The following is a 262,500-nucleotide window of genomic DNA, read 5'->3' as shown; positions in this document are numbered from 1 at the left end:
ACTTCGAACCGTCACTAAATGAACTATTGGGGACACTACCTGTATGATTTCTAGCAGGGGGAAAACAAAACAAAACCTGGGATTCCATCCCTTAAGGCAAGGGGAAAAAATAACGAGGCAGCCAGCAAGAATTCAAGACTCCACTTGCCTTAAAGCCACCCACAACTTGGCTTTATTTGACGATTCAAAATCAAAATATTCATTTTATTCCGCGGGAAAACGCTTTAAGCGCTTCACTCGCCCATTTGTCTCTGTATAATAAGCAGGAGGTTCGTGGAGAGGCTTGGACTTCCTTTGAGTGACAGCAGATAAACGGGGGACCAGGTGGGGGTGGGTGGGTCTCCTTGCATGTTTGAATGCAAAAGATAAAAATAAAATGGGAGATTTCAAAGGTCGAAATCTCTTCACGAAACAATACATGCGGGCTGAGGCTTATTTATTTTTCTTCCTGCAAATCGGCGCATTTTAGGATCCACCTTAGATTAATCCTACGCTCAGATTTGCAGAAACAAATGTCACCCCAAATGTGTTGGTTTTCCTCTCGTTACTCCCCTCCCACTGCCTGGTGGATTTTTTGCGCTGATATAGTCGAGACCCCTGTGACAGGGGTCTAACAATGTGTCCATCATTTTTCTGACGTTCAGGTAATCCTCGATTTACGACCTCAATGGAGCCCAACATTTGTATTGTATTTTCTATTTTCCATTCTATTCTATATTGTATTGTACTGTATTTTACTGTATTCTATTCTATTTTCTATATTCTACATTCTATTCCACATTCTATTCCATTCCATTCCATTCCATTCTATATTCTATAGTCTTATTCTATATTCTATTCTATTCTATTTTCTATATTCTGCATTCTATATTCTATTCTATTTTCTATTTTCTGCATTCTATATTCTTATTCTATTCTATTTTCATTTTCTATTTTCTGCATTCTATATTCTTATTCCATTCTATTTTCCATATTCTATATTCTTGAATTCTATATTCTATTCCATTCTATATCCCATTCCATTCCACATTCTATATTCTTATTCTATTCTATTCTATTCCATTCCATATTCTATATTCCTATTTTTATTCTATTCTATTCCGTCCTATTCTATTCTATTCTATTCTATTCTATTCTATTCTATTCTATTCTATTCTATTCTATCCTATTCTATTCTATTCCAGTATTCGGCATTCGGTATTCCATTCCATTCCTAGACACCCCATTTTCCAACGGAGGGCATTTCCTTGAGGCCGAAAGGCTCCCTGTCTCTTCCACGAACCGGCAACTTCCGAGGAGGTTGTGCGAACGAGGACCCAACCTTGTGAACAGAAGAGTAGACCCACCAGAGGCTGCCAGGAACCCTGATCTAGACGAACATGGAGTGCTGGTCTGGGCAGGCTTATGTAACCCAATGTTCTTGGCCGCCTTGCCAAGAATTTGCTGGCTAGCAAACCTTAGCCATGCGCTCCCACGCATGATTAAATCTACTGCCGGATAGGAAGTGATTCATACGGCTTTCCTAGTATTCTGCCCTTGAGTAATTCAAGTTCCTGCCTCAATATTTTCTCTCTCTCTCTCTCTCTCTCTTTCGTCTTCTCAACTCCGTGACTCAGTTTCTTCGCTCCGGTCAAGGCGGGAGGGTCGTTTTTCTTCCCTATATTCTGGGGGCTTTTTTTTAGACCGTCCGGAAACCGAAACAAAACAGGGGCTGATTCCTGAGCACTAATGCACCATTTCTGTGAAAGGGAGAAATTCAGGAAGCAACTGCAGGGAGTGTTTGTGGTGTGTGTGTGTGTGTGTGTGTGTGTGTACCCCTTTTTCGGTCTTGTGTAGGGAAGAGTGGCATCCAATCCAGGCCCAGCCGGAAAACCTCGCCTAACCCCGCCGTCGTCATCGGATAGAAGTAGAGATGGGAGCCCACAAATCAATCAATGAGCTGGAAGGGACCTGGGAGGTCTTCTAGTCCAACCCCCTGTCTCAAGCAGGAGACCCCGTATCAATCAATCAGTCAGAACAGAGTTGCAAGGGACCTTGGAGGTCTTCTAGACCAACCCCTGATCCATAAGAAAGTTGGAAGGGACCTTGGAGGTCTTCTAGTCCAGAGCGGGCAGCCCCGTGGCCCAAAGAACGGGGAGAGTTGGCCACCGCCGTTGTTCCTCTCTGTTGTATCTCTAAAGTAGCGTTTCTCAAAACGGTTGGAAAGGAGACAATATTCTAAAAAAAATAATCATAATAATTCGTATTCTTGGAAAGCAGCAAAGAACATCCAGCTTGAACTCTGGTTGTTTTTCCGAGCATCTTTGAATCAAGTTAATTCCTTGAAATCTGTCGTCAGCAGGACCATCTCGGCGGGTCGATGGGTCCACAGGTTCTGTTTGCACGTAAACTGGAGCAAATAATCTGGATTTTTATTTACTTTTTTTTTGGGGGGGTTAAGTCCACATTCGTCCGGCCTTGCGCATAACTCTGTGGAACAAGCTGTTCAAGGTGGGAACAGAAATTGTAAAATTCCTGGAGCTGGGGGGGGGGAATAATATAACCCATCATGCACTTCCACTGAAACATATATGGGGGTTCCTCTTCCTTAGCCCAACAAACAGCGCTGGAAAAGACCTTGGAGGTCATCTAGTCTATCCCCTGTTCCATAAGAGAGTTGAAAGGGACCTGGGAGGTCTTCTAGTCCATCCCCTGTTCCATTAGAGAGTTGAAAGGGACCTGGGAGGTCTTCTAGTCCAACCCCCTCACTCAAGCAGGAAACCCTAAACCATTCTGGACAAATGGCTGTCCGGTCTCTTCTTGAAAGCCTCCAGGGATGGAGCAACCCACAACTTCTAAAGGGAAGCCCTTCCACTGGTTCATTGTCCTCACTGTTAGGACGTTTTTCTCCTTAATTCCAGGTTGCAGCGGGTTGGACTAGAAGACCTCCGAGGTCCCGTCCAGCTCTATTTCCAAATTGAATCAAAATCGAATTTTGTCTCCTGTGTGTATGTGTGTGTGTGTGTGTGTGTGTGTTCAAACTGTAACGGAGACCTTGGAAAACTCTGGTCAGAGCAGGCAGCCCCGTGGCCCAAAGAACGGGGAGAATTGGCCACTGCCGTTGTTCCTCTCTGTTGTATCTCTAAAGTTGCGTTTCTCAAACGGTTGGAAAGGAGACAATATTCTAAAAAAATAATAATCATAATAATTCGTATTCTTGGAAACCAGCGAAGAACATCCAGCTTGAACTCTGTTGTTTTTCCGAGCATCTTTGAATCAAGTTAATTCCTTGAAATCTGTCGTCAGCAGGACCATCTCGGCGGGTCGATGGGTCCACAGGTTCTGTTTGCACGTAAACTGGAGCAAATAATCTGGATTTTTATTTACTTTTTTGTGGGGGGTTAAGTCCACATTCATCGGGCCTTGCGCATAACTCTGTGGAACAAGCTGTTCAAGGTGGGAACAGAAATTGTAAAATTCCTGGAGCTGGGGGGGGGGGTAATATAACCCATCATGCACTTCCACTGAAACATATATGGGGGTTCCTCTTCCTTAGCCCAACAAACAGCGCTGGAAAAGACCTCAGAGGTCATCTAGTCCAACCCCCTCTTCTTTAAAAAGCCTCCAATGATGGAGCCACCAGGAACTTCTTGGAGGCCAGTAAAATTGATGTGGGATTACAGAATAACAGAGCTGGAAGGGACCTCAGAGGTCATCTAGTCCAACCCCCTTAGCTGGAACAGCGGTCACCTTTTGCGACCGTCAGAACGAGCCAAGTCAAGGAAGGGGGGTGGGGAGGGGAAGCCGGACTCGCTTAACGACCGTGTGACTTGCTTCGCAGCTGCAGCGATTCACTTAACGACCCTGGCGAGCAATGTTGTAATACGGGCCAAAAGTCACATCTCTCGCTTCGCCGCAGAACCGTCGGACTCAATGACGATGGTCATAAGTCGAGGACCACCTAGTTTCTAGTTAATTGGAATTTCACACCCGAACAACTTAAGATGAACTCCATGTCCTTCCTATACTATGGTTAATGCAATAATACATGTAAAATAAAATAAATCTATCTATAAATCATTGGATTAAAGCCCATGGATTAAAGATCTGGTTGCATTCACCACTGATGAGCAGATCACCTGTTAGACATTTGCATAAATAAGTATAATAAAACACGGGATTCATTTATCCAGAATATCGGGCATTCAAATAAGCGATAAGACCTACAAGTGTATTTAAAAAGCATACATTGACTCAAAGAATATTTGCATTAGATAAGTGAATGGTGCAAAATACAATGAGGAACGTATTCCAACCAGGTGCCGCTTCCAGCAGCGGCACCTCATGAGCAGATGAACAGAACCGGAAGGGACCCTGGAGGTCATCTAGTCCAGCCCCCCTTCCCTGCCCAAGCAGGAGACCTATACCGTTTCTGCCAGGTGGGCGTCCAGTCTCTTCTTGAAAGCTTCCAAGGGATGAAACTCCCAACCACTTCCGAAGGCTGCGTTGATGCGAATCCTACTAGTTTCTGGCCCCTTTGCAAACTACACCAGGACGAGAGAGGCCCAGCCACCTTTTCGAGCCCTGCTAAAAACTGAGATTGCGCCGTGGCTTGAATAAGCTGGCTTGTGGTGTTGTGTCTCCATCAGTATGCACGAGGGCGCTCACCAAGGAAGCCTTCAATGGCTTTGGACCCATTGAAAACAGCAGCAAGCCAAGCGGGAGATATTGTTAAAGGCTGACAGCGCATCGAAGCAACAGGGTGTGTGTGTGTGTGTGTGTGTGTCAAAAGCCCCACTGTGTGGCATCCAAAACGGCCAAGAGTTTGGCAGGCAGTTTGAACATTTTCTGGGCAACCGGAGAGAAGAAAAGCCGAGGAAATACAGATACGGATTAAACACAGTTGGAAGGGATCTTGTAGGTCATCTAGTCCAACCCCCCCTTCCCCGCCCAAGCAAGAGACCCTACACCATTTCTCAGCTCGGCTAAGCTGCAAGCAAGATGGGTTCCTAACTTCCTAGCAGAACAATTCGCCAGTGGAACAGCTTGCCACCAGAAGTTGTGAATGCTCCATCCCTGGAAGGTTTTCAAGTAGAAATTGGACAATCCTTTGTCTCAAATGAGGTTAGGGTTTCCTCCTGCCTGGACTGGACTAGAAGACCTCCAAGGTCCCTTCCAACTCTGTTCTTCTATACCATTTCAGACAAATGGTTCTCCAGTCTTTTTCTTAAAAACCTCCAGTTTTGGAGCACCCACAATTTCTAGTGGCAAGCAGTTCCACTGGTGAATTGTTCTCCCTCTTAATTCCAGGAGTTGCTTTTCTCCTTGATGAGTTTCCATCCATTTTTTGGCTTCAGGGGCTTTCGAAAATAAATTGACCCCCCCCTCTTCTTTGGGGCAGCCCCTCAAATGCTGGAACTCTGCTATCATGTCACCCCTAATTCTTCATTTTTTTTTAAAGACTAGCCAAACCCAAATCCTGCAACCGTTCTTCGTATGTTTGGATCTCCTCTTAGTTGCTCTTCTCTGCAATTTTCCCCAAGTCTCAACCTGTTTTTTTGTAACATTGGGGGCGGCCGGGGGATGCAGCATTCCCGGCGTGGCCTTACTAAGGCTTTACAAAGCGTTATTGCTAACACTGCACATTGTTTTTGGGTCTGTCGGTGATGCGCAGTTTGCAGAGTGCCTTGATTTGTGGTATCTATTCATTCCCCACTTTTGTTCTGAAGGAAGCAGCCCAAATCCGTGAACAGTTTTGGGGAAAATGTGCCTGGAATGAAAAGAGACGGGTTGTTTCTTTGGCTTTCTGCAATTCTCTGCATCCTGTCGAATTAAGGGAACCAATGATGCCTATAAAAGCAAAGGTGACCCACCTAATTTTAATGCTGGGAAGATTCCCCATTGGTTGATGCTTTCCAGGTTTGTCCAAATAGGGGGAACATTGTGAATTCAGGAGCTGGTGGGGGGAAAAAAATAAGAATTGATTCTCTCTATTTTGGTTTTCTGCCTTGCTTGCTAAGGGAGGGAGCAGGAAAAAAAAAAACCTTTTCAGGAATCAAATAAATATCCCTTCCATATTTTCAAGGTCTTTTTGGTCCTCCTCATTTTAGCCTGGGATATTCTTGGCTGTTTTGGGTCCAGCCAGACCTAAGTGGCTTAGAATACAACAGAATAACAGAGTTGGAAGGTACCCTGGAGGTCTTCTAGTCCAACCCCCTGGTTGATAAGAGAGTCAGAAGGGACCCTGGAGGTCTTCTCGTCCAGCCTACTGCTCGATAAGAGAGTCGGAAGGGACCTTGGAGGTCTTCTAGTCCAGCCCTCTGCTCAAATAACTCACTTAACCAATGTCTCATTTAATAGCAGGAATGTGGGGCTCCGCTCTGCTCGTACATCAAGCAGCCTGTTGTTTGTGCATTATTATTATTATTATGTATTTGGTTATTAATTATAAAGCAATAAAAATAAATTAAAAACAGAACACTCCCCCTCATGATTAGAAAATTTTAATTTGTGCAACGAGTGCATCATCCAAATACCCCTTTTAAGTTACTTATATAAGAATGAGTCAGATAGTCGATTTGCCAAACTCCTCTGCTGTGTCAACATATTGATTTGAATCATTCAATACACTTAACTTGGTTGCAAAATTAACTCCAAACTAGCAAAGCAGGAGCTGGTTTTAAGGTTTAAAGTTTCCCAATTGACAAAGCAGCTTTTGTTTTCCCCAAAAGTTTTTTTATTTTTAATCCTTTACATCACTTTTAGTGAACAGTGTGTTTCCAGGTTTGTACATTTCCATACAGATTTGACTATAATTACATATCTATTTTGCATATTCAATTTCTTATCATAACATTACATTTTCCATTTTCTATACATTTTTAAAAATATTCTTAGATTTTGACTTTTATTTTATCCCATTCTTATTCATATAACTTATTCTATTTTTCTTTAGTTGTCCTCTTATCTTCTTTATATAATATCTTAAAATTCTTTATTTCTTGTTCCGTATTCACTACATTCTTATGCTTTTTCCTATCATATTTGCCATTTCATCACATAGCAGGTTCATAAAGACAGTCCTCCATGTACAACCACGATGGAGCTCAACGTTTCTGTGACGGAGTGAATGTGAATTTGTTTTTGCCTCATTTGACATTTCTGGCCACCGTTGTTAAGTGAATCACTGCAGCTGAGCAGTCAGCAACCCGGTCATTAAAGGAATCTGGTCAGAAGGTCGCAAAAGGGGATCATGGGGGACCCCCCCCCCCCAGGCCAGGACCATCATAACTCCGAGTCAGTTGCCAAGCACGTGACCGTGGGGAGGGCTGCAACGGTCGTAAGTGTGAAAAACGGTCCTGAGTCCCTCTTTTTCAGCACTGTCGTAACGTCAACGGTCACTAAATGAACTGTCGTAAGTGGGGGACTATCTGTAGCAGGGTGGGAAACCTTAGATGTTGGACTGAATCTGGAGTCTTGAGACCAAGTGGCTCTCCAAAGGTCTGGGGAATCCCTTCCAGCTCGATTCTGATGGATGGGTGGATCGATCGATCGATTGAAATGGCCTGAGGCCTCCTGCTTTAGCAGGGGTTGGACTAGAAGACCTCCAAGGTCCCCTTCCAGCTCTATTCTAATCAATAAAATCAGTCGATCGATTGATCGATTGAAATGATCTAGGTCTGGCATCTCTTGCTTGAGCGGAGCGTTGGACCGGAAGAGAAGTCAATGGGGAAGCCGGATTCACTTAACTACCGGGCTACTCATTTAAGGACCGCGGCAAGCCAGGTCGTCAAAACGGGTCCCCCCCCCAAAAAAAAACTCGCTTCCCAAATCTCTCCCTCTCAGCCACAGAAATTTGGGGGGCAGCCAGGTTAAACCAGGTTTCCAAACGGGGTGAAGAACCCAGAATGTCTCCGGGGTTGGGCTAGATGACCTCTGAGGTCCCTTTCCAGCCCCCAGGGATGGCTGTGCTTTGTTTCAAAAGGGCTGGCTTCCCAAACAACATCGCCGCTTTAAGAGGGCGGGGCCGGGCGGGCCCCCCGTCGCCACGCCTCCCGCGAGACCCCGCCCTCCGCTATAAAAGCGCCCTCTCGCTCGGGTTGGGGCTCAGAGTGACGCCGCCGCTGACCCGGCCGGTCTCTTTTTGGCGAGGGGAGCTCGCGGGCGCCCTCTAGGTGAGTCGAGGGGAAGGGGCGGGCGGAGAGCGGGGGAGGGCATCGCGCTTGAGCGGGGAGGACGGGGAGGACGGCCGGGAAGCGGCGGGAGGGGGCGGCTCTGCCCATCTGCGGGGTTTCCCAGCCTCTGGGAATTGGGGCTGGGGGCTTGGGGGAAGCCAGGGTTGAAGTCCCCCCTCCTCCTCCCATCCCCCTGCGGGGGGAGGGGGCCTGCTGGTCTTCTTCTCGTCCTCCCCCCGCCGCTCCCCCTTTTGCACGAGACACCGGGTGCCTCTTGCGCGGCTCTTCCTTCCTTGCCCCGAATCCACAAAGGCGGGTGAATCAAGGCTTAGTCATCGTCCTTTGCAAGCGCGGCGGGGAGGCGACGGCGGTGCACCTGCAGCACAGGTAGGGCGAGCCCGGTTGCTAGGAGACCGCCCGGGGGCAGGAAGGAAGGTGAGCTCATTGCAGCTCAGGCGGCCTCTCTTCTCTCTCTCTCTCTCTCTCTCAAACCCACTCTCCGCCCCCCCAACCAGGTCTGGCCAGGAAGACCCTGGCCGCATGGAGGCGAATCTCCTGGTTGCCCCCCATCCCACTTGGCTGCCAGCTGCGGCTTCTCCCCTGGCCTCCAAAGGGGGTGGGGGGTGAGGGGCCTCGGCTTGCAGATCTCAGGGGTTCCCCACAAAGGAGGGGACGGGAGAGCTTCACCTTCACGCCCAACGCACCTGAGGGCGGGAGGAGCAGCCAGGACGGATGGAGACCCATCCAGGAGGGAAGGAACCTGGGTGGCCCCAAGACGGAGAAGAGACTGGACACCTTCTGTCCAAACTATGATGTGGGGTGTCCTGTTTGAGAAGGGGGCTGGACTAGGCGACCTCACAGGTCCCTTCCAGCTCTGTTCTGATTGATGGATTGATTGAAATGGCCTCGGGTCTCCTGCTTGAGCAGGGCTGGACTAAAAGACCTCCTGAGGTCCCTTCCAGCTCTATTCGGATTGATTGAAATGAATGATCGCCTCCTGCTTGAGCAGGGGGTTGGACTAGATGACCTCTAAGGTCCCTGTTCCTCTCGCTATCCTTTGGGCAGACCGCTGCCAGGGCTGAAGCACCAGCCGTCCCCAACCTTCCCCCCACCCCGCCCTTTGCCCCTCCCCGCCCTTTGCCCCTCCCCTTCCCAAGCGTTCGCCCGAGCCAACAACGATTGTGCCCTTCGTGTGCGCTGGAAACGCCGGTGCCAGCCTCTCGCCAGCGCTTCCCTCAAGTTCCCTGGGCCTTGCTTGGAGGCATCCCTGCCCCTCCCCCCCCTTCCTTAAAAGAAGACCACACGGTGGGGGTGAGTGGCCGTGCCAGCCCGGGGTACGAGAGCGCAGGTGTCGTATCCTCAGGTGGCGGGCAAAGCGGGTGGTCATGGCTCCCACCAAGGGTTGTGTTGGCCCTGCTTCCCTGCCAATGGCCATCACGCCGGCTGGGGTGGTTGTTCTGCCAAGCTGGCCTCCGTAAGGGTGACCTTTGTTCTCCTGGGCAAGCGCCCCGTCGGTCAGGGCTGTCTTTGGCACGGCGGGCATGGAAGCCACCGAGGCTGGCCTGCAAGTCGGCCCCATGCCACACGACCATCGGCCCCAGAATTTCTTCTCCCCTGCGGAACCGGGGTGGCTTTGAAATCATTTGCCCCTGGAAGTGGTGGGTTCTCTCCGTCCCTGGAGGCTTTGAAGAAGAGACCTGTGGACAGCCTTTTGTCCGGATTCATATAAGGTTTCCTGGCTGAGCAGGGGGGTTGGGCTAGAAGACCTCTAAGGTCCCTCTCTAATCCCAGATCAAGGAACCAGTGGAATATTTTGCCTCCAGGAGTCGGACAGCTGCCTGTCTGAAATGGCCTAGCCTCTCCTGCTTGAGCAGCGGGGTGGACTAGAAGACCTCCGAGGTCCCTTCCCACTCTATTCTGATGGATTGAAATGGTCTAGGATTCCCTGCTTGAGCAAGGGGTGGACTAGAAGACCTCCCAGTCTCCTCCCAGCTCTGTTCTGATTCCGAATTAGCCCCCTGACTCAAAAAACGTATCCGCTGTCTGAAAAGGTGTAAAGGTTTACTTGCCTCAGCGGGGAGTGGGGGGTGGGGTTGGTCTAGAAGACCTCTGAGGTCCCTTCCAGCTCTATTCCGGGGCATCGATTCCAAGAGCTTTTCTTGCCACCGTTGTTAAAGGGAATCCCTGCGGTCGTGAAGTTAGCCACACGGCTGTTAAGTGCCTCCCCACCCTCCGCTGGTCAGACGGTCGCATAAGTGGAACACGGGGTATTGCGACCATCGTAAATACGAGCCGTTCGCCAAGCGTCTGAATGCCGATCGCATAGGGGGTGCTGAAACGGTGGTTAAAGTCTGGGAAATGGGCCCAGGTTGCCTTTTCTTTTTTTTTTGCAGTGCCGTCGTAACTTGGAACAGACACTAAATGAACTGTTCCAGGATTACCTGCACGGCGAAAATCCCACCCTACCAGTTGCGGCTGCCCCCCCAGCCACAAACACCCGGGTCTTCCAACTGGGTTTGGTGGTTAGGTTTGAGTAAGGACTGTCCCTTCCTCCAGAGTTGCGTGTTGGTGGTAGCTCCTCCGGGCTCATCTGTGGCACCTTACAAAAGGATGTGGTGAACCTGTTTAATCTCAGCTTGCTGGTGACTGTGGTTTGTTGATATTCATTAACATTAATTACCTGGTTTGTTTTTTCTTTTTTCTTTCCTGCGAACACTTTCAGGAAGGGTAGATAAAGATGGAAGGACAGAAATGTCTTCGAATACTACGGTGGCACCAATAAAAATTAGAATAGAAATAGAAATAAATAAGAACGGGAAAACAATAGGCCTATTTTAATATAAGAAGATATTTCATTAAAAGAGGTTTAGAAATTGAATGGCGGTAGCATTAGATATGTTTAAACAATATGAAACAATGAAAATGGAATGTAATAACTACAAGTAATAATATGTTTATTTGTACTAAAATATATGACACCCAGGTATCACACTGTCCACACATTGATAGGTACAAGCAATATAAAATAAAATAAAATAAAACTTGACCCCAAAAAGGAGAGAAGGAAGGTAGATAAAGGCCTGGAACGAAAAGAGGAGAAAGGATGGAGAGACGCAGCTGGCAATTCTTGGAGAAATTCGGTTTGGGAACACTGCTAGCCGAAAATAAACTCTGTAATTCCTAGGCTTTGTAAAGCCTTAGTAAGGCCACACCTGGATGGTGCTGCGTCCGGTTTTGGTGCCCATGTGTCACACACACACACACAAAAGATGTTGAGAGTTTGGAAAAAGCGCAGAGAAGAACAACAATTAAGAGGATTAAAAAGAAACATACGGAGAATGGTTGCAGGAATTGGGGTTTGGCTAGTCTGGAGAAAACAAGAATTAGGGGTGACATGATAGCAGCCTTCCAGTATTTGAGGGGCTGCCCCAAAGAAGAGGGAGGGGTCCACTTATTCTCCAAAGCCCCTGAAGGCCGGACAAGGAATAATGGATGGAAACTAACCGAGGAGAGAAGCAACATTGGAATTAAGGAGAAATTTTCTGACAGCGAGGCCAATTAACCAGTGGGACTGCTTGCCACCCAGAAATTGTGGGTTCTCAAACACTGGAGGCTTTTAAGAAGGGATTGTGGACAGCCACCTGTCTGAAAATGGTCTAGGCTTTGCTGCTTGAGCAGAGGGTCGGACTAGATGGCCTCCGAGGTCCCTTCCAGCTCTGTTCTGATCGGTTGAAATGGTCTAGGGTCTCCTATTTGAGCAGGGGGCTGGACCAGGGTCTATTCCAGATCTAGTCTGATTGATTGATTGATTGATTGGTATGTCTAGGGGTCTTCTGCTTCAGCAGGGGGCTGGACTAGAAGACCTCTGGAAGGTCCCTTCCGGTTCTGTTCCGGTTCTGATTAGCCCCTGATTCCAAAGGTTTCCGCTATTCTCCGGCTTCCTCCGAAACCAGGTCGGGGTTTTTCCTTCCGATGAAAATGTGAGCTTAAAAAGGGCTGACGACCCAGAATTTTTGTCTAATCCATAAATGGATTTTTTTTTGTTTTTGGCCATTTCGAGCAAATTAAGTTGCCCCCCCCAAAGGACAGTGTGTGTGTGTGTGTGTGTGTGTGTGTGTGTGTGTAAGAGTGAAGAAATGTTTGCTCAGGAACCTAAGACAGGAAAGGTCTTTGGGAAGACCTTTTGTTGTGTTTGTCGGGCAAGGAGTGGGGGCGGGTGGCAAGTTGTCGTTTGTGCCAGCTTGCGTTGGCTTTTTGCTGCGGCGAAAGAAAACACGCCAAAGGGAGAGAAATCCAGGACATCCTTCCCAGTTCTGGGCTGCCAAGGCAACGCTTAACATTTGGGCGGCAGGTTTGGGAGACGCTGAATTTTTTTTGCCCCGAGTGGTGAGCAGCTGATGCCATGAGAATTTGGGGCATATTTGTGTGTGTGTGTGTGTGTGTATATACCAACAAAGGAAGAATACCCTGTTGCTCTGAAAATAAGAACCAGCTGAAAAATAATGATCTTGCTGGATGCTAGTAATATAAGCCCTACCCCCCAAATAAGCCCCAGTTAAGCTTGTCAGCCAGGCGGACGCATTTAGTACCGTATTTCCCAGAAAATAAGACCCAACTGGAAAAATAAGCCCTAACACATCTTTTAGAGTAAAAATTAATACAAGGCCTGGTCTTATTTTTGGGGAAACATGGTATTTGTAGCTCAGGGTTGAACTGAAGAACCCTTAGTGCTCTCTGAGGTTGGTGGTTTTCTTGCAGACGTTTCATGGCCCAACTAGGGAACGTCATCAGTGCCGGAAGGGAGTGGGGTTTGCAGAGGAGGAGGAGGAGGAGGAGGAGGAGGAAGAGGAGGGAAAAGAATGAAGGGAAGAAGAGGGAAGGAGCCGGGGAAGGAGGACTTGATGCGCTCTGAGCTTGGTTCTTTTCTTGCAGACGTTTCGTGACCCAACTACCTAACATCATCAGTGCTAGAAGTGAGAAGGAGGAGGAGGAGGAAAGGGGGGAAGGAAGGAGGAGAGGAGGATTGTGGGATCCTTGGTGCTCTCTGAGCTCAATCTTGCAGATGTTTCATGACCCAACTAGGGAACATCATCAGTACTAGAAGGGAGAGGAGGAGGAAGGAAGGAAGGAAGGAAGCAAGGAAAGGAAGGAAGGAGGGAAGGAAGGAAAGAAGGGAAGGAAGGAAGGAGAGGACTGTGGGGTCCTTGTTAGTTCTGAGTTTGGTGGTTTCCTTGCAGACGTTTCATGACCCAACTAGGGAACATCATCAGTACTAAGATGGGTTTTGCAAGGAGAAAGAGGAGAACTGATGAAGTTACCTAGTTAAGATAATGAACAATCTGCAAGAAAACTACCAAGGAGAGTATTAAGGACCCCACAATCCTCCTCCTCCTCTTGCCCCCCCTGCAATCCCCACTCCCTTCTAGCAAGGATGATGTAAGCTAGTTGGGTCGTGCAACGTCTGCAAGAAAACAAGCAAGCTCAGAGGACCCTGTGCGTTGTGTGACGCCTTGAACAAGCTGTAGTCTTTGCAACAGCCCTGTAAAAACCCACAAATAGGAAGATGGAGTTTGAATAGCCTCAAGAGTTCCCGGTCCAGGCATCATCTGAACCGGGTGGGTGGGGGCAGGGGGGGGCGATGCCTGAAATTTTGTTTACAGTTCTTTCCCTCTCCCCCCTCCAAATGTTACTTCTTGGTCTCCTTTTTTCCCCCCTCCCCTCTTCCAGTTCAGAATTGCTTCCTGCACGGGTTCGCTTGGCTTTTCCTCTCTCTGGAAATTTCCAGTTGCTCGAAACGGAAGCTCTTCTCGCCGTTCCCAGCCTGCATGTCGAAGGTTTAAGAGGCGCCTGGATCCCCACTCCCCAGAATTCCCCAGCCCAGCGGGCGCCGCCTGGGGGGGGATTCTGGGAGTCGAAGTCCAGACCTCTCCAAAGTGGCCCCCAGGTGGAGAAAAGTGGCTCTAGAAATCGACTGGCACCCGCATCCATTTGCGATGTGAAGCTTTCTCTATAGATCTCCACAGGGCACCATTATTTCCCCCCACCCACCCATAACGTGCCTCAGTTTCCCTCTCTTGGAAGACCCCCCACACAACGTAGATGGGCCTCTTTAAGACCCTGAGCCCATGACGCCCCCACCCACCCCAAAGTCTCTTGGTTGTGGGAATGGGTTCCTTGTTTGACCCAGGTACCCCAGTTGGGTATCCTTCATCTTTGGTCAAGGCGAGAAACCGCCTTATGGGACCTCCCAGGAGATTTATCAAGCAGAATATAGAGCTGGAAGGGACCTTAGAGGTCATCTAGTCCCACGCCCTGCTCGAGCAGGAGATCTTAGGCCATTTCAACCAATCGATCAGAGCTGAAAGGGACCTCGGAGGTCCTCTAGTCCAATGCCCTGCTGATTGATTGACTGAAACGGTCTATGGTCTCCTGCTTGAGCGGGGGGTTGGACTAGAGGACCTCCGAGGCCCCTTCCAGCTTCTATTCTGATTAGTCCCTGACCCTTACACCGAATCCTATCTCCTTCCAGCTGAGCAGGAGGAAGCCGGGATGACTCGGTCATAACATCCTGTGATTGTATAGTCTATTCATCCGGCTGTGAAATTCCGGTATTTTTACTTTGGGAGGGAAATGGGGGCACCGAGGAAGACTCACCTCTGACTCACCCACAATTTTATATCTGAAAACCAAAACAAAACCAAAAAAAAACACAACCACATATTTTTAGCATTTTACTATTCAGCGCCGGGGAGAATGGAGCACCCTTTTTAAAAGCCTCAAAGTTTAGCAAACTTTTGCAAAAGTGTTTTGGTTTTTTTGGGTGGGTGGGTGGGAACCGGACTAAAGTCGGGAAGAGCCGGGTGTTTGAGCTGTTAACTTTGGTCACTAAACGAAGCGTTGTAAAATGGAGGCCTGCCTCTTGGGGTTCCACTTGTACGTCACCTGAAAAAAAACAAAAAAAAACCACCACCACCACGCTCTGGTTTTCTATAGGGGCCGACTGGCCCACTATAGGAGGTCAGTTATGGATTTTAACTGGTTTTTGGCTGAATTGTGTTCGGGCCGCACCCAGCTCCTTCGCAGGGCGGAAGGCGGGAATGTTCCTTTCGCGGTTCAATGAACAATAACGCTGGATGGTAAAAGATTTGATGTGTGTTTTTTGTTTTTTTTAACCAGCGGCCTCAATTTGAGGGGTTCTCGGTGGTTTCTGAGCTTGGGGGTTTCCTTGCAGACGTTTCATGACCCAACTACGTAACATCATCAGTACTAGAAGGGAAGGGAGGGAGGGAAGGAAGGAAGAAAGGAACGAAAGATGTGATAGATGGGAAGGAAGGAAAGAAAGAAATACAGAATAAAAGAGTTGGAAGGTTCCTTAGGGAATAACAGAGAAGGAAGGAAGGAAGGAACGAAAGATGTGATAGATGGAAAGGAAGGAAGGAAGGAAAGAAGTGATAGATGGAAAGGAAGGAAGGAAAGAAATACAGAATAAAAGAGTTGGAAGGTTCCTTAGGGAATAACAGAGAAGGAAGGAAGGAAGGAAGGAAGGAAGGAACGAAAGATGTGATAGATGGAAAGGAAGGAAGGAAGGAAAGAAGTGATAGATGGAAAGGAAGGAAGGAAAGAAAGAAATACAGAATAAAAGAGTTGGAAGGTTCCTTAGGGAATAACAGAGAAGGAAGGAAGGAAGGAACGAACGAAAGATGTGCTAGATGGAAAGGAAGGAAGGAAGGAAAGAAGTGATAGATGGAAAGGAAGGAAGGAAAGAAGTGATAGATAGGAAGGAAGGAAAGAAGTGATAGATGGAAAGGAAGGAAGGAAGGAAAGAAGTGATAGATGGAAAGGAAGGAAAGAAAGACAGACAGAATAAAAGAGTTGGAAGGAAGGAAGGAGGGAGGGAGGGAAGGAAGGAAGGAAAGATGTGATACATGGAAAGGAAGGAAGGAAGGAAGGAAGGAAGGAAGGAAGGAAGGAAGGGTGGGTGGGTGGGTGCTGGCTGCTTGCCTTGCCCTCCTGCCCTTAGTGGTGCTGAGTTTACCTCCTCCAGGCTGTGGGGGAAACCTGTATTAACTGGGGAGTGGCTTCCGGATGGGTGCCTTCCTCCCTCCCTCCCTCCCTCCTCTTCCTCCTCCTCCTCCTCCTCGCAGGCGTTTCAAGGCGGAGGAAGTGATGTCAGGCACTTGTTCAACCGGGAGGATGAGCAGCCGCGTCTGGTTTGGCAGCAATGTGTGTCGTGCCCCTCCCCGCCGCTGGAGATTTACTCCTGATAGTTGGCGGCTGAGTAGGCAAAAACTAGGTTACCGAAGGGAAGAGCGAAGCCTGAGGAGGGGCGGGGGGCGGGTTGGGCTTGTAAGGACGGCCAAGAGAAGCCCCCCTTCCTCTCTCCCCCTCTCTCTGTGCAGACCCCTCCCCCGGGGGTTCCTGGCTTGGATGGGGTCCCCATCGGAACCTCTCCTCCCCCCAGATTGCTCGTAGTAGGACAGGCCCAGGAGGGAGTGAATGGGGTTTGCAGTTTGGGGGTGTGTGTTTTTTGGAACACAATGGCCAACTTGTGTTGTGTTGTGTTGTGTTGTGTGCCTGGAGCCGTCGCAGTGAAAGGAGTTTCTTGGTGGGGGGAGGTCTCTTTTGGGTGGTGCAGGGATCTTAAGGGGGCTCAGTAAGACAGCCGGAGCGTTTTCTCAAGTCAGAAGAGGGGGGGAAGGGACCTCGGAGGTCTTCTAGCCTGACCCCTTGCTCAAGCAGGAGACCCTAGACCTGTTCAATCAGGATAGAGCTGGGAGGGACCTTGGAGGTCTTCTAGCCTGACCCCTTGCTCAAGCAGGAGACCCTAGACCTGTTCAATCGGGATAGAGCTGGAAGGGACCCCGGAGGTCCTCTAGCCTGACCCCTTGCTCAAGCAGGAGACCCTAGACCTGTTCAATCGGGATAGAGCTGGGAGGGACCCCGGAGGTCTTCTAGCCTGACCCCTTGCTCATGCAGGAGACCCTAGACCTGTTCAATCGGGATAGAGCTGGAAGGGACCCCGGAGGTCCTCTAGTCCGACCCCTTGCTCAAGCAGGAGACCCTAGACCTGTTCAATCGGGATAGAGCTGGGAGGGACCCCGGAGGTCCTCTAGTCCGACCCCTTGCTCAAGCAGGAGACCCTAGACCTGTTCAATCGGGATAGAGCTGGAAAGGACCCCGGAGGTCTTCTAGCCTGACCCCTTGTTCATGCAGGAGACCCTAGACCTGTTCAATCGGGATAGAGCTGGAAGGGACCCCGGAGGTCCTCTAGTCCGACCCCTTGCTCCAAGCAGGAGGCCACAGAACCATTCCGGTCAAATGGTTGTCCGACCTCTTCTGAAAAGCCTCCGGTGACGGAGCCACCCACAGCTTCTGGTGGCAAGTCGTTCCTCTGGTTATTCTCCCTGCCCAGAAAATGGCTCCACCGTTCTCCGCGGCTTCTCTCCTTGGTTCGCTTCCCTCCGTGGCTGCTGCTTCTCCTCCAGCCTTCGGGGGGGGGTGGGGGGTGTCGTCCTCCCCCAGGCTGGGTGATTCAGCCTCTGTCCTGGGCATTCGTCCCCTCCCTCGCTGGGCTCTTCCCCTCCAGCCCTTCATTATGGCAACGACTTCCTTTCACTAATAGCACACCTTTCACAAGTTGTTATTAGGCGCAGGGGGTGTTTCTCCCGACAGGAAGGGCACCGCCACCCATTTCCTGTCCTAGCCTGGCTTCCTCCCATACGCCCGGGAGGGAAATCCAGGTTCCCGTTGGAGAAACTGAGGCCGGGAGGGAGGGTGGGGCCCACGGGCCTTTTGTTTTTAGGGACAGGAAAGGAAAGAGAGAGAAAGGAAAGAGAAAGAGAAACAAAAATAAAAAGTAAGGAAGGAAAGGAGGAAAGAAAGAAAGAGGAGGAAAGAAGGAAAAAGAAAGAAAGTAAATGAAAAGAAAGAGAGAAAGAGAAGGAAAAAGTGAAAGAAAGAAAAGGAAGAGAAAATCAGAAAAAAAGAGAACAAAAAGAAAGAAAAAAGGAAAGAGTAAAAGGAAAAGAGAAAGAAAGAGAAAGAAAGGAAAGAGAAAAAAGAGAAAGGAAAGAGAAAGAAAAAAGGAAGGAAGGAAAGGAGGAAAGAAAGAGAGAAAGATGGAGAAAAAGAGAGAAGAAAAAGGAAAGAAAAAGAGAAAGAGAGAAAGAAGGAAGGAAAGGAAGGGAAGGGAAGGAAAGAAAAGGAAAAGAGAGAGAGAAAGACAGAGAAAAAAAAGAAAGAAAAGAAAATGAAAGAAAAGAGAAAAAGGAAGGAAGGTTGGGAGGGAGGGAGGGAGGAAGGAAAAGGAAGGAGAGAAAGAAAGCTCTATTCTGATTGATTGATTGATTGACATCGTTCCTGGCTCCTTCCAAAGGAGCTGATCTCGTGGCTTCTCCTTCGTCCTCTGCCGCCCTTCTTACCCTCCCTTCTTCCTCCTTTCCCAGGGAGCGAAGGGGCTGGCTGAGGACCATGGACCCCTCCTCCTGAAAAGCCCAGCGGGGCCATGTCCACCACAGGCATTGCGGCCCAGGAGGTCAACCTCTCCTTGAACCCGGGCTTTCTCCGTAATGGAAGCCTGGAGGCCTGTTGCCGTCGCCACAACGGCCAGCTTGCCAAGTGAGTGCTGGGACAGGGAGGGGGTGTTGAGGCAGCGTGCGGGGTCTTGGACACACCGGCGTGCGAGACCCTTGGTACTTCTTCCTGTTTCATTTATGGATGTTTTTTTTTTAAACCCCCCTCCTCCCTTTTCTCTTACAACCCAGCCCTTTCTTCCACGTGGACTCGGTAGCAATGGCTTGCAACTTGAACCCAGGACCGCCTCCTCTGACCTCCGCCGGTAGGTAACCCCCGAAAGTTGTCCCGTTTCTCATTCGATCCCTGCTTTCGGGGGTCTCCGCTGCGCGGAAGGCCTTTGCATTCCTCTTCTCTTAGCTCGCCCTGTAGCGCAGGGGTCCCGGGAGGGGTGGGATTTTACCAGTTTGGACCAGTTCTACAGAACCGGTTGTTACCATTCTGTGCAGTTTGGAGAACTGGCAAATTGCCAGTCCCTGCCCACCCCTCCCTGCCCCACCCAGTCACTCCGTATCTCGCATGCGCACCATCCAACTTGCCTGCATTGTGCAAGCAAATTTTATGTGACAGACTCAGGCAGCAGATGGCAGAAAGGTAGATCTCTGAATGAATCGGTGATTCTGTAAGCAACTCAAATCTGCCTGCCTGCTTTGCCTGCTTTGGGGTAAAAGCTGTTCTTTTTTTTTTTAAATAAAAAATTCAATATTTACATAAATATTTACAATATTTACATACAAACCATGCCCAGCTAGTCACGTGAACACCAAGCCACACACCCACCCCACAAATTAGGCCACACCCACAGAACCAGTTGTTAAGAAATTTGAATCTCACCCCTGGGTCCTGACGGGGGGTGGGTGGACGGGGAGAGGGGATTGTTCCACGCAAACCCACTGCTTATAAGGAACCACCCCTTCCTCCCCACCCACCCAACCGGCCTGTCCGCAAAGCCGAAAAAATTGGGGAACTCTGTCAACCTGTTGGCTTTGAGGCTCATGGTTTGATGAGGGCGTCCGTTGGAACCCTGACAAACTCTACACAGAAGTTTCCCGTGGAGTCCTTAGTGTTTCCAATCCTCCAAAATTCTATTATTTATCCCAAGATATCCCCTTTCCTCCTAGGCCAGGTCTCCTGTCCTGATCCAGACGGTGGTCCGAGCTTCCTCTTCAGAGCCAGCCCTTCTCTCCTTCACTCCCCTGCTCCTTCCACCTCCGAAGACCGCCTCGTTTCCGGCTTCGGCGGACTGTCTCTGACCATCAGCCGGAACGCCGAGGAGACGCCTTCTCCAATCCCGGGGAAGAGCGGGCCACTCCTCTCCCTTCCCCTGTCTTCGGCGGAGCGAAGCGCCCGTCCGCTCCCGCCTCTGCCCGTCACCGAAAACTTCCTGCACGACGAAGTGGACCGAGAAGTGGAGTTCCTGACCACTTCGGACACTGAGTTTTTGCTGGAGAGCTGCGCGAGTCCTGGGTTTAAGCTGTTGGCCCAGGGTCAGCGAAGTTTCAGGGGCTGCGGCCAGATTAACTACGCCTACTTCGACGCTCCGGCAGAGGTGAAGCCGCAACAGGCCGGCTGCCCGGAGAACGCCTGTCCTCCCCTTCCCCCTCCACAACAACCTCACCGCCGGTTGCGCCGCTCCCATTCCGGCCCTGCTGGGTCCTTCAACAAACCATCAATCAGAGTCTCCACCCACCTCTGTCGCTCCTCTCCCAGCTCCGACGACGACAAGCCCGAGGTTCCCCCCAGGGTACCTCTGCCTCCTCGTCCCCTCAAACCCGACCATCGGAGGTGGTCGGCCGAAGTGACCTCCGGTGCGTATAGTGATGAGGACAAACCTCCCAAGGTGCCTCCGCGGGAACCTCTGCCCTGGAGCCATTCCCGGACGCCGAGTCCCAAAACGTTGCCGGCGTATCTCCACGGGGTCATGCCCCCGACGCAGAGTTTCGCCCCGGATCCGAAGTACGTCAGCAGCAAAGCTCTCCAGAGGCACCACAGCGAAGGTTCGGCCCACAAGGTGCCCTGTATCCTGCCCATCATCGAAAACGGCAAAAAAATCAGCTCCACTCACTATTACCTCTTGCCGGAGAGACCCCCTTATTTGGACAAGTACGAGATGTTCTTCCAGGAGGCAGAAGAGGGCAGCTTGAGGCCGGAGGAGGGACGGCAGCCGGCCGGCCATGAAGCCGCCACGCTGGTCAAGGCTGAGCGCAAACACTTGGCGTGCATGGTTTCTCCCTAGGGATTCAGTGAACGCCGCAAAGAGTTGGAATCTGAGAACGACAATTCCTCCTCCCAAGGACCCTGTGTAGAGACTTAGCTGCTCCTGGACGTAAAAGGGGTGGTGGAGACGCCAGTGCTGAAGCCTCCTGGACGGACGGCCATGGTAGCCACGGCTCAAACTGCCGACACCCATTTGCTCGGGCAGGAGAAGATTTGGAAGGGGAACAAGCCCTACACAACGGAGGTTGGCCAGTTATTGAATAGTCTAGAGCTGCGGTCTCCGGCCGTTACGGTTTTACGGACCGGGGGAGTGGGGTGGGATTGTCTCCGTTAGCGCAGCTCCTTTCTTGCGACCGGCGGGCACGCACATCAGCCCCTCGCACAAAGGATGTTACGTGTATCCGCTCGGTTCTGAACAGGACACGGCCTGGTAGCGGACTGCGGCCCGTGGTTCAGCCCCCCCTTCCGTTCTAGAATAATATATACCTATATGTAGAAACTCACCTCAGTTAGAACGAATGAATTGTTGTCTGGCTAAGGAGACCGATGGCTTTAGCCGAAGAAAGGAAGTTCAGTATTTTTTATTTTATTTTTTGCCGGTGTTAATAGACGTTTTTCCACTTTGGGGGGTAGGTAACCTTTTAAATTATTTCTGTCCTGGGATGTTTTCTCTTCTGTGTTCCCTTGGGGTGGGGGTGGGGAAACATGAGTTGGCCACCCACTTCCCTGTCTATTCTTTGGGCGACGCAGCCGTCTACATTTTGGAGGTCCAAGAAAGATTTATTTGATTTCGCTAGATCAGCGGTCCCCAACCTTGCTAGCTTGGTGGTCCAGGCTCCGGGGAGGGGCAGGGAGAGGAGACGGTTTCGTGCCTCCATTCTGGTTCGCACAAATGGACCTTCGCGCTCGAGCTTTGCACCTGCCGTTCGTGCAAGTGAAGCTTTGTGCGCGAGCGCCCGCCTCTCGACACACAAGTAAAGCGACGTGCCTGCGTAGAGTCGCTCACCGCTGGTACGGCCCAGGTCCAAATGGGCCACCACAGCCCGGGGAGGATTGGGGGACCCCTGATGGAGATCAACAACTCTGCATTTCCACAGCTGTGGAGAGAACTGCGTGTGTCCACACAACAAGTAAAAAAAAAAAATGCATTCCGACGTGGCCACAACATTTTGAAAAGGGGACCAATTGTGTAGATAGTGCTGGTCTTGGTTGTGGGGCAACAATTCTTGGGAACGGAGTCCTACTTTTGGATAATTTCTGATCCACGCAGGGTCTCATTCCATGGGCGAGTTGTTGTTGTTTTCAACTTCTCACACTCAACATACACACTGCATAAATAACCAGAAGGCCAAAATGGTCCATCCGAGTTCTATTTTGTTTTGTTTTTGGATTAACACAAACCCCGTTGTTTACACTTCCCCAACCGCTAAAATGGGGAACATTTTCTCTTTTTTCTTCTTTCCTGACATTTTTAGGAAAGCCGACCGTTGTTCTAATCCCAACGAAATGAAGGTTTATCGCAGAAACAATGCACTGAAAAACATGTAAGGGATGTACAGTGTCGTGGGGATTGCATTCAATTGTATTTTGGATATATATATATATATATATATATATATATATATATATATATATATATATATATATATATATATATATATATATATATATATCATTCATTCATGTCTTGGATTTAATAAAGTTATGACATAGTTATTTATGGTAAAGGTGCAGCTCCTATATTTATTGGTTGTCCGGGGTCTCCTCCCTCTTCTACTCCCAGCCTCCTCCTGCTCGTTTTAAAGACTGGAAGACAAATTGAGTTGCCACATCGAATTGACACTCAGTGTGTGTTTTAGGGTGTGTGTCTTTATTATGCACTCCACATTGGTCAATCCCGTCGTACGAGGTGCCTATCAACATTGGGCAGTCTGCCACACCGCGGCTACACCAGAAGTTGTAGGCTGGATTTGAAGCTGCTAAAGAAGGCAGCTGAACTCCTCGGCTTAACAACCACACAAATTTTGTGTGTGTGCAGTTTTTGTGTGCAAAACTGCACGGTGCACTTTAAGGGCCTTTTTATCCTGTGGTTGTGAAAGCGAATCTGACTTGGCTTTAAAATACATCAGGGGAGCTTTTGAAGAGTTTTTTTTTTTTTAACGTCCTCTTTGTTAAAAGTTTGTGTCCTCTTTGCCAAAAGGACAATTTTGGTCTTTCTGATGTGTGAACACACACACAAACACACTCACACTTTGTAAACACACTTTGAAAAGGAATAGATTTTGCTCTGCAAAACCACCTGCTCAGCCTCCTGATTTACCTATCGAGAGAACCTGTTTTCAAGTCATCTGCATTATGAAATGGCATGCTAAGAAATTATTACGTAGGCCTCCTTACTCCGATTTTATGTGGGTTGTTGTCTACGTTCGCTGGGCCGAAATACACAAAACGCTGGAATCGGACACAGGTTCCGGTTTCCTAGGACTAGTTACAAGAGGCTGGACTGCCATCTGTCAAAAATGGTGTAGGGTTTGCTTGGGTGGGGAGGGGGTGGGGTTGGACTAGAGGACCTCCGAGGCCCCTTCCAGCTTCTATTCTGATTAGTCCCTGACCCTTACACCGAATCCTATCTCCTTCCAGCTGAGCAGGAGGAAGCCGGGATGACTCGGTCATAACATCCTGTGATTGTATAGTCTATTCATCCGGCTGTGAAATTCCGGTATTTTTACTTTGGGAGGGAAATGGGGGCACCAAGGAAGACTCACCTCTGACTCACCCACAATTTTATATCTGAAAACCAAAAAAAAAACAACCAACCACATATTTTTAGCATTTTACTATTCAGCGCCGGGGAGAATGGAGCACCCTTTTTAAAAGCCTCAAAGTTTAGCAAACTTTTGCAAAAGTGTTTTGGGTTTTTTGGGAGGTGGGTGGGAATCGAACTAAAGTCGGGAAGAGCCGGGTGTTTGAGCTGTTAACTTTGGTCACTAAACGAAGCGTTGTAAAATGGAGGCCTGCCTCTTGGGGTTCCACTTGTACGTCACCTGAAAAAAAAACAAAAAAAAACCACCACCACCACGCTCTGGTTTTCTATGGGGGCCGACTGGCCCACTATAGGAGGTCAGTTATGGATTTTGACTGGTTTTTGGCTGAATTGCTCTTCGGAGGGCAGAAGGCAAGAATTCGGTTCAATGAACAATAATGTCATCAGTGCCGGAAGGGAGTGGAGTTTGCAGAATGGAGAAGGAGGGAAAAAGGAAGAAGGAATGAAGAAAGGAAAAAAGGAAGGAGATGGAGAAGGAGGACTTGATTCTATTCTATTTGCACTTTTCTCTATTTTAGAATGAAGATTATTCTATTTTCTATTCTATTCTATTCAAGGGAGGGGGGAAGGAAGGAAGGAACAAAAAGGAAGAGAGGGGTGGAAGGAAGGAAAGGAAGGAAAAGGGTGGGAGGGAAGGAAGGAAGGAAAGGAAGGAAAAGGAGGGAAGGAAGGAAAAGGAAGAGAAGGAGGGAAGGAAAAAGGAGGGATGGAAGGAAAGGAAGGAAAAGGAAGAGAGGGATGGAAGGACGGAAAGGAAGGAAAAGGGTGGGAGGGAAGGAAGGAAGGAAGGAAAGGAAGGAAAAGGAGGGAAGGAAGGAAAAGGAAGAGAAGGAAGGAAGGAAAAAGGAGGGATGGAAGGAAAGGAAGGAAAAGGAAGAGAGGGATGAAAGGACGGAAGGGAGAGATGGAAGAAATGAAGGAAGTTAAGGAAAGGAAGCTAAGGGAGAAAAAGGGACGGAAGGAAGGAAGGAACGAAAAAGAAGGGAGAGATGGAAGGAAGGAAGGGAAGGAAAAGGGAGGGATGGAAGGAAGGAAGATTGGAGATTTTGTGATGATGCGTGAGTGGTTTTGCACAGATGGACAGACACAAAGATAGATAACCATAGATATACATAATAAAAATGATAGATTAGATAGGTGAGAAAAGTCTGCCCTCCAGTGGCTAATTTTAGTAATGCAGCATATATATTGTGCACACTGAAAAACCTGCCCTCCAGTGATGAATTTGGGAACTGCAGATTCAAACATTGGGAATGGTCTGCCATCCCAAGGTATGTATAATACACAAACACCTTTAAAAATCTGCCATCTAAATGGTTAATTTAGGAACTGCTTATTTATGTAACTGTAACTTGTTATTTGCTTATTGGCAAAATAGCCACGAGATGCAATTTCCCATAGACTTTGAAAACCGTGGTTTTCATTCAATTTGAGGTCTATTTTCACCCCGTTTTCCCCCCTAGAGTGACGGGGGACTCAGAGTAAGACCCCTCGTCGGATTTCGCCAGGTCCGTAACCTGATTATTTTTATTTATATTAACTTTCGCGATTCCTTCCCTGCGCCTGCCATAACAAAATACCTCCACCCACCTGGTGTTATTGCTATGCAATTTCTTTCGTCCACCTGCAATGACGCAAAATGGCCACGAGACGGCGGGCTTTTATTATTAAGTTCTTTCCTCCGCCTGCCATGCGCAAATGGCCACGAGACGGCGGGCTTTATTATTAAGTTCTTTCCTCCACCTGCATGCGCAAAATGGCCACGAGACGGCGGCCTATTATTATAAGTTCTTTCCTCCACCTGCAATGACGCACAATGGCCACGAGATGGCGGGTTGTTATTATTAAGTTCTTTCCTCCGCCTGCAATGACGCAAAATGGCCACGAGACGGCGGGCTTTTATTATTAAGTTCTTTCCTCCGCCTGCCATGCGCAAAATGGCCACGAGACGGCTTTTATTATTAAGTTCTTTCCTCCACCTGCCATGCGCAAAATGGCCACGAGACGGCGGCCTATTATTATTAAGTTCTTTCCTCCACCTGCAATGACGCACAATGGCCACGAGATGGCGGGTTGTTATTATTAAGTTCTTTCCTCCGCCTGCAATGACGCAAAAAGGCCACGAGACGGCGGGCTTTTATTATTAAGTTCTTTCCTCCGCCTGCAATGACGCAAAGTGGCCACGAGACGGCGGGCTTTTATTATTAAGTTCTTTCCTCCGCCTGCAATGACGCAAAATGGCCACGAGACGGCGGGCTTTTATTATTAAGTTCTTTCCTCCGCCTGCAATGACGACGGCGGGCTTTTATTATTAAGTTCTTTCCTCCGCCTGCAATGACGCAAAATGGCCACGAGACGGCGGGCTTTTATTATTAAGTTCTTTCCTCCGCCTGCAATGACGCAAAATGGCCACGAGACGGCGGGCTTTTATTATTAAGTTCTTTCCTCCGCCTGCAATGACGCAAAATGGCCACGAGATGGCGGGCTATTATTGTCAATGCAATTTCCCATAGACTTTGAAAACTGCGGTTTTCACTTAATTTGAGGTCTATTTTCACCCCGTTTTCCCCCCTAGAGTGATGGGGGACTCAGAGTAAGACCCCTCGTCGGATTTCGCCAGGTCCGTAACCTGATTATTTTTATTTATATTAACTTTCGCGATTCCTTCCCTGCGCCTGCCATAACGAACAACGAGAAGTCTATGGGAAATTGCATTGACAATAATAGCCCGCCGTGTCCATTTTGCGCATGGCAGGTGGAGGAAAGAACTTAATAATAATAGCCCGCCATCTCGTGGCCATTTTGCATCATTGCAGGTGGACGAAAGAATTTAATAATAATAAGCCCCCCCATCTCGTGGCCATTTTGCGCATGGCAGGTGGACGAAAGAACTTAATAATAGCCCGCCATCTCGTGGCTATTTTGCGTCATTGCAGGTGGACGAAAGAACTTAATAATAATAATAATAGCCCCCCCATCTCATGGCCATTTTGCGCATGGCAGGTGGAGGAAAGAACTTAATAATAATAGCCCGCCATCTCGTGGCCATTTTGCGTCATTGCAGGCGGACGAAAGAACTTAATAATAATAATAGCCCCCCCATCTCGTGGCCATTTGGCGTCATTGCAGGTGGATTAATAATAATAAGCCCCCATCTCATGGCAATTTTGCGCATGGCAGGTGGAGGAAAGAACTTAATAATAATAGGCCGCCATCTCGTGGCCATTTTGCGTCATTGCAGGTGGACGAAAGAACTTAATAATAATAAAAGCCCCCCATCTCATGGCCATTTTGCGCATGGCAGGTGGAGGAAAGAACTTAATAATAATAGCCCGCCATCTCGTGGCCATTTTGCGTCATTGCAGGCGGACGAAAGAACTTAATAATAATAGCCCGCCATCTCGTGGCCATTTTGCGTCATTGCAGGTGGAGGAAAGAACTTAATAATAATAAAAGCCCCCATCTCGTGGCCATTTTGCGCATGGCAGGTGGAGGAAAGAACTTAATAATAGCCCGCCATCTCGTGGCCATTTTGCGTCATTGCAGGTGGACGAAAGAATTTAATAATAATAAGCCCCCCATCACGTGGCCATTTTGCGCATGGCAGGTGGAGGAAAGAACTTAATAATAATAGCCCGCCATCTCGTGGCCATTTTGCGTCATTGCAGGTGGACGAAAGAACTTAATAATAATAGCCCGCCATCTCGTGGCCATTTGGCGTCATTGCAGGTGGACGAAAGAACTTAATAATAATAATAGCCCCCATCTCATGGCCATTTTGCGTCATTGCAGGTGGACGAAAGAACTTAATAATAATAGGCCGCCATCTCGTGGCCATTTGGCGTCATTGCAGGTGGACGAAAGAACTTAATAATAATAATAGCCCCCATCTCGTGGCCATTTTGCGCATGGCAGGTGGACGAAAGAACTTAATAATAATAGGCCGCCATCTCGTGGCCATTTGGCGTCATTGCAGGTGGATTTAATAATAATAAGCCCCCCCATCTCGTGGCCATTTTGCGCATGGCAGGTGGAGGAAAGAACTTAATAATAATAGCCGGCCATCTCGTGGCCATTTTGCGTCATTGCAGGCGGACGAAAGAACTTAATAATAATAATAAGCCCCCATCTCATGGCCATTTTGCGCATGGCAGGTGGAGGAAAGAACTTAATAATAATAGGCCGCCATCTCGTGGCCATTTTGCGTCATTGCAGGTGGACGAAAGAATTTAATAATAATAAGCCCCCCATCTCATGGCCATTTTGCGCATGGCAGGTGGAGGAAAGAACTTAATAATAATAATAGCCCCCCATCTCGTGGCCATTTGGCGTCATTGCAGGTGGATTAATAATAATAAGCCCCCATCTCATGGCCATTTTGCGCATGGCAGGTGGAGGAAAGAACTTAATAATAATAGGCCGCCATCTCGTGGCCATTTTGCGTCATTGCAGGTGGACGAAAGAACTTAATAATAATAAAAGCCCCCCATCTCATGGCCATTTTGCGCATGGCAGGTGGAGGAAAGAACTTAATAATAATAGGCCGCCATCTCGTGGCCATTTTGCGTCATTGCAGGCGGACGAAAGAACTTAATAATAATAATAAGCCCCCATCTCATGGCCATTTTGCGCATGGCAGGTGGAGGAAAGAACTTAATAATAATAATAGCCCCCATCTCGTGGCCATTTGGCGTCATTGCAGGTGGATTAATAATAATAAGCCCCCATCTCATGGCCATTTTGCGCATGGCAGGTGGAGGAAAGAACTTAATAATAATAGGCCGCCATCTCGTGGCCATTTGGCGTCATTGCAGGTGGACGAAAGAACTTAATAATAATAAAAGCCCCCATCTCATGGCCATTTTGCGCATGGCAGGTGGAGGAAAGAACTTAATAATAATAGCCCGCCATCTCATGGCCATTTTGCGTCATTGCAGGCGGACGAAAGAACTTAATAATAATAGCCCGCCATCTCGTGGCCATTTTGCGTCATTGCAGGTGGAGGAAAGAACTTAATAATAATAAAAGCCCCCCATCTCATGGCCATTTTCCGCATGGCAGGTGGAGGAAAGAACTTAATAATAATAGCCCGCCATCTCGTGGCCATTTGGCGTCATTGCAGGTGGACGAAAGAACTTAATAATAATAGCCCGCCATCTCGTGGCCATTTTGCGTCATTGCAGGTGGACGAAAGAACTTAATAATAATAATAGCCCCCCATCTCGTGGCCATTTTGCGCATGGCAGGTGGAGGAAAGAACTTAATAATAATAGCCCGCCATCTCGTGGCCATTTTGCGTCATTGCAGGCGGACGAAAGAACTTAATAATAATAATAGCCCCCCATCTCATGGCCATTTTGCGTCATTGCAGGTGGAGGAAAGAACTTAATAATAATAGCCCGCCATCTCGTGGCCATTTTGCGTCATTGCAGGCGGACGAAAGAACTTAATAATAATAAAAGCCCCCATCTCATGGCCATTTTGCGCATGGCAGGTGGAGGAAAGAACTTAATAATAATAGCCCGCCATCTCGTGGCCATTTTGCGTCATTGCAGGCGGACGAAAGAACTTAATAATAATAATAGCCCCCATCTCGTGGCCATTTTGCGCATGGCAGGTGGAGGAAAGAACTTAATAATAATAGCCGCCATCTCGTGGCCATTTTGCGTCATTGCAGGTAAAGTACAGAAATTTCTACACCTGCCATAACGCAAAATGGCCACGAGATGGCGGGCTACTATTGTTAATGCAATTTCCCCTTAGACTTTGAAAACCGCGGTTTTCACGTAATTTGAGGTCTATTTTCACCCCGTTTTCCCCCTAGAGTGATGGGGGACGCAGAGTAAGATATTTTCCCCGAGTCCCTTCGACAAAAAGTCCAGCTGTCCCCTTTAAAAGGCGGGTTGCAATCAAGGCGCGACGTCTCCCCACTTTAGGCCCCCTTGCAATCGCCCTATCTTTTCCAATAGAACCGAATTGAGGCGGCCGGCTGACTGCCTGCAAGGGACAACCGGTTGGGGCAGGGAAACTATCCAATTGCCGGGCCCGGGGAGGAGGGGAAGGGAAACCATCATCACACGAGACAGAAATATCAGGTTTTAAAACGGTCCAGCTAAAAGTGTGTTCGAGCGGGGCAGGCAATCGGATAGACACCTCCTTGCAAGGGGCCTTTCTCTCCAGCAGCCTAGAGCGTCGAACAAAGTCCTATTAGGGGGAAAGGCAGCAGCTGGGAGATTGCCTGGCTTCGCTAATAATCCACTTTTAAGGGCCCAAAAAGGGGGAAAAAAGCATTTTTAGAGGCGAGGCTCCACATTTGCAAAGCGATACTTCTTTTGCTCGAGCCAGAGCCGCTTCTGCCGCCCCTGGGCACGAGTTTCTTTTTTCTTTTGCAGGTGCGACTATCAAGTCGAAATTGCCATTTTATTTTTTTGGGCGGGGTGCAAAGCTGCAATGAACTGGGCCAGAACCCGCTGCTGAATTAATATTCTTCCAGGGCTTCGGGGCCAAGCAGAGGTAAGTGAACAGCTTGCATGCACAGGGCAGCCTTTAAAAAAAGGGGGTGGTGGTGGAGGAAAATAAAAAATACTAGAAATGGGGGGTGGAAACACACAAGGGAGGGAAACCGTGATTGACGTCCTTGGGTCATCGAAGAAAGGCAAGAAATGGAAGTTTTTCATGGCAAGTGCATTAAGGGCCCTTATTCTCTTGTGCTCTATTCTATTCTTATTCCTATATTCTAGTTTATTCTGTTCTATTCTTATTCTTGGGGTGGGGTGGGGTGGGGTGTAGTCTGGTCTGGTCTGGGTTTAAACCGTGGAAGGGCCTCCCTGTGTGTCTTAAGACTGGATTTCTGGGGGTGCCACCCCCCAAATCTTCAAAGGCCTTTGTCCTTTGCCCCACAATCCCAATTTCTCCTTGTGTGCTGTTAAAACCCACCCGTGCAGGTGCCTTGAGCCAATCTCTGCATGCCAAAAAAAGGGGCTTCCTGGTTGTTTTTGTCCTATTTCTCTTTTTAAATGCTCTGGATTCCAAATTTCTTCCCCCCTCAACAAAACCAGATAGAGATTCCCTTCTCGGCCTGTTTTAGATCCTGTAGATCTCTCAGTTCTCCCTCCTTTCTCTGAATCGGGGTTATTTCCAGCAGAAATCGTTCCCCAGGGAACCATGGCCCAAAGAACCTTTTTATGAGATCCCTGGTAAAGAGCCCAGGCTTGGGGGGAAAGTAATAATGCTGCCCTTATCGGTTTAACATAATAAAACAAATGCATATGATGGGGAGGGAATTGGGTGGGCCGAAGAGTAAGGGTTTTGTTTTCTTTTTGCATTGGTAAACAATGTTTATTGCTCTGTGTGTGGTTTGCAACCATTTAGAGGGCCAGAAAAATGCACCATTCGAGGTGCAGGCAGTACGAGGTGACCTGGAAGCCCCCCCTTCACCTACAAGCGTTGAAGGGTGGCAGTTCCCAGGGCCCCTTCACCTGTTCAGGTATAAGACCCAAGAAGGCACCAAGAACTCCACAGTCTTCCTCCTCTCCTCCTCCTTCCCCTCCCCTCCTCCTCCTCCCCCCTCCTCCTCTGCCACAAACCCCATTTCCTTCCAACACTGATGATGTTACTTAGTTTGGTTTTGAAACGTCTACAAGGAAACCACCCAGCTTGGAGAGCCCCAAGGACCTTATAGTTCAGCCCTGAGCTACAAATATTCTTGTCGATATCCCAAAGTTGCTTTTCCAAGGGAGAACTGGACTTTCCTGGGGTTTCTTTGAAGACGTTTCGCTTCCCATCCAAGAAGCTTCTTCAGCTCTATCGATGTCCTATCGATACCTTCCTTCATTCTCCACTTGGAGGTTGAGCCCCTTAAGGTTTGCTCCTCCCTCTTCTTCCCATCAAGCTTCCCGTCCTGCAGGGGCCACGCGTAAGGCTTTAAAACCCGTGGCACATACCACGTGGGCTCCTCCTTAGTGCCAGGGCTGTTAACTCCTCTCTGCTCTGGAAGAAAGGTTGCATTTCAGCTTTTCTTTTTGAAATGGTTTGCACCCTCCGCTTGGTTTGGCTCTCGGTTTCCCAAATCCCCGGCTCTGTGCTCAAATCCCCCCAGGTGCTTCATTTGCTTTCCTTGCTGTTTTTTCCTCCAGGTAGCCAAGAGGTGGGCCGGGTGTTGCGTATGCCCAGTTTCCTGGCGGCTTCCCAGTGCAACCTTCCTTCCACGGAGCTTCACTCAACCCTCCACCGGAAGCGTGGCCTCGTCCCCCTACGGAGGGAAGCTTCTCCCCAGCCGGGTCTCCCCAAGCAGGAAAATGGGACCTCTCTCTCTTGGAGGCTCTGGGCGATGCCCCCAAGTCCCCTTCGTAACGCCTGGATTCTCCGCCGTCGGACATCTCACTGAAGAAGGAAGTTCCCTCCCCAAAGAGGCCTGTGGAAATCTGCTAAAATATTCGTATTGGGGGGAGGAAATAAAGACTCGGCGGGATGGGGTTTTAAAAGTTATTTATTAGGAAGACACACTTGGAGAAGGAGAAACGGCTCTGCAAACCAGCCATGGAGGGGCAAGGACCCCCCCTCCCTCTTCCTTTTTTGCAGGGGGGGGGGGACACCTCCCTGGCTGGAACCGGTACAGTGTTCTTTTCTTGTGGGGGGAGGTCTATGCATCGCTAGCAGCTTTTGAGACCGACAAAGTGATCCAGTGTCCAAACTCCATGTCCTTTTTTAAATTTTTATTATTTTTATTTGGATGGTAGAGCACAGCCTGTCTGTGTGGGGCTATCTTCTTATCTTTTTTTATTTCTCTCCTTTGACTTCCTGTGGTTTCTCTCTCTGATGGGCATAGTTGGTTGGTTTGCTCGCTCGTTTGTTTCCATCCTGGCCTTTCTGGGCATTTGGTTGACTCGGGACTCCCGTCCTTCCGAGGTCGGTAAAACGAGGACCCGGATTTTTTGGGGGTGCAATGCTTTGCTGACTCTGTAAACCGCTTAGAGACGGCCGTAAAAGCCCTGTGAAGCGGCATAGAAGTCTTTTTAAGTGCTATTGCAGCTTAGAGGCTACAGGGAGGCCCATCAGCCGCGGGTTTGGCTGCCTGGGAATTGTTGGGAAGGAGGCAGGAAGGAAGCAGGAAGGATATTGTGCTTGGGGGAATGGGGGTAACCCATTGCTTCCCTTCTGGAAGTCTCTGTGTGTGTGGGGGGGGGGGTCCTTGGTGCTCTCTGAGCTTGGTTTTCTTGCAGACGTCTCATGACCCAATTAGGTAACATCATCAGTGCAGTGAGGATGGGATGATCAGGGCACTGATGATGTTACCAAGCTGGGTGATGAAATATCTGTGAGAAAACCCAAGTTTGGAGACCACCAAAGACCCCACAGTTCAACCCTGAGCTGTATTCTCCTATGTGTGTGTGTGTGTGTGTGCATACAAAACACAGATATGCTCCGTTTTAATTGGCTTTTGTGCCCAAAGGATGCAGTGTTTTCTTTTAAGGCAGGGCAGCCTGGGTGAGGATACAGAATTGCACATTTCCACACCCAGGCAACCAACATGGAGCCCTTGCCAGCTTTCAACCAATGTGTGTCTGTGTGTGTTTGTGTGTTTGCCAAATTTGGGATGGGGGAAAGGGGCCAAATTTTGAAGACACCCCTGCTGTGTCTGTGTTTCTTCCCTCCCCGGTGCATTAATCCAACATAGCTCAGTTGGTATCCTAGCTTCTTGTTAAAAGCTTCCCATCCACTTGAAGGCTTTCCAGCAAAGCAGTTGAAATAAAAAACCAAAGAGAATTCACTCCCTTTGTAAAACAGGTAGGGGTATGTTGGGGTGAGTCCTTCAGAACTTATAATTCCTTTTTTGGGTGGGTGGGGAGACATTAAAGTATTGGTGGGTAAACAGCCCAGCTTATTAGATGAAATCCTGGCCTCATCAGCCAGCAAAGGGGTAAGTATGAAATAAAAGTGCGACCAGTTGTGGGAACCACCAGATGGCAAGGAGGACAACGAGGACAGGTAAGAACAGGTAAGTGGAGGGCACAGGTGCTGGGAAGATGGGGGGGCAGGCAGGCCTTAGCCAGAGTGGGTTGGCAAGAGCCCCCCAAGAGCTGGCCTGCCTGCAGCCCCCATCTTCCCAGCGCCTGCATTTCCCTCCCTCCTCTTGGCCCCCCCCCATCTTTGGCCTCAAGGGGGGGACCGAGGTAGGAGGGCAGGCCCTGGGTGCCCCCTTCCAGGTCTGCAGGGTTGGGGTGGCCCCTGCCATCTTCCCAGGGCCATCATCCTCTTCCTCCCCCCCTCTGCCCCAGGAGGGCTGCTGGGGGCTGAGTGGAGGTGGGGAGAGGAAGGCACTTGGGAGGATGCTAGAGGCTGGCTGGGAGGGGCTCCTTGGCAACGCCCTCCTCTTCCCTTCCCAGCTCCCCTGGTGCCAGGCAATGGGGGAATGGGAGGTCCTGGGCTGGAGGGTGGGGACATTGGCAGGCCAGGGGCAAAGGCCTCCCTTGAAAAGCCAGGGAGAGCCTGCCAATCCCCCCCTCTGGGCCTCCCTTTCCCTGCTGAGTCTCTGCCAGCATGGCACCAAGGGGGCTGGGAAGAGGAGAGGAGGAGGGCAAGGAGCCCCTCCCCAGCCTGCCTCTGACCTCCTTCCAGGGCCTGCCTTGCCCACCTCCTCCAGCAGCCCTCCTTGGGGGAGAGAGAAGAGGAAAGCCCTGGGAAGATGGGGAGGGGCCTCTCAGCCCAGTAGACCTGGGGGGCACCCAGGGTCTGCCCCTCCCTGGTCCCCCCCTTGGGGTCATAGGTGGGAGGGGCCAGAGGAGGGAGGGAAATGGGGGGAGGGGGAGGGGTGTAGGCGGGGAAAGAAACACCCAGGATGGCAGGAGACACTTTATTAAAGTTCAAAAAACCAAGCAATACATCCCCCTCTGATCCCCAGCCCCCCACCTGCCCCCCTTCCCTCCCACCCCTACCCCCTCCCTGCCCTGCCCACCCCCTTTACACCCCCACCTCCCCTTGTCCCCCCCTTTGGCTTCAGTCCTGGCTTGAAGGGGCCCAGGGGAGGGAGGTCCTGGGAAGAGGAGGGGTTATATGCTCCCCTCCTCCCAGGACCACCCCTTACCCCCCAGGCCCCTTTTAGGCCAGGATTGAAGCCAAAGGCATTGATGGGGGCTGAGGGAGGCCCATGGGACATGGGGTGGGTGTGATGGGTCAGAGAACGGTTGCCCAGTGTCCCTTGGCTTGGAGTGGCCAAACTGCCACCCTGAGAGCCAAGGACATTGGGCAGCCCCTCTCTGCCCGGCCCACCTGCACCCCAGCCCCATCTCTCGCCCCCCCCCAGTCCCCACCAACCCTCAGCTTCAACCGTGGCACAAGGGAAGCTGGCAAGAGGGGCTCTGGGGATGCCCAGGGCTGCCCTGGGGGGCTTGGATGCCCCAGGCCTCCCTGCCAGCCTCCCTGATGCCATGGCTGGCTCCTGGCCTTTCTCCCCCCTCCTGAGGGTGACCCACCATGCACAGAGATTTTCTCTGTGCACCCATTGCTATAAGTAGGCATGCACAAATGTGTATTATCTGAAATTAACTCCAAGATTTTGAATAAATTGTGCACACCTGCTTAGAACAAGAGGAGGAACTGCAGACTTGCCTCAAGACACACCTGGATTTTCTGGCTCACCTGCCTAGGTGCTGGGAAGATTGGGGGAGGGAGCATGCACGACACCCAATGAAGCACAAGGAAGACCTTACACATAAAAAGGTTTCAACTTTGACAAGTTTAAGTTGTGCAGACTTCTAACTAGAGCTGAAGTCCACCCACCTAGGTTTGCCAAGGCCAAGAACCACTGGAGACCTAAAATGGGGGTCTTCAAACTTGACAGCTTTAAGACTTGTGGACTTCAACTCCCAGAATTCCTCCTCCAGTTGTGTTAGCTCAGGAATTCTGGGGGTTGAAGTCCACAAGTCTTAAACTGCAAGTTTCGAAAACTCTTGATCTATCTCTATCACCTATCAATCATCTATAATATCCTCTATAATATAGAGGATATTATAGATGATTGATAGGTGATAGAGATAGATCAAGTCTTCAAACTTGACAGCTTTAAGACTTGTGGACTTCAACTCCCAGAATTCATGTTAGCTCAGGAATTCTGAGCCAAGCTTTGCTGGCTGAGGAATTCTGGGAGTTGAAGTCCACAAGTCTTCAAGTGGCCAAGGTTGGAGACCTCTGCTCTAGGGCATCCTATGGAGATAGGATTCTGCCCTCTGTGTGAAGAACTCAACACAGAATCCAGAAGAATTGGAGACCCGACACCTGCAGGGCCTGGCACTTGTCCCAAGTCCCAGATTTCTGAACACAGAACTGAGAAGAATTGGGGCCACCACCAAGTGAAGGCATGGAGCTCTCTGGTCTCCAAAGAATGGTGAACTTCAGTTTCCAGAAGTCTCCAATCCACAGGATGGAGAACGCTGGGAACTGAATTGCAGCTATCTGGTGTCTTGGGGAGAAAGGGGACATCTTAAGCTTCTCTAGCCACCATTGCTAAGGATTCTGGGAGCTAAAATCCCTCCCTTTGAAAGTTGCACCTTTCAATGGATGGACTACAGCTCCCCAAACTCTTAACTGTTTTAAATGGGAGTTGAGTGGGAACCATCTAGTGCCTTCCACTCTGGAGGACTCCAATTCCCATAATTCTGAGAGTTGAAGTCCACACCCTTCTAAAGGCCAATTGGCTTTCTGAAAGCAAGTCCAGACCTACTTGGGGGAGGTATAGATGACCCTCTTAGATCAGGGTTTCCCACCCTTAGCAAGATGTGTGGATTCAACACCCAGGATTCCCCAAACCGATTGGCTGGGGAATTCTGGGATTTGCAGTCCACACACCTTCAAGTTTGAAAAACGCTGATCTAAGTTCTTCCAACACCTCAACTCTGTCCAAACATCTGAACTTGCTCTACACGATCCTACCAGATAAACACTCGTGGTCCTAAAGGCTGACAACAGCCATGATTCCTTGACCCTACCAGCCACAACTTAAAACTTACCACTTAAATTAAACTTACCACTTCAATTTACCATTTACTGCCTCAAGTGTATCTCCACAAACCATCAAACATGGTTCTTTAGCCAAGCTGAAGACTTAAGACTCCCTTCACCTAACTTGCAAATTACAGAGAGATCCTGGCTACGCTGGGGATCCACTCACAACCAACAATAAGACTTGCTATCTCCTTATCCACTCACGACCAACAATAAGACTTGCTAACTCCTTATCCACTCACAACCAACAATAAGACTTGCTAACTCCTTATTCTAGACCTGATCTGTCCGGTGACCTCAAGCAACAAGTGTGTGTGTGTTGGGGGGGGTCTCAGTTCCTGGTGGGCACCACACAGGCGGCGAAGAAAGGCGTGCGTGGGTCACAATGCAGTAAAAGCCGCAGGGAAGAACGTTTCTCCATCGGGATCTGGCCGTTTTGCCCGCTGCGGTTTCGGTGCAGAGCGATCCAGGCCTCCGAAAGAAATGCACAAGAGGCTGTTTTTACAAGCCAAGAACCGACACACACGATCCCTTCCCATACAGAAATAAAAATAAGAGGAATTGGGGGGAGTGGGGGATTCAAAGCATGCATTGTGCTGCCAGTCCAACTCTTCCTGCTGTTGTTTGGTCCCAAGAGTTTTAAATAAGGTCACTTGCAGGAAAAGAGCCAAGCCACAAAATGTGGTGGCACGTTGGTCTTCCATCTCTGCGTCTCCAGCGCTGGGTGGGTGGGATTGGCCTCCCGAAGAGGAAGGGGCAGCATGGAAGGCTGGCCTGGCTTTTTATTTTTTAAAGATGGTTTTGTTTTGAGATGGTTTTAAGAACCCCCATTATTATTATTCTAAAGAGGCAGGTTTTTTTTTTCCAGCCATCATGGTCTTTTTAGGCTCCCCTGCTGGAGGATAAAATTTTCTGGCATTTCCCTCCAGTGCCCTCAGGACCAGCTGGAACAATGCAGCCCCTTCCTCGGCCCTCCACAAGTGGCAACAGCTGTCCAGTTAACCCCCCCAAAAAATCTGTCCATCCATCAGTCTCCATCGGAAAAATCCAAGTCTTCCACCACGTCCTCTTCTCCTCTTGCCAGCCGTTGCAACTCTGCCCGAGGCAGCGGTTTCCGATGGCGGTGACTCCGTTGGGGCACGGCCCTCTCGCCTCCTGGAGAAGGAAGGAAGAAAAACAGGGGTGTCAATCCAACCTCAACGGGGAGAGGAGGGGGCACAAAAAGGCAGCTGGGTGCTAATTAATCATCGGTGCTAATTAATGGATCGTCTGCAGGGCACAGGAGGGGGTGAGATGGAAATGGGAAGGTGGGCAGGATACAAGTTTAATAATAAGTAAAGCAATAAATAAACCAAAGCACCTGGGTGTTTACAATGGGGATGGAGGATGATGGAGAAGAAAATCTTTATTTCCTCCCCCCATTTTGTTGGGTGGGGGGGGGGGACAACCCTGTAAAGGGAGAGGCCCCCAAAACTCACATCCTAGAAATAAGGGGGGAATTGGGCTCCTCTCCAAATGTTTCTGGATGAGCTGCTGCAATCTACGTAGGTGAATTTAGAAGCATGCTCTTCCCTCATAAAATGGGCTAGGGTGTTACTTCTTGAGCGTATGGAAAGGGGGGTCCTTTGGCGGTTGGGACCCTCCCCCCAAACCCTCTGGTCTGCCTCTGCATTGTTCTGTGGGAGACCCACTCTGTGAAACCACGTTTTCCACCTTCCCATCTGCCCCAAAGAGCTGGACCTGCAGATCTTCTCATGATGGTCTAGAAAACTAAGTGGGGTGACCTAGAACTATGGGGGTTTATCCACCTGCCCACCCCAGAGAGGGGGAAAGAGGGAGAGAAGGAGCAGGGGGGAAGCCAAAGGGCCTTGGGAATGGCTGATGAGCGCCAGAATGAAGGAGAAACATACATATGCACCCATCCTATGCAGACCTCGACTATGTCAGAATGGGCAAACAAGTGGCAACTTCAAACCTCAGCAAACAAATGCTCTGTCTTACATATTGGTAAAAAAAATCAGAAAATAAAATGCAAGCTGAATATCCAAGACCTTGTTGATGACTCCCACTATGTCAAGGACCTTGGAGGACTCATCTCTCATGATCTAAGTGCCAGAGCCCACGGTAACCACATAGCCAAAAGGGCATTGAGAGTTGTTAACCTAATCCTACGTAGCTTTTTCTCCAGTAATATTGCACTAGTAACTAGAGCATAGAAAACATTTGCTAGAGCAATTCTCGAATACAGCTCATCAGTCTGGAACCTGCACTACACATCGGATATTAGTACAGTCAAGAGATATTTCACGAGAAGAGTCCTCCACTCCTGTATTTGCAACAGAATACCTTATGCCACCAGACTTGAAATTCTAGAACTAGAAAACCTTGAATTACGCCGTCTTCGGTCTGACTTAAGCATGGTATATAAAATCATACATTGCAATGTCCTACCTGTCAATGAATACTTCAGCTTCAACCATAACAACACAAGAGCACACAATAGATACAAACTCAAGGTTAACCGCACCAAACTTGATTGCAGGAAATACGACTTCAGCCACAGAGTGGTCAATGTCTGGAATCCTCTACCCGACTCTGTAGTTTCTTCCCCAAACCCCAAAAACTTTAACCTCAGACTGTCCACTATTGACCTCACCCCTTTCCTAAGAGGTCTGTAAGGGGCGTCCATAAGCGCACCAACGTGCCTCCCGTCCCTGTCCTATTGTTCCCTTTTTATTTCTCTTATATGTATCCATAACTACGTTTTTACTTATACCTATTATCTTGTAAGCAATTGACAACCCAAATAAAACACAATAAATCAATAAAAGGACCAGCCCCGCCCAAAGAAGTGCGAATACCATGCAGAGAAAGCAGAAAGCGAGCAGGGAAGGCTGGAGCTTTTCCATGGCTTTCAACTCAACGAGGAGGCTGCCGGGCCCCTCCCGCCTCCCCTCCCCTCCCGAGGAAGCCATGGGGGAGGGGGCAGCCCTAAAGGACCCCCCTTCTCCCCCCTTTAGCCCACCTGGCGGGGCAGCCCAAGCGGGCGCCTCCTCCTCTAAGCGCCCTCCGCCCCTCCCCTCCCGAGGAAGCCATGGGGGAGGGGCAGCCCTAAAGGACCCCCCTTCTCCCCCCTTTAGCCCCCCTGGAGGGGCAGCCCAAGCGGGAGCCTCCCCCCTCTAAGCGGCCCCGCCGGAGCTTCCCAATGGGCGCCACTCCGGAGCGGCTCCGGTGGGCCCAACGCGGGTATGGGGGGGACACACGGGACGAAGGAGGCCTCCCTTACCGGAACCGGGGCCGCCAAACCCGCCGACCGAGCCCCGCCGTCCTCGGCTCGTCCGGGAAGGGAGCGCGAGGCGCCCGCAGCAGCTGCGCCCAAGTCCGGGCCCGCCCTGCGCAAGGCGCACGTGGCTGGGGGACGACACGTGACCGGGTGGGCGTGGCTGGGCGGCCCTGGGAGAGGGTGGGCGTGGCCAGCTCAACGTCACACGCCTCCCGGGGGTGTCTCGCCTGGCCCCGCCCCTCCCAGCCGTCCTTCTCCCGCCCAGCCTCGACGTCACTCTCGCTCTGTAAAAATCTCTGATAGGGCGCCCTCCGGTGGCTCTTTTGGGCGTAGCAGGCTGAAAGGGACCATTAGGAGACCATTCGTAGTGCTGGGGAGCAAGTGGCGCCCTCCGGTGGCTCTTTGGGCGTAGCTGAAAGGGACTATTAAGACCATTCATAGTGCTGGGGAAGCAAAAGGTGCCCTCCGGTGGCTCTTTTGGGCATAGCAGGCTGAAAAGGGACGATTAAGACCATTCATTGTGCTGGGGAAGCAAGTGGCGCCCTCCGGTGGCTCTTTTGGGCGTAGCAGGCTGAAAAGGGACTATTAAGACCATTCATTGTGCTGGGGAAGCAAGTGGCGCCCTCCGGTGGCTCTTTTGGGCGTAGCAGGCTGAAAGGGACCATTAAGACCATTCATAGTGCTGGGGAAGCAAGTGGCGCCTCCGGTGGCTCTTTGGGCGTAGCAGGCTGAAAAGGGACGATTAAGAGCATTCATAGTGCTGGGATGACTCGGTCATAACATCCTGTGATTGTATAGTCTATTCATCCGGCTGTGAAATTCCGGTATTTTTACTTTGGGAGGGAAATGGGGGCACCGAGGAAGATTCACCTCTGACTCCACAATTTTATATCTGAAAACCAAAACAAAACCAAAAAAACAACCACATATTTTTACCATTTTACTATTCAACGCCGGGGAGAATGGAGCGCCCTTTTTAAAAGCCTCAAAGTTTTGCAAACTTTTGCAAAAGTGTTTTGGTTTTTTGGGGGGGTGGGTGGGAATCGGGCTAAAGTCGGGAAGAGCCGGGTGTTTGAGCTGTTAATTTTGGTCACTAAATGAAGCGTAAAATGGAAGGAAGGAAGCTCTCTGAGCTTGGGGTTTTTCTTGCAGGCGTTTCATGACCCAACTCTGTAACATCAGTGCTAGAAGGGAGAGGAGGTGGAGAAGGAAAGGAAGGAAGGAAGGAAGGAAGGAAGGAAGGAAGGAAGGAAGGAAGGAAGGAAGGAAGGAAGGCAGGAAGGAAGGAAGGAAGGAAGGAAGGAAGGAACGGACTGTGGGGTCCTTGGTGCTCTCTGAGCTGGGTGGTTTTCTTGCAGACGTTTCATGGCCCAAGTAGGGAACATCATCAGGGCTGGAAGGGAGTGGGATTTGCAGAATGGATGAGGAGGATTTTTATAATTCTAATTCTTTTATAATTCTAATTCTTTTTACATTCTGATTTATTTTTTTGATCATTGTCATTGTTTATCATTCTGAATGGATGGGGGTGTAGGGTTTATTTTCTTTTCATTTAATTTAATGTATTGTTTTGTTGTAATGATTTCCCGGCCAGGAGACACTCCATTCAAATCCTCTTTTATTGCATGAATGAAGTTGCCACAAGGGTCGTTGGCAGCCACGCTCCGTTCCTTCGCCCGCTAAGTGGTGCGGGAGAAAAAAATTAAATTCCTGGTTGTAAAAACGAAACCAGCGAGGCTTTCTGGCTGTGTCATGCTTCTAGTCCTTAAGGACGAGGGGTGCCTTCGTCTGGGCGGCCACTTCCTTCCCCAGCAGCGTTTCCACGATCGCCAGGCCGAATTCGAAACTGGTGCCCGGTCCTCGGCTCGTCATGATGTGTCCATCTTTTTCCACCCGATTCTCCGAGTACTTGTAGTGATCTTACAGAGAAGAGCAAGCCCTTAGTAGTTACTCCAGGTGATAAAATGGGCACCCACTTCCCCCAACAACAACTTGACACGGCTTTCCGACGCTCGACTCCGCTCCAGATCCACTCCTGATTCAAGGCTCTCCATTCAACGGCCCCAAGAAACAGTGACTTGGGACCCATTCCTCGCACTTATGACCGGTGGGATATACGCTCGGATGCTTTCCCGTCGACTCCCATTCACGGTGGCCGTGAGGAGTGAATCCAGTTCCCCCGCAGACTTCACTCGTCAGAGGGTCACAAAAGGGGATATTGGCAGTCATAAATGTGAGTCGGTTGCCAAGTAGCCAAATGTCATCTTGTGACCTCCAGGCACAGTGCAACTTAGTGACAGATTCGTATTTATGACGGCTGCAGTGTCCCCGGGGATCACGGGATCTTCCTTTTTACGACCTTCCGACGAGCGACGTCTAACGGGGAAACTGGATTCGCTTAATGAGCACTGCAGGTCAATTGTAACAACTGCAGGGATTCATTTAACAACGATGAAAGATTGTAAATTTTATTGGCAGCTTCTGGATGCTTAGAATTTTTATTTGCAGCTTCTGGATTTTTAGAAGTTTTATTTGCAGCTTTCGAATTCATTTAACAAACACAGGAAGAAAAGTCGTAAAACGGGATAAAACTCACTTAACATGCTTCTCACTTAGCGACCTAAGTTTCGGGCTCAATTGTGCTCATAAGTCGAGGACTACCTGTGCAATATGGGGGCCTGCCCGCCACTTCTGTGGCCCGGTTCCGAATGGCTTGAGGCCCAGGGATGGACCCCGGCCCAGGAATTGGGGGATCCCTGATCTAGATTATATTTTGGTGATAAGAAACATGGGCATCGTGGGGTTGGACTAGATGACCTACAAGGTCCCTTCCAACTCTGTTAATCTGTTAAACAGAGACAATGTTTTGTGGGATACTGACCTCCGTCCATCATCTTGTCTTTGGCCAAGGGGTGAGTGGTCACCTTGCTTCCAAAGCCGATTCCATGCGCCAGGAGAGCCGTGGGACCTGCAAGCCGACAGAGGAAAAACAAGCTATGATTCACCCAGCATTGCTGGCTCCGGTACAAAAGGGACCAGCTGTGGGCTATTCCTTTGCATCTACATACATTATACATTATTTATTTGCTGCTTTTGGATTCTTAGAATTTTTATTCAAAGCTTCTGGACTCTATTTTATTTGTGACTTCTGGATTCTTAGAATTTTTATTTGCAGCTTCGGGATATTTAAATTTTTATTTGCAGTTTCTGAATGCTTAGAATTTTATTGGCAGCTTCTAGATGCTTAAATTTTTATTTGTGGCTTCTGAATGCCTAGAATTTTATTTGCAGTTTCTGAAAACTGCAAATTTTATTTATTTAGAATTATTTTATTTGCAGTTTCTGAATTCTTATTTTATTTTGCACTTCTAAATGCTTAGAATTTTATTGGCAGCTTCTGGATGCTAAAAAAATTTTTTTATTAGCAGCTTCTGGATTGTTATAATTTTTATTTGCAGCTTCTGAATTCTTAGAATTTTATTGCAGACCTGCCGAACCAGCCCTGGTCATCGCAGCCCCCTGGCCTCAGTGAAGACCCCCCCCCCAAATCTGAGTTCCCCAACTGGACTCTCAGATTTGGTGGGGCTGGGCTGCCCATAGAGGTGTTTCCTCAAAGGCGGAGCTAGAAACTTACCTGCGCAAATGGCTGCGATGAGCCCCTTCTTGGTGTCCTGATCCTTCAGGATGTCTTTCACGAGGGGAGACTGCAAGAATAGGCCAAAGAGAGGGGATCATTTACAAAACAATGTTTAGCAGAAGTCCTGGGGAGGAAAAGGGATCTTAGCAAGAAAAAACAAGGTTACTCTCTCTGTCCCACTTCAAATCTTCTGTCTCTCTTCGGTTACACAGGAAGGATTTATTCAAAATATTCCCGTCGCGTTCAACTTTCAGAAGGAGAGAAAAATGTTATTTTACCTCTGACAAGTTCTGAGCTCCCAGGTTACCTCCAGGCAGGACCACCACATCGTACGGCCCCTAAAAAAACAAGGAGGAGAAAAAAAGGTCACCGAATTCCCCTTTTAAGCTGTGTGGACTTCAACTCCCAGAATTCCCCAGCCTGCCATTTTAAAGCTGTGTGGACTTCAACTGCCAGAATTCAGTAACCACTTTTATAAACTCTGTGGACTTCAACTCCCAGAATTCCCCAGCCTGCCATTTTAAAGCTGTGTACTTTCCACTCCCAGAATTCCCCAGCAACTTTTTAAAACTATGTGGACTTCAACTCCCAGAATTCCCCAGCCAGCCACTTTTTATCAGCTGTGAGAACAACTCCCAGAATCCACCAGAGAGCTTAAGATGGCCGGCAGGGGAATTCTGGGAGTTGAAGTCCACCCAGCTTAAGGTTAAGGCCACGGTTGAGAAACACGGCTCTAAATGCAAAGGGGGGGATGTCCCAAAGACCCCACCCTCCCCAAACTGTGCTTTTTAAAAAAGAGGGGGTGGGCCCACAAACCTTTTTTCGGGCTTCTTCCAAACTTGTATCGGGACAAATCACCACATCACGGCTGCACTGCACTGGCTCCTTTCCGGACAGGCCCGCTACCGTCACAGAAATCTGGTAAATAAAACCATAATTTTTTTTGGGGGGGGGAAGAGCAGAATTAAGAAGGTTTCTCAGCCTTGCCTGCTTTACGACAGGTAGGCCACTAAATGTAGTGTTGTAAATCAAGGACAACCGACCGCTGTGTTCATTCAATGACCAAAGTTCAAAGGTTACAACAGCGCTGAAAAAAATAGGGACCGTTTTTCCCACACTTAGGACTGTTGCATCATTCCTGCTTGGCAACGGATTTGTATTTACGACGGTCGCACCGTCCCGGGGTCCCCTTTTTGCGACCACCTGGCCAGTTCAACGGGGAAGGCGGATTCACTTAAAAGAACCGCCTTGCTAACTTATCGATTAAAGGTCAGCAATTCGCTTAAAGGTCATAAAACAAGGCAAAATTCACTTAACACAATTTTTTTCCCCTCCCACCGTAACATAAATGCCGGGCTCCCCTTGTGGTCAGAAGTCGAGGACGACCTGTGATTAAAAAATAAATAAAAATGAATTAAAAAGGCGGGGAGGGTCTCAACTCCGGACCCAAGGACTTACTCCTGCCCTGCGCATCAGATCCGTGGGGATGACCGTTTCCATTTCTTCGGCGCCTTTGGCCAAGATCACCAGCGCTCGTTTGGAGCCCATCGGGAAGCAGCGGCGGTTCTGCGGGGAGGGGGTGCAAAGCAGGTGAAAAAATGGGTGTGGGGGGGGGGTCTCTCCCCACCCGGCCCGAAGGATCCGCCCACCTGCCGCTGCTCTGGCACCCCCACACCGGGCGCAAACCTCTCCCACCGGCCAACTGGGGAAGACCGCGCACGGCTGGCCAGGTTTCATTCCCGGGGGCGCCCGGATCGGTTGGGGAGACCCCAGCCCGGAAAAGGGGAGACGGACTGGGGAGGGACGGAGTGTGGGCACTCCCATCGCTGGAGGTTCTTTTAAAAAATGATATATCTGCCTCTACAGGGAGGGGGGGTTGGACTAGATGACCTCTGAGGTCCCTCCCACCTCTGTTATTCTGTATGGGAGTGTCTCCTGCTGGAAGGGACCTAGGAGGTCTTCTAGTCCAACCCTCTGTCATTCTGTATGGGAGTGTCTCCTGCTGGAGCAGGGGGTTGGGCTAGACGACCTCCAGGGTCCCTTTCCGCCTCTGTTATTCCTCCTATTCTGAGAGACCCCAGCCAGTAAAAGGGTCAGCAGAGTGGGGGGAAAGGCGGAGGAGGGACCCCTGCCCCGAAATGGGGAGGAGGAGCGGGGAGAGGCGGAGGGAGGGGCCGTTGGGGGACCCCTGCCCCCAAAAGGAGACGGACAGAGGAGGGAAGGAAGGTGGGCAGGGACCCATTGGGGGGGACCCCTGCCCCCAAAAGGGGAGGCGACGGGCCGAGGAGAGAAGGGAGGAGGGGGGGAACGTTTGGAGAGACCCCTGCCCCGGAAAGGCCCGAGGGGAGGGGGCTTCCTTACGCTCAATCTCGGTCACAGCTCCGCTCGCTCTCGCGCTGAGCTCCGAAGGGCTGGTGCTGCGTCACGGGGGTGGGGGAGGGCAGAGGAGGGGGCGGGGCCTGGGAAGAGGGGGGCACGAGAGGGAGGGGCGCGGGTTTGCCCACCCCCACCCCACCCCCACCTTGCAAAGCTGGGCGCTTTGGACAACCTTGCAAAATGCAACTTGCAAACTTGCAAGGAGGGAGCCCTCCGCCCCCCACTGAATGCTGCGGGGGGGGGGGCATGAGTGGGGAGGGGGTCCCAAAGCTATAGGGGCTGCTCAGCACCATGCAGTCGTGCCCGGGAATGCCATCCCTCCCCGCCCCTTCCAAAGGTGCCAGTTGGGGAAGGAGACGTATGAATTTCCTTTGGGGCATGGACTGATTGCCTAAGAAACGCCAAAGTGCCCAAGTGGGGGGGGGGACTACATTTCCCAGAATTCATTAGGAGGAAGTCCTCCAAGAATCCACTTCCGGGTTTCACAACGGCAGCTACTTCCGGCTTAGCAGGACTTCAACTCCCAGGATTCTCATCATGGCTGTGCAGGCGGAGGAATGTTGGGAATTGGAGTCCGCTGATCGGTAGGGTTTGGGGAAAGCCGACATTTCCGTCGTTAAGTGAGACACCCATGAAGGGAGTTCCGCCCCGTTTGACCGCCTTTCTGGCCACCGTGGTTAAGCGGAGCCTTGCAATTGATCCATTAGTCAATTAGTTGTTAAGCGGATCCGGCTTTGCAATCAGAATGCTGAAACCGTCGTAAACGCGAGTCGGTTAACAAAGCGCCTGAGTTTCGATCGCGGGGCCGTGGGCAATGTCCAGCCACAGTCATAAGGGTGAAAAAAGTCCTTAGGTCCCTTTTTTTGCCCCCCAGTGATCTCATCACTGGTCACTAAACAAACCGTCGTAAGTCAAGGACCGCGGTATAGAGCTATTCGTCCTCATTTGGATCACGTGACCATGGGGAGGGTGGAACGGTCGTAAGTTTGAAAAAGTTGCTTTATTTTTAAACTTCAAACGGTCACTAAGCGAACCGTCGTAATTCCAGGACTGCCTCCATCTTTCTCCCTGTAGGGGAGTTCAAGGGGTTAAAATACAGACAGAGTAGTGACCTGTTTTAACAGCCCCCCACCCTCACCCCCCACCTCACCCGTAACCTTTCAGCTACCCTATTTGGGGACCTGAATTTAACACCCTCTTAAAATAGCCGGGTCAAATTTTTAAACAGTCCACAGGGTGGCAAGCAGAACAGAGCTGGAAGCGACCTTGGAGGTCATCTAGTCCAACCCCCAGGTCCAGCAAGAGATCCTACACCATTTTGACCAATTGGTCAGAGCTGGAAGGGACCTTGGAGGTCATCTAATCTAACACCCTGCTGATTGATTGATTGATTGATATGATATAGGCGAGTTTCCTGCTTGAGCAGGGGTTGGACTAGAAGACCTCCGAGGTCCCTTCCAGCTCTATTCTGATTGATGGATGCATTGAAATGGTCTGGGGTCTCCTGCTTGCAGACAAAGCTGGTCATTTTGCATCCTCCTTTTAGCGGAAAGAATGCAAATGGCCAGCTTTGCCTGCAAGGAGCATCGATCCTGCCCTTCCCCGCCATTCGGTCAGAACTGGAGAAGCTTCTGGGATGAGAAGCGAAACGTCTTCAGAAGAAGGGAAAAAAGGAAGAAGATAGTTTTTGTCTCTTGGGGGAGTGGGGAACAAAAAAAGCACTTTTGGGACCCTCCAAAGACGTTGGGAACAGCCTCTGGATCGGATCCTGGCGCCCCCTCACCCGCATCACAATTTTTGGGGGTCCCCGGGGCTTCCCTGCCGCAGCTTCAATCAAAGGGGCTTTTTTTGGCCCTTCGGGAACCCCAAGTTGGTGGCGATGACTCACTCCGGCTTTGCTTGGGGGGGGGGGAGCAGTTTTGCGAGCGGGGGAGGGCTGCGAAGACGTCACCAGCCGCGGCGGTGACGGGGGTCCGCCCACGCGGGGGGCCCCATCCCTCCCTCCCCGCCGCTGCAGAGCCCGGCAGCGGAGGTCGGGGGGGGGGTGTCTCGCGACGCCCGGTGAGAAAGCACCTCGGAAGGCCAGCCCGGCTCCGGATAGAGCTGGAAGGAGCCTCGGAGGTCTTCTAGTCCAGCCCCCTGCTCGAGCTGGAGACCCCGGACCACTTCAATCCATCAATCAATGACTGAACGGTTGAATGAAGTGCGGATGGATGGATGGATGGACTGAAATGGTCTCTAGGACCTAGGTTCTCCTGCTTGAGCAGCGGGTTGGACTAGAAGACCTCTAAGGTCCCTTCCAGCTGTATTCTGATGGATGGATGGATGGATGGATGGATGGATGGATGGATGGATGGAAGGGTTCCTATATATATCCTATGATAGATAGATAGATAGATAGATAGATAGATAGATAGATAGATAGATAGATAGATAGATAGATAGATAGATAGATAGATAGATAGATATTGCATTTCATGGATAGGTGGTAGGTGGATGCATAGATAGATAGATAGATAGGAAGATAGATAGAAGATAGAAGATAGATAGAAGGATAGATAGATAGATAGATAGATAGATAGATAGATATGATAGATAGATAGATAGATAGATAGATAGATAAATGGATGGATGGATAGATGGATGGATGCATGCATGGATGGATGGAAGGATGGATGGATAGATAAAAGGATGGATGGATAGATGGATGGATGGATGCATGGAAGGAAGGAAGGATAGATAGATAGATAGATAGATAGATAGATATGGATAGATAGATGATGCATGAAGAAGAAGGAAGATAAGATAGAAGAAGAGATAGATAGATAGATAGATAGATAGATAGATAGATAGATAGATAGATAGAAGAGATGGATGGATGGATGCATGGATGCATGGAAGGAAGGAAGGAAGGAAGGAAGGAAGGAAGGAAGGAAGGATAGATGGATGGATGGATGGATGGATAGATAGATAGATAGATAGATAGATAGATAGATAGATAGATAGATAGATTAGGGATGGATGGATGGATGGAAGGATGGATGGATGGATGGATGGATGGATGGATGGATAGATAGATAGATAGATAGATAGATAGATAGATAGATAGATAGATAGATAGATAGAAGGATGGATGGATGGATGGATGGATGGATAGATAGACAGACAGACAGACAGACAGACAGACAGACAGACAGACAGACAGACAGACAGAATCTCCTATATATCCTATTAGAAGACCTACAAACGGGTCCTTTGGGCGTGGAAGGACGGGCGCCCCGCCCCGCCCCGCCCGCCCCGCCGCCCCCTCCTCTTCTTATCCCCGCCGGCTGAGCCCGGAGGCGTGGAGTCCGCGCTGGAGAGCAAGCCAAGGCGGGGAGCCCCGCGGATCGCCCACCGACCCTTCTTCACAAGACGCTTCGCCTCCGATGGAGCGGCACTTTTGCGCGCTGCTGCTGCTGCTGCTGCTGCTCCGCCCGGGCGTTTTTGGCAAGGTCTCCTGCCCGCGCGGTGAGCGGCGGCGGCCCGGGGGTGATGCTTAAACCCCGGTGGGTTTAATCGGTTGAGACCCCGGCCCGTATGACCCCGGGGTGCGAGACCCCGCTGACTCGTCCCCCTTTCCCCTTTCAGGCGCCTACCGGCCCGCGGAAGGCCAGTCTTGCCGGCCATGCAGCGTCTGTGACAGTAAAGTAGACCTTACGGGGGTCTTGAGTTCCGAGGGTGTAGGGGTATGTCGGGGGTCTCAGCTCTGGGAAAGCGGGAAGGGGGCTGGCGGAGGGCGTGGAGGGTTCAGATCTGGGAGGCTACAGTGGCTTGGCTCGTGGAGATGGAATAAGAAAGTCAGAAGGGGACCTCAGAGGTCTTCTACTCCACCCCCTGCTCAGGCAGGAGACCCCAGACCAATCCAGACAAGTGTCTGTCCAACCTCTTCTTAAAAACCTCCAGTGTTGGAGCATTCACACCATTCTGGAGGCAAATCGTTCCACTGATTTAACTGTTCTCTCTGTTAGAGAATTACAGAGTCGGAAGGTGCCTTGGAGGTCTTCTAGTCCAACCCCCTTCTCAAGCTTCCCCTTAATTCTAGGTTACTTCTCTCCTTGATGAGTTTCCATCCGTTGCTTCTTGTCCTGCCTTCAATGCTTTGGAGAATAGCTTGACTCCCTCTTCTTTGGGGCAGCCCCTGAAATACTGGAAGACTGCTATCATGTCTCACCCTTTTGTCCTTCTTTTCATTAAATTAAACATCCCCAATTCTTGCGACTGCTATAGATGAGATAGATAGATGGATGGATGGATGGATGGAGGGATGATAGAGAGAGACAGAGAGAGACAGAGAGAGACAGAGAGAGAGAAAGAGAGAGAGGCAGACAGAAAGAGAGAGGGAGAGACAGAAAGAGACAGAGAGAGAGAAAGAGAGACAGACAGAAAGAGGGAGAGAGAGAAAGAGACAGAGAGAGACAGAGAGAGAAAGAGAGAGAGAGAGACAGACAGAGAGACAAAGAGACAAAAAGAGAGAGAGACAGACAGACAGACACACACATATTCTATCTCTCTTTCTCTCTCTCTCTTTATATATATATAGCCTCCAGTCTCAACTCCTGGCTGGGGACAGGAGCCTCTTACCAGGTTCCTATCTTTCTTTTCTTGCCCTACTCCTCGCCTTACGACCTCCACTTACAAAAGTGCCCATTTAGTGTCCGTTCAAAGTTTTACCATCACTGGGGAAAAAAAGAGACTTAGGACCGTTTTTTCACACTTCACGACTGTCGCAACTTCCCCGTGACTGCGTGATCAAAATTCGGACGCTTGGCAACTGGCTCGTATTTACGACGGCCGCGGTGTCCCAAGGTGTGCAATTCCCCTTTTGCGACCAGCCAAGTCGAAGTGGGGGGAAGATAGATTTGCTTCCAAAAAGTTGCGACTCACTTAACAACTTTGGCAAGAAAAGCAGAGCGAAATTCCCTTTACTAACGCCTCACTGAACGTCCGAAATGGTGGTCATAATTCGAGGACTACCTGTAGTTTTTCCAGTGTGGTGGCTTTACGTGGAAAAGGGGTCTGGAATTTTGCAGCAAAGTTTAGATTATTGGGATTTTTGGGGAGGGCAGGGGGAGTTTATTCCCTTAACCAAATATTCTTAGGAGTTTATGGAAAGCTAGCCACAAATGCTGGCTAGATCTTATCCAATCCTGGTTAACCCAGCAAGATAAACCTGCTTCCTGCTGCCAAAACCCCGTCAAAATCAACTGAGCTCAGCTCAGAGGGAAAATCGACTTCTCTACTCTAATGTTTTTAACCCTCAAGGGACTTTGGTCTACAAGCAGAAATGTACCGCAACTTCCAACGCCGTTTGTGAATGTGCTCCGGGTTATTCATGTGGGAAAAATTGTGAGGCGTGTAAGTGTGAGCTCGGACAGCAACGCACGATTGCAGGTAAGGTGGCCCCCAGCTACGATGACTTTCTGCACAGGTGGTTCTCCACTTACAACAGCTTGTTTCAAGTTAAAACCCAGGACTGTGGGTCGTTTTTCACACGTATGACCATTGTGTGGTCACATGACCAAAATTTGGATGCTTGGCCACCGATTCATATTTATCATCATTTCCTTTTAATGATCCCATAATTCCTTGGAGTCTGGGTAACTGTACTGGCCGGATGTCTTTCCTGTTGCCAGTGTGGAGTTTTGTTAGAAATTTTTATTGGCTCAGTTGCGGTCGTAAAGTCGGGAACTACCTGTAGTATAGTGCTCTGAATCTCTGGAAAACTTGACTTATCTATCGACGGGGGAAGAAGTTCTCTTGAACGTCACAACAGCGGTGGGATTTTCACTTGCTACAAGCCACTGTTGTGCGTGTGTTATGTGAGTGACAAACCTCCAAAGCAGACTGAGATGGAGCCCAAGGCCAAGGTGGGAGAAAGAGGCAGGGGAAATGAATTGAAGGCAAGCTGCAGTTAGAAAGTCGGCCTCCCTCCATTTATTTGGTTAGCCAGAAACTCATTCAGACATCAAACTTTCTTCTGTGCTTCCCAAGGTTGTCAAAGCTGTCCAGACAAGACTTTCAATGATCAACATACAGGTGAATGCCGACCATGGAGAAAGTAAGTTCTTCTGGAATAAATTTATTTTAAAATCTCAGGTGTAAAACACGAGACTAACTACCCATTCCTGCAGGTGTCCGGGTGGTAAGATTCAGGAACCAGGGACCAAGAAAAAAGATGTGGTTTGCTGGACTCAATCAGAAGTTCCCACCAGCCAGCCCTCCACTTCCCCATCTGTCTTCTCTACTAAGGTTTCTTCAGGTAGCTCTTCTTGGAACATTTATTTATCCCATTAACTGTTTAATCCAATATTTCTCAGCTGCTTGAAGACATATGGACTTCCATTCCCAGAATTCCCCAGTCAGCCTTGCTGGGAAATTCTGGGAAGTAGAATTTGGGGAGTCTTAAAATCGCCACCGTTGAGAAAACAAAGGGGCAAATCTTTTGAATTATGAGTTAGAACTTTTGGAATAACGAAATAAGAGTATGCAATGAAATTGCAAACGTGACCGATAAAAATATAAAGTATAATGAAGATGAAGATGCCAGAATTATTTAAAGCAAAAAGAAATAAGTTAAGATATGAGTAGAAAATATATAAAATAAGTTTGAAGAATATAAGAATATTTGAGAAAATTTACAGAAAATATGAAATGTAATGATATGATATGAAATCAAATGTGAAAGGTGAATATGTAACCAAGGTCCTGTTCATATGGAAATGCGAAAACCTGGAATCATGCTGTTCACTAAAAGAGATGTTTCTGAAATATAAAAATAAAAAACTGTTTTTTTACAAAAAGAAAACAAGGGGCTGCTAGAAACCCCAAATAAGCAGCACGATAGGCAAGGAGCCAAAACCGACAAGATTAGCTCAAACAGAGCACATAGGATGTCTCCTTTGACCTGTAGAGCCAATCATGACCCCATAGGAATCTGGATAGATAAATAGATTTATTGGATATTACTTATATTATTCATATGGGAATGTGATTTATATTGTTATATTGATAAGAGGAGTATTATTATTAATTGTAAGCACACAAAATATGAACCTAATTGAAATGGAATGGATTTATTGTATGTAAAAATAAAAAAATTGGGGGAATTTGGCAACAGCCATTAAAATGTTACACGAACCAGGCATCCCAATCACAAATCCTCCCCAAATTGTATAAAAGCCCATCTACTCTCCACCCTAATTTGTCAGCCACCCCAGAAACATGCTGCTGTCCCTGGTTTTTTTTCTGGCTACCAAACAGATGGAGACTTTCTTTCTATTTGCAGCCTGACTCCAATTCATTTCTCCTGCCTCTTTCTCCCAGCTCGGAATAAGAACTGGACTAGATTTGGCTTCCAATTACTTCAAAGTGTGTCTTTGAATAAGTGAGATGGGAGGCATATCAATTAAATAATAATAATAATAAATTCTGAAAAATATCACTGCTTCCATTCTGGCCCTTGTTGGCCTCTTGTATGAAGTTGTCTTTTTCTTCTGAATGATGAATCATTTTATTTTTATATTGACTGAGAAACCCCAAAAAGAGTTGGCTGGGGGGTTTTTTTGGTTGTGTTCTCAGAATATGTGCAATCAGGCAAAGATCTATAAACCATGGCTAGTTTGTTCGTCATTTTTCTCAGACTCAACTCTATTTATTCTACTTTATATATATATATTTTAGTTTCTGGGTCAACATCCATTGGGGGAATCCCAAATTAATTGACCGATGTACTTTGGCCAAAGTTATAATATATAACTGGTTCAATATATAACAGTTAAATCAATGTATAAAATGTTTTACGAATGCAGTTTTGCGAATGGAGTCCTGGAATGTTTGGTCATTATAAAAGAAATTACTTTAGGATTGAGTTTAGTTTAGTATTGAGTATTGAGCATCATTAAACTAATGAATGTTTGGTATTGAGTTTAGTATTTACAATCGAACATTATTAAACCCCTTACTTTAGTATTTAGTATTATTTTACTTTTGTATTGAGCATTGAGTATTATTAAAACAAGTACTTTTAGGATTGAGTATTGAGTTTACTCTAGGATTTAGCATCAAACATTATTCAACAAATTACTTTGGTATTCAGCCTTGAACTTCAGCGTTTAGCATTGACCAATATTAAACCAATTATTTTAGGATTTAGTATGGAGCATTCGCAAGTTTTTAAGAAGAGATTGGATAACCATTTGGTCTGAAGTGGTGTAGGGTTTCCTGCCGAAGCAGGGGGTTGGACTAGAAGACCTCCAGGGACCCTTCCAACTCTGTTATTCTAAATTCAAACAAACCACCATTTTTTTCCCCCAGTGAAAAATGTTGCCAGCATACATGGCTTCCAGCTGGAAGAGGCGAAGAATGCCTGCATTCACACAACCTTGTTTAATCTTGTTACCAAATGTACCCATTTCATACCTGGACTCTACGTCAAAGCGTATATTTACCCACATGGTTGGACTGTAAAAACCTATGCTCTCATTTAAAAATAACCTTAAACGCTGTGGTTATATCTCTGCTGAGATTGTGGTTAAGGGTGGGTGAAGAAATCCAGAATCTAATTCTCAATTTCTACAACTGAGAAAAAAAAAGACATTTGGTTTTTCTCTGGAAGAAACGGGGTGCAATTGTTAGGAAATCCACATCTGGTAAATTACATTATGTTAAGAACCAAACCTCCCTCCGAAGCTGGAACCATGGCTTATATAGTCTAGCCGCAGCTGAGGGTTCAAGGAGGCCAGATGCTTGCTTAAAGCTAAGCTATAGTTTAGTCAGTCTCCAGAAAAGGGCAGGATTTCACGGCGTTCGTTTTACGTTTTCTTGCAAAGCTGAAGAGCTTCCCCCACCCACTGAGCTTGAAAGTTTTGATCTCAATCAGGCTCCAACTGCAGTTAAAAACAAAAAACAACACCATGAAATACATTAGAAATGAGGAAACCCACAAACTCTGAGTATGTAGCAATAGAGGTATTGGTCACCTCATTGCAAAAAAAAAAAAAGAGGTTGAGATTTCGGAAGAAGCGCAGAAAAGAGCAACTAGGATGATTGAAGGCCTGGAGGCTAAACGATACGAAGGAATTTGGTATCTCCTGTTTCCCCAAAAATACAACCTACCCTGAAAGTAAGCCCTAAGCTTGATTTTTTTAACATCTGCATCCAATATAAGCCCTACCACTCCCCCCAAAATAAGCCCTAATTAAGACCCCTGGACGGGTAAAAATTAAGCTAGGGTGGGGATGAGGAGGTAGTGGAGCTGCCCTACTACTTACCTTTGGACAGGTGTAGCCGGGCCTCGCACATCCCCAACACCTGTCTGGCCGGCCCATTTCTTCTGCAGCCGGCAAGGCTTTCCCGAAGGCCTCTGGATCGATCCAGAGCTCTGTTATTGGCTGCAGAGGCCCTTCAGGAAAGCCTTACTGGCTGCAGAAGAAGTTCCTGAAGGCCTCGGACCGCCAAAAGGAGGCCAGAGCGACGCGTGCAAGTGAGGTTAGTCAGGGGAGGGTATCCCCCCCAAAATAAGACCTGGTGCCATTTTTGGTGGCAAAACAATAATAGTAAGACAGGGTCTTATTTCTCAGGGAAACACAGGTATCTAGTCTGGAGGAAAGAAGGGCTAAGAGGGGCATGATAGAAGTCTTCCAATATTTCAGGGGGTCCCCAAAGAAGAATGGGAGGGGGAGTTCCAGTTATTTTCCAAAACACCAGAAGGCAGGATGAGAAGCAACGGATGGAAACTCATCAAGGAGAGAAGCAACCTGGAATTTCCCTGCTTCCCTCCCACCGTTGCCAGTGCCAGCCTGTGAGCAGGGATCGCGAAGCGAGCCCATTGTGCAGCCAGGATCATTTTAATTGTGCTTTTTTTGTGGGATTTTTCTGAAGGATTGTTATTTTTCCCCCCCCCCTGCTTTTTTTTAGAGGGGGGAAACCAGCTGATCCTCACCAGTTTTGCTTTCGTCACCATCCTTCTGTTTGGCGCATGCATGGTGTTGGCCTACTTCTTCCTCCGATCCTGCATCCGAAAGAAGTTCCCGAAACGTAAGGCCATTTCCCCTATTCTTCTTTTGGCCAGCAGTACTCTGCCAGTTCTTCCTCTTCCACTGCTCAGGACACCCCCTAGGGGGGTCTACGCCAACTCACCACGGCCAACTCGCCACCCAGATAATTCACCGCAGCCAAGGCTCAGCGGGAAAAGAGTCACACGAGTATCGGAGGTACCAGAGAAATGGTGGAATGGAAACCATGAAAGAAAAGATGCAAAAGGAAGGACTACATGAAAAGCGGATGACAAAAATTGAAATAATTTTAAAACCATTTTAAATAATTAAATTGAATTGTTGAATTGTCCTGCAGCAAGTTGACTGTGGTGAGTTGGCCTTGATGAGTTGGCCATGGGGAGTTGACCAAAGGGAGTTGGCCATGATGAGTTAACCATGGGGAGTTGGCCATAGTGAGTTGGCCATGGGGAGTTGACTATGGAGAGTTGGCCATGGGGAGTTGACCATGGAGAGTTGGCCATACTGAGTTAACCATGGGGAGTTGGCCATGATGAGTTGACCATAGTGAGTTGGCCATGGGGAGTTGTCCATAGTAAGTTGGCCATGGGGAGCTGACCATGAGGAGCTGGCCATAGTGAGTTGGCCATGGGGAGTTGGCCATGATGAGTTGGCCATGGGGAGTTGACTATGGAGAGTTGGCCATGGGGAGTTGACTATGGAGAGTTGGCCATGGGGAGTTGACTATGGAGAGTTGGCCATGGGGAGTTGACCATGGAGAGTTGACCATAATGAGTTAACCATGGGGAGTTGGCCATGATGAGTTGACCATAGTGAGTTGGCCATGGGGAGTTGTCCATAGTAAGTTGGCCATGGGGAGCTGACCATGAGGATCTGGCCATAGTGAGTTGGCCATGGGGCGCTGACCATGGTGAGTTGGCCATGATGAGTTGACCATGGTGAGTTGACCATGATGAGTTGACCATAGTGAGTTGGCCATGGGGAGTTGGCCGTGTTAATGTGGCTGTGGTGAGTTGCCCCATTCCGAGGTCTTGGATTGCTTGGCATGCCTGCGCAGGGAGTTTTGTGTTGTGTCTCAATTCTCCCACTTCTTCTGTCCCGCAGCTGTCCATGGGCAGTTAGCCCAGGAGGTCGATGAATGCATCTACAGATACCCCGAAGAAGAAGAAGGAGGAAGCTGTGAAGCCCCTGCCAGTCTCAAAGGGGACCTTTTGGAAAAATTCTCTTCACAAGATGTATAACAACTCTGGGTCAAAGTGCTAAGAAGGGCTTCCTTGACCCGAAGGAAACCCCCCCACCACACACACACAAAAAAGACCCCCCCAAAGCATTTTGAGCAACTGTGCTTTTGAATGAATCCTTGCCATCTTCAGAAGCGATGGAAGAATCCCTTAAATCAGGGGTGTCCAACCTTGGCAACTTTAAGCAAAGCTGGCTGAGGAATTCTGGGAGTTGAAGTCCACAAGTCTTAAAGTTGCCAAGGTTGGACACCCCTGCCTTAAATTATCCCCTTTTCTCTCTCCCTGGAACTGGAATATCGGCCTGATGGCCCTCGATTTGAACTTTAAATAAAAACAAAACACCAAACACAACACAATGGGACACGCTGGTTTTTGATTTGGGGAGGGGGACGTTGTTAGGATGGCCAGAAGGCAATGGGAAAAGTAGGCCATGCAAAATAAAATAAAATAAAATAAAAGCACGGTGTTGGGGGGGAAAGTCCACTCTGTTGCAGTTGTGTTAAGTTGAACGGCAAAGAGCCACCACTTGGAAGTTCTCGAGAACCTGGTGGCCTTCCAGAGGCCAGAATCTTCCTGTTTTCAAGGGTTGTTTTTTTTTCAACCTCCAGAAGTTTCTTCACTTCCTAAAAGCTAGTTTGTTGGGGGTGGTTTCTGGCTCCCAACCTCTTCTTGATGGCCTATCAAGACATCCTAGGTACGAATCTCAACTTATCATCACTGGTCATCACTTCCCACCTACGAACGAACATCCAGCTGCGACTTCTCTCTCTCTCTTTTTTTGATTCAGATTAAACATGACTCATAACACAACCGTTTCTTTACGCGCGCACACTTCTGATGGTGACGCCAAGTGGAAATATATCTGCGACGAGGTGGATCTCGGTGGCCTTTTCGTCTCCCCACCGCTTCCCCACACACCAAACCTTGATTCTCCTCTGGCCAAGTGCGCTTTGCTCTCCCCTGGCGCCTACGACGTCAAGGCTATATTCTGGAAGGATATTTCTATATTTACGCCCCAGCTGCGCTTTGAACTTGTCAAGCTCTGGGGGTTTCTAGAATAAGGTATTAAAAAGAAAATTACCTTCCCATAGCTAGCTTTGCCCCCGAGAAATCATCTTATTTGAGAGGACTTCAAATACAGGTAGACCTCCTGTAAATGAGGAGACATTTCTTGACAGGGAGAACAATCAACCCATGGAACAGAAGTTACCCTCAGAAGTTGTGGGAGCTTCATCATCCCTGGAGGCTTTCGAGAAGAGGCTGGACTGGACTGCCATTTGTCAGAAATGGTGTAAGGTGTCCTGTTTGGGCGTGGGGGGTTGGACTAGAGGACCTCCAAGGTCCCTTTCAACTCTGTTATTCTAATCAATGGAAGGACTTGCCTTCAGAAGTTGTGGGAGCTTCATCATCCCTGGAGGCTTTCAAGAAGAGGCTGGGCTGCCCTGTCAGAAATGGTGTAGGGTCTCCTGCTTGGGCAGGGGGTTGGACTAGATGACCTACAAGGTCCCTTCCAACTCTGATTATCTGTTATCTATTATCCTCTTACAAAAAGCCCATTTAGTGTCCAAAGATATGACAGCGTCATTGGAAAAATACATTATTATTATTATTATTATTATTATTATTATTATTATTATTATTATTATTATTATTATTATTATTATTATTATTATTATTTATGGCTGCTTTTCACCCTTACGACCGTTGTAGCATCCCCACAGTGCCATGAACAGAAATTCACTGTTTACTATTTACTAAAGTTACTCCACGAACTATTGTAATAAGGCGGGGTTCGTTTAGCGACCGTCGAGAGTGACATCCTTTGAAAAAAATAAAATCGACTCAGGGCCGTATTTCCACACTTAACGTCTGTCGTGGCCTTCCCATGGCTCACGGGATCCGAATTCCAACACTTGGAAAAACGGACTCGTAGTTATGACGGCTCACCTTTTTTTCCGACCGTCTGGATGAGAGCACCCCCAATGGGCAAAGCCGGCTTCACTTAAAGACCGGCCAACTCACTTTGGAACAATTCACGCCGGGCGAGGAAGTTCGTAGGGCAGGACAAAACCCGCTGGACAACGGTCTCGCTTAGCAACGTAACTTTGGGGCTCGGTGGTGGTTTTGAGTCGAGGACGAGCTGTATATGAATTGTGTCCCAGAATTTAGATTAAAAAGGGATCCCAAACAATATGGGACGGTTGTTTTGCTGGGCGACGGAGAGAGAACAGGTGCATCCCCTATTGTGAAGTGATGAAAAACAGCCACAAAACCACAACTCACAACGTGAAGGCAGTGGGACTCGAGTCATTCGGGGCGAGGGCCAGAGGGAGGGGTGTTTTGGCAGTAAGTCAGCTCAAAAATAAACCGAAAAGTCCATATATGATCTGCTTACAATATGTGCCAAGAGCCCCCTAACTCCTCCTCCGTCTGCTGGGAAGTGCCCCCTTGCAAAACTCCGTTAATCCACGTTTCCTTGAAATTTCTAAAAGGCTGCTTGGAATCGAGCTGCAAGGGCGAGATCCAGTTCTGAGAAGGCGTGTGCGCGACAGCGCTGGGAAATGCCGGGCAAAAGTAATTTTCTGAAACTGTACATGAAACAAAAGTCCGTATTGACGTTCAAAACTGACACCCTTAGTAAGGACTTTATTCAAAACATGCAGAGAGAGAGATAAAAAGAGAGAGATAAAGAGAGAGAGATAAAGACAGAAAGATAAAGACAGAAAGATAGAGAGAGATAGAGAGAGAGAAAGAGATAAAGAGAGAGAGAGTGAGAGAGAGAGAGAGAGAGAGAGAGAGAGAAAGAGAGAGAAAGAGAAACAGACAGAGATAGAAAGAGACCTAGAGAGATAGAGACAGACAGAGAGAGAGAAAGAGAGAGAGAGCTAGAGAGACAGAGACAGAGACAAAAAGAGATGAGAGAGAGAAGGAGATAGAGAGATAGAGAAAGAGAGAGACAAAAACAGAGAGACAGAGAGATAAAGAGAGAGCTAGTGACAGAAAGAGAGAGAGAAAGAGACAGAGAGAAACAGAGAGAGATAAAGAGACAGAGACAAATAAAAAGAGATGAGAGAAAGAGAGAGGCAGAGACAGAGAGACTAAGAGAAAGACAGAGGGATAAAGAGACAGAGATAAAAAGATGTGAGAGACAAGAGACAGATAAAGATAGAAAGAAGAAAGAAAGAAAGAAAGAAAGAAAGAAAGAAAGAAAGAAAGAAAGAAAGAAAGAAAGAAAGAAAGAAAGAAAGAAAGAAAGGGACATAAATTAAAAGTTGCCAACCGTCCCAAGCCAGATAAAGGCTACTTGTGGGAGCACCGAGTTGCCAAAAGAATATAGTTAGTCCTCGGCTTATGACCATAATCGAGGCCAACATTTCTGTGGCTAAGCGGAACATTTGTCCAGTGAGTTTCGCCCGGTTTTACGTCTGTCCTTGCCACCGTGGTTAAGTGAATCCTTGCAGCTGTTAAAGCGAATCCGGCTTGCCCATGGACTTTGCTCCTCCAAAGGTTGTAAAAGGTGAATCATGCGACCCCCGGGGGAACACTGCACCCGTCGTAAGTACGAGTCAGTGGCCAAGCCTCAGAATTTTAATCGCCTGAGCATGGGGGGATGCGAGAAACATCATAACTGTGAAAAACAACCCCCCCTTTTTTTTCTCCCAGTGCTGTAACTTTGGTCACTAAATGAACTGTTGTCAATCAAGGAACTTTTGCTCGAGCTGGGGGCTGGACTAGACGACCTCCAAGGTCTCTTCCAAGATCTCTTCCGATTCTGACTACCTGGTTTAATTTGTGCGATCCATGTAACCTGGCCACAACCGTGTGTGTCTTTCTGGATAATGCAAGGCGTCCTCCTGGACAGGGAGCGGAGATATTTTGAAATGTAAAAGCAATTTAATTTTTATTTTATTTTTTAAAGGGAATATTTGGGCCACCGATAGAGTAACGTCCCTCCCTGAAAAGCCCGTTTCCGTTTTTGGTGATGGGTAATTATTATTATTATTATTTTTGCTTTTTTACCGACGCTTTTTGTGTGTGTGTTCATTTGATGGGATTGACGGCTGAATTAAAAGAGGGAGGAGTTCAGGTCGAAATAAGAGGAAGGAAGGAAGGAAAGAGCTTTAAAAGTCGGACATCCTGTTTGAGATATCAATCCAGCCAAGACATCAGTGAAAAGTTGGGAGAGAAAAGAAGAAGAAGAAGAAGAGAGGGAAAAAGCATCCAAAGAGCTTGGCCCACCCCATCTCACTGCTGTCTACAGCCTTCCTTTTTGTTGCTGGATTTCGGGCAGCCCACCTTGTCTGGCTGTCGTTTGGTCGGGGAGACGAAGACAGGAGCTGCCACCCTCGGCGGGTAGTCAAAGGGGCTGTCCGTCTGGGCCAGGGGTCCTGGGCTGGGGGCTAGGAGGAGAGGAAAGGAAAGAAAGGAAAAGGAAAAGGAAAAAAGAAAAGAGAATGTCAGCACGGCACGAGGATCTCTTCTTCCATCTCTCTCTTGTCTCCCCAGCTCTCAAAAATTATTTTTCTTAAAGTTATTTTCCAGTGCAGTGTTAGGCATAATCTCCTCTGTTATACAGTCTCTTGCTTGAGCAGGGGGGTGGACTAGAAGACCTCCAAGGTCCCTTCCAATTGCTATTCCATTTCCATTTCCTGTTCTATTCTATTCTATATTCTATTATATTCTTCATTCCAATATCTATTCTATTCTATTTTTTATCCTATCCTATCCAATTCTATTCTGTATTCTATTATTCTATTCTCTATTTTATTATTCTATTCTATTATTCTATTCTTTATTTTATTATTCTATTCTATTATTCTATTCTCTATTTTATTATTCTATTCTATTCTCTATTTTATTATTCTATTCTATTATTCTATTCTTTATTTTATTATTCTATTCTATTATTCTATTCTCTATTTTATTATTCTATTCTATTATTCTTTTCTCTATTTTACTATTCTATTCTATTCTATTATTCTATTAATTCTATGCTTATTTTTATTCTGGAATCTATCTTAAGTTTAATGGGACTTTCTCCAATATAAATATGAAAACAATTGTTATGTTATTACCTTTTGAACCCAGATCCATCACATCTGAAGGCATTCCCATTTTAGCGGCTTGAAAAGTTGGATCCAGAACTTCAGCGATATTTCGGCAAAACTGTGGCCTAAGTAAAAAAACCAAGACTATAAGATACATTTTAAAAATTACCTAGTCGTTGCTTTAGAATAGAGTAGAGTTAGAGTAGAGCAGAAGAATAGAACAGAATAAGAATTAGAATCAGAACAGAATAGAAAATAGAATAGAATAGAAAATAGAATAGAAAGTAGAATAGAATAGAAAATAGAATAGAATAGAATAGAATAGAATAGAACAGAACAGAATAGAGAATAGAATAAAATAGAATAGAAAATAGAAAAGAAAATAGAATACTATTTAGATATACTGCTTGACAGAGCTTTACACAGACCTCTCTAAGCGGTTTACAGAGTCAGCTTACAGCCCTCAACAATCTGGGTCCTCATTTTACCGACCTCGGAAGGACGGAAGGCTGAGTCAACCTGGAGCTGGTCAGGATCGAACTGCTGGCAGCGGGCAGAGTCGGCCTGCCACCCTGCATTCTAACTCCTGCCCCGCCACATATTTTGGCCTTCCACGTTTAATTCCCTAACTCTGGGATTGAAGCAGCCCACCCATCCGACTTCTTCTGGATGGCAGCTCCTTTCGCCGTCCCATTGGCGTCCTCTGGATCAGGCTGGATCCTCAGCAGGGCTGGGCTTCTGCCACTCGGCCAGGAGTCCTTCTGGAAACAAGGCAAGAGAAAGGCAAAGGTGGCTTGGAAAGGTCTAGACAGGTGTTGGGGTTCACCAGCAGCAGGTGCGGACAGCTGAGGCCCCAGAGGGCGAGGACTCGGATGAGGGGCCTGCGTGGGATGCAGGGATGGGGCCAGGAGCATCAGGGAGTGGAGTGCTGCCTTCGGAGCTTGTGGAGCCTGGCAGCAGTGAGGAAGAGTCCCCCGAGGAGCCTGTGCTCAATGCGCATGCACGCAGGGCTGCTTGAAGGAAAGAGCATCCAAAGCAGCAAGGGCGACTCAGGAAAGTAAGGCTGCAAGGTAATGTTCCCTCCCTTAAGGGATAAAAGCCAGCCTTTGGGGTTGGCTTCTTTGCAGGAAGCAAGGAAGTTCTTGCACTTCAAGTCCTCGTGGAAGTTCGGTCTATCCTGGTTTGTTTTCGGAGACTTTTGGCTTTGAATATTTCCTTGCAATTTAATCTGACCCTGCTGAGACCTGGAGGTGGAGATTGAGGACATCAGGCAAATGTTGATTTACTTCTATTGGGGAATGTGACTTTTGGGGGCTGTTTCTAATTTCCAATATTATGTGGGGTAATTCCGGGTTGTGTCAGATCTGGAATTACAACAGACTTTGCCAATTGGATGTTTTCCTAAATAAAAGAAATTAGTTTTGGGAGACAGGACTTGGCTCTTTTCTTTTTCAATGGAAACCTGACAGCTGCGGCTTCTTACCTCTGGGTTGCAATGGCTTTGTCCCTCGAGGGGCTCGGTCTGCTTCCTCTCCTGCCGTGGGGAGCCCCACTGGCTCTGGAGTTCCTTGTCTTGTAGGTAGCGGGCAATTTCCTAATTTGGTGGGGTGGGGAGCAAAGGGAGAAAGGATTCATTTTACTTACTTACTTACTTACTTACTTATTTATTTTGTTCTCCCCATGGTCAAAAGCTGGCTGGGAAAGCCACAAATGGCAACCACATCACTCACAATGACCTGATAGGGCTGGGGAAAATGCCGAAAATTTTTTAAAGTCCAATGATTGGTCTTCGGTTCCTCTTCCCCCCCCACACCTCCCCCCGCTGTCACCGTAACTTCAAACAGATGGCTGTAAGTCAAGGATGGCCTATAAGTTTTGGGCTACAAGGAAGGGATTTCCAATTGGCTGTCGCCTTAACTTAAAAAGCCGCTGGAGAGGGGAAATTCATGAAAGGTGATGACAGGTGTCACAGGATGAGTTCAGAGAGAAGCTTCAAACCATCTTGCCAGCTACTCACCTCATCCTGGGCCACCTGAGCCGCCCAGTAATCGTCATCTTGCTCCCGGTTCCTCCTAGCTCTCTGCAGAAGGAAGAAAACGTTGAACCAGGGGTCCAGAGAGATATCCCCCTCCCCAGAAGGTTAATCTTGGTACAGGAGAAATGAATGGGACTATGACAACTCTCAATGCTTCCTGATCGGTAGGGTGTCAGGATTCCAGCCGTCGCCCGAATTAAATCGTGATCCTCGAGCCAAACTTCAAAAAAAAAAAACTTCCAAGGATTCATTAGAGGCGACATCCTGGCCCTGCCCTGTCGGAAGGCAACTCTGGCCTACGTCATTTACAGTCCCCTGTGACTCTGTTTTCCCCACTCCCCTCCAGGGTGTGTCATAAATCAGATTCTCCAATTGAGCACCTTCACAGGCTGGGGGTCATCAATCACGTTCTCCAATTAAACACACTGGCAGGCAAAAGCTCCGGTAGTTTAGTTATAATCTTTTCAAGAGAAAGAGTTGGAATGTGCTTCCACTTCCAAGCGGCTGCACGGCTCTTCCCGATTTCCTTCCTTCTCCCCCCCCTCCCTTTTTAATGGCAATTACTAAAACAGGCGTAGGAATGTTTGACGAGTTGACATTGGGTTGGGGTACGCACCACGCGCGTCTCTTCCCTTTCTTCTTCCTCCTGCAGCTTCCGGGCCAGTTCCTCATCTTCCTGAAACTGCTGCTGGATCTGGAGTTCCAATCTGGCCATCTCCCAGTGCAGGGCCTCGGGGACGCCATCTGAACGCACAAAGCAAAAAAGATGAACGGAGAAAATTAGGAATGGAATAGAGCTGGAAGGGACCCTGGAGGTCATCTAGTCCAACCCCCCCACCACCACCACCCGCTCAGGCCGGAGGGCCGTGCTGTCCAACACAACTAGAAGACACCCAAGTTCACCACAGAGGCACGCTGGCCCCCTAGGGCGTCCTTACCTCTTGTCCCACGTGAGGCCCTTTGCTTTGGCTGACCGCTCTCGTCCTTTTCCTAAATGGGAGAAACAGAAACAGAACCAAAAAGAAAAAAGAATCTCTTGAGAATGCTTTCCTTCATGAGGACTAGAGCTTTGCTTGGCTCAGATCTCCCTTCCTTTTGCTAGCCCCCTCCCAGCGAGATGCTTCCTTGCAGCTTCTGCCCTCCTTCTTGTTAGCCTTGCTCAACAAACCACAAACAAACCACAAACCAAGGAGAAACCTTGACAGAAGAACAGAGTTGGAAGGGACCTTGCGGGTCATCTAGTCCAACCCCCCGCCCAAGCATTGAACCGTGCTCTCTCAACAGGCTGTTTCAGGTCTTCAATCATCTTAGTTGCTCTTCCCTGCACATTTTCCCCCAAAGTCTCTTTTTGTTCTAACATGGGTGACCCAAACGATTTTGATTCTATTTCATTTTTTATTTCATTTTAATTTTTATTTGTCAATTGCTTACAATAGGTATAAGTAAAAACATAGTTATGAATACATGGATACATATAAGAAAAATAAAAAATATATATAAAAGAAACAATAGGACAGGGACGGTAGGCATGTTAGTGCGCTTATGGACGCCCCTTACAGACCTCTTAGGAAAGGGGTGAGGTCAATAGTAGACAGTCTAGGGTTAAAGTTTTTGGGGTTTGGGAAAGAAACCACAGAGTCAGGTAGAATATTCCAGACATTGACCACTCTGTGGCTGAAGTCGAATTTCCTGCAATCAGGTTTGGCGCGATTAACCTTGAGTTTGTATCTATTGTTTGCTCTTTTGTTATGGTTGAAGCTGAAGTATTCATTGACAGGTAGGACATTGCAATGCATGATTTTATATACTATACTTAAATCGGACCGACGGCGGCGTAGTTCTAGGTTTTCTAGGTCTAGAATTTCGAGTCTGGTGGCATAAGGTATTCTACAAGGAGTAGAGGAGTGGAGAACTCTTCTCGGGAAATATTTCTGGACTTTCTCAACTGTGCTAATATCAGATACGTAATGCGGGTTCCAGACTGATGAGCTGTTTTCGGGTATTGGTCTAGCAAATGTTTTGCATGCTCTAGTTAGTAGTGTGATATTACCTGAGAAAAAGCTACGTAGGATTAGGTTGACAACTCTTAATGCCTTTTTGGCTATGTGGTTACAGTGGGCTCGAGCACTTAGATCATTTGAGATGAGTACTCCAAGGTCCTTGACAGAGTTTGGATCCTCAACAAGGTCTTGACTATTCTCTGCCTCTGTTGATACAACCAAGGACTGTATTATTTATATATTGGGCTGTTTATTTGAAATAATGACATAGAATTGTTAAATGGTCCCACAGCAAGTTCTCCCATGGTGTGTTGGCCGTGGTGAGTTATCTCACTTCGGGCCGAGAGAGGCCCGTGGGAGAGAAGGATGAATGCCACCAATTGTTCACCGGTGTATTCTCTTTGCAACGTCTGTGCACCAGAAGGTTTCTCTGGGTTGGGAGTGTGTGCAGCCGTGTGCGTTGGCCGAACGCGATCCCCACCCTTGTCACGACTGACCAAATCTTGGGAGAAGAGAAAGGCGATGTGAAGTCATCTCCTTCTTGCGTTTCGCTCCCCAATGTTCCGGAACCGGGTTCAATAGGCCTGGGAGTATTTGGATCGGACCCAAAATTAGCAGAGGAGGGAGAAGGAGGAGTGGCCGACGGTGCGGTGGGAAGCCTCGGTCAGATTTTGGCAAGCAATTACTGACTTTGTACTCCGGAGGTATGTGTGGGAGATAGTGGGGAGGTGTGAGGGAAAGAAAATGACGCCTCTTTGGTTTGTATCTGCCCAAATTGCTCTCAGAATGCATGAGTAACGGCCAAGCGTGGAGTTAAGAGGCAAGTTTTGGTAAAAAAAAAAAATGGTCAAGAATGATGTAGATTTGTCATCGGCACCTCTATAACCGTCTGGTTTGGTTCTTCAACCCAACAAGAAAATGTAAGGGGCCCGATCTACCCAATGGGGAGAGGGAGCTTTTGGACCTCAGGGACCACCAAACTCATATTTTTAAATCCCGCAGACCAGAGACCCTGGGGAAATCCCCCCAAAAGTCTGCAGGAAAATCCCCCGCTCCATTTTCCTACCGATCGATTGTTCTTTACTGTCTCCAGTTCCGTTCTCAGGGAAGAGAGAGAGAGAGAGGAGAGAGACTTTTGGCTTCATGCAAGGAAAACAGCAGAAGCTGCAAAAGTCTTTCTTTCTCTTCCCCCAAAACTCTGCCAGAAATGAGTCTTTGTGAGACTTGTCGTGCCGGCGCAGCCTCTTGGAGCAGGAGGCCTTGTAGGCACGGGTGGGAATTCAACCGGTGTTACTACCGGTTCGGTTATTACGTTTTGCGCGCGCACGAAAGAGCTTTTGTTTTGTTTTTTACAGAAGAACAAACACACATCCCTGCCCAAGAGGTTGGCCCTCTGTCCCTTAAGAATAAAACTTGGGATTTCTTTCATTTCTCTCTCTCCTCTTCCCTGCAGCCTGCAGAGGAAGAAAGCTGGGCTATTTTGCGGGGTTCAAACTTTAATTGTGGAGGCTGTTTGTTTTCGTTGGGATGAGGATCCGTGTTATTGTTTTGCACGCTGGGTGCTGCTTTCACAATGGGGAGAAACTGCTGGTCGGCTGCTGTTTTCGTCGGAGATGCCAGATGGTCTCGGGGAATTTGTTCCTCCTCTCGGAGCGTTGCTTACGAGTCCCATAATCTGATCAGGAAATGCATTTATAGGGAGCGGGAAAACTGCTTGGCTCTTTATTATTATTGTTATGAATCTCCCCCCGGAGGCTGTTTTAAAAGTCTGTTATCTCAAGCCCCTTTTTCGTCCTCTCCAAGGGCACTCAGCCAAACCCAATAATGCAAGAGCGATATTCTTTTAGAGAGGACGCCTTTATGATGACTTTAGATTGGATCAACAGAGTTGGAAGGGACGCTGGTCTGAAGGGCACAGGTGCTCCTGCCTGAACAGGGGGGGTTGGAGTAGAAGACCTCCAAGGGTCCCTTCCAACTGTGTGATTCTATGATGCTGAGATAGATAAGGATGGAAAGATGGATGGATGGATGGATGGAAGGAGGGAGAGAAGGAGGGAGAGAAGGAAGGAGGGAGGAGGGAAGGGGGGAAGGAGAGAAAGAAGGAGGGAAGGAAGGAAGGAGGGAGAGAAGGGAGGGAGGAAGGAAGGAGGGAGGGAGGGAAGGGAGGAAGGAGGGAGAGAAGGAAGGAGGGAAGGAAGGAGGGAGGGAGGGAGGAGGGAAGGAAGGAGGGAGGGAAGGAAGGAGGGAAGGAAGGAGGGAGGAAGGAAGGAGGGAGGGAGAAGGGAAGGAAGGAGGGAGGGAAGGAAGGAAGGAGAGAGAAGGTAGGAAGGTTGGAAGGAAGGAAGGAGGGAAGGAAGGAGGGAAGGAAGGAAGGACTCTGGAATGATATACGGCCTCCTGCTTGAGCAGGGGATTGGACTCTCAAGGAAAATGAGTAGGGGGTGGCATGATAGCAGCCTGCCAAACTTTAAGAGGCTTGTCACCGAGAAGCGGCACAATTCAGTGAACAAATGTTTTCACTTAGCGACAGAAATCTCGGGCTCCGTGGTGATTGTAAGTCAAGGACTATCCCAACAGCACCCCGGAAAATCTTTTGGGGCACTCCTACCTCCCGAAAAGACCAAGGGTCCATCATTGCAACTTTGGCCCAAGCTGGTGCTGCCCAAGAGCGGCCAAACCAGGGCAATTGGAACTTGGCCTGAGGGAATCTCCTACCTGATCGCCGCCGGCCTTCTTCCGTTCCCCTTTTCCTGGTTTCACCGGAAGATCTTTCTGGGCGTTTTTCGGGTCTCCCTCGTGGCTACAGGTGGACAGGGGGAGAGGCAGTTAGACAGGAGCGATCCTGGCTTTGCGGAACGACGGACAGAATTAACAGAATCACGGAAGGGACCTCGGAGGTCTTCTAGTCCAGCCCTGCTTAAACAGGAGACCCTAGACCATTTCAATCAATCAATCAATGCGAATAGAGCTGGAAGGGACCTCGGAGGTCTTCTAGTCCAGCCCTGCTTAAACAGGAGACCCTAGACCATTTCAATCAATCAGCCAATCCATCAAGAGTAGGGAGAGGAATCCTACCTTTCTTTGGGCGGCCTGCCCTCGTGAATCTTCTGGGCTTCCACCTCCTGGTTCTGAAGCCTCGTGGCGATCCGGCGGTCATTCTGGACCATTTGGTTCTTCTGGACATTGGAAGCGTAGTGCAGTTCGACTGAGGGAGAGAGAAGAGGCAGAAGGAAGCCGGAGGATGAGCGGGGCAATGGGTCAGGTGTGGGTCCCGTCAGGTCAGGGCAGGGTGGGGTTCAAATGTCTTAACCACCAGTTCTGTGGGCGTGGCCTAATTTGTGGGTGTGGCTTGGTGGTCACGTGACTGGGTGGGCCTGGCTTGTAGGTAAATATTGTAAATATTTATGTAAATATTGAATTTTTTATTTAAAAAAAAAAGAGAGAGAGAGAGAGCAACTTTTACCCAAAATCAGGCAGAGCAGGCAGGCAGATTGAGTTTCCGCTGGGCAAATATCTAAGTGGAGAACATGATTGATGACTCTGGACTATGGAGGGGTCTCGTTGGAGAATATGATTTATGACTCATGCAGGGGTGTGGGGGGGAAACCAGGGTCAAGAGTGATGATTAATAATACGTCTCAGAGTCGGCTGCACCCAGGCAGTGTCAGACATGTTAACTCCCAATAAATCCTTTGGAAGTTTTGGAAGGTTGGCTCGAGGCTCAGAATTTAATTGGGGGGTCACTGCCCGGAATCCTGACAGACAAAATCCTGAACTCCCAAGCCATTAATCCCCAGCCAGACAGTCGAGGGGTGGAATGGGGGTGGGGGGAGCAGAGAGAAAGAGGGAGACTCAGAACTTGGACCGCTCTGGATGCTGTCATGCAAAGAGCGTTTTGACGTCACGGAAATGATTCACCAGCACAAAAGGATGCCAGGTGAGCAAGGCGAAGGACAGTCCTTGCCACCCGCTGCCAAGAGAGAAGGAGTGGGGGGAGCAACCTTGAGAGAGAGCGGGCCCTTAAAAGGCCATCTCATCTGGCAAGCCGCCCCCCCTTGTAAACCTGTCTGCACGCTGGATTCCCTGGAGCGATGCGACTCCATCTCGTTAATTGGAAAGGTGGACGGTGCCAGAGATGCACACACAGAAGACACAAACACACACACACACACGCGCGCACACACACACACACAGAGGGGGAAAAAAACCATGCAGCCGGGACGGGACAGGCCACCGATGGGGAAGGAGGGGTGGTCAGAAGATTTGGAGGGAGGGAGGGATGCTAAATGCTGGAAGGACACACGGACCACGGAAGAGGAACCGCTTGCCAACTTGCCACAGGAGCCACATCACTGCGGGATCCAGTTCAGCCGTTCGGTTTAATTATTACTCCGTTTAAAAAAAAAAGTTATTTTAATTTTGTTGCTCATTTTTGTTCCTCCTTCCTTCAGAATCCTCCTCCAGGAGTTGTGAATGCTCCAACCCTGGAAGTTTTAAAGCAGGGTGGAAAATTATCAAGGCGAAGCAACCTGGGATTAAGCTTGAGCTGGGGGGTTGGACTAGATGACCTCCAGGGTCCTTCCCTTCCAATTCTGTTATTCTCTATTCTTCCTAGCAGACGGAACAATTAAACAGTGGAAGGATTTACCTCCAGAAGTTGTGAATGCTCCAACACCGGAAGTTTTTAAAGAAGAGATTGGACCTCCATGGGTCTGAAATGATATCGAGTTTCCTGCTGGAGCAGGGGGTTGGACTAGAAGACCTCCGAGGACCCTTTCAGCCCTAGGATTCTATTAGAATCAGTGGAATGGCTTTCCTCCAGAAGTTGAGCATATTCTAACAGTTTTTAAAGAAGGGATTGGATCTCCATCTGTCTGAAATGGTGTAGGGTTTCCTGCCTGAGCAGAGGGTTGGACTAGATGACCCCTAAGCTCCCTTCCACCTCTGTTATTCTAATTCTATCCTTTCTTTAATGATTCTATTCCACAATTACTTTTAGATATGAGTGTAATTCTTGTCCTGTGGCGAGTTGGCATAGATCTCCCTCACAATTTGTCCCCATTTATCTGTCCCCACTTATCTATATTTCCTCCTTTTGTTCTTGTTTACGTTAGTACTTATACTTGTTCTCTTGTACATGTTTGACAAACAAACAAATCAAATAAATAAATACATTTCAGAGATCTGCCAAATCCCCGTCCTTACTCTCTTGTTCTTGTAGACAATAGGCCAACGCACCGTCTTCTAGGACAGCGAAATCTCGGCAAACTGCAGGAAAAAAGAAAAATGAAACATAGAAGCATGGCCAAGCGTGAATTGACAACTAAAAGGGACAACTTTTTGAATTATTAGAATAAGGATGAAATTTGTTGAATAATGAATGGGATAACAGTATGTGACAAAATTGCAAATGTGACAGATTAAAAAGCAATATGTGTAATGGATATAACAATGAAACAAGAATCTTAGATAATATTGTAAAATAAGATGGGAGAACATTTTAAGAAAAATGAAATAGGTTAAGATAGAAACTGGAATTGGATAAAACAAGTGTAACGGATATTTGAGAATATTCAAAGGAAAATAGAATAAGTAATAATGTGATATGAAAGAGAGAGACGAGACCGAATACTTTAAAGTTTGGGAAAAATGGTATGACTGGATGGAACAAAGATACTTAAATGGCTGATGAATTAAGGATAAGCAATATATAAATTAAATATTTATATTCGCACAAACTGTATATATTTGTAAATAAGGCACAAAATAGTAGTGTAGGAAGAAAGTCACAAAATGTCGAATTTAAGATACTTTTACCTTTTGCTTGTTTTTTTGTTCTTTAAAGTATAAAAGATCAATAAAGTTTATTTCTAAAAAAGTCCTTCCTCATAAACACTGGAGGCTTTCAAGAAGAGACTGGACCGCCATCTGTCAGAAACGGTGTAGAGTCTCCTGCTTGGGTGAGGGGTTGGACTAGATGACCTACAACTCCCTTCCAACTCTGTTAATCTAAAAGTGATCTAAAGTGATATATTTTTCTGCATCCTTCCTCATATAGAAAATAGAGAAGGAGAGAAGAGAGGAAAGGAGAGAGGAGAGGAGAGAAGAAAAGAAAAGAAAAGAAAAGAAAAGAAAAGAAACAAAAAGAAAGATAGGACAGGAGGGGAGAGGAGAAGAAAGAGAGGAGAGGAGAGAGCCAGAATAATCTCCAACAATTTGGAATTTTGGAGCCTGGACAAATTCCCTCCTCCAAAGAATGTGTGTGAAGGAGAAGCATCAAAGCTCTAAGTTTGGAAAGACAACTCCAGACATGTTTGAGATTTCCCAACAGGAACTTACATTTTGAGAACTTGTTGGAGCAGATAAAAACGCTCGTATTTTATAATTATATATATAAAATTGCCTATGGCATTCAGAGACCTACCGTCTCTTCCGGCTAGAAATCCCATAAAAAATGGGAATAATAAATTTGATATATAAATAGGTCTCTCAATGCCATAGGCAATGAATAAGCAATACAGGTAAGTCCTCGAATTACGACCCACACAGTCTTTAGGGCCGTTGCAACTTTGAATGGTTACTAAATGAACTGTCGTAACTCAAGGACTTCCTGTAGAAGATCTGTGTCTTCTTCCGCCAACAGAAAAAAATAAATAATCGGTTTTGATTATTTATTTATTTATCTGGCATTTCCCCCCCCCAAAGTCTCAACCTTGTCTTTTACAAATGGACGGTTGTAAGTCGAGAACCGGGTATGCTTTAAAAATAAAAACGGGGAGGAGATTCTGAAATGTCCCATTCCTTTCATCGCGTACCTTCCTGGACGGGTGGCAGGCAGGAACTGTCGATCTGAAGTTCGGTCATTGTGTTCTTTTCATAGGGCCCAAACTCCCAACAGCAATCTGGAAGAACAAGGCATCAAATTGCTAAGACGCTGGTGTGATGTTCAAGACAAGAGTATTTGAAAATGCAAGATAGATAGATAGATAGATAGATAGATAGATAGATAGATAGATAGATAGATAGATAGATGATAGATAGATAGATAGATAGATAGATAGATAATGCTCAGAATCCAAATAGATCATCGATTATAGAAGACTATAGAATTCTATAATAGAATTCTAGAGGAGAGAGAAATGGAGAAGAGAAGAGAGAAGTGAAGAGAGAAGAGAGAAGAGAAAAGAAGGTGAAGAGAAGAGAGAGAAGTGAAGAGAGAAGAGGAGAAAACAGAAAAGGAGGTGAAGAGAGAAAAGGTGAAGAGAGAAGAGAAGAGAAAAGAGAAGAGAAAAGATAGAAGAGAAGAGGGAACTGAAGAGAAAAGGTGAAGAGAGAAATATCAATTTTGGGTGCCTTTTGTCCGAGGCAGAAAGACTAGGGAAGGCCCAGAGGGAGTGGACCACGTTTGGTTGGGGGGGTTGTCAGTCACACAGATCAAAGGGATTGCCACCTTCCTCCCTTCTCCCCACCCTCCCTCCTCCTCCTCCTCCTCCCTCCTCCTCCTCTTTCTCTGAGCTTTGTAGATTTCCTTGGCTTTTCATTCCTTGACCTGCAGTTTCTCCTTCAGGGAAGGAAGAAGAAGGGGGCAGATGGGGGCTACACCCTGCCCCTGAGACCATGGGACGGGAGACCCCCGTTCAATCCTAACAGGGGAGGATGAGGGAGGGGCCCCGAGAAAGCCCCCTCCCCTGAAGGAAGACTGAAGGAAAGCTGCCAATGTCAGCGCTGGTTTTGGGGAGGTTTTATTGGTATTCCTCTGGCTAAATAGGTGCGGGGCGGGGGGGGGATGCTTGAGGGTATCAAGGGGGTCCACTTTCAGCTTTTTCCTCCCCAAAAGACAGACCTCCGAGGCCGCAGCGGAGAGGGAAAAAAGGGCATCCTCCTTGCGGGGAGGAGACGCGGCCCTGGAGAGGGTGGGAGCCTCGCCAGCCTTACCTGGGAAGGCTTCTGGCCGGGCGCGCGGGGGTCGCCCACTCCCCGCCTTTCCAAGCCGCAGCAGCAGCAGCAGACGGGCTTCTGATCTAAGCCCACCCCGGCCCGTCCAGCTGTTTGAACCGGGGCCGAGCGGAGACGAAGCCAGCCAAAGGCTCCGGGGCGCGGGTCCCCCCCCCCGCGGGAGCTCTCCAAAAAACCGGGCCGAAGATGCTCCGGTTGCCAGCGGGCCAGGTGGAAAGGCCGGGGAGGGAGGGAGGGAGGGAGGGAAGGGGGGGGTCGCAAGGAAAGAAGGGAGGGATGGAGGCAGCCCCGCCAGACTGCTCCTCCTCCTCCTCCTCCTCCTGCGCCGCAGCGCTCCTCCCTCTCGCGCGCCTTTTGCGCGCGGCAGGTGCGCGGAGACTTACCTTGAGCGCGCGCGCGCTGGAGAGGTCGGGAGGGTCTCCGCTGGGCAGGAAAGGGGTGGTCGGGGGCCAGCCAGCTGCCCTCTCCTGGACCCTGGGGAAGCCAGGCTGGAAGTTGCGCCCCCGTCCCCTCCATTTGCTCCCATTTCGGAACCCCCCCAACCCCCCCCAGGTCATTTACGCGTTCCCCGCCAAGGGCGCTTTGGGAACGGCGGAGGGCGCGCGCCGCGACGAGGCTGATTGCGGGGGACTGGAGACAAGACGCCAAGCAGGGTTATACAGCGAGTCCTCGACTGACGGCCATTCGTTTAGTGACCGTCGGAAGTGAGAAGGGCGCTGGGGAAAAAAAGGGGGGAGCGACTTGGGATTTTTTTTGGACATAGGACCATTTTTCACAACAACAGCCTGTTGTGGCCTCCCCTTGGTCAGATCATTGACATTTGGATGCTTGGCCCCTGACTCGCTTTTACGATGGTCACAAATGCAAGTGGCCAAGCGCCTGGCTTTTGATGACGTGGTCGTATGTGTGAGAAACTTCTAAGTTGCTTCACACACACACACACACACACCGTGCCGTTGTAACTTTGGAACGGTCCCTAAATGAACTGGTTGTAAGTTGTATTGAACAGGGGGTTGAACTAGATAACCTCCAAGATCCCTTCCAGCTCTGTGATTCTATGATTCTGTAAGGGTCTCCTGCTTTAAACAGGGGGTTGGACTAGATGACCTCTGAGGCCCCTTCCAGCTCTGTCCTTCTATGATTCTGTAAGGGCCTCTTCCTTGAGCAGGGGGTTGGGCTAGATGACCTCCCAGGTCCCTTCCAGCTCTGTGATTCTATGATTCTGTATGTTGTGTCTTGTCTCCTTGGAAGATGCTCTCCAGAATGACAACAGCCAAGGAGGAAGGAGAACAACCCCCAATGGAAGTGGGGGGGGGGTAGGGTGGGATCGGGAGGGGGACAGGGACAAAATACATCCTGGTGGTGACCTTTCCTCGGAGTTTCCACCTTCCTTGCTTTTCCAACCGAGTTGGATTCCTCTGGCCTCTGCCGTTGGTTTGAAGGAGAAATTATTTTTTCTTTTTGCAGTGAGCAATGAGGTCATGCGATGGGCTGACCTAATTACTTTGCGCCGGAGGAAAATGAAATAATAATAATAAATAAATAAAAACGAAATGTGTGGCGTGTGAGTCACCGGGCAGGGTGGGGAAACAGAAGGAGCGAGGCTTGAGGAGTGGGGTGAGGTAGAGACCATTCGAGCAATGAGAGAGAGGTCGACATTCCTTGATGTCGTTTGAAGGGTCACAACTTGGAGGTGACTGAGCAGAATGTAGAAGACGAAACCGGCTCCCATAGACGTCAAGACTGGGAGAGCAGCTGGGTTCGGTTCATTCAATGCGTGGATTGATCGGAATAGAGCTGGGGGGGGTCCCTCAGAGGTCTTCTAGTCCAACCCCCTGTTCAAGCAGGCGACCCTAGATCTTTTTATTTTTATTTTATATTTAAATACTTATTAAGTTTTTTTTCACTTTAAAAAAAACAATCATATATACAATTTTTGCAGTAAGTTGTGGCATCGACTTTTCTGTTTTCATTTACACACGCACACACACACACATATATAAAATTTACATTTACATTTTGCATTATCTTTTATTCCTGTTATCTAACCAAACATACCATTTTCCCTGGACCGTATAATATTTTCTTCCTTCTCCTGCAATTCCATTGTAGATTTGGGGAGGGGGGGTGTTATTTATTTATTTTAACTCAGAGAAGCGACAGGTAGCTTTTGAACTCCAAAATAAAAAAATTAAAAAAAAATTAGCTTCTCTCTGTTGGGTTGTACAGCAAAATCCTGGGGTGCAAAACTCTGCAGAAAAGTTGACACTTTTCTCATGATCCATTCTTGGAAAATAGAAAAGCCAGCTGTTATAACAAAAAGCCATTTCTATTCCTGGGCAAAACGTGTGAACTTTTTGGCAGGTGGGACACACACACAACGCTCAAGAGACCATAACTGGTTTTGTTTTTAGATGAAGAAAGCTGAAGATAATTTTAGAAAACCTCCCAGCATCGATATAGTTTTTTTCTGGGGTGGGGACCACAATTGACTCTAATAATATCACTTCAAGGGTAATTTCCCTCTCGGAGCCGCCAGGTTGAGTATGTTCTGCTTTCCCTGCAATAGAGCTCTCAGCAGGAGCGAAACAGCTTCCCCACCCAAAATCTTGGCATTGCCTTCTAGTTTACAAGGGCTTAAAAGTGGATCATAGGTTGGAGAAATTAGCTGCATCCAGTTTCCAAGATCTGGCCAGGCTGGTTGGTGGATGGAGCCATCTTCTTCAAGAAGCAACGGTTGGAAACTAAGCAAGGAGAGAAGCAACGTGGAATTAAGGAGAAAGTTCCTAACAGTGAGGACAATTGACCCATGGAACAGCTTGCCACCAGAAGTTATGGGTTGCTCCATCCCTGGAGGATTTTAAGAAGAGATTGGACGATCGCTTGTCTGAAATGGTCTAAGGACCATTTCTGGTGGCTGTCCAGTCTCTTCTTGAAGACCTCCAGTGATGGAAGCACCCACAACTCCTGGTGGCCAGCAGTTCCACTGTCTAATTTTTCTCACTGTTAGCAAGTTTCTCCTTCATTCCAGGTTGCTTCTCTCCTTGATGAGTTTCCATCCATTGTTCCTTTTCTGGCCTTCTGATGCTTTGGAGAATAAACTGACCCCTTCCTCTTCTTTGGGGCAGCCCCTCAGATACTGGAAAACTGTTATCATGTCACCCCTGGTCCTTCTCTTCATTAAACTAGACATATCCCATCCTCCTCCTCCTCCTCCTCCTCCTCCTCCTCCTCCTCCTCCTCCTCCTCCTCCTCCTCCTCCTCCTCCTCCTCCTCCTCCTCCTGTATATATTTTATTTGTAGTTTTCCTTTAACAACCAACATTTTTTGTGGACAGTGTAATGACTGGCTCAATATATTTATCACACAATGCTAACAGTAATAATACAGTTACATATCCGAACTTTTTTTATCTTCCAACTTCTAACCTCGATCTGCTCATTATAAGAATATTTTCTTTGATATATCCATATATGTATATTACACTACTTTCCCAATCTGTACTTATTTCTTTATTCTTCCCGTTGGTTGGGATTCTTCTACATTCCCCTCTTCTTTATACAGAGGTTTCTTCTACGGCGCTCCCCATCCGAGCAAAAGATTTCGTGGGTCAGCAAAAGCTGGCCTCCTTGGGACATTTGTCCTGTCGGATACCATGTCCCAACCTTCCCTTTTAACCTGGTGTTCCCTTCAACTTTAGGATGCCATTTGCGAGACGGGCCGAGCAGGACATCCATGCAATGCATCGCAACGTCAGCCTCAAACTCAGGTAAGGAGAGAAACTCAGCCGGGATGTCTGTTTAATTCCTTGCTCATCGTCCTCTTTTGGCACAGGCACCCTGAGAACACAACAGGGCATCTTCTCTCATCCATCTCCATGCCATCTCGCTCGGATGACTTGCGTCAAGCCCTCCCAGTTTCATAAATCAGCCGTTTCAAGACTCGGGCAAATTCCGAATGACGTCCGATGTTTTCATTAGCTGGTGATTTATCGCTCCGAAGATCCTCTCTGATTTTTATGCCCGGTTTATAAAGTTGTTTTTTTCTTCTTCTTCTTCTTTTCAATTCTCTCTCTCTCTCTCTCTCTCTCCCCCCACCCTCCTCCTCCTCCTCCTCCCCTTCTCCATCATCTTCGCTTTCCCCATCAGGCAAGGAGACAGTTCGATTTATGGTCTACAAAGTGACTTGGAAGGATGACCTCAGTTTCCAAACGGACGAGACGTTCATTGGAGAATTTCAGGTGGGGCGGAGACCATCGGATTGATAGTCAACAGCCAGCAAGGGAACTCCACGTCAAAGTTCGGGAGAGAACAATGAAGAAGCTGGCCTGGTTCTGTCTTTTGCTCTTCTCTCTCTTTGGACAGCTGTGGTCCATTCCCAGACCTAGCCAGCAGCTACCTGCTTGGTCCCCAGGTAAGGATAGATTTATTCTTTGGATTCCTCCAGTAGTTAATGAGATGCATTTCATGTGAGCTGAGTGTCGTTGCATCTGGAAAAGGGGGGGGGGTTTCAACTTATTTTCCAAAGCACCAGCAGGCAGGACAAGAAACAATGGATGGAAACTAAGGAGAGAAGCAACCTGGAATTAAAGAGAAAGTGAGGATAATTAGCCAGTGGAACAGCGTGCCACCAGAAATTGTGGGTGCTCCATCCCTGGAGGGTTTAAAGAAAAGATTGGACAGTCACTTGTCTGAAAGGGACTAGGGCTTCGTGCTTGAGCAAGGGGTTGGACTAGAAGACCTCCAAGGTCCCTTCCGGCTCTATTCTGATTGATTGAAATGGTCTAAGGCAGGGATCTTCAAACTTGACAGCTTTAAGACTTGTGGACTTCCAACTCCCAGAATTCCTCCTCCAGTCATGTTAGCTCAGGAATTCTGGGAGCTGAAGTCCACAAGTCTTAAAGCTGTCAAGTTTGAAGACCCTTGGTCTGGGGTCTCCTGCTTGAGCAGGGGGGGTGGTGTCAGACTAGAAGATCTCCATGGTCCCTTCCAGCTCTATTCTGATTAATCCAGATTTGGTTTCACAAATTAAGCTAAATCTAACGGAAAGGACTCCCTCAGGAGGACCAAGTTTGCAATTGCAACTCAACACAGTTGGGGAAGAGAAAACAAACAAACAAACCCAGATATTACGAAGCAAAATGTCAGCCAACTTCAGCTAAAACGTCATTCTAGCCAGGGCTTGGACTCACTTAATAGCAGACATTTGGGGCTCGATTGTAGTCATACGTCGAGGAGTCCCCATATGTAAAAGGGGTGGGAAACCAGCTGTGAGTAGGTGTGCCCTCCTTAGCTTAGGATTGATATAAGGTTTGAGATAAGTGTAAGGTTGAAAATGCTCCGTTGCATCTGACATGAGTTATGGGGTCAGTTGGAGGTATTTGAGGGGGCCCCACTTGAAACCTGCAAGAATATTTCTCCTTGAAAAAGAAAAAGAAAAGTTGGCGCTTCTATCTCAACCGACTTTTAGGGCGCCGTCAGACCGATCTGAAAAGGGACGGGAGTGAAGGAGAAGTAAAAATCATCTGAAATATGATTTAAGAGAGGAAGCTGAGGGAGAGCCCCTTTCAGCTCTATTCTGATTGATTGATTGATTGATTGATTGATTGATTGATTGATTGAAAAGGTCTAGGGTCTATATAATAATACATATACTAGCAGCAGCTAGAATAACGTACGCCCCAAATCAGAAATTAAGAGAGTAATCCCACAGATAATATGATTATAAAGAAAATTATGGATTGTGCAGAAATGAATAAACTTACAATGGAATTGCAGGAGAAGGAAGAAAATAGTATGGGGTCCGGGGGAAAATGGTATGTTTGGTCAGATAACAGGAATAAAAGATAATGCAAAATGTAAATGTAAATTTTATATATCTATATCTATAATATATACGTGTGTGTGTGTGTAAATGAAAACGGAAAAGTCAATGCCACAACTTACTGCAAAAATTGTATATATGATTTTTTTTAAAGTGAAAAAACTTAAGAAGTATTTAAAAATAAAAAAAAATGAAATGGTCTAGGGTCTCCTGCTTGAGCAGGGGTTGGACTAGAAGACCTCAGAGGCCCCTTCCAGCTCCATCCTAATTGACTGAACCGAGTCGAAACCACCTCTCTGTTTTATGTTCATTAAAATGGACCTCAAGGTGTCTACAAGGGTCAAGATAAAGAATCCGTCCCCTGAGATACAATTCTGTTGGTGGAATTTGCAGTCAAAATGGGGGGGGCCAAGATTTCCCATATTTTCTTGTGAAGGCAGAATAACACAGTAGGTGCGGGACCTTGGAGGTCTTCTAGTCCAACCCCCTGCTTAAGCAGGAAACCCTAGATATCAAAAGGGTTGTCCAGTCTCTTCTTAAAAACCTTCCAGTGATTCAGCACCCGCAACTTCTGAAGACAAGGCGTTCCACTGATTCATTGATCCGGGATAACAGAATAAGGAAGTTGGAAGGGACCTTGGAGGTCTTCTAGTCTAAACCCTAGATAGCATTTCAGACAAACGGTTGTCCGATCTTCTTCTTCTTCTTCTTCTTCTTCTTCTTCTTCTTCTTCTTCTTCTTCTTCTTCTTCTTCTTCTTCTTCTTCTTCTTCTTCTTCTTCTTCTTCTTCTTCTTCTTCTCCTTCTCCTTCTCCTTCTCCTTCTTCTTCTTTCTTCTTCTTCTCCTTTTAATTTTAATTTTTTCTTTATTAAACAAACACAAACCAAGACAAAAAATACATTGAACATATATGAATGTATATATGAAATCATTTCTTATTATCTTGATCCTTCCTCTTGTCTAACCAACCATAAAACTTATCCCATATTTTATAATAGTCCGATTCATCCTTATTTTTTAATTCCTTTGTCAATTTGTCCATTTCTGCGCACGTCCGATCTTCTTAAAAACCTCCAGTGATGGAGCAGCCACAGCTTCTGGAAGGAAGCCATCCATTGTTCAGGACATTTCTCCTTCATTTCAGGTTGGATCTCTCTCTCCCTCCCTCCCACCTATTACTTCTGGTCCAGGTCTAGTGGTTAGAAAGAGTTAGCAAGAACGGGGCTGCAACCAGGAGTAGCTGCAGAGCAAAAATGATAAATCTATTCCTCATTCCCAAGGACTTCGGAGAAGGGAGGGAAAGGCTGTCTTTAAAGATCGTTTTGTTTCTTCTTGATCTTATTCTCCATTTATAGTCAACGATGAAGATGCCGTGTTAAATTGGGAGCCTTTGGCTAGCAGAAGATCCTTCACCGGGAGACTAGGAGTACAGACGGAGGATTATCCCAGCGACACAGGTAAGACGGGAAAAAACACCAACCCTGCATATATTCTTTTTCTTGAATAACCGTGCCATCTTACCCCAACAAACCCCGTCTCTTCTCCACGTCTAAAAAGCTTAAAGCACCGTTGTCTTTTCTTGAGGATTGTTTCGTGGGGAGAAGCAACTTGGAACGAAGGAAAAACTTCTCGACAGTGAGAACGATTAACCCAACAGGTTCTGTATTTCCAACAGAAATCAATCAGAATAGAGCTGGAAGGGACCTTGGAGGTCTTCTAGTCCAACCCCTTGCTCAAGCAGGAGACCCTAGACCCTTCCAGTCCAATCTCTTCTTAAAAGCCTCCACTGATGGAGCAACCCACAACTTCTGGCGGCCAGCTGTTCCACGGGTTCATTGTCCTCTGTTAGAAATTCCTGTTAGGTTGAAATTCCTCCTTAATTCTAGGTTGATTCTCTCCATGATAAAATCCTCCCTTTCTTTGTAGCATCCTGAATATTTGCTTCTTGTCCTCCTTCAGGTGCTTTAGACTGAAAAAATCTTCTTCTTCTTCTTTAGTCTTCTTCTTCTTCTTCTTCTTCTTCTTCTTCTTCTTCTTCTTCTTCTTCTTCTTCTTCTTCTTCTTCTTCTTCTTCTTCTTCTTCTTCTTCTTCTTCTTCTTCTTCTTCTTCTTCTTTCTTCTTCTTTTCTTTGGGGGGTTTACTGGATGCAGCAATATTCTACGCATGAGGGTTTACAAAGCGGTCCTAATACTTTACCTGATTTTGATACTATGCCCCTGTTTACCCAACCAAGGATCGTATTGATTTATTTTTTTTTGGCTGCTGCCGCACACAGCCAGCTCCTATTTATTCAGTAGGACCCCAAATATTCTGTCTTGTTTTGTTTTCGCTGCAGGTCCTGTTCCCTCCAGCTTCAATGCCAGGGGCCATTTTAAAGAGGTAAGAAGGGTTGTGTGGGTGAAGAGAGAGACGTGAGTTCTGAAACTTTTTTGGGGGGGAGACTAATTCAGGAAAAGTGAGTTGGATACAAGAAATAGTGGATGATCAGATAGAATTTAAACCGGAACTGTTCTTGTTGGGAATAATTCAAAGGAAACATAGGAAAAAGATTAACTATATTTTACTACATATTCCGACTGCAACGAGGATAGCAGATGCACAATGTTGGAAGCAAAATAACACGCCCTCAGAGGAACTAGTAATTCCCCCAAAAAATCTAGATTGTGCTGAAATGGATAAACATACGTTAAAATTAAAGGATAAAGAAGGCTCGGAGTATTATGAAGTTTGGGGTAGTTAGTACAAGGGGTTGAATAACTGAAATAAAGATACTAGAGATAGGAAAATTATAGATAAATGTATATGAATGTGTATAAATAAACACGAGATTGATATGTGTTATAGGATGTTACCACACCATTAATAGTCCTTGAGATACGACAGGTCACTTAATGAATGTCCTCGACTTACAACAATTTCACTTAGTGACTGAAGTTACAATCGTACTGAAAAAATGTGACTTATGGCCATTTTTCACACTTAACAACCATTGCAACATCCCCGTGGTCACAGGATCAAAATTTGGGCACTTGGCAAACGGACTCATGTTTATGACGGTTGCAATGTCCCTGGGGTCACGCAATCCCCCTTTTGCAACCTTCAAATAGGGAAGCCCGATTCACTTAACAACAGGGTTACTCGATGAACGACTGCAGGGATTCCCTTTACAAACATGGCAAGAAAAGTCGTGAAATGGTGCGGAACCTCACTTAGCGACGTAAATTTTGGGCTCCGTGTGGTCGTAAGTTGAAAATACCTGTATTTTTTTTTCCCTGCTTTCAGGCACCGATTGGAAGCTTCTTCCAGAACATGCTGTCAAGACGTTTATGGGAATCAGCCAGGAAGCAGTACACGAAACGTAGGAATTTCTCCCATTGCTTCTGGAAATTTTGTGTCTGACCGGCTTGGAACCCACTCGCTTCCAGTTCCTTGCCCTATAATTTATGATGTGATCAAGCAATAAACTAGATCCCTGCATATCATTTCTGGAAACGCACACGTGATGAAAATAAAGCCATACTGAAGATGGCAAAAACGCCTGTGTTGCTTGCATGGGATTTAATAAGTGTGTCAGAAATTCTGTATGTAGCCCTACCGAATAGACAGTGCACAGTCAACATGTGCTTTCCTGCTTAACTGCTGCAAGGAAGCAACAAAACACTGCCACCTACTGGTTGAAAAATATGTATCTCTACTGAATATCGCTGCAGGTGTACAAAATACATGAATGTTGTAGTCCAACAAAATCTTCTGTAGATCTTCTCTCATATTATTGGAAGCAGAGAATTATTTTCCTTTCTTTTTCCCCCCTGTGGTTCCTGTTCAGGTTTAGGGCCCAAAGTCACCCAGCTGGCTTTCATGCCTAAGATGGAACTAGAACTCCCAGTCTCTGGCGATTGGCCCAGTCACCCAGCCGGCTTTCATGCCAAAGTCTAAACTAGAACTCACCTGGCTCCTAATCTGGTGCTTTAACTACTAGACCAAACTTTCTTTCTTGAGTTGAAAACCCCGTAAGCAACAGTGACACCCAGCAAGTACGCTGATACCAGCTGACACCCACACCCCCTTTGCTAAGGATTGGCCATATATCCCTTCTGGGCGTCCCATAGAGGGGCTCCCCATCCATCTCACCTTGAGGGCTCCTGCACAATTCAAGAACCTTCCAGGCAAACAGCAAAGCAGCCAATTTGTCATCATTGGGCCGGAGGGACACAGCGATGCCGTCTCCACCATCAGATCGAGCGAGTGAGTCATGCTCTAATGGCTTGAGCTAATTTCATCAGGCCGGCCTGATTGCGGCTGTTTTTGTAAGCAAGCTGCCCACGACAACGTATCTCAAGAGCGCCGAGTAAAGGGGCCGTTGTGCAACAGGTCAACAACGACCCTTGGGAGGGTGCGTGCGTGCGTACGTAAAAGCACTGGTAGGACGGTCAGCTTGGAAGGTAGGATGCCCCCCTCCTCCTCGATTTGAGTGGGGGGGGCTCCACATTGGAGAGCACCCCGCATCTGTTCGCCCTCTTCATTGGGTTGGTTCCTCCCACAGAAGAGGGAAAGGTCTGCTAAGATTTCAGAACAGAAGAGAGCTGGAGGGGACCTCAGAGGTCTTCTAGTCCAACCCCCTGCTCAAGCAGGAGACCCTCAACCATTTCAGATGAAAGGTTGTCCAGTCTCTTCTTAAAACACCTCCAAAGTCTCTTCCAGCTTTATTCTGATCCTTCAAAATGGTCTAGGGTCTCCTGCTTGAGCAGGGGGCTGGACTAGAAGACCTTCAAGGTCCCTTCAGGTTGATTGAAGATTAGGACTCCCTGCCAGCCCTTGCTAGTTTGTGCAATATTTTCTACTTCTTCTTTTTTTTTTTTCTATTGATGACTCCCGCAAGGACAACCGAACCCCAAGAATTGCAAAACGCCAAACCGGGTTGACAATCGCTCTTTATTAAATAGCTACAATAAAAAGTTCAGCTTCTTGACTCACCGGGCTGTTGAAAACTATTCTGCCTGGCTGGATAAGAACCAAGATTGCTTGTTAGTAGTAGAAAAACACAGCCATTCACGTTTGGTTAAGAACTGGGTAGGAAACATGACAATAATGACTACACTTCCCGAGCAGGAAATGCCTATTTTCCGGCGTTTCCAAACCGTGGCATTTTCAAGCTATACAAAAATATTGGGTGGGGCAAAAAAAACAACAACAACCAGAAATATAACTAGGTTTTCTTAGGCAAGTAGAAAAATAATCTGACGAGAGAGCTCGAATAATTTATGGGGATCAGCTGTTGCTGTATTTGTGGCTATTTGGGGTGCTAAATTGTCGAAATACAAAAATGAAAAAGTGAGCGTGCCACGACTTGAACCTATAAAGAAATAAGGCTCATTGGAACAGAATGACTACATTGGCAATGCACAACAATGGTTACAAAAAAATAACCTAATCCTTCCGAAAAGCCATTGTGATTTATTTATTTTTTTTTGGCTTCCAACGGTGCTGCGGAAAAAAAATCACAACCACTAAATCTGTGCAATAAGCGGTTCGACTCGGGTTCAAACAAGGCACTCCACTGTAATGAGACGACACCCAACTTAGATTTGCATCCAAAATACGTCCAGATTTTCGGTTATTCTAAGTGCCCCAATTGTGCAAATCTCTGCGCGACACTAAAAAAAATCCGGCTTAAAAAAGAGTAGTGTTTGCCCATTTGCTCCCCTCGGTAAATTGTGGTGATTTAATGAAGGCATCGTGGTTCTTTTATGTCACAATTGTGGTTTTTTTTTTTTAAAAAAAAATTGATTAATTTAAGGAAAACAGAAGTATGAACTGATTCTCGGTTCCTTACAGTCTAACCGGGACAGGAATAATATGAATTTGTCAAAGAAATGACCATTTTAGCACGTGACCGAGATGGAGGCGTGAAGTTTTTTCTCCTGCAGCTTGCATACTTCTGAGCTGTCCGTCACTCAAACTATAAAGAGTTATCAAACACAGCAGTCCCGAATAAATTGATTTGTGCACCCTTAACGAAAAGCTTGGCAACAGAGCAGGTCAAATGGAAGAATTTTAGAGGTTGAACAAGGATTTTAATCTTCTGCTGGTCACCCATACACACTCCAAACTGCAAAGAAGAGAGAAAGATTAGCAAAAACCATAGCGTGCGATTGCTTTTAAAAATGATTTTTAAAATTAAATTTAATATACGTATACATACAACTAGCTCGATCCCCGTGCTTCACTATGAAACTATGTGGTGGGGCTTAGTTTTTGGGGAGAAAAATAAGGGGGGGGGGGAGGAATTCTGCCTCTGCCTACCAGCATCCATTGGTATTCATCTGGCTACTGTCTTGTCAGTGTGTGAGAGAGTCGAGGGCTGTTTGGAAACTGAAAGAGTATTTGCTGTGTGAGCAGAGACAGCAAGGAGCCTGGGCGTGGCTTAGCTCAACTGTTCTGTACTAAAGCTGCTTGGTGCTGTGAAACGGAAACGCCTCTCCTCTGCTTGTGTTTTGCCTTTGGAAGAGATTTCTTTTTTTCAGGTGGGGAGGGAACTCCTTAGCATCAGAGCGAGTTAATAATAATAATAATAAAAATAAAAGAGAGAGGGGGGGGGGCGCAGGTGGACTTCAACATTGCAGGCTGGGGAATTTTGGGAGATCGACATGTCTTAGAAGTTGCCGAAGTTCACAACACATTTGTGATTCTGAGCAGCTCACAATATACACATACACAAATGTATAAAACTCACAGCAGGGGGAAAAAAAAGTAGCGAACCCCAATCTTCACTCAATGTAAGGATTGCATTCAAAATAAATAATAAATACACAAGACAACTGGGAATTGTTTTTCAGTGACTGAACAGTACCCTAGGGAAATGCGGTCCCTGGTCCAAGAAATACAGGCAGTGCTCGTTTAGTGACCAAATTGGGATGAGCAACTCGGTCATTAAGTGAAGCGGTTTACAATCATACCACAGCTTTCTATCCTTTGCTAACCAGAACTGCAAAGGTCATAAAGGTGACTGTTGATTCACCAAGGTCCTTTTCTCATCACTATTGTTAACTATTGTGAATCGTTGCTAAACGGGGCAGTTGTTAAGTGAGGACTGCCTGTACTTCCGGCCAGAGGGCTTCATGACAGTTTAAAAGACTTACGAATGATAATGATGAGAAGGACTACCACCACTGTAATCAGGATGGCCCACATCTGCAAAGAAAGAAAAAAGAATAATAGAATGAATAGAACAGAATGCAGAATAGAATAGAAAAAGAATAGGAACAGAATAGAATAACAGAGGAATGAAGAATAGAACAGGATGCAGAAAAATGCAAAATAGAATAGATTAAAACAGAGTAGAAATACAAATAGATTAAAATAGAGTAGAAAATACAATAAGAATAGAATGCAGAATTGAACAGAAAAAGAATAGGAATAGAATAGAATAACAGAGGAATGAAGAATGGAACAGGATGCAGAAAAATGCAAAATAGAATAGATTAAAATAGAGTAGAAATATAATAAGAATAGATTAAAATAGAGTAGAAAATACAATAAGAATAGAATGCAGAATAGAACAGAAAAAGAATAGGAACAGAACAACAGAGGAATGAATAGAACAGGATGCAGAAAAATGCAGAATAGAATGCAGAAAGAATAGAGTAGAAATAGGCTAGAACAGAATGCAGAACTGAACCAACGCAGAATAGTGTAGAATAGACTAGAGTGTGTTGGAAGGGGCCTTTGAAGGTCTTCTAGTCCAGCCCACTTTTCTTCATCTCTAAATAGGGGAGTCCTAGTACCCCACTCTTGAAGCAAAGAATCCACAGAACCGTCTTAGCAGGCGGAAGGAAGGGTGGTCCTGCAAGACCTGAACTCTTGACCCCCTCAAAGGCCCCCTTACCTTGCAGTTCTTCCACCAGTACTTCCTCTTCAGCTTGGCCGCGTTCGTCTCAAACTGAGCGGCTCCGGCTTGCAAGGCGTCGGCGCGATCATCTAGCTCGGAAAGCTTCTGATCCCTCTCCAAAACCTTGTCGACGTTCACCCTCATGATATCCACCACCTAGAAGAAAAGGGTTCAGAACACGGGACCGTTAAAGGCTAGAAGGGACCACGGAGGTCCTCCAGACCAACCCCCTTGCACAAGCAGGAGATGGCGCTGGTTTTTCCCCCCCTTTATCAGCCATACTTCACCCTAAGGCTTTTTGATGGATGGATTGAAATGGGTCTAGGGTCTTCCTGCTGGAGTACAGGGTTGGAGTAGAAGACCTCCAAGGTCCCTTCCAGCTCTATCCTGATTGATTGGTTGGTTGGTTGAAATGGTCTAGGGTCTCCTGCTTGTGCAAGGGGGTTGGACTAGAACTCAACTGGTTGGGTCCTTCAACTGATGGGCCCTTCAAGAAGTCCTCAACTGGTTGGATCCTTCCAATGATGGACCCTTCAAGAAGCCCTCAACTGCTTGGGTCCTTCCAATGATGGACCCTTCAGGAAATCCTCAACTGGTTGGGTCCTTATAATGACAGACCCTTCAAGAAGCCCTCAACTGGTTGGGTCCTTCGAATGACAGACCCTTCAAGAAGCCCTCAACTGGTTGGGTCCTTCTAATGATAAGACCCTTCAAGAAGCCCTCAACTGCTTGGGTCCTTCCAATGATGGACCCTTCAGGAAATCCTCAACTGGTTGGGTCCTTATAATGACAGACCCTTCAAGAAGCCCTCAACTGGTTGGGTCCTTCGAATGACAGACCCTTCAAGAAGCCCTCAACTGGTTGGGTCCTTCTAATGATAGACCCTTCAAGAAGCCCTCAACTGGTTGGATCCTTCTAATGATAGACCCTTCAAAAAGCCCTCAACTGGTTGGATCCTTCCAATGATAGACCCTTCAGGAAGGTCATCAACTGGTTGCCATCCTAAGGTGCTGCAGCTTCACCCACCATCCTGGTTCTGAAGAACCTGGCCATACCTACCTCATCAACTTGGTTCTGAGTCTGCTGAAGACGTCGGTTACTGCTGGAGGCAGAGCCGGATACAGGATCCCCAGACCTCCACATAAAAAAAAAGACAAGCCAGGTTATTGCCAGACGGCCATTTATAAACACTGGGTACCAGTATCCATTCACACACCACCATCAATTAACCTGTGGAACAGCTGGCCACCAGAAGTTGTGGGTGCTCCATCCCTGGAGGTTTCGAAAGAAGAGACTAAACAGACATATTTTGTCTGAGATGCTATAGGATCTCCTGCTTGAGCAGGGGGTTGGACTAGAAGACCTCCAAGGTCCCTTCCAGCTCTATAATGGATTGATTGAAATGGTCTAGGGTCTCATTCTGAGCAGGGGTGGACTAGACCCAAATCCTTCAGCTCTATAATGGATTGATTGAAATGGTCTAGGGTCTCATTCTTGAGCAGGGGGTGGACTAGAAGACCTCCAAGGTCCCTTCCAGCTCTATAATGGATTGATTGAAATGGTCTAGGGTCTCATTCTTGAGCAGGGGGTGGACTAGAAGACCTCCAAGGTCCCTTCCAGCTCTATAATGGATTGACTGAAATGGTCTAGGGTCTCATTCTTGAGCAGGGGTGGACTAGAAGACCTCCAAGGTCCCTTCCAGCTCTATAATGGATTGATTGAAACGGTCTAGGGTCTCATTCTTGAGCAGGGGGTTGGACTAGACGACCTCCAAGGTCCCTTCCAGCTCTATAATGGATTGACTGAAATGGTCTAGGGCAGGGGTGTCCAACCTTGGCAACTTTAAGACTTGTGGACTTCAACTCCCAGAATTCCTCAGCCAGCTTTGCTGGCTGAGGAATTCTGGGAGTTGAAGTCCACAAGTCTTAAAGTTGCCAAGGTTGGACACCCCTGGTCTAGGGTCTCATTCTTGAGCAGGGGTTGGACTAGAAGACCTCCAAGGTCCCCATTCCGACCGAAGCCCAATTCCAGCCTGCAGACAATCCTGGTTCGCCAGGTAAAACCTCCTAGTAGAGCCACACAGAGGCCCCCAAACCCCCCATCGCCAAAGCGGCTCAGGGCTCTCCGTTCTCTTCCCCGCCTGCTAGGGGAGCCGAAACAGGCCCGGGTTCCTATGCCAGAGCCGGGTCGGAGCTCCGCCTGTCCCGGAAATGGGCATCGCCCCGAGCTGGGTTTTTTTTTCTTTTCTTTTCTTTTCTTTCCCCCTTTCGCTTTTCTTTGCAACTAGTTGCAACCAAACCCTCTTTCGGGGTAAAAAAACAAACAAACCCAAGAACAACGTCGTTGCAACAGATCCGGAGTCAGACCCACTTGGGTAGCAAGTCTTTTATTAGCTCCGAATTCAAGGCGGGCCGAGAAAAGGGCGACTCCCCAAAAAGTCGCGACTCCTGTCCCGTCCCGTCCCAGCCCCGGCCTGCAAGTCTCGGCCTTCTCCTCCGGCCACGGCCCTGCCTAGCCTTCTCCCCCACCCCCCCGCCCCGCCCGGGGTCCCTTCTAACTCGGCTTCCTTCTCTCACCCCCACCCCCTATTTTTGGGGGAGGGGGTTTGGGAATGGAAGGAAAGGAGACGTGAGGGCGCCGGAGCGGAGCGGCGGGCGCCCTGTTGCAAATGAGACTTTGCAAAAGCGGCGCCCGAACTTTTCCCCGCCGCTGGGGAGGGCGGGGGGCTTGCAAAATTATATGTATATATATATTTTAAAAACAACCAAGACCCCCGGAGGAAACTCACATGACGGCGGAGGAGGTGGCTTTGAAGCACAAGCAGGCGGAGGAAGAGAAAGTCGCAGCTTTGGGGATTTTTTGCGGGGTGCGCCCGGGGCGGTGCCGTGCAAAACCCCTCCCCGTGGGGCGGGTTGGGTCAGGTTTTGCGCGGGGGGGCGGGGGGGGCGGGGAATAAGTCTCCTCCGCTGGCGTATGTGTCTGTGTGTGTGTGTGGTGTGTGCGTGCGCGAGGGGAATCCCTCTGCAAGGGATTTCCCCAAACGCCAAAAACTTTAACCTCAGACTGTCCACTATTGACCTCACCCCTTTCCTGAGAGGTCTGCAAGGGGCGTGCATAGCGTCCCTGTCCCAATGTTCCCTTTTAATTATTATCCATTTCATTTATTTATTTATTTGATTTGCCAATTGTTTACAAGATAATAAGTATAAATGTATACATAGTTGTGAATACATGAAATGGGTACATATAAGAAAAATAAAAGAAGAATAAGAGAAACAATAGGACAGGGACGGTAGGCACGTTGGTGCGCTTATGCACGCCCCCTACAGACCTCTTAGGAAAGGGGTGAGGTCAATAGTAGACAGTCTAAGGTTAAAGTTTTTGGGGTTTGGGGAAGAAACTACAGAGTCGGGTAGAGTATTCCAGACATTGACCACTCTATTGCTGAAGTCGTATTTCCTGCAATCAAGTTTGGTGCGGTTTACTTTGAGTTTGTATCTATTGTGTGCTCTTGTGTTGTTATGGTTGAAGCTGAAGTATTCATTGACAGGTAGGACATTGCAATGTATGATTTTATATACCATGCTTAAGTCAGACCGAAGACGGCGTAATTCAAGGTTTTCTAGTTCTAGAATTTCAAGTCTGGTGGCATAAGGTATTCTACAGCGAGTAGAGGAGTGGAGAACTCTTCTTGTGAAATATTTCTGGACTTTCTCAATTGTGCTAATATCAGATACGTAGTATGGGTTCCAGACTGATGAACTGTATTCGAGTATTGGTCTAGCAAATGTTTTGTATGCTCTGGTTAGTAATGTGATATTACCAGAGAAAAAGCTACGTAGGATTAGGTTAACAACTCTTAATGCCTTTTTGGCTATGTAGTTGCAGTGGGCTCTAGCACTTAGATCATTAGAGGTGAGTATTCCAAGGTCCTTTACAGAGCTTGGGTCATCAACAAGATCTTGACTATTCAGCTTGTATTTTATTTTCTGATTTTTTTTGCCAATATGTAAGACAGAGCATTTATTTGTTGAGATTTGAAGTTGCCATTTGTTTGACCATTCTGATACATAGTCAAGATCTTTTTGTAGGGTAGCAGTATTGTCTGTGGTATTGAACAGCTTTACATCATCAGCGAAGAGAACGCAATTGCTCTTAATATGATCACAGAGGTCGTTTATGTAGAGTATGAAGAGAGTTGGTCCTATTTTTTCAGGTATTCATAACCATGTTTATACTTATCCCTGTTATCTAACGCTTCCTTGACAAATAAAATAAAAAATAAAAGGAAGGAAGGAGAGAAAAGAATGGAGGGAAGAGGGAAAGGAAGAGAATATCCATTCCTAAGAGGTCTGCAAGGGGTGTGCATAAGCGCACCAAAGTGCCTACTAGCGTCCCTGTCCTATTGTTTCTTTTTCTTATTCTTATCCATTTCATGTATTCGTAACCATGTTTATACTTATCCCTGTTATCTAATAATTGCTTGACAAAATAAAATAAAATAAATAAATAAATAAAAAAGGAAATCCCGAAAGCAAAAAGTTTCGGCTCTATTATTTCAGTGTCACTAAAAGGTGGACCAACTTAACGAACCAATTGCAAAAGGCAAGCAGGTAGAGAAGTAGATGTAGAATAATAGAGTTGGAAGGGACCTTGGAGGTCATCTAGTCCAACCCCCTGCCCAAGCAGGAGACCCCATACCATTTCTGACAGATGAGAGTCCAGTCTCTTCTTGAAAGGATGATGAAGCTCCCGCAACTTCTGTTCCATGGGTTGACTGTCCTCACTGGCAGAAAATTTCTCCTTCTTTCCAGGTTGAATCTCTCCTGGGTCAGTTTCCATCCATTGTTCCTTGTCTGGCCTTCGGGTACTTTGGAAAAATAGCTTGACCCCCTTCCTCCTCTCTGGGGCAGCCCCTCAAATATTGGAAGGCTGCTCTCCTGGTCCTTCTCTTCTTCCCTAGACCAGCCAGGCCCAGTTCCTGCAACCGTTCTTCGTATGTTTTAGCCTCCAGCCCCCCTAATCATCCTGGTTCCTCTTCTCTGCACTCTTTCTAGAGGGAAGACCTTAAAATCTCATTTTAATGTAAGGCCGATTAATGAACATTCGATGTGACAATAAAAGTTGTTCAAAGTTCTGTTGCAACAAGCGGGAAGCAGCTCTAATAGCTTGACGAGTTAGGACTGGTTCTCTCCAATTATCTCCAATCAATATTCCCTACCCCGGCTACCACATCCCACCTTGTTCCCCATTAGCCGACGCACTATGAGGTTACACACTGTTCTGACCGCCTCCTACAGGTTTCCCGAGATCATATGTGCATTATGATTAGCAGATTATATACATAAGGCGTGTCGGCATTTTAAGCATGCACTTTGCTTACTACGGTGATCTACTTCTTAGACGAACCACCTATTTTTCGGAATGTTTTCTGCCGGCCACAATTTTTAGGCCTCCCTTCTTTGGCTCAGTTAGCTATTTCCTCTGGCAGCTCTTTTGCAGATCAAATATTTCTACCCTGTTTCTCCAACAATACGGCCTCCCCCAATATGAAGTCCCAGCATGTTTTATGGGCATGAAATGAAATTAAGCCCTTCCCCCCAAATTTATTTATTTATTTTATTTATTTGATTTGCCAATTGTTTACAAGATAATAAGTATAAGTGTATACATAGTTGTGAATACATGAAATGGGTACATATAAGAAAAATAAAAGAAGAATAAGAGAAACAATAGGATAGGGAGGGTAGGCACATTGGTGCGCTTATGCAGGCCCCCTACAGACCTCTTAGGAAAGGGGTGAGGTCAATAGTAGACAGTCTAAGGTTAAAGTTTTTGGGGTTTGGGGAAGAAACTACAGAGTCGGGTAGAGTATTCCAGACATTGACCACTCTGTTGCTGAAGTCGTATTTCCTGCAATCAAGTTTGGTGCGGTTAACCTTGAGTTTGTATCTATTGTGTGCTCTTGTGTTGTTATGGTTGAAGCTGAAGTATTCATTGACAGGTAGGACATTGCAGTGTATGATTTTATATACCATACTTAAATCAGACCAAAGACGGCGTAATTCAAGATTTTCTAGTTGTAGAATTTCAAGTCTGGTGGCATAAGGTATTCTACAACGAGTAGAGGAGTGGAGAACTCTCCTTGTGAAATGAAGGCCTATATTAAAACATGCGAAATGGGGGGGAATGGTGGGGGGGGCTTGCCGTTAGGAAGTACTTTTGTTGCACACCCGGATATGGTGCTGCCTGCGTTGACCCCGATATGAAGTGCCCCACCAACGCCGAGGTCAACATTCAAGCCGTCGCCGCCCGCCCGAAGATGCAAGGGGGGGGGAATTAAGTCACCCCCGAAAAGACGGCCTAGCCATTTTTTCGGGGCTCAAAAAAATAAATAAGACCCAGCCTTATTATATGAGAAACACGGTACTCCCCGCTTTGAAACCCCTTCGGGGATGGATATGTTACGGTTACTTGGAGTACTTTCCTGTTATACTAATTATTTAAGTCTGTGGTTAAGCGAGCTATTTCTTCTGGCAGTTTTGTTCTTTCTGAGGACCTTCCCTCATGAAGGTCATAAGTGTGAAAACTGGTTGTAAGTCACGTTTTTCAGGGCCCTTGTAACTGCAAACAGTCATTAAATGGAATGCTATTAGATGATTCCCTTCCATGTGAGCCAGCCGTGTGCGGCGGAAGCCAAAAAAGCCAATGCAATCCTAGGTTGCATTAATTGACAAATAGAATAAGCATCATGGGAAGCTTTACAAGGCCTTAGTAAGGTCGTGCCCGGAACACTGTGACCCGTTTAGGTCACCACATATTACAAAACAGAGATTGAGACTTTGGGAAAAAATGCAGAGAAGAGCAATTAGGATGATGGAAAGGCCTGGAGACGAAAACATACGAAGAACAGTTGCAGAATTTGGGTTTTCTCTGGCAGTCTGCAATTTTTCCTGAATTGCCAGATTAATTCCTTGTGCGATAAATTTTCCCAGGATGAAGGGGTACATTGGACAATGGCTCAAATGAAGCAACTCAGCAGCAGAAATATACATACATACATACATACATACATACATTACATACTAGTGGTGGCATTCCAGTTTTTCCTACCGGTTCTGTGAGAGCAAACTCTCTTCGTGGTATTTGCCGGTTCTCCAAACTACTCAAAATTTCCGCAACCCGTACGACAGAACCAGTCTGAACCGGATGAATACTACCTCTGATACATTGGGGAAAAATTGTTCTGGCAAAGCAGCGTGCCTCCATAACGAAGGTCATCAACAAAAATAACATTTAATCTGCGGGGTGATCTAAAAAGTTCAATAAAAACTGAAGCCGGATGGTGTAACCTTTAAGCAGGGAAGGGTTTGGAAAAAGATCATTCTGTTCTTGAGTTCAAAACACGGGTTGACCAATTAAAGGATTTAAAGGATGCAAGAAAAGGGATCGAAGTGCACACCTGTTTTCCATTCCTAAAAGGACGCCGTGGCAACGCGCATCTCGCAAAAAATATAAAGGAAATTAAACTGGGGCTGCAATTTCCTTGGACCAGATTCCTAAAAAATCCGATTTCAGGATCCTTCCGACATGGAAATGATATTTGGCCAAGAGTTGTGGATGCTGATATTTTATTTCTGCATTTTGGTCCCATTTTTCATTCTCGGATGGATCCTTTACTCCGATTTTACCAGGATTCATACACCACCAGGATTCAGCCAGGGAATAAAACTTCGCCTCATCTATTTGCTCATCTGCATTTTTGAAAAACCGGTAAGCGCTTAAATTCTTAGCTTCAAATAAATAAATATTTCTTTATGTAGGGAATTTATATGGCCGCCACTCCGCACAGGGCAACTCAGAGCAGCTCACAGAATGTAAAACCTCATATAAAAACAACCAACCTAATAAAAGTTGAATCATGGAATAAATTAATATAATAAAATCAATCGGGTGTTTTTTTCCTGGCCGGAATAGCAATTTGGTTAGGGGAATTTCCTGGGAAAACCAAAATCCACTTTGTCTTTTTTGAAGAGGCAACTGGACTTTGGTTTTTCTTCGAAGATGTTTCGCTTTTCACCCAAGAAGCTCCTTCGGCTCTTCAGCCCAAAAATCTCAGAGCTTCTTGGATGAGAAGTGAAATGCCTTTGAATAAAAAGCAGAAAGTCCAGTTTAACACTTATCTGGGGTAGTATAAGGTCTCCTGCTTGAGCAGTGGGGGTTGGACTAGAAGACCTCCAAGGTCCCTTCCAGCTCCCTCCTGATTGATAGATTGATTGAAATGGACTGTTGTCTCCTGATTGAGCAGGGGGTTGGACTAGAAGACCTCTGTGGTCCCTTCCAGCTCTGTTCCAATTTTTGATTAGCATTTCATTTTTGATTAGCATTTCTCTGAACATTTCCATGTGGTTTCTTCTTTATTTCATTTTTTTTGCACTGAACAGGCTCCGCTCCTGGAAAAACTGGGCATCTGCAGTGCACTTGCGGTACGGAGGTTTGTGATGGATGGGGTATTTCCTCCGGGACCCTGTGACTTGAGTATCAAGGAAACTCTTTTCGACACCGTGCCCGTGAGGATCTACCAGTCCAAAACTCCAAGTCCTGAGAAAAGGAGGGGACTTGTGTGGATTCACGGAGGAGGGGGCATTTTCGGAAGCTTCAGTAAGTTCTCCAAACACAGACGGTTTGATGTATGGATATATTCAGATTTTTTTGACATTTTTTTTTAAATATTTCAGAAAGCCACGAAAGGCTGTGTCGATTCTTCGCCCAGGAAAGTGCCACCGTGGTCGTAGCTATCGGGTAAGAGAGCTCAGGTTCATTTTGCAACAGGGGAAATTCAAAATTAAACTGCCACATCATCTATTATTATTATTAATGCTAATACTACTACTAATAATAATACTATTAACAATACTAACAATACTAATAACAATACTAACAATACTAACAATACTACTGCTACTGCTACTGCTGCTGCTACTACTACTACTACTACTACTACTACTAATAATAATAATAATAATAATAATAATAATAATAATAATAAATAACAACCACCGAGTTGCTAAAATCATTCACTGGAAACTGTGCCAAAAGTGGATTTGAGTATAGTAACAACTACTGGGAACATCAGGTTGAGATGATTCTGGAGAATGAAAAAGTCAAGATCTTGTGGGACTTCAGAATTTAGACTGACAGGCACTTGACCCACAACACACCTGACTTAACAATAGTTGAAAAGAAAAAGGTTTGGTTCATTGACATTGCAATACCCGGTGATGCACGAATTGTGGACATGCAGCAAGAAAAAAATCACAAAGTCCTGGGACTTACAAATTGAAGTTGAGTGACTTTGGAAAAAGAAATAGTGTGTGATCCCAATTGTAATTGTAGCCCTTGGAGCAATACCTAAAGGGATACCTCACTATTTCAAAATTCTGAATTTATCAGACTTGAATACCCTGATTCTACAAAAAAAACCACCCTACTTGGAACAGCTTTTATCCTCCGACGCTACCTGAACAGTTCCTTTGCCCAAAAAGATTAGCCACCATTGCTCTATACTATAAATGTTGTCTTGTATTTTTGTTATGGATTGCACCAGTAGAGGCTAAACCAAATTTGTTGTATGATGAAATTCGTTGTATGATGTACGATGAAAATAAAGCTTACTATTATTACTATTATTATTATTATGCTGGCAGGAAACCATATGAACCATCAGTGCCAGTCAGTGACATTTATGATACAATTTTAAAAGTTCAGTTGACTGAGTTTCATGTTTAATGAATAAAAGGATAATAATAATACAACCTACCCTGAAAGTAAGTCCTAGCTTGATTTTTATACTTGCACCCAATATAAGCCCTATCCCCTCCAAATAAGCTGTAATTAAGACCCTGCTCACTCCAGAATGCATGGGTAAAAATTAAGCTAGAGTGGGGATGGAGGGTGGAGCTGCCCTACTACTTACCTTTGGAGAGTTGTAGCCAGGCCTCACATACCCTGACACCCGCCTTGCCAGCCGGCCCATTTCTTCTGCAGCCAGCAAGGCTGGCAGGGCATTCCTGAAGGCCTCTGGAGCAGATAAGAAAGCTCCGGATCGATCCTGAAGGCTGCATAGGCCTTCAGGAAAGCCTTGCCGGCTGCAGAAGAAGAAGTTCCTGAAGGCCACGGACAGCGAAAAGGAGGCTGGGGGCGACGCGCACAAATGAGGTTAGTCAGTGGAGGACAAATCTCAAAAATAAGACCTGCTGCCTTTTTTTGGTGGTAAAAAAAATATACGTCAGGGTCTTATTTTCGGGGAAACATGGTAATAATAATAGCAACAGGAATGCCAATGCATTTGAAATATTTCCTTTTCACTCACTGTTGGTTTAGGTATCCCTTGGCACCAGAGCACCCCTACCCAGCTCAACAGCACAGCTGCTACGTGGCTGTATCGTACTTTTTGAAGCATGCGGTGGACTTCGGCGTGGACCCTCAGCGGATTGTGTTGGGTGGCGACAGCATCGGAGGCTCCATTGTGGTGGCCATTTCTCAACAACTCGTGCTCAGACAGGACCTGCCCCAGGTCCGGGCCCACGTGCTCGTCTTCCCTTTCCTCCAAGCTCTGGATTTCAACCTGCCTTCTTACCAGCAAAACCAATGGGTGCCCCTTTTATTAAAGACAGATGTCGGCCATTTTGGCAAGATTTATGTCACCGGAAACAGCTCGGGCTCAGATGAAGTAATGCTCAACGCTCATGTCCCAGAGAAGCTCAGGATCAAGTACCAGAAATGGATCAGCGCCGAACATATTCCAGAAGAATTTAAAGCCCGAGGTTACGTGCCGTTCGTACCTGCTCGCTTTTCAGAGGCTCTTTTCAAAGAATACACAGCAGTTTTTGAGGCCACGTTTTCGCCACTCCTGACGGAGGACGCCATCCTACGACGGTTTCCAGAGACGTTCCTTTTAACCTGCGAGTACGACATTTTACGAGATGAAGGCTTGCTATACAAGAAACGGCTGGAAGACAATGGCATGTCCGTCACCTGGCATCACATGGAGGATGGATTCCATGGGATCTCGTTGCTCGTAGGATTTGGGCCCCTGGAGTTTCCCGGGACGAGGAGGGGTCTCAAAAGCATAATCCAATTCTTCGAACAGTACTAGAAACCCAACTGCCTCCTTCTCGTGCTTTGTTCGCCTTTCTAGCTTGGTGACCTTGCCTGGTGCGTGTGTGTGTATGTGTGAGACAGAGTGTGACAGGCACCCATGCACAACTCCATTTGTGTGAGGAGTGTGCCACCTCTTCCACTTGCATGAATGGCGCTCCAGGCAAGTTGTTGTACTGGGGGATTGTTCTCACGATCATAAAATTCCTACTTGTTTGGAGGTAATGTGATAGCAGTCTTTCAGAATTTGAGAGTGGACAGTCACTTGTCTGAAATGGTATAGGGAGTCCTGCCTGAGCAGAGGGTTGGACTCGAAGACCTCCAGGGTCCCTTCCAGCTCTACTCTGATTGAAGTGATGGATCGCTTTTATGTTCGTCCATCCATGACTTCTTGTCCTGTTCTGAGGTGCTTCCTTCCTCTCCATGACAGCCCCTCAAATATTGGATGACTGCTATCATGTCCCCTCTACTCCTCCTTTTCATTAAACAAGATATACTTAATTCTTGCACCCATTCTTCACATGTTTGAGCCTCCCGTCCCCTAAACTTCCTTGTTGCTCTTCGCTACGCTCTTTCTGAAGTCTCCAATTTTGTTGGTATCACAGTGACTAAAATTGCATGTAGTATTTCTTGCCGAAGTGTAAAATTTACTTTTCTCACTGCGGAAATGCGTTGTGTTGAAGACGAAAAGCGTGGGAATAAATCCCTTTAGTGCACCAATGTGCCTACCGTCCCTGTCTTAATGTTCCCTTTTATTCGTATCTATTTCATGTATTGTACTCATAATCATGTTTATACATATATATATTATCAAATGCATGCTGGACAAAATAAATAAATAAAAATAAAATTAACAATTTAACTATTCGGCAGCGACTCATTAAACGTAAGCCCGGCTGAGTTTCAATATCCTGTTGTGGCATCCCGGCAGATCAAAGACAAAATAAACGCATGGTTTTATTTATTTTAATTTCCTGAATCCCTTCAGGCTGCTGTTGGAGATTGTTCTGGACACTCCAGGTTGTTGGGTTTTGATGTGTTTGTGTTTCTGGATGTTGCTCGCCGGGTGAAGCTGGCATTGCGGGCATAATGGGGAAACCAGCCTTGCTGTTTTCTCTCGCAATATCTTTGCTTTTGTAATGTCATGCCTCAGGGAGGTTGTAAGGTGTGGTATGTAGGTGCCACAGAATTAAAACTAATGTTCTGACCTGGTGTCAAGGTTGGCTCAACCTTTCGTCCTTCCGAGGTCAGTTAAATGAGGCCCCAGATTGTTTGGGGCGGGGGGGGGCAAGAGGCGGAGTTTCCAAGCAGTTTACAAAGTCAGCTTATTGCCCCACACCAATCTGGATCAGCATCGAACTTCTGGCAGTCAGAAGAATTAGTCTGCAATCCTGCATTCTAACCACTGCGCCACCAATGCAGGACAGGACAGGACAATAAAATTTAGAATAGAATAGAAGATAAAATAGAATGCAGAATATGGTAGGAATAGAATAGAATAGGGATAGAATATAGAATACAATGCAGAATAGAATAGAATATAGAATTAGTTACTTTCCTATTATACTTGTTATTTATGTCTGTGCTTAAGCGAGCTGTTTCCTCTGGTGGTTTTGTTCTTTCAGAAAAACCTTTACTCATAATGGTCATGTGTGAAAAATGGTTGTAAGTCAGGTTTTTCAGAGCCCTTGTGACTTCAAACGGTCATTAAATAGAGTGCTGTTCGATTAGATGATTATTCCCATCTTCTTCATCAAAAGGTATGAAAATCCTATAAATGTGTCATTATCAAAAAAAAAAACCACCACCAAAAAACCCTCAGCATAGAATTGCATTCGAGGCCCTCCTGCCTTTTAGGACAACGTCTATATTATTTACTAATTATTTAGAAAACAATGTATTGTCTGGGTCATTTTACATGAATGCCATTGTTTTCATACTATTTTACAACAATACTGTTGCATATAAGGAAAGAAGATTATTGTTACATAATTCCAGTCACAATAATATTCTTTCCTTATATACAATAGTTTTTTTTCCAGTTTCTAATTTATTATATAACCATTGATAAAACAAAGCCCAAGTTAAAAAGAATTCTGTAACTTCGTTATCCTTTATCTTTGATGTTAACCCAGTTTCCTTAAAGTCTAGTATTCTCTTGATTATATTTTCACCTGTCTCATTGCTAACTTCCCCATCTGGGAAAGTCTCCATTGGGGAAAAATTGTTCTGGCAAAGCAGCGTGCCTCCATAACGAAGGTCATAAACAAAAATAACATTTAATCTGCGGGGTGATCTAAAAAGTCCAACAAAAATCGAAACCAGATGGCGTAATCTTCAAACAGGGAAGGGTTTGGAAAGAGGCCAATCTGTTGTTGAATTCAGAACACGGGCTGACCAATTGCAGGATTTAAAGGATGCAAGAAAAGGGATCGAAGTGCACACCTGTTTTCCATTCCTAAAAGGACGACGTGGCAACGCGCACCTCACAAAAAATATAAAGGAAATTAAACTGGGGCTGCAATTTCCTTGGACCAGATTCCTAGAAAATCCGATTTCAGGATCCTTCTGACATGGAAATGATATTTGGCCAAGAGTTGTGGATGCTGATATTTTATTTCTGCATTTTGGTCCCATTTTTCATTCTCGGGTGGATCCTTTACTCCGATTTTACCAGGATTCATATACCACCAGGAATCAGCCAGGGGATAAAACTTCGCCTCATCTATCTGTCCATCGGCATTTTGATCAAACTGGTAAGCGCTTGCATTCATAGCTTCAAATAAATAAATATTTCTTTATGTAGGGAATTTATATGGCCACCACTCCGCACAGGGCGACTCAGAGCAACTCACAGAATGCAAAACCTCATATAAAAACAACCAACCTAATAAAAGTTGAGTCATGGAATAAATTAATATAATAAAATCAATCGGGTGGTTTTTTCCTGGCCGGAATAGCAATTTGGTTAGGGGAATTTCCTGGGAAAACCAACATCCACTTTGTCTTTTTTGAAGAGGCAACTGGACTTTGGTTTCTCTTTGAAGTTGTTTCGCTTTTCACCCAAGAAGCTACTTCGGCTCTTCAGCCCAAAAATCTCAGAGCTTCTTGGTTGAGAAGTGAAATGCCTTTGAATAAAAAGCAGAGAGCGCAGTTTAACACTTATCTGGGGTAGTATAAGGTCTCCTGCTTGAGCAGTGGGCGTTGGACTAGAAGACCTCTGTGGTCCCTTCCAGCTCTGTTCCAATTTTTGATTAGCATTTCATTTTTGATTAGAATTTCTCTGAATCTTTCCATGTGGTTTCTTCTTTATTTCATTTTATTTTTTTTGCACTGAGCAGACTCCACTCCTGGAAAAACTGGGCATCTGCAGCGCACTTGCGGTACGGAGGTTTGTGATGGATGGGATATTTCCTCCGGGGCCCTGTGACTTGAGCATCAAGGAAACTCTTTTCGACACCGTGCCCGTGAGGATCTACCAGTCCAAAACTCCAAGTCCTGAGAAAAGGAGGGGACTTGTGTGGATTCACGGAGGAGGGGGCATTTTCGGAAGCTTCAGTAAGTTCTCCAAACACAGACGGTTTGATGTATGGATATATTCAGATTTTTTTGACATTTTTTAAAAAATATTTCAGAAAGCCACGAAAGGCTGTGTCGATTCTTCGCCCAGGAAAGTGCCACCGTGGTCGTAGCTATCGGGTAAGAGAGCTCAGGTTCATTTTGCAACAGGGGAAATTCAAAATTAAACTGCCACATCATCTGTTATTATTGTTATTATTAATGCTAATACTACTACTAATAATACTATTAACAATACTAACAATACTAATAACAATACTAACAGTACTACTGCTACTAATACTAATACTAATAATAACCGAGTTGCTAAAATCATTCACTGGAAACTGTGCCAAAAGTGGATTTGAGTATAGTAACAACTACTGGGAACATCAGGTTGAGATGATTCTGGAGAATGAAAAAGTCAAGATCTTGTGGGACTTCAGAATTCAGACTGACAGGCACTTGACCCACAACACACCTGACATAACAATAGTTGAAAAGAAAAAGGTTTGGTTCATTGACATTGCAATACCCGGTGATGCGCGAATTGTGGACATGCAGCAAGAAAAAAATCACAAAGTCCTGGGACTTACAAATTGAAGTTGAGTGACTTTGGAAAAAGAAATAGTGTGTGATCCCAATTGTAATTGGACCCCTTGGAGCAATACCTAAAGGGATACCTCGCTATTTGGAAATTCTGAATTTATCAGACTTGAATACCCTGATTCTACAAAAAAAACCACCCTACTTGGAACAGCTTATATCCTCCGACGCTACCTGAACAGTTCCTTTGCCCAAAAAGATTAGCCACCATTGCTCTATACTATAAATGTTGTCTTGTATTTTTGTTATGGATTGCACCAACGAATTAAACCAAATTTGTTGTATGATGAAATTCGTTGTATGATGTACGATGAAAATAAAGCTTACTATTATTACTATTATTATTATTATGCTGGCAGGAAACCATATGAACCATCAGTGCCAGTCAGTGACATTTATGATACAATTTTAAAAGTTCAGTTGACTGAGTTTCATGTTTAATGAATAAAAGGATAATAATAATACAACCTACCCTGAAAGTAAGTCCTAGCTTGATTTTTATACATGCACCCAATATAAGCCCTATCCCCTCCAAATAAGCTGTAATTAAGACCCTGCTCACTCCAGAATGCATGGGTAAAAATTAAGCTAGAGTGGGGATGGAGGGTGGAGCTGCCCTACTACTTACCTTTGGAGAGTTGTAGCCAGGCCTCACATACCCTGACACCCGCCTTGCCAGCCGGCCCATTTCTTCTGCAGCCAGCAAGGCTGGCAGGGCATTCCTGAAGGCCTCTGGAGCAGATAAGAAAGCTCCGGATCGATCCTGAAGGCTGCATAGGCCTTCAGGAAAGCCTTGCCGGCTGCAGAAGAAGAAGTTCCTGAAGGCCACGGACAGCGAAAAGGAGGCTGGGGCGGCGACGCGCACAAATGAGGTTAGTCAGTGGAGGACAAATCTCAAAAATAAGACCTGCTGCCTTTTTTTGGTGGTAAAAAAAATATACGTCAGGGTCTTATTTTCGGGGAAACACGGTAATAATAATAGCAACAGGAATGCCAATGCATTTGAAATATTTCCTTTTCACTCACTGTTGGTTTAGGTATCCCTTGGCACCAGAGCACCCCTACCCAGCTCAACAGCGCAGCTGCTACGTGGCTGTATCGTACTTTTTGAAGCATGCGGGGGACTTCGGCGTGGACCCTCAGCGGATCGTGTTGGGTGGCGACAGCTGTGGAGGTTCCTACATAGTGGCCATTTCTCAACAACTCGTGCTCAGACAGGACCTGCCCCAGGTCCGGGCCCACGTGCTCGTCTTCCCTTTCCTCCAAGCTCTGGATTTCAACCTGCCTTCTTACCAGCAAAACCAATGGGTGCCCCTTTTATTCAAGACAGAAGTCATCCATTTTGGCAAGTTTTATCTCACCGGAAACAGCTCAGGCACTGATGAAGTGATGCTCAACGCTCATGTCCCGGAGAAGCTCAGGATCAAGTACCAGAAATGGATCAGCGCCGAACATATTCCAGAAGAATTTAAAGGCCGAGGTTACGTGCCATTCATACCTGTTCACTTTTCAGAGGCTCTTTTCAAAGAATGCTCAAGAAGTTTTGAGGCCACGTTTTCGCCACTCCTGACAGAGGACGCCATCCTACAACGGTTTCCAGAGACGTTCCTTTTAACCTGCGAGTACGACGTTTTACGAGATGAAGGCTTGCTATACAAGAAACGGCTGGAAGACAATGGCATGTCCGTCACCTGGCATCACATGGAGGATGGATTCCACGGGATCTTGTTGCTCGTAGGATTTGGCCCCCTGGAGTTTCCCGGGACGAGGAGGGGTCTCAAAACCATAATGCAATTCCTCGAACGGTACTAGAAACCCAACAGCCTCCTTCTCGTGCTTTGTCATTAAAGTCAATCACCGTCAACCACCGTTGTCATTAAAATTCCTACTTGTTTGGAGGTAATGTGATAGCAGTCTTTCAGAATTTGAGGGGCTGCCCAAACAAGGGGGGAGGGGTTTCAACTGATTTCCCAAAGAACCTGAAGGCAGGACGAGAAACAATGGATGGAAACTCACAAAGGAAAGAAGCAACCTAGAATTAAGGAGAAAGTTCCTAACAGTGAGAGCAATTAACCAGTGGAACTGCTTGCCACCAGGAATTGTGGATGCTCCACTCCTGGAGGTTTTTAAGAGAGTGGACAGTCACTTGTCTGAAATGGTATAGGGAGTCCTGCTTGAGCAGAGGGTTGGACTCGAAGACCTCCAGGGTCCCTTCCAGCTCTACTCTGATTGAAGTGATGGATCGCTTTTATGTTCGTCCATCCATGACTTCTTGTCCTGTTCTGAGGTGCTTCCTTCCTCTCCATGACAGCCCCTCAAATATTGGTGACTGCTATCATGTCCCCTCTACTCCTCCTTTTCATTAAACGAGATTTACTTAATTCTTGCACCCATTCTTCACATGTTTGAGCCTCCCGTCCCCTAAACTTCCTTGTTGCTCTTCGCTACGCTCTTTCTGAAGTCTCCAATTTTGTTGGTATCACGGTGACTAAAATTGCATGTAGTATTTCTTGCCGAAGTGTAAAATTTACTTTTCTCACTGCGGAAATGCGTTGTGTTGAAGACGAAAAGTGTGGGAATAAATCCCTTTAGTGCACCAATGTGCCTACCGTCCCTGTCTTAATGTTCACTTTTATTCGTATCTATTTCATGTATTGTACTCATAATCATGTTTATACATATATATATTATCAAATGCATGCTGGACAAAATAAATAAATAAAAATAAAATTAACAATTTAACTATTCGGCAGCGACTCATTAAACGTAAGCCCGGCTGAGTTTCAATATCCTGTTGTGGCATCCTGGCAGACCAAAGACAAAATAAACGCATGGTTTTATTTATTTTAATTTCCTGAATCCCTTCAGGCTGCTGTTGGAGATTGTTCTGGACACTCCAGGTTGTTGGGTTTTGATGTGTGTTTCTGGATGTTGCTCGCCGGGTGAAGCTGGCATTGCGGGCATAATGGGGAAACCAGCCTTGCTGTTTTCTCTCACAATATCTTTGCTTTTGTAATGCCAAGCCTCAGGGAGGTTGTAAGGTGTGGTATGTAGGTGCCACAGAATTAAAACTAATGTTCTGACCTGGTGTCAAGGTTGGCTCAACCTTTCGTCCTTCCGAGGTCGGTTAAATGAGGCCCCAGATTGTTTGGGGCGGGGGGGGGGCAAGAGGCGGAGTTTCCAAGCAGTTTACAAAGTCAGCTTATTGCCCCACACCAATCTGGATCAGCATCGAACTTCTGGCAGTCAGAAGAATTAGTCTGCAATCCTGCATTCTAACCACTGCGCCACCAATGCAGGACAGGACAGGACAATAAAATTTAGAATAGAATAGAAGATAAAATAGAATGCAGAATATGGTAGGAATAGAATAGAATAGGGATAGAATATAGAATACAATGCAGAATAGAATAGAATATAGAATTAGTTACTTTCCTATTATACTTGTTATTTATGTCTGTGGTTAAGCGAGCCGTTTCCTCTGGTGGTTTTGTTCTTCCAGAAAAACCTTTACTCATAATGGTCATGTGTGAAAAATGGTCATAAGTCAGGTTTTTCAGAGCCCTTGTGACTTCAAACGGTCATTAAATAGAGTGCTGTTCGATTAGATGATTATTCCCATCTTCTTCATCAAAAGGTATGAAAATCCTATAAATGTGTCATTATCAAAAAAAAAAAAAAAAAAAAACCACCAAAAAACCCTCAGCATAGAATTGCATTCGAGGCCCTCCTGCCTTTTAGGACAACGTCTATATTATTTACTAATTATTTAGAAAACAATGTATTGTCTGGGTCATTTTACATGAATGCCATTGTTTTCATACTATTTTACAACAATACTGTTGCATATAAGGAAAGAAGATTATTGTTACATAATTCCAGTCACAATAATATTCTTTCCTTATATACAATAGTTTTTTTCCAGTTTCTAATTTATTATCTAACCATTGATAAAACAAAGCCCAAGTTAAAAAGAATTCTGTATCTTCGTTATCCTTTATCTTTGATGTTAACCCAGTTTCCTTAAAGTCTAGTATTCTCTTGATTATATTTTCACCTGTCTAATTGCTAAGTTCCCCGTCTGGGAAAGTCTCCGTTGGGGAAAAATTGTTCTGGCAAAGAAGCATGCCTCCATAACGAAAGTCATAAATAAAAATTTTTTAATCTGCGGGGTGATCTAAAAAGTTCAACGAAAATCGAAACCAGATGGCGTAATCTTCAAACAGGGAAGGGTTTGGAAAGAGGTAAATCTGTTGTTGAGTTCAGAACACAGATTGGCCAATTGCAGGATTTAAAGGATGCAAGAAAAGGGATCGAAGTGCACACCTGTTTTCCATTCCTAAAAGGACGACGTGGCAACGCGCACCTCACAAAAAATATAAAGGAAATTAAACTGGGGCTGCAATTTCCTTGGACCAGATTCCTAGAAAATCCGATTTCAGGATCCTTCCGACATGGAAATGATATTTGGCCAAGAGTTGTGGATGCTGATATTTTATTTCTGCATTTTGGTCCCATTTTTCATTCTCGGATGGATCCTTTACTCCGATTTTACCAGGATTCATACACCACCAGGATTCAGCCAGGGAATAAAACTTCGCCTCATCTATCTGCTCATCTGCATTTTTGAAAAACCGGTAAGTGCTTGAATTCTTAGCTTCAAATAAATAAATATTTCTTTATGTAGGGAATTTATATGGCCGCCACTCTTCACAGGGCGACTCAGAGCAACTCACAGAATGTAAAACCTCATATAAAAACAACCAACCTAATAAAAGTTGAATCATGGAATAAATTAATATAATAAAATCAATCGGTGTTTTTTCCTGGCCGGAATAGCAATTTGGTTAGGGAATTTCCTGGGAAAACCAAAATCCACTTTGTCTTTTTTGAAGAGGCAACTGGACTTTGGTTTTTCTTTGAAGATGTTTCACTTTTCACCCAAGAAGCTTCTTCGGCTCTTCAGCCCAAAAATCTCAGAGCTTCTTGGATGAGAAGTGAAATGCCTTTGAATAAAAAGCAGAGAGCGCAGTTTAACACTTATCTGGGGTAGTATAAGGTCTCCTGCTTGAGCAGTGGGGGTTGGACTAGAGGACCTCCAAGGTCCCTTCCAGCTCCCTCCTGATTGATAGATTGATTGAAATGGACTGTTGTCTCCTGATTGAGCAGGGGGTTGGACTAGAAGACCTCTGTGGTCCCTTCCAGCTCTGTTCCAATTTTTGATTAGCATTTCATTTTTGATTAGCATTTCTCTGAACATTTCCATGTGGTTTCTTCTTTATTTCATTTTTTTTGCACTGAACAGGCTCCGCTCCTGGAAAAACTGGGCATCTGCAATGAATTTGCAGTACGGAGGTTCCTGGTCGACGGGGTACTTCCACCGGGGCCCTGTGACTTGAGCATCAAGGAAACTCTTTTCGACACCGTGCCCGTGAGGATCTACCAGTCCAAAACTCCAAGTCCTGAGAAGAGGAGGGGACTTGTGTGGATTCACGGAGGAGGGGGCATTTTCGGAAGCTTCAGTAAGTTCTCCAAACACGGATGGTCCTCGGCTTACAATGGCTCATTTAGTGACCATTCAAAATCACAAAAGGGGGCCCGTTCTTCCCACTTACGACATCCCCAGGAAGCACAAAAAAGGGGGGGGGGGACTGTCGTGTCCCTGTTGGAGTCTGAATCCAAGCAGGAAGCCAAACAGCTGACAGGGAGTGGGAGTGTGGCCCCTTTGGCTGTGGAGGAAACTGGAGAAGGGCAAAGTCCGGCTGGGCAGAGCAGGGGAGAGGGAGAAAAAGGGAGAGGTGATTTATAGGAAGACCCAGGCCCACCCTGTCTTCATCCTAGGGCATGCAGGGAGGAACGAAAAAGGGAGCAACGTGGGTTGCGTGGCTTATGGGGGAGGAAGGGGCCCTGATTCCCTTGATTAGCCACACCTGGGAAAAGAGTTTAAAAGAGATGCAAGCTGAGAGCTAAGTCTGCTGGGAGCAAACTTGAGGTTATTTTGTGTTGACTTTTGTTATCTATGTTTCTGGTATCTTCACAATCATGTTGAGTTATTGATGTGCCTTCATGTCTGGAATTCTTGCTCCTGCCCTGCCAGACTAATGACCTCCACTTGCCTTGATTGGACTTTAAGTTAGTTTGTGTTGACCACGTTTTGGACTTGATTCTCTGCAGCCAATGGCTGTCCCTGGGAGAGTTTTTCTCAAGCCCAGAAGGTAACCAGGACGTTGGGGGCCAAGTTGGAGCTAATAAAGAGACTCTTATTGATTATCTGACTGTGTTGCCTTTGTGCCACACCCCTTTGGGTCCTCACAGGGACTTGGGACCGTGTTTCACACTGATGACTCTTTCCAGGGTCAAAATGCAAACCCTTGGCAGTGTGACTCATACTTATGATGGCCGCGGCGTCCCTGTGTGTGTGTGTGTGTGTGTGTGTGTGTGACCTGACCAGCCTAAGTCAATGGTGGGGGGGAGTTGGATTCGCTGAACAACCAGGGTACTGAAGTGTTTCGCTTAACAACCAAGGCAGGGAAGGTCATAAAATGGAGGAAAACCTAACTTAACCAATGTCTCGCTTCAGCCGCTTAAGGATCGATATGATAGTATATTCGTTCAGCCATGTGACACTGAGAGAAAAATGGTGATTTTTTAATATAGATTTTATCTGCTATTTATTATTTCACTTCTAGAATTTTATACTGGATATTTAATTGAGTGTTTTGGGTTTTTTTCCCTGGTCTCTGCTCTTTGATTCATAATAAACTGTTTTTTTTATTTGTTTCCTTGATTGACAAAGGGGACAGAGAAATGTTTGAGCTAAATGGGAAAAAATGGATGTATTTGGATTTTTTAAATAATTTTTTAAAAAAAATATTTCAGAAAGCCACGAAAGGCTGTGTCGATTCTTCGCCCAGGAAAGTGCCACCGTGGTCGTAGCTATTGGGTAAGAGAGCTCAGGTTCATTTTGCAACAGGGGAAATTCAAAATAAAACTGCTATATCATCTATTATTATTATTATTGTTGTTGTTGTTGTTATTATTTTGCTAATATTAATAATACTAATACTAATTACAAATAATAATAATACTAATAATAATACTAATAATACTAATAATAACCAAATTACTAAAATCATTCACTGGAAACTATGCCAAAAGGTTGGATTTGAGTATAGTAACAACTACTGGGAACATCAGGTTGAGAAGGTTCTAGAGAATGAAAAAGTCAAGATCTTGTGGGACTTCAGACGCACTTGACCCACAACACATCTGACATAACAATAGTTGAAAAGAAAAAGGTTTGGCTCATTGACATTGCAATACCTGGTGATGCATGAATTGTGGACATGCAGCAAGAAAAAAATCACAAAGTCCTGGGACTTACAAATTGAAGTTGAACGACTTTGGAAAAAGAAATTGTGTGTTATTCCAACTGTAATTGGACCCCTTGGAGCAATACCTAAAGGGATACCTCGCTATTTGGAAATTCTGAATTTATCAGACTTGAATACCCTGATTCTACAAAAAAAACCACCCTACTTGGAACAGCTTTTATCCTTGGACGCTACCTGAACAGTTCCTAGGTCCTTGGTTAGGACTCGAGCTGTTGAGCTACCAACCAGCCCCAAAGGCTGTGAATCTCACCAAAGATTTAATAATAATAATAACAACAACCATTATCTTAATTAGAAGTGCTCACATACTCAGATATTACCTTAACAACTCTTAGGTGTTTGCTTAGGACTTGAATTGTTCAGTTTTTACTAGTCCTGGACTGAACTGAAGAGTAAATCTTTAATAAGAATATAATACCTATATATTCAGATCTTACTTTGACAGCTCTTAGCTCCTTGATTAGGGCTTGAACTGTTGAGTTTTTACCAATCCCACTGTGAATCGTATTGAAGATCAAATCAATAATAATAATAATATCAACAACAACAATAATAATAATAATAATAAAGACCTAGGCAAGCACTTAAAAACAATTGGCGCTGACAAGATCACCATTGGTCAGCTGCAGAAGGCCACCTTACTGGGATCCGCTCGCATAATCCACCGATACATCACGCAGTCCTAAACACTTGGGAAGTGTTCGACTAGTGATTTGTGATACGAAACCCAGCATGGTTATCTCATTTGCTGTGCACACTGTCATTTTTGTGTATAATAATAATAATAACAACAACAATAATAATAACAACAACAATAACACTTCTATTCGTTAAACATGAATACGTTAAAAACATAATAACAGATAATAACAGGACCTGGCAGTGGCTAAGAGCAGGAAAGTTAAAGGAAGGGACTGAGAGATTAATTAAAACATTTCCCTTCCCCCAATTACTTGGACAAGGATTATTCTCTATACTATTCATGTTGTCTTGTATTTTTGTTATGGATTGGACCAATAGAGGCTAAATCAAATTTGTTGTATACATAAAATGACAATAAAGGTTACTATTCTTACTGTTACTATTATTCTGGCAGTAACCCGTATCAACCATCAGTGCCAGTCAACGACATTTGTGAGACAATTTTAAAAGTTCAGTTGACTGAGTTTCACGTTTAATGATTAAATGGATAATAATAATAATACAACCTACCCTGAAAGTAAGCCCTAGCGTGATTTTTACACATGCACCCAAAATAAGCGGATTATGACTCCGCCCACTCCAGCATGGGTAAAAATTAAGCTGGGGGGGGGGGGAGGGGGGAGGATGGAGCTGCCCTACTACTTACCTTTGGACGATAGCCAGGCCTCGCACACCCCGACACCTGCCTGGCTGGCCCATTTCTTCTGCAGCCAGCAAGGCTGGCAAGACTTTCCTGAAGGCCTCTGGAGCTAATAACAAAGCTCCGGATCGACTCAGAGCTGTGTTACCGGCTGCAGAGGCCTTCAGGAAAGCCTTGTCAACCGCAGAAAAATTCCTGAAGACCTCTGACAGTGAAAAAGAGGCCGGGGGCAATGTGCGCAAGTGAGGTTTGTCAGTGGAAGACATCACCCCAAAATAAGACCTGGTGCCTTTTTTTGATGGCAAAAAAATATACGTCAGGGTCTTATTTTCGGGGAAACACGGTAATAATAATAGCAACAGGAATGCCAATGCATTTGAAAGATTTCCTTTTCACTCACTGTTGGTTTAGGTATCCCTTGGCACCAGAGCACCCCTACCCAGCTCAACAGCGCAGCTGCTACGTGGCCGTATCGTACTTTTTGAAGCATGCGGTGGACTTCGGCGTGGACCCTCAGCGGATTGTGTTGGGTGGCGACAGCATCGGAGGCTCCATTGTGGTGGCCATTTCTCAACAACTCGTGCTCAGACAGGACCTGCCCCAGGTCCGGGCCCACGTGCTCGTCTTCCCTTTCCTCCAAGCTCTGGATTACAACCTGCCTTCTTACCAGCAAAACCAATGGGTGCCCTTTTTATTAAAGACAGATGTCGGCCATTTTGGCAAGATTTATGTCACCGGAAACAGCTTGGGCGCAGATGCAGTGATGCTCAACGCTCATGTCCCGGAGAAGCTCAGGATCAAGTACCAGAAATGGATCAGCGCCGAACATATTCCAGAAAAATTTAAAGGCCGAGGTTACGTGCCGTTCGTACCTGGTCGCTTTTCAGAGGCTCTTTTCAAAGAATACACAGCAGCTTTCGAGGCCACGTTTTCGCCACTCCTGACGGAGGACGCCATCCTACGACGGTTTCCAGAGACATTCCTTTTAACCTGCGAGTACGACATTTTACGAGACGAAGGCTTGCTGTACAAGAAACGGCTGGAAGACAATGGCGTGTCCGTCACCTGGCATCACCTGGAGGATGGATTCCATGGGATCTCGTTGCTCGTAGGATTTGGCCCCCTGGAGTTTCCCGGGACGAGGAGGAGTCTCAAAAGCATAATACAATTCCTCGAACGATACTAGAAACCCAACAGCCTCCTTCTCTTGCTTTGTTCGCCTTTCCAGCTTGGTGACCTTGACTGGTGCGTGCGTGTGTATGTCTGAGACAGAGCGTGACAGCCACCCATGCACAACTCCATTTGTGTGAGGAGTGTGCCACCTCTTCCACTTGCATGAATGGCGCTCCAGGCAAGTTGTTGTACTGGGGGATTGTTCTCACGATCATAAAATTCCTACTTGTTTGGAGGTAATGTGATAGCAGTCTTTCAGAATTTGAGAGTGGACAGTCACTTGTCTGAAATGGTATAGGGAGTCCTGCTTGAGCAGAGGGTTGGACTCGAAGACCTCCAGGGTCCCTTCCAGCTCTACTCTGATTGAAGTGATGGATCGCTTTTATGTTCGTCCATCCATGACTTCTTGTCCTGTTCTGAGGTGCTTCCTTCCTCTCCATGACAGCCCCTCAAATATTGGATGACTGCTATCATGTCCCCTCTACTCCTCCTTTTCATTAAACAAGATATACTTAATTCTTGCACCCATTCTTCACATGTTTGAGCCTCCCGTCCCCTAAACTTCCTTGTTGCTCTTTGCTACGCTCTTTCTGAAGTCTCCAATTTTGTTGGTATCATGGTGACCAAAACTGCCTGTAGTATTTCTTGCCGAAGTGTAAAATTTACTTTTCCCACTGCGGAAATTCGTTGTGTTGAAGACGAAAAGCATGGGAATAAATCCCTTTAGTGCACCAATGTGCCTACCGTCCCTGTCTTAATGTTCACTTTTATTCGTATCTATTTCATGTATCGTACTCATAATCATGTTTATACTTATATATATTATCAAATGCATGCTGGACAAAATAAATAAATAAAAATAAAATGCAGGATTGCAGGCTCACCCTTCCCACTGCCAGAAGTTCAAGACTGACCGGCTCAAGATTGGGTCACCCTTCTGTCCTCAGATTGTTGTGGGGCAATAAGCTGACTTTGTAAACTGCTTGGAGACTCCGCCTCTTGCCCCCCCCCCGCCCCAAACAATCTGGGGCCTCATTTTACCGACCTCGGAAGGACGAAAGGTTGAGCCAACCTTGACCACCAGGTCAGAATATTCGTTTTAATTCTGTGGCACCTACATACCACACCTTACAACCTCCCTGAGGCATGGCATTACAAAAGCGAAGATATTGCGAGAGAAAACAGCAAGGCTGGTTTCCCCATTATGCCCGCAATGCCAGCTTCACCCGGCGAGCAACATCCAGAAACACAAACACATCAAAACCCAATAACCTGGAGTGTCCAGAACGATCTCCAACAGCAGCCTGAAGGGATTCAGGAAGTTAAAATAAATAAAACCATGCGTTTATTTTGTCTTTGATTTGCCGGGATGCCACAACAGGGTATTGAAACTCAGCCGGGCTTACGTTTAATGAGTCGCTGCCGAATAGTTAAATTGTTAATTCTAACCACTGCGCCACCAAGGCAGGAAAGGCTAGGAGGATAGGCTAAGAAAGGATAGGACAGTGATGGCAAACCTTTTTGTTGTTCTGTGTCGCAAGCATGCAACAACACCCACAACGTAATACGCCCTTCCCTCTCTGCTCATGCGTGTACAACACCCTGCCCTGCCGCCCTTACCTGCACTGCACATGTGCGCACCTCCCAGCTAATTTTTGACCCGTTTGAGGCCGTTTTCAGACTCCCGGAGGCTTGAGGGAAGCTTCTGGCGGCTGAAAACAGGCCTGTTTAAGCACTTCCGCTATTTCTGGAAGGCCTGTTTTTTGGTCTCCCGAGTCTGCAGAAGCTTCCTTTGAGCCTCTGGGAGGCCTCAAACGGTCGAAAAATCAGCAGGGAGGCACACACATGCGCAAGGCAGGTAAATTTGGCTGGGGCTCACATGGCCGCACAAATGATTCTGCATATCACCTGTGGCATGCGTGCCACAGGTTCACCATCATGGGGATAGGACAATAAAATTTAGAATATAGACTAGAATGCCTAATAGAATAGAAATAGGAATAGAATAGGAATAGAACATAGAACAGAACAGAATAGGGATAGAATGCAGAATAGAGTAGAATAATAAAATTTATAATAGAATCATAAAATTTAGAACAGAAGAGCAGAACAGAAAATATAGAAGAGAATGTAGAATAGAATGCAGAATAGAATACAGAATTAGTTCCTGTTATACTTATTATTTATGTCTGTGGTTAAACGAGCTATTTCCTCTGGTGGTTTTGTACTTTCCAAAAAAACCTCACTCATAACGGTCATAAGTGTGAAAATTGGTTGTAAGTCATGTTTTCAGGGCCCTTGTGACTTTAAATGGTCATTAGAGTGCTGTTCAATTACATATTTATTCCCATCTTCTTCATCAAAAGGTATGAAAATCCTATAAATGTCTTTTTACCAAAAAACAAAACAAAACCCAGCATATAGAATTGCATTCGAGGCCCTCCTGCCTTTTAGGACAACGTCTATATTATTTACTAATTATTTAGAAAACAATGTATTGTCTGGGTCATTTTACATGAATGCCATTGTTTTCATACTATTTTACAACAATACTGTTGCATATAAGGAAAGAAGAGCATTGTTACATAATTCCAGTCACAATAATATTCTTTCCTTATATGCAATAGTTTTTTTCCAGTTTCTAATTTATTATCTAACCATTAATAAAACAAAGCCCAAGTTAAAAAGTATTCTGTATCTTCGTTATCCTTTATCTTTGATGTTAACCCAGTTTCCTTAAAGTCTAGTATTCTCTTGATTATATTTTCACCTGTCTCATTGCTAAGTTCCCCGTCTGGGAAAGTCTCCGTTGGGGAAAAATTGTTCTGGCAAAGCAGCGTGCCTCCATAACGAAGGTCATAAACAAAAATAACATTCAGTCTGCGGGGTGATCTAAAAAGTTCAACGAAAACTGAAACCAGATGGCGTAATCTTCAAACAGGGAAGGGTTTGGAAGAGGCCAATCTGTTGTTGAGTTCAGAACACGGGCTGATCAATTGCAGAATTTAAAGGATGCAAGAAAAGGGATCGAAGTGCACACTTGTTTTCCATTCCTAAAAGGACGACGTGGCAACGCACACCTCGCAAAAAATATAAAGGAAATTAAACTGGGGCTGCAATTTCCTTGGACCAGATTCCTAGAAAATCCGATTTCAGGATCCTTCCGACATGGAAATGATATTTGGCCAAGAGTTGTGGATGCTGATATTTTATTTCTGCATTTTGGTCCCATTTTTCATTCTCGGATGGATCCTTTACTCCGATTTTACCAGGATTCATACACCGCCAGGAATCAGCCAGGGGATAAAACTTCGCCTCATCTATCTGCTCATCTGCATTTTGGAAAAACCGGTAAGTGCTTGAATTCTTCTTAAGGTCTCCTGCTTGAGCAGTGGGGGTTGGACTAGAAGACCTCCAAGGTCCCTTCGAGCTCTGTTCCGATTGAACTCGCTTTTGATTAGCATTTCTCTGAATCTTTCCATGTAGTTTCTTCCTTAATTTTTTTTTTTTTTTTTGCACCGAGAAGGCTGTGATCCTGGAAAAACTGGGTTTCTGCAATGAATTTGCGGTACAGAGGTTCCTGGTCGACGGGGTACTTCCAGCGGGGCCCTGTGACTTGAGCATCAAGGAAACTCTTTTCGACACCGTGCCCGTGAGGATCTACCAGTCCAAAACTCCAAGTCCTGAGAAAAGGAGGGGACTTGTGTGGATTCACGGAGGAGGGGGCATTTTCGGAAGCTTCAGTAAGTTCTCCAAATACGGATGGTCCTCGGCTTACAACGGCTCATTTAGGGACTGTTCAAAATCACAAAAAGGGGGGGGGCGTTCTTTCCACTTAGGACTCTTTCCAGGATCCCTGGAAAATGCCGTGATCAAAATGCAAACCTGACTCGTACCGATGACCGTCATGGCTTTGAGTGTTTTGATTTTTTCCCGGTCTCTGCTCTTTGACTCGTAATAAACTTTTTGTAAAAAAAAATAAAAAAAAATGATTGATCAACAAAGGGCCAGAGAAATGTTTGGGATAAATGGGAAAAAATGGATGTATTCAGATTTTTAAAATAATATTTAATATTTCAGAAAGCCACGAAAGGCTGTGTCGATTCTTCGCCCAGGAAAGTGCCACCGTGGTCGTAGCTATCGGGTAAGAGAGCTCAGGTTCATTTGGCAACAGGGGAAATTCAAAATAAAACTGTCATCTCCTTTATTATTATTGTTACTAATGCTAATGCTAATAATAATAATAATGATTTGTGACGCAGGAAATTCAAAATAAAACTGCTACATCCTCTATTATTATTAATGCTACTACTACCGTGTTTCTCACATAATAAGGCCGGGCCTTATTTTTTTTTGACCCCCGAAAAACCGGCTAGGCCGTCTTTTCGGGGTGACTAATTCCCCCCTTGCATCCTCGGGTGGGCGGGCGGCGACAGCTTGGATGTTGGGAGACCTTCCGCCACCGTTAATTTCCCTTCTCCCTTGCTGCCGTGGCGTTACAGCAACGCCGCGGCGTTTGGCGCAGCCACGTGCAGCCAGTCAGGGCTCCTCCCTGCAACCGGAGCCCTGAGGGAGACACTTGGCTTCAGGCGCTCCTGTGGCCAGGGCCTTCCCTTTGCCTTCGATGGTAAAGTGAATTATTTTAAAAACCTCCGCTCATCCCATCAGGGCCGTGCGAGCTGAGCAGAGCCGGGAAAGCAAACCGCGGGTGTTTCCTGGTTCTGCCCAGCCCGTCGGCTCTGCCGCAGCCCTGGCGGGATGAGCGGAGGTTTTAAAATAATTCACTTTACCTCAAAAAGGGAAGGCGGCCACAGGAGCGCCTGAAGCCAGGTATACCAACAACAAAAGGCAAATCCTCAAGGTGGGCTGGAGGGAGGTGGCTACGTGCCCCCCGGGCTGCTTCAATGCAAGGTCCTGACTTGCAGCATCCTGCCGTTGCCGCCGCGTCCTTTTCACCGCCGCCTCCTCCCTCTCCGACTGCAAAACTCGTGTGCTTCACCAAACGCTCCGGCGAGGCGAGCTCTTTCATACATAGAGAGAGGGGAAAGACGCCGGCGTGCTCCGAGAGGCTGGCTCTTTTCTCTAGCCGAGGCTGACATCTGACTGAATCTCTATCCCGCTCCTTTATCCTCACGACGGGGTCGGCAGTGACGCTCTCTGGTGCGGCCACCTCAGCTTGCCAGCCTTGCCCCGCTATGAGACGATACTGTGACAGCCGCTGCTGCCGCACTCCCTTCTCTTTCCTCGCCTCTCCTCCCTTCGCCGGCAGGAGTGTGCGCGCCTGCTGCCACTGCCGCCGCTCCTGAGGCCATCTGGGGCGGGCAGGTGGGAAAGCAAGCAAGGTGGCTGCGCTGTCTTCTTTTTCCCTCAGCGAAGCGCCGCCGCTTGCCGCCGCCACCGCCACCTGCGATGGGCGAGGAGGCGGCGGAGGCACCCGAAATGTCACCAAGGCAACGAGTGCCTCCCCGCCGGGCCCTCCGCTCATCCCGCCAGGGCCGTGGCAGAGCTGTGCGCGCTGGGCAGAACCAGGAAACATCCGCGGCTTGCCTGCCACGGCCCTGGAGGCACTTCCTGTCAGCCTCGGCTAGAGAAAAGAGCCAGCCTCTCGGAGCACGCCGGCGTCTTTCCCTCTCTCTATGTATGAAAGAGCTCGCCTCGCTCGGAGCGTTTGGCGAAGCACACGAGTTTCGCAGTCGGAGAGGGAGGCGGCGGTGAAAAGGACGCGGCGGCAACGGCAGGATGCTGCAAGTCAGGACCTTGCATTGAAGCAGCCCGGGGGCACGTAGCCACCTCCCTCCAGCCCACCTTGAGGATTTGCCTTTGTTGTTGGTATACTTGGCTTCAGGCGCTCCTGTGGCCGCTTCCCTTTGCCTTCGAAGGCAAAGTGAATTATTTAAAAACCTCCGCTCATCCCGCCAGGGCAGCGCAGAGCCGTGCACGGGCTGGGCAGAACCAGGAAACACCCGCGGTTTGCTTTCCCGGCTCTGCTCAGCTCGCACGGCCCTGATGGGATGAGCGGAGGTTTTTAAATAATTCACTTTACCTCGAAGGCAAGGAAGGCCCTGGCCACAGGAGCGCCTGAAGCCAAGTGTCTCCTCAGGGCTCCGGTTGCAGGGAGGAGCCCTGACTGGCTGCACGTGGCTGCGCCAAACGCCGCGGCGTTGCTGTAACGCCACGGCAGCAAGGGAGAAGGGAAATTAACGGTGGCGGAAGGTCTCCGATATGAAGTGCTCCACCAACGCAGGCAGCACCATATCCGGGCATGCAACAAAGTACTTCCTAACGGCAAGCCCCCCGCCATTCCCCCCATTTCGCATGTTTAATATGGGCCTTAATTTGGGGGAGGGGCTTAATTTGATTTTATGCCAATAAATCATGCTGGGGCTTCCTATTGGTGGAGGCCGTATTGTTGGAGAAACACGGTACTACTACTACTACTACTAATAATAATAATAATAATAATAACAACAGCAACCACTACCTTACTCAGAAGTGTCTATATACTCAGAAATTACCTTAATAGGTTTTAGATCTTTGGTCAGGTTTCCAAATGATGAAATCCATTTAAAAAGAAAAGAGCAAAGTCCTGTCTACCAAAACGAATTTCTTTTATTTAGGAAAGCATCCAATTGGCAAAGTGTGTTGTAATTCCAGATCTGACACAACCTGGAATTACACCACGTACTATTGGAAATTAGAAACACCCCACTCAAAAGTCACATTCTCCAATAGAAGTAAATCAATGTTGCCTGAGGTCCTCAATCTCCACCTCCAGGTCTCAGCAGGGTCAGCTTTTGTTCCCACGGGAAGGAGAACCACCTAGCCTCAACAACTCTCTCTCTCTCCACTCCTCCCCCCTTAGGAACGTGGCAAGCCCGAAACCCTTCCCTCCCATAACCAGCAAAGAGAAAGAAAGAAAAGGAATATATAGTAAGGCTAAATAAAATGGCTACGCGTATGTCAGTTTCGAGCTTGACACTTGAATTGTTCAGTTTTTACCAGTCCCAGATTGTGAATCGAATTAAAGATTAAACCAACAATAACAATAATAATTTGGTTGATTCCTAGGATGCTGACAGCAAGCCGTATCAACTATCTGCACCAGTCAATTATATTTTTTGATACATTTTTAAATGTTCTGTTGACTGAGTTTCATGTTTAATGAATAAAAGGATTATACCGCTACTACTACTAATAATAATAGGAAGGCCAATGCATTTGAAAGATTTCCTTTTCGCTCACTGTTGGTTTAGGTATCCCTTGGCACCAGAGCACCCCTACCCAGCTCAACAGCGCAGCTGCTACGTGGCCGTATCGTACTTTTTGAAGCATGCGGTGGACTTTGGCGTGGACCCTCAGCGGATCGTATTGGGTGGGGACAGCACTGGAGGCTCCATCGTGGCGGCCATTTCTCAACAACTCGTGGTCAGACAGGACCTGCCCCAGGTCCGGGCCCACGTGCTCGTCTACCCTTTCCTCCAAGCTCTGGATTTCAACCTGCCTTCTTACCAGCAAAACCAATGCGTGCCCCTTTTATTCAAGACAAAGATCATCCATTTTGGCAAGTTTTATCTCACCGGAAACAGCTCGGGCGCGGATGCAGTGATGCTCAATGCTCATGTCCCGGAGAAGCTCAGGATCAAGTACCAGAAATGGATTAGCGCCGAACATATTCCAGAAGAATTTAAAGCCCGAGGTTACGTGCCGTTCGTACCTGGTCACTTTTCAGAAGCTCTTTTCAAAGAATACACAGCAGTTTTTGAGGCCACGTTTTCGCCACTCCTGACGGAGGACGCCATCCTACGACAGTTTCCAGAGACGTTCCTTTTAACCTGCGAGTACGACATTTTACGAGACGAAGGCTTGCTGTACAAGAAACGGCTGGAAGACAATGGCGTGTCCATCACCTGGCATCACCTGGAGAATGGATTCCACGGGATGTTGTTACTCCTAGGATATGGGCCCCTGGAGTTTCCTGGGACGAGGAGGGGTCTCAAAAGCATAATCCAATTCCTCGAACGGTACTAGAAACCCAACTGCCTCCTTCTCGTGCTTTGTTCGCCTTTCCAGCTTGGTGACCTTGCCTGGTGCATGTGTGTGTATGTGTGAGACAGTGTGACAGGCACCCATGCACAACTCCATTTGTGTGAGGAGTGTGCCACCTCTTCCACTTGCATGAATGGCGCTCCAGGCAAGTTGTTGTACTGGGGGATTGTTCTCACGATCATAAAATTCCTACTTGTTTGGAGGTAATGTGATAGCAGTCTTTCAGAATTTGAGAGTGGACAGTCACTTGTCTGAAATGGTATAGGGAGTCCTGCTTGAGCAGAGGGTTGGACTCGAAGACCTCCAGGGTCCCTTCCAGCTCTACTCTGATTGAAGTGATGGATCGCTTTTATGTTCGTCCATCCATGACTTCTTGTCCTGTTCTGAGGTGCTTCCTTCCTCTCCATGACAGCCCCTCAAATATTGGATGACTGCTATCATGTCCCCTCTACTCCTCCTTTTCATTAAACGAGATTTACTTAATTCTTGCACCCATTCTTCACGTTTGAGCCTCCCGTCCCCTAAACTTCCTTGTTGCTCTTCGCTACGCTCTTTCTGAAGTCTCCAATTTTGTTGGTATCACAGTGACTAAAATTGCATGTAGTATTTCTTGCCGAAGTGTAAAATTTACTTTTCTCACTGCGGAAATGCGTTGTGTTGAAGACGAAAAGCGTGGGAATAAATCCCTTTAGTGCACCAATGTGCCTACCGTCCCTGTCTTAATGTTCCCTTTTATTCGTATCTATTTCATGTATCGTACTCATAATCATGTTTATACATATATATATTATCAAATGCATGCTGGACAAAATAAATAAATAAAAATAAAATTAACAATTTAACTATTCGGCAGCGACTCATTAAACGTAAGCCCGGCTGAGTTTCAATATCCTGTTGTGGCATCCCGGCAGATCAAAGACAAAATAAACGCATGGTTTTATTTATTTTAATTTCCTGAATCCCTTCAGGCTGCTGTTGGAGATCGTTCTGGACACTCCAGGTTGTTGGGTTTTGATGTGTGTTTCTGGATGTTGCTCGCCGGGTGAAGCTGGCATTGCGGGCATAATGGGGAAACCAGCCTTGCTGTTTTCTCTCGCAATATCTTCGCTTTTGTAATCCCATGCCTCAGGGAGGTTGTAAGGTGTGGTATGTAGGTGCCACAGAATTAAAACTAATGTTCTGACCTGGTGTTCAAGGTTGGCTCAACCTTTCGTCCTTTCGAGGTCAGTAAAATGAGGCCCCAGATTGTTTGGGGCGGCGGGGGGGCAAGAGGCGGAGTTTCCAAGCAGTTTACAAAGTCAGCTTATTGCCCCACACCAATCTGGATCAGCATCAAACCTCTGGCAGTCAGAAGAATTAGTCTGCAATCCTGCATTCTAACCACTGCGCCACCAATGCAGGACAGGACAGGACAATAAAATTTAGAATAGAATAGAAGATAAAATAGAATGCAGAATATGGTAGGAATAGAATAGAATAGGGATAGAATATAGAATACAATGCAGAATAGAATAGAATATACAATTAGTTACTTTCCTATTATACTTGTTATTTATGTCTGTGGTTAAGCGAGCTGTTTCCTCTGGTGGTTTTGTTCTTTCAGAAAAACCTTTACTCATAATGGTCATGTGTGAAAAATGGTCATAAGTCAGGTTTTTCAGAGCCCTTGTGACTTCAAACGGTCATTAAATAGAGTGCTGTTCGATTAGATGATTATTCCCATCTTCTTCATCAAAAGGTATGAAAATCCTATAAATGTGTCATTATCAAAAAAAAAAAAAAAAAAACCACCAAAAAACCCTCAGCATAGAATTGCATTCGAGGCCCTCCTGCCTTTTAGGACTACGTCTATATTATTTACTAATTATTTAGAAAACAATGTATTGTCTGGGTCATTTTACATGAATGCCATTGTTTTCATACTATTTTACAACAATACTGTTGCATATAAGGAAAGAAGAGCATTGTTACATAATTCTAGTAATAATAATATTTTTTCCTTATATGCAATAGTTTTTTTCCAGTTTCTAATTTATTATCTAACCATTGATAAAACAAAGCCCAAGTTAAAAAGAATTCTGTATCTTCGTTATCCTTTATCTTTGATGTTAACCCAGTTTCCTTAAAGTCTAGTATTCTCTTGATTATATTTTCACCTGTCTAATTGCTAAGTTCCCCGTCTGGGAAAGTCTCCGTTGGGGAAAAATTGTTCTGGCAAAGAAGCATGCCTCCATAACGAAAGTCATAAATAAAAAAATTTTAATCTGCGGGGTGATCTAAAAAGTTCAACGAAAATCGAAACCAGATGGCGTAATCTTCAAACAGGGAAGGGTTTGGAAAGAGGTAAATCTGTTGTTGAGTTCAGAACACAGATTGGCCAATTGCAGGATTTAAAGGATGCAAGAAAAGGGATCAAGTGCACACCTGTTTTCCATTCCTAAAAGGACGCCGTAACGCACGCACCTCACAAAAAATATAAAGGAAATTAAACTGGGGCTGCAATTTCCTTGGACCAGATTCCTAGAAAATCCGATTTCAGGATCCTTCCGACATGGAAATGATATTTGGCCAAGAGTTGTGGATGCTGATATTTTATTTCTGCATTTTGGTCCCATTTTTCATTCTCGGATGGATCCTTTACTCAGATTTTACCAGGATTCATACACCACCAGGATTCAGCCAGGGAATAAAACTTCGCCTCATCTATCTGCTCATCTGCATTTTTGAAAAACCGGTAAGTGCTTGAATTCTTAGCTTCAAATAAATAAATATTTCTTTATGTAGGGAATTTATATGGCCGCCACTCTTCACAGGGCGACTCAGAGCAGCTCACAGAATGTAAAACCTCATATAAAAACAACCAACCTAATAAAAGTTGAATCATGGAATAAATTAATATAATAAAATCAATCGGGTGTTTTTTTCCTGGCCGGAATAGCAATTTGGTTAGGGGAATTTCCTGGGAAAACCAAAATCCACTTTGTCTTTTTTGAAGAGGCAACTGGACTTTGGTTTTTCTTTGAAGATGTTTCACTTTTCACCCAAGAAGCTTCTTCGGCTCTTCAGCCCAAAAATCTCAGAGCTTCTTGGATGAGAAGTGAAATGCCTTTGAATAAAAAGCAGAGAGCGCAGTTTAACACTTATCTGGGGTAGTATAAGGTCTCCTGCTTGAGCAGTGGGGGTTGGACTAGAAGACCTCCAAGGTCCCTTCCAGCTCCCTCCTGATTGATAGATTGATTGAAATGGACTGTTGTCTCCTGATTGAGCAGGGGGTTGGACTAGAAGACCTCTGTGGTCCCTTCCAGCTCTGTTCCAATTTTTGATTAGCATTTCATTTTTGATTAGCATTTCTCTGAACATTTCCATGTGGTTTCTTCTTTATTTTTTTTGCACTGAACAGGCTTCGCTCCTGGAAAAACTGGGCATCTGCAATGAATTTGCAGTACGGAGGTTCCTGGTCGACGGGGTTCTTCCACCGGGGCCCTGTGACTTGAGCATCAAGGAAACTCTTTTTGACACCGTGCCCGTGAGGATCTACCAGTCCAAAACTCCAAGTCCTGAGAAGAGGAGGGGACTTGTGTGGATTCACGGAGGAGGGGGCATTTTCGGAAGCTTCAGTAAGTTCTCCAAACACGGATGGTCCTCGGCTTACAATGGCTCATTTAGTGACCATTCAAAATCACAAAAGGGGGCCCGTTTCTTCCCACTTACGACATCCCCAGGAAGCACAAAAAGGGGGGGACTGTCGTGTCCCTGTTGGAGTCTGAATCCAAGCAGGAAGCCAAACAGCTGACAGGGAGTGGGAGTGTGGCCCCTTTGGCTGTGGAGGAAACTGGAGAAGGGCAAAGTCCAGCTGGGCAGAGCAGGGGAGAGGGAGAAAAAGGGAGAGGTGATTTATAGGAAGACCCAGGCCCACCCTGTCTTCATCCTAGGGCATGCAGGGAGGAACGAAAAAGGGAGCAACGTGGGTTGCGTGGCTTATGGGGGGAGGAAGGGGCCCTGATTCCCTTGATTAGCCACACCTGGGAAAAGAGTTTAAAAGAGATGCAAGCTGAGAGCTAAGTCTGCTGGGAGCAAACTTGAGGTTATTTTGTGTTGACTTTTGTTATCTATGTTTCTGGTATCTTCACAATCATGTTGAGTTATTGATGTGCCTTCATGTCTGGAATTCTTGCTCCTGCCCTGCCAGACTAATGACCTCCTCTTGCCTTGACTGGACTTTAAGTTAGTTTGTGTTGACCACGTTTTGGACTTGATTCTCTGCAGCCAATGGCTGTCCCTGGGAGAGTTTTTCTCAAGCCCAGAAGGTAACCAGGACGTTGGGGGCCAAGTTGGAGCTAATAAAGAGACTCTTATTGATTATCTGACTGTGTTGCCTTTGTGCCACACCCCTTTGGGTCCTCACAGGGACTTGGGACCGTGTTTCACACTGATGACTCTTTCCAGGGTCAAAATGCAAACCCTTGGCAGTGTGACTCATACTTATGATGGCCGCGGCGTCCGTGTGTGTGTGTGTGTGTGTGTGACCTGACCAGCCTAAGTCAATGGTGGGGGGGAGTTGGATTCGCTGAACAACCAGGGTACTGAAGTGTTTCGCTTAACAACCAAGGCAGGGAAGGTCATAAAATGGAGGAAAACCTAACTTAACCAATGTCTCGCTTCAGCCGCTTAAGGATCGATATGATAGTATATTCGTTCAGCCATGTGACACTGAGAGAAAAATGGTGATTTTTTAATATAGATTTTATCTGCTATTTATTATTTCACTTCTAGAATTTTATACTGGATATTTAATTGAGTGTTTTGGGTTTTTTTCCCTGGTCTCTGCTCTTTGATTCATAATAAACTGTTTTTTTTTATTTGTTTCCTTGATTGACAAAGGGGACAGAGAAATGTTTGGGCTAAATGGGAAAAAATGGATGTATTTGGATTTTTTAAATAATTTTTAAAAAAAAATATTTCAGAAAGCCACGAAAGGCTGTGTCGATTCTTCGCCCAGGAAAGTGCCACCGTGGTCGTAGCTATTGGGTAAGAGAGCTCAGGTTCATTTTGCAACAGGGGAAATTCAAAATAAAACTGCTATATCATCTATTATTATTATTATTATTGTTGTTGTTATTATTTTGCTAATATTAATAATACTAATACTAATTACAAATAATAATAATACTAATAATAATACTAATAATACTAATAATAACCAAATTACTAAAATCATTCACTGGAAACTATGCCAAAAGGTTGGATTTGAGTATAGTAACAACTACTGGGAACATCAGGTTGAGAAGGTTCTAGAGAATGAAAAAGTCAAGATCTTGTGGGACTTCAGACGCACTTGACCCACAACACATCTGACATAACAATAGTTGAAAAGAAAAAGGTTTGGCTCATTGACATTGCAATACCTGGTGATGCATGAATTGTGGACATGCAGCAAGAAAAAAATCACAAAGTCCTGGGACTTACAAATTGAAGTTGAACGACTTTGGAAAAAGAAATTGTGTGTTATCCCAACTGTAATTGGACCCCTTGGAGCAATACCTAAAGGGATACCTCGCTATTTGGAAATTCTGAATTTATCAGACTTGAATACCCTGATTCTACAAAAAAAACCACCCTACTTGGAACAGCTTTTATCCTTGGACGCTACCTGAACAGTTCCTAGGTCCTTGGTTAGGACTCGAGCTGTTGAGCTACCAACCAGCCCCAAAGGCTGTGAATCTCACCAAAGATTTAATAATAATAATAACAACAACCATTATCTTAATTAGAAGTGCCCACATACTCAGATATTACCTTAACAACTCTTAGGTGTTTGCTTAGGACTTGAATTGTTCAGTTTTTACTAGTCCTGGACTGAACTGAAGAGTAAATCTTTAATAAGAATATAATACCTATATATTCAGATCTTACTTTGACAGCTCTTAGCTCCTTGATTAGGGCTTGAACTGTTGAGTTTTTACCAATCCCACTGTGAATCGTATTGAAGATCAAATCAATAATAATAATAATATCAACAACAACAACAACAACAATAATAATAATAATAATAATAAAGACCTAGGCAAGCACTTAAAAACAATTGGCGCTGACAAGATCACCATTGGTCAGCTGCAGAAGGCCACCTTACTGGGATCCGCTCGCATAATCCACCGATACATCACGCAGTCCTAAACGCTTGGGAAGTGTTCGACTAGTGATTTGTGATACGAAACCCAGCATAGTTATCTCATTTGCTGTGCACACTGTCATTTTTGTGTATAATAATAATAATAATAATAACAATAACAACAACAATAATAATAATAATAACAACAACAATAACACTTCTATTCGTTAAACATGAATACGTTAAAAACATAATAACAGATAATAACAGGACCTGGCAGTGGCTAAGAGCAGGAAAGTTAAAGGAAGGGACTGAGAGATTAATTAAAACATTTCCCTTCCCCCAATTACTTGGACAAGGATTATTCTCTATACTATTCATGTTGTCTTGTATTTTTGTTATGGATTGGACCAATAGAGGCTAAATCAAATTTGTTGTATACATAAAATGACAATAAAGGTTACTATTCTTACTGTTACTATTATTCTGGCAGTAACCCGTATCAACCATCAGTGCCAGTCAACGACATTTGTGAGACAATTTTAAATGTTCAGTTGACTGAGTTTCACGTTTAATGATTAAATGGATAATAATAATAATACAACCTACCCTGAAAGTAAGCCCTAGCGTGATTTTTACACATGCACCCAAAATAAGCGGATTATGACTCCGCCCACTCCAGCATGGGTAAAAATTAAGCTGGGGGGGGTGAGGGGGGAGGATGGAGCTGCCCTACTACTTACCTTTGGACGATAGCCAGGCCTCGCACACCCCGACACCTGCCTGGCTGGCCCATTTCTTCTGCAGCCAGCAAGGCTGGCAAGACTTTCCTGAAGGCCTCTGGAGCTAATAACAAAGCTCCGGATCGATCCAGAGCTGTGTTACCGGCTGCAGAGGCCTTCAGGAAAGCCTTGTCAACCGCAGAAAAATTCCTGAAGACCTCTGACAGTGAAAAAGAGGCCGGGGGCAATGTGCGCAAGTGAGGTTTGTCAGTGGAAGACATCACCCCAAAATAAGACCTGGTGCCTTTTTTTGATGGCAAAAAAATATAAGACAGGCTCTTATTTTCGGGGAAACACGGTAATAATAATAGCAACAGGAATGCCAATGCATTTGAAAGATTTCCTTTTCACTCACTGTTGGTTTAGGTATCCCTTGGCACCAGAGCACCCCTACCCAGCTCAACAGCACAGCTGCTACGTGGCCATATCGTACTTTTTGAAGCACACGGGGGACTTCGGCGTGGACCCTCAGCGGATCGTGTTGGGTGGCGACAGCATCGGAGGCTCCATTGTGGTGGCCATTTCTCAACAACTCGTGCTCAGACAGGACCTGCCCCAGGTCCGGGCCCACGTGCTCGTCTTCCCTTTCCTCCAAGCTCTGGATTACAACCTGCCTTCTTACCAGCAAAACCAATGGGTGCCCTTTTTATTAAAGACAGATGTCGGCCATTTTGGCAAGATTTATGTCACCGGAAACAGCTTGGGCGCAGATGCAGTGATGCTCAACGCTCATGTCCCGGAGAAGCTCAGGATCAAGTACCAGAAATGGATCAGCGCCGAACATATTCCAGAAAAATTTAAAGGCCGAGGTTACGTGCCGTTCGTACCTGGTCGCTTTTCAGAGGCTCTTTTCAAAGAATACACAGCAGCTTTCGAGGCCACGTTTTCGCCACTCCTGACGGAGGACGCCATCCTACAACGGTTTCCAGAGACATTCCTTTTAACCTGCGAGTACGACGTTTTACGAGACGAAGGCTTGCTGTACAAGAAACGGCTGGAAGACAATGGCATGTCCGTCACCTGGCATCACCTGGAGGATGGATTCCATGGGATCTCATTGCTCGTAGGATTTGGCCCCCTGGAGTTTCCCGGGACGAGGAGGAGTCTCAAAAGCATAATACAATTCCTCGAACGATACTAGAAACCCAACAGCCTCCTTCTCTTGCTTTGTTCGCCTTTCCAGCTTGGTGACCTTGACTGGTGCGTGCGTGTGTATGTCTGAGACAGAGCGTGACAGGCACCCATGCACAACTCCATTTGTGTGAGGAGTGTGCCACCTCTTCCACTTGCATGAATGGCGCTCCAGGCAAGTTGTTGTACTGGGGGATGGTTCTCACGATCATAAAATTCTTACTTTGCTGTAGGTGAGGTGATAGCAGTCTTCTCCTCAAATATTGGATGACTGCTACCATGTCCCCATTAGTCCTCCTTTTCATTAGACAAAACATACTGTATATACTCGAGTATAAGCCTAGTTTTTCAGCCCATTTTTTGTGCTGAAAAAATCCCCCTCGGCTTATACTCAAGTCAGATTCCCTCTGAAAAAAAATGGTGTGGAGTCGCGGCCTCCGGCGGCAGCGACTCCCAACAGCCAGCCGGGAAGGGAAAGGCAAAAAGCGCTTTGCCTTTCCCTTCCCGAGGCGGCGGGACTGGGGCCGCGCCGGCGGTAGTGACTCCTGACTCAGGGGGCCTCCGAGGGAGGGGAAGAGAGTGACTCCTGCCTCCCGCTGTCATCATCATCTTCTTCTTTTGGGTTAGTGAATCAATTAAACCTTTCATGATAGTGAGATCGTTTCCCAAATTAATTATTTTTATTTTTGAAATTTACCAGTAGCTGCTGCATTTCCCACCCTCGGCTTATACTCGAGTCAATAAGTTTTCCCAGTTTTTTGTGTAAAATTAGGTGCCTCGGCTTATATTCGGGTCGACTTATACTCGAGTATATACGGTACTTAATTCCTGCTCTTCGTATGTTTAAGACTCCTGTTCCCTAATCCTCTTCGTTGCTCTTCTCTGCACTCTTTCCGGTCTCCAATTTTGTTGGTATCATGGTGACCAAAACTGCCTGTAGTATTTCTTGCCGAAGTTTTACATTTTACTTTTCTCTCCACGGAATTGCGTTATGTTGAAGATGAAAAGCGTGATAATAAAACTCCTTTAACAGTTTGGCAGTGACTCGTTAAACGTAAGCCTGGCTGAGTTTCAATACCCTGTTGTGGCATCCCGGCAGATCAAAGACAAAATAAATGCGTGGTTTTATTTATTTTATTTTAATTTCCTGCATCCCTTCAGGCTGGTGTTGGAGATTGTTCTGGAAAATCCAGGTTGCTGTTTTTTTTGTGTTTGTGCTTCTGGATTTTGCTTGCCATGTGAAGCTGGCATTGCGGGCATGATGGGGAAACCAGCCTTGCTGTTTTCTCTCGCAATATCTTCGCTTTTGTAATGCCATGCCTCAGGGAGGTTGTAAGGTGTGGTATGTAGGTGCCACAGAATTAAAACTAATGTTCTGATCTCCCTTCTGTGGACAAGACTCCACCTTTCCCAAACTGAGACTTTACACTACATCACCCTTCAACTTGAGATCTTCCTGAGAATTGGATGATGTCTCCCGGGGTAGCCCTCGACTTAACAACACAGTTTAGTGACCATTTGAAATTACAACGGCACTGAAAATAGGGACTTTGGAGCCACGGGGACGCAGTGGTTAGAATGCAGGATTACAGGCTAACTCTGCCAGCTGCCAGCAGTTCGATCCTGACCCTCTCCAAGTTGGCTCAGCCTTCCGTACTTCTGATAAGGACCCAGATTGTTGGGGGCAAGAGGCTGAGTCTCCAAGCAGTTTGCAAAGTCAACGTCTTGCCCGCAACAATCTGAATCAGGATCGAACTGCTGGCAGTCGGAAGAATTCATCTGCAATCCTGCATTCTAACAACTGAGCCACCTAGGCAGGATAGGCTGGGCTAGGACAGGACAATACAATTTAGAATAGAATATAGACTAGAATGCAGAATAGAATAGAATAACAAAATATAGAATAGAAAATAGAATAACAAAATTTAGAATAAGAATACAATATAGAATAGAATGCAGAATGGAATAATAAAATTTAGAATAGTAGAACAGAAAATAGAGAATAAAATAGAACATAAAATGCAGAATAGAATATAGAAAATAGAGAATAAAATAGAACAGAATAGCCCTTAGATTTATCTACCGCTTCACATTATTTCACAGCTCTCTCTAAGCGTTTTACAGAGTCAGGCTATTGCCCCCCAATCATCTGGGTCCTTGTTTTACCGACCTCGGGAGGATGGAAGGCTGAGTCAACCTTCAGCTGGTCAGGATCAAATTGCTGGCCGTGGGCACAGCTAGCCTGCCATCCTTTGCCCTCTTAACCACTGCGCCACCATGACTCTTGATCGTTTTCTCTTTATAGTTTCGATTTCTACTTCTGGTTACATCACTCGGGGACAACCTCAATCTGGGGTCAACATACAGGGCACGTGCAGCTACCACAAGGAGTACACTGTGTGTTCCTGTGGTTTGCAAAGCTGATCATTATTTCTATGCTGTGTAGGAGAACACCTCCCCCAAATATCACCTGTGGGAATTGGCTGGCAGGGCATGTCCTAATTCTCACCAATGCTCAGGTACCTGTTGATTTCACATGGTGTGCTGATATTAGAGAGTATTGCATTCTCTGATCCTATCAGCCCTCCCTACAAAATGAGGATTGCAGGATTATGGCCACGATTAAGCCTTCTGGCCCACACCACATCATTAGTCCCGGGACAAAGAGTTACTTTTTCTAATCATGCTCCCAATATCTAAGGGGCTGCCCCCAAAGAAGAGGGAGTCAAGCTATTCTCCAAAGCCCCTGGAGGCAGAACAAGAAACTAAGGATGGAAACTAACCAAGGAGAAAAGCAACTTAGAAAGGAGGAGGAATTTCCTGACAGGGAGAACAATTAACCAGCGGAACAGCTTGCCACCAGAAATTGTAGGTGCTTCCATCACTGGAGGCTGTTAAGAAGAGACTGGACAGGTGTTTGTCCGGAATTATACGGCATCTAGGGGGGTTGGACTAGAAGACCTCCAGGGTCCTTTCTAGCTCTTTTCTGATTGATTGAAACGCTCACGCAGGGGACCCTAGACCAAGGGCCTTCAAACGTGGCAAGTTGAAGACTTGTGGACCACGTCTTAAACTTGCCACGTTTTTTGTTCCAATCTGGATCCCACGCCTACTCCTTGAACTCAGGGCTCTTCCCATCTCTTTTGAGGTAGGCCGTTCAGGACTCAGGGCCCCCAAAAAATAGCTCCACACATGACCCACAATTCATGGACCATTGCAACGTCAGGAAATGAGAAAGGAGCCAAACATTGGGGATTACATCCTTATAATAACCGAGTTAGACTTTTGGCGTCCAGCTGATAGAAGGAGGAGACGTTGGCTCACAGACAAAATCTGCAGGATCCGCGCAACTAAGAAGGTCTTCCTAGAGACTTCCTTCTCTTCCCAGCTGTACTTCTTAATCGGAAATAATCCTATTATAGAAAGCCAAGGATCCATTCAATGGTGCCTCCCATCAGACCTTCCCTGCGGCCTGTAGAGGTCTCCATAATGGGTGGGGAGGAGAAGGCCCCCATCCTCGCTGAGGGATGAGAGAATGGACAATGCTATCTTCTGTCATCCTCATTTAACAACCCCATAATTGTTGTAGGGTGAAACTGAATGGAGCTAGCAGGGTGTTTTAATGGCCGGATACCCTTCCTGTTGCCAGTGAGTTTTGATCAGCAGATATATTCTCAGTGTGACCAGAGAGAGAAATATCTGCCTATCTAGGATCAAACTCACAGCTTCCTGATTGTGAGGCAACCATCACACCACTCCACAATGTGTGATGACCCAGGGCATGGCATAAAGGCTATACAGTCAGATAATCAATGAGTCCATTGATTATCTCCAACTTTGCCCCCAATGTCCCCAATGGCTGGAGAAAAACTCTCCCAGGAACAGCCTTTGACTGCAGAAAATTAAGTCCAAAACAGAGTAAACACAAACTGTAACTTAAAGTTCCAAACAAACCAAACTGAAGTAATTAGTTTTGCAGGACAGGAGCAAGAATTTCAGACTTGAAAGAACGGCAAAACTCACATGGTTGGGAAAACGCCAGGAACACAGATAAGCAAAGACAACACAGGATAAAAGTCACATTTGCTCCCAGCAGACGCCGCTCTCAGCTTGCATCTCTTTTAAACTTTCATTCCGTTGTGGCAATTGAAGGGAATCGGGGCCCTCTCCACCCCCATAAGTCACACAACCCACGTTGCTCCCTTCTCCATTCCTTCCTGCGTGCCCTAGGATGAAGAGGGGGTGGGCCTGGGTGTTCCTTTGAATTCCCTCTCCCCTGCCCTGCCCAACCGGACTTTGCCCTTCCCCAGTTTCCTCCACAGCCAACGGAGCCACATTCCCGCTCCCTGTCAGCTGTTCAGCTTCCTTCTCGGATTCAGACTCCAACAGGGGCATGAGAGTCCCCCCCTTTTTTTGTGATACCCGGGAATGTTGTAAGTGGGAAGAACGGCCCCCTTTTTGTGCCTTTGAACAGTCACTAAATGAGCCGTTGTAAGCCAAGGATTCAGACTCCGACAGGGGCATGACACAATGTTATCTTTTGTGCCCATTGGGTATTGTTGTTCCAATCTGGATCCCGCACACCTACCCATGAACTGGGGGCTCTTCACGTCCCTTTTGGGGTAGGCTGCCTCCCCCACCCCCAAAAGCATCTCTATATGTAACCCACAATCCATTGATTCCTTTCCAACCTGGCACCATTGCCCCATCAGGAAACGAGAAGGGAGCCAGCTGCTGCACAACGTTGGGGATTAAACCCTTATAATAACCGGGTTAGGACTTCGACCTCTGGCTGGTGGGAGGAGAACCGAGAAGAGGTGGGGCTACGGAGAAATCCATGCATGGAGAGGCCTCCTCTTTCCGACTGGATTTCCTAATCAGAAACAATCCTGTTACGGAAGACAAGAATCGATCCAATGGAGATCGTCCTCACTGGCTGGTCCTTTTTGTAGGTGTCTCCAAGATGGGTGGGGGAGGAGAAGGCCGGCCTTCTCCTAATCAATACCAACCCATCTATTTTCCCATGGATCGGCCACTGGGCTCTTCGCAGTCCCTAAGGACAGGTTGGGAGAAGGAGGAGCAGCACTATCCTTCTGCCCCAGATAAGGCGCAATGAGGTCCTTCTGGAAGCGCCTGGCCTGCCTTCTGGTTGGAGCTGCCATTTTCCCAGCCATCTACCTGGCCTCGGTCATCATCCAGTATGTCCAATTTGTGTTTCCTCCTGGGCTCGATCAAACTTTGAAGTTTCGCATCTGTCAGACGTGGATCCTCTCGGGCATCCTTTTAGTAAGTCTTTCTTTCGTTCCTTTTGTCAGGAACTCTGGGTGGGAGAAGAATTGCAATGGATTTATTCTTTCCTTACACGGTTAGAATTGGCCTGGATTCATCCGCACCGCTGTCCAAGCCTTCCTTGGCTTCTTGAGCAAGAAAAGCAGTGAAACTGACGGGATCACCTCCCTGTCCAGATCTGAAGGGGAGCTGGAGTTAAAGAGGGACTTCCCTTCATTTTCTTTTCCTTCATCTCACTGGGCCACGTTCCCCTTGGCACTTGGAATAGGTTCAGGGCAGAGGCCTGAGAAGGTGGTTTGGGTTACACCAGGTAGTAAAATCTGAAGAATTTCTTCATAAATAGAAGAGGGGGGAAATGGAAGTCTTTAAAAAAACAACAACAACAACCTTAACTTGGGAGAATCTTGCCTCACTATGTCTAAGGAAAAGTTAAATTAAAGCAAAATTTAAGTTAAGGTTGAAGTTAAATACCCTCACCTGAAGGTCTCAGGCTGGGTGACATTTCAATCAATCAGAATAGAGCTGGAAGGAACTTTGGAGATCTTCTAGTCCAACCCCATTGCTCAAGCAGTTCTTAAAAACCTCCAGTGATGAAGCACCCACAATTTCTGGTGGCAAGCAGTTCCACTGGTTAATTATTCTCACTGTTAGGAAGTTTCTCCTTTCGTTCCAGATTGCTTCTCTCTTTGATTGATTTCCATTTGTTGCTTCTTCTTCTTCTGCCTTCTGGAGCTTTGGAAAACAAACTGACAGCCCCCCCCCCCCTCTTCTTTGGGGCAGCCCCTCGAATCCTGGAAGGCTGCTATCATGTCAGAATAACAGAACTTGTCAGAATAGCACTTGACAAATTAGTAAGAGGGCTGGGATGGGCACCTTGCTTTCAGAAGTTGTGATCCGCCTCCCCAGATTAACTTCTCCTCTTGTTTGTCGTTTGGCCAACAGGGAATTGTTTTAGAGGAGCTGGGCTTGTCGAGTCTTCCTGAAATTATACGGCTGTGTATGAATGGAATCCCTGCCTGGGGAGCAGATCCGTCCCTGGTCATTCGGGATCAGAAATTCGACGGGGTGCCAGTGAGGATCTACTCACCCAAAACGGTCTCGACTGCAAAAAGAAAAGCCGTGCTGTATTTCCATGGCGGGTGTGGCATTATGGGAAGCTACAGTAAGAGACGTCTTCCAAGCCAACCTTCCATTGCTAAACCAAGATGGTTGGGGAATCTCAGGGCGATAGGCTGAAAAGCATCCTATTTAATGGCAAATCATTACTGAACCATTACTAAAACATGTGTAACACATGGAATTCCACTTCATTCAGTCTCTCTCTCCCTCTCTATTTCTCTCTCTCTCTATCTCTCTCTCTCTCACACACACACACACCCCTCTCAATCAATCAGAATAGAGCTGCAAGGGACCTTGGAGGTCTTCTATTCCAACCCCTGGTCAAGCAGGAAACCCTGTACCATTTCAGACAGGTGGCTGTCCAATCTCTTCTTAAACACCTCCAGCGATGGAGCAGCCACAACTTCTGGTGACAAGCAGTTCCACGGGTTAATTGTCCTCATGTCAGGAAGTTTCTCCTTAGTTTCAGGTTGCTTCTCTCCTTGATGAGTTTCCATCCTTCGCTTCTTGTCCTGCCTTCTGGTGCTTTGGAGAATAAACTGACCCCCTTTTCTTTGGGGCAGCCCCTCAAATACTGGAAGGCTGCTATCATTTCTCCCCTAGTCCTTCTTTTCAGTAAACTAGATGTACCCAATTCCTGCAGATGTTCTTCGTATGTTTTAGCCTCCAGGCTTTTAATTGTCTTAGTTGCTTCATTTTATTTTTAAAAATCGATACTCGCACTTCATGTGATTTGGATCCTATGGCTCTGTTTATACTACCAAGGATCGTATTAGCTTTTTTGGCTGCCGCCGCACACTTCTGACTCAGGTTTAATGGATCGTCCCCACTCACATTCCAAGATCCCACCCACTATTACTGGTTTTGAGCTAGGTTTTGACTAGTGTATACTTGTATCTTTGGTTTTTCTTGCTGAGGCGTCAAACCTTGCTTTTCTCCACGTTCAATGTCACGTTGTTGGATAAGGGCTCATTGTTCCGAGTCTGTCAAGATCTTTTTGGATCCGGAGCTTGTCTTCTGGGGTGTTGGTTATTCCTGTCAGCTTAGTGTCATCTGCTGATTTGATGTGTTCCCCTTCTAATCCTTCATCTAAGGCATTCATGAAGATATTGATGAGTACTATACTTATAATGCTGCTATCAAGAATGATTCTAGTCCAACTAGTTACGTGCAAGAGTCTGAATCAAGAGAAGGTAGCTATTTAGGTGCCTACAGATGCCGATTAACAAGGGATGGTTAACTGATCTTGCAAAACCTGAGCATTTGACACAGATCTCTATCTAGAGCCATTTGCTTCATATACTATAATCAAGCCCATATCTGTGTTTATGCCAGCCGCAACCAAAGCTTTAGTAATTTCCAATATTGCCACAGCGCTTTTCGACACGATCCTGTTATCGGAGAGGGATCTTCTGACATCTTGCCCTCTGAAAGATAATTCCAAAAGCAAATAGGACAACCTTTGGTAAGAGGCCTGGCCAATAGGAAAGCTGAGCAGAGACAGAAGTCCTCTTCAGTATGCCAGCTTGTCTCTGGCAAACCTTTCCTTCTCCCAACTCGTTTGAAGCAGGGAAAGGGTTTTCCAGGAATGAATCCTCATCCATTGTAACTCATCGATGCTCGTTTCAGATACCTTCGAAAGATTCCTGCGGTACGTTGCCAAAGAGGGGAATGCAACGGTGGTCACAGTCGGGTAAGTGTCACCCCCTTGTCTCGTTAATCTGCAGCAGATCTAGGACAACTCGCCAAGGGCCAATTCACTGCCGAGATAACTCACTGCGAGCTGGGCCAAGAGTGACACTGAATATCAACGAAATGGTGAAGTAGAATTATTAAAGAAAGAAAGGCTACCAAAGGAGGGACAGAATGAAATGTGAATGACAAGAAGTTAAAATATATTTTTTTAAAAATATTTGAAATAATTCAGTGGTTGAATTGTCCCACAGAGAGTTGGCCACAGCGAGTTTATCCTAAAATAATATCGGGTCTTAATATTATTATTTTTTTTTTTTGCCAAAAGATGTATTAGGACTTATTTTCTGGTTAGGTCTTACGGTGAAACACAGTACTAAATGCGCCTACCTGGTTGGTGCGCTTAACTGGAGCTTATTTTTGGGATAGGGCTTATATTATGAGCATCATGAGAAATCATGCTAGGACTTATTTTCCAGTTAGGTCTTATTTTCAGGGAAATACGGTACTAAATGTGTCTGACTGGCTGACAAGCTTAACTGGGGCTTATTTTGGGGGTAGGGCTTATATTACAAGCATCCTGAGAAATTATGCTTTGGGTCTTATTTTGGGGGAAATGGGGTATTTATAATATTAATAGAAGTAAAGAGAAACTTCCTAACAGTGAGAACAATTAACCAGTGGAACAGCTTGCCTTCAGAAATTGTGGGTGCTCCATCACTGGAGATTTTCAATAAAAGACTAGACAGCCATTTGTCTGAAATGGTATAGGGTCTCCTTCTTGAGGGTTGGACTGGAGGACCTCCGAGGTCCCTTCAAGCTCTATTCTGATTGATTGATTGAAATGGTAGGGTCTCCTGCTTGAAAAGGAGGTTGGAGTGGATGACTCCAAGTTCTCTTCCAACTCTACTCTCATTGATCGATTGATAATTAAAAACAACCACCAGATTACAAAACCAGGAAAGCCTGACAATTGGATCAGGAATCCATAACCAGTCATTTTGTTCTCCTTTCAGGTATGGACTTGCACCGGAGAGCCCTTATCCAAGCCAGCATGTTGAATGTCTGAAGGCGGCCACCTTCCTCATAAAACACGCAGACGATTATGGGGTGGATAGCTCCCGTATTATCCTTTCTGGGGACAGCTTCGGGGGTACTTTGGCCACACATGTTTGCCAGGTCCTGATGGACCGCAGTGACCTTCCCAAGGTCCATGCCCAAGCCTTGATCTACCCCGTGCTTCAGGGTTTCGATTTAGCCTTGCCATCCTATCAGCAGAATTGCAGAAGTCCCTTCTTGTGGCCTAAGCTGGTTGCCTTCTTAGGCTGCCGTTACTTGGACAAGCCAACGTCCTTGGCGGATGGACTTCTGAAGGGCAGCCATGTTCCCGAGGCCACCCGTCAGAAATACCAGAAGTGGGTGAGCGCCGACCGCATCCCGGAACGGTTCAAAGCCAGAGGCTACGTGGCGCCAGAGCCGTCCTCGTTCCAGTTTGACCCTCGGCTGCACGAAGAAATGAAAGTGGTGCTCACCGGCAAGTTTTCGCCCTTGCTCGCCGAGGACACGGTGATTGCCAAACTCCCTCAGACCTTCCTGTTGACCTGCGAGTTCGACGTCCTTCGCGACGACGGGTTGCTGTACATGCGGCGGCTGACGGACAACCATGTGCCGGTAACTTGGAGCCATGTAGAGAACGGCGTGCATGGGATCAACGTGTGCTATGGCTACCGCTTCCTGTCCTTTTCTTCAGCAAACCGGATCGCGCACGAGCTTGCCAGTTTTGTCCGACACTTGTGAGGCCGAAAATGAAAATGAGAGAGGGAACGCCGCCTTCTTGATCGTCTTCCGGGGAATCCGGTGGCCCGGACTCATGGTCCCCTTAGGATAAACCGCTTTATCCCGATTAATATTGGAAGACTGCGATTGTGTCAGAACGACAGGTCTTGTCAGAACAGCGCTTGTTAAATTAGTTAACGTGATGTCAACTCATAAAATATTCCAATGCCTGTTTTAGTAGTTGCCATAAAATAAAATGAGAGGGAGGAAGGAAATCTGGAAGAGCAGTGCAGCAGCTTGAAAGCGGAAGTACATTCCAACTCTTCTCTTTAAAAGATTGTAACTACCAGAGCTTTTGCCTGGAAATATATTTAATTGGAGAACATGATTGATGACACCAAACCCATGAAGGTGGTCAATTGGAGAATTTGATTTATGACACACCCAGCGGGGAAACAGGGTCATAGGGGACTGTGAATGATGTAGGCCAGAGTTGGCTTCATACAAAGTAGTGCCAGTATGTCGCCTCTAATGAATCCTTGGAAGCTTTTTGAAGTTTGGCTCGAGGATCATGATTTAATTAGAGCGGTTACTGGAATCCTGACACACAATTACTAATAGCTTGCTTTCAAAAGTTGTGGGCGCTCTGTCAGTGTAGGCTTTCAAAATAGACGGGACAGCCATTTGTCTGGAATGGTCTAGAGTCTCCTGCTCAAGAAGAGATTGGACTAGAAGACAAGGTTCCTTCCAACTCTACTATTATTCTATTCTACTTTCTCTTCTCTTCTCTATTAATCTATTCTATTCTATTTCTTATTCTATTTCTTATTATTCTTATTCTATATTCTATTCCGTTCCATTCTATTCTCTATTCTGTTCTGTTCTATTCTATTCTTTCTCGCTGCAAGACAATTCCATGTAATTATTTAAAATATTTAAAAAAAATAGTTTAATTTTTATCATTCACATTTCATTCTGCCCCTCCTTTGGCAGCCTTCTTTTCATGATTCTATTCCACCATTTCTTCGATATTAGCATAACTTTTTCCCCACAGCCAGTTGGCTGTGGTGAGTTGTTCTAGACCCGTAAGATTCAAGATTGTATTAATTTTACAACCGGCTTATATTTCATTCATTTCAGATGAATATACCTGGTTACAAAAACATTTATTGATTTCTCCCATGTACAAGTATTACTCTGATGTCATAAATCCACTTGACACGAATGGGAATTGTTCCTAATGTCACTTTCAAACTGGATGTTTTTAATTAAGTGGATGCCTTCCTTTGAATTTGTGGACAGAGCTCAGTTAGACCTGGAAAATATTATTCTTAGGCAAGTTAGAAACAAAGCATTTTGCTTTCCAGGCTAACCATCCCATGGCAGTCAAAATATGTAATTGTTTTAACAAATCTGAAGCGAATTGAAAAAAAAGAAAGAAATTTCTTTTCTTTTGCCCTAAACAATTTGACGCAATGTTTGCTAATGTAGTAAGAAAGCCAGTGAATTGTCAGCACCTTCATTTCTTCAAAAGTTTTCAGACATACTGTAACAATTCAAGCTCTGGCCCATTTTGGCAATTTAGCCTAAATGTACTTAACTGATTTTGGTCTAATGTGGATCAGCAGTCTCGGTAAGCTTGCAATTAAAAATCCTCATCTTCTTTCATGTGCTGAATTTTCCATCTCTGGGGGGTGGGGGTGTAAAATCCCTTTGCATTTTAGAATAAATATCTCATTTCTCCTTGCTGGGAAGCTCTGAATCCAGAATCATTTCAGCTGTAAAACGACCTTCAAAGAAGGAAAAAGAGGGAAACCATTAAATAACAACAGTGTATTCAAATATCTTATTTTAAACTTTATGGTGTAGACATGATTGTCCACATATCTTCTCAATCAATCCTCAATCATGGAATTCCCAACGTATACAAAAGATAACATAAGAGTAAAAATGGGGAATACAAAGAAGCAGAAAAGTAATTTAAATTTAAAAAAATAGAATTATCACTCAGTTTGGGGTGAAATAAGCATGCAGGACCTCCTGCCAGATTGGGTGTTTCCCGCTGTCAATTTCCCACTGTCCTCAATGTACAACCACAATTGAGCCCAAAATGCATGTTGCTAAAGTGAAACATTTGTGAAGGGAGTTAAGCAAAAAGGACGCACCTTGTTCGCTGCTTCCAACGCATTTATCAGAGTCTGTAATTCTTCTTTGTTCATTTCCACAGAGGTGAATTTGAGGTCCCCATTCTTCGACAAATCCAGATCCAGGTTTAAAAGCGGCATCTGGAGCATGGACAATTTATCACTAGAAAGGGCGAGCTGCGTAGGGAAGCAAAGACAATGCAATTAAGACTTGGGTTTTTTTATCAGAAGCCATGAAAAAAATAAATTAGCAGTTGTTTTAAGGCCGTAACATGAGAGCTGAAAGGAATTCCGAATACGCATAAATGAGAAATCTAGTTTGCATTCAGCATCTCTGTCTGTCTGTCTATTTATCTATCTATATCTATCATCTATATACCTCTCTATCTGTGTATCTCTATATCTATCTCCATCCATCCAACCCTATTTCTCTATATATATCTCTCCTCTCTGTCTCTCTCCATTCATCCCTATCTCTCTCTATATATATCTGTCTCTCTCTGTCTCTTTCTCTCTCCTCTCTCTATCCATCCATCCATCCCTCTCTATATCTATGTCTCTCTCTCTCCATCCATCCATCCCTATCTCTTTTTATGTCTCTGTCTGTCTCTGTCTTTCATTCCATCCCTATCTCTCTCTGTCTCTCTCTCTCCATCCATCCATATCTCTATCTCTTTATATCTATGTGTCTCTCTCTCTCTCTACATTTTTAACAGCTCCTCTTTTTTTTTTTGAGTTTAAGAATGGTAAACTCAGGAGCTTTTAACATGTCAGGCAGTCCTCAATTGATCTCCTGCCTCCCAGGTGTTCACATTTGGTATTCCTAGAAATATTATGCAGACAAGAATGAGAAGATTGATCTAACCTTGAGCTGCCAGTCAAAATTCAGGAGCTGGGAAGAACAAATGGCATTTGTGTTTCCAACCAGGGCTTGCCTGATATCAGGTTTTCTGGCTTTCAAGCAAGTCAGCACTGCTCTTTGCGTGTCGGGATTTAACTCTGCCAACAGCCGAACAGCCTACAAAGAAAAGAGACAATTAGTGGTAAAAACAATGCCATGGTTATTAAGTGAATTACAGCAGTTAAATTAGTCACACGGTTGTTAAGTGGCTTCACTTAATTGATTTTGCCTGTCAGAAGGTAGGGTTTCCTGCTTGAGCAGGGGGCTGGACTAGAAGACCTCCAAGGTCCTTTCCATCTCTCTTCTGATTGATTATGATGATTGGCTGTGACCATCATAAAGAATTAAAAAAAGCGACTATCAATATTGTATTTTACATTTGCATGTTTATTCTTAAGCATCTGGCTGCCTCTCTCCGGATATGGCACTGTGGGTTATTTAATTCTTTTTTTTTTCCAGAGAGAGAATTCCAGAAAGAGAAATCTTCACTGAAAGAGGCCTTCCCTTTCAAACAAATGTTTCAAAAAATCTATATAATCTACTGAAAGGAATGAAATGAGTCACTTTTAAACACTTTTAAATGGTAGCGGTCCCTACTCAGTCACTTCCTGTCTTGATTACTGCAACGCGTTCTACATGGGGCTGCCCTTGAAGAGCATCTGGAAGCTCCAGTTGGTGCAAAATGCAGCAGCCTGCATGGTTTTGTGCAAAGCCTGGTGTGCACATGTGTCACCTCTCCTGCAGGAGCTGCATTGGTTGCCGATTTGCTTCCGGGTGCAATTCAAGGTGCTGGTTGTCAAATTTTGTGCTATTGTACTTTACTAATTTATTTGATTATTTTGGTTAGTTTTTATTGTTTTTATTTTTATTTTTAAATATGATTTTGCATTGTGTAAGCCGCCTCGAGTCGTCATGGGCGAATAGGCAGCAATATCAATCAAATAAATCAAATAATAAATAAATAACTAATGAACATGGTGGAACTAACAGTGTGCGGCGGTGGCAGACCAAAAAGACAACGCAATCCTAAATTGCATTAACAGAGGGATACAATCAAGATCAAGGGAGGTACTACTACTACCACTCTGTAAAGGCTTAGTAAGGCCACTCCTGGAGAACTGCATCCAATTTTGGTCACCAGACTATAAAAAAAAGGTTGAGACTCTGGAAAAAGTGCAGAGAAGAGCAACCAGGATGATGAGGGGACTGGAGGCTAAAACCCATGATGAATGGTTGCAGGAACTGGGCTTGGTTAGTCTAGCGAAGGGAAGGACCAGGGGAGACAGGATAGCAGCCTTCCAAGATTTGAGGGGTTGCCCAGAGAGGAGGAAGGGGTCAAGCTATTTTCCAAAGCACCCGAAGGCCAGACAAGGAATAATGGATGGAAACTGATCAAAGAGGGAAATAAGGAGGAATTTTCTGACAGTGAGAACAACCAACAGAAAAGAAGTTGCCTTCAGAAGTTGTGGGAGCTTCATCACTTGAGACTTTCAAGAAGAGATTGGACTGCCATTTGTCAGGAATGGTGTAGGGTCTCCTGCTTGGGCGGGGGGTTGGACTAGAAGACCTCCAAGGTCCCTTCCAACTCTGTTGATGTAATCTAATCTAATCTAATCTAATCTAATCTAATCTAATCTAATCTAATCTAATCTAATCTAATCTAATCTAATCTGTGAACACATTTTGTGTGTAAATCTCCTCCGTAAACCAAGCTTTGCTTATAATGTTCTTAATAATTTTCTTTTCTACACAATAAATTTCGAGTTTACCGGCAGAATCGAGTCTCTCTCTTTTTTTAAAAAAAAGCCCTAAGGGCGTTTCTACCTCCTCCTCGGAAAGATCTTTTCCAACCGTTTTCCTGAAGTATGAGGCAGTTTCTTCTAGCACCTCCATCCATTCTGTTAAATTCCAAATCGCGTCGTAGTCGCGATGCCGGGGAAAAGCCTGGCCACAGAGCCCATCGATGACTTTGTGGAAGAACTGCCAAAAAAAAGAAAAAAAAAAGACATTGATTTCCTAAGGGCCATGACTCAGGTAGTCCTTGACTTACAACGGTTCGTTTAGTGACCACTCAAAGTTTCCACGGCATTGGTAAAATATAAATAAAGGAGGGGCATTTTTGATACTTATGGCCATTGGCAGCAACCCCATGGTCACCTGATCGAAATTCCAAGGCTACTGACTCGTATTTACGACGGGGGAGTCACACGATCCCCTTCTGCGACCGTCTGACAAGCAGAGTCAATGGAGAAGCCAGATTCGCTTAACGACTGTGTTATTCACTGAACAACGGCAGGAATTCGCTTAATAAAATGGGCAAGAAAGGTGGGAAATGGGGGGGGGGAAATTCACTGAAATGTTTCACTTAGTGACAGAAATGTTGGGCTCCATTGCGGTCGTATGTCGAGGACTACCTGCAAGGCATGAGTCAAGTTTTAATAACAATAATACTAATTCCAGGACCGTCGTTCATATTAAGGAACAAATAGCAACATTTATTTTAGCATTCAAACGTTGGGTGACCTTTAAAATCAATGAGACAGCCACTCCTGAGTTAGTGCTTACTTATTAATTAATGCAATAAAATTAATTAATAATAAATAATCAGTTAAACATAAAAACAGGCTCCCCCAGAGGTTTTTTGACAGCTTTCCATAACCAGCATGGGTGTATTGGGTGCACACAAGCCCCTTTTGGGGCAAAGAGAAAATTGCTGGGGGGAAAAGAGAACATTGGAGAGAGCTGGTTGCATCTATGCAAAAAAAGGGAAAAAAAGAGAGATGCAAATGTAAGAAATAGGAGGTTGGAGTAGATGACCTCCAACGTCCCTTCCAACTCGTTATTCAATACTGCAAGGATGCTATATAGAAAGTTTAAAAACCCTAGTACGCATGTGCAAAAACAAAAAAAAACAAAAAACCGCCCAGGACGCGCGCATGCCCACACACGTTAGACGCGCGAGAACCGTTCTGCGCATGGGCAGTTAACGTCGCCCGTTCGATGCCCGAACTGAGGGGGAAATTGAAGGGAAAGAAGACGCTCCGCTGATGCGGGAACCCAGATAGGCTATATCCGAATATAATAAAGCCCCTCTCCGTCGTCACCTTCGCCGTCTCGGCCGCGGGCAATTTCCCCAAGAGCTTCATCTTGTCCTACGCAGACGCAAACGTGCCGACGGGGTCCACCCAGCTCTCTTTTTTTTTTTTGGCAGTTGCACCCCGTCGCGCGCATGCGTGGTTTCCTGCGGCAGAAGCCCGCGCTTTCCAACGGAATCGGCTAGCCGTGGCCATTTCTGCGCAGGCGCGGCGTTTGGCTGGCGGGAGGAGGAGGAGGAGGAGGAGGAAGGGCCTCGTTGTCACATGACTAGCATTGCATCCCGGGAATTGTAGTTTTGTGACACCAACTGAACTACAATTGACGGACAGATCAATCAATCAGAGTACAGCTGGAAGGGACCCTAGAGGTCTTCTAGTCCAACCCTCTGCTCTGATTGCAGGCAGTCCTCGCCTTAACAACACTTCCTTTAGTGACCAAAGTTCAAAGTTATAACAGCATTTTAAAAAACAAAGCACTTGGGGCCGGTTTTTCACAGTTAACACCTGTTGCAGCATCCTCGTCATCAAAAATTCCCACACTTAGCAACGGATTCCTATTTATGACGGTCGCAGTGTCCCGGGAGTCACGTAATGAGCAAAATCAACGGGGGTGTGTGTGCCAGTTTCATTTAACAACCATGTTGCTAACACCTGCAGCGATTAAACGACAGTGGCAAGGAAGGTTCAAAAAAAACTGGGGCGAAAAACTCACTGAACAGCCTGTCTCGCTTAGCAGTGCCAATGTTGGGCTCCCTGGTGGTCAGGGGACGGCTCCCTGTCTTTGCAGAGTGGGAGGGAGGACACAGGCCAACCTGCAGAACCTAGGAGAGCCATTGTCTCGACTCTTCTAGAATGTTCGCACGGTGGGCTTCAGTTGCTGGTTCCGAACTTTCTCCGAGTTGGAGGCCCCTGGCTGGCGGTGCAAAGATTTTCAGCCCCCCCCCCCCCCATCGTGGCTTAAGGACATGAGTCAGATTTCTTCTGTGAAAACTCCCATTGGCAGCAGAGTCCAAACAAGTGAGTTCCTGTATTAGCATTAGTATTATTATTATTATTATTATTATTATTATTATTATTATTTTTAAAAAAATGCCTGCTTTTTTGAGCTACCATTAGTGATGTCTTTTCTCTGGGATCAGATGTGGGCGAAACCCTACCCTGTGCAAGGTAATAGAATAACAGAGTTGGAAGGGACATTGGAGGTCTTCTAGTCCAGCCCTCTGCTCAGACAGGAGACATCTCCTTATAGGATAAGAGAGAAGGGACTTTTACTTTTACTTTACCTTTGAATTTGACTTGACTTTACCTTTATTTTTCACTTTCACTTTCACTTTCACATTCACTTGACTTTGACTTTGACTTTGACTTTGACTTGACTTGACTTTACCTTTACATTACTTTACCTTTACTTTTACTTTTATTTTTACTGTCATTGCACCTCGTACAACCAAATTAAATACCATCTTCAGTGTACATTATGACTATGGAAATAAACACAAACACACCTCCTTCACGTTCCATACATTGAATGTATAGAATATAGAAGACCTTAGAGCTCTTCTAGTCCAACCCCCTGCTCAGACAGGAGACCTTGTACCATTCCAGACAAATAGTTGTCCAATCTCTTCTTAAAAACCTCCAGTGTTGGAGCATCCACAACTTCTGGAGTAATTAATAAATAAATACCTCACCTCAAGATGCTTGAGCGAGTCTGTGTTTAAATATTTGGCGATTTAGAAGGTTTGTTTATAGCAGACCGTGCGATGCGCCATTGATCCTTTGTAACAATCGTTTTAACTAAATTTACTCTTACAGGTCTCCTCTCCCAGATCTGCTGACTGAGAAGATGGGAGACCAGGAGTGGGCACCCCGATATTGCCGGTGGCTGAGCAGCAAGCAGAACACAATCGGACCCACAGCTCCAAGTTGTGACACCCTGCTGGTCCCTGAAAAATCAAAGAAACACCGAGTTGTTATACCTTGGTCGACCCATTTTAAAGACGAGTATAAAAAAGTCAGCAACCTCTATGCGAACAACAGAATACGGACCAACAAATACCGGTTTTGGTCCTTTATACCTAGGAATCTCTTCGAGCAGTTCCACAGGTTATTCATTCGTTTCCTTATTTTTATTTGAATTATAAGAAAACACTTCATAATTCTGCTAGACACAAAGACAGTTTTATTCCCCCATGCCTTCGCTCTGCAAAACAGCTAATTCCCACAATGCTCTCTTATGTCCCAGGATGTCAAAGCATGTAGTAGGACTGTATTACTATTACCCTTCCTATTATCCTTCCTATTACCTATTCCTTTGGCATCTTCTGACTACCGGTTGGTTGATTGTATCATTGGTTGTGATTTATGATGATTGTATATTTATGATTATGATCGTGATTTTATCACTTGTTGCTTGTATGTACACTGAGAGCTTCTGCACCGGAGACAAATTCCTTGTGTGTCCAATCACACTTGGCCAATAAAGAATTCTATTCATTTCCATTTCATTCCCCATGTTCCATATTCCATCATACATCTTCCATCTTCTCTTCTCTTCTACTCTACTCTGTGTTTTATTCTGCACTCCTATTCTATTCTATTCTGTTCTGTTCTGTTCTGTTCTGTTCTAGTCTAGTCTAGTCTAGTCTAGTCTAGTCTATCCTATTCTATATTCTGTTCCTATTCCTATTCTATATTCTATAGCTATTCTATTTTATATTCTATTCTATATTCTATATTCTATATTCTATATTCTATATTCTATATTCTATATTCTATTCCTATTCTATTCTATTCTATTCTATTCTCTATTCTATTCTTTATTCTATGTTCTATTCATATTCTATTCTGTATTCATATTCTATTCTATTCTATTCTATTCTATTCTATTCTATTCTATTCTATTCTATTCTATTCTATTCTATTCTATTCTATTCTATTCTATTCTATTCTATTTTATATTCTATTCTGTTCTTTCTGTTCTATTCTATCCCATCCCATCCTATCCTTCATTCGATTCTATTCCTATTCTAGAATCTCAACATCCTATTTTTTTTATATTGTGGTGACTTAAGCCGAACTGTTTGAACTATAATTTTAAACAGAATATTTAAGTCAAAACCAGACAAATATCTGGATATTTGAGATTACATATGATAAACACCTATGGTTTGCGGATGCATGACGTTGTTTCAGTGGTCCTTTGGTTAGCTAAGGTTGCTTGCATACTAATAACCACTCATGTGTCTTGTATGTTTACGGTGGATTGTTCTATTTCAGGGTCGCCAATCTGTACTTCTTATTTATCGCTCTGCTTAACTGGGTGCCAGCGGTGGAAGCCTTTAGGAAGGAAATCACGATGATTCCTCTCTGTGTGGTTCTCACCATTATCGCCGTGAAAGATGGCTTGGAGGATTACACAAAGTACAAATTAGACAAAAAGATCAACAATTTCCTCACCAGAGCGTATTGCAGGTACGTAACAGTCCTTCCACGGCATATTGTGAGACCTCAATTTAACAGGGGCCCATTGAAGGGTCTAAGTCACACGGTCGTTAAATGAATTTGCTGATTGGAAGGTCACAAAAGGGAATCTGATTGGGACACTCCAACAGTCCTAAGTACATGCCAGTTTCCAAGCCTCTGAATTTCGATCACGTGATCGTGGGGAATGCCCCAATGGTAGTAAGGGTGAAAAACGGTCCTAAGTTGCTTTTTTTTCAGTGATGTTATAACTTCAAACCTTCTGCCGTAAGTCAAGGACTATATCAAAACAGCGGCGTGCAATTGTTTTTGCACAACAGTGGAAAAATGAGGAGAATCGCTGCAGAGGAAAGTGTAATAAAAAAATATTAGAATATGCAGAGATGGATAGATTAACACTCAAAATAGAGAAGGAAGAAACAGATTTTTTTTTTTTAAACATGGGACGTTTTAGCAATGGTTTGTTGACAGAAACAGAAGTTAGAAATTTAAAAGTTTAAGAGAAGGATTAAATGCCCTCTTTCCCCAAATATAAGAACCAACTGGAAAATAAGCCCTAGCATGGTTTTTCAAGATGCGCATAATATAAGCCCTATGCCAAAAATAAACCCCAGTTAAGATTGTCAACTGGATGGATGCATTTAGTACCGTATTTTCCCCAAAACAAGACCTAACCAGAATAAAGCCCTAATGCATCTTTTGCAGCAAACTCTCTCTATATAAAAAAGCAAAATGCCACTCACACATCATCACAAAATCTCCAGAACCGTAAAGCCAACAGTTTCACAGCAGCACCAAGCAACTTTAGGACAGAACAGTTGAGCTAAGCCATGCCCAGGCTCCTTGCTGTCTCCTTGCTCACATAGCAAATACTGTTTCAGTTTCCAAGCAGCCCTCAACTCTCTCACACACTGACAGGATGCTAGCCAGGTGAACACTGATGGATGCTGGTAGGCAGAAGCAGAATTTTCTTTTCCTTATTTTCCTCCCAAAAAACTAAGCCCGACCACATAGTTTCATAGTGAAGCATGGGTATTGAGCTAGTTTAATATAAGACCCAGTCTTATTTTGGGGGAAACACTGTATACAATGAAGGTTTATTGTATGAAGAAGCAAATATTATTATTATGGTGATTATTATCAGTGATATGAATATTGTTATTATTACTACTATTCTTTTTCAAAACTAACTGTACTCAGACAACATACCGTTCATATAGATATTGAGTTTTTATGCTTATTAAAGAAAAACGTATCAATAAAATGCAAAAAAAAAAAATGGCATACTCACGTTTTCCACCTACTTAATGCTTTGAAAACCGCTTCCCTGTTTTTTCAGAAGATCAAGAGACTACATAGATAAGTTTTGGAGTGAAGTGGGCGTGGGGGATTTTATCCGACTGGCCTGCAACGAAGAGATTCCGGCCGACATGATCCTGATCTATTCTAGCGACGGGGATGGGATCTGCCACATCGAGACTTCGAGCCTGGATGGAGAGACCAACCTGAAACAGAGACAGGTGGTGAAGGGCTTCGCCGAACAGGTACCAGTCACGCTTGAGGGTCTTACCGGGAGTCCTCGACTTACAACTGTTCCGTTTAGCGACCGTTCGGGGTTCCAGCATCACAGTTCTGAAGGGAATCTGACCCCCTGCTCTAGCAGGAGTCCCTAGACCATTTCAATCAATCAATCAGAATAGAGCTGGAAGGGACCTTGGAGGTCTTCTAGCCCAGCCCCTGTGTCAGGAAGTAGACCCTATACTAATTCAGACAATTGTCCAATCACTTCTTTAAAAACCTCCAGGGATGGACCACCCACAACTTCTGGTGGCAAGTTGTTCCACCGGTTAACCCCGTTAGGAAATTTCTCCTTAACTCCAGATTGTTTCTCTCCTGGAATAGTTTCCATCCGTTGCTTCTTGTCCTGAGCCCTCTGGTGCATATCTATCTATCTATCTATCTATCTATCTATCTATCTATCTATCTATCTCTATCATCTATCAGTCATCAATCTCTCATCTACCTACCTACCTACCTACCTACCTACCTACCTATCTACCTACCTACCTATCTATCTTCTTTCTCTTTTGCAGGCCTATGAAATTAATCCAGAAGACATTATATGCAGAATTGAATGTGAAACTCCTAACAACGACCTTAATTCTTTCCGGGGCTTCATGTAAGTGGTTTTGAAGATGCTCTTCTGCTGTTGAGAAAAATAACAACCTGTAAGGTGCTTTTTTTTTAAAAAAAAGAAAAAGGCAGGACTGCAGTACCAGTAAGAATCACTCTTCAGAAATGGTTAGAAGAAATATGTATGATCAAAACAGTATATAGACCTGAATTTTTTCTGTTAGGAATCAATGTGGGGAAATATGACAAGGATATTATATATTTAATAATTCATATAATCACAGATGTGAGATTGGCTTACGCACAACAGTGGAAATATAAAGAAACTCCAAGTGAATTTATAATAATTAGGAAAATCTGGATGTGCGCAGAAATGGACAAATTGACAAAAGAATTAAAAATTAAGGATGAATCGGATTATTACAAAGTATGGGATAAGTTTTATGGTTGGAAAAGAGAAAGGATCAAGACAATAAATTATTAAATATACATATAATATATATAGAATGTAAAAATGCACTATTTTTATGTGTGATTTAGCAATGTAAGACAACTATGTGGGTTAGGAGGATTGTGTCATGTTCAATGTTTTTAATGTTTCTTTTTGTTTTTGTTTGTGTGTGTCTAATAAAAAATATTTAAACAATTATTTAAAAAATCACTCTTAGATTTCCATGTGTTGCAGTGAGAACGTGGATGGGGTGCGAGTGGGCTTAAATAAGGACAACCTGCTGATGCGAGGATGTATTGTCAGGAACACAGAAGCTGTGCTCGGCATCGTGGTTTACGCAGGTGGGTGCCATAGCTGGACTGGGCAGGAGAGTGAAAAACCTGCAAGAAATCGACCCATTCATTGATCAATCAGGAAATACAAATGTTCCCAAAACACAATTCCAGAACTTTGGGTGGTTTTTAAGAAAAGACTGGACACCCACCTGTCTGAAATGGTCTGGGGTCTCCTGTTTGAGCAAGGGGTTAGACTAGAAGACCTCCAAGGTCCCTTCCAGCTCTATCCTGATGGATTGATCGACTGAGGTTCACTTGATTTAGAAAACATTATGTAAACATCACATCAGCATGGTGGCAGCGCAGTAGTTAGAATGCACAATTGCAGGCCGACTGCCATCTGTCAGGAGTTTGATGCTGACCGTCTTAAGGTTGACTCAATCTTCCGTCCTTCTAAGGTCGGTAAAATGAGGACCCAGATTATTGGGGGCAATAAGGCTGACTCCGGCGTAAACTGCTCAGAGAGGGCTATGAAGGGGTGTATAAGTCTAAGGGCTATTGCTATTGCATAAGGGTTACACCGCTTCCCTCCTCTTAATGAGTTAAAAGTTTTGTTTTGCATTGAGACACCCAGTGTGCATTTCTTTTTGTGTGTGTGTGCGTATGTGTTGCAAGGTCATGAAACAAAAGCCATGTTAAACACAATGGGAGCTCGGTACAAGCGAAGCAAACTCGAGAAGAGAATGAATAGGGACATCCTCTGGTGTGTGCTGCTTCTCCTCGTGATGTGCTTCATAGGGGCGATCGGTAAGTTAAAGACAAGACTAACTGACACACACACACATAGGAAAGTCAGAGGTTGTTTTTTTATTGTAATTTTTCATCATCGTCATCATTATTATTTTTTAACTTTACTTTCAATCTTTTAAATTTGCTAACCCTGACTGGGGAGAAGAGAGAGAGAGAGAAAGAAAAGAAAGAAGGAAGAAGGAAGGAAGGAAGGAAGGAAGGAAGGAAGGAAGGAAGGAAGGAAGGAAAGGAAAGAAAGGAGGAAAGAAAGAAAGAAAGAAAGAAAGAAAGAAAGAAAGAAAAGAAAGAAAGAAAGAAAGAAAGAAAGAAAGAAAGAAAGAAAGAAAGAAAGAAAGAAAGAAAGAAAGAAAGAAAGAAAGAAAGAGGAGGAAGAGAGGAAAGAAAAAGAAAGGAAAGAAAAAGAAAGGAAAGAAAGAAAGGGAGAGGGAGAGGAAAAAGAAAGGAAAGAAAAAGAAAGAAAGGGAGGGAGGGAGAGAGAGAGAGAGAGAGGAAAGAAAAATAAAGGAAAGAAAGAAAGAGAGATAGAGAGAGGGGGGAAAAAAGAAAGAAAAGAAAGAAAGTAAGAGAGGGAGGGAGGGAGGGAGAGAGGATAACACTATTTGTAACATTCATATCCAAAACTATAATTAATATTGCTAGGATATTCCTTTTTTCTCATAACTGTATTTTATTTTCTAAGTCGCCTAAATAATATAACATTAAAAATATAAATAGGTCATATAAATACCACTGTACTGAAATAACATTTTCTATTAAAACTGAGAAGACGAAGCAATAAAAAAAGATTTTAACCCATTAAATTTTTTTTTTTAAAAAAATATAGTGCTCTATATAATTTTATACTGCTAATATTGATGTTTTTCTGGAACTTCTATTTAAATTGACTAACATAAGCATTCTCCAGAGACTGTTTTTGCTGTGTGAAAAGACAATGTATGGAAATCTTGTTGAATTCAGTGACTTTTCCCCCCTATCATCTTTAAAATCAGTAATGGTCAGACTTTTTAAAAAAAGTGCATAAAACCAGATTAATTTTAGATCTTTGCTTTCTGGGGTAAGTCAATGCCTTTAAAACAATATCGTTTTAAAAAACAACAAACCATGTATGATTTCTTTAAGACAAAATCGTGTTAAAGGACAATAAATAACATTCATCTTTGATATTTTAACTCTTCCAAATCTCCATTTCTTTCCTTTCCTGAAAGGGCACAGACGTTGGCTAAGGGCCAATCCTACAACCCCTCTCTATACAAGCGGGAAAGAATTACCTGCAGAATTGGGAGGTTTTCTAATGTTTTGGACAATGATAATTTTATTGCAGGTAATTTTATAGCTCCTTCCTTCTAACTTTTTTGACTTTTATGTCCCCTTTTATGATCCTGAAGTATTTTGAACGGGGTTGAAACAAGGGGGCTGTTTTTCTTGTACAGCTAGTCCTTGACTTACGACCGCCACTGAGCTCAAAGCTTCTGTTGCTAAGCGAAGCATGCGTTCAGTGAATTTGGATCCCCGCTTTACGGCCTTCCTTGGCCACCGTCGTGAAGTGAATTGTTAAGTTCGTCACACGGTTCTTAAGTGAATCTGGATTGTCAGAAAGTCAGAAAGTCAGAGTGTTGCTCTCACCTGACTTTGCTGGCTTGTGATGGATAAGAAGATCCGGTTGTGTGAGGAAGCCATATTTCATCTCTCTTTTTTTTTTACCTCACAAATCTGCCTTTTTTTTCTTCTTCTTTTTTTTCCTGCCTCACAGGTCTTAATCCCAATTTCTCTTTACGTCTCCATTGAATTCGTCAAGCTGGGGCACATCTTTTTAATCAGAAACGACATCGATTTATATGACGAGGTGTCCGACCGGAAGATCCAGTGTGGATCCCTGAATATCGCGGAAGATCTGGGCCAGATTGAATATATTTTCTCGGATAAAACCGGTACCCTCACAGAGAATAAAATGGTGTTCCGGAGATGCAGCATTGCAGGGTTGGAATACGGCCATGAGGAAAATGGTAAGACTGAGGCACGTCCATGACCAGTTCCTTTTGGTAAAGTCCTCTACTTACGACAGTTCATTTAGTGACCAAGGTTACAACGGCACTGAAAAAAATGGGATTTAGGACCATTGTTCACGGTTACAACCTTTGTAGCATCCCCAGAAATCACATGATCAAAATTTGGAGGCTTGGAAACTGGCATGTACTTATGACAGTTGCATGTCCACGATCCCCTTTTGCGACCTTCTGATGGGCAAAGTCAATGGGGGAAACCAGATTCACTCAACAACTTCAAAAACTGCATTGATTCACTTAACAACCATAGTAAGGAAGGTCGTAAAATGTGCTCAAAATTCACCGAACCGTTGTCTTGCTTAGCAACAGAGATCTGGGGCTCAATTGTGATCATAAGTCGAAGACTATTCCTAATGAAGTTGTTTTTTTTGGGGGGGGGGGTGTTCCCTCCATGATTAGCCAAGAGACTAGAAACGTATCAAGATTACGACGAAGAGGAAGATGAGGCCGCCTATTTTTCGTCGCACTCTTCGCTGAGGCATGCGTCCAGGGCAAGGTTCTTCAGTCGCAAATCCAGTGAATTTTTGAACTCCCGGATTTTCCGCAGTTCCAGCAGCATGGGCTTTGTTGGCTGGAGACAACTAGCCTTCAGTAGCCCTCTTGTGAGTATCCCCCAAACCATCCGACTTGCTCAAGAATCTAGTAGAGTTGCCACCACATTTCCTCCATACAGGACCTTTTTTATTTAGACTCAAAAAGACTTCTGGCTATATAGAGTAGAGTAGAGTAGAGTAGAGTAGAGTAGAGTAGAGTAGAGTAGAGTAGAGTAGAGTAGAGTAGAGTAGAATGAAGAATAGAATCGTAATAGGACTAGAATATAGAATAGAATAGAATAGAATAGAATAGAATAGAATAGAATAGAATAGAATAGAATAGGAGTATAGAGTAGAACAGAACAGAACAGAAGAGAGCTGGAAGGAACCTTGGGGGTCTTCTAGTCCAGCCCCTTGCTCAAGCAGGAGACTCTATGCCATTTCAGAGAAATGGCTGTCCAGTTTCTTCTGAAAACCCTCCAGTGATGGAGCACCCACAATTTCTGGTGGCAAGCAGTTCCATGGGTTAAATTTTCTCATTGTTAGCAAGTTTCTCCTTAATTCCAGGTTGCTTCTCTCCTTGATGAGTTTCCATCCGTTGTTTCCTTGTCTTGCCTGCTTGTCTTGGAGAAACCTGACGACATTCTGATTGCTTTTTTAACATATTACCCCTAGGAGACAGATGTTGTGCCAGATATGCGACTTGTGAAGAAAGTTAGTCGGATCTCAGCCAAAGCCTATTCCTACTCAGACAAACGGAAGCCGATCCCAGAAATAGTGTATATCACTGAATTCTTCATTGCCCTGGCAATTTGCAACACGGTGGTCGTTTGCGCCCCTGACCAACCACGACTTAGGGTGAGTACAGAGAATAGAGAATGCCAGATGTTCCATAAGGCAGAATGACAGAGCTGGAAGGGACCTTGGAGGTCCTCTAGTCCAACCCCCTGCTCAAGCAGGACACCCTAGACCATTTCAGACAAATGGCTGTCCAGTCTCTTCTTAACAGCCTCCAGTGATGAAAGCACCTACAACTTCTGGTGGCAAGCAGTTCCACTGGTTAATTGTTATCACTGTCAGGAAGTTTCTCCTAAGTTTCAGGTTGCTTCTCTCCTTGATAAGTTTCCATCCATTGTTTCTTCTCTTGCCTTCTGATGCTTTGAAGAATAGGTGGACCCCCTCTTCTTTGGGGCAGCCCCTCCAATACTGGAAGATCTATCTATCTATCTATCTATCTATCTATCTATCTATCTATCTATCTATTTATCTATCTATCTATCTATCTATCTATCTATCTATCTATCTACCTACCTACCTACCTACCTACCTACCTACCTACCCACCCAACCATGCATCCATCTCTATCATCTATCTATCCATCCACTCCTTTCTCTCTCTCTTTCTACATCCATCCATCCATGTATCTATCCATCCTCTTTCTCTTTCTTTCTCTCTCTCTCTCCATCCCTCCATCCCTCCATCCATCTCTCTCTCTCCCTCTCTCTCTTTCTCTCTCTCCCTCTCTCTGGCATGAAAGCCTCAGATTGAACTTCTATAAAGTGTGAAATTTTATATCATTTATATCTGTTGTGTTTTCCAAACTTGTCTGACTGGGCAATTCTGCGAGTCGAAGTCCACACACATCGTCACATTGCCAAGTTTGCAGAAAAATCCACTGTCCTACCCAATCAGCATCCAAGGAGCTTTCATAGTAAAATAGTGCCGTCCCAACTTCGAACCCATCCCTAAGTGAAGCGTTTTGTAAGTCGAGGGCTGCCTGCATTTTATAGACCATATTTCTTCCTTTCGCAGAGACGGTGGTCGTCCATGGTCAAAATGCCCGCTTTACACCTGGGCGAATTTAAAAACATATTCCAAAGGTTGTCAAGTCGCAAAATGAGTTCCCAAAGCCCGGATTCCTCCGGCGGACGTAGAGAGGAACCGAAGAAATCCGGGAAAGTGTCCGTCCACGTGAAATTCCCATCTTCTCCAGCGCAGTTGTCCGACACTCTGGAAATGCCATCCGCCTCCCCAAGCCCCAAAATGCCAGACATTTTAAGGTTGCCCGAGGACCGGCCGGACCGACTGTCGTACGAGTCCTTAAACAACCACGAGATATGTTACGAGGCGGAGAGCCCGGACGAAGCAGCCTTGGTCCACGCCGCCAGAGCGTACCAGTGCACCTTGAAAACTAGGAGCCCTGAGCAGGTGCAGATCGACTTTGCGCCTTTGGGAATGTTGACTTTTCAGCTCCTGCACATCTTGCCTTTCGACTCCACCCGGAAGCGCATGTCGGTGGTTGTGAAGCACCCGGTGCTCAAGCAGGTTGTGGTGTACACAAAAGGGGCGGACACTACCGTTATGAATTTGCTGGACGTGGGATCCCCAGGTAGGAGGATCACGATTGCCAAAACTTTGGTCCTGGTGCTAGAGGGGGGGTCTTGTGGCTGTCAGGATTCCAGCAAGAGGATTCCCAAGGGGCCTGTAGGGGGCGTGTGCATAAGCCCACCCATCATGCCTACCGTCCCTGTCCTATTGCTTTTTTTTAAATTTTTCTTCTAAGTCTCTATCCCATGTATTCAAAACTATATTTATTCTTACACCTGTATCTTGTAAGCGACTGACAAATCAAATAAATACTCAATACTAATACATACGCTGCAAGCCTCAGGGAGGAAAGATAATCCATTTATTTATTTCCCCCTCCCCCCAAGTTCTTACCTATTTATATATTCTCTCCACCGTTTTTTTTCCCCCCCAAATCCAGGCAAAGATAAATCAGGATCACCGAGGAGGACAGTAGAGGAAAGAACTCAGAGGCATCTGAATGACTATGCCAGACAAGGACTTCGAACCCTTTGCATCTCTATGAAGGCAATTTGAAAAAATAAATAAATTGTAAAATGGTTAAGCCTAAAGAATTTGCAGAACCCCCCCCCCCAACACACACACACTTTAAAAAAAATTCTGATAATGAAAAGTTGAATTAATATTTTTTCCTAATTTAGGAAAGCTAGATTAAGCCAGGGCATAATCCGATATCCCTGTTTAGGAGTGTGGCTCAACCCACAGCTGAAAATAAGGGATAGTACGAATTCTTCCTAGGGGAAAAAGAAGAATAGAGCTGCTGCCTTGTTACCGTATAGAATGTATATTCAATCCATTCCCTGGCTGGGGAATTCTGGGAGTTGAAGTCTGCAGGCCACCCTTCTCCTTAAAATTGTTTTTTTGCTCCTTATATCGAGGATAGAGGATAGGATAGTTGATGATCTTCTTCTTCTTCTTCTTCTTCTTCTTCTTCTTCTTCTTCTTCTTCTTCTTCTTCTTCTTCTTCTTCTTCTTCTTCTTCTTCTTCTTCTTCTTCTTCTTCTTCTTCTTCTTCTTCTTCTTCTTCTTCTTCTCCTTTTTCCTCCTCCTCCTTCCCTCCTCCTCCTCTTCTTCTTCCTCCTCCTTCTCTTCTTCTTCCTCTTCCTCCTCCTCTTCTTCTTCCTCCTCCCCCTCCTCCCCCTTCTCTTTCCCTTTCCCCTATCCTCTTTTTCTCTTTCTCCTTCTTCTCCTGTCTGTACATCCAACTCCCTCCTAGCACTGAAGATGTTCCCTAGTTGGGTCATGAAACATCTGCAAGAAAACCACCAAGATCAGAGATCACCAAGGACCCCACAGTCTCCCTCCCCCGCCACCACCCCCAACTCACCATGGCCAACTCGCCACAGGATAACCCACCAAAGAACAATCCAACAGTTCGACTACTTAAAATGCATAAGAAAACTATTTTAATTTGTCTCATCCGCTTTTCATTCTGCCCTTCCTTTTCGCACCCTCCCTTTTTAACGATTCCATTCCACCATCCCTTTGATATTCGGCTAAATCCTGTCCCGAATGGCCATAGACCCCAGGAAACCCCCCTGCCACTTAAGCATTGCCGTTAATATCATTGTGAGGGATGCCTATTTTGGGGTGGGCGTTCAGGTGCTGAGCAACGAAGAATATGAAGAGTGGCTGAAAGGACAATTCGTAGCCGAAAGCAGCATAGAAAACAGGGAGCAGCTGCTTCTGGAGTCGGCGGAGAGGCTCGAAAATAAACTAACCCTGCTTGGTGAGTTGCAACGGAAACCGACGCTTTAACCTCTTAAAAACACAGAAGCAATTCTCCTCGGTATTATCATCTTCATTAAATGAGCCTGTCATCCCTTGCGGGGTGGAGTCTGGGCAGAACGCAGCTAGCAGAGTGTTTTAATGGCCGACTGCCCTTCCTGTCACCGGTGCAGAGTTTTTTTTCCGGCAGATAATATTCTCATCATGCCCAGAGAGGGGAAAGTATCTGCCTCTCCCTAGGATTGAACTCACAGACTCCTGATGGTGAGACGAGAGCGCCACCTCCAGGCCACCGCACCACACTCCAAGCAATTCTCTTCTCAACAGGAATGTTGTGGTCGTAAGTCGAGGACTACCCAGAATCTTTACGTTCATTTGTTCCAGCCTGCTGCATCCTTTTTAATGTTTGTTTTTGCATTTCTCTTTCTTTCTTTAAAAAAAAAAAATTGAAATAATGAACCTGGTTGGGTTTTTTTTCCTTTTCCTTTTGTTTTAATAGGGGCCACTGGAATCGAGGACCGACTGCAAGAAGGGGTTCCAGAAACCATAGCGGCCCTCCGGAAAGCCGGGATTAACGTTTGGATGCTGACCGGTGATAAAAAGGAGACGGCCATCAACATCGCCTATTCCTGCAAATTACTGGACGGCTCAGACCGACTTTTCTCACTCAACAGTGAGGATTTGGTGTGTTGGAAGCTCTCGTGGCTCTGCATAAAAGGACTAAAAACGCCCTATCTTTGTGGGGTTTGGGGGCTGGAGGATATGGTCTTCCAGATACAGGGGTTATGACCATAACTGACGCCAACATTGGTGTGGCTAAGGTTGGAACATCAGGGAAGCGAGTTTGGCCTCGTGTTATGACTTTTCTTGCCACGGTGATCTATTATTTTTTCTTATTCTGGTCTATATTCTAATTCTATTTTCTATTCTATTCTATTCTATTCTTATTATTTCTTGTTTTATTCTATTCTCTATTCTAATTCTATTTTCTGTTCTATTCTTATTATTTCTTGTTTTATTCTATTCTCTATTCTAATTCTATTTTCTATTCTATTCTTATTATTTCTTGTTTTATTCTCTATTCTAATTCTATTTTCTATTCTATTATTATTTCTTATTCTATTCTATTTTAGTCTAATTCTAATTCTATTTTCTATTCTATTCTTTCTTATTCTAGTCTAGTCTGATTCTCTAATCTATTCTGCATTCTATTTTATATTATTTTTATTCTTTCTTATTCTAGTCTAATCTAGTCTATTCTCTATTCTAATTCTATATTCTCTTTTGCATTCCATATTCTCTTCTCTTCTCTCTTCTCTCTTCTATTCATTCTATTCCATTCCATTCCATTCCATTCTGTTGTTTTTTTCACCTATAAAACCATTGGAGCATCCCTCCAAAAACCAAGTATTTGGATACTTGGAAACATGATGGTTATAACGTCCCCGGAGTCCCCTTTTGCCCCCTTCTGACAGGCCAAGCCAAAGGGAAACCCAGCTTCCCTTAACAACCCTGTTCCTCACTTAAAGACCTCGTGCAATGTTATGTTGTCAATGTCACGCCGTAATACGCACACGAGGCTGGTTTTCAAAGCCAAGCCAGCTGCAATCAAAAGAAACCAACCTTAGAAACCAACCGAACTGAGGTGAAGCTGTTCTCTCACCCATTTTCTTTCCTCCCCAACCAGGAGACCTGCGCGCAGAAAGTGAAAAGCATTTTGGAAGAGATTGATATAAAATCTCAGACCCCGAACCCCCAAAACCCTTCAGGAGCAGCGGCTCCCACCAGAAGCTTTGCTTTGATCATCAACGGGCCGACCCTGGAATTCGCTTTGCACAGAAGGCTCCAAAACGCTTTCATGCAGCTTGCAAGGAAAGTCCGGGCTGTCATCTGTTGCCGAGCCACGCCCCTGCAGAAAAGCAAAATGGTGAAACAGGCCCAGAAGGAGCTGCAGGTCATGACGTTGGCCGTGGGTGAGTTGCATCTCGTGGTGTCTTGTCCTAGGCTTACCCCCAAAAGCACTAAAGCCCCAACTCTGTGTCCCGGCAAAAACCTATTTTATTTAAACGAATGTAAATTTCTTGCATTCACATTCAGCCAACAGCTTGGCAAACAGTCTTGGGAAGGTAGACTAATGAGCTCAGGCCTTACCTATCTTGGAAAGCTGCCCGGTAAATAGTTCCACACTCAGTGCTGACAAGGAAGGGCTGGTTTATGCAGACAAATCTCCACGAGGCTGGAATGAAAGAACCAACGAATTCTTTCCTGCAAAAGCCCCCTCCCCTTTTGCTCTCTCTTTTAATCCCGATGGGAGGGGCCATTCACCGTCCACCTGTGGCCTTACTCCCACGTCAACCCTGAGTTCTTAATTCTGCCTTCCTTTTGGCAGCTCTGCGCATGCGCAGGCTGGGAACCGGTTCCAGAAGCTCCCCCGCCTCACTGTTGTCCGAGCCTGAAGGCAGCTGATGCCTATCAGACGGCCCTGGCCCCATCGCTGTCTCTGACGCAGAGCCCTCGTCCGAGCCTTCCTCAGCCTCCAGGACTGGCCCAGGTTCCTCCCCAAGCTACTCACTATTTTCCGACTCTGCTGCCAGCTCCATCAGCTGCTGGCGGGCCACAACACGCGGCAGGAAAGTGTGTGTGTGTGTGAATGTGCCACCTCTCAGAAACTTCAAAACACCCGTCTTTTGCTGCTCAGGATGTTCCACTGAATTCTAAATCCTAAATTCTACACCATGCATTCCCGGGCCATCCTATGACACATGTCAAAGGATTAGAGAGGTCCTTGCTCTGTGACGTGATTGTCCTAGTGGACATAGGCCACCAGTATGAGCCAGTGTTCTGCTGCAGCGGCGAAAAAAGCCAGTGCAGTCCTGGGTTGCATCAACAGAGAGATAGAATCAAGATCAGGTGGAGTGTTAATACCGCTTTATACGGCCTTGGTAAGGCCACACTTGGATTTCTGCATCCAGTTTTGGGCACCATATTATCAAAAAGATGTTGAGACTCTAGAAAAAGTGCAGAGAAGAGCAACCAAGAAGATTAGGGGACTGGAGACTAAAACCCACGAAGAACGGTTGCAGGAACTGGGCCTGGCTGGTCTAGGGAAGAGAAGGACCAGGGGAGACAGGAGAGCAGCCTTCCAATATTTGAGGGGCTGCCCCAGAGAGGAGGAAGGGATCAAGCTATTCTCCAAAGCGCCAGAAAGTGGGACAAGAAGCAATGGATGGAAATTCATCAAGGAGAGAAGCAACTTGGAATTAAGTAGAAACTTCCTGACAATGAGGACAATTAACCAGTGGAATAATTTGCCTCCAGAAGTTGTAGGTGCTTCATCACTGGAGGTTTTTAAGAAGAGACTGGATGGTCACTTGTCTGAAATAGTCTAGGTCTCCTGCTTGAGCAGTGGGTTGGACTAGAAGACCTCCCAGGTCCCTTCCAACTCTGCTATTTCTACTAGGGCTACCAGCAAAAGACACGAGGCTCCCCACCAACGTTCACTAAATGGACAGTGGTGAGTCCACCTGTACCTTATATGTAGCTGGCCGTCTATTTGGATGATCTGTGAGTTGTACTTCCTCGGTTGTGTCTAAAACGTTGTAGGGTTTGTTTGTTTTTTGCGAGGGCCCGATTGTGTCTTTTTGCTTTGAAGGTGACGGGGCCAATGACGTAAGCATGATTCAGGTGGCGGACATTGGAATCGGCATCTCTGGACAAGAAGGCATGCAGGTAGGGGCGTGTGGCTGACCCCTGAGTGAGAGCAATGCTGCCCACGTCTTCATTCTCAGGTACAGGTGGTCCTCGGCTTACGACACTTCATTGAGTGGCCGTTCGTAAGTTACCATGGCACTGGAAAATGAGATTTAGGTCCCTTTTTCACACTTACGGCCCAATGGGTTGCAACCCCCAGGTGTCAACTCGTAAAGCATTCCTGGACTGCTCTTGAGTTGGGGTTGGACTAGATGACCTACAAGTTCCCTTCCGACTCTGTTCATCTGTAATCTGGAACACCCCCGTTGCCAGGGGATTTATGCCTCTGAGTGTTCAGGCGTTTGCAAAAGACACCAAGAGACTTTAGCAACCGTTTCGATTCGCCTCACTCTTTCCTTTCTGACGTGTCTTTGCAGGCGGTGTTAGCCAGCGACTTCGCCATTTCTCAATTCCAGCACCTCCGGAAGCTGCTCTTCGTTCATGGCCACTGGTGTTACACCCGGCTGGCTAACATGATCCTCTACTTCTTTTACAAAAACCTGGTACGTTGGCGCCAGGGGTGAAGAAGGCACTGGAAAGGGGGATAGGGTTAGTGGGTTCAGAGGTCAGAGGCTGGCCGGGGAGATCAAAGCAGACCCTCTGTCTCGGGTAAGAAGTTATAGTGTCAATCATATCTCTCTCTCTCTTTCTCTCTCTTTATCCATCCCTCCCTCCCTCCCTCCATCTTTCTCTCTTCTCTTTCTCCCATCCATCCATCCAATGTCTGTCTGTCTTTCTTTCTTTCTCTATCTTTCTCTCTCCCATCCATCATCTATCTATCTATCTATCTATCTATCTATCTATCTATCTATCTATCTATCTATCTATCTATTTTTCTTTCTCTCTCTCTCTGTTTTTCTCTCTGTGTCTTCTCTCTCTTTCATCTATTTTTTTCTCCCATCCATTCATCATCTTTCTCTTCCTTTTTTTCTTTCTTTCCTTTCTCTCTCTTTTTCTCTTTGTTTATCTCTCTCTTGTCTCTCATCTATCTTTGATTAAGATAGATTAAGCCTCCAAAGGTTAACAAACATTAATCCTACTTTTGCACTGTCTTTTTTTTTTTTAATCATTGCAGGCATATGTCAATCTCCTCTTCTGGTATCAAATATTTTGTGGGTTTTCAGGAACTCCCATGATTGATTATTGGAGCCTGATTTTCTTCAATCTCCTCTTCACCTCGGTGCCTCCCGTCATATACGGGGTTTTAGATAAAGACGTATCTGCAGAAACCCTCATGAAGCATCCAGAGCTTTACAAAGCAAGTCAGAAAAATGAGGTATTTATTTTGGGGGCTTGGCTCACCTATTTGAAAACTCCATCGATTTATCAGATCTCGGTCCCACACTCCTTGAACCATAATTTTTATAACTTGTTCCTTTCTGACTTTCTGAAAAAGTTGGAGCTGTAAAATGTTCTTAGGCAGGTTTCTAACCAACGGATGGAGATGGATTTTTTTGGAGAGAAGTGTATTTTTCCCCCCATGACATGCAAGATTTATTATACTTCCAGTTGCCTCCTGGCCTGGGCTGCTCTTCCTGATTTTCGTTGTTTATATTATTTAAGGAAAACTTTTCCAGAAACGTGGATTTATTGTACAGCTATTTCTATTCATCAGCTCTTAGAGGAATGGGTCAGTCTGTCTAACACTGATCCTACATTGTTAGGATAGGATAGAAAATATGGAATGGAATGGAAAATAGAATGGAATGGAATGGAATGGAATGGAATGGAATGGAACGGAATGGAATAGAACAGAATAGCTGAGTTGGAAGGGACCTTGGAGGTCTTCTAGTCCAACCCCCTGCTCAAGCAGGAGGTATACCATTTCAGACAAATGGTTGTTCAATTCATTAAACATGAAACTCAGTCAACTGAGCGTTTAAAAATGTATCACAAATATTACTGACTATTATTAGTCAATTATTATTATTATTATTATGCCTTTCGAAATATATCCCAGCCAATATTGGCGGTGTCAGAGATTAACTGAGTTTTTGCTTCCCTTCCATGGAGCCTGTGTTGTGGCGTGGAGTGCGTTAATTCTTGTTTTCACCAGAAATCCAGCTGTTGAGATTCTGGGCTTTGTCCATCGCCATCTTGGAAAGTTGACTAAGGAGATTTGGTTTGGATTTCAATTCAGGTTCAGTTGGAGACGTGAATTTAGGTTTAGACATGCAAACTCACATAAAGGTTAATCATTCAAACCAGCAGAAGTGACTAGCCTGTTTTCTTTATTTTATTTTACTTTCATTTCAGCCGTACGTGGGGATAGCCTTTGCAATGAACCTGGTGGATGCATTTTACCAAAGTCTGGTTTGCTTTTTTATCTGCTATTTTGTAAGTATTTATAAAACCAGCTACTGGTAGTCTGTTGGCTTAGAACAGCTCGTTTAGTGACCGGCATTGAAAAAGTAACTTGTGACCGTTTTTCATGCTTACTTGAAAGCATCTCCGTGGTCACGCAATCAAAATTCAGACCCTTGGCAAAAGACTCGTATTCCCCGTGCCACGCGATCCCCTTTTGCGACCGTCTGACAACGGGGATTCACCCGATTACTTTCTGACCGTGTGACTAATTGAACAACGGCGGAGTGATTCCCTTCACAATGGCGGCAAGGAAGTCCGTAAAACGGCACAGAACTCACTTAACAACTGTCGCACTTAGCAACGGAAATGTCGGGCTCCATTGGGGTCATACGTCGAGGACTCTCTTTCCTTGATCTCTGATGCTTGGGCTGGTGGGGGGGGGTTGGTCTAGATGACCTACAAGGTCCCTTCCAACTCTGTGAATGTTTTAATTTTTTTAAAAAAATAGTGAATATTTGTCCCAATAGTGTTTATTTGTCCCAATCTTTACAGCCCCACCTGGATTCCTCATTAGGAATTTCTGCATCAAAATACCAACTCGTTTAATATTGCTTTATGTTATGATCACAGTTTGTGGTGTGTCATTTTTATATATACTATAAAACAGGGGTCGCCAACCTTTTGGACCTCAGGGACCACCAAACTCATCATTTTAAATCCCGCAGACCAGAGACCCTGGGAAAATCCCCCCCAAAAAAGTCTGCAGGAAAATCTCCCACCCCATTTTCCTTCCGATTGATCATTTTTTATTTGGGATCGCAGGATACCGTCTCCAGCTCCATTCTCGGGGGCGGAGGGAGAGAGAGAGACTTTTGGCTTCGTGCAAGGAAAGCAGCAGAAGCTGGAGAAGTCTTTCTTTTTCTCCCCCAAACTCCGCCAGAAATGAGCCTTTGCCGGCGCAGCCTCTTGGAGCAGGAGGCCTTGCAGGGTCACAAAGACTCATTTCTGGCAGAGTTTGGGGGAGAGGAAGAAAGACTTTTGCTGCTTTCCTTGCGTGCAGCCAAAAGCAGAAGAAGAAAGAAGCGGAAAGAAGCAGCCCGGTGGCCATGAGAGGCGCGTGGGACAAGTTTCCCCCCTCTGCCCTTTCCCCCTTCCCCTCACTACCTCGTGTTGTTCACAATGTAAGTGAAGCAAGCCTTGTGTTCCCACACGGCCTGGATTAGTTAGTTAGTTTAATTTATTGTCATTGCACCTGGTAAAATGAAATCAAACACCATCCTCAGTGCACATCATGACCACGAAAATAAACATAACACACATCCTTCACACTCCATATTTAATTGCTTTGGGGGGTGACATTTCTCTGCGGACCACCAAAATTTTCTCGCAGACCACTAGTGGTCCCCGGCCCACTGGTTGGTGACCACTGCTATAAAATGTATCTATATTTGATGGTTACATCATGTTTTTTTTTCTCCTTTGCAGACATTTCTAAATTCTGATGTAGACGTCTACTCTTTTGGAAATCGTATGAATACCACCATGCTTTTTATAATATTACTACACCTTCTGATTGAAAGTAAAAATTTGGTGAGTATCTTAACGTGTTCAGTGCCTTCCCACATTATTTTCATTTTTCTTTGCTTTTTATATTTTGATAAACTAATGACGGTCGAGAAAAGTGTAAAAATGAACAAGCCACCAAGCTATAGCTAAAGTCTCCGTCCAAATAAAACATTAGTTTTCAGACCGCACTTTTTTTTAAAAAAGGGAAGAAAAATTCCCTTTCACGGCATTTAATTTTAGCTGTCCAAATGGAAACAGGTCTTATGGAACCCAAATTTGTACTGTTCTGTTTTTTTTTTTTTTTTTAATTTGTTTCAGACTATTATACATTTCTCTGTTTTCGCTGGTAGCATCTTTTTATATTTCTTCATCCTTGGGCTTTTGGGAGCTTTCTGCCTCCTCTGTAACCCACCAGCGAATCCATACTGGATTATCCAGAGGCAACTGATGAATCCGATGTTTTATCTGGACTTCACAATCGCAATTACACTGGCTTTGCTTCCAAGGTAATGTATTACTTTTAACCTGTCTAAATCTGCCAGTCATCCATCTTGCTTTTTCCCACACTGGCTCTCATCCAGTACGAGGGGGCAAGAATTTACTTTCGAAGTTCTTCCCAGGGAAAATGGAAATTCTGGCATGGGGAAAATAGAAATAAATGGAAATTTTGGCATGGGGAAAATGGAACTTCTGGCAAGGGGAAAATGAAAATAAATGGAAATTCTTGCATTTATTTACTTCTGAGTTGAGTATGGAGCGTGTGAAATACCCTGTTGTATAATCCTTCCTCTAGCAATCCCAAATCCTCTCTGGTTCTCCACAAGGTACAGGCAGTCCTCGATTTATGACGACCACAACTGAGCCCAAAACTTATGTGGTGAAGTGAGAAATTTTTTTTTTAAAGTGAGTTACGACTTTTCTTGACGTAAGTGAATCCATGTCAAATCCAACAGGGAACCCTCTTACTAATTTAACCAACGCGACGGTCCAATTAACTACGTCGGCAAGAAAAGCCGTAAAGCAGGGCAAAACTTTCGCTTAACGAACGTTTTCGCTTAGCGACATAAGTTTCGGGCTCGACTGTGGTTGTAACCTGAGGACCCCCTGCCTAATTCAACCCAATCCTTTCCCCGCTTGCTTGAATATCTGATTTCTTTTTAGGTTCCTGTTCCGGGTCATCGAAACCACCATGTTTCCAAGTCCATTATTGCAAGCCAGGATCCGTGAAGGTCAAAGCTGCGCACGAGGAAAGAGCAGGCAGCAAACCCACAGCAAGTCTAGATAAAAATGAAGTGTCCCAAGTGGCATATATATGATGCATATTAAAATTGACCTTTCTCATATAATGGTTGATTTTCATGGATATATGACTGGCCCTCATTCTGGCCGTTTTCATACACTGTGATTTCTGTGATTATCCTAAAAAATAACAAAAGGTGGTGTTATTTTAGGATGATAGGGTTAGCTTTTGAAAAAAGATACTGCATGCTGCATCTATTTAGGATAGGATAGAATATAGAATAGAATATAGAATACAGAATAAAATATAGAAAATAGAATAGAAAATAGAATAGAATAGAATAGATGAATATAGAATAGAATAGAATAGAATAGAATAGAATATAGAAGAGAATCAATATAGAAGAGAAGAGAATATAGAATAGAATAGAAAATAGAATAGAGAATGTAGAATACATAATATAGAAAATAGAATAGAATATAGAATAGAATATAGAAAATAGAATAGAAAATAGAATAGAATAGATGAATAGAGAATAGAATAAATATAGAATAGCATAGAATAGAGAATAGAATAGAGAACGTAGAATAGAGAATAGAGAAAATAGAATAGAATAGAATAGAATATAGAATAGAATAACAGAGTTGGAAGGGAGCTTGGAGGTCTTCTAGTCCAACCCATTTATTTAGGTGTCTCTCTCCTTTCTCTGTTCATAAACAGGAACTGATGATTGCAATGTTATTTGACTTACATGATTCCAAACCAACTCCAGGGGTAACAACAATAATATAACAACAAATACTGTTAACCCCCCCAAATGACAACAAATTAGTGAAATGAGTATCTTGTAAAACATCTGGCTGGAGTCTTATCTAGTTAGAGTTCCCTAAATTCAGCGAACAGCACGAGGGAGAGTGGACGTCCCAATTCGGGATTATGAAAAGGGTAGTGCTATATGGGAAAATACAGGAGGTCCTGTTGCTAAGTGAAGCATTCGTTAAGTGAGTCGCACTTGCAAATTACCCTGTTTAACAACAAAACTGCTAAGAAGTGGCCATTTGTGACATGGCACCTGCCTTGCAATCTTTCCAAAGTTCTGCATCACTCTCGAAGTTTGAAAATCTGGCTGGTTCCCCAGGCGCTGGGTGTGAAGCTCATGCAGAATATTATCTATTAGCTGGAATTATTGTTCTTTTCCTCGTTTCTCGCTACACACTATTTTCAGGGTCCCATGGAACCCAGAACCTGGTGGAACCGAGACGGCTTCTGAACCAATGAATCAATTAAGAGATCTTAAGTTCTAAACCTGACTTAACTCATTTAGGGTTCTTCCCTTTGCACATGAAGAAAGCGAATAGGAATCCAAGGAACATCACCGAACCGGCAATCATTAGCATCAGTTGGACGAGGTTCAGTAGCTTGATCTTGTTGGTCACTTTCGATCGGAAAAATTCTGCTTTCTTGTCACTGATAGTCGCCGTCTGGAGAAGGAAGGAAGGAAGGAAGGAAGGAAGGAAGGAAGGAAGGAAGGAAGGAAGGAAGGAAGGAAGGAAGGAAGGAAGGAAGGAAGGAAGGAAGGAAGGAAGGAAGGAAGGAAGGAAGGAAGGAAGAAGGAAAGAAATGGAAGGAAGGAAGGAAGGAAAAAGAAGGAAGGAAGGAAGGAAGGAAGAGTAAGGAAGGAAGGAAGAAAAAGGAAAGAAAGAAAAGAAGGAAGGAAGGAGGAAGGAAGGAAGGAAGGTAGAAAGAAAGAAAGGAAGAAAGGAAGGAAGGAAGGAAGGAAGGAAGAAGGAAGGAAGGAAGAAAGAAGGAAGGAAGGAAGAAGGTAGAAAGAAAGAAAGAAAGAAAGAAAGAAAGAAAGAAAGAAAGAAAGAAAGAAAGAAAGAAAAAGAAAGAAAAGAAAGAAGAAGGAAGGAAGGAAGAAAGAAAAGAAAGAAGAAGGAAGGAAGGTAGAAAGAAAGAAGGAAGGAAGGAAGGTAGAAAGAAAGAAAGAAAGAAAGAAAGAAAGAAAGAAAGAAAGAAAGAAAGAAAGAAAGAAAGGAAGGAAGGAAGGAAGGAAGGAAGGAAGGAAGGAAGGAAGGAAGGAAGGAAATAAAATTAGTATTTTTCAACATCGTTCCAGCTGAACAATACAGTCTGAATACCCAGCAATGCTCTTCTCTATGCCCAATTTGCAATTTGCACAATTTTGCATAAAAAGGTGTGCCCAGAGAAGAAGATTATTGCAAGCAACAATCTCCAGGCTGTATATACAAGCTGTTTCACTGGTTAATTGTTCTAACTGTCAGGAAATTCCTCCTTTGTTCCAGCTAGCTTCTCTCCTGGATGAGTTTCCATCCGTTGCTTCTTCTCTTGCCTTCTGGTGCTTTGGATAATAAGTTGACCCCCCTCCTCTTCTTTGGGACAGCCCCTCAAATACTAGAACGCTGTTATCCTGTCTCTCCCCCCACGGGCCGGTCCTTCTCTTCATTAGACTAGATAAACCCAAATGCTGCAACTGTTTTTCTCTTCATCCCTCCCTGGCAATCATTCCCAGACCTTCTTTGCAAATTCTTTTTATTTAGTTGGTTCAATCCCCAGGCATCTCAGGGTTCGAAAAGTCAAACTCAAAAGGAAGGAAGGAAGGAAAGAAACCTACTAACCTCATTCAGCCACAAAACAGGAAAGTAAAAATAATGTTTGATGTTTTTTAGCGCTCTGCAGAAAATGAAAATAAGAAAGAAAGGAAAAGAGAGAGAGAGAGAGAGAGAAAGAAAGAAAGAAAGAAAGAAGAAAGAAAGAAAGAAAGAAAGAAAGAAAGAAAGAAAGAAAGAAAGAAAGAAAGAAAGAAAGAAAGAAAGAAAGAAAGAAAGAAAGAAAGAAAGAAAGAAAGAAAGAAAGAAAGAACATTAGAACGGCTCCGTTTTGGTTAGCTGTCTTGGGAGAAGGCAAAAAATTGCTACCATATTTTTGGGGTCGGTTTTAAGTTCCATTCTATTTTCCGTGGATGAAGCCTTATCTGTAAAGTGGATGGCAATCAAACAACCAACCAACCAATCCATCAGAATAGAGCTGGAAGAGACCCTGGAGGTCTTCTAGTCCCACCCCTTGCTCAAGAGGAGACCCTAGACCATTCCAGAGAAGTGACCGTCCAGTCTTTCCTTAAAAGCCTCCAGGGATGAAGCACCCACCACTTCTGGTGGCAAGCAGTTCCACTGGTTAATTGTTCTAACTGTCAGGAAATTCCTCCTTAATTCCAGCTTGCTTCTCTCCTGGATGAGTTTCCACCCGTTGCTTCTTCTCTTGCCTTCTGGGGCTTTGGAGAATAAGTGGACCCCCCTCCTCTTCTTTGGGGCAGCCCCTCAAATACTGGAACCCGGCTATTGAGTCCCCCCTGGTCCTTCTTTTCTTTCAACCAGCCTGTCATCTTGCAGATTTCCACCCCTTCCGGAGATGCTTATTGCCCATAAGCCACTTCCAATCATTGGCCAACCTTTCCCCACAGCTGAGACTTACGTGATTTCTGGATTGTTTTGCACCAATAAATTCACCTGCAACCTTTTGGAAAAGGCCAAGGTTAATCCTGTGATCTGAAAAAAAAAACAAAAAAACCGAACACGGTACTTTGAATTTTGCAAACTGGCCGGAATAATCGAGGATTAGCAGCATTGAAACACCCACAGAAGAAGAAATAATGACAAAAATATTAGGCTGTGCAGAAATGGACAGATTAACATTGAAGATAGAAGGGGGGGAAAAAGACACAGAATATTTTCGAAGTTGGGATTTGTTTTAATTAATGGTTGGATAATAGAAACTAGAGGTTTAAAATGGCCATATAATCAAATTGACTCCGTATACTGTTCACTAACCACTTATTGTACACAAAAAGAACCGCAAAGCCCACAAACTTGAAATTCAGCAGGTCTGTTCCTCTTGGCTTCTAGGGGCTCACTAAGGAAGGATTTTTCGAAATGACCCTCAGAGCATTTAGAGCAGGGGTGTCCAACCTTGGCAACTTTAAGACTTGTGGACTTCAACTCCCAGAATTCCTCAGCCAGCAAAGCTGGCTGAGGAATTCTGGGAGTTGAAGTCCACAAGTCTTAAAGTTGCCAAGGTTGGACACCCCTGATTTAGAGTATTTCCATTATTATTATTATTATTATTATTATTATTATTATTATTACACTTTGATGCTAAGGAGTTCTACTCCCCTTCTCCGCCTGAAAAGAAATCTGTGCCAAATGCAAAACACAAGCAGAGGAGTTTCAGTTTCAGTTTCAGTTTCAGTTTCACAGCAGCAACCAGCTTTAGTACAGAACAGTTGAGCTAAGCCACGCCCAGGCTCCTTGCTGTCTCCTTCTTGCTCGCACGGCAAATACTGTTTCACTTTCCAAACAGCCCTCAACGCTCTCTCACAAACCGACAGGACACTAGCCAGACGAATACCGATGGATGCTGGGAGGCAGAGGCAGAATTTTTTCTCGTCTTATTTTCCTCCCCCCAAAACTAAGCCCCACCACATAAAATTTGCAGTCGCTTACCGGTTCCACCTCCAGAAAGGTGGTATGTTCTTCCACGTTTGGCTCCATCCCCTTCACAAATTGAAAAATCATCTGGCTTCCATACAGGAAATGGGGCAAGGAGACGTAGACTGGTTTCCCTGTGGAAATAAAAGAGAAAAGGAGCGCAATTTGCATTTGACCAGATCGTCAACAGCCACTCTTGTCCCAGAAGCTGACTGGAAAACTGCAGAGGTCACCAAACAAGGTGAACATAACGTCGTCCCACGATAATGTCACAAGACCCAATCTGGGTCGGTCCGGGGAACCAGTTGTCTTCTGAACTTTAGGACTCGCACCGGAGCAGATATTTTCCCCTTTCTCGGCACACTGAGAATGTAACTGCTGAACAAAACTCCTCATTGGCGACAGGAAAGGCATCCAGCCATTCAACATTCTGCTAGCTCCATTCAGTTGCCAGAGACTCCACCCCGCAAGGGATTACAAGGTCGTTAAACCAAAATGATGATTAACGGAGTCGGAAAGGACCGCCCAAACAGGAGACCATATCAGGCTTAAGCCCCGCTTTTCCCAGCTAACGACTTTTGCAGTGTTCCCCACGGTCACGGGATCAAAACACTTGGCAAATGATTCCTATTTACGATGGCCGCAGAGTTCCCCGGTGTTTTTTTTGTGTGTGTGTGTGTGTGTCGCGACCCCCTTTGGCGCCCTGCGACAGGGGAAGCTGGTTTCTCTGAACGTCGCTGTCGCTAATGGAACCACCACAGGGATTCACTTAGCCAGGGGGACAAGAAAGGTTGTAACAGCCGTCTGCGCTTAGCGATGGAACATTTCGGTCATAAGACGAGGACCGCCTGTATTGCATTCTCACCCCGGCGCCCCCACGACTTCTCGGGATTACAATCCCACAGGTTCTGCCCTGGGTCCAAAGAAGCTTTCTTCAGGGGTGGGAATGCTACCGGTTCGGCCCGGTTCTACAGAACCGGTAGTTCCGAAGAGCAGCTGACACCAGAACCGGTTTGTCCACCTGCCGGGGCTCTTGGCTGTCCTTTATTTCCTGCTTTTTCAGCTGAGGTTGAAAAAGCAGGACAGAAGAGGATTTTCAAGGTGCTACGCACCTGCCCCTCCCGCCCCTCCCACTCACTCCTTACCTGGCAAAGTTGCCTGCTAAGTTGCTATTTTTCCTTCCCCCCTCGAGCATCAGCTGTTCTGCTGTGCCAGGAGATTTAGATTAGCTCGAAAGCAGGAAATGGTTAGATTTCTGGCTTTCTAACTAATCTAAAAGCAGAGCTGAACCTTCCTTAGGACTGAAGCTTCTATATTTCAGTGTAGACTCAGGTAGTAGATTGCAGAAAGATAGATCTCTGAATGAATCTGTGATTCTGTGAGCAACTCAATCTGCCTGTCTGCTTTTGCCTGATTTTGGGTAAAAGTTGCTCTCTTTTTTTAAAAATAAAAAAAATCCAATATTTACATAAATATTTACAATATTTACCTATAAGCCAGGCCCACCCAGTCACATGACCACCAACCCACACTCACAAATTGGGCCACGCCCACAGGACCGGTTGTGAAGACATTTGAATCCCACCCCTGGCTTTCTTCCTCCATAGTCCGTGCTTTTCGTCATAATTTGGGGCTACCTTGTTTGCAGGAGCTGATATCCAGGACTCCATCGGTGGTACAGTTCCTGCTTACCACCCTTTCGGTGCAGAAACAGATATTGTCAGGATTGGTGAGGGATGAAGCTAAAGCCGAAGCAGAGGCACTGAAGCGATACAGCGGGATCTCTTTCATCGTCACATCCCTATCGAATAATACGTAGGTGGACCTGCGAGATGCGAGAACAATGCACGTTAATAGAATAACAGAGTTGGAAGGGGCCTGGGAGGTCTTCTAGTCCAACCCCCTGCTCAGGCAGTCTCTTCTTAAGAACCTCCAGGGTTGGAGCCTTCACAATGTCCCTTACTTAGCCACAGAAATTCACTGTTGCAGTGTCTGAAGCAAAGGAATGCCTCCCCCACTATTGGTTCAGGATCCTTTACCTGCAAACATCCGAAGAAAATAAATACAGCTCTTCACTCTTTTTGACAAAAGGGTGGAACGCAGTCCCATCTGTGAGTTACAATGAGAGCATCTTGTGAGTTTGGAGCCTTGCAACTTGTTTCAAAAAAACAGAATGACAGAGTCCGAAGGGATCTTGGAGGTCTTCTAGTCCAACCCCTTCCTCAGGCAGAAAACCCTAGGCCATTTCAAACAAACGGTGGTCCAATCTCTTCTTAAAAACTTCCAGATTCCTTCCTTCCTTCCTTCCTTCCTTCCTTCCTTCCTTCCTTCCTTCCTTCCTTCCTTCCTTCCTTCCTTCCTTCCTTCCTTCCTTCCCTCCTTCCTTCCATCCATCCATCCATCCATCCATCTCTCTCTCTCTCTCTCTCATTCATTCATTCATTCATTCATTCATTTGTTCATTCATTCATTTGATGCATTGATGCGGGAATCTTTAGCAGTTTTGCCACTGGACTATTTTTAACGCATGCCAAAGTTTATATGGGGGGTGTGTTCTGCACAGAAATGCAGTGCTGTTCCACTGACATACTTACCTGTGCCGTTCACCATGTTACAATAACTTGTCCAGTATTTGAGGTTCCTTTGAAAAAAAAGAAAGAAAGTAAAATAACATGTAAGAAAAGTCATAAAACAGGGGGGCAAAACTTGCTTAACAAATGTCTTGTTTAGCAACATACATTCTGGGCTCCATTTTGGTCGTAAGCCAAGCCTGTACAAAATGATAACCAACCCATCCTTCTATGCTTAGAATATTCTGCACCTGCGCCAGGAAATCTAAGCAAGGGGATGTTGCAAGAGTTCAAGGAACAGGACAGAATGCTAAATTAAATGTTGTCAATTATGAAGACAAAATATATATATATAGGTACATTTCCCCAAATATTATACCTGCTATTATTATAAGTGATGATTATTCCTTTCTTGTTTATATCATCTTTCCCACTATAAATCTTGTAAGGGCCACCAAAGGTTTTATTGCTCTTGAATGAGAGAAAGAGAGAGAACAGAAAATTAATTTTTTGAGATCTATCATCCAATGAAAGGAAACAAACCAACAAAAAAAAGGAAGTTAGACCCCTATCAAAACCCCATTTTTGCTATGACTTTTATTCCTAACATCCAGTGGAATAGAATGATATCAGCAATGCTTCTTATCTAGAATAAAAACTTGTTGATTTTTCATAAGCCATGCTAATACAAGCCAACGGCTATTTTATTTTTAATATTCTGGACTTTCTGAACTTTACAGAGGTGTTTCTTATCTCTTTCCTTAAAATCACATCCCCAGAAATTAATTTTCCCGTCTGAGATATACTTACAGGATAGAATATTCCAACAACTTTGTCCATTTTTATAATAGGGATTTTTTTCAAGAAAGGATCTTCATAGCCCCAAAGTATTTCTTTCACAGTTCTAGTTTGGAGGAATCTTGATTTTGCTGATCTCATCCAGATATTCATCAAGTATTGCATAAATCTGTTTTTATACAAAGCCGGGGCAGCCTGCAGCAAAATACCAATATTCTTATAACTTCAATTTTGTGCACTGGGATGCAAATCAATACAAACAGGCTTGAATTAAGTTTTATATGTATTCAAATTCTGTGTTCAAATCCTTAATAAGGCCACATCCAGTTTTGGTCACCTTGTTACAAAAACAACGTTGAGGCTTTTGGGGGGGGGGGGAGTGCAAAGAAGAGCAACTAAAATGGAGATTAGAACATAGGAAGAACGGCTGCAGAATTAGGGATTGGCTAGTCAAGCGGAAAAAATGGATTAGGGGTGACATGATAGCAGCCTTCCAATATCTCAGGGTCTGCCCCAAAGAAGAGGGAGTCAAGCTATTCTCCAAAGCATTGAAGGCAGGACAAGAAACCATGTATGGAAACTCATCAAGGAGAGAAGCAACCTGGAATTAAGGAGAAACTTCCTAACGATGAGAACAATTAACCCGTGGAACTCCTTGCCACCAGAAATTGTGGGTGCTACAACACTAATTATTATTACGTTATTCCAGAGCCCTGAGAATACCCGAACCCAATATTTGACTGATTTATTATTACAGTTTAATATTCAGATGTTAGACACCTTAAGGGGGCTTGCTTACCACAACAGCAAGGTTGACGGTGGTGAAAGTGTCATTTTCCGGCCCAACTGACATATCAGGTTGAAACATGAAAATATTTGGCTGGAGGTAAGACAGGGTGCCGTCTTTGTGATCCGTGATGTTTCCCTTGGGAATATAGCGCATCCTTTGAAGGAAAAGAGAATCCGCGTGTTAAATGCTGAGCCCTTTATTCCGCGGAACAACTTGCCACCAGAAGTGGTGAATGCTCCATCACTGGAGATTTAAGAAGAGGCTTGACAGCAATTTGTCTGGAATCGCAATAGGTCTCCTGCTGGACCAGGGGGCTGGACTAGAAGACCTCCAAGGTCCCTTCCGACTCTGTTATTCTATAATCCCTGATCAATTAATCAGTGGGATATCTGGCTTGTCCTTCAGGACAAGAAGATACGGATGGAAACTAGTCAAGGAGAGAAGCAACCTAGAACTAAGGAGAAACTTCCTAACAGTGAGGACAATTAACCAGTGGAACTGCTTCCCACTAGAAGTTGTGGATTCTCCATTCCTGGAGGTCTTAAAGAAAAGATTGGACAGCCATTTGTCTGGAATGGTATAATGCTTGAGCAGGGGGCTGGACTAGAAGACCTCCCAGGTCCCTTCCAGCTCTATTCTGATTGATTGATTGATCGATCGATCGATTGATTGGAATGGTCTAGGGTCTCCTGCTTGAGCAGGCGGTTGGACTAGAAGATCTCCAAGGTCCCTTTCAACTCTATTATTCTATCACCCCTGGTCTACCAATCGGTCAAAGCGCTGGGCTTCAGAAGTTGTGAGTGCTCCAACACTGGAGGTTTTATAAGCAGAGACTGGACAGACAGTTCTCTGGAATGGCCCTGCTCCGTATTTTCTACCATCTCAAACAAGTGGTTGTCCAATTTCTTCTTAAAAACCTCCAGGGATGGAGCGCCCACGACATCTGGTGGCCAGCCGTTCCACCGGCTCATTGTGCCCAATGCCAGGAAATGCATCTTCCAGAGACAGCTCCATCCTCAGGTCTGGACCTACCGGTAAGTGTACGGGCCTTTCTGCTTAAGAATCGGCGCAGAACCGTTCTGCATTACGTCCTCTGGGTTCTGTACATCGAAAACCCAAATCTCCCGGTATACGGGACTTCCCGGAAGAACCCAGTTCTCGTAGGCGATGGTACCATTTTCAATGACAACTTCCTGCAGAGGGGAATAAGAACGACACTTTAATATGATTTCCTGCCACTCCTAAGTAAGTCAGGATACAAAATATTTCAGAGATTGCTCAAAGAGATAATGTTTCTGGAAAACATTAGGGTAATATCAAACTTCTTTTTGTTTTTGATAATGAATATGTAGGCTAAAATATGAGGTTAAGTGGCATTTTTTGAATGGTGTTTAGATATTCTTTTCCAAGGCAATAATTGTCTTGAATCAAATAATGCTTATGTATATAGTGGCATTTTAAACTAACTATATGTTTTAGATAGGTTTTAGACTAAGTTGTTTATTATTATTATTATTATTATTATTATTATTATTATTATTATTATTATTATTATTATTATTATTATTATTATATACTATGTAGTGTGATTGTGATGTAGTGTTTGGGCACTGTGCTGGAGTAGCTTTCAAATTTCATTGTATTTGTAGAATTCAATGACGATAAAGGTATTCTATTCTATATAAGAAAATAACAGAATAGAATAACGGAGCTGAAAGGGACCTTGGAGGTTTTCTAGTCCGGTGGTTGCCAACTGGTGGTCCATGAGAAAATTTTGGTGGTCCGCAGAGAAATGTCACCCCCAGAGCACTCCCCCAAAGCAAGTAATCCAGTCTGTGCAGGAACACAAGGCTGCGCTGCCCGCATGGCCCGCGGGAACCCTCCCCGCCCACTCGCTCCTGACCTGGCAAACTTGCCTGCTAAGTTGCTATTTTTTTTCACCGACCATCAGCTGTTCTGCTGTGCCGGGAGATTTAGATTAGGTAGAAAGTAGGAAATGGTCGGATTTCTCGCTTTCTAGCTAATCTTTAGATCTTCCCCTCTGCTTTTAAGCGGAGCCCAACTTTCCTTAGGACTGAAGCTTCTATTATTCAGTGCAGACTCAGGTAGCCGATGGCAGAAAGATAGATCTCTGAGTGAATCTGTGATTCTGTGAGCAACTCTATCTGCCTGCCTTATTTGCCTGATTTTGGGTAAAAGTTGCTCTTTTTTATAAAAAAAATTCAATATTGATATAAATATAATATTTACATACAAGGCATGCCCAGCCAGTCACATGACCACCAAGCCACACCCACAAATTAGGCCACGTCCACAGAACCGGTTGTTAAGAAATTTGAATCCCACCCCTGCCTCTGTGTGTGTGTGTGTGTGTGTGTGTGTAGGTGTGTATGTGGAGAAGTAAGTTCACCCCCTTTTTTGAGGGGATATCAATTTTGTGCTCTGTCCATTTTGCGTTCATGCTGGATCACAAGCTATATTTTGGCATTTTTGGAGAAGAGTTGAGAAACTCTGCATGTAAGAATTGTGCCTTTTGAAGTATTTAAAGGAGCTCTTTGTGTAGCTACTCACACCATTCTCTCCCTGATCCCAAACGGTTGGAATTCATGATTTACAGGGCCTGAAATCGTCTTCAGTTATAATCTGATGCTAGGGGCTTGGACCCTGTACGCAGGCCGTGGTTTATGAAACTCACCAGTTGAAACTTGAAGTCCAAACTAAAACAAGAACAGAGTTCCAAACAGCTGGCGCAAGAGAAAGTCCTCAAGATCCAAAAAGATCTGGACAGACTCAAACAATGAAGTTTTGGTGCCTAGCCAGGGAAAACCAAAGGGGCAAAGCCAAATTAGGCGTAACCTGGCCCCAAAGCAGCAATGGTGAAAGGGATCTTAAAGAGTCCTTCGTAGGCGATCCTTTAAACTTGAGCCAGCCGTGTGCGGCAGAAGCCAAAAAAAATATATGCTAATTCGATCCTTTGGTTGGGTAAACAGAGGCACAGAATCCAAATCACGTGAAGTATTAGTACCGCTTTACAAAGCCACACCTGGAATATCGCTGCATCCAGTTTTGCTCACCACAAATTACACACAAAAAAGGCTGGGACTTTGGAAAAAGTGCAGAGATGAGCAACTAAGAGGATTAAAGGCCTGGGAACTAAAACATGGGAAGACCGGTTGCAGGAATTGGGTTTGGCCAGTCTAGAGAAAATAAGGACTAGGAGGGACACGATTAGCAGCCTTCCAGTATTTGAGGGGCTGCCCCCAAAAAGAGGGGGTCAAATTATTCTTCAAAGCAGCAGAGGGCAGGACAAGAAACAATGGATGGAAACTAACCAAGGAGAGAAGCAACCTGGAATTAAGGAGGAATTTCCTGACAGTGAGAACAATTAACCCGTGGAACTGCTTGCCACTAGAAATTGTGGTTGCTCCATCACTGGAGGGTTTTAAGAAGAGATTGGATAGTCACTTGTCTGAAATGGCCTAGGGTCTCCTGCTTGGGCAGGGGGCTGGACTAGAAGACCTCCAAGGTCCCTTCCAGCTCTCTTCTGCCTGATTGATTTATAGAAATTGTTCTGCCTAGATTGAAGGTTTCTTTGTCCGAACAACTCAACAGTGGGATGAAATTATAGATAAAAAAAAGAAGTTCAGATGCCATTGTGGCAGGTTATTTCTGCTAGCATCAGCCTACGTCCTGCCAATGTTGAGGAGGAAGTGAGGAAAACACAGAGAAGCACAGGAATTAGGGATGTCCCTTACCTTTTTTACTGTCTTGTCAATGAAGTGATTTCCAACCGGGATGAGAATTCCTCCTAGGACGGCCAGCACTGCCCCAATGGTTGCCACTGTGAGCAAGGCACAATTTGGATTGCAACCCATGCTTCTTCACCCAGTGGCCAGTTTTCCTCCTCCTCCTCCTCCTCCGACCTCGAAGGCTTCTCTTATTCTCACGTTCCTTCAAAAATGTTCCTCAGCGACAGATGTTGAGACTTTGGGGGGAAATGCAGAGAAGAGCAACTGAGACGATTAAAGGCCTGGAGGCTAAAACTTAGGAAGAACTGGTTTCGGGATTTGGGTTTGGCTAGTCTGGAGGAAATAAGGACTTGGGGTGACATGATAGCAGCCTTCCAGTATTTGAGGGGCTGCCCCAAAGAAGAGGAAGGGGTCCACTTATTCTCCAAAGCCCCTGAAGGCAAGATGAGAAATAATGGGTGGGAACTCATCAAGGAAAAAAACAACCTGGAATTAAGGAGGAATTTCATGACAGGGAGAACAATAAACCAGTAGAACAACTTGCCACCAGAAATGGTGGGTTGCTCCATCACTGGAGGTTTTGAAGAAGAGACTGGACAGCCATTTGTCTGAAATGGCATAGAGTCTCCTGCTTGAGCAGTGGGTTAGACTAGAAGACCTCCAAGGGCCCTTCCAGCTCTATTCTGATTGACTGATGATACGAACATCTCTTGCCGTTGTAAGGAACATGTTCAGCTTCAGGGCTGTTCCCCTGCACCACTCTTACTCTGATGCAAGGCTGCAACCCCTGGTACCAAACAGGCACACCCAAAAAAGAAAGATAGATTCCCTCTTAGCAGCTCTTTCCTTACTACACACACAAGGGTATAGTTGGAAGGCACCTTGGAGGTCCATCTAGTCCAACCCCTTAGTCCTATCCCACTGCTGTTTAGGATAAACCCCTCTCCCCACCTTGCAAACCAAACCAAACCACCATCTGAAGATGCAAACTAACCTGGAGCAGCGGAGAAATAGTAATTCTGCTGGGATTGTAGAGTTGGTTCAAGCCAAATCAGGGGGGAAAGTATAAATACCCCCCCCCCCCCAAAAAAACACCCCTGCTATGCTGAATCCTGATTTTCGGAGAAAATAAGTTGTTGTAGCAGCTCTGCAGAAGTTCAGCTTGGAGGTTCAAGAGTCCGCCAATCTTTCCTCTGCCTCAGTAGAGATCGATCGATCGATCTATCTGAAACAGCTGGGATAATCAAATCTTCTTCTTAATAATAATAATAAGTCAGAAAAAGGAAAGGAGAGAAGCTGTCAGGGTTGCACATAAACTTCAGTCTGGACTAGTCAACCAGGAGTAAAGACTTTGCTCTGAGCCAGCCCTGGAGTCATCTAAGTATATATTGGGAATTCCAGGAGAACAAGTCTGAACGCGGGAAAACGCCAGCCAATCCCATCTGACGAACCTCCTCTGGGCAATTGTTTTTCCGTCCTACGCTGGAGGAAAAATGAACAAGAAGGGGGGGGGGGAAAGGCCCATGGATGGGACCCAGACTATAAAACAAGATGATGGGGTCGCAGGTGGGGAGGCTGGAAGGGGACAGGTAGAGTTCGCCTTAACAGCGGCAACGGAGCTCAAGGTTTCCGGGGGTTAAGGGAGGCATTGGCTAAGGGAGCTTTTCGCCCCCTTGTACGCACTTTCTGACCATTGCCGTTAAGAGAATCATGGCAGGCGATAAGTCAGTCACCCGGTTGTTAAGAGAAACCGATTCCCTCCGTCATGAGAAGGTTGCTAAAAGGGGATCGTGTGACCTGGGGGGATAAACACACAGCAACGGTCATAAGTATGAATTTTGATCTGGGGACGCTACCAAAGTCCCTTCCAGCTCTATTCTGATTAACTGATCGATTGAAATGTTCTAGGGTCTCCTGCTTGAGCAAGGGGTTGGACTAGACGACCTCCAGGGTCCCTTCCAGCTCTATTCCGATTGATTGATTGGTGTCCTGCTTGAGCAGGGGGTTGGACTAGAAGACCTCCGAGGCCCCTTCCAACTCTGTTATTCTGTTTCTTACAAACATTCTTGGCAGCGTGTGCTGTTGCATCACACTTTCTGGTGTGGATTTTTATTTTATAGCTGTGAGAGTTGGCTGCCCCTAACAAAACCTACCTGGATATTGCTGCTCATAAAGGGAAAAAAAAAATCCCAACCCAACAAACATCTAACATACAAAGTGAGTCATTTGGCGGTACATTAGCATCAGGGAGAACACAAGTTCTAGTCTTCTGTTAGGCGTGAAGCAGTTATAGGTATCCTTGGGTCAAAACACCTCCAGCCTGGCCCATCTCATAACATAGTTTGTTGTGGGAAAATAAGTGGGAGTTTGTGGTTGCAGAAACCAAACAAACGCAGGGTGTGAATAAAAGCACAACACACCTTTAAGCCTGCTTCCAAATTGTATTGTTTATCAGGAGTTCCCACCCTTTGTCTTAAATGGTAAAGGTCTTCTGCTTGAGCTGGACTAGAAGACCTCTAAGGTCCCTTCCAACTCTTGTCGTTCTGATTTATTCTGCAAAGCACCAGAAGGCAAAACAAGAAGCAACGAAGGGAAACTAATCCAGGAAAGATCCAACCTAGAATTAAAGAGGCGTTTTTTTCCCCGCAAAGAAATAAGTTTCTTTGACTGCAAGTGATAAAATTCAGGAATCGAGTTGCAGAATACATTATCCGGACTTGCACGGGAGGAGAAGGGAGCAGGAATAGCTGCCATCCTTAAAAAATAAAATGTGGCACGTTTTGCAGGAATTGTAAAAAAAAAAGCAACTTTCTTTTAATTTCTTCTAATTTCTGTCAGCAATTGTAAAAATGCTTCCTTGAACAAACCCATCAAATTATAGAAGAATCCTCTAGGTGGAAATATTATAATGCAAATTCTGCATTATAGGTTAGAGGTTGTAGACCATTTCAGACAAGTGACTGTCCAATCTCTTCTTTAAAACCTCCAATGTTGTAGCACCCACAACTTCTGGTGGCCAGCAGTTCCACTGTCTAATTGTTCTCACTGTTAGCAAGTTTCTCCTTAGTTCCAGGTTGGTTCTCTCCTGGATGAGTTTCTATCCTTCGCTTCTTGTCTTGCCTTCTGGGGCTTTGCAGAATAAGTTGACCCCCCTTTTCTTTGGGGCAGCCCCTCAAATACCGGAAGGCTGCTGTCCTGTCGTCCCCCCCCCCCGGTCCTTCTTTTCTCCAGACTAGCCAAACCCAATTCCTGCAACGGGTCTTCAGATGTTTTAGCCTCCAGGCCTTCAATCATCCCAGTTACTCTTCTCTGCCCCTTTCCCCAAAGCCTCATCGTCCTTTTTGTAACGTGGGACCAAAACTGGATGTGGCCTTCCAGGTGTGGCCTTACTAAAGGTTTCGTTGTAATCTCTTTGTGTCTGATATTCGATCTCTCGTGTGAATGGGATACTTGGGGAAGCACGCGTGACTGCCAGTGTAGGTTCCAATGAAAGCTTTTCCCTTCACCGGTGCGGTTTTCTCTGTGACTTAGCTACTCCTCACTTGCCCGCTTCCAAAGCAGCCTCCTGCTTTGCACATCGGACTGTGTAGAAACGCCGTGATGCAACCTGCATAATAGAGAGTTACACCTTAGCCAGGGAAACCTGACGCTCGGACCTCAGAAGTTTCTGTTTGTGCTCCTCAGCTTCCCTGGACTCCATCCTACATAGATTGGCATCACATTCAAACGCATTGGCTCCTCCTACGCTAAGAGTGAAGCGTTGCAACAACACTTAACAACAAGTGAGAGTATTGCAACACAACAGATTTATAAACAGAAGTCAATCTCTTCTTTTAGAGTATTTGGCTGAGTACTGAACCATTTTTTTCTTCAATTGAGCCAGAATAGAGCTTGGAAGGGGCCTTGGAAGTCTTCTAGTCCAGCCCCTTGCCCAAGCCGGAGACCCTAGACCGCTTTAGACAGGTGGCTGTCCAAAAATAAAAAACCTCCAGTGATGAAGCTCCCACGACTTCTGGTGGCCACTGGTTAATTGTTTTCATTGTCAGGGAGTTTCTCCTTCGTTCCAGGTTGCTTCTCTCCTTGCTTAGTTTCCATCCATTGTTTCTGGTCCTGCCTTCTGGTGCGTTGGAGAATAAGTTCGCCCCCTCTTCCGGAAGGCCAATTTTTCGGCCTCCCGAGGCTGCAGAGGCTTCCCTTGAGCATCTGGGAGGCCGAAAAAGGCCTCAAGCGGGCTGAAAATCAGCTGGGAGGCGCATGCATGCGCAGTGCAGGTAAGTTTGGTCATAGGTTCGCCATTATGGACTTAGGCACTTCTTCCATATATAACCTTTGACAGCTGTAGTTCAAAAAGTACCCACCGGAGGGCACCCTTTGCTTCCCCAGCACTATGAATGGTCTTAATAGTCCCTTTCAGCCTGCTCTGCCCAAAAGAGCCACTGGAGGGCGTCCTTTGCTTCCCCAGCACTATGAATGGTCTTAATAATAATGGCCATCTCGTGGCCATTTTGCGTCATTGCAGGTGGAGGAAAGAAATTGCACAGCAATAACAGCCTGCCACCTGGTGGAGGTTTTTCGTTATGGCAGGCACAGGGAAGGAATCGCGAAAGTTAATAGAAATAAAAATAATCACGTTACAAATGTGGCGAAATCCGACGAGGGATCTTACTCTGAGTCCCCCATCACTCTAAGGGGGAAACGGGGTGAAAATAGACCTCAAATTACGTGAAAACCGCGGTTTTCAAAGTCTATGGGAAATTGCATTGACAATAACAGCCCGCCATCTCGTGGCCATTTTCCGTCATTGCAGGCGCAGGGAGGAATCGCAACAGTTAATAGAAATATGAATAATCATTGACTGGCCACGCCCACCATGCCACATGACCACCAGGCCGCGCCCACCCCATCACATGGCCGCCAAGCCACGCCCACCCGGGCATGTGACCACGTCATTGCAGGTGGAGGAAAGAACTTAATAATAATAGCCCGCCGTCTCGTGGCCATTTTGCGTCATTGCAGGTGGAGGAAAGAACTTAATAATAATAGCCCGCCGTCTCGTGGCCATTTTGCGTCATTGCAGGTGGAGGAAAGAACTTAATAATAATAGCCCGCCGTCTCGTGGCCATTTTGCGTCATTGCAGGTGGAGGAAAGAACTTAATAATAATAGGCCGCCGTCTCGTGGCCATTTTGCGCATGGCAGGTGGAGGAAAGAACTTAATAATAATAGCCTGCCATCTCGTGGCCATTTTGCGTCATTGCAGATGGAGGAAAGAACTTAATAATAATAGCCTGCCGTCTCGTGGCCATTTTGCGCATGGCAGGTGGAGGAAAGAACTTAATAATAATAGCCCGCCGTCTCGTGGCCATTTTGCGCATGGCAGGTGGAGGAAAGAAATAATAATAGCCCCCATCTCGTGGCCATTTTGCGCATGGCAGGAGGAGGAAAGAACTTAATAATAATAGCCCGCCGTCTCGTGGCCATTTTGCGCATGGCAGGTGGAGGAAAGAAATAATAATAGCCCCCATCTCGTGGCCATTTTGCGCATGGCAGGAGGAGGAAAGAACTTAATAATAATAGCCTGCCGTCTCGTGGCCATTTTGCGCATGGCAGGTGGAGGAAAGAAATAATAATAGCCCCCCCCATCTCGTGGCCATTTTGCGCATGGCAGGAGGAGGAAAGAACTTAATAATAATAGCCCGCCGTCTCGTGGCCATTTTACGTCATTGCAGGTGGAGATAAGAAATTGCACAGCAATAACAGCCTGCCACCTGGTGGAGGTTTTTCGTTATGGCAGGCGCAGAGAAGGAATCGCGAAAGTTAATTTAAATAAAAATAATCAGGTTACAAATGTGGCGAAATCCGACGAGGGATCTTACTCTGAGTCCCCCATCACTCTAGGGGGGGGAAACGGGGTGAAAATAGACCTCAAATTACATGAAAACCGCGGTTTTCTAAGTCTATGGGAAATTGCATTGACAATAATAGCCCGCCATCTCGTGGCCATTTTGCGTCATTGCAGGCGCAGGGGAGGAATCGCAACAGTTAATAGAAATATGAATAATCATTGACTGGCCACGCCCACCATGCCACATGACCACCAGGCCGCGCCCACCCCGTCACATGGCCGCCAAGCCACGCCCACCCGGGCACGTGACCACGTCATTGCAGGTGGAGGAAAGAACTTAATAATAATAGCCCGCCGTCTCGTGGCCATTTTGCGTCATTGCAGGTGGAGGAAAGAACTTAATAATAATAGCCCGCCGTCTCGTGGCCATTTTGCGCATGGCAGGTGGAGGAAAGAAATAATAATAGCCCCCCCATCTCGTGGCCATTTTGCGCATGGCAGGAGGAGGAAAGAACTTAATAATAATAGCCCGCCGTCTCGTGGCCACTTTGCGTCATTGCAGGTGGAGGAAAGAACTTAATAATAATAGCCCGCCGTCTCGTGGCCATTATCCGTCATTGCAGGTGGAGGAAAGAACTTAATAATAATAGCCCGCCGTCTCGTGGCCATTTTGCGCATGGCAGGTGGAGGAAAGAAATAATAATAGCCCCCCCATCTCGTGGCCATTTTGCGCATGGCAGGTGGAGGAAAGAACTTAATAATAATAGCCCGCCGTCTCGTGGCCATTTTGCGTCATTGCAGGTGGAGGAAAGAACTTAATAATAATAGCCCGCCGTCTCGTGGCCATTTTACGTCATTGCAGGTGGAGATAAGAAATTGCACAGCAATAACAGCCTGCCACCTGGTGGAGGTTTTTCGTTATGGCAGGCGCAGAGAAGGAATCGCGAAAGTTAATTTAAATAAAAATAATCAGGTTACAAATGTGGCGAAATCCGACGAGGGATCTTACTCTGAGTCCCCCATCACTCTAGGGGGGGGGAAACGGGGTGAAAATAGACCTCAAATTACATGAAAACCGCGGTTTTCTAAGTCTATGGGAAATTGCATTGACAATAGTAGCCCGCCATCTCGTGGCCATTTTGCGTCATTGCAGGCGCAGGGAAGGAATCGCAACAGTTAATAGAAATATGAATAATCATTGACTGGCCACGCCCACCATGCCACATGACCACCAGGCCGCGCCCACCCCATCACATGGCCGCCAAGCCACGCCCACCCGGGCATGTGACCACGTCATTGCAGGTGGAGGAAAGAACTTAATAATAATAGCCCGCCGTCTCGTGGCCATTTTGCGTCATTGCAGGTGGAGGAAAGAACTTAATAATAATAGCCCGCCGTCTCGTGGCCATTTTGCGTCATTGCAGGTGGAGGAAAGAACTTAATAATAATAGCCCGCCGTCTCGTGGCCATTTTGCGTCATTGCAGGTGGAGGAAAGAACTTAATAATAATAGGCCGCCGTCTCGTGGCCATTTTGCGCATGGCAGGTGGAGGAAAGAACTTAATAATAATAGCCCGCCATCTCGTGGCCATTTTGCGTCATTGCAGATGGAGGAAAGAACTTAATAATAATAGCCTGCCGTCTCGTGGCCATTTTGCGCATGGCAGGTGGAGGAAAGAACTTAATAATAATAGCCTGCCGTCTCGTGGCCATTTTGCGCATGGCAGGTGGAGGAAAGAAATAATAATAGCCCCCCATCTCGTGGCCATTTTGCGCATGGCAGGAGGAGGAAAGAACTTAATAATAATAGCTCGCCGTCTCGTGGCCATTTTGCGCATGGCAGGTGGAGGAAAGAAATAATAATAGCCCCTCCATCTCGTGGCCATTTTGCGCATGGCAGGAGGAGGAAAGAACTTAATAATAATAGCCTGCCGTCTCGTGGCCATTTTGCGCATGGCAGGTGGAGGAAAGAAATAATAATAGCCCCCCCATCTCGTGGCCATTTTGCGCATGGCAGGAGGAGGAAAGAACTTAATAATAATAGCCCGCCGTCTCGTGGCCATTTTACGTCATTGCAGGTGGAGATAAGAAATTGCACAGCAATAACAGCCTGCCACCTGGTGGAGGTTTTTCGTTATGGCAGGCGCAGAGAAGGAATCGCGAAAGTTAATTTAAATAAAAATAATCAGGTTACAAATGTGGCGAAATCCGACGAGGGATCTTACTCTGAGTCCCCATCACTCTAGGGGGGAAACGGGGTGAAAATAGACCTCAAATTACATGAAAACCGCGGTTTTCTAAGTCTATGGGAAATTGCATTGACAATAATAGCCCGCCATCTCGTGGCCATTTTGCGTCATTGCAGGCGCAGGGAGGAATCGCAACAGTTAATAGAAATATGAATAATCATTGACTGGCCACGCCCACCATGCCACATGACCACCAGGCCGCGCCCACCCCGTCACATGGCCGCCAAGCCACGCCCACCCGGGCACGTGACCACGTCATTGCAGGTGGAGGAAAGAACTTAATAATAATAGCCCGCCGTCTCGTGGCCATTTTGCGTCATTGCAGGTGGAGGAAAGAACTTAATAATAATAGCCCGCCGTCTCGTGGCCATTTTGCGCATGGCAGGTGGAGGAAAGAAATAATAATAGCCCCCATCTCGTGGCCATTTTGCGCATGGCAGGAGGAGGAAAGAACTTAATAATAATAGCCCGCCGTCTCGTGGCCACTTTGCGTCATTGCAGGTGGAGGAAAGAACTTAATAATAATAGCCCGCCGTCTCGTGGCCATTATCCGTCATTGCAGGTGGAGGAAAGAACTTAATAATAATAGCCCGCCGTCTCGTGGCCATTTTGCGCATGGCAGGTGGAGGAAAGAAATAATAATAGCCCCCCCATCTCGTGGCCATTTTGCGCATGGCAGGTGGAGGAAAGAACTTAATAATAATAGCCCGCCGTCTCGTGGCCATTTTGCGTCATTGCAGGTGGAGGAAAGAACTTAATAATAATAGCCCGCCGTCTCGTGGCCATTTTACGTCATTGCAGGTGGAGATAAGAAATTGCACAGCAATAACAGCCTGCCACCTGGTGGAGGTTTTTCGTTATGGCAGGCGCAGGGAAGGAATCGCGAAAGTTAATTTAAATAAAAATAATCAGGTTACAAATGTGGCGAAATCCGACGAGGGATCTTACTCTGAGTCCCCCATCACTCTAGGGGGGGAAACGGGGTGAAAATAGACCTCAAATTACATGAAAACCGCGGTTTTCTAAGTCTATGGGAAATTGCATTGACAATAATAGCCCGCCATCTCGTGGCCATTTTGCGTCATGGCAGGCGCAGGGGAGGAATCGCAATAGTTAATAGAAATATGAATAATCATTGACTGGCCACGCCCACCCTGCCACATGGCCACCAGGCCGCGCCCACCCCGTCACATGGCCTTCAAGCCACGCCCACCCGGGCACGTGACCACCAGGCCGCGCCCACCCCGTGAGATGGCCGCCAAGCCAAGCCCACCAAGCCACGTGACCCCCCCCTGCAGCCACGTGCGCCTTGCGCAGGCGTGCCCGGCCTTCGGCGCAGCTGCTGGGCGGTGGCGGTTGGAGAGGCGCGTGCGCGGCTTGTGGGCGGCCTCTCGCTGCCTTCCGCGACGGCCACGAGGTCGGTGGAACTCGGGAAGCGCCTGGAGGGTTTTCCAGGCCCGGTTCCGGTAAGGGAGGCCTCCTCCGTCCCGTCCCCTCCCTCTGTTGGCCAACGGGAGCCGCTTCGGAGTGGCGCCCGGGGAGGCAATGGCGCTGGCTCGCCTGCCTCGTTTGTGGGGGGGGAGAGGGGGGGGCTGCACAGGTGAGGGGCTGGGGGGGGTTTGCAGGTGGAGGGTGAGGGGGACCAGGGGCCCTGGGTGGGTGTGTGGGTGTGTGTGTTGCGTCCTTTCTTCTTGCAGGCCTTGTCCAAGGGATGGGGGGTTGTGGGGGTTTTTTTTGTGTGCAGTTTATGGGTCATTTATGGGCCTGTTGGAAAGTTGATTTAAATGTATTGTGTGCGTGAAAAGCTTTGCAAACTTGGAAATGGGCTGTTTTATGAGCAGTCCTTATGGAAACATGGCCTGGGAAGGGAGTGTATCTATTTTAAAGTAGAAGTTAATGTCATATAGCAAGTCCTTGACTTATGACCACAGTTGAGCCCGAAAGTATCTGTTGCTTAAGCGAGAGACGCATATAAAGTTAATTTTGTCCCATTTTACAACCTTCCTTGCCACATATGTTAAGTGAATCACTGCAGTTTGTTAGTTTGTCAAGTGAATCTGGCTTCCTTGTCTGAAGGCCACCAAAGGGGATGATGTAACCCTGGGGACTCTGCAACTGTCATAAATACGAGTCGGTTGCCGAGCATCTGAATTCTGGTCAGTTTGGAGAGGAGCCCAATTCCCCCCTTATTTCTAGGATGTGAGTTTTGGAAGCCTTTATAGAGTTGTTGTGTCCCCCCCCCCACAAATAAAATGGGAAAGGGAAATAAAAATTTTCTTCTCCATCATCCTCCATCCCCATTGTAAACACCCAGGTGCTTTGGTTTATTTATTGCTTTACTTATTATTAAACTTGTATCCTGCCCATCTCCCCATTTCCACCTCGCCCCCTCCTGCGCCCTGCAGACGATCCTTTAATTAGCACAGATGATTAATTAGCACCCAGCTGCCTTTTTGTGCCCCCTCCTCTCCCCGTTGAGGTTGGATTGACACCCCCGTTTTTCTTCCTTCCTTCCTTCTCCAGGAGGCAAGAGGGCCGTGCCCCAACGGAGTCACCGCCATCAGAAACCGCTGCCTCGGGCAGAGTTGCAACAGCTGGCAAGAGGAGAAGAGGACGTGGTGGAAGACTTGGATTTTTCCGATGGAGACTGATGGATGGACAGATTTTTTGGGGGGTTAACTGGACAGCTGTTGCCACTTGTGGAGGGCTGAGGAAGGGGCTGCATTGTTCCAGCTGGTCCTGAGGGCACTGGAGGGAAATTCCAGGAAATTTTGTCCTCCAGCAGGGGAGCCTAAAAAGACCATGATGGCTGGAAAAAAAAACCTGCCTCTTTAGAATAATAATAATGGGGGTTCTTAAAACCATCTCAAAATAAAACCTACTTTAAAAATTAAAAAGCCAGGCCAGCCTTCCATGCTGCCCCTTCCTCTTCTGGAGGCCAATCCCACCCACCCAGCGCTGGAGACGGAGAGATGGAAGACCAACGTGCCACCACATTTTGTGGCTTGGCTCTTTTCCTGCAAGTGACCTTATTTAAAACTCTTGGGACCAAACAACAGCAGGAAGAGTTGGACTGGCAGCACAATGCATGCTTTGAATCCCCCACTCCCCCCAATTCCTCTTATTTTTATCTCTGTATGGGAAGGGATCGTGTGTGTCGGTTGTCGGCTTGTAAAAACAGCCTCTTGTGCATTTCTTTCGGAGGCCTGGATCGCTCTGCACCGAAACCGCAGCGGGCAAAACGGCCAGATCCCGATGGAGAAACGTTCTTCCCTGCGGCTTTTACTGCATTGTGACCCACGCACGCCTTTCTTCGCCGCCTGTGTGGTGCCCACCAGGAACTGAGATCCCCCAACACACACACACTTGTTGCTTGAGGTCACCAGACAGATCAGGTCTAGAATAAGGAGTTAGCAAGTCTTATGGTTGGTCGTGAGTGGATAAGGAGATAGCAAGTCTTATTGTTGGTTGTGAGTGGATAAGGAGATAGCAAGTCTTATTGTTGGTTGTGAGTGGATAAGGAGATAGCAAGTCTTATTGTTGGTTGTGAGTGGATAAGGAGATAGCAAGTCTTATTGTTGGTTGTGAGTGGATAAGGAGTTAGCAAGTCTTATTGTTGGTCGTGAGTGGATAAGGAGATAGCAAGTCTTATTGTTGGTCGTGAGTGGATAAGGAGATAGCAAGTCTTATTGTTGGTTGTGAGTGGATAAGGAGTTAGCAAGTCTTATTGTTGGTCGTGAGTGGATAAGGAGTTAGCAAGTCTTATTGTTGGTCGTGAGTGGATAAGGAGATAGCAAGTCTTATTGTTGGTTGTGAGTGGATCCCCAGCGTAGCCAGGATCTCTCTGTAATTTGCAAGTTAGGTGAAGGGAGTCTTAAGTCTTCAGCTTGGCTAAAGAACCATGTTTGATGGTTTGTGGAGATACACTTGAGGCAGTAAATGGTAAATTGAAGCGGTAAGTTTAATTTAAGTGGTAAGTTTTAAGCTGTGGCTGGTAGGGTCAAGGAATCATGGCTGTTGTCAGCCTTTAGGACCAGGAGTGTTTATCTGGTAGGATCGTGTAGAGCAAGTTCAGATGTTTGGACAGAGTTGAGGTGTTGGAAGAACTTAGATCAGCGTTTTTCAAACTTGAAGGTGTGTGGACTGCAAATCCCAGAATTCCCCAGCCAATCGGTTTGGGGAATCCTGGGTGTTGAAATCCACACATCTTGCTAAGGGTGGGAAACCCTGATCTAAGAGGGTCATCTATACCTCCCCCCAAGTAGGTCTGGACTTGCTTTCAGAAAGCCAATTGGCCTTTAGAAGGGTGTGGACTTCAACTCTCAGAATTATGGGAATTGGAGTCCTCCAGAGTGGAAGGCACTAGATGGTTCCCACTCAACTCCCATTTAAAACAGTTAAGAGTTTGGGGAGCTGTAGTCCATCCATTGAAAGGTGCAACTTTCAAAGGGAGGGATTTTAGCTCCCAGAATCCTTAGCAATGGTGGCTAGAGAAGCTTAAGATGTCCCCTTTCTCCCCAAGACACCAGATGGCTGCAATTCAGTTCCCAGCGTTCTCCATCCCGTGGATTGGAGACTTCTGGAAACTGAAGTTCACCATTCTTTGGAGACCAGAGAGCTCCATGCCTTCACTTGGTGGTGGCCCCCAATTCTTCTCAGTTCTGTGTTCAGAAATCTGGGACTTGGGACAAGTGCCAGGCCCTGCAGGTGTCGGGTCTCCAATTCTTCTGGCTTCTGTGTTGAGTTCTTCACACAGAGGGCAGAATCCTATCTCCATAGGATGCCCTAGAGCAGAGGTCCCCAACCTTGGCCACTTGAAGACTTGTGGACTTCAACTCCCAGAATTCCTCAGCCAGCAAAGCTTGGCTCAGAATTCCTGAGCTAACATGAATTCTGGGAGTTGAAGTCCACAAGTCTTAAAGCTGTCAAGTTTGAAGACTCTTGATCTATCTCTATCACCTATCAATCATCTATAATATCCTCTATATTATAGAGGATATTATAGATGATTTATAGGTGATAGAGATAGATCAAGAGTTTTCGAACTTGGCAAGTTTAAGACTTGTGGACTTCAACCCCCAGAATTCCTGAGCTAACACAACTGGAGGAGGAATTCTGGGAGTTGAAGTCCACAAGTCTTAAAGCTGTCAAGTTTGAAGACCCCCATTTTAGGTCTCCAGTGGTTCTTGGCCTTGGCAAACTTAGGTGGGTGGACTCTAGTTAGCTCTAGTTAGAAGTCTGCACAACTTGTCCAAGTTGAAAACTTTTTATGTGTAAGGTCTTGTGCTTCATTGGGTGTCATGCATGCTCCCTCCCCCAAACTCCCCAGCACCTAGGCAGGTGAGCCAGAAAATCCAGGTGTGTCTTGAGTCAAGTCTGCAGTTCCTTCCCTTGTTCTAAGCAGGTGTGCACAATTTATTCCAAATCTTGGAGTTAATTTCAAATAATACACATTTGTGCATGCCTGCTTATAGCAATGGGTGCACAGAGAAAATCTCTCTGCATGGTGGGTCACCCTCAGGAGGGGGGAGAAAGGCCAGGAGCCAGCCATGGCATCAGGGAGGCTGGCAGGGAGGCCCTAGGAAGGTCTGGGGCATCCAAGCAGCCCTGGGCACCCCCAGAGCCTCTCTTGCCAGCTTCCCTTGTGCCACGGTTGAAGCTGAGGGTTGGTGGGGACTGGGGGAGGCCGAGAGATGGGGCTGGGGTGCAGGTGGGCTGGGCAGAGAGCGGCTGCCCAATGTCCTTGGCTCTCAGGGTGGCAGTTTGGCCACTCCAAGCCAAGGGACACTGGGCAACCGTTCTCTGGCCCATCACACCCACCCATGTCCCATGGGCCTCCCTCAGCCCCCATCAATGCCTTTGGCTTCAATCCTGGCCTAAAAGGGGCCTGGGGGTAGGGGGCCTGGGAAGAGGGGGACACATAACCCCCTCTTCCCAGGACCTCCCTCCCCTGGGCCCCTTTAAGCCAGGACTGAAGCCAAAGGCAGTGGGGGGATAGGGGGCAGGGGGGGGGGGGGTGGGAGGGGGGGATAGGGGGGGGTGGGGTGGGCGTGGGGAGGGGGCAGGTGGGTGGGCTGGGTATCAGAGGGGGTGTATTGCTTGTTTTTTTGAACTTTAATAAAGTTTGTCTCTTCTGCCATCCTGGGTGTGTTTCTTTCCCCCCTACACCCCCCTCCCAACCCTCCCCCATTTCCCTCCCTCCTTTGGCCCCTCCCATCTATGACCCCAAGGGGGGCCAGGGAGGGGCAGACCCTGGGTGCCCCCCCCCAGGTCTACTGGGCTGAGAGGCCCCTCCCCATCTTCCCAGGGCTTTCCTCTTCTCCTCCCCCCCAGGAGGGCTGCTGGAGGAGGTGGGCTAGGCAGGCCCTGGAAGGACGCCAGAGGCAGGCTGGGGAGGGGCTCCTTGCCCTCCTCCTCTCCTCTTCCCAGCCCCCTTGGTGCCATGCTGGCAGAGACTCAGCAGGGAAAGGGAGGCCCAGAGAGGGGGGGGGGGATTGGCAGGCTCTCCCTGGCTTTTCAAGGGAGGCCTTTGCCCCTGGCCTGCCAATGTCCCCACCCTCCAGCCCAGGACCTCCCATTCCCCCCATTGCCTGGCACCAGGGGAGCTGGGAAGGGAAGAGGAGGGGCGTTGCCAAGGAGCCCCTCCCCAGCCAGCCTCTAGCATCCTCCCAAGTGCCTTCCTCTCCCCACCTCCACTCAGCCCCCAGCAGCCCTCCTGGGACAGAGGGGGAGGAGGAAGAGGTGATGGCCCTGGGAAGATGGCAGGGGCCACCCCAACCCTGCAGACCTGGAAGGGGGGCACCCAGGGCCTGCCCCTCCCTACCTCGGTCCCCCCCTTGAGGCCAAAGATGGGGGGGGCCAAGAGGAGGGAGGGAAATGCAGGCGCTGGGAAGATGGGGGCTGCAGGCAGGCCAGCTCTTGGGGGGCTCTTGCCAACCCACTCTGGCTAAGGCCTGCCTGCCCCCCCCATCTTCCCAGCACCTGTGCCCTCTACTTACCTGTTCTCACCTGTCCTCGTTGTCCTCCTTGCCATCTGGTGGTTCCCACAACTGGTCGCACTTTTATTTCATACTTACCCCTTTGCTGGCTGATGAGGCCAGGATTTCATCTAATAAGCTGGGCTGTTTACCCACCAATACTTTAATGTCTCCCCACCCACCCAAAAAAGGAATTGTAAGTTCTGAAGGAGGCACCCCGACACCCCTACCTGTTTTACAAAGGGAGTGAATTCTCTTTGGTTTTTTATTTCAACTGCTTTGCTGGAAAGCCTTCAAGTGGATGGGAAGCTTTTAACAAGAAGCTAGGATACCAACTGAGCTATCTTGGATTAATGCACCGGGGAGGGAAGAAACACAGACACAGCAGGGGTGTCTTCAAAATTTGGCCCCTGCATTCTTTCCCCCACCCCAAATTGGGCAAACACACAAACACACACAGACACACATTGGTTGAAAGCTGGCAAGGGCTCCATGTTGGTTGCCTGGGTGTGGAAATGTGCAATTCTGTATCCTCACCCAGGCTGCCCTGCCTTAAAAGAAAACACTGCATCCTTTGGGCACAAAAGCCAATTAAAACGGAGCATATCTGTGTTTTGTATGCACACACACACACACCCACAGGAGAAATAGGTCAGGGTTGAACTGTGGGGTCTTTGGTGCCCTCCAAAGTTGGGTTTTCTCACAAACATTTCATCACCCAGCTTGGTAACGTCATCAGTGCCCTGATCATCCCATCCTCACTGCACTGATGATGTTACCTAATTGGGTAATGAGACGTCTGCAAGAAAACCAAGCTCAGAGAGCACCAAGGACCCCCCCCCCACACACACAGAAAGACTTCCAGAAGGGAAGCAATGGGTTACCCCCATTCCCCCAAGCACAATATCCTTCCTGCTTCCTTCCTGCCTCCTTCCCAACAATTCCCAGGCAGCCAAACCCGCGGCTGATGGGCCTCCCTGCAGCCTCTAAGCTGCAATAGCACTTAAAAAGACTTAATGCCGCTTCACAGGGCTTTTACGGCCGTCTGTAAGTGATTTACACAGTCAGCAAAGCATTGCACCCCCAAACAATCCGGGTCCTCGTTTTACCAACCTCGGAAGGACGGGAGTCCTGAGTCAACCAAATGCCCAGAAAGGCCAGGATGGAAACAAACGAGCGAGCAAACCAACCAACGATGCCCATCAGAGAGAGAAACCACAGGAAGTCAAAGGAGAGGAAAAAAGGGAAGAAGATAGCCCCACACAGACAGGCTGTGCTGTACCATCCAAATAAAAATAATAAAAATTTAAAAAAGGACATGGAGTTTGGACACTGGATCACTTTGTCGGTCTCAAAAGCTGCTAGCGATGCATAGACCTCCCCCCACAAGAAAAGAACACTGCACCTGTTCCAGCCAGGGAGGTGTCCCCCCCCACACAAAAAAGGAAGAGGGAGGGGGGGTCCTTGCCCCTCCATGGCCGGTTTGCAGAGCTGTTTCTCCTTCTCCAAGTGTGTCTTCCTAATAAATAACTTTTAAAACCCCATCCCGCCGAGTCTTTATTTCCTCCCCCCAATACGAATATTTTAGCAGATTTCCACAGGCCTCTTCGGGGAGGGAACTTCCTTCTTCAGTGAGATGTCCGACGGCGGAGAATCCAGGCGTTACGAAGGGGGCTTGGGGGCATCGCCCAGGGCCTCCAAGAGAGAGAGGTCCCATTTTCCTGCTTGGGGGAGACCCGGCTGGGGAGAAGCTTCCCTCCGTAGGAGGACGAGGCCACGCTTCCGGTGGAGGGTTGAGTGAAGCTCCACGGGAGGAAGGTTGCACTGGGGAAGCCGCCAGGAAACTGGGCATACGCAACACCCGGCCCACCTCTTGGCTACCTGGAGGAAAAACAGCAAGGAAAGCAAATGAAGCACCTGGGGGGATTTGAGCACAGGGCCGAGAGCCGGGGATTTGGGAAACCGAGAGCCGAACCAAGCGGAGGGTGCAAACCATTTCAAAAAGAAAAGCTGAAATGCAACCTTTCTTCCAGAGCAGAGAGGAGTTAACAGCCCTGGTACTAAGGATGAGCCCACGTGGTATGTGCCACGGGCTTTAAAGCCTTACGCGTGGCCCCTGCAGGACGGGAAGCTTGATGGGAAGAAGAGGGAGGAGCAAACCTTAAGGGACTCAACCTCCAAGTGGAGAATGAAGGAAGGTATCGATAGGACATCGATAGAACTGAAGAAGCTTCTTGGATGGGAAGCGAAACGTTTTCAAAGAAAACCCAGGAAAGTTCAGTTCTCCCTTGGAAAAGCAACTTTGGGATATCGACAAGAATATTTGTAGCTCAGAGGTCCTTGGGGCTCTCCAAGCTGGGTGGTTTCCTTGTAGACGTTTCAAAACCAAACTAAGTAACATCATCAGTGTTGGAAGGAAATGGGGTTTGTGGAGAGGAGGAGGAGGGGGGAGGAGGAGGAGGGGAGGGGAAGGAGGAGGAGAGGAGGAGGACTGTGGAGTTCTTGGTGCCTTCTTGGGTCTTATACCTGAACAGGTGAAGGGGCCCTGGGAACTGCCACCCTTCAACGCTTGTAGGTGAAGGGGGGGCTTCCAGGTCACCTCGTACTGCCTGCACCTCGAATGGTGCATTTTTCTGGCCCTCTAAATGGTTGCAAACCACACACAGAGCAATAAACATTGTTTACCAATGCAAAAAGAAAACAAAACCCTTACTCTTCGGCCCACCCAATTCCCTCCCCATCATATGCATTTGTTTTATTATGTTAAACGGATCAGGGCAGCATTATTACTTTCCCCCCAAGCCTGGGCTCTTTACCAGGGATCTCATAAAAAGGTTCTTTGGGCCATGGTTCCCTGGGGAACGATTTCTGCTGGAAATAACCCCGATTCAGAGAAAGGAGGGAGAACTGAGAGATCTACAGGATCTAAAACAGGCCGAGAAGGGAATCTCTATCTGGTTTTGTTGAGGGGGGAAGAAATTTGGAATCCAGAGCATTTAAAAAGAGAAATAGGACAAAAACAACCAGGAAGCCCTTTTTTTTGGCATGCAGAGATTGGCTCAAGGCACCTGCACGGGTGGGTTTTAACAGCACACAAGGAGAAATTGGGATTGTGGGGCAAAGGACAAAGGCCTTTGAAGATTTGGGGGGTGGCACCCCCAGAAATCCAGTCTTAAGACACACAGGGAGGCCCTTCCAAGGTTTAAACCCAGACCAGACCAGACTACACCCCACCCCACCCTACCCCAAGAATAAGAATAGAACAGAATAAACTAGAATATAGGAATAAGAATAGAATAGAGCACAAGAGAATAAGGGCCCTTAATGCACTTGCCATGAAAAACTTCCATTTCTTGCCTTTCTTCGATGACCCAAGGACGTCAATCACGGTTTTCCTCCCTTGTGTGTTTCCACCCCCCATTTCTAGTATTTTTTATTTCCCTCCACCACCACCCCTTTTTTTTAAAGGCTGCCCTGTGCATGCAAGCTGTTCACTTACCTCTGCTTGGCCCCGAAGCCCTGGAAGAATATTAATTCAGTAGCGGGTTCTGGCCCAGTTCATTGCAGCTTTGCACCCCGCCCAAAAAAATAAAATGGCAATTTCGACTTGATAGTCGCACCTGCAAAAGGAAAAAGAAAAGAAACTCGTGCCCAGGGGCGGCAGAAGCGGCTCTGGCTCGAGCAAAAGAAGTATCGCTTTGCAAATGTGGAGCCTCGCCTCTAAAAATGCTTTTCTCCCCCTTTTTTGGCCCTAAAAGTGGATTGTTAGCGAAGCCAGGCAATCTCCCAGCTGCTGCCCTTCCCCCTAATAGGACTTTTTTCGACGCTCTAGGCTGCTGGAGAGAAAGGCCCCTTGCAAGGAGGTGTCTATCCGATTGCCTGCCCCGCTCCAACACACTTTTAGCTGGACCGTTTTCAAACCTGATGTTTCTCTCTCGCGTGATGATGGTTTCCCTTCCCTTCCTCCCCGGGCCCGGCAATTGGATAGTTTCCCTGCCCCAACCGGTTGTCCCTTGAAGGCAGTCAGCCGGCCGCCTCAATTCGCTTCTATTGGAAAAGATAGGGCGATTGCAAGGGGGCCTAAAGGGGAGAGCCTTGATTGTAACCCGCCTTTTAAAGGGGACAGCCGGAGATTTTGTCGAAGGGACTCGGGGAAAATATCTTACTCTGCGTCCCCCATCACTCTAGGGGGAAAACGGGGTGAAAATAGACCTCAGATTACGTGAAAACCGCGGTTTTCAAAGTCTATGGGAAATTGCATTGACAATAATAGTCCGCCATCTCGTGGCCATTTTGCGTCATTGCAGGAGAAGAAAAAAACTTAATAATAATAGCCCCCCATCTCGTGGCTATTTTCCGTCATTGCAGGTGGAGGAAAGAACTTAATAATAATAGTCCGCCATCTCGTGGCCATTTGGCGTCATTGCAGGTGGAGGAAAGAAATTGCACATTAACAATAATAGCCCGCCATCTCGTGGCCATTTTGCGTCATGGCAGGTGGAGGACAGAAATTGCACAGCAATAACAGCCTGCCACCTGGTGGAGATTTTTCGTTATGGCAGGCGCAGGGAAAGAATCGCAAAAGTTAATATAAATAAAATAATCAGGTTACAGATCTGGCGAAATCCGACGAGGGATCTTACTCCGAGACCTCAAATTACGTGAAAACCGCGGTTTTCAAAGTCTATGGGAACTTGCATTAACAATAATAGCTCGCCATCTCGTGGCCATTTTGCCAATAAGCAAATTACAGGATACAGTTACATACATAAGCAGTTCCTAAATTAACCATTTAGATGGCAGATTTTTAAAGGTGTTTGTGTATTATACATACCTTGGGGTGGCAGACCATTCCCAATGTTTGAATCTGCAGTTCCCAAATTCATCACTGGAGGGCAGGTTTTTCAGTGTGCACAATATATATGCTGCATTACTAAAATTAGCCACTGGAGGGCAGACTTTTCTCACCTATCTAACCTATCATTTTTATTATGTATATCTATCTATCTATCTATCTATCTATCTATCTATCTATCTATCTATCTATCTATCTATCTATCTATCTATCTATCTATCTGCGCAATACCATCAGGCATCATCACAAAATCTCCAGAACCGTAAAGCCTACAAACTTGAAATTTGACATGTGTGTTCCTCTTGGCTTCTAGGGAGTCACTAAGAAAGGATTTTTCAAAATGATCATCAGAGCATTTAGAGTATTTCCTATATTATTATTATTATTAACACGCTCTGATGCTAAGGAGTTCTACTCCCCTCCCCACCTGAAAAGAAATCTCTTCCAAAGGCAAAACACAAGCAGAGGAGTTTCAGTTTTAATTTCACAGCACCAAGCAACTTTAGGACAGAATAGTTGAGCTAAGCCAAGCCCAGGCTCCTTGCTGTTTCCTTCTTGCTCACACAGCATATACTCTTTCAGTTTCCAAACTGCCCTCAACTCATTCTCACGCACTGACAGGACACTGGCCAGGTGAATACCCATGGATGCTGGGAGGCAGAGGCAGATTTTTTTTATCCTTATTTTCCTCCCCAAAAACAAAGCCCCACCACATAGTTGCGTAGCGAAGCACGGGCATCAAGCTAGTATATCAATATATTTAAAGGGAAGGAAATCAGGAATGCTGCCAGCTTGCACAAGAAATATTTCTAGGCAGAAAAACCACACAAACACACACACACACAGAGTTACAAGAATTCCACCCTGCCATTTTTCCCAAACCTGGACATCCCAAAAAGATTTTCTGTCCATTCCCGGGTTCCAATGAAAGCTTTTCCCTTCACCGGTGCGGTTTTCTCTGTGACTTAGCTACTCCTCACTTGCCCGCTTCCAAAGCAGCCTCCTGCTTTGCACATCGGACTGTGTAGAAACGCCGTGATGCAACCTGCATAATAGAGAGTTACACCTTAGCCAGGGAAACCTGACGCTCGGACCTCAGAAGTTTCTGTTTGTGCTCCTCAGCTCCCCTGGACTCCATCCTACATAGATTGGCATCACATTCAAACGCATTGGCTCCTCCTACGCTAAGAGTGAAGCGTTGCAACAACACTTAACAACAAGTGAGAGTATTGCAACACAACAGATTTATAAACAGAAGTCAATCTCTTCTTTTAGAGTATTTGGCTGAGTACTGAACCATTTTTTTCTTCAATTGAGCCAGAATAGAGCTTGGAAGGGGCCTTGGAGGTCTTCTAGTCCAGCCCCTTGCCCAAGCCGGAGACCCTAGACCGTTTTAGACAGGTGGCTATCCAAAAATAAAAAACCTCCAGTGATGAAGCTCCCACGACTTCTGGTGGCCACTGGTTAATTGTTTTCATTGTCAGGGTGTTTCTCCTTCATTCCAAGTTGCTTCTCTCCTTGCTTAGTGTCCATCCATTGTTTCTGGTCCTGCCTTCTGGTGCGTTGGAGGATGGGTGGACCCCCCCCCTCTTCTTTGGGGCAGCCCCCCCAATCCTGGAATACTGCTATCATGCCCCCCCCCAGTCCTTCTTTTCTCTAGACTAGCCATACCCAAATCCTGCAACTGTTCTTCCTATGTTTTAGCCTCCAGGCCTTTAATCCTCTTAGTAGCTGTTCTCTGCACTGAGACAATAGCAACTAACCTGCCCTTTTTACTATTTTTGTTAGATAGTTGAAAACCATTATCATGTCTCCCCTCCGGGGTCTCTGCTAAATTTGCAGCTTTCCCCCAAACGTATCTTAGCAGATTGAGTCCCTGAGACCTTTCTTCCTGGTAAAGCCATCCTGTGCATTTCACACACACAAACAAACACCCCGCTGGAGTTGACTATATCTTGTCACCTGTAAAGTTTTCTTTTTCTTCTGAAGAATCCAACCATCTTCCCAGCTTTGGGGTCACCTGCAAACTTCGTAAGTCTCCCGTCTGCTCCCCTTCTCCCAGCCATTAATCCAAAAGTTGGTCAGCCCAGCAGAAATCTGTTATACACGTTTCCTTCCAAATGAAGTGGATGCCATTAATTATAGTGTTCTTTGGCTGCGGTCATTGGGCCAACTGTGAGGCCATTATAACGGCACTTTCATCTACCCCATATCAATAAAGAGAATATCAATAAAGGAGAATATTTGTGGCTGAGGGTTGAGAGGAGGGGTCCTTGGTGCTCTCTGAGCTTGGTTGTTTTCTTGCAGACATCTCATGACCCAGCTAGGGAACATCATCAGTGCTAGAAGGGAGGGGGGTTTTCAGAGAGGAGGAGGAGGAGGAGGAAGAATAAGAAGAGGATAGGAGGAAGAGGATGGGAGGAGGAGGAAGAAGAAAAAGGAGGATGGGAGGAGGAAGAAGAAAAAGAGGAGGAGGAGGAGGAGGACTATGGGGTCCTTGTGCTCTCTGAGGTTGGTTGTTTTCTTGCAGACATCTCATGATCCAACTAGGGAACATCATCAGTGCTAAGGAGAATATCATGAGAGACTAAGATTTTTATCAAGCTCAAATCTGCAGCATTCCCCTGATCTACTAAGCTAAGAACTTGATTTAAGGAGCAGGATATTTATTTGCATTGATAGATCCCTCTTCTCTGCTTGGGGCAGCCAATCTAAGAAGGCAGACCCAAAGCAAAATACCTCAAGTGTCAGTTGCAAAATAATTTTGTGAAGCCCAACATCTCTGTTTGTTACCAGGTAAAACAGGTCACAGGTACCTTCTAGAATCTCCGGGACGTATGATAAGAGGAAGAGTTTTGGGAGACGTCCTAGAAATGCAGAGAATGCGACAACCTGGCCCACAACACACAACCCACAAAAAGCCCACATGCTTCAACGGGGAAAATTTTCTCCTTTTTTTTTTTCATTTTTAATTTACAGCAGAAAGAATATAAAGCATTCAGAAAACATTTTCCATATTTTTTTAAGGGCAATTCAAAAACATTTTGCATGATTTCCAGCAGCTGAGTTCTTCAACAGATCCATTGATTCAGTGATGCTTTTTTTTTTCTTTTTTAAACATGCAGAGTTACAAAAATAAAACTTACAAAAAAAGACATCTATAACTAGGTTTTACATGCAAGTCTCAGGGATTCCCCTCTCCCCCACCCCCGAACCAAAAAAAAAATCTCTGCTTTGGGCACCAAACTACTGTGTGGAACGGCCACGAAGCGTGCAACAGAGGGGGCTCATGTTATATTCTGCATTTCGTTCGCACAAGGGTCGTTCACTTCACACGAGTGAAGTCACACAAGGGAGGAATTCCGGATATATTTTGGGGGGGTGGGTGGGGGTGGGTGGGAGACACGAGAGCGTTCTCCGATCTGGTTTTAGGATCGAGCAAACAGGAGAGGACTTTAGGCCCCATCCTGATGCAGAATCCTGAATCCCCGAGAAGGGACATGCCCCGAAACATGACACGGTCTACACAGAATGTGCCAGAGGTCGTCGATTGCCCCAAAAACTCTTTTGGGATGTGGGCATGGGTGGTGCAAAGGGACTGCAGGTAGTATAACGTTGCTCAACTCGTCTTGCAGGCAGCCTCGGGGTCCACCAGAAGACAGGCTGCCTACCAATCAAGTCTGTATTTGGAAGGAATGATGGTGGAATCACTCCTGAGGTCAATCTTGTGGCCAGGAAAAGCCACATCCATCTGAAGGAAGGTGGCAGCTACTGCTCGGCCAAGGGGTGGGTAGGTCTTCTGTCTGGTCAACCATACGTCAAGAACCTTCTTCAGATGTTGCGGCAACCCTGGTGGACAGCAGGGTCAATGACGCCATCCAGAGAGGGTTGGCGGAACACCTGAAGAAGGTCTTTGACGTGCCTTCAGCATCATGGGCGAGGCAGGGATTCTAAATCGGTTTGTTTTGCGGGTTGAAACAGCCACACACCGCTGCACGGAGCGGCGAGCGTGTACAGCAACGCAACATCACACCCGCCCGGGGATCTTGGGTTGGTCCTGGCAGTGAACAGAAGTGATTAAAAAGAGAGAGAGAGAGAGAAACAATCAGAAACGACAGAAAAGGCACCTGGATCTCAGGCCAGGCCAGGTTCTCCATCGTTGCAGGTTGAGATATGTTGTGCAGAATGGTGAGGACACCGATTCTCACAACCAACCATCCAGAAACAAATGGAATGTTTGAATGAAGCAACTGGGATCCTCGGAGATCCAACTTGCATTCCAGAAGGCCAACTGGCACTAGCAACATGCACCCTGGATGGAGCGGGGGGGCAGAGGGGGGAGCAGACATGGGAGGGATTGAGCGCTTCCTTGGAAGCCACCGCGCACAACTGGATTCCCGGTGTTGCAATGTGCATTTCAACTTGTCGGAAAAAGGATGAATTTTAAAGAATTTTCGTTGGCTGCTCTTCCTCTTTCTCTCTCTCTTTCTCTCTCTCGCTGGAAATAGCAAATATACCATGATACCCCTACGTATCCTTTCCATCTTTTTATTATTATTATTATTATCTTTTTTTAAAACTTTAAAATTATTATTTTTTGTGCAATTTAGTACATCGTCTGACTTTCAGCAGGAAATATGGTCAAGTGAAACTTTTTTTTCTACTTTCGTACTATTTTTGTTTTTTTAATTTTTTTTTTAAAGTTTATGTTCATTCTAAGTGTTTTTTTTTTTTTATTGGAGTGAGTGTATGGTGCTAAGCTAGATACAATTTTGAATTCTTATGATTATCTGCTTTGCAAAATAACTTAATTTTTTTTCCGTTAAGCAATATTAGCATTCACTTTACTTGGCACCATTGGCAAACAAAAAAGAGAGAGAGAAATTAAATAAAATAAGAACAAAATAATAATAATAAAAAAGATAACCCAGGTTAAAAGAAATTTAAAAACTCCTGGTAGCCAAAATCAAATGTAAACATATCTCTTTTTTTTAAAGTAATGTTACTTTGCCTTTTTTTTCCTAAGTCTAAATACATTAGCTCTTTTTTGCTTCTGCAGTTTTATTCATGCTTTAGCAAAATGTTCTTCTAAAGAACATTTAAAATAAAGTTTCTTATAGTGAAATAAAGTTTTTGTTTCGTTTTACAGACCGTAAGCCACTAATGCTTTACTTTTTTCATTTCTTTTTTCCTTGAATTCATGCACCTCTGTTTTAATATATACAATATGTACAAACATCCACACTTTTTTCTTGTTCATTCAGACAAAACTATACAAATACGCAAATTTCTCTTGCCAAGCTATTGACCCTTTGTGAATAAAATATTTAGCAATTAATTAATATATTCCCTCCAATATTTTTTTTTCATTGCCATTTCTAACCATCTCTCTATATACAGAAACTGCCTAGATTTTGATTCATTCTTTTTTCTTTCTTTCTCTTTCTTCTTCTTTCTTTTCTTCTTTCTTTCTTTCTTTCTTTCTTTCTTTCTTTCTTTCTTTCTTTTCTTTCTTTCTTTCTTTCTTTCTTTCTTTCTTTCTTTCTTTCTTTCTCTTCTTTCTTTCTTTCTCTTTTCTCTTCTCTATCTTTCTTTCTTTCCTTCTATTCTTTCTTTCTTTTTCTTTCTTTCTTTTCTTCTTCCTTCTGTTGGTTGGTTGGTTGTTGTTGTTTTTTTGATGAAATAGCCAAAACAATATTTTTTTCTGGGTGGAATGCAGCACCACACCCTTCGTTGATCAGTACTGTCCGGACAGCATCTCTGCACATGACTCAAGTCGAACTAGAGGTCTGCAAATGTTACCAAAAATGCTTTACAAACCCATCGCCATTAAATAAGTAAAACTCTTATGTGAAGTAAGGCCAGAAAATAAAGTGCCAAATATGAGAAGTGCATATGGCAGTTGATAGACTTGAAGGCTTTCAAGAGAGAGAGAGAAAAAAGACACCGATAAAGGAACAGCTCCGCTTGATCTGTTCACCCCGTTCTCTCTCGGCACCCCAACACCAGCCCGCGTTAAAATACCCGTTTGCCTTAAAAAACACTGATACTTCCTGGAAAATAAAAACTCGAGGAGGAAGGGCGCAAAATATCTCTCGGGGGGGTGGGGGGTGGAAAAAAGGGAAGAAAAAAAGGAGGAGGAGGAAAATCAGCCGATCGAAACGGTGGCGGCCTCAACGAAGAACGGAAAAGATGGACGAGCGAGAGGAGGATGGAGATGGACGGAGCAGATGAGACAGAAGGTCCTCTGAGGCGGTTCCCACGGACAAATTCCCACAACGTTATCTCGGAAAGAATTTGCCATTCTCGGATCGGTGGGGGGTGTTTGTTTGTTTGTTTTGCGCAATTAGTATTCGTGTCGTTATTATTATTATTATTAATTTTTTTGGTTTTTTTTTTTTTTTGGTATCGTATTTGTACAGTTCCACACATGGATTTTTTTTTGTGTTTTTTTTTCTTTTCTTTTTTTTGTCGTTTTGAGTTAACAGCCCTCTATGGAAAACAAAAATATATAATAAATATTACATGATCGATTGGATTGCTTCTCGTAACTCGTTTCACAGAGGAATGAAGGAAAACTCATGAAAACGCCTTTCCGGGTGTTGCTCTTTTTCCTCCCCCTCCTCCCCTCCCCCCCTAGACCCCCTTCCCACCCCAGCCCCGTCCCTCACCCCAGCCCCGATGATCCAACCAAAGAGTTGATTTCCAAGGATGCCTTGCTGAACAAATTAAAAATTGTCCGTGAAAGTGCAAATGTAATGACTAAACATTACCGTTTTAAAATCCCGCCGCCGATAAGATTCTCGGCAGCGGCAGTCAAAAGTCTTTTTTTTTCTTGTTTGTTTTTGTTCGTTTTTTTAAATAATCAAAATCATTTTTCTTTTTTTTTTTTTTGTTTGAAATTGTCGTTGCATGTTTCTGTTGAAAACAGAAAAAATAAAAATAAAATAAAATGGAAACAGTCCGAAAAGACGACGGCCCACTCCTTCCCGGGCTGTTATGGGATGCTCTCGTCGCCGCCGGGATCTCGTTCTTCAAGTTCCTTTTTCGAGTCTTTCGCTCTGGGGAGACAAAAAACAGACACACACACACATACACACAAAAGGAAGGAAGAAAGAGGAGAAGGAGATGTAAGGGTCCCTTTCTTAAGAATGTCGGAAATATCGAACGCCTGTCTTTCGCGGTTGAACGCAGGCGCACGGCAACGTATTTAACAGAGAATCAGAGTTGGAAGGGATCTTGTAGGTCATCTAGTCCAACCCCCAAACAGGAGACCCTACATCATTTAGCGACTTCCTCCGCAAGAACGGCAAGGCAGTCCTTGCCTTTTCAGACATATCATTGTCCAATCTGTTCTTTAAAATCTCCAGTGGTTTTTAGTTCTGGGAGGTTTTCTTTTATTTCTCGGTTTATGAGCATTCGTTTTGTGACCGTTCAAAGTTACAAAGGCGCTAAAAAAAGAAAAGCATGGCTTACAACCGTTGGCCCTCGCACTTACATTCGTCACGGTATCCCCATCAAATTCGGGCGCTTGGCGGCTGGTGGTATTTATGGTGGTCGCCACACCCCAGGGTTCATGGAGTCACCATTTTGTGACATTCCCAACTGGCCACATCAGTGGGGGGAGCTGGGTTCACTTAACGACCCTGTGATTCTTTGAACAGCTGCCACGACTTGCTTAACGGTGGCAAAGAAAGGTCCTTAAAAGGTCCAATTATGGGCACCTAATGGCTTAAGAACCGCTTTGCTTAAACAATGGAAATTTCTGGTCCCAATTTTGGTCGTACGCCGAGGACTATACAATGATTGCAGGAAGCTTGCAACGATCCAGAAGGCATAGGTAAGAATATAACCCTTTCCCCCCAGGTGCCAGACCAAATCATCCTTCCAGTTCCACCCAGCAAACTAGCTCAGAAGTATTAGCAAAAAGGGAATTGATGTTGAAGAATTTACATTCATTGAAGAGAAAGGGATTACAAGAGAGCAATCAGACGAGGCACGGGGAAATATACCAGGCGGTTTGCACAACATGCTTGCTGTGTGTGCTCACAGCACCCTCACATTTATTTACGTCTATCCCATCTTTACTATTTTTATAAATAACACAAGGGGGGGGGTGAACATATCGAATACTCCTCCCTCTCTCACCTCCCCAAACAACAACCTTGTGAGGTGAGGTGAGCTTGAGAGAAAGTGACTGGACAAAGTCACCCAGTTGGTTTTCATGCCGAAGGAGGAACCAGAATTCACGGCCACCTGATGATTTATCCCAAATCACCCAGCAGTTTTAATCCCTAAGCTGGGACTAGAACTCATAGTCTGTCCATTTCTAGCCTGGTGCCTTAATAATCACACCAAACTGGCTTTTGCAATGTGTATTGTCCATGGCTTCTTCTCTTCATTTCTCTCCAATCTCTTTGCTCTGCAAAGGGAGATGTGTAAGAAAAGCGACAGCGATATAATGGCAATTGTGTGACATACGAGGCCACAAATGCAGGCATGGGTCCTATTTTTTTCAGCACCGCTGTAACGTCGGGCGGTCACTGAACCGTTGGTAAGCGAGGACACCCCCTATAGCACAACTAGAGGCTATTGTGTAACAAAAGAAGAAGAGTGAGAGGTTCCATTTTCTTGCCCAAGGACAGCAGGCAAACCCCGTAGTCCAGGAGGAGAGCGGGTTTTCAGAGATTTCTCAACAGGAATTTCAAATTTCTAGTTCCGCTGTTATGGGGCTACTTTGGGCCCGGCATGTGAACACAGCCACTGTACTTTGTGAACCCAGGTTTAGAGTTTAGCGTGAACCCTGCCACTGTCTGGCATTCCCCTTTTGCCACGACACAGTGCTCACCCTATGTCATGGCCCTGGTGGAGACTGAGTCCGAGGGAGAGGAGGAAGAGCCCACAGGGAGTGGAAGTGGGGCTCCGGAGGTTACGGAGGCGGCTGGGGAAGGGCGGAGACCGGCTGAGCAGTCAGAGGAGGACCCAGGCCCATCCCCTCTCCATCCTAGGGCACGCAGGGAAGAGAGGATCAGGGAGAGACGTGGTCTACTCTGGAGGAGAGGGCCTTGACCCTCTTCATGGGCTGCAGCTGTGACAATTGAATAAGAGGACGGACCTGCGTATGGGTGAACGCTGGAAACAAAGCCTGGAAATATCTCTAGTTTATAGTTCCTCTCTGAGTTTGGCATCCTTCCCAGTGTGTGTCCTGATATCTGTGGGCGTCCTCCAGCCTGGATTGTGTTGCTTTTTTCCTCCTTCTTGTAACTGTTTGTGGGGGAGTTTTTTGTCTTCCATTAAGGATATTTGGAGTTTAGAAGCAAAGTGAAGGAATAAAAGGGGCTTCACCTGTTTTCTGTGACTGTGTTTGTTTTGTATCCCACCCTGGGTCATCACACCCTAAGTCTTTCCTTTCTGTCCGATGCTAGCCATCTCACTGCACGGACTAGCCCAGGGCGGTCTCCAAACCTGGCCCCTTTAAGCCTCGTGGACTTCCAACTCCCAGAATCCCTCAGCCAGCCACCAAGTCCACAAGTCATAAAGTGGCCAACACACACACACACACACACACACCCTGTGCTAGTTCATGCAATAAAGATGGTGAGTATCAGACCAAAAGGAAACTGAGCTAGGGAAAAATTGATGCTGGCTGGGGGATTCTGGGAGTTGAAGTCCACATGTCATAAAGGGGCCAGGTTTGGAGACCCCCAAGCAAGCAAAGCCATCAGGGAAAGGCATCCAGGAGCAAAGAAACCCCTTTTGGCCCCGCTCCCCCCCCCCCCCACCCAAGGAAGAGAAAACCAAGGAGGTCAGGCACATTACTCTCTTGCAATCCGTTTCTCTCCAATCTCTCTGCTCTGCAAAAGGGGGGAGGCGTGTGAGAAAGACGGGAGCTCCTGCGCTGCATTTTGGAGGTGGAACGGCGTGCTCCCCCATGCAAGACCTCTGTTCCCGCCGTCAGAACCCCCTGTGCCGGGCTGCGCAGGGCGGACGGTTTCAATCAGACATGCCAAACTCATGCCAAACCTAGATTAACCGGACTGGCTGGCTGGGCCAAGGAAAAAAGCAAGTCATGCTTGCCCGGTGCCATGGGTGTTCGCCCGGTTGTGAGGATACATGCAAACCCTCCCAGCGTTGGCAAGAAGGCGGAAGCGCCGAAACCTTTCCTTGGGATGCTCGTGTGAAAAATCAAAGGATGCTTCATGATGAACTGGACCACCTTCCCCCTCCTCCCCCGAGCTGCAGCAAACTCAGTTTCAAAAGAGACCAAACCCCACAGGTTATGCTGACGAGGCGATGCTGAACGTCACGACTGACCCTGGCTCCGTCCATCCCCCCCGCGCAACAGAAAAGCAGGTGCACACCTGAAGGGGGAAATCTCTTTATGGTTTTTTTGTTTTCTTTTTTCTGAAATGAACCAGTGGATGGCTGGTCCAAAAAGATCCTAACCAGGCGAAGGACCTGAAATCGTCCTGCGTTTTGGAGGAAAACGTTTCCACGGAGGCTGAATTGAAGGCAAGGTTCCCTAACTTGCACCCAGGCAGATGTGTAAGACACGCAAGTATTTCAATCCCTACCTTCCTCCTCCAATTCCTTTCCCAACTCTTGTTTTACTTCAAGGCTTCAATTTTTTAAAAAAGAAGACTTTGGGTCAAATAGCAAAAGCACTTAGTGTTATATACCGCTTTACAGTGCTTTACAGCACTATAGAGGAGCAGGGAGAGAGTTCGAGTGTTCCCGGTGTGTAAAGTAGAACCCGAATTGCTCCGAAGTCACTGAAAAGTTTTGGAGGTGGGACACCGATGTTTCCCTCACCGTAAAACCCATCTGATAATACAAAGAGAAGAGATGAAGGTCGAAATCCTTGGTGCTCTATTGAGTTTGGCCTCTTTGTTCATAGACATTTCATTACCCAACTAGGTGACGTCATCAGGGCTAGAAGGGAGTGGGGTTTGAGGAGTAGAGGAAAGGGAGGAGGAGGAGAGAAAAGGAAGAAAGAAGGAGAAGGGAGGAAGAAGGAAGGAGGAGAAGGAGGACTATGGGGTCCTTGGTGTTCTCTGAGCTGGGTTTTTTGCTCACAGACGTTTCATTACCCAACTAGGTAACATCATCAGAGATATTGAGTGTGGAGTTTGCTCCCTCTTACCCTACCAAGTGTTGGGGAAGGTGTGATTCTCCACACACACACACACCCTTGTAGCTCCTTGATTACTTTCTACTTGTTTGTCTGGTGTTAATCCCTGCTTATCCGGGTTGTTATAGAGGATGCCTTTTTGTTTCCTTATCCGCTTTTTATTGTCTTTTTGAAGGGTGTGCAAATGTGATGTAGAGCTTTGGGGGGGCTGTTACAAGCAATCTGGCCTGGGGATCCCTTCCCAAGGCCATTCTCTGAAGCCTTGGAGGAAAAACACCTGAATCCACACGCAGATTTAAGCCAGACCTACCGGTCTTTCCATGACACATTTAAACGTGCTTGCTTTTATCCCAGATAAGTTTTTAAATTTTATTTATATATATATATTTTATATATATATATATATATATATATATATATATATATATATTTATATATATATATATATATATATATATATTAAATATATATATTTTATATATATATATATTTTTCGTAGATTTTCACAGGTACAGGTATGCAGGTCTTGGCCTGTTCAGGTCAAACACGCCAAGACCTGCATATACTGTATGTATGTATGTATGTATGTATATGTATGTATGTATGTATGTATGTATGTATGTATGTATGTATGTCTGGTATTCAGCTTTGTTCGGGTATTTTCCCACGTCATTGTAGTTGTGCTTTTAAAGTTGTAGCAACATTTCGGCAGAATCTCATCCGCCATCATCAGGCTTCTGTATTGTGTTTGTCTGTGAGTCAGGCTTTCACAGCCGTTTCTGTTACTAAACGTTGCTACAACTTTAAAAGCACAACTATAATGACGTGGGAAAATACCCGAACAAAGTTGAATACCACACACACACACACAAACACACACACAGACACACACACACAGACACAATCTTATTTGGATAGTTAATACGGATGTTGGCTTAATTCTGTTTGTCTGAAGACGGCCTTGCAACCCCGATTTCCCTTCCTCGCCCACGTAATGGCCCACCCACCCAAATTCCAACAAGCATGGATTTGGGGCCGATTAGAAATCCTTGCCCAGGAATTTGTGTGATGTACACAAGCAATGGAGGAAGCAGGGGTTCTACACATGCCAGCATTGTCTGTAGTTTACATTAGACCAGGGTTTCTTTGCCCTCCCCCCCCCCCTCCAAATGTGGCCCCTTTAAGACTGGTGGACTTCAACTCCCAGAATCCCTCGGGAGGAATTCTGGGAGTTGAAGTCTGCCAGTCTTAAAGAGGCCACGTTTGGAGACGCTTCCATTCACCCACCGATCTAGATGGAGATTGCTGGAAGCGACTGAAAGGGGGGGCATCTCTCAGAGCAGAGAATATGGCATCCAAGCACCCCAATTCTCAAATGCCAGCCCTCCCCTCCCACAAAAAATGCTGGAGGCAGGCACAGCGCAACCAGAACAGACAACATGGTCAGCCAGAGGTAAGATGGATAGATGGACACCCGCAGCGGGAATCAGTTACCTCTTAAGAGCACCAAGGGGTTAGTTTAGAAATGGGGGGGTCAGCCTCTCTTTTTCCAGATCCCCCAATTGGGTGGCAAAGCAAAAAGAGAGTGAGGGCCAAGGAGAAAGAGAGCGAGGGACATGTGGCACAGATCTGGACTTCGAAAGCATCCAGCTCCTGAAAGAATCAAACGGAAGAAAATTACTTTGGGGTCTCCTCGGTTCGGACATCGCTGCCGTGACCTGACCATGGGCAGCAAGGGACGTCTTCTTGGTCCCGCTTTGAGGTCCTTCGAGACTAATTATGGTGACTGTGGGGTCAACCGGGCTGCAGTCTAACAGAATGGCAGAATTGGAAGGGACCTGGGAGGTCTTCTAGTCCAACCCACTGCCCAAGCAGGAGACCGGGCCTATAGCATTCCGGCCAAGTGGCTGTCCAGTCTCTTCTTGAAAACCTCCAGTGATGGAGCCCCCACAACCTCTGAAAGCCTATTGATTACTGGATCTGGAATTGTCGAGTAACGTGGTTGGAAGGGACCCTGGAGGCCATCTAGTCCAACCCCCTTCTCATGGACCACTGATTCTATATTTAATTATGCAAGCCAAGCTAGAAATCGTGTTCCAGATGCAACCCATCTGGGATTATTTCTAGATGATATTCTCCAGCCATCTTAAAGTGATGCCCTTTCAAGATAGGGTGGCATATTCCCTTCTTGGTTTTCACAAAAGTAGGAATAAGGTTGAAACTTTTTCAAAGTCTCTTGCTTGGGAAGATTCTGTTTGTTTGTTTTCCTGGGGTGGGGGGGGTGACCTGGGTTGCTGGTCCCTGGAAGGCCAGCTGCTCTGCCCCCTTGGTGGGCACGGCCATGAACGTGGCGATGGGGGAGACTGTGGGAAAACGTGGCAGCCAGCTGGTTCTTCAGGGCCTCTCCCGGGCATCGCAGGAAACGTGACTCGGGAGGAGGGCAAGTCTGCCTCACGTTAAGAACCTTCCTGATGGGACATCCATCATGGCTTCCCACGAAGAACTGCCCAGTTGCGCTCCCAGCATTAATCACATGGGCTCCCAAGAAATCCTCACACCTTTGCAAGCCACCACAAGTCCTTTCCCCGTTCTTGAGCTGATCCCCTGGACTCAGGAACTCAGGACCTCAAGGTCTGGCCCATTTGGGGCATCAGCTGGCCGGCCAGTCCCAACCCTCCCCTCTGGCTCACTCAATGCCCAGCCGCCATTTCCCAGAAGTGCTCCAGAATAATTCTGACCCGCCCGGCCACCGAACCGAGCCCCACTTTGCTTTGGGCCATTTCCGTGCCATGAATATTCTCGTATGGTTGACATGCTGGTACGTTCTGGCTGAGCGCGGCGGTTTCAGCCCAGCTTGGCGGAAATGGTAAGAAGATTCCTGCGTCCCCTTCCTTCCCCCCGTCTCTCCGCATGCCCCACATGATGGATGGACAGATCCCCCCACTGCTCGGTTTTTCCTTTCATGCACCTTATTGGACGTCCTGCAGACGGTTGCAAGCAGCCGGGTTAGTAGCTGCAGCGGAGTTACGTCTCCTTTGGGCCGGGGCAACTCGATGGGATGTGAAAACTCGGTGCATTCTCGTCTCAGCTGCAGCCCCCCCCCCCCATGCAAGCAAGCACAAAAGCGAGAGAAAAACCCGAGACATATAAATATATATATCTTGAGATATATATAGATATATATTAAAATGGAAGAGAAACAATCCGGAAGGCAGCTGAACTCACCCTTTTGTAACGTCTATGATCCATCAGAGGGCTTCGAATGAGCAAAACAATAGCAAAGAGCTATTAGCATATATTAGCATATCGGCAGCAACAGAGAACTTGGGGGGGGTGGCGGGGAAAGGGGTCTGAGAATATTCTGGCTGGCGGGAAGCGGACATTTCCGGGACCACTTTTCAAATAGGGGGATGGGGTCACCGAACATCCTGACTCCTAGGGCTGGGAAGGGGCCGTGGAGATCTTTTCACCCAACCCTTTGATCAAGGAGGAGATCCTAGGCCATTCCAGACAACTACCTGTCCAGTTTCTTTGTATCGTGGTGACCAGAACCGGACACACCGTTCCAAGCAACCCCTGTTCTTCACTGAGATGACTAGGCCACGCCTACGTACACCAACGATGCTCTTGCTAACTGCCGTGTGTCATAGGTCCATGTATATGTATTGATGTGCACGAGATAGAATACCTCTTCTACCAACCATAGAGGGAGGCACACCCAGGTAGTTGCAGTCCCACAAAACAGAATATTTAACAATAGCTACAGGATATATTTGAGTATATTGGTCAAAGTCCCTTAACCGATTAGCTAAGGCAGTGCTTCTCAAACCCGGCGACCTTTAAAGACGGGTGGACTTCAACTCCCAGAATTCCCTAGCCAGCCATACCTATAACATGCTGGCTGAGGAATTCTGGGAGTCTTAAAAGTTGACAAGGATGACAAGCACTGCTTGAAGGTTGACAGCCTCAGCCAAGGGGAGCAATCTTCCTACGGACTAGCTGTCAACTTGTAAAATGTTCCTATGCATGTTTTGAAGTTGCCATAAACAAGGGAGGGGAGGGGAATCCAAGGGAGGGGAGGGGAATCCAAAGGAGAAGTACGGCAGTTTAAAACCAGAAGTACATTCCCCTCTTATCTTAAAAAAATTGTAGCCTAGGCTACCGGATCTTCCGCCCGGAAAAATGCTTCATTGGAGAATCTGATTGATGACACACCCGGGGGGGGGAGGGGGAAAAACAGGGTCGCGGGGGACTGTAAATGACGTAGGCCAGAGTTGGCTTCATTTAGGTTCATGCCGGCATGTTGCTCCTAATAAATCTTTTGGATTCTTTTGAAGCTTAAACTTGGGTCGAGGCTCATGATTTAATTAGGGCGATCTCCCGGAACCCTGACATTAGCGCCCTGTCACTTTCAAAAATACCGGTAGCTATGCGGGGCAATGTTTTTTTATCAGAAATAAAACAAAAAAAGTTGGTAAGGTTGGACACGCAACAAAACACCAAGGAAGACGTCGCTCAACTCAACAGCAGTGTATAATGACGGTCTTCAGTTCAGAAGATAGCCTACTGAACTACCGTCACCTAGGGCCGGTCCCACTGAGTTCAATGGGTAGGACTGATCACCACATCTGCTGCCTTATGCAATGGATGAAAGACCACTTATCTGGCCGGTGGTTCCACTGAACACCTTGAGAACTTCTGGACTCCTAGAATCCCAAGACAGCCAAGCTACTTGAGATGACTTCCTGTCCCTCAATCACCCGCCATTCAGATGGTCCTCACTGAAGGACCCCTTGCTCAGCAACCATTCAAACGTACAACGGAGTTGAACTTAATTACAACCAGTCCTTGTAGTTCTGGCTCTTGCAGCGTGGCCTCTGTGTACATGTGATTGTGATCCAGAGACATCACAACTATAACGACGAAGTGAGCCCCCATCATACGATTGCAATTTCTGACATTTCCTCCTGGCTTCCCATAAGGAAAGTCAATGGGGAAGCCGGCGGGAAATCGGAAGCCACAGACATGTGAGGATAGCAATCGCGATGGCTAGAACTGCTACAGCTAACTGTTATTTATGGCATGGTCATGTGGTGGCACACTTTGGAACTGTGTCACTCAGTGACTTCCGGTCCCAATAACCACAGTAAACTACTTGTAATCTCGATTCTTCACAGGCAGAATCTGGAGTGGGTCCGGTTCAACATCTGATGGAACAACAGTGGTACCTGGGTACTCATCGTTAATTGGTTCCGGGAGCTCAACGAGCACCAAAGACAATGAGTACCAAGCAAAATTTTCCCATAAGGAAAATCACAAGGCAGCCGACACCAACAAGTTCTGACTAGCGCATTGGGTACCCCCCCAAAAAACCCAGCCGTTTTGAGTTCTTCCAACCCCAGACTAGCCTTGGCTAAGATGGTCCTTCAAAGAGAGAAGATGAAATAGATCAGAAGAGGCTGGAGGACAAGTTGTCCCTCAAGGAGGTTTGGGAGAAAGGAAAGAGACATTCTGACCGGGTCTCCGGAAGACATATTTAGTGTACCAATTGCCATGCATCTTTTTTTTTTAAAAGTAGACCAACTTATCTCATTGGTAGGACTTCATATTTCATTTAAACTATGGTGATCTGACCAACTTATCTCACTGGTAGGACTTCCTGTTCCGTTGACTCTATGGTGATTTAACCAATTTATTTCAAGGACCAACTTATTTCACTGGTAAGACTTCCTGTTCCATTGACTCTATGGTGATTTAACCAACATATCTCACTGGTAGGACTTCCTGTTCCGTTGACTCTATGGTGATCTGACCAACATATCTCACTGGTAGGACTTCCTGTTCCGTTGACTCTATGGTGATCTGACCAACTTATTTCACTGGTAGGACTTCCTGTTCCGTTGACTCTATGGTGATTTAACCAATTTATTTCAAGGACCAACTTATTTCACTGGTAGGACTTCCTGTTCCATTGACTCTATGGTGATTTAACCAATTTATTTCAAGGATCAACTTATTTCACTGGTAGGACTTCCTGTTCCATTGACTCTATGGTGATTTAACCAACATATCTCACTGGTAGGACTTCCTGTTCCGTTGACTCTATGGTGATTTAACCAACATATCTCATTGGTAGGACTTCCTGTTCCGTTGACTCTATGGTGATTTAACCAACATATCTTATTGGTAGGACTTCCTGTTCTGTTGACTCTATGGTGATTTAACCAACATATCTCACTGGTAGGACTTCCTGTTCCGTTGACTCTATGGTGATTTAACCAACTTATTTCACTTGTAGGACTTCATATTTCATTTAATCTATGGTGATCTGACCAACTTATTTCACCAATAGGACTTCATGTTCTGTTGACTCTCTGGTGATCTAACCAAGTTATTTCAAGGACCAACTTATCTCACTGGTAGGACTTCCTGCTTCCGGTGACCCCCTGATCTTCTGCTAAACACCTTTGCATCCTTAAACCCCTGCTACAAAAACCCCCTCACAGGCCAGTTTATATCTACAGATGCAAAGCATGTGGTGCGAACCTCCCTCAACAAGCTGAGATAACCTGGGGCCCAAATTATGATGTGGGAGGGAGAATTAGGAACTCTGAAGAGGATAAATGGTTGGCTTGCAGCTGCTGAAGACACTAATTTTGCTCCTTAAAATGCCTGGGTCTCTTTTGGAAACAGATTCTGGACGCTGAGTGACCAAGCAAGGTTTGGAACAGCCCCTGAATCAATCGTTTTTCTCTCCTCGGGTAGATGGAGAAACTTCACACTCCGCTGATTTTCAAGAGCAAGAATTTCAAAGCACCCAGAACTGTAAACCACGTTTATCAGCCTCTGTTTGACCTAGTTGGGACATCCTCCCGCAAGACCCCACCAGCAGGAGCAAATGCCGTTCCCCTGCTGCGTATCGGGTGGAGGTGCATATATATATATCTGAATTTTCCCCAAGAGGAGGGATGATCCAGTGGGAAATGGGAGGGTTTGGGTTGGTTTGGGGACATTTCCGCCGATGAATGCTGCTTTCTTTCAACATCGTTGAGGTCTTCTAGTCCAACCCCTGATCAAGCAGGAGATCCTACACCAGGGGTGACTAACCTTTTGGGGCTCCTATGCCGAACACTGTGTGTGCGCTCACATGCCAGAACCCAGAAGGCAATGCGCGTGGGGCCCCCCCCATGCCCCCTGCACATAATTCTCCCACGCCCCTTTACCTGCACTGCGCACGCATGCGCCTCCCAGCTGATTTTGGGGCCATTTGAGGCCTTTTCGGCCTCCCAGAGGCTCGAGGGAGCCTCTGCAGCCTTTGGAGGCGAAAAAATGGGCCCGTTCGTCACTTCCGGTATTTCCAGAAATACCAGAAGTGACGAAACGGGCCTGTTTTTCGGCCTCCAAAGGCTGCAGAGGCTCCCCTCAAGCCTCCGGGAGGCCGAAAAAAGCCTCAAAGAAGGCTGAATATCAGCTGGGAGACGCGCATGCATGTGCAGTGCAGGTGAGTTTGGCAGGGGCCCACGTGCCCATACAAATGGCTCTGCGTGCCCCCCGTGGCACACGGCACAGGTTCCCCATCACGGCCCTAGACCATTCTGGACCAATGGCTGCCCAGTGCCTTCTTGAAGACCTCCAGTGATGGAGCGCCCACAACTTCTGCAGGCAAGCCGGACGTTCCCTGATCTGGGGTTGTAGAATCAGAGCGTTGGAAGGGACCTTCTTGGAGGTCTTCTATCTAGCCCAACCCCCCAGTTTGAACCCCATTCCGCTCAAATGGCGGTCCGGCCTCTTCTTAAAAACAACTCCAGTGTGACGGGCAGCGTGTCAACTTGTAAAACATCCCTACACTTGCTTCCAAGTTGCCATAAGAAAGAGGAGGGGGAGGAGGAGGGAAGGACTGGAGAAGCGTACAGCAAATGAACTTAGAAGGACGTTCTAACTTTATCTTTAAAAAGATTCTAGCTAAGCTACTGAAGCTTTTGCCCGTGAAAAACTTGAATTGGAGAACGTGATGGATGACCTTAGCCCGTGTCTGTGCTTAATTGGAGAAATTGATTTAGGGCACACCCGGGGGAGGGGAGGGGGGGGGGAAGCACAGGGTCACAGGTGACTGTAACTATGTATGCCAGAGTTGGCTTCCTACAGGTCATGCCAGCATGTCGCTCCTAATGAATCCTCTGAATTTTTTTTGAAGTTTGGCTCGAGGCTCATGAGTTAATTAGGGCGATCGCTGGAATCCTGACACAGTGCACCCTTGCAGTACGAAAGCTCCGTGCACACATTTAACCATCATGCCACGGGGCAAGATTTTGGCAACGAACACTGGTCATCTTGAAATGAGGTTCCCCTTTCAGACGGACAGGCCGTGGTCCGAGCCGTCTCTCCCTCCCCGGGACACACACCCCCTCTCCAAGGGACATCTAGCCGTGCCTCACCTGTGGCGACAGCGCTGTAAGAACCTCATGATCTTGCGAGCAGCTTGGTCCTGCTTCTTGGTGAGCAGGCTGCTTCTGTTGGAGAGGAGAGAAAGGGGGGACAGACACATAAAATGTTGGGTGATTTAGAACCCAGAACATTTTTGGGGGGTGGGGTGGGGTTTGCCTGCATGTCAAGAATCGGAGTTGGAGAGGGGTCCTTGGTGCCCTCTGAGCTTGACTGGTTCCTCGCAGGTGTTTCATTACCCAACTATGCATACAGAGAGCAAACCCTACTCTTTTCTAGCACTGATGATGTTACCTAGTTGGGTAATAAAATGTCCGCAAGAAAATAGCTCAGGGAGCATCAAGGACCCCAGATCTTCCTCCTCTTCTCCTTTTCCTCTCTCCTTTTCCTTCTCCTCTCCTTCTCTCCTCCTCCTCTCCTTTTCCTCTCTAATTCTTTTCTTTCTCTCCTTCTCTCCTCTCCTTCCCTCCTCCTCTCCTTTCTCCTTTTCCTTCTCCTCTCCTCCTCCTCCTCCTCCTCTCCTCTCCTCCCTCTCCTTCTTCTCTCCTTCTAATTCTTTTCCTTCTCCTCTCCTTCCCTCCTCCTCCTCTCCCCCACCTTCTCCTCCTCGTTCTTCTCTCCCCTTTCGTAAGTTTCCATCTGTTGCTTCTTGTCCTGCCTTCAGGTGCTTTGTAGACCCCCGCTACCTCTTTGGGGCAGCCCTTCAAATACTGGAAGGCTGCCATCCTGTCACCCTTCTCTTTGTTAAACTCAGGTCCTCAAAACCATCCATCGTCCTTACCTCCCCCCCCAAAAGGCCCACCTGAGCTTCTGCTGCATGAGAGCTGCGGTCCGGCGGTTTTGCCTCCTCTTGCCAAATTCTTTGTAGCTGCGATAAAATTGCTGGATGAGAACGGCGGCTCTCCGGCTTTGCTGGAATTTCTTCTGCTCGTAGTAACTTCGGAATTTGCTCTGGATCAAGATGGCAGCTTGGATCATCTTTTTATAAAGTGCATACTGCGTGGGGAAGGGGCGGGAGAAGGCACGGGGAGGGGCGGGATTGGCAGGAGGGGGGTGGGAAAGAGAGAGGAAAGAAACTGAAGCCGCTCGCCCCGAGTTGAACAAGGGCTGGCTAGCCCAGATCTCCTGGCTGTGTACAGGCAAACATGCTACTCTTCGGGAGAATCAAGCGGCATTTTAGAGTCTTAAGTTTTCCAATCGTGGCAACTTGACGACCTGTGGACTTCAACTCCCAGAATTCCACAACCAGCGTGGAGGTCTTCTTTGGCTGTGTGTGTGTGTGTGTGTGTGTGTGTGTGTGTGTGTGCCTGAACAATTCCCTCCTCCCCCTTTTATAGGACAGGCTGGCCATCCGTAGCAAAGCAGCGGTTACCGAGACCCAGTGGTATGCTGACGGTTCGCACCGGTTCTAGCGATCCGGTTGCGCTAGTCAGCAGTTGGCCCCACCCACCCGCCCCGCCCTTTTCTGTCTTATATTTCCTTTGTTTGTAAGTCAGCTGGTAAGGCAGCTGTTTTCCTCGCCAACGGTAAGTTCTCATGCTTAAAATTGCCCGTTTCTAGAACGCTCCGCGTGCCCCCCACAGAACCGGCAGTAAAACATTTGGAATTCCACCACTGGTCGTAGCCAAACCAACCAACGTTTCTCCCTTGCCAAGACCTGTGTGCAAAGCTCACAAACTGGGTTGTGTATTTATGGCGTCATTACCTTCAAGGCTATCCAAGTAAGCTTGGGAGGGAGAAACAGAAAATACAAGATTAACGTTAACAAGTCGGCCCCGTCCGTCATCGGTGGTACTAAGCGAGCCTCCCGCTCAGCTTCTCGGGAAGTGGAGAGAAGCTGGAGGCTTCAGCGGAGTCGTGCAAATGGGTGTGGAGCGTGGCGTCTTCTTGGAACTGCTCCACACCCGTTTGCACTGCACAGGTGACCCCCGAGGACACAGGAAAACCTCCAAGTGGCCTCAGTGGCTCTCTAAAAAGAAGGATGCAAATGACCAGCTTTGTCTTCAAGGAGCATCAAATCCTTCCGTTTCCCCACCATTCGCTCAGAAGTGAAGAAGCTTCTCAGGTGAGAAGCGAGACCTCTTCAAGGGAAAAAACCACCAAGGAAGTCCAGTGGCCTCTTGAAAAAGCACCTTTGGGACAAAGATAATCCTTCAAGTGACCTGAAGGACTCTCTTTAAAAAAGGATGCAAATGAGCAGCTTTGTCTACAAGGAGCATCATCATCAATCCTTCCGTTTCCCCACTATTCGCTCAGAACTGAAGAAGCTTCTCGGGTGAGAAGTGAAACCTCTTCAAAGACAAAAAAACAAAAAACCCAAGAAAATCCATCTGCCTTTTGGGGGGGAAAAAAGCACCTTTGGGACACATGAACAAAAGCATCTCCTTAAGGAGGCAGGGAGGCAGCTGAAGCCCTTCCACGCCAAGTCTGAGAGCTTTACGTGGTCTCGATGCCTTGAGTGGCCAAAATGGATGAAGAGTGGGGAGTCCTTTCCAGAGAAACGCTCCCCCCCTCCCCTCGGGGGGTCACCGCGGCCGAAAGGGTTTGGGTGAGGTGAGGTGGAGGTGCCAAGCGGACCAACGGGTCTCTGGAGACGGGCCAACGGGGTCGCCCTCACCTGCTTGTATTTCCGGTAACAACGCTGAATGACGGCCGTGGCCACTTCCTGTTGCTCCCGGAGGGGACGTCCCTGAGGAAACAATAAAGCAGCACAATCACCTTCTGGAAGAAAGGGATGCGGGAGAGAAGGAGGGCATGGCGGGAGGCTAGTCCTCAGGGAAGGGGGGAAGCCGCCAGAGAGGTGGATTCCTCAAACAATTCACGGAGGAATGAAGAATTAAGAGTAGGATAGCATCAGACAGGATACAGAACAGATTACAGGATATAGAACAGAACAGATCAAAACAGAACAAAATAGAACAGAACAGAATACAGAACAGAATACAGAACAGAATAGAATATAGAATATAGAACAGAACAGAATAGAACAGAATAGAATGGAACAGAACAAAATATAGAATATAATAGCCCTTAGATTTATATGCCGCTTCACAGCCCTCTTTAAGTGTTTTACAGGGTCAGCCTCTTGCCCTCAACAATCTGGGTCCTCATTTTACCGACCTCGGAAGGACGGAAGGCTGAATCAACCTAGGTCAGGATCGAACTGCGGGCAGTGGGGCAGAGTCAGCCTGCCATCCTGCCTTCTAGCCCCTGCGCCACCACAGCTCCGCCGTCCTTTTGCCAGGGACTGGCCTTCCTCCCAAGGCACCCGAGAGCAGGCATCTCTGCCGCCACCCCCCCCCCGGCTTCCTCGCGGCTTCTCGCCCCCCACCTTGTATTTCCTGAAGGCGGTCTGGACCAGCTTGGCGGCTTCGTAGAGCTCCCGTTGCTCGTGGTCGGAGAGGGTCAGCTGTGCAAACTCGTTTTCCACCTTGTCACCGGCGGAGGCGCTTAGGAACTCGGACCAGTCTGTCGCCGAGGGGAGGCTGGGCTTCTCAAAAGCCATCGCATTGACTGGCGAGCCGGAGGGGCTGCGGCTGGTGTGGGGCGAGGGGGTCGGGCACCCACCGTAGAGGCTTCTGCAACGGAGGGGAGGGCCGGAGCATCAGGAGGGGCTGCCCGGCCCGGGAAAAACGGGGCAGGCGGGCGAGTGGAGTGGGGGGGGGGGAGTGGGAATCCTCAGGAGACATTGGGCGAGCCCTGAAGGCGTTCCCTAGTTGGGTCATGAAACGACTGCAGGAAAACCTCAGGGAGCACCAGGACCCCGCGGCCCTCTTCCTCCCCCCCTCCCCTCCCCTTTTTCCTTCTCCTCCCCTCTTTCTCTCCTCCTTTCTCCTCCTTCTCTTTCCTCTGCTCCTCTCCTCCCCCTTGTTTGTCCTTGTCCTTCTTTCTTCTCCTCCCTCTACTTCTCCTCCTCCTCTTCCTCCCTCTCCCCTTCTTTCTTCTCCCCTCCTTTCTCCTCCTCCTTTCTCCTTCTCCTTCTTTCCTCCCTCTCCTTTCTCCTCCCTCTTTGTCCTTCTCCTCCCCTCTCCTCCTCCCCTTTTCTTCCCCTCTCCTCTCCTTTCTCCTCCTCCTTTCACTCCTCCTCCTCCTTTCCCCCCTTCCCCACGAACCTTATCTGAGCAGCGCTGGGCACGCGGTCCACGTCGGCCAGGTAACTGGCCAGCCAGCTCATGGAGGTGCTAATGGCCGCGCTTTCCGTCCTCTCCACCTGAGACGCCTCTTCGGACGGCATGAAATTCTCCTGCTTGATCCTCTCCGGGGTGGCTTCGATGATGTGCTCGGCCAGGGTCATCATGGTGACCTTTTGGGGGGGGGAGGAGAAGGAGATCCTACTCAGCCCAAGCCCCTCGGGCGGCAGGAAGCCCACTCTACTAGCCCAGCTTAGAATCGGGAGGCTGGAGGGAATCTCAGAGGTCAACCAGTCCAACCTCCCCTGCCCAAGGCCGGAGTCCTTATACCCTTCTGGACAAACGAGGGTCCAATTTTCCCACTCGGTACCTCCAACAGACTTAAGTCTATACTTTTGTGGACTGAACCCTTTTCTATATCTCTACAGGCAGTCCCCGACTTGCAGCGATTTGTTTAGTGACCATCTGAATTTGCAAGGGCGCTGAAAAAAGGGACTTATGACTGTTTTTCACACTTACGACCACTTACGACTCTGTAACAGCCGTTGCGTAGCCAGCCAACTGATCCATTGGGGAAGGAGTTCCCCATTAAATTCCCACAGGTGAGTTGCCGGTTATCCACTTACCTGCAAATCATCCATGTGGTGCAAGCAGTTTTCGCCCTCGGCGCTATCCCGGAAAGAAAGCAATTCCGCTTCGGCCGCTTCCCTGTCCGCCATCATCACCACATTCATCGGTTCCCGCGGATGCAACCGTTGAGCGCCAGAGTCTTTCCCCAACGGCGCCAACCCTTTCGGGCTGCCGGTGACCTGCGCGGCCGATACGCCCAGGTAGGTCTCCTTCGGCCTCCATTTGGAGCTGCGGTAGCTGGCCAGCTCGGGGACCAGATCCCGGGCATACTCCGTGCCGCCGTGCTGGGGGTTGATTGTCTCAAGGAGAGCAGCGGGCTTCGCGCCGGGGATCGGTTTCCGGCTGCTGGGCTGCTCCAGGCTCAAGGCTGTGGACAGAAGCTTCTCCTGCCTCGTGGAGAAATAGTCGGGGTTCAGTTTGTGTTTTTTGGGCGCTGGGTAATCCTTCTGGCTCTCACTGCTGTAGTAACTGGAGGGTTCGGACCGAGGCCGTCGCAATTCTGAAAGGAAAGGGAGGACGAATCAGGAAACAACCAGGTCTTTGGAGGTATCTAAGATAGATAGATAGATAGATAGATAGATAGATAGATAGATAGATAGAGAGAGAGAGAGAGAGAGAAAGAGAGATAGATAGATAGATAGATAGATAGATAGATGGATAGATAGATAGATAGATAGATAGATATAAATAGAAAGATATATAGATATTGTGTAGATATAGATACAGATAGATATAGAAATAGATAGATAGATAGATAGATAGATAGATAGATAGATAGATAGATATAGACATATTATATAGACATAGATAGATAAATAGGTAAAGATATATAGATATAGTATAGATATGGATACAGATAGATATAGAAATAGATAGATAGATAGATAGATAGATAGATAGATAGATAGATAGATATAGACATAATAGACATAGATAGATAGATATAATTAGGTAAAGATATAGATATAGTATAGATATATAGATACATTATAGATAGATAGAAATAGATAGATATAGATATATACAGATATATATAAAGATATAGATATATACAGATAGATATAGATACATTATATAGATAGAGACAGAGATATAGAGATATAGAAAGATATAGATATATTATGTATAAATAGATAGATATATATATAGATATAGATATAAAGGGCTAACCAGGTCTGCCAGATGGATCTTGACAGACTTGAACACTGGGCCATATTTAACAAAATGAAATTCAACGTGGAGAAAAGTCAAGTCTTACACTTAGGCAAGAAAAACCAAAATATACATACAGACTGGGTGAAACCAGGACTCAATAGCAGGAACGGGGAGAGGGACCTTGGAGTCTCAGTGGACAACCAGCTAAATAGGAGCCAGCCGTGTGCAGCAGCAGCCGAAAAAGCTAATGTAATCCTTAAATTGCATTAACAGAGGGATACAATCCAGATCGAGGGAGGTACTAATGCCACTTTATAAAGCCTTAGTAAGGCCACACCGAGAGTACTGCATCCAGTTTTGGTCACCACAATGTAAACTCTGACCTTGCTAGTTTTTTTTTTTTTTTTGGTAGACATTACATTACCAAACTAGGTAACATCATCAGCGCCAGCATGGATGCTTGAGAAGGTGGACCAAAGATGGCCTTTGCCCACCTACCCGTGTTCGCATTGGAAACCACTGAGATTCCCTTTTGCTGGTCCTGAGAGGCGGTGAGTTTGCTGGGCCACTGGGACGTCCAGTTGTCACCGCTGGGCTCTTCCTGCGGAGGGCAGGGGAGGCGAGGGGACGGCCGGAGCTGCGCCTGCTCCTCCCGCTGCAGCTGCTCAAGGCATTCGGCCAGCTTCACGTGGCCGCGGGAGCGGGCGATGGTCAGCGGCAGCCTGCCGAGCGAGTCAGGGATGGAGATGGCCCGCCGGTCCCACTTGTAAAGGACCACGGCGGCGTCCGTGTGGCCCAGAGCGCAGGCCCACATCTGGAAGGGAAACGATTTCAGGGTCATTGGGGAAAACGGAGGAGATTTCCTGCTGCAGTAGCCTATGTCGGCAGACCCGGTTAGGCTCCTCCCCCTCTCGTTACAAGGAATCCCCCCCTCCCCGTTTCCCAAATTCAAGCGTCTCTTGGACCACGCAAGGAAAACCGCTCTCCGTACCAGTGGCGTGCAGGAGAAGTGGTCCACATTCAGCGGATCGACCTCCAGCTCCAGATCGATGCTGTCGGCATGTTTGGTGCTATGGAACCAAGGAGGAGAAAGAAGATGGCAAAAGGATCCTGGAAGAAGGTCCCGGAAGGCGGCGATCCGGTTTCTTTTGGAGCCTGGAGGCTGTGGTGTTCTCTCTTTCTCTCTCTCTTCTCCTGTTCCCCTCTCTCCCCGCTCTCTCTTCTCTCCCTTTCTCCCACTCTCCCTTCTTTCTCTCCCGCTCTTCCTCTCCCTTTCTCCATCTCCTCTCTCCTTCCTCTTCCTCTCTTTCCCCCTCCCTTTCTCCCTCTCTCCCCCTCTCCCACTTCTGCCTTTCTCCCTCCCCCTCCCTCTCTTCTCTCTCCCTTTCTCCATCTCCTCTCTCCCTCCTCCTCTCTTTCCCCCTCTCCTCCTGTTTCTCTACTCTCTCTCCCTTTCTCCATCCCCCCTCTCTCCCCCTCCTCTCCCTCTTTCCCTCCCTCCCTTTCTCTCCCTTTCTCCCCCCCACACACGTTCTAACGGGAAAGGGCACCACACAGCAGGAAGATGCCCACGAGAAAGGAGACACTTGAAATTAGGATGGGTATTGGTGAAGGACCCAAAGACCCCTAGAAACGTAGTCTCTGCGGGAAATGATTATTTGTAGACTTTTCCCAACCAGTTGCCCATTCCTAAAACGCATCTTCGCTTCAATATCAGCCTGCAGTGCTGCCGAAAAGGGCCGTGCCGTCCTTGGTTGCATTAACCGAGGGATAAACGAATGGTTGTACACAGCAGTTGTAAATCTCCTCCTCATTGTGTGATTTTATTGGGCGCTGCACACTGGCGGAACCAGTTTTCGGGGACAACACTGGCTTGTCCACCAAGTGCAAAGTCACACCTTGTTGGGATGACAACACAGGGAGAAGGACGCCTATAGACACACAACACAACCGCTCTCCTTGGTGTGGGCAGACCCAAAACACCACAGTCTCCACCTCCCCCAAACTCTTACCGCCATTTGAGGAGTGTCTGGATGAGGGTAGCGTAGCCCTGGGCAGCCGCCAGGTGCAAAAGGGTCATCCCCCGGAACGTCTTGGAGTGGATCAGGTGTTTGGATTTGGCCCAGCAAGCTCGGCTCATCATCTTTTCGCACACCACCACAACGCGGCTCTCGAAGCAGGTGCCCAAGGTGGCGGCCTCCGAGATGCACTGTAAGGGAGAGGCCGAGATGAGGAAGGCAAGCAGGAAGAGGCATGCACGTGTGAAAGGCGTGGGTGGGTGGGTGGGCGGGGAAGGGTCCAGGAAGAAGGATAAGTATGTTATGCTGATGGTGGTGGCATCTGGATAAGATCCCCGCCCCTTGTGTGGGCTTCATGCTGGTGTATTTTCCTGTTAGAAATTCTGTTTATATATAGCACCACAGATCAAATAAGGAGCACAGTCACCATGTGCTTTACTGCTTAACTGCTTAACTGTAACAAGAAATAGGGAACTAAAAGTACATAGATCCAAATTTGTAAACACTGCCATGTAGTGGTTGAATACTACTGTAGTTGTTACATAAAAATACATGCCAACAATGAATCCCTTCCTCTCGGTCTTCTTTCAGAGCGGGAAATGTTTAAAACATGTCGGAAAATGGGCGTGTTGTTCTACTGTGGAACAACTGACCTTTTGGCCTTACTATTTATTAAATTTGCTTGCCTCTAGATAGCTTTTCCTTCAGCCACTGGGCTGAGAGGAGACGTGCAAAACTTTGGCCCTTACCTGTGCTTGGCTACCTCCGTTGGCGCTGCTGTTGCCCCCACTTGGCTTGTGCTGCTGCAGTGTGGTCATCTCCGCCATCCTTCTCTCCATCTGTTCAAGTCGTTCCAGAATAGACATCCTGAACTGGTTATCTGCGACCCCCAGAGGGGAAAGAGATGGTCAGGGAAGAGAGGCATTGGGGGGGGGCGCAAACCCACACCTTGGGACGGGATGTGGAAAGGATGGTCAGGTCATTTGTACCCACTGCAAAAAACGAACAAGCAGTCCTCAAGGTACGACCACATTGCTGTGGTTGTGCAAATAGTGTTCTGACCCAAACCTGGTTCCACGAGAGTAAACACAAGACAAAAGGCACCAGCACAACCTTTTACTGTTTCATTTACTAATCCCGTTTCTTCAGATAAAAGGCTGCTTCCCACTAATTAGCTCCAACAAGAAAGAGCCTGGCCAAGTTTTTCCAAGGCTGCCAAGAACAACAGATAAAGTTCCTAAACAATAAATCAAAGAGTCTCCAAACACCAGCTCAGACATTCTAACGTCCACAAGGCTTGAGTGCAAAATCTTCTTTGCTTCCTGCAAAGAACTCCGGTTTCTCAGCTGGCTTTTATCCCTCAAGGGAGGGGCCATCACCATGCAGCCTTACTCCTGAGTCGCCCGTGCTGCTGCAGCTGCTCTTTCCTTCGAGCAGCCACACTGGGCACAGGCTCCTCGGGGGCCTCTTCCTCACTGCTGCCAGCCTCCACAATCTCCAAAGGCAGCACTCCACTCCCTGATGGTCCTGGCCCCATCACCTGAGGCCCCTCACCTGAGTCCTCGCTCTCTGAGACCTCAGCCGTCCGCACCTGCTGCCAGCACAACAGATAGTTTCAAATTTAGTAGATTGCAATACCACTCGAATCCAGATTTTTTCATCTGGTCCATAAGGACGAGTGTAATTTTCCTGTTTTAAAGATAAACTACATCTTCAGCGTTCCCTCCGTCTACTAATCTGGTAAAACCAGTCTAATATTATATGTATATTATTATTTGTAGCAACTCTTAAAACACCGTAGCATGTTTTTCCTTAATATTCACTGACACGCTTCCTTCACAATCTGTTCTAGTGCCTTGCCCTGTACGGGTAATCCTCGAGGTACAACTGTTCGTTTAGTGACCGAAGTTACAAAAACTTCGGTTTTCACGCTTCGCAGCGTTCCAGGGCCACGCGATCCTCTTTTGAGACCTTTGGACGAGCAAAGTCAACAGGTAAGCATGATTCACTTAATGACCCCATATTCGCTTAAGAACTGCCATAAAATGGGGACAAAACTCAAGTTTAACAACTGCCTTGCTTAGCGACGGAAATCTGGCACTCAGTTGTGGCTGTAATTTGAGGACTATACTAATAATCAACTGGTTCCAGGGTCTCTCCTTTTTACTTCCTGGTCTTAATGTCCCCTTTTCAGACACTAAATATACTTAATTTATTTGTTTATTTATCTGCTCGTTTATTACCTTTGTATGTCTCCCCTCCCTCTACTCTGGGTGAACTACAAACTATAAATTTGCACATTGAAAACTCCAAGTTCTTTTTCAGGCCTTGGGGGTTTTAACTGGGTCTGTTGTGTGTGTGAGACCCTCCCCTAAAATAACATCGGACCGGGGAGGAGAGGGGAAGCTCATTTCCCTCGTCTTCTTTCAAAGCTTCCGGCGCAACTCCGCCTCTATTTGGGGAGGGGGTGGGTTGTGCGCCTCACAGCCCCCCCCCAAGTGCCAGACGGGTCTGCAGCGGGAGGGGGAGGGGGCTGTTGGAAGAGCCCTCCCTTCCCTGGTTGCTCTCCTTTGCAGGTGCTTTGGATATTCCCACGGTCAGATATTCCCACGGGTGGGAGGTATGAGAGACACCCCAGAACCCCACCTGAGGGATGCCTCGCCCTCAGATGTGGGGGGGGGGGAGGAGCAATAGGGAGGACCTGTTTTCCCCCCCTCCCACCCCGAAACCTCTCTGCTGAACCCCCTCCTATTGCCCAACTATAAACAGGAGCTGAGGGAGGGTCCTCAAAATCCGGACCAGCAGCTACGGAGGCCACCCAACTGCCAGAGAGGGGCCACGACCCCACAGCCCACTCCCACCCGTGTCCACGGCTCAGGATCAGCCAGTCAATCCGAACAGAGCTGGAAGAGACCCTGTAGGTCATCTAGTCCAACCCCCTGCTCAAGCAGGAGACCCTAGGCCATTTCAACCAATGAATCAACCAGAAGAGAGCTGGAAGGGGCCTTGGAGGTCCTCTAGTCCAACCCCCTGCTCAAAGCAGGAGACCCCAGACCCCATCAGTGGGACAAATCCATGACATTTGCAGCTTCCCAAGCTGGAGTGTTGATGTGTGTGTGTGTGTGTGTGTCGTTTCCCCCCTTTCCCCCTCCCCCGGGGCCTTTCCCCTTCCCCACGCCCGCGGGGAGCTTACCGTGGGGCCGGGCTCAGCAGAGGCGAGGGGGCCATGCCCTTCTCTTCGCCCACGGGCGCCCCCCGCCCCCGTTCCCGCTTCCCCGCAGGCAGCCCGGGCGGGCGGGCGGGGCAGGCAGCGCAGCTCCGCGATGGGCGGCAGCGCCAGCCGGCAGCCGCAGCCGCAGCGCCGGCAGCCCCGCCTGGGCGCGGAGACGGCCAATCCGCGGCGGGGAAAGTGACATCAGATGCCCGCTCCGGAGCACAGGGGGAGCGGCCGGCGGTGGAGCCCGCTGGGGCCGGCGGAGCTCGGCCGGAGGGGAGACGGAGGAGCCCCGCCGCAACGGCCGGCCCGGCCGAGGCTCCTCCGCAATGCAGCCGGGGATGGAGGCGCTCCGACGGAGGGGAGGCCGCCGCCCCGCCCAGAAGAAGCGAGAGGAGCGAAGGCGAAGCGGCCGGGAGAGGCGGGCCGGGACCCGAACGGCGCTTCTCCGCGTCGCCCGGCCGGTTTCGGTGGCCGCTGCGCTGCGACGTCCCTCCTGCTCCTCCTCTTCCCTCTTCTTTGTCCTCCTCCTCTTCTGCCTCCGTTTTTCTCTTCTTCTCTCTCTTCCTTTTTCTCCTTCTCTCCTTCCTTTTTCTCCTTCTCTCTCCCCCTCTCCCTTTTTCTCTCCTCCTCCCTCTCTTCCTCCTCTCCCTCTCCTCCTTTTTCTCCTTCTCTGCTGCCTCTTCTCCCTCCCTCCTCTTTTTCGCTTCCTCTTCTTCTCTTCCTTCTTCCCCCCTTTTCTCTCTCCTCATCCTCTCTTTTTTCTCCTCCTCTTCTTCTCTTCCTTGCCTCTTTTTCTCCTCTCCCTCTCCTCCTTTTTACTCCTCTTCTTCTCCTCTGCCTTCCCCTTTCCTCTCCTCCTCCTCCTCCTCCTCCTCCTCTTCCTGCTCTTCTTTTCCTCACTTCCTCCTTTTCCCCTCCTCCTCCTCCTCCTCCTCTCTCCCTCTTCTCTTTTCCTTTCTCTTTCATCAGGCTGAGCCCTGCTGCCCCGTCTCCTCCCTCCCCCCTCCCTGGTAACCCTAAGTGGGCAATCCCCCCCCCCGCCTAGGGAAGGCCCAGAGCCCCTGCATCCCAGGCCCCCTTCCAATCTCTGCCTGGCCTACCTTGCAGGGCTGCTGTGAGACTCCAAAGGGAGGAGAAGTCCTAACTACAGCTAATCTTCGCCTTCCGACCACAACCGAGCCCAGCGTTTCCGCTGCTAAGCAAGACACAGTTCGCCCCTTTTTGCCGAAGTTGCCAAAGTCCGTGGGAACCAGTAACGTCACTCCCCCCGCTGCCCCAGTGCTGTTGCAACTTCAAACAGTCACTAAACGAATGAACTGTAAGTCAAGGACTGCCTGTACAATAATTCTTCCATCACACACTTCTGGTTGCGTCACCGATTGCCTAGCGTAGAATCAAATCATCCTGGTCTTTTTTTTGTTGCTGCATCACACTTGTCAGCCTCCTTTGTCTAAACCAAGAGGACATCTAGACAAGCGAAACCACACATTTCTCCCCTGCGGCAATTCCTCCCGCTTCCTCTTCACTTCCACCACTTCAGCGTACAATCCTAGGGCTTGGAAGGGACCTCGGAGGTCTTCTAGTCCAACCCCTCTGCTGAAGGCAGAAGACCCTATACTATCCGAGTCAAAGCGCTGTCCGATCCCTCCTTAAAAACCTCCAGTGACAAAAGCACCCACAACTTCTAGAAGCAAAGCCAGTTCCACAGATTTAAAAGGAGTGGACTTCAACTCCCAGAATTCCCCAGCTAGATGTGCCGTCTCAAATGTCTTAAACTTAAACCGTCTTAAACTTTCAGCATTCTTAAAGTTGTCCACCCATCTTAAAGTTCTCCCTCTTAAAGTTCCCCCTCTGAAAGTTGTCCACCTATCTTAAAATTTCCACCTGTCTTAAAGTTCTCCATCTTAAAAGTTCTCCATCTTAAAGTTATCCACCATCTTAAAGTCCTCCATCTTAAAGTTATCTGTCTTACAGTTGTCCACCCATCTTAAAACTCCCCACCCATCTTTAAAGTTGAGAAAAATTTTGATTTAGGCAGCTCTGGGTGCCGAATGCCAGCGTGGTACCCACTTCCTAAGCCCCGCCCCCATTCCTTAGGCCCTGCCCAAATCCTCGCTCCTCACCATCCAGCGAGAGCCAGTCGTGTTGAGAAGAAGGAAGGGTTGGTAATGCCCGGGCCTTATATTCGAAAACCACCGAATTGGAAATGATCTGGTTGTTGAAAGCCACCTGCAGCGTGACGAGGCCGGTGTCGTGGGCTGAAACGACAAAAAGGGAAGCGAGTTGGACCCACAACTTCTAGAAGCAAATCAGGATGAATTGTTTTCGCTGTCTAGGAAATTCATCCTTGTTCCATCCGTTGCTTCTTGTCTTCTGGGCTTTGGAGGATAGGTTGACCCCCCTCTTCTTCTCTGTGGCAGCCCCCCAAATATGGGAAGATGCTCTCACGTCTCCCCTGGTCCTTCTCTTCATTAAACCAGACCTCCCCAGTTCCTGGAACCGTTCTTCGAATGTTTTATCCTCCAGTCCCCTAATCTCCCTGGTTGCTTTTCTCTGTACTTTTTCCATCATTTTTTTTTTTTAATATTAGACTAGACTAACAGAGTTGGAAGGGACCTTGCAGGTCATCTAGTCCAACCCCCCGCCCAAGCAGGAGTCCCTACACCATTTCTGACAGGTGGCAGTCCAGCCTCCAGGGATGATGACGCTCCCACAACTTCTGTTCCATGGGTGGACGGTTCTCCCTGTCAGAAAGTTTCTCCTTATTTCCAAGGTTGAATCTCTCCTGGTTCAGTTTCCACCCATTATTCCTCCTCTGGCCTTCGGGTGCCTCGGAGAATAGCTCGACCCCCTTTCTCCTCTCTGGGGCAGCCCCTCCCTCAAATATGGGAAGGCTGCTAATATAATGACCCAAACTGGGATGTCCGAGGCAAAAGGACATTTCAGCCACAGTGAATTGTGCGCAAGGGACACCCCCCCTGCCCCCCACCACGTCTTCGTGTCTTCGCCTCGCAGCCCCTGGCTTGTTGGAGAGCCTCACCTGGGCAGTAGCAGCGTAGCACCCCTGGCTGGATCAGCGAGGCCGGCACGGAGATCTGGTCAAAAAGGCAGCTGTAGTTATTGCTGGCTTCCTGCCAGGATCCGGTGATGAGGACCTTCACGCCGCCCTGCGGAGGGAGGGAGACAGAGAGAGAGAGAGAGAGGCGGGTCAGCGGCCGGCGAGACCCTCTCCACGTCCTGCCCTGCAGGGACAATTCACGGACTCCCCCAAACTTGGCAACTTTTAAGACTGGTGGGCTTCAACTCCCAGCCAAATCTCCAGTCAGAGGTGGGATTGGCCGGTTCTCCGAACGACTCAAAATTTCCGCTCCCGGTTCTCCAGAACCAGTCAGAACCTGCTGAATACCCACCTCTGCCCACAACCCTACCCACGACTCTCCCTGCCCCGGTCCCATCCGGGGGTTCGTGCCAAAGCGACGCTCGAGCTCACCTCCGGGTACGACCACTCGGGAGAGTAATCGGTCACCATGAAGAGTCGGCCGCTCTGCTGGAGCATGCCCAGGGTGCCTTGGGCCGCGGCGGCCGCTGCTGAAACCACCTCGGTGACGTGCATGTAGGCCATTGGGCTGGCGCCGTTCTCTGGGTTGCTGAGGCTCAAGTTGGCCTGCTGGGGGCTGCAGCAGGGGATGCACATCTCCGCTTGGCTGTAGGCGGCGCGGGTGGTCTCCTCCGCCTGGGACAGCCCGGCGTTCTCCCGGAGACCAGCTGGTGGCCGTACAGGGCGTTGTTCCCGCCTTCCACCGAAATGAAATCATTGATCAGATCCGAGAACTGGTTGCTGAAGGAGATGTCGAAGTGATCCAAGCTGAGCTCCATGTTGGACGCGTTGTTCAAGGCCGGGTGGGCCACGGGGTAGAGGCCCTGCACCATGCTCCCCTGGAGGATGGGGAGGCTCCCTCCGTTCCTCAAGCTGTTGTTGGCCTCGGGCTGCATGTAGTGCTCCGCCCTGCAGGACTGGAGCTCCCCGGTTTTGAGCAGGTTCTCGTTCCCTTCCGCGTGCGTCGAGGTCTCCATGGGGACCTCCCCTTCGGCCGCGATGGACGGGAAGCTGGCCTGGAACTGCATGAGCTGCAGCGAAGAGGTGGCCTCGATCCGGGCCTCCACTGTGCCGTTGCAGTTGGAGGGGTTCTGGGAGGAGGCCTCCGTCTTGACGTTGGGCAGGGCCAGCGGGGCGACGAAAGAGCTGCTCGCGTCGTTCAGGCTGCTGTGGGCGTTTTGCTCGAGGGGGAGCCCTTTGCTGCTGTCTTGCAGGAAGAAGCTCGGCGAAGGGGTTTGGTGGACGTGGGGGCTCTGCACCGCTTGGTTAAACCCCGACGTGTAGTCCTTGTTGGAGTCGATGGCGCTGAAATCCATCTGCTCCAGGGTGGTGCTGGGGCTGAGCCCTCCGCCGGAGGGAAGGAGGCTGGACGCCGTGTTCAAGGTCAGCGAGTTGGACGAGGAAGAAGACGAGAAGGCTTCTTTGGACATCTGCTGCTCGAAGGAGGTGTCTTCCGTCTTGATCTCCTTGGTGAGGGCCGCGTTGAAGTTGAACCCTCGGTCCGAGGTGGGCGACTGTCGGATGTTGGCGTTGAGGCCTTCTCCTTTGGGCCCGCCTCCCCCGTAAGTCTGCCCTTGCTTGGGGTTGTTGAGGAAGCAGTCTGGGTCAAAATTCATGGTGGTTTCCGGGACCTTCCTGTTGGTGTCAAGAGTGGTGGACAGCACAAGTTCTTCGGAGACGCTGGCGGGCAACATGGAGAGGCCGTCCGAGCTGCTGGCGGTAGGGAAGGCGAACTTGTGGCCGTCGGAACTGACCGCCAGCACCAGCCCTTGGGTCGTCGCGTCCGAGGAGAGAAGGTGTGGGTTTGGCCCGGCGGTGGGGGACATTGTGTAGACGGCCTCGCTGCTGATATCGGACATGAAAACGGTGGCGTTTTGAGACAGGTTCCCCATCACTGAAGCCACCGCCATGCTGGAGACGCCCGTGACTGCCGGACTGTCTGCTACATCTGGGTCGCTATTTAATCCGCTGCTGATGGAGACGGGAGAATTTTGGGTCGTGTCCGGAACTTCCACTTGGTTAGTAGAGGAGACTTCGGTGCTGTTCTGATGCAGCAGGACGGGTTTGGCCACTTTGCCGTTCCTTTTCTCCCGGTTGCAGGACTTGCTGTGGCTGTGTTCGTTCTTGCCCTCCGAGACGTCATTGTTCTGCACCTCCGAGTGGGCGCTGTAGCCCCCCGACCGGGGCTCGACCTTGGGGGAGATGATGCGGTGTTTGGCACTGTTGCACTTGTGATGCACGCTGCTCCCGGCCCCTACACCAAGAGGAACAACAAAAGGGAGATGTGAACCATCGCAGCCCAACAGGGTCCATTAAGATACTCCTCGACTTACAACCGTTGGTGGCCATTATAGCCGCATGGAAAAAAGTGACTTAGAACCCCTTTTCACATTTACAACCACAGTACAATATACAACTGGCTCATTGTCATGCCCCTGTTGGAATCTGATTTGGAGGGGGAGGCCGAGCAGCTGACAGGGGGTGGGGGGGTGGCTCCGTTGGGTGTGGAGGAAACTGGGGAAGGGCACAGTCCGTCTGGGCAGAGCAGGGAAGAGGTAGAACAAGGGAGAGGGAGTTCAGAGGAAAACCCAGGGCCACCCCCTTTTCGTCCTAGGGCACGCAGGGAGGAATGGAGAAGGGAGCAACGTGGGTTGCAGGACTTACGAGGGAGGAAAGGGCCCTGATTCCCTTCATTAGCTGCATTTGGGAACACGGTGTTTAAAAAGGGAAGCTGCGCACAGCAAACTGTTGGGAGCAAATCATGAGTTATCTGATATCGTCGAGGCTTATCTGGGTTCTTGGCGTCTTCCCAACTGTGTGTGTTTTGCTGGCCTTTGAAGTCTGCAATTCCTTCTCCTGCCCTGTCCAGTTAATTGCCGCAGTGTGGTTTGTGTGGATTGTTAGTTATAGTTTGTATGTACCTTGTTTTGGACTGAATTTTCTACGGTCAAAGGCTGTTCCTGGGAGCGTTTTTCTCCAGCCAAAGGTAACTGGAAATTGGGGGCAAAATTGGAGGTACTAAAAGGACATTTCTTGCTTATGTGACTGTGTTGCCTTTTGTCCCACGCCCCTTTGAGTCATCACACTCATATTTATGATGGTCCCCTTTGACCAGCGAAGTCAAGGGAGGAAGCCAGAACTGCATAACAACCGTGTGACTAACTTAAAATCTGCAGGGATTCACTTAACAACGGTGGCCAAGACAACGGGGCAGAACTCACTTCACAAATGTCTCACTTGGCAACAGAAATTTGACCCAGAGACACTGTAACCATTGTAAATAGGAGTCAGTTGTCAGGGACTGAATTTTTGACCACGCAACCAGGGGGGATGCTGCGACGGTCATAAGTGTGACAACCGATCCCAAGTCACTCAAAGAACGGTTGCCGAACGAGGACCGCCTGCAATTTAGTGAATGGCCTCCTTGGTTCTCGAGGGGTCTCCAACTGTCCCAGGGCAGCTTCCTGCTGCTCACCGAGGTTGCTGGTGCAGAGGCAGTTGTGCGTCCGAGGTTGCGGCTTCGTTTGGTGGCTGTCCAGGATCTGTTGCACCAACTGCTCCACGGAAAAGCCGGAGCTGCTGTTCCCGTTGCTGCACGTCCATTTGATGCCGTGAACTGTGGACGGAACGCCAGAAGAGGCCGTGAGAAGAAGAGTCCATGGCTGCCACAACGCCAGTCAAGCTTGGCCCTACAGCCAGGCAGGAGGGGCTTCAGACCCTGCTGTACGCATTCGATGCCACTTTAAGGAATGGGGACCTCAGCTCACAACCGTCCCCGGAGATGACACCCCACGGCGTTTGGATAGGCATCCCCCCACTGCATACCTGCTTATTCCCTTATAATCCCCCCTGCTGCAACCCCACACCATTTCTCAAGGCAGAGAAAAAGACAGGGTGGGCTGGGGAATTCTGGGAGTTGGACTAGAAGACCTCCGGGGTCCCTTCCAACGCTGTCATCCTGCATTCCCTGTGCCAGCCAAAGCTTTGCAAGGATGGTTTAAAGAGACTCAGAGCAAAGATTGTTCTTATCGCACCAGAGGGAACAATGGGGTGGACCTCGGGGCAGGGGGGGCAGAATCTGACTCCCCCTTTCCCCCCCTGCAAATCCATCTCCCTCTCTCTGCCCTCTCTCTCGTTCTTTCTCCCTCCCTCTCTTTCTTCCTCTCTGTCTTTCTCTCTCTCTTTCTCTCTCCCTCCCTCCTTTTCTCTCCCCCTCTTACTCTTTTTCTCTCTCTCCTCCCTCTCTCTCTCTCCCTCCCTTTCCCTCTCTCTCTCCCCCTCTCTCTTTCTTTCTCCCTCCCTCTCTTTCTTTCTCTCTCTTTCTCTTTCCTCTCTTTCTCTCTCCCTCCCTCCTTTTCTCTCCCCCTCTTACTCTTTTTCTCTCTCTCCCTCCCTCTCTCTCTCCCTCCCTTTCCCCTCTCTCTCCCCCTCTCTCTTTCTTTCTCCCTCCCTCTCTTTCTTTCTCTCTCTTTCTCTTTCCCTCTCTTTCTCTCTCCCTCCCTCCTTTTCTCTCCCCCTCTTACTCTTTTTCTCTCTCTCTCTCCCCTCTCTCTCTCTCCTCCCTCTCTCTTTCTCTCTCTCTTTCTTTCCCCCTCTCTTTCTTTCTCCCTCCCTCTCTCTTTCTCTCTCTCTCTCTCCCTCCCTCTCTCTCTCTTCCCACTGCAAAATCCGAGGCTCCCCCTTCTTCTGTGAAGGTTATAAGACGAAAAACCAGTGATGGGTGACAGATTGAAAGGAGAGAAATTGGGGGCACTTCATGCAAATTATACCAACTGTCTTGGCTCATCCAGATATGATCATTCCCTCCCGCGCCCCCCTCCTCCCAGCCTCTCCATCCCTCCAGCTCAGGGTGTGTGTCTGTGTGTGGTGTGTGTGTGGTGTGTGTGTGTGTAAGTGGGGGTTAAGAATCTCCTTTGAGCCCACAAATTGTTCCTGCTGAATACAGAAAAACGCAATCTGAGTGGGTTCTTCTTCTTTTCTTTTCTTTTTTAAACGTGTCACACTCAGTGGCCTGACGTGGAATGAATCGGGAGGGGTCCCTCAGCTGGACTGGGTAGGGGGCAGGAAGAGGGTGAGGTTAATTAAAGGACACCGAACCCACCTGCCCACCCGCTGGCTCCCCCCCCCTCCCGTCCGTTTGCAAAGGCTGCAAAAAAATTAAAACCACTTCAAGGGTCACCCTAGAGGCAGCTAGACTGACCCCCGTGGGATTGGGACACTCAACAGCCTCTGTGAAGGGATTGCCTGCTTCTCATAACGTCGGCCGTGACCGTATGGCAGCGTAGTACGGTGACTTTTTAATTTGTGGTGAACCCCAACCCTAAGGCGGGACTAGAACTCGCAGCCTCCTGGGGATTGGGCCAAAGTCACCCAGCGGGCTTTCGTGCCTGAGGCAGAGCTGCAGCTTTGCAGTCTGTCCGAACCCGAAGCGAAGATGGGCGTCTATGGGCAGACCCTCCCTCTCCCTCCGCCCCCTCCCCTCTCCTTCCCCTATAGGAAGGAAACCTATAGGGGAAAAAAATGTTCTCGCTTGCCACACGAGGGCGCCCGACAGCTGCAGGAAGCAAGGAAGGGCTGCTCTCACCCGAGGCCGCTCGCCTCCTTTTCCATATCCCATCCTCGCCCAGGATGATGGGTTCCAGGGCTCCCTTGGAGGGTTGGGGTGCCCACTCTGAGTCATCCAGGAAAAAATGAGGACTCGGCAACTTTGGCCAAAGAGGGAGGTTTCACGAGTGACAGAAGTGGAAGGGACCCTGGAGGTCTTCTAGTCCATCCCCCCCCGCTCAGGCCAGAGACCTGATATCATTTTAGGCAAAGGGTTGTCCAGTCATTGAATGACCAGTCCAGGGTTGGAGCCTTCCTGACTTCTGGAAGCAAGTCATTCAACGGATTGATTGTCCTGTCAAGAAATCCTTCCTTATTTTGAGGGTGGGGATCTCAGAATGCAGCATAAACAGGGTTGGAAGGGACCTCGGGAGGTCTTCTAGCCCAGCCCTGTAGGTTCCTTAGTGCTCTCTGAGCTTGGTAGGAGACCCACCAGGCTCAGAGGGCACCAAGCACCCCACAGATCTCCTCCTCCTCCTCCTCCTCCTCTTGAAACCCCACTTCCTCCTAGCACTGATGATGTTCCCTAGTTGGGTCATGAAACGTCTGCAAGAAGCCCACCAAGCTCAGAGAGCACCAAGGACCCCACAGTCCTCCTCCTCCTCCTCCTCCTCCTCTTCTTCTTCCTCTATCCTCCTCTCCCCCGCAACCCCTAGAAGCTCGTGGTAGAACTACAAGTGGCTGCTGGACAAGCCACCGTGACGTGGAAAAATGAGGGAATAATCCAGCTCTTTAGAACTTTCTGCCGCTGGAAGTTCAGGATGGCAACTCAGGTCTAGTCCGCTGCCTTGATTTGGGGGTGGGGGGTGGGTGGGAAGCCCCCCCTCCCCGCTTCGCTCTGCAGAAGTTGGCAAGTCTCCAACGGTGTGGATGCCACTGTCCCTGCATTGATTTCTGCCTACTCAGCGGCCATCTGGCTGATCCGATGGGACGGGTGAGGCTCCCCTGACGGATGCCTCCAAGGACACCCGCAGATCAGCAAGGGGAGGGAGGGGGGGAGGAGGAGGAAAAATGGAAGAAAGGGAGGAAGGAAGAAGGAAGGATGGAAGGAAGGGTGGAAAAGGAGGGCAAGAAAAACGGAAGGAGGAAGGAAGGAAGGAGAAAGTAGGAGAGAAAGGAAAGATGGGGGAAGGAAGAAAGGAAATCGGAGGGAGGGAGGAATGAAGGAGGGGAGAAAGGAAAGAAACAGGAGGAGGAGAGAGAGAGAAAGGAGGAGGAAGAAGAGAGGGGGGAAGGGAAAAAAGGGGGAGAGAGACAGGGAGGGAGGGAGAGTGAGAAAGAAACGGAGGAGAGAGAAAATAGGGAGGGTGAGAGAGATGGAGAGGGAGGGAAGGAGAGAGGGAGGGGGAGAAAGAGGGAGGGAGAGAGACAGGGAGAGGGAGGGAAGGAGAGGGGGAGAGAAAGAGAGAGAGAAAAGAGAGGGAGAAAGGAAGAGAGGGGGAGGGAGGGAGAGAGAATAAGAAACAGGAGGAGAGAGAGAAAAAGGAGGAAGAAGAGAGGGAGGGAGGGAGAGAGAAAGGGGAGAGCGAGACAGAGAGAGGGAGGAAAGAGAAATAGAGGGGGAGGGATGGAGAGAGAGAACGAGAGAGAAAGAGAAAGAGAGAGAGGTTTCTCTCCTGGGGTGTGCGAGACGGCCGAGTGTGCAAATGCAGAATAATCGGGCAGAACTCCCCCCCCCCATCGCCTCCGTCACAAAGCATAAAGAGATTTACGACCGTTTATGGGTCTCCTTTTCCCCCCTCCTTCCTCCCCTTCCTGACGCACTGCAGATCTCCAAATCCGGTTACCTTCCCAGCAGCAGCAGCAAAGCTGAGCTCGGACAGATGTCAACCTCGTCTCCAAAAGTCCCAGCCCCCGTTTCCTCTCTCTGGGTGTGTGTGTGTGTGTGTGTGTGTGTGCATGCGTGTGCAGGTGTGTTTTAAGGGTGGGTGGGTTTTTGCAGGTTTGCCCTTGGGTTCCAGGTCAGGGCAGCTACCTCGGAGGGCTGGGGGGGACGGTGAGAGCTGCTTGCAAAATGAAATGAAATAAAATCAGGAATTGGGTTTTTGGGGGGGGCGAATGTGTCTCAGCCGATGGGCACGGCGTTGAAAGGGACCTTGGAGGTCTTCTAGTCCAGCCCCCTGCTCCAGCAGGAGACACCTTCTTAGAGGATAATAGAGTTGGAAGGGACCTTGGAGGTCTTCTAGTCCAGCCCCCTGCTCAAGCAGGAGACACCTTCTTAGAGGATAATAGAGTTGGAAGGGACCTCGGAGGTCTTCTAGTCCAGCCCTCTGCTCAGGCAGGAAGCCCTATAGTACCATTCCAGTCAAATGGCTGTCCAGTCTCTTCTTGAGAACTTCAAGTGATGGAGCAGCCACACCTCCTGGTGGCAAGCGGTTCCACGGGTAAATTGCTCTCAATGTCAGGCCATTCCTCCTTAATTCCAAGTTGCTTCTCTCCTGGCCTTCTGGTACTTTGGAAAATAAGGAGGAAACCCCCTTTTTTTGGGGGGGGGGGCAGCCCCTCAACTACGGGTAGATGCTCTCATGTCACCCCCTAGGTGTGAGAAGGAAAAACCAGAGATCCGGGACGGCCTACCCATCCTGGCAGCCAAGAAGCGACCAGGAAAAGGGGCTCGGAGGAGTCTTCAGCGGGGCCATCCCAAGGATACCTAGATGCCTTCAAGAACCCCTCCTCCCCCCGTTTACCAGCCTCCCTCCCAACAAACCCACCCTCCGTGGTGGTACTCACACATGGGCTTCAGTTGGCCAATCAGCTCCTCCTTGGTCCATTTGGCCCACTCCTTCTTGTCGGTGTTGATGGAGCAGAGGATGGGGCCACATGGCTTCCCGCAGTCTTCGATGGCGGGGACGTTCAAGTAGTGCACCAGCACGATATCGGGGTTCTAGAGAGAGCAGAGACACAAAGGTTGTTGTTCCGACCCGGCTGCCCAAACACAACAAACCCCGTGAAGTGGACTCAAAGATTCCTTTAATTAGGAATGCCGGTTGCCCCGGCAAACAGTTCCTCTCTCACCGCAGGCTAACAAGTCCGGCCGGCCGGGAAATGAATAGTTGTCTGCCAGATCTATTCATCTCCGCCCCCTGCCTTTTAGAGGTGGGGGCTTCGCTAGCAGCGGTGGATCTTCCGTCCCAAGGACCGGCCCATAGATTTCCACTGCTCTCCTCTCCTCTGCCTTCTGCGTATCCAGGCGTCAGGCACTGGACCCAGCTGTTCCTCCTCTTCCTCATCAGCCACCTCCAGACCTGGGGGCTGTTGACTGACCATCTGAGGGCGGATGGCCGGCCCAGGCTCCCTCCCTCCCTCTCCCTCCCTCCCTCCTTCCCTCTCTGTCTCTGTCTCTCCCTCTCTCCCCCCCCTCTCTCTCTCACACACACACTCTGCCAACTCCATGGCCTGCACTCTCCTTTTTTGGAGAGATTTATTCCTCTTTTAACCAAATCTGCCCTGTTTGAAATAAAGGTGAAAATCATTTTGGAAGCTAAAGTTGAATTCAATAAAAAAAAATTCTTTAGAATGACAGCTGGAAGATTCAGCCCAAACCAAACAACGGTTGAATATTTGAAATTAGATTGACGGACAACCTATATATCCATGAATGGGTCTGATTTGAAAAATCCTTGGGGAAGCAAAAAAGGCAGGTTGTAATTCTGAGAATGTGAGCTTCTTTTTCTAGTTCCTCAAAGCCTTGGAAGATTTATTTATTAAATTTATTTGCCGCCTGTCTCATATTGGAAAAACTATGGGGGCGGCTTTTAAGATGCACTCGAAAATGCAGGTGATATTTTAGTTGCTGAGAGAGGCAGGGATGGGGCTGAGTAAAACTCCCCAGGGGTGAATTTCAGCATTTACTCCAGAGTAAAAACTTGCATTCTTAAATGGGCATTAAAAAGGAACAACACAAAGCCATCCAAGCAATCTATCAGCACCACGGACAGCTCAGCCTGACTGTTTGCATAACTCTAATACCTCTTAAGTTGCTTTTTCTGCAAGAAACTATTCCAGTAAAATATATATATATATATATAAAATTTCAACTTGGAGTTCTTACTAAAAGTTGGAAAAATATTCTTCTTCAGAAGAAGAAAAAATCCCACAGCTAACAACCAGCCCCAAAAAACCACACAAACTCCTCTATTTCTCTCCGGAAAGTCATTCTCTTCCCAAATTCACCCACTTTAATGACTGCGGCGGAATTATTTATAAAAAATAAACAGGATAATGGTGTAATTAAGAGTCTTAATGTTTCATTAAGGCCGTTGCAAGGCCCGGCTAACGTTGGCACTGGAGCCGTTTGGCAAAAAAGAAAAAGGAAAGTGTGTGTGTGTGGGGGGGGGAGCTGCTAGGTTTTGGTTGGAAGGAGACCGTTGCAAATAAGCAGTTGCACTAAATGAGAAATTTTTTATTTTTTTTTTTGTAAATAATGAATAGATGCCGGGAAGGCAATTAATTGCTCGTCCTTCAGACAGGCCTGGCGATGCATCAAAGGAAAAGACGGATCGAGGGCAAAGGGCCAGAGCTGAGATGGACAGGGCAGTGCCCGCTTTGTACCCGCTCCCAGCCAAGACTGGCAGGGATTGGGGGATGGGTCTTAGTAGAGCCGGCCCTCTGAAGTCAGAATAACAGAGTTGGGAGGGACCTCGGAGGTCCTCTAGTCCAACCCCCTGCTTTATATCTATCCATATCTATCTATCTATTTATCTATTTATCTATTTATCTATCTGTCTGTCTATCTATCTATCTATCTATCTATCTATCTATCTATCTATCTATCTGCCATCCTATTTACTGTCTTTCTGTCTATCATCTTTCTCTCTCTCTTTATCTATCTACATCTATCTACCTTTCTACCTATCTGCCTGCCTGCCTGTCTATCTATCTGCTTGTCTGTCTGTCTGTCTATCTATCCATCCATCCACCCACCCATCTATCCATCTCCCTCTCTCTCTTCTCTCATTTGTTCATCCATCCATCCATCCATAGAATCATAGAGCTGGAAGGGACCTTGGAGGTCTTCTAGTCCAACCCCCTGCTAAGGCAGGAGATCTTACACCACCCCGGACAAAGGGCTGTCCAGTCTCTTCTTGAAAACTCCCAGCGATGATCTTCCAAAATGGAACCCCCAGTTTAAGAGGTTCTAGATCAAAATTCCAGATGGGGGGTGGTGGTGGTGGAACCATCCAGCGGTGGAAATTTCAGAAGTCAACCCGGAAACATCTGACTGAGCCAAGTAGAGGCTCTCCAAAACATCCACCCTTCCATTTCTGAGCATGGCTGCCGCATGACTCCCGAAGAACAGGAGCACGAGAAGAGTGGAGAGTTTGAAGGCCATTCATGTATAATTCAGGCTGGCCTCTAGTGATTAAAACAACCACCACAATTAGCGATGGCTTCCCCAAACTGTCTCTCTCAGCTTCTTTCACTTAATTAGTTATTTGGCTGGTCTTGCTGTGTTGGGGAGGGACGTCGCATCTCAAAGACGCTTTGACACCAAAGGAAACCACTGTTCAAGGAAGAACCATGACATTGTCAGTTTGCCCGTCCTCTGTTAAGCTTGCCCCAGCCCCCCCCCCCCCAAAATAAAAAAAGCCCTCCACCACCAGAAAGGATTCCCCATTGGGCAAGGAATATTGCTAGTCTGCATTTCAAGGAGGAGGAGGAGGAGGAAGAGGAGGAGGAAGAGGAAGAGACGGAGGAGGAGGAGGAGGAGGAAGAGGAGGAGGAGGAGGAGGAGGAGGAGGAGGAGGAGGAGAAGAAGAAGAAGAAGAAGAAGAAGAAGAAGAAGAAGAAGAAGAAGAAGAAGAAGAAGAAGAAGAAGAAGAAGAAGAAGAAGAAGAAGAAGAAGAAGAAGAAGAAGAAGAAGAAGAAGAAGAAGAGATTTCACTTGACCCCTGGGCTAGTACCTAATTGTTCCAAAAGTGGTAGTTTGGGCTGGATGACCTCTGGGGACCCTTCCAGCTCCATTACCCTTTTCACAAGTCCTCTTGCTGCAACAGATATCCTCCACCCTTACACCTGCCCGCGCTTTCCTTTCTTCCCTTAACCAACCCATTTGGTGTCTTGTCTCTCTCCGATATTTCATCCTGTCCTCTCGGCTCCCCTTCCTTCATCCATCAAAATCCCGTAGAATTTCCCTTCCATCTTTTGGGGTATTAGCTCTCCCACCCATCATCCCTGGAGTTGACAGCTATAAAACGAGCACTTACAGGAGCTGGAGTGACGGGGAGAGGAGGGGAGCGGGGGGGGTTTCCTCCTTAATGCAAAGGATAGCCAGGAGACCCCAGACCCCAAATATTCCTCCCTGTTCATATGCATGTTGGGAAATGCAGCCCAGAGACTGGAAGGGCTGAAGTGGCAACTTGCATCGGTATTGAAAGTTACAACATTGAATAAAGTGGACTTAAGACCAGTCCTCGCACTTATGACGACTGCGGCAGCCTCATGGCCACGTGATCAGAAATTCAGGGTGCTTGGCAACTGACTTGTATTTATGATGGCCGCAGCATCCTGGGGTCACGTGAGTTCCCCCCCCCCTTTTTTTTTTTCAATCTTCTGATGAGCAAAGCCAAGGGAGAAATCCAGATTCACTTAACGACCGTGTGACTCACTGAACCTCCGCAGGGGTTCGCTTAGCAACGTGGGCAGGAAACAGGATGAAAACCGCTTAATGACAGCCTCGCTCCCTAAAGAAGTGCAGCGTTTCCCTTAACGACCCTGGCAAGAAAGGTTGTAAAATGGGAGACGGAGGGGGGGTGGAAGTGGAACACTTTGCCACTGAAATGTGGGGGGTGTAAGTCAAGGACCGCCTATACTTTAGCAAATCGAATACTCTGGAATAAATTAGTCATCAATAAGCAGAAGAGGTATTTAAAAATAGAAGATGGAAAAAAAGAAATTAAGCCTGAGATTGATGAGTTACACAGATAACCCTCAATTTTTGTCCCGTTGCCCAGAAATACCCGGGTCGTACTTGAACCCTCGACTGGCTCTTCTCTCCAACATCCAACCTGAGCCGGGGACGAAACAATAGATACGTCGGAAAAGGAGACATTTTAATTGCAAAGCCAAGCTGACATTCACCGAGTGCTCCAAGGTTTATATCAACGGCGGCTGCCACAGCAAATCCAGCTTCTCGGGTCAGATGGTGCCAGCTCTTATCTCTTGGCGAGCTGGCACTTCAGTTTCCCGTCACCTTTCTTCTGCCCACCCCTTCTTCTTTTTAGTACCTCGCGCACCGTGCAGAGGGCAGGAAGCGACGGTGGTGAAAAGAAAAGGGAGCTGAGCGGAAGACTGGCGGGGTAAAGCCAGATAGGAATCGCAGCCGGATGAGCTGACTCCGCTTCCTTGTAAAGCTGGAGTGACGGAATCGTGCTTGAGTTTGAAAGGACAACTCTTCCCCTCCCTGTGTCCTTTGCAGCCTGAGAAACTGGGGAGGGTCTCTCTTTTGAGACTCTTGCCCCTTCTGTTACCCAGTGGAGGGCTCAGCTGTCTGTTATCTGACCGTTCTTTTGGCTGTGCTGCAAGAACCTTGCAGGTCTGAAAAGACAATTCTCCTGCCTTCTCCTTTATAGTCTGAGAAACTAGGGAGGGTCTCTTCTGAGTCCCTTTCTCCGCTCATTGTGCAGCTATGCAGTCTCTTATCTGACCATCCCCTTGGCTGGGTCTCCTTTTCTCCTCTCCCAAGGTCCTTCTCATCTAGCCCTACAAGAACCTTGCAAGCCTGAAAATACAAGTCTCCCCTGGTCTCCTTTACAGCCTGAGAAACTAGGGAGGGTCCCTCCTGAGTCTCTTTTCTCCACCCATTATGCAGCTGAGGGCTCAGCTGACTCTTACCTGACCATTCCCTTGCCTGGGTCTCTTTTTCCCGGTCTCCCAAGGTCTTTCCCGCTTACGACAAGAACCTTGCAAATCTGAAAGTGCAATTCTCCCGCTGTCTCCTTTACAGCCTGAGAAACTAGGGAGGGTCTCTTCCGAGGTTCTTTTCCCAGCTCTTGTGCAGTTGCAGGCTATGCTGTCTCTTATCTGACCAATGTGACTTGGTTTCCTCGACCTACGACCACAAGCGAGCCCCAAATTCCTCTTGCTCAACTTAGACCTTTGTCAAGTGAGTTTTGCCCCCCCTTTGTAACAACCTTCCTTGCCACCGTTGTTAAGTGAAGAAGCCAGGTTCTCGTAGCCCCTGTTGTTTCTGTCTTAACAACCACAGTGGTCTCGCTTAACAACGGGGGCAAGAAAGGTCGCACAACGGGGCAAGCTCACATCCACGGTCTTGCTTAGCGATAGGTATTTTGGGCTCCGTTGTGATCATTAAGTCTGTGTTTTTTTGGAGGGGCTGACTGAACGTTAGCACCCCCTTTCTAGACGGGCTTATTCACCGGAAAATATTCCGAGTTAGTCATTGTGTTTTTCCCAAGATGGCCGAACACAACAGCTGCTCCGTTTTTAAATCCTCGTTCTGACATCTCCCAGCGGAGAAAACTTCTGCTGTTGGTGGAGGGTCCTTAAGAAAATTTAAAGGGTGGGTGGGCCGAGAGAAAACGGAGGAAAGCTAAACCCTTGGTGGCAGGTGGGAGTAGATGCTAATATTCACCCATGAGGGTCTCCTGCTTGAGCAGGGGGTTGGACTAGAAGACCTCCAAGGCCCCTTCCAAGTGTTATACCGACTTCAAGTGGGAATTGAAGCCCACCCAACTTAAAGGTCCCAAGATTGAGATGGAATGAAATTCTCCCTTTCTCTCTCTTTCCTTCTTTCCTCCCTCCCTCCCTCTTCTTCTTCTTTCTCCTGCTCTTTTTCCTTTTATCTCTCTCTCTTGCATATGCTCTCTTTCTTTTTCTTTCTTTCTTTCTCTTTCTTTCTTTTTCTTTCCTCCCTCCCTCCTTCTTCTCCCTCTCTCCTGCTCTTTCTTTCATGTCTCTCTCTTGCACATGGTCTCTTTCTTTCTTTCTTTCTTTCTTTCTTTCTTTCTTTCTTTCTTTCTTTTTCTTTCTTTCTTTCTTTCTTTCTCTTTCCTCCTTCCTTCCCTCCTTCTCTTCTCCCTCTTTGACCTTTCTCTCTTCCTTTTATGTCTCTCTTGCAGTTATTCCTTCTGTTCTTCCTTCTTTTTCTTTCCTCCCTCCTTCCTCCCTCTCTGTCCTTTTCTCTTTTATGTCTCTCTTTTGCACTTATTCTTCCTTTCCTTTCCTTCCTTTCTCCTTCTTTTCTCCTCCTCCTCCTCCTCCTCCTCCTCCTCCTCCTCCTCCTCCTCCTCCTCCTCCTCCTCCTCCTCCTTCTTCTTCTTCTTCTTCTTCTCTTCTCTTCTTCTTCTTCTTCTTCTTCTTCTTCTTCTTCTTCTTCTTCTTCTTCTCTTCTTCTCTCTCTCTCTCTCTCTCTCTCTCTCTCTCTCTCTCTCTCTCTCTCTCTCTCTCTCTCTCTCTCTTGTGTGTGTGTGCACAGCCACATTTGTGAGTGCCTTTTCCATCCACCCCGGTGACAGGAGCGGCCTGCATGCCAGCTGAAGCTGCCTGCATGCCAGCTGCTCCTGAAACACAAATGTTGGCATATCAGGAAGGCAGGCAAGAAATGCGATCGGACAGGGCTTGTCGGGGGGAAGGATTCCTCCAGCACCTGTCACTAAACACCCGTCTCCCTTCAGAGCAAGACACGGGGCGGGTGGGGTTGCCCAGGGAGGATCAAGGCTGATCTGACGTGGCCGGGCCTTCTCAGATTGGGGGTGGGGGGGAACAGAGGATGTGGGAAACGGGCACACATCCAGTGTGTGTGTGTGTGTGTGTCAGCCTTACCAGGCAGGACCAACCAGGCCACACGACCAGGTGGGCTAATGCTACTTTATTTGAAGGCTCCGTGGACAGAATCTTGCGAGTCTAAAGCTGAGAACATGGAATAGAATACAGAATGAGGGAGCTGGAAGGGACCTTGGAGGTCTTCTAGTCCAACCCCTGGCTTTATTTGGGGAAGAATAGAAGGAGAGGATTTTGCTTCAACAGCATGTAGGATGAAGTGGGGCATCTTTTTATAATGGGAGGACAGTGTCAAGCTAGCCCAAAGTCCCTCCCTCCCTCCCTCTCCTCCTTCCTTCCTTCATTTCCTTCCTTCCTGTCTCATTCTCTTCTTTCCTTTCTGTCTCTCTCTTTCCTTCCTTCCTTCCTCTTCTTCCTTCCTTCCTCTCCCATTCTCTTCCTTCCTGTATTTCTCCTTTTCCTTCCTTCCTTCCTTCCTTCCTTCCTTCCTTCCTTCCTTCCTTCCTTCCTTCCTTCCTTCCTTCCTTCTTTCTTTCCTTCCTTCCTCATTCTCTTCCTTCCTTTCTCTTTTCCTTCATCCCTCCCTTTCTTCCTTCGTTATTCTTCCCTTCCCTCTCTCCCTCCCTCTCTCCCTCCTATAATGAAAAACTCCCTTGTCTGTTTGCCAGGTATCACCTGCCAGTTTCCATGTACCGGTCAGTTTCAACCACTCCCCTGAGTTAAGAGAGAAGTTTGACTAACGTCTGGTCAGCTTCAGTTCCCCAACTTCTGCTGGATTTAGAAGGATGAACAATTCCAGGCGAGGGGGGTTGTTTTCTTCCCCTCTGGTGCTATTTTTGCCTTCATGTCCCGTGTGACTAATTGTCCCTGTCCTAATTAGAAACTGTTTCACACCACTAAGTTAATTGGAATGCTTTCCTGGGCACGTGTAGGAAGCGGGGCCTGTCTCCCCGTATGTCTCTTCACCTCACTTTATTTTTAATTTGCGACAGGCCCAAATGGGGATTTCAAGAAGAGGGCAGATGAAACCAACAGGGTGCCAACCCTGCGAGGTAGGCCAGGGAAGCAGGCAAGTGCCATAAACAGCATTTGATCTGGGTTATAATCGCAGCATCTCAAGACCTACAGGGGGCCCCCGACTTACGACTGGAATCGAGCCCCAAATTCTTGGTTGTTTTCCTGCAGGCATCTCATGACCCAACTAGCAAACGTCATCAGTGCTAAATGAGGAGTGGGCCTCCTTTTCTCTTCAGGGAGGGGTGCTTGTGCTGACCACAGGCCCTTTAACTCCCTGGCTGTAAAGGGATGCGTGGATGACCTTGTGGGGACGGACGAGAGGAAAGAGAGAAAGCAGAGAAAGCAATTAGATAAGAGAGGCCGGAGCCCTCACTCACTCAACGGCTGGAGGAAGACATTAAGAGCAGGACCCAGCCGAATGGATCAAGCAGCCAAAATTGACAGGGGTGTGTGTGTGTGTGTGTGTGTGTGTGTGTGTGGTGTGTGAGTTTGTCCTTTCAGACTTAACGTGATCCTATTAACATCGCCTAGTAGGATTACTTCACCCTGTTGTGGGTTTTTTTTGGTCCGGTTTGCCTGGGAGGGCAGAAACCGTTGAAGGAATAAACCAACATCGAAGTGATCATCATCACTTCACTTCACACCTTCTCCTCCTCCCCCACTCCCACTCTGAATCCAGCTCTGGATTCTTGCATGCCTTTGAAGCTGCCCCCCCCACACATACAAAGAACTGATTAGAAGTTTTTAATGGTTTGCAAAAAAACAAACGAACCTCTGGAGCCCGTAAAACGGAGTGGCAGGCAGGTTATTCAAGCCATTGAAGCTTGTTCCCCAAATCCTAGACTTTAATTTATCCAAGAAACTTGTTACGGCTCCCTCTGTGCCAGCACAAGCGAACGGGTGGGGGTGGGGGGGCCCTTTGGATGGCATTTACTCGCTAATAAATTACAATGCTCTGAAACCATTAGCCGCAAAGTAAATTGTTTTAATTGATCTGAACTTCTCAGAGACCGGAGTGCTCGGCTGCGCAAGGCTTTGCAGAAAAATAAATAAATAAAAATAAATCCGAGAACCTTTCTTTTCTGCCCAAACGGTTTGCAGAAAAGACCAATAGAGCCAATTAATCTCCCGTAAAAGAAGCGCCAGTTGGCCAGGTTGAGTCCACTTTCCAAGGAGGCTGGGCCAAACCCCCCCCCCCCAAAAAAACCCGTCTCTTTGAAGGGCCAGGCTTTTGGTGGGAAGGTCGGATCCCTGAGAGACAGCAGGCAAAACGAGTAACAGAGTTGGAAGGGACCTCGGAGGTCTTCTAGTCCAACCCCCTGCTTGAGCAGGAAACCCTCTCTTAAAGAATCATAGAATGAGACAGTGGGAAGGGACCTTGGAGGTTATCTAGTCCAACCCCCAGCTCCAAAAGGAGACCCTTACAGAATTACGGAATCACAGAGTTGGAAGGGACCTTGGAGGTCATCTAATCCAACCCCCTGTTTCAGCAGGAAACCCCTCCCAGATGGGGTTGTCCAACCTCTTCTTGAACACCTCCAGGGATGGAGCACCTACAACGTCTGAAGGCCAGATATCCCACTGTTTAATTGATCTGGGATTATAGAATAACAGAGTTGGAAGGGACCTTGGAGGTCTTCTAGTCCAACCCCCTGGTCCAGCAGGAGACCTTTTGCAATTCCAGACAAATTGCTGTCAAGCCTCTTCTTAAATCTCCAGTGATGGAGCATTCACCACTTCTGGTGGCAAGTGGTTCCACTGGTTAATTGTTCTCACTATCAGGACATTCCTCCTTAATTCTGGTTTGCTTCTCTCCTTGATGAGTTTCTACCCATTGCTTCTCGTCCTGCCTTCTGGTGCTCTGGGGAATAAGTTGACCCCCCTCTTCTTTCAGCCCCTCAAACATGGAAAGATGCTATCATGTCCCCCCTTAATTCTTCTTTTCATTAAACTAGACACCCCCAATTCCTGCAACCCGGAGGCCAGACAAAGAACAATGGATGGCAACTGAACCAGGAAAGATTCAACCTGGAAATAAGGAGAAACTTTCTGAGAGGGAGAACAATCCACCCATGGAACAGAAGTTGCCTTTGGAAGTTGTGGGAGCTCCATCATCCCTGGAGGCTTTCGAGAAGAGGCTGGACTCCCATCTATCAGAAATGGTGTAGGGTCTCCTGCTTGGGCAGGGGGTTGGACTAGATGACCTACAAGGTCCCTTCCGACTCTGATGATCTGTTATCTGCAACCGTTCTTTGTATGTTTCACTCTCTAACCCTTTAATCATCTTGATTGCTCTTCTCTGCACTCTTTCCAGAGTCTCAACATCTTTTTTTTTTTCAATTTCTTCCATCACATCACATCTTCATCACGAGTTTGTCTCCCCCACCCCACCCCAGACCCAAAAGGGACAGGAAAGATTGGAAATCTTCTGAGATGGGAAGATCACGTGTTTCCAACTCCGGGGTCGCACAGGCGTGCAACCAGTTCCCCACTGTGCCATGACTACAAGGGAAGTGTCTCCCTTTTCTTCATCTGTCTCTTTGATGGACAACTTGCCAGCCTCCTCTATTCTCAAGATGCTCAGGTGAGGGTTGTGCATCTTAATCGAGGAGAGTCCTCCAGTCTCAAGGAGTCCACAGGAGATTCGTTTCATTCCTCGAACAGCCCTACGTTCAAGTAAGCTCATTTCCATGCATCAGCTTTCATCTCTCTTTCAACAGAGATGTTTGATCAGGCGCCAGGCATTTCTCTGTATTGAATTTGTGCCCCATGCTAGGCCAGAGAGTGGCGTCTTTGGCCAACCGTGGCGTGTCCTTGGATTCTGGAGGGTGAGCAAAAACCCAGGTTGGGCTACAAAGAGACAGGAGTGAGCCAAGGAAATAACTTCATTTTGCTCGTTACATGGCTAAGTCAGAGGTTCAGTCAGCCAGCCATAAATGGTGATTCTAGATTTTGGCTTGTTTAAATGAGGTCAACCCAACTCAACTCAATGCACAACTCGGTCTTCAACTCAACCCAGCTCAGCCTAATTAAAGCAAACCAACTCAACCCTCAATTCAATCCAACCCAACCCAACCCAAATCAGCTCAAATCAGCTCAACCCAATCCCATCCAACCCAATCCCAACCAACCTAACTCAAACGAAGGCAAACCAATTCAACTCAACCCAACCCAATTCAAACCCAACCAAGTCAACTCAACTCAACCCAACCCAACTCAAACCCAACCAATTCAACTCAACCCAACCCAACCCAATTCAAACCCAACCAACTCAACTCAATCCAACCCTTCAAGCTCAACTAATTCAACTCAACCCAATTCAAACCCAACCAACTCAACTCAACCCAACCCAACCCTTCAAACCCAACCAACTCCACTCAACTCAACCCAATTCAAACCCAACCAACTCAACTCAACCCAACCCAACCTAATACAAACCCAATCATTAACTCAACCCAACCTAACTCACCTGTCTATCTGTCTGTCTGTCTGTCTACCTACTGTAGAGAATAGATAAATAGGTAGAAGATAGTTGACAGATAAATGAGAGAGAGAGACATGATAGAGAGAGAGATGATAGATAGGTAGACTATAGATGGCAGCATCCCCATAGTCACATGATCAATATCCAGACTCCCAGCAACTGACTCATATTTATGACGGATGCAGTGTTCTTGGGGTCACGTGAACCCCTTTTGCAACCTTCTGACAAGCAAAGTCCACAGGGAAGCAAGATTCACTTAACGACCGCCTGACTGACTAAACATCTGCAGTGATTCACTTAACAACGGTGGCAAGAAAGCTCGTAAAATGGGGCATAACAAACCTCACAGCCATCTCGCTTAGCAACGGAAATTTGGGGCCCAATTGCGGCCGTAAGTCAAGGACTACCTGTGGAAGATGGTACTACCCAGCCTCTTTGACGAAAGAGAAGCCACCATGTCTCCCTGTTCGCACGTGCTTCCCAACACCCAAGGAGCTTCTGTGGCACAGTGGTTAGAGTGCAGTACTGCAAGCTACTTCTGCTGACTGCTGGCTGCCTACAATTTGGCCGTTCGAATCCCACCAGGCTCCAGGTTGACTCAGCCTCCTGTCCTTCTGAGGTGGGTCAAATGAGGACCCAGATTGTTGTGGGACAAGAGGCTGACTCTGTAAACTGCACTGTATATCAGTCTAAGGGCTGTTGCTATTGCTAAAGCGGGCTTCTTTGTAATTTACATGCATGCTTTCTCCTCCCTTCTCCGTTTCCCTTCAACTCACGCCCCCCCCCCTGGTGTGTTTGGCAACACAACTCAGGGTTCCTGCGCTCCTGGCAGGCTGGAGCCACTTCTAGCCAGAGGCTGTGCTTTTCTTCATAAAACAACAGCAAAACACACACACACACAAAAGAAAAGAGAAGAGAAGTTCTGAAAGCTGTCAGTGGCGCCAACCTGAACAGCAGGATGAGCAAGGAGGGAGGAAAAAAAAAATGGTTTTTTGTTTTTTTAAAATGAGCTTCTAAATTCCCTCTGTCAGTGTTTCGCTTTCCAAAGACACAAGCCGTCCTCATTAGATTGTGCATTTAATTTCTCGGAGTGGGTTGCGATTCCGCCCTAGATGAAGACATGGTTGAAGGGAGCCAAGGCTGGAAGGTGGTTGCGTTGCGCAGCCTCAGGAGAAGAGAAGGCCAGTTATGACGCCTGGCCTTCCTGCAAACTCAGGAACCACCCGATAAACCATCGTCCACAGGACACAGAAACATGGGCAGAAAGATGAGAGTCCAGGGTTATTGACTGACCCAAAGTCACCAACTCAACCATCAACCATTAAGGTGGAACCAGAACTCACCGCCTCCTGGTGAATGGCCCAAAGTCGCCAAGCCAACTTTCATGGCTAAGGCGGGACTAAAACTCACTGTCTCCTGCTTTCCAGGCTCGTGGCCCCTCCTCTAGGCCCAAATTGGCTAGGGGGTTGGACTAGAAGACCTTAAAGGTTCCTTCCGGCTCTATTGCGATTGACTGATTGAACTGATCTAAGGTTGGGCTAGAAGACCTCCAGGGTCCCTTCCAACTCTATTATCCTGTAAGAAAGGATCTCCTGCCTGAGCAGAGGGTTAGACTAGAAGACCTCCAGGGTCCCTTCCAACTCTTAAGTGATTCTCTTCAGCCTTGTTATCTCCCTGTTGCACCCTCCCTCTCTGTGAGACTCCCCCCCCCCCATGGTCCTGAACCAAGAAGGTAGTTTGGACCTGATGGGTAAGCAGCGGGAATCCCCTGTCCAGGCCAACCTAGGATGCATTTCATCTTTCCCCTTTGTTTTAAAGAGCGGATTCTCTTCTCCGGGACCATCCCAACCGGAAGGAACCTTCCGCGGAATCTCTTGGGCTTTGCAAAGGAAAATACAACCAAAGGGAGACAAGAGAGGACTCGGATCCGAAGTTCCTTGGCGAAGAATTGGAAAGCCGCTATTGTGGAGGGCTGCCAACTCTGGGTGATATAAAGGAGAGGTGGGGGTTTATTTGTCCTGGCAACTCTAACGCAGGCTGTGAAAAATAATATCCCATCCCACGGTTCCTGCCAGGGTGAGGCCCAGAGGAGAGTTCAATATTTGCCATAAATTTCAGGACAATTGTCCTACGTTCCTACTATGTTTTTCTTTCGGCTTTCAGTCGAGATATACAACAACATTTCCAGGAGGGGGAGGAGGAGGAGGAGCAAGGAAAGAAAGAGAAGCAGTGGGGGAGAAGGAGAAAGAAGGAAAGGAGGAGGAGGAGGAGGAGGAGGAGGAGGAGGAGGAGGAGGAGGAGGAGGAGGAGGAGGAGGAGGAGGAAAAAACAGGAGAAGGAGAAAGATGGGAGAGAAGAGGAGGAAAAGGAAATGGGGAGAAGAATTTCCCCTTCCTTCCTTCCTTCCTTCCTTCCTTCCTTCCTTCCTTCCTTCCTTCCTTCCTTCCTTCCTTCCTTCAGAATATTTTCCAAACCTTCCTTCTCTCATATTATTCCTTCCCTTTCCTCTTCTACCTTTTCCTTCCTCCCTCCTCTTTCCTTCCTTCCTGCCTACCTCTCTCCCTTCCACTTTCTCCTTCCTTCCTTCCTTCCTTCTTCTTCCTTCCTTCCTTCCTTCCTTCCTTCCTTCCTTCCTTCCCAGAATATTTTTCGTATCTTCCTTCCTTCTCTCATATCCTTCCTCCTTTCTTCCTCCCTGCTTGCCTGCCTCTCTCCCTTCCACTCCTTCCTTCCTCCCTTCCTTCCTTCCTCCCTCCCTCCCTCCCTTCTTAGAATATTGTCCATATTTCCCTTCCTTCTCTCATATCCTTCCTTCTTCCCTATTTTACCTTTCCTTCCTTCCTTCCTTCCTTCCTTCCTTCCTTCCTTCCTTCCTTCCTTCCTTCCTTCCTTCCTTCCTTCCTTCCTTCCTTCCTTCCTTCCTTCCTTCCCTTCCCTTCCCTTCCTTTCCTTTCCTTTCCTTTCCTTTCCTTTCCTTCCTTCCTTCCACCTGCTGGTCCCACCAGGCTCCACCAACCTCCTAACTTCGACTGGGGTCATTCCAAGAGAAAGGGGGGAGGGGCATAGCCACCTTGACCCTGGCAATGCCAAAGTCGGGCCTGCCATGTCTCGGGCCCCGCCCAGCTGCCCCCTAGCCCCACCCACCCACCTGGAGCTGCTTAACCAAGCAGCTGTCAAACGGAAGCCACTCCACTTTTCTTCCGACGACTTCAGGCATCGGTCGAGTATTATTATTATTATTATTATTATTTTCCCCCCCACCAGACCTGAACGATTTCCTCCACTCGGCCTGTGACGCAGACTTATCCTTCCCGCTCTTCTAAGTGCAGAGAGATTTATGGGTCTGTATTGGCAGATTCAGACATGCAATTTGCAACCTGAAAGCTTGGAATGATTTAATGGGCTAAGGGTGGGGGTGGGGGAAGAGGGGGCTGCCATCGAATTCCAGAGACCGGGAGGGGGTGGGGAGAGAAATGGGGAGAAGGCGGCAGAGGGAGCATTCGGAAGCATCTGGGCAGGGGCACCGCAGGTAGTCCTTCCCATACAACCATTTGTTTAGTGACCGTTCGAAGTTGTGACGGCACTGAGAAAAGGGAGCTAGCGACCACTTTTTGCATGAAGAAGAACAAGAAGGAGAAGGATGAGAATGGGAAGGAGACGGAGAAGGAGGAAGAGGAGAATGGGAAGGAAGAGAAGGAGAAAGAGAAGGAGGAGAAGACGAAGGAGAAGAAGGAGAAGGAGAAGAAGGAGAAGGAGAAGAATGGGAAGGAGGAGAAGGAGAAAGAGAAGGAGGAGAAGAAGGAGAAGGAGAAGAACGGGAAGGAGGAGCGTTGGACCTTCCTTCCTCCCTCCCTCCCTTCCTACCTACCTACTTCCTTCTCCCTCCCTCTCTCTTTCCTTCTTCCTCTCTTCCATCTGATCCTTCCTTCCTCTCTCCCTTCCTCTACTCTCCTTTCTTTCCTTCCTTATCTCTCCTTTCTGATACTTCCTCCCTCCCTCCCTCCTTCTTCTCTTCTATCTGATCCTCCCTCCCTCCTTTATCCAGAATGAATGGATGGAGAGAAGAAAGGATGGATGGATGGATGGATGGATGGATGGAAGGAAGGAAGGAAGGAAGGAAGGAAGGAAGGAAGGAAGGAAGGAAGGAAGAAAATGGAGGGAGTGAATGTGAGAAGAAAAGAGGAAGGAAGGAAGGAAGGAAGGGAGAGAGAGGGAAGGAAGGAAGGAAGGAAAAAAAGAAGGGAGGGGAGGAAGGAAGGAAAGGGAGGATGGGAATGTAAGAAGAAAAGAGGAAGGAAGGAAGGAAGGAAGGAAGGAAGGAAGGAAGGAAGGAAGGAAGGAAGGAAACGGAGGGAGTGAATGTGAGAAGAAAATAGGAAGAATGGAAGGGAGAGAGGGGGAAGGAAGGAAGGAAGGAAGGAAGGAAGGAAGGAAAAGAAGGGAGGGAGGGGGAGGAAGGAAGAGACAAAAGATGGGAGGGGAGGAAGGGAAGGGGGAGGGAGGGAAAAGACCTAATACTGGCTGGGGAATTCTGGGACTTGAAGTCCTCCCACCCTCCAGTTGCCAAGGCCAACAAATCCTGCAGCAGCACGAAAGAGAAGGAGGAAAGGAGGAAAGGAGGAAAGGAACAAGGGGAGGGAGGAGGAGGCGGGAAGCCGGCCGGCGTGGGAAGCCAAGCCGGGCAGACGCCCCCGAAGGACGCCAGGGGGCGCTGCCTCTTCGGCTAGCGTGCCAAGCGAAAGGCGGCGGCGATGAAGGGGGCTGGGATTCCCCCGCCCCTCCGCCCGCTTTGCACAAACGGGCTTCCCGACCGGGGATTCCCCCAGCAAAGGCCGCCCGCCTTCCTTCCTTCCTTCCTTCCCGCCTCGCTTGGCCGGGCCTGCAATGCGCCCGTTTTTCACGGCCGGGGGGAGGTCCGGGGTTTGCCTGTCTGAACCCTGAGCAGCAGGAGACACGTGTCTGGGGCTACGTTGCTTTCAAGGGTTTGGGAAAGAAGGGGAGGGGGGAGCATTGGAAGGTGGCTGGACGTCCGAGCCCCAGATAGACCCCAGCCGGCCGCGCATGATGGGTTTCTTCTCTTGGCTTTGTGGGTTTGCGATGGAAAGAAGGAATGACCTTGAGGGACAGAAGGAGAAAGGTGGGAGGGAGGGAGGAGAAAGAGAGAAGAAGGGAGGAGAAGTGAAGAAGGAAGGAAGGAGGCAGAAATAGGGAAGGAATGAGAAAGAGAAGGAAGGAAAGGAGGAAGGAAGGAAGCAGAAAGAGAAGGAGGGAGAAGTGAAGAAGGAAGAAGTCAGAAATAGGGAAGGAAGGAAGGAAGAAGGCAAGGAGGAAGAGGAAGGAAGGAAGCAGAAAGAGAGAAGGAAAGAAGGAGGCAGAAATAGGGAAGAAATAAGAAAGAAGGAAGGAAGGAAGGAAGGAGAAAGAAGGAAAGGAGGAGGAAAGAAGGAAGGAAGAAAGAGGAGAAGTGAGGAAGGAAGGAAAGAGGCAGAAAGAGGGAAGGTTTCATGAAAGGCTAATCTCTAATCTAGAGAAAAGGACCAGGGGGGGCGGGATAGCGGGCGTTTCAATATTTGAGGGGCTGCCCCAAAGAAGAGGGGGTTCAAGCTGGCCTCCAAAGCACCAGAAGGCAGGATAAGCAACAGGGCAATAATGCAGATTGCTCCGTCAGTAGAAAATAATTATTTTTTTAAAGGTTTTTTTTAAGAATGCGGCTAAACATCAGAGGGGGGAAAAAAATTAACCCGGAATAAGATGAGCCAGGATATTATCACCTGTTAGGTTTAAAAATAAAAATAAAAAAGTCACACTCAACCTAGGGTGGTTTGGGGATTGTTTTAAGAACAGGAAAGAAAGCCGAGGGAATGGCTTCTGGTCACGTTTTCAATGCATCCCAATGCAATTTGCAGCTCTTAACCTAATATGCAAAGAGGAACATAATCAGGCTCCAGTTTTCACACCCCTCTGCTTTTTCTAATGGATTTCTTAACCCCCCCCCCAAAAAAAACCTCCAACAATAAATAAATAAAAAAACCTCCACGCAACGCTACAAAAACGCACACTCCCCGAGGAGCCACGATGCTACAGGACTGAGAAAAAACGCTGTGTAAAAATGTGGTGGTTCTTGCACATTTTATATGGCGACGCTTACGTGGGTTTGGTTTTTTCCAGAGGCCGCTGTTAAAAATTATACAGGGAATCCTCAACTTATGACAACCACGGAGCCCAAAACGTCCCTGGCTATGCGAGGCAGCTGCTGAGTTTTGTGACCCATTTTGTGACCCATCCTGCCATTCCTTCCTTCCATCATTAAGCGAGACTTTGCTGGTCACAAGGTTGCAGAACGGGGGTCCACGTTAGTCATAACTGTGAGTCAGTGGCGGAGCGCCTGAATTTTGTTCGCATGACTCCCCAGGGACGTAAGTGTGAGGAATCATTTTTCAGGGCTGTTGTAGCTTTGGAGCAGTCACTAAATGAACTGTTGCAAGTCCGCCTGTATTTATGACACTTGTGGTATCTGAACTGTCTCACTTAGCGATTTGGGGGTCAGTTTTGGTCGTAAGTCAAGGACAAGCTGTATTTGTGTTGATGGGACGAAGGAAGCGGGGCTAAAATTCTCTAAAATCCAGCAGAGTCTCAAAATTTGGGGTTCTTCTCCTTCGCCAACCCCAGAAAACGATTTTATTTCAGAATGGGGAAAAAAAATAAAAATAAAATCGACCTCTGGAGATATTGATTCTCTTGCAAAAGCTTTGTGTCACTTTTTTTCTTTTTCTCCCACTTTCCCGGGAGAAAGAAAATATTCCCAATGCTTATTTTATTTTTTGACACAAACGGTTTGGCATTTACCTCCGGCGGAGACCAACTTGACAAAAATTGCACGATGGAAGAGAAGGGTGTTTTATTCCAAGACCTGGACATTTCTTTTCCAACCCCCCCCCCCAAAATCTGCAATTTTCCCCCCCCCAGGTTGCTTTTTTAACAGAAAAGTGAAACTTCACACTTCGGTGTGGTTCAAAAACAGCCAGGGTTTGGTGCACACAACCCACAAAAAGCTCTTGGTTATGAATGAGGCGGAAGTGGGAAGAGGAGGAGGAGGAGGTTTGGTGGCAATGCCATCCTGGGCCCTTCCTTGGCACCGCTATTCGTGGCCCAAAAGATTGAGGGGTGTGAAGGTCTGGCCAGAGAAGTTTGGCTTGGAGCAGGGAGGCATTTTTATTTTTTAAATTAGACCCAAAGGAGAGAGAGAGAGAAAAAAAAGGGGGGTCTGTTTCATTGTCTTTATCAAGGGGGGAGAGAATTAGTGTCCAATTATCCCTTCTAAAATTCCAATATTCTTCCTAAATTTCTGGCTAATCCGGGAGATCATCAGCCCAATCATTGAAGGCAATTATCTAAAAATCTAATTTGTCCTCTATTTTGGAATATAATGAGCTCTCGAGCTGATCCAGAACGGAGCGGTGGTGAACGTTACAGATGTGAGCAGAGGAAGAACAGAAGAGAGAGAGAAAAGAAAGAGAAGAGAGAAAGAAAATAAGAGTGAAAAAGAAAGAAAAAGAGAGAGCTAGAGAGAAAGAAACAGGGGAGAGAGAGAGAAAGAGGTAGAGAGAGAAACGGGGAGAGAGAGGAGAGAGAAATGGAGGGAGGGAGGGGAAGTGAGAGAGAGGGGGAGGTTTACAGGCCACAACATTTCTTTGCAATCTGCAATGTTTCCTTGACTTTAGTCAAGGGTGACCTTTCATCTCGGATGCTGGACTGTCTTACTAGCTGGTGTATATTTATAGAAGAAAGAAAAAGACAGAGGGAGGGTGGGGAAGAAAGAAAGAAAAAGGAAGAAAGAAAGAAAAAGAAAAGAAAGTAGAAGGAAGGGTTGGAGAGAAAAAAAGAAAGAGAAATAAGAAAGGAAAGAAAGGAAGCAAGAAATAAAGTTAAGGAAGGAAGGAAAGAAAGAGAAAGAAAGAAAGAGAAGAAAGAAAGAAAGAAAGAAAGAAAGAAAGAAAGAAAGAAAGAAAGAAAGAAAGAAAGAAAGATGGGATGGAGAGGAAAAAAGAAAGAGAAATAAGAAAGAAAAAAAGAGAAAGGAAGGAAGAAAAAGAAAGAGAAAGAAAGAAAAGGGAAAGGATAGATGGAGGGAATAAAAGAAAGGAAGAATGGGAAAAAAAGGAAAGAAGGAAAGAAAATCAAACAAATAAACGATGCAAAGGACAAAAGGAGGTTAAAATCTGTGCCAAATCTTTACGCAAAGCACAAAATGCCTTTGCATGCACCCAGACCCAATGCAGGAATATACAATGCAAAGGACGGGTTCGGCATGGGACACGCCCCCAAAATCTTTCGGGGTTCAACATCCACATGCTCCATGCCATATGGGTG

At 46.7% G+C, this 262,500-nt stretch overlaps 16 protein-coding genes and 4 long non-coding RNA genes across 31 annotated transcripts in view; 12 read left to right on the top strand and 8 right to left on the bottom strand.

Annotated features, from left to right (window-relative positions):
* The first annotated feature begins 8,073 nt into the window (after positions 1 to 8,073).
* ERRFI1 (ERBB receptor feedback inhibitor 1) lies at positions 8,074 to 22,444 on the top strand. 2 transcript variants are annotated; one of them, XM_026690342.2, is made up of 4 exons: positions 8,074 to 8,153; positions 18,599 to 18,770; positions 18,917 to 18,990; positions 19,847 to 22,444. In XM_026690342.2, exons 2-4 carry the CDS (start codon positions 18,658 to 18,660, stop codon positions 20,959 to 20,961), a joined length of 1,302 nt encoding a protein of 433 aa, XP_026546127.2. In that variant the 5' UTR covers positions 8,074 to 8,153; positions 18,599 to 18,657; the 3' UTR covers positions 20,962 to 22,444. The 2 variants fall into 2 exon arrangements, with proteins under 2 accessions (XP_026546127.2, XP_087800770.1); XM_087944644.1 differs by lacking the exon at positions 8,074 to 8,153 and adding an exon at positions 8,418 to 8,540.
* A 7,498-nt stretch (positions 22,445 to 29,942) lies between these two features.
* On the top strand, positions 29,943 to 33,535 carry LOC148129373 (uncharacterized). Its single transcript, XR_015745505.1, has 2 exons — positions 29,943 to 30,279; positions 31,902 to 33,535. It is a non-coding gene; the product is annotated as an uncharacterized LOC148129373 (long non-coding RNA).
* Positions 33,536 to 35,895: 2,360 nt separating this feature from the next.
* LOC148129372 (uncharacterized) lies at positions 35,896 to 40,157 on the bottom strand. Its single transcript, XR_015745504.1, has 3 exons — positions 40,052 to 40,157; positions 36,993 to 37,920; positions 35,896 to 36,915 (listed from the first exon to the last, which is right to left on the bottom strand). It is a non-coding gene; the product is annotated as an uncharacterized LOC148129372 (long non-coding RNA).
* A 1,492-nt stretch (positions 40,158 to 41,649) lies between these two features.
* Positions 41,650 to 65,455, bottom strand: PARK7 (Parkinsonism associated deglycase). Of its 4 annotated transcripts, none has more exons than XM_087944645.1 (13): positions 65,379 to 65,455; positions 65,057 to 65,184; positions 64,423 to 64,485; positions 63,889 to 63,999; positions 63,066 to 63,166; positions 62,433 to 62,530; positions 61,654 to 61,757; positions 45,144 to 45,251; positions 44,502 to 44,603; positions 43,964 to 44,023; positions 43,683 to 43,752; positions 42,930 to 43,016; positions 41,650 to 41,967 (listed from the first exon to the last, which is right to left on the bottom strand). In XM_087944645.1, the coding sequence occupies exons 2-13, from the start codon at positions 65,153 to 65,155 to the stop codon at positions 41,807 to 41,809; spliced, it is 1,164 nt and encodes a 387-aa protein (XP_087800771.1). In that variant the 5' UTR covers positions 65,156 to 65,184; positions 65,379 to 65,455; the 3' UTR covers positions 41,650 to 41,806. The 4 variants fall into 4 exon arrangements, with proteins under 4 accessions (XP_087800771.1, XP_087800772.1, XP_087800773.1 ...); XM_087944646.1 differs by having other exon boundaries at positions 63,069 to 63,166; XM_087944647.1 differs by having other exon boundaries at positions 63,066 to 63,163.
* TNFRSF9 (TNF receptor superfamily member 9) lies at positions 49,413 to 57,620 on the top strand. The gene is made up of 7 exons (XM_026690339.2): positions 49,413 to 49,571; positions 49,692 to 49,745; positions 51,366 to 51,494; positions 52,095 to 52,161; positions 52,235 to 52,362; positions 56,019 to 56,138; positions 57,221 to 57,620. The coding sequence occupies exons 1-7, from the start codon at positions 49,490 to 49,492 to the stop codon at positions 57,355 to 57,357; spliced, it is 717 nt and encodes a 238-aa protein (XP_026546124.1). The 5' UTR covers positions 49,413 to 49,489; the 3' UTR covers positions 57,358 to 57,620.
* LOC113427804 (uncharacterized) lies at positions 65,323 to 74,761 on the bottom strand. Its single transcript, XM_087944711.1, has 6 exons — positions 74,376 to 74,761; positions 73,256 to 73,342; positions 71,646 to 71,708; positions 69,516 to 69,645; positions 69,156 to 69,240; positions 65,323 to 65,430 (listed from the first exon to the last, which is right to left on the bottom strand). Exons 2-6 carry the CDS (start codon positions 73,302 to 73,304, stop codon positions 65,323 to 65,325), a joined length of 435 nt encoding a protein of 144 aa, XP_087800837.1. The 5' UTR covers positions 73,305 to 73,342; positions 74,376 to 74,761.
* A 29-nt stretch (positions 74,762 to 74,790) lies between these two features.
* Positions 74,791 to 83,723, top strand: LOC148129371 (uncharacterized). Of its 2 annotated transcripts, XM_087944649.1 has the most exons (6): positions 74,791 to 75,100; positions 78,097 to 78,165; positions 78,545 to 78,809; positions 81,575 to 81,676; positions 82,556 to 82,599; positions 83,503 to 83,723. In XM_087944649.1, the coding sequence occupies exons 3-6, from the start codon at positions 78,590 to 78,592 to the stop codon at positions 83,617 to 83,619; spliced, it is 483 nt and encodes a 160-aa protein (XP_087800775.1). In that variant the 5' UTR covers positions 74,791 to 75,100; positions 78,097 to 78,165; positions 78,545 to 78,589; the 3' UTR covers positions 83,620 to 83,723. The 2 variants fall into 2 exon arrangements, with proteins under 2 accessions (XP_087800775.1, XP_087800776.1); XM_087944650.1 differs by lacking the exon at positions 74,791 to 75,100 and having other exon boundaries at positions 77,659 to 78,165.
* Positions 83,724 to 85,138: 1,415 nt separating this feature from the next.
* VAMP3 (vesicle associated membrane protein 3) lies at positions 85,139 to 90,982 on the bottom strand. Its single transcript, XM_087944651.1, has 5 exons — positions 90,897 to 90,982; positions 89,168 to 89,243; positions 88,106 to 88,264; positions 87,360 to 87,411; positions 85,139 to 86,329 (listed from the first exon to the last, which is right to left on the bottom strand). Coding segments are annotated over exons 1-5 (309 nt in total). The 5' UTR covers positions 90,899 to 90,982; the 3' UTR covers positions 85,139 to 86,309.
* Positions 90,983 to 95,641: 4,659 nt separating this feature from the next.
* On the top strand, positions 95,642 to 99,354 carry LOC148129370 (arylacetamide deacetylase-like 3). Its single transcript, XM_087944643.1, has 4 exons — positions 95,642 to 95,881; positions 96,553 to 96,769; positions 96,847 to 96,910; positions 98,492 to 99,354. Exons 1-4 carry the CDS (start codon positions 95,699 to 95,701, stop codon positions 99,264 to 99,266), a joined length of 1,239 nt encoding a protein of 412 aa, XP_087800769.1. The 5' UTR covers positions 95,642 to 95,698; the 3' UTR covers positions 99,267 to 99,354.
* A 2,237-nt stretch (positions 99,355 to 101,591) lies between these two features.
* On the top strand, positions 101,592 to 114,207 carry LOC148129369 (arylacetamide deacetylase-like 3). Its single transcript, XM_087944642.1, has 5 exons — positions 101,592 to 102,024; positions 102,610 to 102,826; positions 102,904 to 102,967; positions 104,470 to 105,331; positions 113,578 to 114,207. Exons 1-4 carry the CDS (start codon positions 101,842 to 101,844, stop codon positions 105,242 to 105,244), a joined length of 1,239 nt encoding a protein of 412 aa, XP_087800768.1. The 5' UTR covers positions 101,592 to 101,841; the 3' UTR covers positions 105,245 to 105,331; positions 113,578 to 114,207.
* LOC113432209 (arylacetamide deacetylase-like 3) lies at positions 107,642 to 113,442 on the top strand. Its single transcript, XM_087944641.1, has 4 exons — positions 107,642 to 108,069; positions 108,738 to 108,954; positions 110,312 to 110,375; positions 112,580 to 113,442. Exons 1-4 carry the CDS (start codon positions 107,887 to 107,889, stop codon positions 113,352 to 113,354), a joined length of 1,239 nt encoding a protein of 412 aa, XP_087800767.1. The 5' UTR covers positions 107,642 to 107,886; the 3' UTR covers positions 113,355 to 113,442.
* A 2,163-nt stretch (positions 114,208 to 116,370) lies between the features above and the next one.
* Positions 116,371 to 122,229, top strand: LOC148129368 (arylacetamide deacetylase-like 3). Its single transcript, XM_087944639.1, has 4 exons — positions 116,371 to 116,692; positions 116,868 to 117,084; positions 117,422 to 117,485; positions 120,595 to 122,229. The coding sequence occupies exons 1-4, from the start codon at positions 116,510 to 116,512 to the stop codon at positions 121,367 to 121,369; spliced, it is 1,239 nt and encodes a 412-aa protein (XP_087800765.1). The 5' UTR covers positions 116,371 to 116,509; the 3' UTR covers positions 121,370 to 122,229.
* A 1,626-nt stretch (positions 122,230 to 123,855) lies between these two features.
* Positions 123,856 to 129,733, top strand: LOC148129367 (arylacetamide deacetylase-like 4). The gene is made up of 4 exons (XM_087944640.1): positions 123,856 to 124,121; positions 124,788 to 125,004; positions 126,352 to 126,415; positions 128,645 to 129,733. The coding sequence occupies exons 1-4, from the start codon at positions 123,939 to 123,941 to the stop codon at positions 129,417 to 129,419; spliced, it is 1,239 nt and encodes a 412-aa protein (XP_087800766.1). The 5' UTR covers positions 123,856 to 123,938; the 3' UTR covers positions 129,420 to 129,733.
* Positions 129,734 to 134,489: 4,756 nt separating this feature from the next.
* LOC113427393 (arylacetamide deacetylase-like 4) lies at positions 134,490 to 140,723 on the top strand. The gene is made up of 4 exons (XM_026689882.2): positions 134,490 to 134,695; positions 135,641 to 135,860; positions 137,447 to 137,510; positions 138,526 to 140,723. Exons 1-4 carry the CDS (start codon positions 134,522 to 134,524, stop codon positions 139,304 to 139,306), a joined length of 1,239 nt encoding a protein of 412 aa, XP_026545667.2. The 5' UTR covers positions 134,490 to 134,521; the 3' UTR covers positions 139,307 to 140,723.
* COMMD8 (COMM domain containing 8) lies at positions 140,433 to 145,676 on the bottom strand. The gene is made up of 5 exons (XM_026689883.2): positions 145,435 to 145,676; positions 144,155 to 144,310; positions 142,295 to 142,447; positions 141,451 to 141,606; positions 140,433 to 141,075 (listed from the first exon to the last, which is right to left on the bottom strand). Exons 1-5 carry the CDS (start codon positions 145,474 to 145,476, stop codon positions 141,055 to 141,057), a joined length of 528 nt encoding a protein of 175 aa, XP_026545668.1. The 5' UTR covers positions 145,477 to 145,676; the 3' UTR covers positions 140,433 to 141,054.
* Positions 145,639 to 168,233, top strand: ATP10D (ATPase phospholipid transporting 10D (putative)). The gene is made up of 23 exons (XM_087944637.1): positions 145,639 to 146,442; positions 147,241 to 147,531; positions 148,705 to 148,899; positions 150,248 to 150,452; positions 151,002 to 151,087; positions 151,727 to 151,833; positions 152,443 to 152,574; positions 153,783 to 153,898; positions 154,328 to 154,580; positions 155,040 to 155,242; positions 155,849 to 156,031; positions 156,986 to 157,562; positions 157,941 to 158,047; positions 159,143 to 159,269; positions 159,768 to 159,952; positions 160,956 to 161,241; positions 162,921 to 162,997; positions 163,396 to 163,521; positions 164,094 to 164,294; positions 165,275 to 165,355; positions 166,811 to 166,915; positions 167,210 to 167,397; positions 168,053 to 168,233. The coding sequence occupies exons 2-23, from the start codon at positions 147,272 to 147,274 to the stop codon at positions 168,174 to 168,176; spliced, it is 3,924 nt and encodes a 1,307-aa protein (XP_087800763.1). The 5' UTR covers positions 145,639 to 146,442; positions 147,241 to 147,271; the 3' UTR covers positions 168,177 to 168,233.
* Positions 168,194 to 180,669, bottom strand: LOC113427395 (platelet glycoprotein 4-like). The gene is made up of 13 exons (XM_087944638.1): positions 180,550 to 180,669; positions 177,827 to 177,987; positions 176,804 to 176,948; positions 176,017 to 176,199; positions 175,586 to 175,677; positions 175,231 to 175,277; positions 174,676 to 174,745; positions 174,274 to 174,461; positions 172,652 to 172,770; positions 171,624 to 171,697; positions 170,771 to 170,825; positions 169,448 to 169,612; positions 168,194 to 168,310 (listed from the first exon to the last, which is right to left on the bottom strand). Exons 1-12 carry the CDS (start codon positions 180,667 to 180,669, stop codon positions 169,448 to 169,450), a joined length of 1,419 nt encoding a protein of 472 aa, XP_087800764.1. The 3' UTR covers positions 168,194 to 168,310.
* A 9,240-nt stretch (positions 180,670 to 189,909) lies between these two features.
* Positions 189,910 to 194,162, top strand: LOC113431295 (uncharacterized). 2 transcript variants are annotated; one of them, XR_015745529.1, is made up of 3 exons: positions 189,910 to 190,095; positions 191,159 to 192,071; positions 192,225 to 194,162. It is a non-coding gene; the product is annotated as an uncharacterized LOC113431295 (long non-coding RNA). The 2 variants fall into 2 exon arrangements; XR_015745528.1 differs by having other exon boundaries at positions 189,910 to 190,101.
* Positions 194,163 to 195,864: 1,702 nt separating this feature from the next.
* On the bottom strand, positions 195,865 to 199,527 carry LOC148129366 (uncharacterized). The gene is made up of 2 exons (XR_015745533.1): positions 199,112 to 199,527; positions 195,865 to 197,493 (listed from the first exon to the last, which is right to left on the bottom strand). It is a non-coding gene; the product is annotated as an uncharacterized LOC148129366 (long non-coding RNA).
* A 4,328-nt stretch (positions 199,528 to 203,855) lies between these two features.
* The window catches only part of CAMTA1 (calmodulin binding transcription activator 1), a 256,312-nt gene continuing 197,667 nt past the window's right edge, over positions 203,856 to 262,500 (bottom strand). Inside the window, exons 6-23 of one of the 6 annotated variants that reach the window (XM_087944632.1) lie at positions 242,622 to 242,775; positions 237,763 to 237,903; positions 234,681 to 236,541; positions 234,231 to 234,357; positions 233,314 to 233,448; positions 228,723 to 228,853; positions 227,968 to 228,164; positions 226,947 to 227,025; positions 226,454 to 226,769; positions 224,797 to 225,299; positions 224,153 to 224,343; positions 223,372 to 223,618; positions 222,658 to 222,729; positions 221,746 to 221,766; positions 220,843 to 221,036; positions 220,034 to 220,108; positions 214,824 to 214,854; positions 203,856 to 207,528 (exon numbers count right to left, since the gene is read on the bottom strand). In XM_087944632.1, the coding sequence (XP_087800758.1) occupies positions 207,502 to 207,528; positions 214,824 to 214,854; positions 220,034 to 220,108; positions 220,843 to 221,036; positions 221,746 to 221,766; positions 222,658 to 222,729; positions 223,372 to 223,618; positions 224,153 to 224,343; positions 224,797 to 225,299; positions 226,454 to 226,769; positions 226,947 to 227,025; positions 227,968 to 228,164; positions 228,723 to 228,853; positions 233,314 to 233,448; positions 234,231 to 234,357; positions 234,681 to 234,884 (2,550 nt within the window). In that variant the 5' untranslated portion in view covers positions 234,885 to 236,541; positions 237,763 to 237,903; positions 242,622 to 242,775 and the 3' untranslated portion in view covers positions 203,856 to 207,501. Of the gene's footprint in view, positions 207,529 to 214,823; positions 214,855 to 220,033; positions 220,109 to 220,842; positions 221,037 to 221,745; positions 221,767 to 222,657; positions 222,730 to 223,371; positions 223,619 to 224,152; positions 224,344 to 224,796; positions 225,300 to 226,453; positions 226,770 to 226,946; positions 227,026 to 227,967; positions 228,165 to 228,722; positions 228,854 to 231,166; positions 231,237 to 233,313; positions 233,449 to 234,230; positions 234,358 to 234,680; positions 236,542 to 237,762; positions 237,904 to 242,621; positions 242,776 to 262,500 lie in introns of those variants that run through there. The other 5 variants (XM_087944631.1, XM_087944634.1, XM_087944633.1 and 2 more) reach the window with 5 other exon arrangements.

This window comes from Notechis scutatus, chromosome 16 (assembly GCF_049901735.1).
Source record: "Notechis scutatus isolate UNSWTSFEM ecotype Mainland chromosome 16, rNotScu1.2, whole genome shotgun sequence".
NCBI lineage: Eukaryota > Metazoa > Chordata > Lepidosauria > Squamata > Elapidae > Notechis > Notechis scutatus.
The sequence above is the reverse complement of the archived record's forward strand: the minus strand, read 5'-3'. Positions and strand labels throughout refer to the sequence as shown.

Excerpts from the sequence above, each read along its gene's own strand:
- LOC148129368 (XM_087944639.1), top strand. The coding sequence starts at position 116,510 with ATGGAAATGATATTTGGCCAAGAGTTGTGGATGCTGATATTTTATTTC. Across the intron at positions 116,693-116,867 it reads TCTGCATTTTGGAAAAACCG|GCTGTGATCCTGGAAAAACT; the intron begins GTAAGTGCTTGA and ends TGCACCGAGAAG. Across the intron at positions 117,486-120,594 it reads ACCGTGGTCGTAGCTATCGG|GTATCCCTTGGCACCAGAGC; the intron begins GTAAGAGAGCTC and ends CTGTTGGTTTAG.
- LOC148129369 (XM_087944642.1), top strand. The coding sequence starts at position 101,842 with ATGGAAATGATATTTGGCCAAGAGTTGTGGATGCTGATATTTTATTTC. Across the intron at positions 102,827-102,903 it reads GGGCATTTTCGGAAGCTTCA|AAAGCCACGAAAGGCTGTGT; the intron begins GTAAGTTCTCCA and ends AAAATATTTCAG. Across the intron at positions 102,968-104,469 it reads ACCGTGGTCGTAGCTATCGG|GTATCCCTTGGCACCAGAGC; the intron begins GTAAGAGAGCTC and ends CTGTTGGTTTAG.
- LOC113427804 (XM_087944711.1), bottom strand. The coding sequence starts at position 73,304 with ATGACCGAACTTCAGATCGACAGTTCCTGCCTGCCACCCGTCCAGGAA. Across the intron at positions 71,709-73,255 it reads CCTGCCACCCGTCCAGGAAG|TTTGCCGAGATTTCGCTGTC; the intron begins GTACGCGATGAA and ends TTTTTCCTGCAG. Across the intron at positions 65,431-69,155 it reads AGAAGGCCGGCGGCGATCAG|GAAAAGGACGAGAGCGGTCA; the intron begins GTAGGAGATTCC and ends TCTCCCATTTAG.
- PARK7 (XM_087944645.1), bottom strand. The coding sequence starts at position 65,155 with ATGGCCAGATTGGAACTCCAGATCCAGCAGCAGTTTCAGGAAGATGAG. Across the intron at positions 61,758-62,432 it reads GATGGATCTGGGTTCAAAAG|CCCCCAGCCCAGGACCCCTG; the intron begins GTAATAACATAA and ends CTCTCCTCCTAG. Across the intron at positions 44,024-44,501 it reads TGGAAGAAGCCCGAAAAAAG|GGGCCGTACGATGTGGTGGT; the intron begins GTTTGTGGGCCC and ends TTGTTTTTTTAG.
- LOC113427395 (XM_087944638.1), bottom strand. The coding sequence starts at position 180,669 with ATGGGTTGCAATCCAAATTGTGCCTTGCTCACAGTGGCAACCATTGGG. Across the intron at positions 175,278-175,585 it reads ATCACTTATAATAATAGCAG|GAACCTCAAATACTGGACAA; the intron begins GTATAATATTTG and ends TTTTTTTCAAAG. Across the intron at positions 172,771-174,273 it reads TATCAGCTCCTGCAAACAAG|GGAAACCAGTCTACGTCTCC; the intron begins GTAGCCCCAAAT and ends TTATTTCCACAG.
- LOC148129367 (XM_087944640.1), top strand. The coding sequence starts at position 123,939 with ATGGAAATGATATTTGGCCAAGAGTTGTGGATGCTGATATTTTATTTC. Across the intron at positions 124,122-124,787 it reads TCTGCATTTTTGAAAAACCG|GCTTCGCTCCTGGAAAAACT; the intron begins GTAAGTGCTTGA and ends TGCACTGAACAG. Across the intron at positions 125,005-126,351 it reads GGGCATTTTCGGAAGCTTCA|AAAGCCACGAAAGGCTGTGT; the intron begins GTAAGTTCTCCA and ends AAAATATTTCAG.
- ERRFI1 (XM_026690342.2), top strand. The coding sequence starts at position 18,658 with ATGTCCACCACAGGCATTGCGGCCCAGGAGGTCAACCTCTCCTTGAAC. Across the intron at positions 18,771-18,916 it reads CACAACGGCCAGCTTGCCAA|CCCTTTCTTCCACGTGGACT; the intron begins GTGAGTGCTGGG and ends CTTACAACCCAG. Across the intron at positions 18,991-19,846 it reads GCCTCCTCTGACCTCCGCCG|GCCAGGTCTCCTGTCCTGAT; the intron begins GTAGGTAACCCC and ends CTTTCCTCCTAG.
- COMMD8 (XM_026689883.2), bottom strand. The coding sequence starts at position 145,476 with ATGAAGCTCTTGGGGAAATTGCCCGCGGCCGAGACGGCGAAG. Across the intron at positions 141,607-142,294 it reads ATTTTGACTGGCAGCTCAAG|CTCGCCCTTTCTAGTGATAA; the intron begins GTTAGATCAATC and ends TTCCCTACGCAG. Across the intron at positions 141,076-141,450 it reads CGTTGGAAGCAGCGAACAAG|GTCGTTTTACAGCTGAAATG; the intron begins GTGCGTCCTTTT and ends CCTTCTTTGAAG.
- TNFRSF9 (XM_026690339.2), top strand. The coding sequence starts at position 49,490 with ATGGAGCGGCACTTTTGCGCGCTGCTGCTGCTGCTGCTGCTGCTCCGC. Across the intron at positions 49,572-49,691 it reads CAAGGTCTCCTGCCCGCGCG|GCGCCTACCGGCCCGCGGAA; the intron begins GTGAGCGGCGGC and ends TTCCCCTTTCAG. Across the intron at positions 49,746-51,365 it reads GCCATGCAGCGTCTGTGACA|GGACTTTGGTCTACAAGCAG; the intron begins GTAAAGTAGACC and ends TTAACCCTCAAG.
- VAMP3 (XM_087944651.1), bottom strand. Across the intron at positions 88,265-89,167 it reads CTCAGAACCAAGTTGATGAG|GTGGTGGATATCATGAGGGT; the intron begins GTAGGTATGGCC and ends CTTTTCTTCTAG. Across the intron at positions 86,330-87,359 it reads CCTTCTCATCATTATCATTC|TTTGGAGTGTGTATGGGTGA; the intron begins GTAAGTCTTTTA and ends TCTTCTTTGCAG.
- LOC148129370 (XM_087944643.1), top strand. The coding sequence starts at position 95,699 with ATGGAAATGATATTTGGCCAAGAGTTGTGGATGCTGATATTTTATTTC. Across the intron at positions 95,882-96,552 it reads TCTGCATTTTTGAAAAACCG|GCTCCGCTCCTGGAAAAACT; the intron begins GTAAGCGCTTAA and ends TGCACTGAACAG. Across the intron at positions 96,770-96,846 it reads GGGCATTTTCGGAAGCTTCA|AAAGCCACGAAAGGCTGTGT; the intron begins GTAAGTTCTCCA and ends TAAATATTTCAG.
- ATP10D (XM_087944637.1), top strand. The coding sequence starts at position 147,272 with ATGGGAGACCAGGAGTGGGCACCCCGATATTGCCGGTGGCTGAGCAGC. Across the intron at positions 156,032-156,985 it reads CTGACCAACCACGACTTAGG|AGACGGTGGTCGTCCATGGT; the intron begins GTGAGTACAGAG and ends TTCCTTTCGCAG. Across the intron at positions 161,242-162,920 it reads GGTCATGACGTTGGCCGTGG|GTGACGGGGCCAATGACGTA; the intron begins GTGAGTTGCATC and ends TTTGCTTTGAAG.
- LOC113432209 (XM_087944641.1), top strand. The coding sequence starts at position 107,887 with ATGGAAATGATATTTGGCCAAGAGTTGTGGATGCTGATATTTTATTTC. Across the intron at positions 108,070-108,737 it reads TCTGCATTTTTGAAAAACCG|GCTCCGCTCCTGGAAAAACT; the intron begins GTAAGTGCTTGA and ends TGCACTGAACAG. Across the intron at positions 108,955-110,311 it reads GGGCATTTTCGGAAGCTTCA|AAAGCCACGAAAGGCTGTGT; the intron begins GTAAGTTCTCCA and ends AAAATATTTCAG.
- LOC113427393 (XM_026689882.2), top strand. The coding sequence starts at position 134,522 with ATGAGGTCCTTCTGGAAGCGCCTGGCCTGCCTTCTGGTTGGAGCTGCC. Across the intron at positions 134,696-135,640 it reads TCCTCTCGGGCATCCTTTTA|GGAATTGTTTTAGAGGAGCT; the intron begins GTAAGTCTTTCT and ends TTTGGCCAACAG. Across the intron at positions 135,861-137,446 it reads TGGCATTATGGGAAGCTACA|ATACCTTCGAAAGATTCCTG; the intron begins GTAAGAGACGTC and ends TGCTCGTTTCAG.
- LOC148129371 (XM_087944649.1), top strand. The coding sequence starts at position 78,590 with ATGACCTCAGTTTCCAAACGGACGAGACGTTCATTGGAGAATTTCAGG. Across the intron at positions 81,677-82,555 it reads GGATTATCCCAGCGACACAG|GTCCTGTTCCCTCCAGCTTC; the intron begins GTAAGACGGGAA and ends TTTTCGCTGCAG. Across the intron at positions 82,600-83,502 it reads CCAGGGGCCATTTTAAAGAG|GCACCGATTGGAAGCTTCTT; the intron begins GTAAGAAGGGTT and ends CCCTGCTTTCAG.